General features: G+C 40.8%; 18 protein-coding genes and 3 long non-coding RNA genes across 23 annotated transcripts; 9 read left to right on the forward strand and 12 right to left on the reverse strand.

Annotated features, from left to right (window-relative positions):
- Positions 1–4,579: 4,579 nt before the first annotated feature.
- On the reverse strand, positions 4,580–5,191 carry LOC127533444 (histone H3). The gene has a single exon (XM_051946532.1). The coding sequence runs from the start codon at positions 5,067–5,069 to the stop codon at positions 4,659–4,661; it is 411 nt and encodes a 136-aa protein (XP_051802492.1). The 5' UTR covers positions 5,070–5,191; the 3' UTR covers positions 4,580–4,658.
- Positions 5,192–5,490: 299 nt separating this feature from the next.
- Positions 5,491–6,107, reverse strand: LOC127533455 (histone H4). The gene has a single exon (XM_051946545.1). It carries the CDS (start codon positions 6,009–6,011, stop codon positions 5,700–5,702), a length of 312 nt encoding a protein of 103 aa, XP_051802505.1. The 5' UTR covers positions 6,012–6,107; the 3' UTR covers positions 5,491–5,699.
- A 337-nt stretch (positions 6,108–6,444) lies between these two features.
- LOC127533441 (histone H2B 1/2-like) lies at positions 6,445–7,114 on the reverse strand. The gene has a single exon (XM_051946528.1). It carries the CDS (start codon positions 7,077–7,079, stop codon positions 6,705–6,707), a length of 375 nt encoding a protein of 124 aa, XP_051802488.1. The 5' UTR covers positions 7,080–7,114; the 3' UTR covers positions 6,445–6,704.
- A 7,957-nt stretch (positions 7,115–15,071) lies between these two features.
- Positions 15,072–22,068, forward strand: LOC127533426 (uncharacterized). 2 transcript variants are annotated; one of them, XM_051946444.1, is made up of 9 exons: positions 15,072–15,192; positions 15,375–15,509; positions 15,946–16,118; positions 16,368–16,504; positions 17,204–17,297; positions 17,509–17,838; positions 17,957–18,128; positions 18,381–18,520; positions 18,749–22,068. In XM_051946444.1, exons 1-9 carry the CDS (start codon positions 15,099–15,101, stop codon positions 19,070–19,072), a joined length of 1,599 nt encoding a protein of 532 aa, XP_051802404.1. In that variant the 5' UTR covers positions 15,072–15,098; the 3' UTR covers positions 19,073–22,068. The 2 variants fall into 2 exon arrangements, with proteins under 2 accessions (XP_051802404.1, XP_051802402.1); XM_051946442.1 differs by lacking the exons at positions 15,072–15,192; positions 15,375–15,509; positions 15,946–16,118; ... (2 more) ...; positions 17,509–17,838; positions 17,957–18,128 and having other exon boundaries at positions 18,386–18,520.
- Positions 22,069–31,506: 9,438 nt separating this feature from the next.
- Positions 31,507–32,124, forward strand: LOC110947759 (histone H1-like). Its single transcript, XM_022189049.2, has one exon. The coding sequence runs from the start codon at positions 31,507–31,509 to the stop codon at positions 32,122–32,124; it is 618 nt and encodes a 205-aa protein (XP_022044741.2).
- Positions 32,125–37,352: 5,228 nt separating this feature from the next.
- On the forward strand, positions 37,353–37,942 carry LOC127533453 (histone H4). Its single transcript, XM_051946543.1, has one exon. It carries the CDS (start codon positions 37,460–37,462, stop codon positions 37,769–37,771), a length of 312 nt encoding a protein of 103 aa, XP_051802503.1. The 5' UTR covers positions 37,353–37,459; the 3' UTR covers positions 37,772–37,942.
- A 15,329-nt stretch (positions 37,943–53,271) lies between these two features.
- Positions 53,272–54,288, forward strand: LOC127533439 (histone H1-like). Its single transcript, XM_051946524.1, has one exon. It carries the CDS (start codon positions 53,322–53,324, stop codon positions 53,976–53,978), a length of 657 nt encoding a protein of 218 aa, XP_051802484.1. The 5' UTR covers positions 53,272–53,321; the 3' UTR covers positions 53,979–54,288.
- A 1,510-nt stretch (positions 54,289–55,798) lies between these two features.
- On the forward strand, positions 55,799–56,662 carry LOC127533449 (histone H2B 1/2-like). The gene has a single exon (XM_051946538.1). The coding sequence runs from the start codon at positions 55,819–55,821 to the stop codon at positions 56,191–56,193; it is 375 nt and encodes a 124-aa protein (XP_051802498.1). The 5' UTR covers positions 55,799–55,818; the 3' UTR covers positions 56,194–56,662.
- Positions 56,663–62,232: 5,570 nt separating this feature from the next.
- On the forward strand, positions 62,233–63,338 carry LOC127533446 (histone H2A-like). The gene has a single exon (XM_051946534.1). It carries the CDS (start codon positions 62,325–62,327, stop codon positions 62,709–62,711), a length of 387 nt encoding a protein of 128 aa, XP_051802494.1. The 5' UTR covers positions 62,233–62,324; the 3' UTR covers positions 62,712–63,338.
- Positions 63,339–63,885: 547 nt separating this feature from the next.
- Positions 63,886–65,159, reverse strand: LOC127533438 (histone H1-like). Its single transcript, XM_051946523.1, has one exon. It carries the CDS (start codon positions 64,806–64,808, stop codon positions 64,152–64,154), a length of 657 nt encoding a protein of 218 aa, XP_051802483.1. The 5' UTR covers positions 64,809–65,159; the 3' UTR covers positions 63,886–64,151.
- Positions 65,160–83,540: 18,381 nt separating this feature from the next.
- LOC127533457 (histone H3-like) lies at positions 83,541–98,811 on the reverse strand. The gene is made up of 2 exons (XM_051946547.1): positions 98,460–98,811; positions 83,541–84,554 (listed from the first exon to the last, which is right to left on the reverse strand). Exons 1-2 carry the CDS (start codon positions 98,786–98,788, stop codon positions 84,227–84,229), a joined length of 657 nt encoding a protein of 218 aa, XP_051802507.1. The 5' UTR covers positions 98,789–98,811; the 3' UTR covers positions 83,541–84,226.
- On the reverse strand, positions 84,955–85,649 carry LOC127533450 (histone H2B-like). Its single transcript, XM_051946539.1, has one exon. The coding sequence runs from the start codon at positions 85,638–85,640 to the stop codon at positions 85,266–85,268; it is 375 nt and encodes a 124-aa protein (XP_051802499.1). The 5' UTR covers positions 85,641–85,649; the 3' UTR covers positions 84,955–85,265.
- LOC127533460 (uncharacterized) lies at positions 87,751–90,171 on the forward strand. Its single transcript, XR_007941198.1, has 2 exons — positions 87,751–88,014; positions 88,778–90,171. It is a non-coding gene; the product is annotated as an uncharacterized LOC127533460 (long non-coding RNA).
- Positions 88,916–91,038, reverse strand: LOC127533462 (uncharacterized). The gene is made up of 2 exons (XR_007941200.1): positions 90,694–91,038; positions 88,916–89,948 (listed from the first exon to the last, which is right to left on the reverse strand). It is a non-coding gene; the product is annotated as an uncharacterized LOC127533462 (long non-coding RNA).
- Positions 96,842–97,546, reverse strand: LOC127533447 (histone H2A-like). The gene has a single exon (XM_051946535.1). It carries the CDS (start codon positions 97,514–97,516, stop codon positions 97,130–97,132), a length of 387 nt encoding a protein of 128 aa, XP_051802495.1. The 5' UTR covers positions 97,517–97,546; the 3' UTR covers positions 96,842–97,129.
- Positions 98,812–100,467: 1,656 nt separating the features above from the next.
- LOC127533466 (uncharacterized) lies at positions 100,468–109,416 on the reverse strand. The gene is made up of 5 exons (XR_007941204.1): positions 109,337–109,416; positions 104,272–104,357; positions 103,891–104,029; positions 103,611–103,766; positions 100,468–103,087 (listed from the first exon to the last, which is right to left on the reverse strand). It is a non-coding gene; the product is annotated as an uncharacterized LOC127533466 (long non-coding RNA).
- Positions 109,417–110,539: 1,123 nt separating this feature from the next.
- pgap4 (post-GPI attachment to proteins GalNAc transferase 4) lies at positions 110,540–125,577 on the reverse strand. The gene is made up of 2 exons (XM_022219011.2): positions 125,467–125,577; positions 110,540–117,477 (listed from the first exon to the last, which is right to left on the reverse strand). Exon 2 carries the CDS (start codon positions 117,300–117,302, stop codon positions 116,067–116,069), a length of 1,236 nt encoding a protein of 411 aa, XP_022074703.1. The 5' UTR covers positions 117,303–117,477; positions 125,467–125,577; the 3' UTR covers positions 110,540–116,066.
- Positions 125,578–134,372: 8,795 nt separating this feature from the next.
- Positions 134,373–140,502, forward strand: LOC110972170 (myelin and lymphocyte protein-like). Its single transcript, XM_022222568.2, has 4 exons — positions 134,373–134,689; positions 137,127–137,294; positions 138,170–138,295; positions 139,349–140,502. Exons 1-4 carry the CDS (start codon positions 134,600–134,602, stop codon positions 139,421–139,423), a joined length of 459 nt encoding a protein of 152 aa, XP_022078260.1. The 5' UTR covers positions 134,373–134,599; the 3' UTR covers positions 139,424–140,502.
- Positions 140,503–145,471: 4,969 nt separating this feature from the next.
- On the reverse strand, positions 145,472–171,408 carry LOC110972169 (galectin-related protein-like). Its single transcript, XM_051946526.1, has 6 exons — positions 170,920–171,408; positions 168,213–168,355; positions 166,074–166,157; positions 165,261–165,349; positions 147,617–147,800; positions 145,472–146,520 (listed from the first exon to the last, which is right to left on the reverse strand). The coding sequence occupies exons 2-6, from the start codon at positions 168,249–168,251 to the stop codon at positions 146,377–146,379; spliced, it is 540 nt and encodes a 179-aa protein (XP_051802486.1). The 5' UTR covers positions 168,252–168,355; positions 170,920–171,408; the 3' UTR covers positions 145,472–146,376.
- A 1,080-nt stretch (positions 171,409–172,488) lies between these two features.
- On the reverse strand, positions 172,489–200,988 carry LOC110961858 (equilibrative nucleoside transporter 2-like). 2 transcript variants are annotated; one of them, XM_051946512.1, is made up of 20 exons: positions 200,844–200,988; positions 200,417–200,609; positions 200,169–200,282; positions 199,805–199,966; positions 197,277–197,823; positions 196,853–197,110; positions 195,648–196,742; positions 195,166–195,543; positions 184,771–184,820; positions 184,602–184,683; positions 184,272–184,423; positions 183,089–183,228; positions 181,261–181,395; positions 179,075–179,172; positions 178,348–178,411; positions 178,147–178,247; positions 176,679–176,787; positions 175,546–175,631; positions 175,011–175,204; positions 172,489–174,820 (listed from the first exon to the last, which is right to left on the reverse strand). In XM_051946512.1, exons 9-20 carry the CDS (start codon positions 184,797–184,799, stop codon positions 174,709–174,711), a joined length of 1,302 nt encoding a protein of 433 aa, XP_051802472.1. In that variant the 5' UTR covers positions 184,800–184,820; positions 195,166–195,543; positions 195,648–196,742; positions 196,853–197,110; positions 197,277–197,823; positions 199,805–199,966; positions 200,169–200,282; positions 200,417–200,609; positions 200,844–200,988; the 3' UTR covers positions 172,489–174,708. The 2 variants fall into 2 exon arrangements, with proteins under 2 accessions (XP_051802472.1, XP_022065321.2); XM_022209629.2 differs by lacking the exons at positions 195,166–195,543; positions 195,648–196,742; positions 196,853–197,110; ... (3 more) ...; positions 200,417–200,609; positions 200,844–200,988 and adding an exon at positions 188,927–189,035.
- Positions 200,989–208,937: 7,949 nt separating this feature from the next.
- LOC110961856 (E3 ubiquitin-protein ligase pellino homolog 1-like) lies at positions 208,938–230,866 on the forward strand. Its single transcript, XM_051946513.1, has 7 exons — positions 208,938–209,117; positions 220,429–220,617; positions 224,115–224,244; positions 224,526–224,627; positions 225,104–225,301; positions 225,401–225,589; positions 228,636–230,866. Exons 2-7 carry the CDS (start codon positions 220,532–220,534, stop codon positions 229,212–229,214), a joined length of 1,284 nt encoding a protein of 427 aa, XP_051802473.1. The 5' UTR covers positions 208,938–209,117; positions 220,429–220,531; the 3' UTR covers positions 229,215–230,866.
- The last annotated feature ends 5,571 nt before the right edge of the window (positions 230,867–236,437 follow it).

The following is a 236,437-nucleotide window of genomic DNA, read 5'->3' on the forward strand; positions in this document are numbered from 1 at the left end:
AACACATGCACACATACAAATCCACATAAACACACACTCACACAAACTCGGGACTTAAGAACACTTGAGGAAACGCTATCTCACACAGTGGGGAAACACCAGAGAATAAGGAACAGAGTAAAATGGAAAAAATAGAATATATAAATAAAAGCAATAAGAGCAATAAAAATTAAGAAAAATAAATACAAGGAATAAAAGACTTCAGACCGGACTGAAGCCGATGTAACAAAGTAAAAAACACGATAAATAATAAAATAACACAAGTAGCTAAAACCAGACTAAAAGGTTAAAATAATAAACAAATAAATAAATATAGTTTAATCAAAAGCCAAGCTAAAAAGGTAGGTCTTGAGTTTGCTTTTAAAAATGTCCACATTCTCTGTTTTCCTCAGGTCCTCAGGCAGGTATACGGGTATACAATGAAAATTGGGAGCGCTGCTCCATTTGGTGCTTGGAAAAATATATACATTACAATAAGGAAATAAAAATAGAATAAAATACGATTAAAATACAGTGAGAGAGAGAATTGCACATACTGATAAAGTGACTTTGCATATTGCTCTTGGAGGTGAGTGTAGGTACAGTGTGAAATGAATATTGCACAAGATTGCACGTATAATGTGTGTTCCTAGTGATGTTATTGTGTTCATGTCTTCTTGTTGTTCAGAGCACTGATGGCTCTGGGGAAGAAACTGTCCCTGAATTGTATGTATTAAAAATAAGGATGGAAATGTTTTTAATTTTGAACTAAGGATGGACTATTAATATTCTGAAATCAGTTTATTACTACCTCTCTTCTCTATAACTAAGAGCAGCAAAATATCTTCAATTATTACAACATAGTTTTTCTTCTACTGTATATTAAATAACATCTGTAATCTTATAATAATTCCATTATTGTGTTAATTATTTATGCCTTTAATACAGTGTTATATAATGTGTTTACATCATTAAATACTGATGTTCAAATTCCACAAACCCACATATTTATATGACATTATGCATAATAGAAAAGAGAACAGCAGATGACTGACATGACAGGCTCCGCACAGATTCACGGAAGCGCCTTCATCACTCGGATTACCAGCCAATCACGAGGTGCCTTCATTAGCCAGCTCATTAATATTTATGAGATTCCCGGATCTATCCTACGAAAAAAAATATTGCTCACCAGGGGGTTACCATAGATATGCTGGTAACGCTAATGTTTAAACCATAGATATATACAAACACTAGATGGCTCATGAGCGCTGTCAGCCTATGGGGAGCGACGTCGCAACATGGCGGCCATCTTGGGACAGGGCTGCTCGATCACTCATAACATTAAAGTCAATGGAGCATGGATTTTAAAATCACTGTAGATTGCTCAATTTTCAACCGATTTTACAACAGCTTGGTTTGTTATAAACGTCAGAGATGTACTTGTTTTACTGCTTACATAAGAATAATTAAAACCATTGAATTCATATAATAATGAACACAGATATCAGCTTTTTTCAGCATAAATGGATGTAAATGTAATTTTATTATTTAGCATTGCACTTCTTTATTACTATCAGCTTTCTAATGCACAGATAAAAACAAAGCTCAACCAAAATCAATGCACAACAAACAGAGATGTTGTCTTTTCTTTTCATGAACCCGGTGCCTACATTACCCACAATGCATTTCGGCTGCAGGCTAACTAATCCAGGCATAGATGTATACAAACAATAAGTCTAAGGTCTCAATCAAAGTCTCTTAACACGCAAATAAATACAACCACACCCACAAAGAATGTAATTTCACCTAAAGATTCGGTTCTAAAAAAACGTTGGTCTCAGGAAAACCTAATACCGTATTTTCACGACTATAAGGCGCACATAAAAGTCTTAGATTTTCTTCAAATTGTGCGGCGCGCCCTATGGTGCAGTGCGTCCTGTGTGTGTTGTTGTTGTTGTAAGGCGGACGTAGACCAGGTGGTTTTTTCCACGCATCACCATCGCTGTTGATCTGTGACTCTATGCGTGCCCATCTCACAGCCGATGTGAAAAAACAAGTGAAGCAAATGAACTCTGAGCTTGCTGTCATTCCGGGAGGCCTGACAAAGGAACTCCAACCGCTGGACATCGGTGTGAACCGGCCGTTCAAAGTAAGGCTGCGAGCGGCGTGGGAGCGATGGATGACCGATGGAGACCACAGTTTCACTAAGAGAGGAAGGCAGCGCCGGGCGAGTTACGCCACAATTTGCGAATGGATTGTGAATGCTTGGGCTAACGTGTCTGCTGGCACTGTTGTTCGAGCTTTCGCAAAAGCCGGCATCGTTTCCGAGGCGCCGCACGGCACGGAAAGTGACTCTGACAGTGAAGAAAGTGAACCTGGCATGTTTGATGGAGGTTTAGCGCAGCTGTTCAATTCAGAAACAGAGGATGAGGACTTCCATGGGTTTGATTGATGACGATTACCGGTAAAAAAAAAAAAAAAAATGTGAATACCAAACTCAGTTTTGCTCCCGCTCTATTTTTAAATACGCACACTTGTGTGCTTGTTTTATCTGTGTTTTACCATGCCCGCGCCTATTGATGATTAAAAAAATGTTAGTACTTTGTAATCAATACTTAAATAAAGCACAACCAAACTCAGTTTTGCTCCGGCTCTATTTTTAAATACGCACACTTGTATGCTTATGTGTGTTGTTGTTGTTGTAAGGCCGACGTAGTTGAGGACACCATGAGAACGTTAAAGGGGGAAGTGTGGGCGTGGATTGTATATAAAACCCTGGCCATATAATCAGGTGCGCCTTATGTGTGTTTTAAATACAGTAATGGCACACATAACTGAGACTGCGCCTTTTGGTACAGTGCGCCTTTTGGTCGTGAAAATACGGTAATTGAAAATCAGATTGAGTTCTCAGGCAGAAAAGACACAACTATGCCGCATTTTTCAAAACGAAAAGCTGCGATTTCGGAATTCAGCCTGAATCATAGCCACGTTAATAAGGCTTGTAATAAACTAAACCGTTTGTAAATCAATCAAGAAGTGAGCGAGTTATGAGTGTTAAAGTGAGGAAATCATCCACCTTACCATTGACTACAGTACAGTGCGCCAGAGCAGTCCCCTGTCCTAAGATGGCCGCCAAGTGACGACAACGCCGACTCCGTCTTGAGACACCTAGGCTGAATCCCAAACCGCCCCCTACACACTATCCCTACACACTACCCCTCCGTTTGTGCATTCCCGTGGAGGGTCCTCCATATTAAGGGCCGTCCCAAACCGCGTAGTGCGGAGGGAGAGTGGACTGTTCAGCCCTTAAATAGCGAGTCTGCATCGATGCTCACTCTCGACAACTTTTTCAGGAAGTGCAACGTCGAAATGGAGGAGGAAACAACATATTGATGTGAGTTCCACATGCGTCCATTATTTCTCCCACGCCTTTTTCACACTGACAGGACATCACAAAAAGAGTGATGTAAAAAGATAAATCAAAAGAAACAAATCTTCTTCTCTGCTGACGTTTGATTTAATTGTGCACCCCCTGACACCTTAAAATTTGAACACAACTGACAGAATTCATTCATTCATTTGTTGGATTTGAAATGTCAGATAATAGGATTGGAAAAAATATGAGTGAAAAAAGTGGGATGCTTTCGTCTTCTGGAAGCAGCAGCGATCCTTGTTAGTTGCAACCTGTGCCACAGCGCTACCTCCATGCACAGTAGGCATCTTTGTGTTACCATGGCGATGACGTCTTCCGTTTTCCGGTGAGGCGACAGGGCGTCCCATTCCTAACGATCGTATTTATACCCTCCCCCTTCAATAATAGGTGCCCTCCACAGCTGCGAGTGTGACTTCTTTTGGAGTGACACTCGGTAGTGGAGGGGGAGTGTGTAGGGGGCGGTTTGGGATTCAGCCCTAGTGTTTGTATATATCTATGGTTTAAACAACACCAAATGCACAATAACTTCCTGGTCAAAGATTAAACGGTGCTTTCGTCCAATCAAGCAAGTTCTCCTTCTCTCTTTCTCGTCCAATCACGGACGATTAATACCTACCTCGTCCAGTACAGAGCTATTTGCCGTTGTGTTTAGTTATTTGCCAATGTGCTTTTTAATTTGCCGTTGTGTTTAGTCATTTGCCGAAGTGTTTAGTTATTTGCTGTTGTGGTTTGCACTTCAGGGCCATCGTAGGAAGGAGCACAAATATATGCAGTATACTAAGCCTGAAATTCTTTATGACTTAGAAAAAACATAAGGAAAAATATTTGGTTGAAGTCATTTAGTGCATGAGAATATATTGCAGAGCAGCAAGAACAAATGAAGAAAAGTATCAAATCAGTTGTTTTCAGCTCTTCAGTAAACACATCTAAATCCATTAAATATCTATCAGCAGAGTCTGACTATCTGGAATGATTACAGACATAAATAAAGGTCCTTTAGACTAAAAGTAATGACACTGTGACTGTTCAGAATTTCATCATTTATCAGTGAGAGTAAAGTGTTCACTGATGAGAAAAGAGATGAGAATTCCCTGTTCCCTGTTTATGCAACACAACTCTCCTAAAGCGCTTTGCAGAATTGTATTAAGCTGAATTATTGATGGGTGTGAGTGAGCTCCCGTAGTGAATATGTGTGGCTCTTAAAAGAGCCGTGGTGTTTCGGGTAAAGTCTGGCATGGTGGGTCTAAGCCCTCTCTCCACGGATGCGGCGGGCCAGCTGTATGTCTTTGGGCATGATGGTGACCCTCTTGGCGTGGATGGCGCACAGGTTGGTGTCCTCGAAGAGGCCGACCAGGTAAGCCTCGCTGGCCTCCTGCAGAGCCATGACAGCGGAGCTCTGGAAGCGCAGGTCGGTCTTGAAGTCCTGAGCGATCTCTCTGACCAGGCGCTGGAAGGGCAGCTTGCGGATGAGCAGCTCCGTGGATTTCTGGTAGCGACGGATCTCTCTCAGAGCCACGGTACCGGGCCTGTAACGGTGAGGCTTCTTGACGCCGCCGGTGGCCGGGGCGCTCTTCCGGGCAGCCTTGGTAGCCAGCTGCTTCCTGGGGGCTTTTCCTCCGGTGGATTTACGGGCTGTCTGCTTGGTTCTGGCCATTGTGCTTCCTCTGTCTTCACTGCAAGTAGAAGCTGAGCGGCAACAGCGAGCTTATAAGGAGAGCGGCGGAGCAACGGCAGCTGTGATTGGTCCAGAGAGGAGAGCGGGCATTGCTGATTGGTCCAGAACGGTTTGGCGCGTGTGATATCAGACCGTGTATTGGATGAAATGAATGTGACGTTTCAAATAAACCCCTCCTCCACAGCAGCCGCCATGTTCAGTAAATTCTGATTTAAACTCTTTCTTCTCACTTTAAACTTAATCGTTGAAATGATTTCATTTGATGATCTTACCAGTTCAAACATCTAACTCCAGTTTCTTGTAGACACGTTAACACACTAAAGAAAACTTGTATTTCATTAGAATTGGAAATAACACAGACAGACAGACAACTGAGTATAAACAGAGTTGGAGCCGCTGTAACTGATTCTTTCAGCATGACACCCACCTGCATATAAATTTACGCAATATTTAGGTACGTGGACATAAAACATGAATTTATTTCGGATATCTTTGAAAGTAGTGTATTCAAGCCAACATTGAGTCATTGAGAACCACTGTAGAACGCTGCTCTGTAGAGGAGGTGTGTGGTCCTGAAAAGGACCTTTGTTGTTCTGATGAACGCTGACTTTAACCTCCGAAGCCGTACAGAGTGCGGCCCTGCCTCTTCAGAGCGTACACCACATCCATGGCGGTCACCGTCTTCCTCTTGGCGTGCTCGGTGTAGGTGACAGCATCACGGATGACGTTCTCCAGGAAGACCTTCAACACACCGCGGGTCTCCTCGTAGATCAGACCCGAGATACGCTTGACTCCACCGCGGCGAGCCAGACGGCGGATAGCGGGCTTGGTGATCCCCTGGATGTTATCCCGGAGAACTTTACGGTGCCGCTTGGCGCCTCCTTTACCGAGTCCTTTTCCTCCTTTGCCTCGTCCAGACATCTTCGCTCTTCTGCAGCTAAAAGCTCAATGATGCCGCTGCTGGAGTGACGGTGCTTTGAGTCTCCACTGAGGACGTGATAGAAGACAGAGGCGGACCTCCTCCTCTTGTTCTTCTGTGTATTTTCCTGCTGCTTCATAACAAATAAACCTTCTTTGCTGCATCAGCGCCACCAACTGACCAACAGCAGGATCAGCAGCTTGTGTCTTTGTGGATCCTTGAGCAGGAAATTCACACATTCCAGCAGCTCAGAAGATCCAAGAAGAACTGGGTTGAAAACATGAGCAGATACAGCACACACTAAACACTAAGACAATATAAAATAATAAAATAAAGTAAACCAGATGACTGAGACACCGACTTTGATCCATGAATGTAACATTAGATAATAAATGTGTTGAGTTAGTGAGCAATCAAAGCAGATATTAACATTGATTGTGGTCAGCAGGTCACACTTTAATATTGTGAAAACTCCAGCAACAGACAGTTGACTGTTTAATCAAATGTTTGTGAACAGAATAGTCAGATACAGATTTATTTTTGCCATGTATGAGTAAATTTTGAGCTGCAAGTTTACTGTTAATGTCCCAATGAAAACATGATGAGAGCAATCAGTTTCCAGTGGATGAGCAGCTCTGCAGATGACGTGTGTGGCTCTTAAAAGAGCCGTTGTGTTGGTGTTAAGCAGTGAAGCTTTACTTGGAGCTGGTGTACTTGGTGACGGCCTTGGTGCCCTCGGACACGGCGTGCTTGGCCAGCTCACCGGGCAGCAGCAGCCTGACAGCGGTCTGGATCTCCCTGGAGGTGATGGTGGAGCGCTTGTTGTAGTGAGCCAGGCGGGAGGCCTCGCCGGCGATCCGCTCGAAGATGTCGCTGACGAACGAGTTCATGATGCCCATGGCCTTGGACGAGATGCCGGTGTCGGGATGGACCTGCTTCAGCACCTTGTACACGTAGATGGCGTAGCTCTCCTTTCTCTTGGTTCTCCTCTTCTTGCTGCCCTTTGCGGCGCTCTTGGTCACCGCTTTCTTGGAGCCCTTCTTGGGCGCTGGCTTGGACGGTTCTGGCATCTTTCTCCGTTTCTGTAATAACGAGTGAAGCTGAAAGCAGAGAGAGACTCTTCTTATATAGGCTGCATGGAAATACGACTGCGCAGCCCCCCGTCTGTAACTGGCTGATCTGCTCAGCTGTGATTGGATTCTGGTTTCCATGGAGACGACACAGAAAGCTGGAGACCTCCGACATTTTCAACATAGAATTTTGCATTTCTGAGTGTAGACTGAATACAAACACGTTATTCTGAATATGAATAAATTTCATATCAATGCATTCTTTACATATACACTGACAGTTGTGTTTCTGAGCGTGCCATAGAGCAGATAAAGAATCACGAATCTTTATTGCCATTGTGTTTCCACACAGCAAAATTGTGATTGGTGACTCCCAGCTATATATAAAAAGTAGAAAAAGGCACACTATGTCCAATAATATATATATATATATATATATGTATATATATATTGGAAAGATCTAAATATGTAAACAGTCTTAGTGCACATGAGCATTAGGATCAGTGTAAAACAGCTTAGCCCTACTGTACACTATTGCTGCTACAGGTAACTGTACAAACAAAACAAAGGCACATAAATAAAGAAAATAGAGAAAAAGCCAGGAGCTCCAAGCCGCTGCCTGCACATGCGCCGCCATGTCCACTTCAGATGGTTCATAAACTGTGAACTGGTCCTCAGCAGCATCAACAGTCTGAACTCTGAGCTTCATTTAAATCACAACATGTTTGTAGAGGAACTAGAACCAGAGCTCAACGTCAATATCAATACACGTTTTACCAGCTGAACCAGTGACTTGTTGACTATTTTACCCTACCCAATACAGTCACAGCGTTCCCTCTAGGTCACACAGGTAGAGCAGATACTGAGATAGTTTTCTGTAGTTTACCATAGTACTCGCCAGTACCTGACACAGTGCAGGACTGCTGTGAAGGTGGAGACATGCGGCGTTGGTGTGTTTGCAACGATTTTAAAAAACTATTTAAAGTAGGCGCGCTGCTGCTGCTGAATGAATGAAGAGGAAACACGGCAGTCATGTTTCTGTTCTCCTTTTCAGAGGTTTATTTCAATAAAATAACAACAATTTGTATTTTTTTTAAATTTGGCAAAGCTTGCTTTTTCAGAAATGTTTTTACTTTCATAATTTAAATCTTATTGACAGTGTTAGTTATCATATTTTCTTTTGTTTTACAATTTTTGGATAATAACTGTGTATCTTAGCAGTGATCAGTGTTTGAGAGTGTTTCCACACTTTAAGAAATAAATGCTAAATGAAGTTAAAACTTCTTCTTTTTCATGTCTTTCTTCTGTTTACTGGAAATGACAAAGACGACCCACACTGTAAACCCGGACTTCATATCTAATTGAAAATGTAATTACAATATACCAAAATAATTTAAGTGTGGTAGCATTACTATTCATATGTAAGTATATCTTGTGGCATTACTATCCAAAGTGAGTACATTCTCCTAATACCTGGGCATATTTGAACGTACAAATAACTTTAAGTTTGTTTTATTCGGTTTTACTCAGCCGAAGCACCATTTTACCATATAGAGGATCTTTGGTTTTACTGCAGAAGCTCCTGATTGGTTATCTCTTGAACGCGTTGAATGTGAAGCTACGTGAAGTTTGCAGTCGTCCGTGCACCGCCACTTTTGGAGCTGCTGCAAGCGCATTTTGGACACAACCTTAAAAGGTTTTATTCGACGGCACGGGACACGTGTTTTTTCCTTAGGAAGAAGTGAAGCTACGTGGCTTTTGTTTGCAGTTGTCCGTGCACCGCCATTTTTGGAGCTGCTGCAAGAGCATTTTGGACACAGCTTTAAAAAGTTTTATTCGACGGCACCGGACTGCCTTACGGAGAAGTGGAGGACAGCAGTGCGTGAAAACTGTCTGCATGTGGATGTAAGTTGCTGCGGAGTATGCTATTTATCTTGTGAAAATGTGGATGAACTTATGGGGCAGCTGGTAAGACACAGTTAAGTTCGTTTAACACACCGGGCATTTTTGACCTGTTGCTTTTCATTCAATTATTTAGTTATGAAGTCGATGGGCTAACTTAGCTAAAAGCTACGTTTCTAGGGGCTGTTTAATCAGAGGCGAACGTTCTTTAGTGCAATTTAACATTACATTTTCAACCATTGGCCTTGTGCGCCTTCCGCAGTGTGGCAGACTGAACCGCTTTGAGCGTGAAAACCGCACCTAGTTTCCAAGGGAAGAGAGAGCAGTAGCTGCGGTACAGCAGTCTACTGAAGCTAGTGAAGCTGGTTAGTGCATGTGACAAACCCATAAGGTCCATAAGGTGACTCACCAGTATTAGCTCCCAGCATATCATCAGCTACTTAATTAATTGAACAGTCTGGGCTCCAGACTTTTTCCCACCAGGTTCAGTGGTGTTTGCTATTGAGGATGAACATTACTAGCTCAAAATGTAGAAGAACAAATTAAAAAGAGAGGCAAGACCACACATTCATAGTTTTTCTATCATATTTGTATTACTGATAGGTGATATGCTAGTAACCAGTCTATACACAGCAATAACATTGTATTGTTTCTTTTTTTAAAAGACAAGCAATGTGAGCTGATGTGTTAACCAAAAAAATCATTAAGATTGTAAAATTGTAATCTTTCAAACACAAGACATCTAGCTAAGATCCTTGTCTGTGTGTTCTTCTATTGCAGGTCACAGAGCAAGATGCTGTGGAGCTGTAAGTATTGTCCTTTTAACTGTGAAAAGAGAACACGGTTATTTAAGCATTACAGACTAAAACATGGAAGTTAAGCAAGATCAGAACCATTTCCCTGTTTACATCAGGAATGTTTATGTACATTTAAATCATTAAATGCACTGAAAGTACACTTGTCCCGCTTCCATAACAAAACTCTGGAGCAACAACCAAGTGTAGATCTACCTGTTAAATTGTGTTGTCTGTCATGTGGTTTTGCTCAGTCTTGTTCTGAGACTGACTACTTAACTCACCTACGTACTGTACACTTTCAAGTGAACCATAAAGTCAGGTGCCCTTATAAAGATTGTAACTTTGAAAGCAGTGTCTACTCCAGTTTCAGAACGCACAAGAGTAGGGTACACAAGGAGCAGAACTGGAAGAAGTTCAAATCAAAAATCATTGGTTGTGATCATGTAAACCATGACTGTGATGCTGCACAAGAGCAAATGTCACAAGTTGATCATATGGAGGAGTTTGAAGAGTCGAGTCAAGAAGTCAGCGAGAATGACCTTAACGATTTAGAAAAACAGCTTGAGTACAACCTAGCATCCCTTTTGTTAAAGCTGCAACGTGTTCTGCACATACCAGAGAGCACTGTGCAAGAAGTAATACAACAGCTTTCTGAAATTGATAGACTGTCACAGCCACTTCTGCATAACAGAGTGAGGGCCGAACTGAAAAAGTACTATGCTGATGTAACAGGTATCGGGCCGGTACGATCACCGCTAACAGTTTATATTTATTTTGTGGGGAAAGGATTGGTGACTGGGCATGCAACTTCTGTAAAATAAAGAAATGAGACAGAGACGTGAGTTGTGTTGCCTTAGCTCTCTGCTTCTGCTGAGTAACTTTACTCTTTTCACAATAAAGTTTGCACTTTACATTTTAAATTTACATCATCTTCGCCTCCTGGCTTCTTTGACAATGTTGTCCTTAATGCATGTTCTTCTTTTACTTTGCTTTAATCCGTTTTAATACACCAGTATTTCCTTTTTTTTAAGTTTTCACTATTATATTTCTGTCACAAAACATTTTAAGCAGTTCTACAGCACAGGTCACACTTATTTTTATCTCTTTACAAACGGTTTAACACTGAAACTTTTCTTCACAAAACATACAAATGTACCGTATTTTCACGACCAAAAGGCGCACTGTACCAAAAGGCGCAGTCTCAGTTATGTGTGCCATTACTGTATTTAACACACACATAAGGCGCACCTGATTATATGGCGAGGGTTTTATATACAATACACGCCCACACTTCCCCCTTTAACGTTCTCATGGTGTCCTCTACTACGTCGGCCTTACAACCACAACACACACACAAGCATACAAGTGTGCGTATTTAAAAATAGAGCGGGAGCAAAACTGAGTTTGGTTGTGCTTTATTTAAGTATTGATTACAAAGTACTAACATTTTTTAATCATCAATAGTCGCGGGCATGGTAAAACACACGGATAAAACAAGCACACAAGTGTGCGTATTTAAAAATAGAGCGGGAGCAAAACTGAGTTTGGTATTCACATTTTTTTTTACCGGTAATCATCATCAATCAAACCCATGGAAGTCCTCATCCTCTGTTTCTGAATTGAACCGCTGCGCTAAACCTCCATCAAACATGCCAGGTTCACTTTCTTCACTGTCAGAGTCACTTTCCGTGCCGTGCGGCGCCTCGGAAATGATGCCGGCTTTTGCGAAAGCTCGAACAACAGTGCCAGCAGACACGTTAGCCCGAGCATCTACAATCCATTGGCAAATTGTGGCGTAACTCGCCCGGCGCTGCCTTCCACTCTTAGTGAAACTGTGGTCCCCATCGGTCATCCATCGCTCCCACGCCGCTCGCAGCCTTACTTTGAACGGCCGGTTCACACCGATGTCCAGCGGTTGGAGTTCCTTTGTCAGGCCTCCCGGAATGACAGCAAGCTCAGAGTTCATTTGCTTCACTTGTTTTTTTCACATCGGCTGTGAGATGGGCACGCATAGAGTCACAGATCAACAGCGACGGTGATGCGTGGAAAAAAACACCTGGTCTACGTCCGCCTTACAACAATAACAACACACACAGGACGCACTGCACCATAGGGCGCGCCGCACAATTTGAAGAAAATCTAAGACTTTTATGTGCGCCTTATAGTCATGAAAATACGGTACAGCGAGCCAATGCTACGTTCAAGGGACGGACTCATGTTCCTAAGCAACAGCCACGATGTTAGCATAACGTTAGCGCGACTGCTAACTTCTAACGTTCACCTTTTAAATGCATAAAACATGTCGCTAGTACAAACTGCCGGACAAATACACTTATGTACAGCTAATACGTATGTGTTTTAATGGTTGGTGCCACAATACTAACCTGTAAAATAAAGAAATGAGACAGAGACGTGAGTTGTGTTGCCTTAGCTCTCTGCTTCTGCTGAGTAACAGGAAGCAGGAAACCGGGCGCCCTCAAGCCGTCTCACAGCGGGTACTGCCGCCTAGTGGTGACAGGCGATATTACATTGTTCCTGTCCAAGCATCTAGTACTATTACTTATTCTTATTACCAATTTAGTCAGAAAGTATTTAAAATTTATTTAGGGATACCTAACAAAAATTTAGAATAATGGTCCAAATTACAACAATGTGTTTGTGTACTGGATGCATGTAAAATGTAATGTACTTAGTGTATCACAAAATAACAACAAATGTGGTTGCACACTCGTGTGCACCACACTGACATGGATGAAGTAGTTGTGAGAGAGGTTTCCAGTGCCATGTCAGAAAGTAACATGATGACATTTTGTGCCAAAGATGGATCCTTAGGAACTGCTAAAAGAAGAGCAGCATATGTACGTAGAGAGTTTCCACTGGTAAACCCCATAGAGTATGTGGTGGAAAAGGGCAAAAAACCACTTGCGTATGTCCCCATTGGTCCCATGCTCCAGAAGTTGCTTAACAGACCAGACGTGTTAGATAAAGCCATGTCAGAAAAAGTCCGTGCCCTGGGGGAATACAGATCTTGTATAGATGGGCAGTACTTCAATGAAAACTCTCTTCTTGCAAAGGATGAGTTCACAATTGCTCTTGGCCTTTACATTGACGACTTTGAAGTAGCAACGATTCCACATTTTCGTTTACGGCCAAAGCATCACTACCTAGAACATTACCCTCACCTTGTAAGGAAATTTGGTCCGCTGTCAGAGGTTTGGACGATGTACTTCGAGGGCAAGCATGAGTTCTTTAAAAAGGCAATTCGCACTGCACAAAATTTCAAAAATGTTGCCATGACACTTGCTACAAAATGTCAAAAAGCAGCCAGTTACCATCTTGACTGTAGCTCATTTTTCAGACCATCAGTTGAGATGACAAAGGTTACCCCAGTTTTGATTTCCTCTTTCCCTTTGAATGCTCAGATAGCAATCCCTCAAAATGTTTCAAAGGCAGGATCAATTCTTGAAGCCTCAACTGTTTCTGTAGATGGAATCAAGTACCATCCCAGCATGATACTCTCTACTGGCTCATGCTCAGGGCTCCCTGAATTTGCCCAGATTGAAAAAATCATTGCAGCTAACACTGAAATTCTGTTTGTCTGCCACAAAATGACAGCATGGTATTGTGAGCATTTGAGATCTTACCAACTTCTCCATAGTGATGTCTCCTGGATGTGTGTGCTTAAGATGTCAGAGCTGAATGATGTCCTCCCATTATCAGCATACAGGGTGCAAGGAGAACTTATGGTAACATTGAAGCGATATGTTATTTGCTAAATGCCTATTTTTTTCCTCAGATAGCTGTGCAACCTAGATTAACCATGAGAGTTATTGTCTCCGAGGGAGATATAAGAAAAATAACCATGCCAGCACGACCTGACACGCTTGAAGATTTGATGAGCTGGCTCAAAGGCGCACTCCAAGCAAATTACAACTTCACCTTACAATATGAAGATCCTGAATTTGACAACGCACTGTGCAACCTCACAGATCTCGCCGAGCTCCCAGAGAAGCCAACCATCAAAATCATTCCGATGATTGAGCTTACACCAGTCATTGCAGAAAATGAATCATTTAGTTATACAAATAGCCAAGCAGACACTGATATCCTGTCCAACTCTTCACTACACTGCAAATGTGGCAGTGTTATTTTTTTAGTGTTGGTGTAAATTAACAGGGGTTACTATTACTTTTACTCAGAATTGATTTAAATTAACACCCCCTAGAGTCCGTTCCTGATAGTGTAAGAGTGGATATCCGTTGTTATGAGAATCACTCTGAATTTACACTCTGGCTCGTTCAATTGGCCACACCCACCACTTGAACCTCTCGTCCTTGGCGGTGCAGCGGAACACAGTCACACCGTATGAGGCACTCAGACTGCGTCATCGAACTTTTTTCATCCAAATTTCTTCTTTCTACGGTAAGTTACGTTTCAGTTGGTAAAATTGTTTCTTTTGGATTGATATAGCCTTACCAATGAGTCTGGAGCGAATGGCATTTGTAGGAAAATATCTTGAAAGGTTCGTTTTTGTGTTTTTTAGCTAGCTAACGTTAGCTTAGCTCGCTAGCCCTGGCCAACACTGCTCGACCAGGGTTTAGCTAATATTAGTTCCTCAAATTATTAAAAGTGTCAATAAAGGAAAGGCTTTATGAGTAATGGTAATATTTTGAAAAGGTTGTACACTATACAAGTAAGTTATAGTATGATAACATTACACATGTGCAAGGCACATTGTAGCCACATTTCCTTCGCGCCTGCTCGGCACAGTACGTCTTCTCGCCTGAGGTTCCAAGCGAGATGAAGCGGCGACAGCAACGTAGCTTTCTGCTGTAGTCACGGCTTTTTATTGTAAGAGAACGAATATGGAGAGCAGAAAACTTTCACACAAGTGACTTTAAGGGTCTTTCAGTCGCCGTGCTATATTACGGCTCCACTCACGATGCGGTTATATGGAAATACAACTAAACTGAGATGAGCTGAGTCAGCTAAAGGAGCGTCGAGCCGGACCGCGCCGAGTAGGCACTTCGGAAAAGTGGCTTGTGTTTGGTAGTGTTGGGTTAAATGTGTGGTGATGTACAGTGTTTCCTGTTAACGTTAATTAACGAGACAGGGGCGTTTGAGTCTCTCATGGAGACAAAATGTTTTGTTATTTCTTTCAGCATTTCACCTTCCCTCATCTCTGTCATTGTCATGTACAGCTAAATGTTAAATTTGTGCGGTAGTTGCAGTAATTAGCCCTCCCCCCACCTCCAAATGTGTGTAAAAGTAAAAAATTAAGAATAATAATAAGTTATGCCATTCTTGTCTTTGAAGCGACATGCTGGTCCCTGTAGAATATAAAGGAGTCAGCAAATGGGTCAGGGTACCACAGGCAGAGGACGAGTACAATTACTCCCAGTTTTTGCAAGCAGGTAGGCTAATTTGACTGTCATGTTTATTTGTGCATGTAGGGTTTTCCTATGTTTTTCCTAGAGACTACAGATGAAAATTAGCTTTCCTGCTAACGCCGGTGTATTTATAGTTCATCAGCTTTGTTCATTGATGTATGTTGGCCCTCCCAAATTTTGCTTACCTACAGTATCTTCTGTTTTAGTGCTGGCAAAATTCAATTTGCCAGGTTCTGCTTCCTTGAGCCTGAAGGATTCCTCAAACGTTGAAGTGGATTCGGACATATTTGATGAACTCTTGAAATCATCTGGGGTGTCTTTCAAGGCCGAAGACTGTGATGGTGAGGGATTGCAGGCTTATATTTTTAATTTTTAAGAATTTGACTCTGTTTTCTACAACAGCAAATTTTTATACTTGATTCTGATTGGCAACAACCGGGCAGTTTCAGTATTAATGGGCACATCCTATTTGATCCAATACATGAGAGCAACGCATGTAGGTACTTTCTTTCCCTTGCCCGGTGAACTAAATTTCTCAGAATTGATGAATTGATGCTTTGTTTTATAATATTGTATATTGCTATGAGTGTAGTCTATAACATAAGCATTGTAGAAAAGCAACTGACCATTTGAGGATGGGGGTTACGGCTCAATTCACAATGCTTGGGGTATTTTCTTGCCACCCCCATAGCCCTAGGCGTGGTAAATTGAGCTGTAACTCGTTTCCTCTCGTGGTCAATTGTGTCATTTACACTGCAAGGCTGTGTGTTTTCTTAGGTAGCACTGCTGAGGAGGAGTTCTCCGAGGGCTCGTCTGTATCAGACTGGTCACCATCACCTGCATCCCAAGGGTCATCATCAGGTTCTGACTCAACGCTGATACTGGATTCTACCAAAGCTCGGAAAAGACAGCTGATTGAAGGACCACTGGATAGCAACGTTGCAAGAGATGTAAGTTAACCACCTGATATTGACCCTGATGTCAATTAGACCGATGACAAACCTTACATTAAAATTTCACATTAAGTATATTAGTACTGCAGCTTCAGTAGGTGTCAGACTGAAGACCCAGAGCTCTGGTATGTTAGCTAATTCTCATTTATCATGCGCGCCTTGACCAACTGTTACATCAGCCCGGGTTGCACAGGCTGACATACCTACTGTACCTGCAGTATGAATGTCATGCAATTGTCGTTTCAGAATGTCAGAGTCGCTCTGTATTCAAAGCCTGGTGGAAACGAAATATTCAAAGAGTACGAGAAAACAAGCACCATCAGTGATGTTACAAGAAGAAAGATGGTAAACATTCTCGTGGCAGATATGGTGGAGAGCCATGGGTAAGCAATAACAGGTTGTGGTTGTTTTTTTTTTTTTTACCTCCAAAAGTCGCTACCAATTATGTCGTCACCCACACCCATGTGCACATCAAGGTTAATGTAATTAAATATTTTCATTAGTTTTTATTTTTATTTAGTTATTCAGTTTGCTTTTTTTTAATTTTAGTTCAGGTTTAGTTTGTTCAACAGGTGATGAAACAGCTATAGTTTTTATTTTGAGGAATTGAATAGTTTTTATTTAGTTTTCATTTGGTTTTAATCTTAGTTTAAGTTTTTCGGAGAAAGCCTCGGTGAGACCTCTAAAGATGAACTTCCACATTTGTGGGATTTCTCCCTTTTAGTTGCATCCCATAATGTTCCCATCAGTCCTCCACCCTTTCCATTCACTGTTATCTACCTATGGGTCGTACTCCAAGTCATTCCATATTGAGCTATGGCCTTTTCTCCCTGCAACTTTAGCATCTAAGAAAACCACAACTAAGTTGATGTTATCTGACATTCACTTTAGTTTTAGTTAGTTTTGTATTGTTCATTGCAGTTTTTATTTAGTTCTTATTTTTGGAAAAAATGTCATTTTTATTTCAGTTTACTAAATTATTTTTTCACTGATAGTTTTTGTTTTAGTTAACTGTAATATCCATGGTGCACATAAATGAAATTTGCAGTTTTTGGAGGAATGACACATCTATCCCTTTTCAGGAGGGTTCCTCCAATGAATGTGCGGATCCTCTACGCACTAGGGATTATAACACTGTTCCCTAAATTGAAGGACCCAGATTCCAAGAATGGCTATGTGAGTATAAACAGTAATGCATCCCCATACATTCTATGTTGTAAACTGTTCTTGTCTGTATATAACATCTATTGCAAGTCTACCTGTCCTGAGTGAGGGGTCCCTCCTCTGTTGCTCACCCTGAGGTTTCTCCAGTTTTTTCCCTGTTAAAGTGCTTTCCTGGAGTTTTTCCTTAGTTGATGTGACTCCATGTATTTTTCTTTATCAACAGGAACATTTCTATGATCACCAGAGTGGTTCTGGCTACCTAGCATGGAGGCTGAAAACTGTTCAGCGGAACTCTGCTCAGGACAGCAAGAAATCCAGGACCACTTTCCAAGAGGGCCCCAAGAGTCCACGCAGTATCCGTTCAGATGAGAAGCAGTTGACTGGTGATGAATGCAGGGAAGCCATATCGGCGATGAAACACTCAAGTGATACGACCCTTGTCAAAAATAAGATGAAGGCAACATTCCAGCACAGGCAAAAGGTGGTTCAAGACCTGGTTACTGCCTCTACTGTCCTGGATCTCTTTCCTAGATTCTTGGATACACCTGGCTTGGTAAAACATGAAATAAATTGCTGATGACTTTGTGGTGGGCTTGTTTTGCTGGACTGTTTATTGACACCCGTAGCCCCATTACAATGGTGTTCTCATCCACAAACATTTTCTGTTTAAGATCGACCAAGACTTCACAATGATCTTCGGTGAGGAGGTGTCTGGTAAATTCCTTTCCAAGTGGCCAACATTTTTCAAACCGAGGGTCATCGCAGATTGCTGCAAGAATCTAACTCCGAGTCCGCGTGTGGATGAGCTACTTGTGTCTGCACAACAGGAGTCTGATGATGGTGGCAAGTGTGGACACAGTAGATTGCACATGCAATGTGCTACTTTGTAGTGTACACTAAATGTGTACACTACAAAGGAGCACATTGTTATGTTCTTTCATGTTTTTGGCCCCTTTACTACAAATCACATACTGCACATTACTGCTAACCATTTTCAATCCTTGGTGTAATTTAAGAATTCCTTACTATAACTGATGCTGTAATGCTTATAAGGAAATAAAATACATTTTTAAAGTGTCAATTCTAATTCTGCAGTGTGGCATTCTGAAGAGTGGGACTCTGAGACGGCCGCCATCCTTCTGCTCCTTCACCTCTTGCCTCCAACAGTTAAAGGCAAGAAGACCAGCAAGATGAGTGCATCGGATGCTGCTGGACGCCTGATCAAGTTCATGAAGGTATTTTCTTAGGACTGTACATCAATGATGCATGTTTTCATGTCAGCTGATGTAAGGTTTCAAGAGCCAAGATGGTGGGGTAATGGGGGGGTGATGCAGTTAAATTGTTTTTAAAAAATCATTCTTGCCACAAAAAAAAATTAATGTTGTGTACATTCTTAGATCCGTCCATGAATTCATTAGTTGTGTACATCCATCTATCAAATATTAACCCCACCCCCTCCACAGGTGGGGTCAAGCATGGAGACCTTCCTTAAGGAAACTGGCCCCAAACAGCCCTTTCTTCTCGGTGTTGGGGAAAGACGCAAAAGCATCCAGGATTTCTACATCATCCTGGACCAGAAGGCCATTCCCTGCAGGATGCAGACCCCAGTTGCTGCCTTTGATGAGCTCTTCAAGGCACATTATGTTTTTGCTGTGTCGTATGATGATGCGCTGTCCAGCTTCTTCATCTTCATCCAGACCACCGTGTATGGCATCGACGTCGGCAAAGTGAAAGAGAGTCCTCGGGTAAAAGAAATCAGAGCGAGGCTTCTTCACTGTGAAGTCTGAAGACTGATTTTGACCACAAATGTACACATGTTACATTTGCAAGGTACACCACACCAATTGTTCAATGTTATTTAGACATTTGAAGTTTGAACATGGATTGTATCCCGGAAGGTCTATGCGCTTGAACTGTGGAGAGCCTGGTTGTTCATTTGTTTTTTGTACATATTCTGGTTACCAACGTCACCTATCTAGAGCACATAAGGACTGTCTTGATCCAAATCCTGTTAGCAGCAGTTTTGAATTTGAGCCTGTTGCTGGGCCTTCCACACCAGTGAATGTGGATCCTCCTGTGAGGGTCACTGCACATGTTCCAATTGAAAAGAAGAATATACTGGACTTGTGCAGCTCTGTTATTGCTCAGGTTCAAGCCTCAGGTGTTCCAGACAGTACTGTGCAGTGTCTAGTCGGCTCGATGGAGGAACTGGTTAATGACATTCAGGCTCACGCAAAGGAAGCAGTTGTTAATTGTTTGTCTTCTGATGCATCTAAAGAAACTTTGGAGAGAGTTGAGGGTTGCTTTGATCAGCTCGAAAACCCATTTTCATGTCTTAACACAGAATCTAAAAGGAAGAGGCATTTTGAAGAGAAATGGAATATAGTAGAACCTGTAGAACATGTTCTGGGTGTCCGTTTTGATGTAAGAAGAGACAGAAAAACAGGCACGTATAGGCAAGTTCCAGTCAATGATAAGTTTATGTATGTACCTATCCGGGGGTCTCTCTCATCTATGTTTAGTAACAGTGAACTCTGTAACAGCTTCCAAGAAGTAAAACTACACCAGGAGGGATTTTACAGAGATATAAGTGATGGGTCCTACTTTAAAAATCATAGTTTATTTTCTCAGCAAGAACTTGCTCTTCAGATCCAGCTCTACTATGATGACTTTGAAACTGCCAATCCATTGGGCTCAAAAAAGGGAGTACACAAACTTGGATGTGTTTATTTTATTTTGAGAAATTTATCACCAAAACTCAATTCTGTGTTAATGAATATCCATCTTGTCGCTCTCTTTCATTCAGAGGATCTTAAGACATATGTGTTTGAGCCAATTCTGAAGCCACTTATTGACGATCTTAAGATTTTGGAGACTGAAGGAATACAGTTGCCCTTTTCAGCTACACCTGTGAAGGGTTCAATCATTCAGGTTACAGGAGACAATTTAGCTCTCCATGCACTTTTAGGTTTTGTTGAATCATTCAGTGCAACGTACTGTTGTAGATTATGTTTAACTGATAAAAGTGATTATCAGTCAGTTTTCAGTGAAGATCACCCAGGTTTAATTCTACGTTCAAAAGACCTTCATGTTGAACACGTTCGTGCCATCCAAGAAAATCCTGCTTTGAAATCAACATTTGGTGTCAAACGAGACTGTCCACTAAATTCCCTCCAGTTTTTCCATTCAGCAAACAATTACGCTGTAGACATAATGCATGACCTGCTAGAAGGAGTGGTGCAATATGAGTTAAAGCTTGTTTTTCAGTATTTGATCAAGAATTCAATATCCCTGAGTTCATTGTCTGAAAGAATTGCTAGCTTTAACTATGGATACACACAGAGAAAGAACAGGCCAGGTGGGCTTAAGCTGGATGACAACAGCAAAGATCTCGGACTTAATGCTATCCAGTCTTGGTGCCTCCTACGCAATGCCCCGCTGTTATTTGGAGATTTAGTTAACAGAGAGGATACCTGTTGGCAGTTGTTACTCCTTTTAATTCAAATTGTAAACATTGTGTTTTCACCAACTATAACTCATGGTATGACTTGTTATTTGAAACATTTAATTTTTGATCATCACAAGCTTTTTAAATCCATCTTCCCAGAGCACAATTTGATTCCAAAACATCACCATATGATCCACTACCCAAGCTGTATTAGAAGAATTGGACCACTCATACACATTTGGTGCATGCGATTTGAAGGAAAACATAATTTCTTCAAGAAATGTGTTAAAAACTTCAAAAATATTGCTAAGACTCTGGCTAAGAAACATCAGTCTCAGTTAGCATTTCATTTTGAGAACTTTTGTTTCCAAAGATTACAGTTTGGTCCGATTTCTGAAGTCCTGGTCAGCAGTATAGAGGGTGGAGAGGTGCTGAATGAAGCTTTTGATGTGTCGTCAGTTTCTACCACTTCCTGGGTCAACAACTATGGCACAGAGTATCAGGTTGGGATGTATGTGGTTACTGGAGTTGAAAATGAGATGCCTTTGTTCAACAGGATTGACAATATAATTGTTAAAGACAACAATGCCTATCTTTTGATTTGTAAAGTCTCGAATATTTTTTTTGATGTTCATTTAAATGCATTTGGTATTGAGGAGAAAAATGAGGTTTTCACAGTGATCTGTGTAAATGACCTGGTATATTACAGACCTTGTGATAGGCAGTTTTCATATGACACCGATGACCAAGTGTACCTTGTTCCATACTGTAACTATATGTGAATCCATGCAGACTGTTAATTGTTACTGTGGTGTGGTGGCCATTTAATAAGACTATTTTTGTAAAGAAGTTTTTGTCTTGTTTATTTTTTGTGATAGGTTTGGCAGGTGGTTGTGGTGGTTATGGGTGGGTGGGTTTATTGGTAGTCAAATTTTACACCCATTGGTCTGAATCCATTGGTAGTCAGTGTAGCATTTTCAACCACAGTCACTGTAACATTTTCTTGAAATTACACTAGTATAGAGTACTATTGACACTACACACATATTGGCTAGTGTTAATTTTGAACTCCTTACAGTGTTGAAATAACTATAGCTAAGAGTGGAAACATTAACACTGACACTACACATGTGTTAGCCAGTGTTAATTTTGAACTCCCTACAGTGTTGGAATTACTAGAGCTAAGTGTAAAAAAACACACTGACACTAGTGTAGAGTACTACTGACACTTCACAAGTGTTGGCCAGTGTTAATTTTGAACTCCCTACAGTGTTGAAATAACTATAGCTGAGTGTAAAAACATTAACACTAGTGTAAATGTTAAATTAACACTGAAAAGAGTGGACGCATATACACACTTTCCTGGTGTTGAATTTAACACTCTCAGAGTTAATTTAACTCTGACTGATTTGCTGTGTAGATAGAAGTTTGCAGTGGCCAGAGGTATTTGACATTCCCAAGTTTTCTGTTGATGTTGAGTAAAGACTCCGTCAAGGTAACTTGTTGTATCTCAGGGATGGAACCTGTCTCAATGTGACAAAAGAACTTAAACATAATATCCTCGAGAAACTGGCTGAGACCATATATGCATTTACAGCATACCCAGAGAAGGAACAGTTTGAAGCTGTTGCAAAGGCCTTAGTACAAACTCACCCATGTCTGAAAGAATCAGGGTCGCTCTCTGGCTGGGATGGGTGGAAGAACAGTTTAAAGTTTAAGATGGGCAATTATAGAACTAAAATGCGCCAGCTGGGTCGAGTTGATGTCACTGTTAACAGTGGTAAACATGGAAGATACACTACAAATACCGAGCCTCCCAACAAAAACGTAAAGAAGGCTAGGAAAGAGGAAATAAATTTCCTTCCTGAATATCCAGAAGGGATGGATGACCATGACCTTGAAGGGGCTTGCCAGATCCTGATTGATGAAATGATGAAGAGAAAGCCAAATGGACATCTCATTAAAAAGGAGATGGATGTAACGTTTGCTCTTCGGAGAAAAGAAGTTGTAATAGACAAGCCTGCCATCAGCCAGATAATACATCAATGGGCAGCTCTTTTCACAGAAACCCAGGTTTGTGTAACTATTTTGAGTGTTTACACAAATAACGATGTCTTTTTGTGCTATAAATGTAATGGTGAATAAGATTGTACAATTGTTTGCTATGCTTTGTGTTTCAGGTTTGTTGTGAGTTCAACAAAGTGGTGGGGAAAAATCTCAGGGAGAACTTCTGTGATGCACTTGACCATTTCTCCCCAAGCCTGATGGACATCTTCAGGAAGAAGAAGGGCCTCACTGGCCAGCTGTTGGCTGAGCTTTTGCGTCAGACAAAGGTGCATTGACCTCTCCTCTCCTCCTCCCTTTTCTTACTTCTTTTCTCCTCTTCCCTTTCCTCTCCATTCTCAAATCATCATTCTCATTTCCTCTAGTCTCCTGATCTCTCTCCTTGTTTTCCTCTTCTATCCCTAAACCTTCTTCTCTCTGCCTTTCCTTTCATGCGATGTTACAAAGCTGTTTTCTCTGTGCCCACTATCCTCCAGACCACTGAACCAACAGACATCAGGTGCCTTTGTCTTTGAGGACTGCCAGTCATCTTGGGGGATGATCAATCAGCTTTCTTCAAGACTTCCTGTGTAGGCAACTTTATTATTTGAAAATCATGCAGGTGCATGTTTTGTTTTTCAATTGAAGCCAATAATGAAGACTTAAATTTTAACTTTATAGCCATATTTTGAATTATGATACAACATAAACTAAACATAAAATAATGTTTCTTCCTTTTAATCTATTTTTTGCTGTTAGGATGCAACTGACAAAGACTCCTACAGTCAGACTCCAGTGGGAATCCTCTGCATTGGTCAGGAAAGTCCTCAGCTCAACCCATCCAGAGTGGGGGTAATCTTGGAGGGGAGTGTGGTCATGGATGAACTGGCAAACCTACCTTAGGCCTTCTATGTCCTTTTTGGCCTGATTTATGCCCTGCACCTGGACTACCCCAAGTGTATGAGAAATACCTTCCACTTTGTTCAGCAGGTAATGTTCAACCTGGGTAAAAGTGAGCTGGCACCCAAAATACAAACCTTGAAAAATCAGCTCTCAGTGTAAAACATGGTTCTGTGAAGTACTACTTCAGATATTTGTTGTACTTTCATACAAACATTGTTGTGCAACATATTGTTTGCAGTGCATTGCATTACTGCAGGAATATTTCACTTTTTTTTAATTTTGGTTATATGAGGTATGACCTCTGCAGCTGCAGATTCATCCAAGCTGTAATCAAGCATTCAAAACTACCTTTTAATTTTTAAAAAATTTTTTAATTTCTAAATGTTTTTCTCATCTTCGTTGGAGCCAGGGAACAGTTAACATTCCTACGTTGTGTGTGACATATTCACATATTTTCAGTCTCTCAGAAAGAAGCAGATGCTTGTAGTTGCCAATTGTCTTCTGACAATGTTCAATTTCAAATATTTTTCTGTGTTGAAGTGAGTAATTGTTAAACATTCATTAACGCCAAAAACAGATGTTACTAGGTGCTACAAAACGTTTTTCTCTACAAAACACAATGTTCAATAGACTGTGATCCTTTGCACTGTATTTATTTATGTATTTATTTTATTTCTCATTAGTAATTTTATTGGAGATTTTTTTGTGTTTTTTTACATTTCTATTAGTTTTTTATTAGTTTTTTATGGAGATTTATTTAACTGTTTATTTAACTTTTAATAAGTGCATTGTAAACAGTGATTTAACTAAGTTCTAAAATAAAATAGAAAAAGAATATACATCTGTTTTGCTTTACTTCAACATAAGATGCTGAGTGGGGTAAATGGGTAAAACAATTGATATTACAAATGATTTTGAGTAAAATAAACTTTGTATTTAGTGCATTGAACTTAAGTAGAATAAGTAAAATAAATAAGATTAATTAAGTTAGGTTAACTTGGCACCTAGTGAATTGAACTTAACAATTTTTGTTAAATGCACTCAAGTTTTCTTTACACATTACTTAATTATTTTAACGTAACAGGTTTCCTTAACATTTTTAAGTAGATTCCACTTATCTGGGCTTACAGTGCATGTTGGTTCTAAAAAGCCTCAAACTAGTTTCTCACGGTCTCCGAAACACTTCATAATAACCAGTTTATATCTGAAACACTGAGAAGGTTGTTCATTTGTTTTTTTTTGTTTTTTTTCTAAAACTATCTGAACCATCATGAAACAAAGAGGAAGAAAACCAGACACATTTTTAGAGCGATAACCAGAACTTCCATCTTCTGTTTACAGGCTTCCAGGAAAAGTTATCTTTTTAAGAGAACCTCCTTCTGTGGTGCAGATGAGGGTGTTGCAGTGAGATATTGATTTCAAATGACATTAATAATGTGCAGACATGTTTTATTGACTCACACAGAGAGATAAGAGCAGCAGATATCAGTTGAACTGCTACAAACAGGATTTGTGGTTCTTCTTCTGACTGTGACAGCTACTGTAGATCTACTGATAGATGCTGTACAATATTTCTACTTACACTCACTGAAAGTGAGAAACAAAGTAAAATATAATTCCCTCATTCCTTTATTCTCATAGGTGACCGTGTTGTGAGATTTGACTGATAAAATAATGATCAGTTTGATACAGAGACTTTCCTTAAAGCTCGACCTGCAGCACCAGATTTTCTCTGTTGTCTCACTGAAACGAGAAATCATATTTGGATGTGAAGCTATTTTCTATTTTGTTAATGTACAGTTCTGTTTCTTTTCTGATAGTTTTCACATAATCTTGTGTTGTTTTACACAAATACTAGAACTTAAAGAGCGCAGTCAAAGCATTTGAGTGGAAAAACTGTCATTTACTGGATACGTTCAGGTTTTCTCATCACCATTTATCATATAAATGACCTGATAATCTTATTTTTTGTGGTCTGAATGCAGCCTTGTTGTAATGCTCCACTGCTCCTCCCCGACACAGACATGTTTGGAAAAGTGCAGTTTTTGACTCAGATCGCTCACAGCTGATCAGAGATGAGGCCTGCAGCAGTGATAAATATCAGAGCATGGTTGTGTGTCCTATTGTGTAGCAAGTAGACATTTCATTCCACCCATTCATCTCAGCAGGTGGTTTCCCCTCTACATGAAGGAGACTCATCAGTGTGTCTAGAAATGAAAACCTGCAGACTGTTTGTTCTCCAGAACACATTTTTCTATGCAATTATGTAAGTGTAGTTCAGAAATATTAAAATAAGTTCAGAGAAAGAGTGACTCAGCTGAGTACAAGTTTAGATTCACAACAAACCAACCAGTCTTTATTTGCACGTCCCTTCGTTCTGCCCCTAGTCATGCTGCTATAGGCCTACAGGCTGCTGAGGGACTTCTCTTGATGCACTGGCCAAGCACGCCGTGTCCAAGGGCACCAAGGCCGTCACCAAGTACACCAGCTCCAAGTAAAGCTTCACTGTTTAACACCAACACAACGGCTCTTTTAAGAGCCACACACTTCATCTGCAGAGCTGCTGGTCCACATTAATTGTGTGGAGGCTTCATTTTGACATACAACTTCGAAAACTCAGATTTTCACATCAGCAAACCTGCAAACACTGATCTTCCTACCTCAGCTCTTGTGTGTGTGGAGGGGAGGGGGTCATTAAATATTTGTACTGGATGATAAAAATGACCGTATTGAAGACTGAAAATGATTCAGCCACACGGAGAGAGAGAGGGAAAAAAACGATGACTTTGAATGTCAGTGTTCTCTGTTCTTACCCAGCTGACTCTATTGAAAGGTGCCATGAATCAACATTTATATGTGGGTTGTAAACTGTCGATTGTTTATGAGAAAATGTTTGAAATTAGATAAATATATTACTTAGCAGAAAGGAAAACCGCGAATTAGAAGTCCATTAATACCACTGCATCTTTAATTAATGTGTGTTAATATCAGCGATGAGACAAACATTGAGCAGGTTTCAGGTATTTGGCTCCGCCCACTGAGACTGTCTCCACCTGTCTTCTATTACGTCCGCAGGAGAGACGGAGTTGTGACTTTGTGCCGATCAGACTCTCATTGAACTCTGAATCTGTATGAGGATGTCTGGTAATGGTTGTTTTCTTTAAATTTTGCATTGAAATTATCTAGTAAATAGGATTGTTTAGTTCCTACAGGTACGTCAGCTGTGCCAATTTTTTTACACAAGCAAAGTTCAGGTAAAATGGGCCAGCTGATCAGGTAAAATGGGACGCTTATCAGGTAAGTTGGGCCAGTCCAACTGCAAAGGGATAGTCATCAATTTTTATTGTAAAAAAAAAAACTGTCAATATGGCAACATACTGTGTAAGAACAATTTAATAATATCAGGACAATTCATTACATTGTAAATGATTAACTAATCTGCTCATGGCAAATGTATTGAATCCACATGGCACTGTGAACTTGGGTATAAAACACATAAATAATGATTAAAAAAAAATCAACTGCAACCTACTAGGCCTACAAATGAATGCAAACACTGAACCTCAATAATATCTAAATAGTCAAAAATTTTAAAACGTGTGTGTGTGCTTGAGTAGATACATATGTCATGGCCTAGGCCAGGGGTCGGCAACCTTTAACACTCAAAGAGCCATTTCGACCTGTTTCCCACAGAAAAGAAAACATTGGCATTTAAAATGAAGACAACACTGCATATATCGCTTTTTTACCTCTATGCCCTTGTTAATCAGTCGTGATTAATTAATTACAAAGCCTCTAATTAGATAGATTCCTTTTTTAAATTGTGTCCTTCCACTAATATCTTACTTGGTTAATGTCATTTTTGCTCCTGGACCTCATATGTTACGTAATGTTAGCTGGAAATCAATATTTTGTGAATGTCTATTTAACTTGTAAAATCTATTTAGCTAATAACTTTTCTCCAGTAAGTTGCTGCCCTATTTTTCAAGACGACACTCTGACTCTCTGATCTACTGTCTGGATGTGACATCGAGCCGTGTTCTTGCGAGAACCGTGTATTACCCTATGGTTGATGCTGGAGGTACGGACCCGTACCCGTAGCATCTGTACTAGAGGTACGGACGTGTTAAGGTCACTGAAGAGCTGGCGATGGTTAACTACTATTTGCTGCACATTACAGGCAGTTTATATAAATGACTTTGACGGCGAACATTGTATAATTTAACAAAAAATACACCGTCTCCTCTCACACTTTACGTAGACAATGTAGTTTTTACTCTTTTAGACGCCGTGTATAAATTGTTTGAAGTCCAGTTCCTATTAATTAGTTTACCGCGTTCAGTGGTGGAAGCGGCTGACGAACTCCATTGCAAATGTTCCCATTTAATTTCGGACGCTAATTTACAAGATAAAATTAAGGATGTCGAATATGAAACAAACACTCGTGAATGGTGAGGAGCAGCTCTTTAATTCGGCATGAATTAAAAAAACCCACAAACTCGATTTACTGTGATTTTGTGAGATTTGTTTGTGGTTATGTAACTTAGCCATTCAACAGAGTCCGCTAACATTAAAGTGACTGTGACAGGGTCTGTGTTGACAGACGTAGAAAATACGTCAGGGTTTTGTTTAGGTTGTTAATATGTAATAGTCTGTCGCTACTTTTGAAGGTTAAAAATACTTATAGTTTGCTGGCTGTTAGTTCCGCCATTCATTCCGCAGATTCACCTCGAATCACGGAAGCGCCTTCATCAGCGTCGCCGGCTCATTAATATTTATGTCCGTCGGATTACCAGCCAATCACGAAGCCCGTTCATCAGCCGGCTCATTAATATTTATGTCCGTCTCATTAATATTTATGTTAAGGTAAAGTGCCGTATCCGTAGGCCACAGGCTACGGGTACGGGTCCGTATCTGTAGACACTACCTTACCCTATCATGAGTACTTTTGACTCAAAGACAAGAAGTGTCTTTCTTGGAGTGGAGCTTTAATATACAGGCTTGCCATTCTTGAGTACAAAACGATGTGAAACTACAGGCGTTGCTTCTCCAGGAGTAAAACAAACAAACCAAAAAGGTAGTGTCTACAGATACAGACCCGTACCCGTAGCCTGTGGTCTACGGATACGGCACTTTCCCTTATCATAAATATTAATGAGACGGACATGAATATTAATGAGTCGGCTGATGAACGCGCTTTGTGATTGGCTGGTAATCCGACGGACATAAATATTAATGAGCCGGCTTGGTAATCCGAGTGATGAAGGCGCTTCCGTGATTCGAGGTGAATCTGCCTGCCGAGCCTGTCATGTCAGTCATCTGCTGTTCTCTTTTCTATCATGCATAATGTCTTATTTTCTGCGTTTGTCAACACAGACACTGCACGTCAGTCACTTTAATGTTAGCGGACTGCTGAATGGCTAAGTTACATAACCACAAACAAATCTCACAATATCACAGTAAATCGAGTTTGTGGGTTTTTTTAATTCATGCCGAATTAAAGAGCTGCTCCTCACCATTCACGAGTTTTTGTTTCATATTTGACATCCTTAATTTTATCTTGTAAATTAGCGTCCGAAATTAAATGGGAACATTTGCAATGGAGTTCGTCAGCCGCTTCCACCACTGAACGCGGTAAACTAATTAATAGGAACTGGACTTCAAACAATTTATACACGGCGTCTAAAAGCGTAAAAACTGCAATGTCTAAAGTGTGAGAGGAGACGGTGTATTTTTGGTTAAATTATACAATGTTCGCCGTCAAAGTCATTCATATAAACTGCCTGTAATGTGCAGCAAATAGTAGTTAACCGGCGCCAGCTATTCTGTGACCTTAACAGGTCTGTACCTAGTACAGATGCTACGGGTACGGGTCCGTACCCGTAGCATCAGCCAACAAAAAAAGGCATGAAACGTGTGGGAATCGGAAGCTCCGTGTTGTCTCTCTGCAGGGGGAAAACCCCAGCAGTACATCTGGTGGAGTGACACGTCAAAATAAGAGCGGTAATTTCACAATAAAACTCTATATTAAAATGCATTGAAACGCGCCTGAAAGGCAGAACAATTTATTTTCCAAAGTTACAGGGAGCCAAAACAAAGGGCTGAAAGAGCCGCGGGTTGCCGACCCCTGGCCTAGGCTGAAGCCGTCATCATCATAGATGCCGTTTCTCTTCGCCACAGCTCTCATGGCACCAGATTGAACACTCTAGACACTTGATCCATTCCTCTGTTGCCTTTGGGTCGTCAGGGTCACCGTAGCGAGCCTTGCAGAAAATACACGGCTCGTTGTCATGTTGTGTTTTCCTGTTGACCTTTTTGTCCTTTTGGGTTTTTTGATGACTTCGGTTTGGTTTTATTTTTTCTGGCAGTTTTTTTCTAAAGTGTTCCTCACTTTCTGTCTCCTCTGCTTGTCTCCTTTCTTCCTCCATCTCTCAGTCCCTCTCTCTTTTCCTCTCACTTGCTTCTTGTTTGCCATACTCACTGTAGATAAAGTCGGTGGATTGTTACTAAAAACACTGATCATCATCATTTTTAGGCAGATGCATCCTTTTCACATAAATGCCTACTCCATTCCCTTCAAATGTGTACATGTGTGCATGTGTGACTGACAAAAAGGGTGGCCCATTTTAGCTGAAACCAGGGGGCCCAACTTACCTGAATAGGTTCAGCTAAATTGGGCCACTAACAAAAATGTCAATCTTTGAAAAAAAATGTCCAAATACCAAACTTTAAGCATTATTTCTGATAGGTGTCATCAAGACAGATATTATACATCAACAATTTTATATATACATGTTTCTTTAATTGACTTATCATCCTTATAATTTTTATCAGAAATTCTTATGCCAGTCCACTCACCACGCAGTTTTCCGGTGCAGTGTGGATTTGAATCTTATCTCCGCCCACAAAAACAACCACAGACCAATAAAATCTGTTGTTTCATGTCAAGTACAGTTGTGGCAAACATTTGAGACCATTTGCTGTCATTGGCTCTAAAAATCAGAGGGGCTAGGACATCCAAAGCTTAAATGGCCCATTTTACCTGATATCACCCTATTTAAACATACAAAAGACACCATAAGGCGATTTCTATTATTTATTATAATATGTACACACATTTAGAAAGATTTAACACGGATCTGAATACTGGATATTAGGACAATAAAGTTGTTGTTGTTTTTTAATCTAAATATTAGCAGGGGAAGATGTAATGTTAGTTAAATCAGAGATTTATTAAAGCGTTAAAGGTTTGGTACTTCGATAATCCAACATTTAGTCCAGACGGAGTCTCTTCCAGCGGATCATCCAGACACCAGCAGACGCCCCGAGCACCGGCAGCATCCGTGTGTTTACCGGCGGTAAAAACTCTCCCCTTCCAGCCCAACGAAGCAGCGCAGCACCGCCGTTTTCCTTCCACTGTGTCCTCACATGTCTCTGCTAACTGGAACACCGATGTTCCACCGGAGACGAGGAGCTTTTAGTCGTTTGAGGAGCACAAATGCGCAGAAAAGTGTCAGCGAGCCGCACTCGGTCACCGTGTGTCCGACAGCTTGGAAGCCTCCTGGAAGCGAGAGACAAAGAGCTGGAAGTCCAACATGAGGCGAGTGTGGAGGGACACGCGTGTCGTCGGCGTGGCAGCGACCGTGGGGTGTGAAAAGGCTGATTTTGTCAATATTTTGTGTCCAAAACGTGCCAGAGAAAACACAAATGTGGCAGCGTTTGAGGCGGCGGCACTTGTTGTTGCCTCTTTACGGTTCTCATCATCTTTATAAGTCCCGCCTCCTGCTTTCAGCTCAGACACACTGAGACAAACAGAGACACAGAAACATGGCAGAAGAAGCTCCAGCAGTTGCACCGGCTAAAGCTCTGGCCAAATCCCAGAAGAAGAAGGCTTCCAGACCCAGGAAGGATGGACTCAGCCTCCCGAAGCTCATCGTCGCCGCTGTGACCGAGTCTAAAGAGCGGAAGGGGATCTCTCTGGCTGCGATCAAGAAGGTTCTGGCGGCCCAAAATTTTGATGTGACAAAGTCCAACAAACGCATCAACACCATCGTCACCAAGCTGGTCACCAAGGGGGTTCTAATCCAGACTAAGGGCACCGGAGCGTCCGGTTCCTTCAAGCTCGCCAAGAAGGAGCCCAAAGTCTCCAAACCGGTTAAGAAGGTGAGCAAGAAGAGGGCTCCCGTCAAAGCTAAGAAACCTGCCGTGGCCAAGAGGGCAGCAATTCAGAAGACAGCGGTCAAGAAATCCCCGAAGAAGCCCAAAGTTGCAGCCAAGAAGCCCACAGCAAAGAAAACTGCAGCCAAGAAGCCCACAGCAAAGAAAACTGCAGCCAAGAAGCCCACAGCAAAGAAAACTGCAGCCAAGAAGCCCACAGCAAAGAAAACTACAGCCAAGAAGCCCACAGCAAAAAAAACTGCAGCTAAGAAAGTTGCTAAGAAGTGAAGCACCTTCATCTTCCCTCACTCATCAGCAAAGGCTCTTTTCAGAGCCACCACAGCCTCTGCTAAAGAGCTGCTGCCTCATTCATCACTACATCAATATCACTGCTCTCACTTTACGTTCAGCTCAAAACTTCAACACTTAAATAGTAAACCCACATCATCAGTCTTTTAAAAACAACTGGTTGTTGATATTAATGTACTGGATAGATTTAACTTATTAAAATTAACTGAAATGTAATCAGTTTGGAGCTGAGGATGGGACGTATAAATATTTTGAGATCAGTTTAATGAATGTGACGTTTCAAATAAACCCCTCCTCCACAGCAGCCGCCATGTTCAGTAAATTCTGATGTAAACTTTTTTCTTCTCACTTTAAACTTAGTCGTTGAAATGATTTCATTTGATTGACAAATTTGTTGAGCTTCTCAAGTGTCCTGGAAACATGTCAGCTAAAGCCTTGGTGCCCAGAGAGAGATTAATGAAGCACACTGGAATCATTCTGATCGCACCATCATAGCACTCACTCTGCCATAGTTCAATGTTGGCCATCAGGAATCCCAACATGAACAGACAACTGCCGTTCAGTCACAATCAGTGACTTCCCTAGTATTGGACCTCCTCACTGTCACTCACAACACCTGAGCCAGTCACCTGCAGTCTGTACCACCTGGAATCCACCCCCGTTCCTTTGTTTGAAGCACATCCAGCTTCATTCAGGCTGAATCCCAAACCGCCCCCTACACACTGTCCCTCCGTTTGCGCGTTCCCGCGGAGGGTCCTCCATATTAAGGGCCGTCCCAAACCGCGTAGTGCGGAGGGGGAGTGGACTGTTCAGCCCTTAAATAGCGAGTCTGCATCGATGCTCACTCTCGACAACTTTTTCAGGAAGTGCAACGTCGAAATGGAGGAGGAAACAACATATTGATGTGAGTTCCACATGCGTCCATTATTTCTCCCACGCCTTTTTCACACTGACAGAACATCACAAAAAGAGTGGTGTAAAAAGATAAAACAAAAGAAACAAATCTTATGCTGTGCTGACGTTTGATTTAATTGTGCACCCCCTGACACCTTAAAATTTGAACACAACTGACAGAATTCATTTATTCATTTGTTGGATTTGAAATGCCAGATAATAGGATTGGAAAACATGTGAGTGAAAAAAAGTGGGATGCTTTCGTCTTCTGGAAGCAGCAGCGATCCTTGTTAGTTGCAACCTGTGCCACAGCGCTACAGCCATGCACAGTAGGCGTCTTTGTGTTACCATGGCGATGACGTCTTCCGTTTTCCGGTGAGGCGACAGGGCGTCCCATTCCTGACGATCGTATTTATACCCTCCCCCTTCAATAATAGGTGCCCTCCACAGCTGCGAGTGTGACTTCTTTTGGAGTGACACTCGGTAGTGGAGGGGGAGTGTGTAGGGGGCGGTTTGGGATTCAGCCTCAGTCACACACAACAGCCACTAGAACAACAGGATCACCCCACACCACTCAGCTCTGGAAAACCATTCACTTTTAACCCTTATGTACTCTAGGGGGTCATTGCTGATCTTTTCCTTGTTATGGGGTTGAGTCTGGCCATCCCTCCTGGGGTTCGGTGGGAACTGGAGGTTCTTATGAGGGGACGCGGTGGTGATTTTGACACCAGCCCCCGTTACATAATTTGCACTAGGGGTTGGATCATTTTGGATGAATTTTAGTTATTTTGGAGCAGTTTCAGGTTATTGTGGCCTCAGACAAAAGTTGAGCTGGGGAACAATAGTGTGTTTAGAGGGGGAAGAGGGTGAAAAGAAGAGGAAGACGGAGGAAAAAGTTTGGGAAAAATAAAAAAGAATTGAGCTCTCATGAACTGAGAACATTTATTAGATTTGCCGCCTTTCTGATTCACTTGAATGCAGTTTCTTACTTGAATTTCAATAATTTAGGCTAAAATATGTAATTTTTCTGGATGATGGTGGGAAACTGTGGATATGAAGGTTGTCAGTTCGAGCCTAGTTCCTAACAAATATATTGTAAGCCAAGTTTTAAGTAATTATTGTTAATCTTTGAGATATAACTAACATTGGCTTAAAAATATGAGTGGCCTATTGTGAATATATTGCTGACTGATCAGACCCACAGAAAAACAACTTTTTCTTATGTGCTATTGACACAGCTGCACAAATAGTTATTGGTTTTTGTGCGATACTCTTTTAAATACTACAGCCTGTTGGATCAGTTATCAAATTGTTTTCAATACATGCTGTTCATATCATGTCATTTTAGACTGGCTCTGCAAAAAGCTCTGTTTGATCCTTATTATATTATTATAAATATTTATGTACAAAAAGCACTGCTGCAGAAATAAAGGCCAGATTTATGACAGAACATGCAGCTTAACTGGGAATCACACAAACACACAAAGAAATAAAGGAGTTGGTTCCATACAACAGACAGTAACTATATTAAAGCATCTTTACTAGAACTATATACAACAACACAATAGAAAAACTAAATAAAGCTTTTACAAGCTTTTACAAGCTGAGTAAATCATAAGAAGGTATCCCACTTTTAGGTTAGCTCACTTTATCCCTGATAACTGCACAATTACTGCTGATTATCCTGTCCAGTTTTACCTTCAGATACAGATTATGCCACTTGTTCTGGGTGCTGCTGGTCTGTTTCCTGCCTCAGAAGCAGCAAATCTTGATTAGACAGTCTTTTGTTTAGAAGACATCTACCGGCGTTAACAGAGAAGAAATGGACCAGTTCCACCAAACGTAGCAGCCACAGGTTAGAGCTAAAACAGCAACCATTACTGATATGTTATTGTCGTTATTATTCAGAGGTTCATCAAATTTCATTCATATTCTGAGCTCAGTCTGTACAGTGACAGTAGAATAAAGCTAGAGCAGAAAAAGCCTGTTAAAGTAAATGCAGTTCAAGTCAGCTCATGATGCTTCATTGTTTTGGGCTAAGAAAATGATATCTGCTGCTGAAAGCTAAACTTTCGTCATAATGTCAAATGTTGTGGAAGTTCAGTGAGGTCCTGTCTGTGGACACAGAGAGACACAATGGAGACTCAGATGACTTAGAATGAGAGAAAGTTTTACTGATGTCAGGAGAAGTGACATAGACAGAGCAGCAGTACATGCAAGCAATGCCAGCATCAGTTCTGAGGATTCTCTCTGATCTTTGGGTGAATATTGTAGTTGGGGGAATTTCCGATTTGATATTGCAGACCAACATGGAGACAACCCGTTTGCTTAGTCACGTGAGAATAGACGATATCTAATCTCCTGGAGAGTCTGCCTGTCTAAAGTGGTTCAGTAATGAAAGATGAATGACTGACGATATTCATACAGTAGTAGTAAGTAAAACTACTTGCAGGGTAACGTTACTTGTAAAAGCTATCACAGTTTAGAACAATGCATTGACTACTATGTCTGGCAATATAACGGTACACTGATAGAAATCATAAATGTAGTGTACACGGTTGGTCTTTTGGAATTCTAAAGTAGATGACGACTCAGATAAGAACACACTCTATTAGGATGGGGTCTCGAACCCACATCAAACTGACATTTTGGACATTGGACAGGCCCAGAACTCTCTCCTTTCCCAACAGAAAAACACCATTAATGCCAAGGTTGAATTACAGCAGGACATCTGATTCTTGCCACAACAACCCCCAGTTTCTAGAGGAAAATTGGGGCACATGTATTTCTTTGTGTGCTTTAATTTACAGTAAAGGACTGTCAACCATTTGAAAGACAATGACTCTCACTTTATGCTGGGAATGTTTTCTTTTAATCAACACTCATCCACACCTAAATTTCCTTCCCCCAGGAATGCCATGTTGCCTCCCCTTTAGCAGGATCTGATAAGAACTGCTCATAAAATTTTACAATCCACATGGAGAACTGGTTTGAGACTGGTACCAACTTTTAACTGAAACAAAACTATGAAGGTATTTCAGGTGCAAAATGTTTGAGCACCTGTAACATCAAATTTGTAGTTGTGTACATTGAATTTGTATGTGTATCAGCAAATATGATTTCCCACACTCTATGAGTTGTGTGCTTGTAAAATAACTTCTTGTATGTGTCCATTTTTTTCTTCCCACAAATACAACACAAAAATACACATTCACAAAATCGTAATTCCAGGAACACAAATCACATTTACAGGTGCACAAATCATATTTACAGGTGTACAAATCCTTCTCTACAAGTCACATATTTCAACACTCACACGCTCACCTTTTGCACCTATTGTTGCAGCACACTAAGTGCAAACATACTTGTGCACCTGAATTGTATGAAGTGAAGTTGAGGTGAGAATTTGAATATGTGCAAATCTGAATGTGAACTTGTGCCATAAGTATGTGAAATAATTTACCACGCAAATAGCTGTGTCCTCTAACACACAAACACAAATTGCTACTTACAACCACTCGAATCCTCTCCACAAGTCACACATTCTCTGTTTTCTACAGGTGCAAATCAGAAATCGCACTTCCGGTCCCTTCCAGTCCCTTCCAGTCCTTTGGTGTAAAACTACAAAACGATCTGATCTGTGTATAAATTCTATGCTCTGAGATTGACAGACTTTTTGGCCAGTCAGAGGGACACTTTGCCCGCCCAGCCAATCAGAGGTTTTTCACTATATTTATCTTGTTCAATCAACCACTTGTTCCCCCAGGCCACTTCAAACTACTTATCTTGCTCACTGACTCCTGACCACAACAATTTCAACACTCGACACACAATATGGCGGACCAGCTAATGTGACGTCATGTGAAAACTATCTATACATTCTAAAAAATAAATTGGTATCTGATTATTCTGTTGATGAACATTTGATTAAACAAATGTCTGTTGCTGGAGTTTTCAGAATATTAAAGTGTGACCTGCTGACCACAATCAATGTTAATATCTGCTTTGATTGTTCACTAACTCAACACATTTATTATCTAATGTTACATTCATGGATCAAAGTCGGTGTCTCAGTCATCTGGTTTACTTTATTTTATTATTTTATATTGTCTTAGTGTTTAGTGTGTGCTGTATCTGCTCATGTTTTCAACCCAGTTCTTCTTGGATCTTCTGAGCTGCTGGAATGTGTGAATTTCCTGCTCAAGGATCCACAAAGACACAAGCTGCTGATCCTGCTGTTGGTCAGTTGGTGGCGCTGATGCAGCAAAGAAGGTTTATTTGTTATGAAGCAGCAGGAAAATACACAGAAGAACAAGAGGAGGAGGTCCGCCTCTGTCTTCTATCACGTCCTCAGTGGAGACTTAAAGCTCCGTCACTCCAGCAGCGGCATCACTGAGCTTTTAGCTGCAGAAGAGCGAAGATGTCTGGACGAGGCAAAGGAGGAAAAGGACTCGGTAAAGGAGGCGCCAAGCGGCACCGTAAAGTTCTCCGGGATAACATCCAGGGAATCACCAAGCCCGCTATCCGCCGTCTGGCTCGCCGCGGTGGAGTCAAGCGTATCTCGGGTCTGATCTACGAGGAGACCCGCGGTGTGTTGAAGGTCTTCCTGGAGAACGTCATCCGTGATGCCGTCACCTACACCGAGCACGCCAAGAGGAAGACGGTGACCGCCATGGATGTGGTGTACGCTCTGAAGAGGCAGGGCCGCACTCTGTACGGCTTCGGAGGTTAAAGTCAGCGTTCATCAGAACAACAAAGGTCCTTTTCAGGACCACACACCTCCTCTACAGAGCAGCGTTCTACAGTGGTTCTCAATGACTCAATGTTGGCTTGAATACACTACTTTCAAAGATATCCGAAATAAATTCATGTTTTATGTCCACGTACCTAAATATTGCGTAAATTTATATGCAGGTGGGTGTCATGCTGAAAGAATGAGTTACAGCGGCTCCAACTCTGTTTATACTCAGTTTTCTGTCTGTCTGTGTTATTTCCAATTCTAATGAAATACAAGTTTTCTTTAGTGTGTTAACGTGTCTACAAGAAACTGGAGTTAGATGTTTCAACTAGTAAGATCATCAACTGAAATCATTTCAACGACCAAGTTTAAAGTGAGAAGAAGGTTTAAATCAGAATTTACTGAACATGGCGGCTGTTGTGGAGGAGGGGTTTATTTGAAACGTCACATTCATTTCATCCAATACACGGTCTGATATCACACGCGCCAAACCGTTCTGGACCAATCAGCAATGCCCGCTCTCCTCTCTGGACCAATCACAGCTGCCGTTGCTCCGCCGCTCTCCTTATAAGCTCGCTGTTGCCGCTCAGCTTCTACTTGCAGTGAAGACAGAGGAAGCACAATGGCCAGAACCAAGCAGACAGCCCGTAAATCCACCGGAGGAAAAGCCCCCAGGAAGCAGCTGGCTACCAAGGCTGCCCGGAAGAGCGCCCCGGCCACCGGCGGCGTCAAGAAGCCTCACCGTTACAGGCCCGGTACCGTGGCTCTGAGAGAGATCCGTCGCTACCAGAAATCCACGGAGCTGCTCATCCGCAAGCTGCCCTTCCAGCGCCTGGTCAGAGAGATCGCTCAGGACTTCAAGACCGACCTGCGCTTCCAGAGCTCCGCTGTCATGGCTCTGCAGGAGGCCAGCGAGGCTTACCTGGTCGGCCTCTTCGAGGACACCAACCTGTGCGCCATCCACGCCAAGAGGGTCACCATCATGCCCAAAGACATACAGCTGGCCCGCCGCATCCGTGGAGAGAGGGCTTAGACCCACCATGCCAGACTTTACCCGAAACACCACGGCTCTTTTAAGAGCCACACATATTCACTACGGGAGCTCACTCACACCCATCAATAATTCAGCTTAATACAATTCTGCAAAGCGCTTTAGGAGAGTTGTGTTGCATAAACCGTTTCATAAAATACTTTATTACTATTAAAATAAGCATTGGGAAAATAGCTGGAGGGGACTAATCCCTTCCTGTCTTCATCCTGTGCCTCGTCTGAAGCGCTCTACTACAACTCCACAAAGACACAAGAAAGTGGCTCAAACTGCAAAAATCACAAATGACGGGCACAGCCTTCACCTCACCTTTACGCTCATTTTGGCTCCGCCCACTCAAACTTACACCGACTGTCTCCTTTGAAGTCTGCAGAGCAGCCTCACACATTTCCTACAAGAGTCCATATAATAATTGAAAAAGATCCGTTTTTTAAAAATATTTGTGGAAGGTTGTTTGGGAACTCATGCATTGATCAAACTTTTGTGATTTTTATACAAATTTCAACAAAGTACAGATGAATACAAAGATTTGGGGAAAATAAAACCACAGTATATATAGGCCCTCAGTATTGGCCATGTAAGTATACTCATGTGTATGTATACATATACAAGTAGAAACTACAAATGCAAATCCTCAAATTTGAAATCTTCTGTTAAACTGTCAGGTGAGTCACTTTGAAAACTGTGTAAAGCATAAAAATACACGTTGTGTTAATAACTCATGTTTCTGTTATGTACAATCGCATTTACTACAATTTCAATTTCATGTTTCATAAAGTAACAGGGAATTCTCATCTCTTTTCTCATCAGTGAACACTTTACTCTCACTGATAAATGATGAAATTCTGAACAGTCACAGTGTCATTACTTTTAGTCTAAAGGACCTTTATGTCTGTAATGATTCCAGATAGTCAGACTCTGCTGATAGATATTTAATGGATTTAGATGTGTTTACTGAAGAGCTGAAAACAACTGATTTGATACTTTTCTTCATTTGTTCTTGCTGCTCTGCAATATATTCTCATGCACTAAATGACTTCAAAAAAAACAGAGGAGGACAAATAGGCAGACGCTTAGAGAGCATCATGGCACCCATGGCTGAAGTGAGTATACTTTTGGAGGGGATACTGCTTTGTTGATGTATTTGATTGAAGGAAAAGGGGCTCTATCAAAACAACTTGTTTTGCTTATCCCTCTTGACTAGGATGGTGATGTTGATTTGGGACGCGAATGCATCAAGGCACTCTGCATCTACCTCAATGAGGACCCAGAAAATCTTGTGAGAGTATGGGGTGAGTATGATTACTGAGGTTCAGTATTTCCAGATTTTATCTTTCATTTTTTTGTATAAGCTCTAAAATGTCTTCTTATTGAAATTACATTAGTCAGCCAACCCGTCGGACAGCAATATGGTAGTGATCTTAATATTATCAAAATGGGTCGGTGTGTGAATAACCAGTTTTAGATTTTAAAGGCAAGTAGATTAAAATTAATTATTTGCTATTGAAAAGTACAATGTGGTAGAGCTGTAACAATTGTTACATCATTAGAATTGTTTCAAACGTTTTTACAAGTAAAATATCTAATGTTGGCTATTTCCAGCTTTTCAAATGAAGGATGATTTCCTTTGTCATATATAATGATTACCTGAATATCTTTGAGTTTTGGACTGTTGGTCGTATAAAACAAGCAACTTGAATGTTACCTGGGAAATTATAATAGACATCTATGTTCTGACATTTTATAGGTGATACTGTTAATCAAAAAATCATTAGATTAAGCAATAATGGAAAGTGATTAATTTTCACCCATAGATTATGATGTTATTTAAAAGACATACTACATACCAACATTCAAATTCATAAACATTAACTGACAGAAATCATTTTGCAGGTTGGATTTTTTTTTTGTTATGCTGTTCAACATGTTTCTTCCCAACGTTATTATTTTTCGGAAAAATTATTAAACAATTTAAAAATGTTGTATTTGAGTAACAGAGTAATCCCAACCCCCCCACCCCATCATCACCACCACGCATGCAACCATGCAACCACAGCACCTAAGCCTTCCAGAAAACTCGGGAAAACACTCCAGTCCTAACAGTGTAGTAGCAGTCATCTGAGAGTTTTTGTCTACCTGCTCTTGGTACTTGTTGGCTTTATCTTGACCTTTGAACTGTCTCTTATTGTTGATAAATTGCTCTCCTCAGAACCTGTCCTTTTTATTCTACAACTTCACATTTCTCACCATAACTCAATGCAGATATTCAGTATTCCCTATACACATACGGCATGTAGTGTTTGTGTAATCTCACATTGTTTCATTTTGTGAATGTGATTCTGCAGGCAGCAGATGAAGCCCTCTTGCAAGGTTCCATTGAGGAGACCACAGTGGGAATATACATTGTCAAACAAAGAGATGCCAGTGATAAACCAGACGACATCGGGATTGTCGTGGAGGGCCACATTGTGTTGCAGGAGTTGGATAATTTTGCATTAGCTGCTGACATGTTGTTTGGTCTGATCTATGCTTTGAACCTAAACTACCCCCCTGAACTCAAGTACACTTTCAAAGTGCTTCAGAAGGTGGTCATGGGGCTGGAAGGCAACACATTCTCCAAGAAAGCCCAAGCCCCTAAAAACAGACTTTATCAGTGAACTGTTGTGTTTTGGAGTGAATACATAAGATTGGAAGCAAGCCATTATTTTTCAGAGCAATTTTCAGCATTTATTAGAACATTTTCTATGCTGCATTTAATTCTATTTTTTTTTTTTAATCTTTTGAACAAATGAGTTGTGTTCTTTTCAGGTTGTATCTGCAGTTGATTGTGTTTACTACGCTGTAGTGCTAGTGGATCCAGTTTTGTTGCTTTGCTTGATAATATTTGACCAGTTCTATCTCCTACTTAGGGTAAGAGACATTTGCTCTCCAGTGCTATGGTGGGAAGTACGCAAGAGGTATTTGCACTACGTGACAAGATGATGTAACCTGTTAATTTCAGGTTTTTTTTTTTCATAAAAACAAATGTTCTAAGGACCTGGAGTGTTACATTATAGGTTCCAGCACCGCTGTTTGTTATGCACTGTCTTGATAACATATCTTAAGGTGTTAATGTGATAATTTTGAAGATGTTCAGTTAAAAAAAAAAAAAAAATTAACTCACTATGAATCACCAAATGAGATAACACAATTGTGATGGAGCCTAAGGCCCACAATTAAAAACTGGTATGGGGTCATACCCAGGAAAAAAAAAAAATTGTATGAAACCAGCAATAGGCAAATTTGAACATAGAATGCAAAACTTCTCACCTCTCCATCTACAGCCTTCTTTAGCTGCTGTATGATTCATTTAGAAAAATAACTGCTGGTAGGTGTTACCAAATCAACCAGCACTGCAATCTTCGAGATTATCATTTTAAAGTATTTTAAAGACAATGTGCTTTTTCTGATGTTTTCTTGTGCAAAATTGTTACACCAAATACAGGTTTTGCGATGAAGTGGTGATGTTTGTTTGTTTATTGCCACGTGTGCTTTTTTTATTTTTAGCAAATGTAGGTAAAACATTAGGATGGATCAAATGGACAGATGTACACATTACAGATTGGCTTACAAAAGTAATTTTAACATGTAAAAAATGGATAATCAAAGTATACCAAAGTTTATAACTCAGTGGAAGTTAGGTCGACTTCACATAAAAAGATATGTTGGCAGAACTGATGATAATTTAATATCATTAACGTTAAAGAAGAGCGTTAAGTTAACATTAAAAAATTGTTACTTTAGCATATGACAATTACACATACTTAACATGAAAAAATTAGGTTAATTTAGCATATGACAATTAAACATACTTAACATTAAAAAAGCTTTAAATCAATATAAATAAAAGTCATGTTGGTTCAACATATAATAATGTAATGTGTAGAACATGAATACATCATTTTGAGTAAACATAACTTTAATACGTGCAACCGATGTCCATATTTTTTTATGTAAATCCAACAGACTTTTTTTTCAGTGTTTGCCCGCCCAGCCAATCAGAGGTTTTTATTCCATCCGAGGTCGCTTTACTGACTTCCGGGTGTGGAATTTCACGATGGAGAGAGTGTAGGGAGTTCTTGTTTTGGACGGCTGGTCTGCTCTAATCTCTATAATGCGCATTTCCCAATGACTCAAATAACTTATCCATTCCTCTTAGTATATTGAAATCAAAGTCTAAACCGGTGGTCGGCAACTGGCGGCCCGCGGGCCAAAACTGGCCCGTCAGGAATAATATCTGGCACGCCAGATGATTTTGAAAATTTCTTCAATATCCTTAGCTGTTAAAACTAAGTTAAAAACTCTCCAACATAAACCATAACGCAGAATAAAGTAAACAAAAATAACTAATGCAAACTAACCCAACTAAAACCACCAAACTTAATCCAACAACAAAATATAAAGTTAAAAGTATTGCAGCCACCCCTTCCGTATCCCTCCCCTTGGTTCAGCCCGGAACAGTCTTTTGGGCGTCTGGCTCCCCGGGGACTCTTTTGGCCAGACGCACCTGGACACAAGAGGAAACGGTAGGTTAACTGCACAGACCACTCACTCACACACCCACCCCTCCACGACACTCAATACAAACTATCTCACAATATTGTACATTCCAATCTAAATTGTTATGTTGCCTCCGCAGACCCGGCCGCCACCATCACCCGAAGTGACGCCACCGGACCAGACCCACGGGCAACCTCAATAAAAATGTTTGGTTAATAAAATATTTAAAACCAACAATCGTGTGTTTACCAATTAGCTTTCTCAAAGTGTTGGGTGCATTAAAATGCTAAGTGAATGTATAAAGTGTCGTGTGCAAGGTGCAAACATACGTGACGGACGGCCCTGTTCGTCACAGACACAGCTATTTTCGTGGTAAATTATTTCACATGCTTATTGCACAAGTTCACATTCAGATTTGCACATATTCAAATTCTCACTTCAGCTTCACTTCGTAAAATACAGGTGCACAAGTATGTTTTGCACTTAGTGTGCTGCAACAATAGGTGCAAAATGTGAGCGTGTCAGTGTTGAAATATGTGACTTGTAGAGAAGAATTTGTGCACCTGTAAATGTGATTTGTACACCTGTAATTACGATTTTGTGAATGTGTATTTTTGTGTTGTATTTGTGGGAAGAAAAAATCGACACATACAACAAATTATTTTACAAGTACACAACTCAGAGTGTGAGAAATCAGATTTGCTGATACATATACAAATTCAATGTACACAACTACAAATTCGATGTTACAGGTGCTCAAACATTTTGCACCTGAAATACCTTCATAGTCACTACTCCAACTTTTAAGTCGTTCACTGTGCAAGTGCTGTGCTTTCTGTTCTTATGAGACTTGAATGAAGCATATATATTAGATTGATAAGAACAATTCTTATACATACAAGTAACAGTCTCAAAGCGCTTTAAGTGGGTGTAAACATGGGCAAAGTATTCTCTACTAGACGGTATGGCACTTCCTGGACACAAAGCATGTGTATGTTTCTAACTCTGCACTTTTAGGTGAAACGTGACATTTACTTAAGTGAGTCTTCAGGGCATTCCATGTTTTAAATGAGCATGGGCATTGATAATATGTGCAAGGATGTGGGTGTCTCTGGCCAAAATGGCAATGTGCCAATTTGTAGTGCTTCAGTAGCTCGTACCTTTTACATACAGTTGCCGAACACTCTTTGCATCTCCACATAACCTAGAGAAATAGAAAAAGAGTAATTAATTAACATATATTTTGCATAAAATCAATGTGTAACTATGATCCTTTTACTAAAACTGAATTCATTCAGTAACACTTAATTACTACACTTACAAATCATGCATTAAAAAAAATATCATCCACACTTTACAAAATTCAATGAACCACAGTGTCAGCTGACCGTTCCTCTGCTCTTTCTCTCTCCTCTCCACTGTTCCTCTGCTTTTCCTCGACTCTGTCAGAGACAGTCATTTTTGTTGGCCATAATTCAGAATTACTAAAATTAGGTTCCCCTCTCGCTCCACTGTGACTCTATTCCTCTCCTGTACCACCGGTATCAAGTCTTTCCCTCCATTCTGGGGCAGCAGGCCCCTCCTGCCCAGTTCTGCGACCCCCACCGCCCCGCACAATGAGCCCGGGACAACAGACCCGTTAGTCCCCCACTATCGGCGGGAGTGATGGGAAGTTACCCCAGACGACACAGGTCATCTGGAGCATGCAAGGCTATGAATTAGCACCGAGTTGTTGCTACAGTAGCTGCTAGCCAGTAAAAACCGCACTCAGAGTAAATGCAGTCTTCATTCCAGCAAAACACTACCACTTTTGTCCACAAACTCAAAGTCACAACGTTTCTAAAAGTTCTTTTCGGTGCTTAAATATAAGCACGCTGTTATTCTTGATATATTTTCATAAATAGAAACTTTTCTCAAAAACCGCACTGTGTAACTAATACTGATCATAGATAGTAGTTCCAGGGCCACTAGGTAAGCAAATCGAGCGCACCTTCTCAGTGGTATTTAGCTCCCTACCTGTCCAGGAGGTGTGCTCGATTTTCTCACTCAGTGTTCCAGGAACCTAGCTGCCTCGTGGCCACGAAAAACGACTTTATACACACGTTAAACTCATTTTGTAGGAACGAAGTACTATCTCGTGACTAAGTTAAAGGTGTATTGTAGCCTATATTTAATTTTATTTCCACCATGTCGTGTCTGGAGCCCAGTACTTACCAGAAAATTGACGAAAAATCACAGGAGCACACGCCACAACACGCCTTGCAGACAGGTGATGATTGTGCAGAAATGGCTGCTGAGCAGTGCGCATGTGTCAGGTGGATGGCAAACGCTTTGGGACAAACTTCATTTTTTAAGTGACTGCGTTGGCTAAATTGTATTAAACAGTATTGAATATTCCCAAGACTTGTATTATTATTTAAATGTAATGTAACTCTCTTGTTTTTTTCACTAAAAATGAATGCATTAAATATTTTCAACATAAATACATTGCATAAGGATTACTACATGGGTTTTCCATTTCTTTGAGTGTAGCGACCTGTCCAGGGTCCCCCCCCCCCACCTTCACCCTAGTCAGCTGGGATAGGCTCCAGCACCCCCCGCAACCCTAGTGAGGATAAAGCAGTGTATAGAGGATGGATGGATGATGGGCCCAGTGGTATCAGAGGCTGCTGTAGCTATAGCTGTGGCTAGAGTGATAGTAGCACTGGTATGACGTCTAGCACTACCTGATGTGGAGGCAGAAGAAGCCCTGGCATTTTCAGAGACTTCATTGTCACTATTATCTGAGTCATCTGGCTCTCTTCTCACCTCTGCCACTTTTACTGTTGGATGTTGAGTTTTCAAGTGTCTGTGCAAATTATTTGTGGAGCCTGACTTAAAAGAAATATTTTTTTGACAAATACTGCATTTAGCCTTACTGTCTGGCATGAAAGAAGTGCATCCAAATGCTTCAGCGTTTCCTTAAAGCTGCTGTCCGGAGTTTGAATCGCAGCGTCTCCCAAAACACTGTTGGTCCCTCCCTCTGATTTCGCCCCTTTATTTGTGCACGCGCGCAGTACCTGACAGGAGTGCCCGGAGTGCTGCAGCATCTCGCCTGTTTTGCCGTTTTCCCCTCTTCTACATTTAGTACATTTAGTAAATAATAAAGGAATTACGTTAGAATGCTGTATTGAGTCTAACTTGTCCTAATACCAAAATAACATGAATCTGCTAGGACGAACTAGTAAAGTTTCAATATGTGATTACACTCGTGTATCCCTCTCGATGACGTTGTTTATCAAACTTAGTGCATTTACGCGTGTATATGTGTTACATTGTTTATTTATTTCTTTCTATCTGGAGTTCAGAATTGCATGACTCCTCTGATGAAGAGTATGTCCCAGACGCCCCAACATCTTCCTCCAGAGGTCGGGCATCTAAACGAAGCCGTCAGGCGGGCTATGGAGGCCGTGGTCGGGGAGCGACGCGAGCACCCCGAGCCAAAAAACGTCCTGCAGTCTCTTGGCCTGACAAGCCGTGGGATTGGTAACTTTTCTGGAAGTTGCTGAGCCCTGATGCTCTCTCCTCCACAAGCAAAACAAATGTGCACGCGGTTGTGTAGTGCGTAGCTCGCCCACCTCTGCATGGGCTTGCTTGCTGTGCGCGTAACCGTTGATTGACAGCATGACAAAGCTGAAGCTCGAACTTGATTGGTCGGCAGCGACCGGCGCTTTTTGGAATAGGTAGTGTCTACAGATACGGACCCGTACCCGTAGCCTACGGATACGGCACTTTCCCTTACTATAAATATTAATGAGACAGACATGAATATTAATGAGCCGGCTGATGAACGCGCTTTGTGATTGGCTGGTAATCCGACGTACATAAATATTAATGAGCCGGTTTGGTAATCCGAGTGATGAAGGCGCTTCCGTGATTCGAGGTGAATCTGCGTGCCGAGCCTGTCATGTCAGTCATCTGCTGTTCTCTTTTCTATCATGCATAATGTCTTATAAATATCATTATCTGACTTTTTCACGGACAGCGATTTGGGGGTTGAAATCAGCACTACTATTAAAAATAGCAAAACTTTTTATTCACGTGACCCTGTTCTAATAAAGCACAAACAGCAAACAAAACAAATGGCGGAACTAACAGCCAGCAAACTACAAGTATTTTTTTACCTTCAAAAGTAGCGACAGACTATTGCATATTAACAACCTAAACAAAACCCTGACGTATTTTCTACGTCTGTCCACACAGACACTGCACGTCAGTCACTTTAATGCTCTGTCCTCAAACTATGGTGATTCCAGGCTTCCTTGAATGCCTGAAGATGCTGCTGCAGCTGTGGGATGTAGGTCCAGTGGAGAGTGAATATACTATACGACAACTATACTACACCTACTACAACTACACTACAGCTACTATTAATCGTCTGGTATTTGGTTGTCCAGCTGTTAGCTCGTGTTAGTGTTTTGCTAATGGCTAACTAGTTAGCTCTCATAGACCCTCAACAAGATTTAATAATGAAAAACGAGCCCAAAACTATTCTTACCTGTGGAAAGTTATTCCAAGTTTCCTTGTCTTGATCGTCCGATGTAGTGTGGAACTGTATGCCGCACAATGAGCCGGCATTCTTCTTGTTTTAATTTTCGTGCCGTACACATCAATGGAAAACACTGAAACTTTGCCCCCACTAGCTTAGCGTCTCCGTCGGGACGGCGCTCAGAGGGGCGTGTCGTATCTACTCTTCATATGCCTGTGATCAGGAACGACGAGGAAGCCCCGCCTAGAGCCATTTGATTGACAGCTCAGTCCACCAAGTGAAAGCAAACTGATTTGCATTTTATTTCTTGGTGGTTATTTCAGGATGGACTGACACGAAGAAATAGAAAAATGCAAATCAGTTTGCTCTGGGCGGGGCTTCCTTTTCAGGGTGGGGAGTCGTACCCGCACACAGGCTTCTTTCCTGACGCCAGCTCCGACCACGGCTGAAGTGAAGCCGTGTCACCGTGGAGCTTCGGCTGATTCTGCCATCAGACACTGAAAGGACGCTGCTAATTCGGTAAATTAATGTTTATTTTCTTATCAGTGGCAGAATAAGCCGAAGCTCAACGGTGACATGGCTTCACTTCAGCCGTGCTGGGAGCTGGTGTCAGGCAGGACTCCTGTGTTCAGAATCCCCGCCCAGAGCAAACTGATTAGCATTTTTCCTTTTCTTGGTGGACTGAGGAAATATTATTTCCAACGTTTTCTAACGGGAGAAAACCTACAGCAGAAAGCTGCGAGCTGGAGTTTAACACGGGCCGCTGTGTCGGGTTTATCTTCTTGTTTATAGATCTCCTGTTCAGTCACCTGAGCTATTGCCCCAGTATATGTGCTATACTGAAAGGAATTGGTGTCTTTTCTCAGTAAACGGTATTAGAACTTCTCTTGGTGTTTTTGTCGGACTGAGGTCACAGACTGTCACCAGTTAATGTGATGGAGATCGTCACACTGCCGCAGTGAAGCGATATTTCCACTCCGTTAGCTGGAAGTCCTCATTAAACCGAGTATATTACTGGTAGACTCAACAGCCGTGAGTCCAAACAGAGCAATAACGACAATGTTAAAGCTGACAACAAGAACATTTCGGAACAGTTTATTGACGTCTGTGTGTTTTGAACAGGCATCGGTACAGTCACCTATGCTATGTGTTGCTCACTGTCGCTCACTGAATATCACCAGTTGATGGGAACACCAGTTAATCTTGAACACCGGACTACTCATCGCCATCTGCTTGCACGTCGAGTCTCCAATGGTCTCCAGTCAAATCTAGTTGTAGTTGGGGTCCGTGACGTCACTTACCTGCGCCACTTGAGATTGCTTTTGCGTTTGAATTTTGAGACACATTTTGCAGGGTGAGCACGAAAACGAAAAAGCATTTCTGAGTTTGCTTTTGCTTTTTCATTTAGTCACAAAATGAGCAGTCTTGAAGAAGAAAATGAAATTGCATTTTGGAATATTGATTTTTAATTTCATTTTTGAGTCAAATAGTGCAGCCATGACTTTGAAATGCAAAAGCATTTCTGCTAATGCTTTTGAATTTGAGTCACATTCGCTTCCATAAAATATAAAGGGAAATAAATAAATGTGGAAATATAAAGAGAAATAAATAATTAAATAAATAAATGTGGAAATATAAAGAGAAATAAATAAATAAATAAATGGAAAAAACAGAAAAGGTAAAAGCAAAGACAAAATTTTCCTTTTTATTTATTTATTTCCACAAGTATTTATTTATTTATCTTTATATTTCCACATTTATTTATTTGTATTTTGATTTGGCACTCCTGTGACTCCATACATCACATCCCGCCCACAACACACCCACATTTTACCATGAATGGTCAAAGCAAAGTAACTCATGAATGTATCTGTATATAAATAAGCTGCTGATCCACGGCATTTCACGCAGCGCCCCCTGCAGTCTTTTCACTGCTGTGAGTCAGGATGAATGAATCATGTGTTGACCCAGGCCACCCTGACACTAAATTTGTTATGATCATGTCCGATGTACCAATAATTTGTACACTGATTGAATGTACATTTTTTCGGTTCACATAGACCAATTCATTTTCACTCGGAGCCCTTACAGCAACATGAGTGCAGTCAGTTACGCCGATTACATTTGGGAAACCGGACATCGCTGCAAATTGGCCTGTTCACCCACAGTGTAAGGAAACCTGATGTATTGACTGGTCATGTTTATAATGTCATTCAAACAGCTGGCATTATTGCGCTGAGGGATGGTTGTGATATCCCAGACCTAAAGGACATCATGTAACTGTATATCAGACCCAGATAGGATTTAGACAACAAATGTAACCTCATATATTCTTCATATAAAACACATACCTGTCGGCCACTTCCCGTTGGAAGGAGCCGGTGTCGCCAGAAACCCCCGAGTCATCAGCTCCTGTGTCTGTACCGGGATGGCATGGTTTTGGCGGGTGGGTCGGTCTAAGACGGCCCAGTTCAGCACATAGATCCAAGAGCACTGCTCTAGAGAATCTAAATCGGCTTGTTAGCCAGTCGTCGTCATGGGCCCAGGAAATCCCCGTGATCCCTAAAAACTCTCTCCATTCTTAATGTGATCTTCCAGCAATGCCAGCGCATCCATTGTGCCACATGACGCACGGCTGTCACCCGCTATTTATCCGCTTGATCAGCGATTGGACTGATTGTCACAGGCCTTTTCCAAATTAGTAATCAATCAGTGCCACTCACTGCTCTGTATCATTTGAAGATGGAAGTTTGATATATGAACATAGTTCTGCAAATACAGTCGTCGGCCGAATGGCGCACTATATGAACATCTACAACAATGAGGGTTTATGATTATCCGGCTCTACAAGTCTAATATGTGATAACAATAAAGGTTTGAGATCAACCTGGTTTCAATTCACCACTTCACCCTCCGGCTCTGCCGTTCCCTCTGTCTCCAAAATGTGCTTAAGCAAGCATCAAAGTTGGCGCACCGGTGCGCACATTCTCACGCCAAGCTTGTTTTTATAAATCACAACCCTTGCGTAGAAAGTGGCGTACGTAACTTTCTATCCCTGTTTTGTGCATACGCAAGCTTTATAAATGAGGCTCCTGGAGAGGACTACAGGTCAAATCAGGGCAACCAGGGGACAGAGAATGTCTGTATCATGTCTGTTTTTCATCAGTTGAGATCCTGATCGCTCCCCCTCCGGTCTAATTTTTCCCCCACCGTGGGATCAACGAAGTTTGTCTTATCTGACCATGCTCCAAAATATTAATTCACGTTGGTTTTCATTAAATCTGCTTCTCTGTTCTCTTGTTAAGCTTTGATTGATCCCTTAAAAATACACGAATAATTTTAATTGATTACACAATGTTTAATGTGAAGTTATTGGTAGAATTGTGATTTTTAAGATGTCATATCTACATTTATCCAGTTATTTGTATTTAGATAAATCTTCCTACAGAACAGCATCCTGCAGCTTCATTGAACTGATGACCCCCTATTGATAAAATTCTCTGACATTGAGTATTTTGGTATCAGATGACAAAACTATATTAGAGAAATACAAAGTGAAAGTGACTCAGGAGGAGGAAGTAGGAGAGAAAAGTTGTTAAAAAAAATACAAACTGTTAACGCTGAATGTTAACAATCTTATCAAGATCACTACCAACTGATATATTCTGTCACTTAAAATCCTTCCAGACTGCGACCAGTCGTCTCTAAGACTAATGCAGCGACACTAATAGATGCTTTCATTAAATGCAGGACTGGCTACTGTAACGCTCTCCTGCCTGGTCTGACTAAAAAGACCATAATTAATCTCCAATGACTTCAAAATTCAGCAGCATGAGTTCTGAGACCAGAAGGAGATCTCATGCTTAAAAGTGCCCCATCTGGTTACATCTCTGTTTTAGAATTGTTTTTAAGATCATTTGATTGGTTAATAAGTTCTTCATAGTCTTCCTCTTTGTCTGACTTGACTCATGAACCCTCCAGAACCTTCAGGTCTTCTGGTTTTGAACTAATCCTAAAGTCAGAATAAAAAGCTGCAGTGAGGCAGCATTTTGTTCTTCCATCTGTGTAACAGCAGAAGACCTGAGGACAGCAGAGTGCTGATATTTTTAAAACAAACTCAAGAATCTACCTGAATAGTCAGACTGTTGACTGATTTGATAGATATTATTTGCTTTCTTATTTCAACTAATTGTATGGACTTCTTTCATTTATATATTTGCCATCAAGCTTATTTTATGTTATTATGTAGCCAAGACATTCAATGAACAAAGACATTTTCCATTTAAATAGAAGAAGTATCATAGTGACAGCTGCATATTGCTGCATTTATTAAAGTCATTATTTTCCTTAATCATGCATCAATAACAGGCTGACGTTAGATCATTCAGGATGATAACAGAAATATCCTGTCATAATCAAATAATATTTCAAGAAGAACTGAGCCTCCCATGTAGTTCCAGTCTGGATGTAAGTCACTTATGTGCTAAAACAGTTTCTACAGTTTCAGCTTCTTGTATTCAGTCTACCAATTTCTTGCATTGTTTCCCAAATCAGCCCACAATACGTAAATTTGTGCTGATCAGGATGAATAGGAAATCAGTTTAACTGTAAACTAACAGGGAAGTCCGGTTTCAGTAACTCCATAAAATATCTATATATGTGACCACCGATAAATGTGTGAAAAAATCTAATGTGACTATAAGATTTTTTTATTCATGCATTTAAACATAAGACTTGCACCATGCATCGGAATACTGGATACGGGGACAAAGACGTGTAAAAAAATTCCTAAATATGAAGACAGCAGATGTAATGTTAGTTAAATCAGAGGTTTATTAAAGCGTCAAAGTTTCGGTGCTTCGATAATCCAACATTTAGTCCAGACGGAGTCTCTTCCAGCGGATCATCCAGACACCAACAGACGCCCCGAGCACCAGCAGCATCCGTGTGTTTACCGGCGGTAAAAACTCCCCGCTTCCAGGCCAACGAAGCAGCGCAGCACCGCCGTTTTCCTTCCACTGTGTCCTCACATGTCTCTGCTAACCGGAACACCGATGTTCCACCGGAGACGAGGAGCTTTTAGTCGATTTAGGAGCACAAATGTGCAGAAAAGTGTCAGCGAGCCGCACTCGGTCACCGTGTGTCCGACAGCTTGGAAGCCTCCTGGAAGCGAGAGACAAAGAGCTGGAAGCCCAACATGAGGCGAGTGTGGAGGGACACGCGTGTCGTCGGCGTGGCAGCGACCGTGGGGTGTGAAAAGGCTGATTTTGTCAATATTTTGTGTCCAAAACGTGCCAGAGAAAACACAAATGTGGCAGCGTTTGAGGCGGCGGCACTTATTGTTGTCTCTTTACGGTTCTCATCATCTTTATAAGTCCCACCTCCTGCTTTCAGCTCAGACACACTGAGACAAACAGAGACACAGAAACATGGCAGAAGAAGCTCCAGCAGCTGCAGTTGCAGCAGCCCCGGCCAAAGCCTCGGCCAAAGCCTCGGCCAAACCCACGGCTAAACCCACGAAGAAGAAGAAGGCAGCTGGGACCACGAGGGACGGACCAAGCCTCCCGAAGCTCATCGTCGTCGGTTTGGCCGACTGTAAGGAGCGGAAGGGGATGTCGCTGGCTCTGATCAAGAAGATGCTGGGTCGTGAAGGGGTGGATGTGATCAAGGCCAACAAACGCATCAACATCGCCGTCAAAAGGTTGGTCGCCAATGGAACTCTGACCCAGACTAAGGGCACCGGGGCCTCCGGCTCCTTTAAACTCGCCAAGAAGGAGCCCAAAGTCTCCAAACCGGCCAAGAAAGTGGCCGCGTCCAAAAAGCCGGCGGCTAAGAAACCAGCGGCTAAGAAACCAGCGGCTAAGAAGCGAGCGGCTAAGAAGCCAGTGGCTAAGAAGCCAGCAGCTAAGAAGCCAGCAGCTAAGAAGTCACCAGCTAAGAAACCAGCGGCTAAAAAGTCCCCAGCCAAGAAAAAGCCGAAGAGCCCCAAGGTCACCACTAAGAAGCCCAAATCTGCACTTAAGAAGCCCGCAGCAAAGAAAAATGCTGCCAAGAAGCCCGCAGCTAAGAAAGCTGCTAAGAAGTGAAGCGCTTTCATTTTCCCTCACTCATCAGCAAAGGCTCTTTTCAGAGCCACCACAGCCTCTGCTAAAGAGCTGCTGCCTCATTAGTAGTAGTAGTAGTAGTAATAATAGTAAGAGTAATTATAATAGTAGTAGTAGTAATAATAATCATAATAATAACAATAATACCAGTAACTGTCATATAAAAAATAATAAACAATAATCATACAATATTAGAGGAATATAATGATAATTATATGAATAGCAATAACAGTAATACAGTAGTAAGTACAATAATACAAAAATAATAAGCTGTAAATGTAAAGTCGATAAAAACCTGAGCACATCTGAATGTTTTCTGTTTGCTTTTTTGTTCTATCTATCTATCTATCTATCTATCTATCTAAGATGGCGGCGCTGCAGACACGCCGCTCGAGTGGGCGGCCACAGTCAATGAGGCATCTACGTATATATGTCTGTGTATGGGACTACCCACCCTGGGCAGAAAGCCCCACTCAGCCATTTCAACAAGTCCTCAAATTCATACGACCGCATCAATCATATGCAACGTGCACCGGAATACGACCCATGAGAGCGTATTTACGTTCGTGCCCCTACGGGGAAAAGTAACGCATTACGGGATTTAATTCGAGAAACGGCTTTTCCCTCGCGAAACGGCTTTTTCCTCACTTTCCCAGCACGGGTTTAGGGTTATGGTTAGGGTTAGGGTGAGGGAAAGGGATAGTGTTAAGATAAAAGTTTGTTCATGGTGACGTTTCACCTGCGACACCGGAGTCTCGATATTTACTCAACCGCCAGAGGTCGCATCGTCAAAACGTAACACTCGGTCGTAATACGGGCGTGTACAGACAACCTATGTGGTCGTTTTTGGTTTGAGGACAGGCTGAGCCATTTGATTGACAGCTCAGTCCACCAAGTGAAGGCAAACTGTTTTGCATTTTTCATTTCGGGGTGGACTGTGGAGTGACACAATGAAAAAGCAAATGCAAAAGGAAAAAGCAGTGAGAAAAGGAAAAGACAATGACAAAATGGAAAAATAAAAGGAAAAAACAGAAAAGATAATCGCAAAGACAAAATTTTTCTTTTTTTTATTTATTTCTCTTTATATTTCCATATTTATTTATTTACTTATTTTATTTATTTTTTAATGTGGCACTCTTGTGACTCCCTAGTAATCTTATTTTTGTTTTATTCTTTTAATAAGTTGTTCTTATATTAATATAAGACATTTTTATCACATTTGTATAAAACAAAAAAAATACATGTTACTGTTCATGCAAGTCTGATTTGTTTCAGGTTGCCTCATAGATATGAATACACTGCCAAAACAAGCACTGTGTTGTAAGGTTGTAGAAATATTAAACTGTAACCTAAGAACAAATAAAAAATGATTTCAGTCTCATATTCAATTAATTCCACAGAAGACATGAACATTTCTCAGGTGAATATGAGGAGATAACATTAAAAAGAATGTGCAGCTTCTAGCGCTTGCTTTTACACAACATAAAAAAATATATGTATATATGTATATATGTTTTATTCATGGTCAAATGATCATTTAGTGGAATTTTATGGATGTATACTAAAATTCTAAAACAACCTCCAGCCCCCCACAACATGTATACTGAGACACACGTATTAACTGTAATTTATGATTCAGATTATAGAAGCAGAAGTCGGAGGTCTCCTGTCTTCTTCCTACTTCTGTTAATGTACGCGCCAACAGCAGAGCTGCTCAGCCAATCACAGACGGGGAACTGCGCAGTTATATTTGCATGCGGCCTGTATAAAATGAGTCATTATCTCGTTTCTGTATTAGTTGCAGCTGCAGTGGCAGATAAACATGCCTGAACCGTCTAAGCCAGCGCCCAAGAAGGGCTCCAAGAAAGCGGTGACCAAGAGCGCCGGAAAGGGCAGCAAGAAGAGGAGAACCAAGAGAAAGGAGAGCTACGCCATCTACGTGTACAAGGTGATGAAGCAGGTCCATCCCGACACCGGCATCTCGTCCAAGGCCATGGGCATCATGAACTCGTTCGTCTGCGACATCTTCGAGCGGATCGCCGGCGAGGCCTCCCGCCTGGCTCACTACAACAAGCGCTCCACCATCACCTCCAGGGAGATCCAGACCGCTGTCAGGCTGCTGCTGCCCGGTGAGCTGGCCAAGCACGCCGTGTCCGAGGGCACCAAGGCCGTCACCAAGTACACCAGCTCCAAGTAAAGCTTCACTGCTTAACACCAACACAACGGCTCTTTTAAGAGCCACACACTTCATCTGCAGAGCTGCTGGTCCACATTAACTGTGTGGAGGCTTCATTTTGACATACCACTTCGAAAACTTCACATTTTCACAAAAGCAAACACTGATCATCCTACCTCAGCTCTTGTGTGTGTGTGGAGGGGAGGGGGGACGGTCATTAAATATTTGTACTGGATGATAAAAATGACCGTATTGAAGACTGAAAATGATTCAGCCACACGGAGAGAGAGAGAGAGAGGGGAAAAAAAACGATGACTTTGAATGTCAGTGTTCTCTGTTCTTACCCAGCTGACTCTATTGAAAGGTGCCATGAATCAACATTTATATGTGGGTTGTAAACTGTCGATTGTTTATGAGAAAATGTTTGAAATTAGATAAATATATTACTTAGCAGAAAGGAAAACCGCGAATTAAAAGTCCATTAATACCACTGCATCTTTAATTAATGTGTGTTAATATCAGCGATGAGACAAACATTGAGCAGGTTTCAGGTAGTTTGGCTCCGCCCACTGAGACTGTCTCCACCTGTCTTCTATTACGTCCGCAGGAGAGACGGAGTTGTGACTTTGTGCCGATCAGACTCTCATTGAGCTCTGAATCTGTATGAGGATGTCTGGCAAAAGAAAGGGAGGTGTTGTTCCGAAATCCAGCAGTTTTATTATTTTGTTCGTCTCATTCAGATTTTCACATTTTGTTGTCTGAATGTTTTTCGGATGTTATTTGCCACAGATCTAAATATTAGAATTCAGATTACGAAATATTAAATATGTTTAATATGTGGAGCCAAACAGTTCATCATCCAGTTTCCACAGACTTTATTCTACTGGAGGGAAAAGTCAACTTTGAATGTGGATGGATGGAATCGTTGATCAACAGGTAAGTATTGATCACTGATGGTTTAATGACTGAATATCGCCCTCATGTGGTCAAAGTGTTTCATTACAGCAGCTCCACATCAAAGCTCACCGTGTCGACAGATACGGACCCGTACCCGTAGCCTGTGGCCTACGGATACGGCACTTTCCCTTACTATAAATATTAATGAGACGGCTGATGAACGCGCTTTGTGATTGGCTGGTAATCCAACGTACATAAATATTAATGAGCCGGCTTGGTAATCGGAGTGATGAAGGCGCTTCCGTGATTCGAGGTGAATCTGCGTGCTGAGCCTGTCATGTCAGTCATCTGCTCTTTTCTATCATGCATAATGTCTTATAAATATCATTATCTGACTTTTTCACGGACAGCGATTTGGGGGTTGAAATCGGCACTAACTATTAAAAATAGCAAAAAATTTTATTCACGTGACCCTGTTCTAATAAAGCACAAACAGCAAACAAAACAAATGGCGGAACTAACAGCCAGCAAACTACAAGTATTTTTTTACCTTCAAAAGTAGCGACAGACTATTACATATTAACAACCTAAACAAAACCCTGACGTATTTTCTACGTCTGTCAACACAGACACTGCATGTCAGTCACTTTAATGTTAGCGGACTCTGTTGAATGGCTAAGTTACATAACCACAAACAAATCTCACAATATCACAGTAAATCGAGTTTGTGTGTTTTTTTTTTTAATTCATGCCGAATTAAAGAGCTGCTCCTCACCATTCACGAGTGTTTGTTTCATATTCGACATCCTTAACTTTATCTTGTAAATTAGCGTCCGAAATTAAATGGGAACATTTGCAATGGAGTTCGTCAGCCGCTTCCACCACTGAACGCGGTAAACTAATTAATAGGAACTGGACTTCAAACAATTTAGACACGGCGTCTAAAAGCGTAAAAACTGCAATGTCTAAAGTGTGAGAGGAGACGGTGTATTTTTGGTTAAATTATACAATGTTCGCCGTCAAAGTCATTCATATAAACTGCCTGTAATGTGCAGCAAATAGTAGTTAACTGGCGCCAGCTCTTCAGTGACCTTAACGGGTCCGTACCTCTAGTACAGATGCTATGAGTACGGGTCCGTACCTGTAGCATCAACCTTAAAAAAATAACACAGATGTAGAGGTGCTGGCTTTAATCTCTAAAATATGAGGATTTACTTTTTGTCATTTAATAATGTAAATAGAAATGTTAGTTGACACAAGTGGCACTTTAGACTGAAAGCCTGTTGATTTTCATATGTTCTGAAATCTGAGGAATTACTGTTTTTCTTTATTTTCATTGTAAATATTTAATGTTAGTTGACAGAAGCACTTTAGGCTCAAAGCCTAAGATAAGATAAGATAGGTTTTATTTGTCACATGCACAGTTATACATAGTATAATGCCTCATGGTTTCACTATTTTTTTCAGGCAAAGTGACACATTTTTATTGCTTTGATCTTAAATATGCAGATTTGCTGTTTTCTCATTGTCATGTAAGGTTATTAATGTAAAAGTTAGCTCACAGAAGCACTGTCTGCTTTAAGCCTCATAGTTAGGTTTTTTTTAACAAAATGTCCAATGTCTTTTGGCTTCACAGGTATGGATTTGTTTTTGTTTATTTGAGTATGTAAATATAAATATGTTGTTCCAAAGATTTTGCTGGACAGAAGAAGCACTTGGCACTCTTTGAAGCTGGAAAAATGAATTGTTTCTTTTTTAAATTTTGAACTAAAAAATAGATTTGCATATTTATACATTCTTAACTTGTTTAATTATAGAAAATGAGATTTTAAGGGTTTGTGTACCAATTACACCTTATCTGGAGCAAATCATATCAAACACTGGGGAGATAAATTCAAATTCACTAGCTGGTCACGTTGACGTGCATTTAATTGTCTATAGACTCAGCAGTAGTGCTTAGCTGTACCCTCGTAGTGGTGCATAGTAATAGCACATCAAATGACTGAACATAATTTACATCAATTCTTGTATTCCGGTGTTGCCGACTCTGCTATTTGGTTTGGTAAATTAAGTGCGTGCCCCCAAGAGAAAAATTCACCAGCCGCCACTGGACTGGAGGACTTTTAATCCTACTTTTGCCTTCTGTATGGTTCTGCCTCATTGGGGTGAAATAAATATTCTGGATGGACAGAAATCTGCAGATAGTTGTGCCAAAAGAGCAGAAACAGTAGCTGTATAGTCACTGCAGATAGTTTACAGCCGTTTACATTTCCCACACTGGAAGATGCTTTAGATTGCAGAATTCTAAAGGGGCAAGCTGCCATTCTTGCAAAGTTAACATAAAGCTGATGGTGTAAGAAAACAAACAAAGAAAAATCTTTACTTTGAATGGTCTTTAGGAAATGAAATCTTCCGCAGTAGTTACTTCCAACAGAGATTGCAGTCTGTTCTTCTGACCGAGTAAAGAGTCCATATTCTGCTCATGTTCAGGTTCACAGGCTTATTTTTTGTCTCTACTACAATAAATTTATATGCTGTAATATCTTAAATGTCTGAAACGCTCCGTCTTAGTTCCCGGCTCTTGAGAAAACCCAGTCTGCTCTGATTGGTCAGCTGGTACGACCAAATCCAGGTAATGTGAGAACTGAAGTGGTCTCTGAGGTGAATACAATACAATGCAATGACTTTATTACGGTAATCCCTGAAGGGAAATTCAATTTGAAGGTGAAATGTTGATAAGAACCATGAAGAAACTGAAGCTTTTTGGGTTTCCATGACCTGTTTGACTGAGAATCTGTGCAGGCATCAGATTGTTGGGTTTTAACTTCAATATTCAAATTAGTCAGGTGAATATGTATTATATGTAACATTGCAGGGTTTTACTGTTAAAATTTAAATCAGGGAGTGCACATATTTAATTTATTCAGATAAATTAGTATATTTGTTTTCCATTTTATAAACTAATATTTAATCAGAAAATACAGTATAGAATTTTTTCCTCAACATTTAAATTAGTCAGGTGAATATGGTATTGTTGAATTTTAACCTGAAAAATGTAATCAGTCTGGTAAAATTGCATAGTTGGCAATATTGTAGGTTCTGAAAATTAATATTTTATGCAGCAAAAAAATTAAATATGCAATATTTTTGGTTTTACCTTCAAAATTTAGTCAAGTAATTTTTTATCTTATTTTATACAGCTTTGCAGAGTTTTAACCTTAATTAGATAAATTTGCACAACAATGAACAAATAAAAGCATATTATTATTATTATTATTATTATTATGTTTGGATGTCTATAGACTTCACACATACTTAGATTGTGTACTTCACATTATTTATTACTATTTTACTATTAACCTCTGTGTAACTGTGTATATTCGACTAAGCTTTGTTTATTGTACTCTGGCAAAATAATTTCCTCTGGGATGAATAAATAATCTATCTTATCTTAAATGTTGTGTTCTGGATGGAGAAGAACTAATTAATCTGGATGTGTTGAGTTGGTAAATCTTTGAACAGAACATGTTGTCACATTAAGTTCTGGTTCTAGTTCCTGAGAGTTCAGACTGTTGATGCTGCTGAGGACCAGTTCTCTGTTTATGGACCTTCTCAACTCTCAGTGGCCACACTTAATCTGCAGAGCTTAAGATAGACTGATTGTGTCAAAACTAATCTGTAGGATGTTGGTTTGACAAATGTTAATTTATATTCGATGATATTTCTCATCATTTCTGACAACAGAAAAACAAGGATGTTAAATTGTTTTGGTAGTGTGTGTCTCTGTGTTGAAATACACTTCTTTGTTTCTGGAGGAGTTTATTTGAAACACACATTCACATTCATTTCATCCAATCAGCAATGCCCGTTCTCCTCTCTGGACCAATCAGAGCTGCCGTTGCTCCGCCGCTCTCCTTATAAGCTCGCTGTTGCCGCTCACCCTCCACTTGTATTTTTTACTGTTGGATCAGTAAAGACAGAAGAAGCAGCTGGCTACCAAGGCTGCCCGGAAGAGCGCCCCGGCCACCGGCGGTGTCAAGAAGCCTCACCGTTACAGGCCCGGTACCGTGGCTCTGAGAGAGATCCATCGCTACCAGAAATCCACGGAGCTGCTCATCCGCAAGCTGCCCTTCCAGCGCCTGGTCAGAGAGATCGCTCAGGACTTCAAGACCGACCTGCGCTTCCAGAGCTCCGCTGTCATGGCTCTGCAGGAGGCCAGCGAGGCTTACCTGGTCGGCCTCTTTGAGGACACCAACCTGTGCGCCATCCACGCCAAGAGGGTCACCATCATGCCCAAAGACATACAGCTGGCCCGCCGCATCCGTGGAGAGAGGGCTTAGACCCACCATGCCAGACTTTACCCGAAACACCACGGCTCTTTTAAAAGCCACACATATTCACTGGGAGAGCACAAACTTCCACGTAATCATTTATTTCCTTTCAGCTGTTGTCAGAAGTCACTTTAAGCAAGTTATGCCTTAAGTAGATTTCTGTTTTATATAGAGATGCAAACAAATTCAGATGAATGCAAAGATTTGGTTAAAATGGGAACATAGCATAAGTTCAATGAATATAGAAATATAGTTTTGGGCACACAAGTTACTACTATATATAGTAGTAACTATAAATCCACAAACACAATTTGAAATGTTCTGCTCAACTGGGAGGTGAGTTAGTCTGAAACCTGTGGAAAGCACAAAAGTACTAATTTTACAATTTTAATAATCAATGCTTGTTACTTACAATTGAATTCATTAGGATCATGTTTCACCTCTTTTCTGATTGGTGGACACTTCGCTCTCACTGATAAATGATCAAATACTGAGCTGAAAACAGCTGATTTCGTATTGTACTTCATTTATTGCTCTGCTGCACTTTTTGTAAAATGTTATCCTGCACTAAGAGACTTCAACCAAATATTTTCCTTCACGTTTACTGTACATTAGAAATAAGTTCAGTGAATAAAGATGATATATGTTGTGCTTCCAGCCGGATTCTATTTCAAATCCACTAAAACATGTTTTAATAAACTCCAGTTGAACGGTTTCATTTTAAACTGTGCGGCGACCAAAGCGGAAAGAAATAAAACATCCGACTACAACAGCTGTCCTCTGATTGGACGACCACATTCTACGCTCACTCTGACCAATCAGCGAGCAGATCTGATCCTGTATAAGGGTGCAGTTTGTCGCGTTGACGCTATTCTAGTTTCTGCTCTCAGTAAGAAGTTTGTAAACTAGAATAAGTAAATAAATATGTCTGGACGTGGAAAAGGTGCCGGCAAAGCCAGAGCCAAGGCAAAGACCCGCTCCTCTCGGGCAGGACTCCAGTTTCCAGTCGGTCGTGTCCACAGGCTGCTGAGGAAGGGCAACTATGCGGAGCGTGTGGGTGCCGGCGCCCCCGTCTACCTGGCGGCTGTGCTGGAGTACCTGACCGCTGAGATCCTGGAGCTGGCTGGAAACGCTGCCCGCGACAACAAGAAGACCCGCATCATCCCCCGTCACCTGCAGCTGGCTGTCCGCAACGACGAGGAGCTCAACAAGCTGCTGGGCGGAGTTACCATCGCTCAGGGCGGCGTGCTGCCCAACATCCAGGCTGTCCTGCTGCCCAAGAAGACCGAGAAGGCCGCCAAGTCCAAGTGAAGTTGGAGACCCGCTCAGCAACACAAAGGTTCTTTTCAGAGCCACACACAAACTCTCAATGAGCATCTAAACACCAATACTCAGCTTTAATCTCAAGAGTTATTTCACTTGTTCATGTGACATTTAGAGTTAAATTAATCTTCTACATCCATATATCTGACTCAATCACATGCTGCTAATTCTGGTATAACCTACTCAAACTAAAGTTTCTGTCGGACACTGATTTATTAAGATCCATATGAGAACTCATTGTCATTACAGTAGGGATGAGCCTTGTCCATTTTTATTATACTCCAATATTAAATTGCCAGTCATCTCACTGATTCTAGTATTTGATTTGGTTTTATACGATTTTTGTTGTGTAGTTTTGGGTGGTATTTATATGCCGATCATATGCATATCTAAACGCTTTAACAACATTACATTTAAAGTGGAGTTAAATCATTTCGTGTTACATTGTTTAATCTATATAATTTAAAAAGAAACATTTACTTTTCGTCAGTTTGGCTCCGCCCACTGAAACTGTCACCGACTGTCCTCTCTTACGTCCGCAGCTCAGGAGCTATATATATCAAATGTTTTTAACACAACAGTCTTTTTTTTAATGAAAATGTTCATTCAGGACACTTGACACTGGTACATTTTCAAACAGCGGCAAGATATAACAAGACAATGACAATAAACTCAATCAGATCAGTTAGACACGAGTCCAACTTGTCATATCTGTACAATTATTCGAAGGTGTCAGTTTTAGTAATAAAGGTTTGCCTCCGCCCAAACTGCAACCGACTGCCCTCTCTTACGTCCGCAGTTCAGCCTCAAACAATTCCTAATCAGAACATTTAAGTTTAGACTAATTCATGCTTATGCAACGATAGATTTGTATTTGCATATAGCATTGCATTAGCGGTATGATAGTGGTATTGAAAACATGTAAAATTTATTTCTGCTAATCTTTTTTTCTTCATTTTTCCTTAGATATTTTTTAGTTTATTTATTTCCAGAGCAGTCAACTAGGAGGTAACAGTACCTCCTCACATGAAGAGCCCAGTCCTGCTGCTTTAAAATGGTGAACATTATTATCAAAGGCATATATAATTAACACAAAATGGAATTACAAATTACGGAGTAGAAAAAACAGTAATATTGTAATAACTGATAACAAGGGGTAGTAATAAACTGATGATCTTTAGATCCAAACTATTTACATTTTATTTATTTTTAGTATGCATGTCTTTAAATATATAGAGTACATTAATAACAGCCAGTGGGTTTTTAACAGAAGATATGCATTTAGTGTTTCCATGTTGTTGAGCTTTAAAATGTGAGCAGTGATGTTGAGTGTTGATGTAGTGATGAATGAGGCAGCAGCTCTTTAGCAGAGGCTGTGGTGGCTCTGAAAAGAGCCTTTGCTGATGAGTGAGGGAAGATGAAAGCGCTTCACTTCTTAGCAGCTTTCTTAGCTGCGGGCTTCTTGGCAGCATTTTTCTTTGCTGCGGGCTTCTTAAGTGCAGATTTGGGCTTCTTAGTGGTGACCTTGGGGCTCTTCGGCTTTTTCTTGGCTGGGGACTTTTTAGCCGCTGGTTTCTTAGCTGGTGACTTCTTAGCTGCTGGCTTCTTAGCTGCTGGCTTCTTAGCCACTGGCTTCTTAGCCGCTCGCTTCTTAGCCGCTGGTTTCTTAGCCGCTGGTTTCTTAGCCGCCGGTTTTTTGGACGCGGCCACTTTCTTGGCCGGTTTGGAGACTTTGGGCTCCTTCTTGGCGAGTTTAAAGGAGCCGGAGGCCCCGGTGCCCTTAGTCTGGGTCAGAGTTCCATTGGCGACCAACCTTTTGACGGCGATGTTGATGCGTTTGTTGGCCTTGATCACATCCACCCCTTCACGACCCAGCGTCTTCTTGATCAGAGCCAGCGACATCCCCTTCCGCTCCTTACAGTCGGCCAAACCGGCGACGATGAGCTTCGGGAGGCTTGGTCCGTCCCTCGTGGTCCCGGCTGCCTTTTTCTTCCTTGTGGGTTTAGCCGTGGGTTTGGCCGGGGCCGGAGCTTTGGCTTTGGCCGGTGCTGCTGCAACTGCAACTGCTGGAGCTTCTTCTGCCATGTTTCTGTGTCTGTTTGTCTCAGTGTGTCTGAGCTGAAAGCAGGAGGCGGGACTTATAAAGATGATGAGAACCGTAAAGAGACAACAATAAGTGCCGCCGCCTCAAACGCTGCCACATTTGTGTTTTCTCTGGCACGTTTTGGACACAAAATATTGACAAAATCAGCCTTTTCACACCCCACGGTCGCTGCCACGCCGACGACACGCGTGTCCCTCCACACTCGCCTCATGTTGGGCTTCCAGCTCTTTGTCTCTCGCTTCCAGGAGGCTTCCAAGCTGTCGGACACACGGTGACCGAGTGCGGCTCGCTGACACTTTTCTGCACATTTGTGCTCCTAAATCGACTAAAAGCTCCTCGTCTCCGGTGGAACATCGGTGTTCCGGTTAGCAGAGACATGTGAGGACACAGTGGAAGGAAAACGGCGGTGCTGCGCTGCTTCGTTGGCCTGGAAGCGGGGAGTTTTTACCGCCGGTAAACACACGGATGCTGCTGGTGCTCGGGGCGTCTGTTGGTGTCTGGATGATCCGCTGGAAGAGACTCCGTCTGGACTAAATGTTGGATTATCGAAGCACCGAAACTTTGACGCTTTAATAAACCTCTGATTTAACTAACATTACATCTGCTGTCTTCATATTTAGGAATTTTTTTACACGTCTTTGTCCCCGTATCCAGTATTCCGATGCATGGTGCAAGTCTTATGTTTAAATGCATGAATAAAAAAAATCTTATAGTCACATTAGATTTTTTCACACATTTATCGGTGGTCACATATATAGATATTTTATGGAGTTACTGAAACCGGACTTCCCTGTTAGTTTACAGTTAAACTGATTTCCTATTCATCCTGATCAGCACAAATTTACGTATTGTGGGCTGATTTGGGAAACAATGCAAGAAATTGGTAGACTGAATACAAGAAGCTGAAACTGTAGAAACTGTTTTAGCACATAAGTGACTTACATCCAGACTGGAACTACATGGGAGGCTCAGTTCTTCTTGAAATATTATTTGATTATGACAGGATATTTCTGTTATCATCCTGAATGATCTAACGTCAGCCTGTTATTGATGCATGATTAAGGAAAATAATGACTTTAATAAATGCAGCAATATGCAGCTGTCACTATGATACTTCTTCTATTTAAATGGAAAATGTCTTTGTTCATTGAATGTCTTGGCTACATAATAACATAAAATAAGCTTGATGGCAAATATATAAATGAAAGAAGTCCATACAATTAGTTGAAATAAGAAAGCAAATAATATCTATCAAATCAGTCAACAGTCTGACTATTCAGGTAGATTCTTGAGTTTGTTTTAAAAATATCAGCACTCTGCTGTCCTCAGGTCTTCTGCTGTTACACAGATGGAAGAACAAAATGCTGCCTCACTGCAGCTTTTTATTCTGACTTTAGGATTAGTTCAAAACCAGAAGACCTGAAGGTTCTGGAGGGTTCATGAGTCAAGTCAGACAAAGAGGAAGACTATGAAGAACTTATTAACCAATCAAATGATCTTAAAAACAATTCTAAAACAGAGATGTAACCAGATGGGGCACTTTTAAGCATGAGATCTCCTTCTGGTCTCAGAACTCATGCTGCTGAATTTTGAAGTCATTGGAGATTAATTATGGTCTTTTTAGTCAGACCAGGCAGGAGAGCGTTACAGTAGCCAGTCCTGCATTTAATGAAAGCATCTATTAGTGTCGCTGCATTAGTCTTAGAGACGACTGGTCGCAGTCTGGAAGGATTTTAAGTGACAGAATATATCAGTTGGTAGTGATCTTGATAAGATTGTTAACATTCAGCGTTAACAGTTTGTATTTTTTTTAACAACTTTTCTCTCCTACTTCCTCCTCCTGAGTCACTTTCACTTTGTATTTCTCTAATATAGTTTTGTCATCTGATACCAAAATACTCAATGTCAGAGAATTTTATCAATAGGGGGTCATCAGTTCAATGAAGCTGCAGGATGCTGTTCTGTAGGAAGATTTATCTAAATACAAATAACTGGATAAATGTAGATATGACATCTTAAAAATCACAATTCTACCAATAACTTCACATTAAACATTGTGTAATCAATTAAAATTATTCGTGTATTTTTAAGGGATCAATCAAAGCTTAACAAGAGAACAGAGAAGCAGATTTAATGAAAACCAACGTGAATTAATATTTTGGAGCATGGTCAGATAAGACAAACTTCGTTGATCCCACGGTGGGGGAAAAATTAGACCGGAGGGGGAGCGATCAGGATCTCAACTGATGAAAAACAGACATGATACAGACATTCTCTGTCCCCTGGTTGCCCTGATTTGACCTGTAGTCCTCTCCAGGAGCCTCATTTATAAAGCTTGCGTATGCACAAAACAGGGATAGAAAGTTACGTACGCCACTTTCTACGCAAGGGTTGTGATTTATAAAAACAAGCTTGGCGTGAGAATGTGCGCACCGGTGCGCCAACTTTGATGCTTGCTTAAGCACATTTTGGAGACAGAGGGAACGGCAGAGCCGGAGGGTGAAGTGGTGAATTGAAACCAGGTTGATCTCAAACCTTTATTGTTATCACATATTAGACTTGTAGAGCCGGATAATCATAAACCCTCATTGTTGTAGATGTTCATATAGTGCGCCATTCGGCCGACGACTGTATTTGCAGAACTATGTTCATATATCAAACTTCCATCTTCAAATGATACAGAGCAGTGAGTGGCACTGATTGATTACTAATTTGGAAAAGGCCTGTGACAATCAGTCCAATCGCTGATCAAGCGGATAAATAGCGGGTGACAGCCGTGCGTCATGTGGCACAATGGATGCGCTGGCATTGCTGGAAGATCACATTAAGAATGGAGAGAGTTTTTAGGGATCACGGGGATTTCCTGGGCCCATGACGACGACTGGCTAACAAGCCGATTTAGATTCTCTAGAGCAGTGCTCTTGGATCTATGTGCTGAACTGGGCCGTCTTAGACCGACCCACCCGCCAAAACCATGCCATCCCGGTACAGACACAGGAGCTGATGACTCGGGGGTTTCTGGCGACACCGGCTCCTTCCAACGGGAAGTGGCCGACAGGTATGTGTTTTATATGAAGAATATATGAGGTTACATTTGTTGTCTAAATCCTATCTGGGTCTGATATACAGTTACATGATGTCCTTTAGGTCTGGGATATCACAACCATCCCTCAGCGCAATAATGCCAGCTGCTTTGGATGACATTATAAACATGACCAGTCAATACATCAGCGTAAAATGCCGTGGATCAGCAGCTTATTTATATACAGATACATTAATGAGTTACTTTGCATTGACCATTCATGGTAAAATGTGGGTGTGTTGTTGGCAGAATGTGAGGCGGATCCACCTGTGCAATCTTCCAGCTGGTGTGTGATTTATCAAGAAATTGCGTGCAGCTGTGCTTACACACAGTTTTATAAATCAGGGGCGAAGGGCATACGCCCATTTCAGAGTTTCGGCGTACGCAAACTTTTAGTGTGGATCCTACGCAATGTTTTATAAATGAGGCCCCAGGTCTTTTTGCTTTGTTTTTCTGCGGTTGGTCCTCCATTTTCTTCCTATAGTTGGCCTCACATTCCCTGATCTTTCGTTTGTACCCTCCTCAGCTCTTCTGTAACCAGACCTCCTTTTATCCAGCATCAAATCTCTCACAATTAAAGAAAGAAAACTGACTATAAACAAAGAGGAGTTGGAGATGCTGTAAACGCTGTTCCCTCTAAGCTGCCACATGGTCTCAGCACACAGAAAATCTGCTGTGTACACAAAAAAATCTAGCCTAAATTTAATATAAAATAAATACATAGCAATTCATTAGGTGTTATTTTTCAGTGTGAGTCAGTGAGTGACCGGTGACTGGCTGCTCTAGCCAATGATGCGATTCACATACGTATTTACGCAGCTAATCAACGTCAATGACTGGCGTCCTGATGTGCAGCCACCGTTGTTAGCCGGCTACTACAGCGTGCTAGCGTATCTAGTCTTCTATAGATCTATGCTTCTCAGTGTGTCCGGTCCTGTCGCGGGTTTCCTGGTTACAGACGGTGCTGCTCCAACGCTTTTAAAAATGTTTACACCCGAAACTCCACCACATCCAACGAAGCAAAAACGTTTGTAAATGTGCAGACATGAGTGGGAAGACTGGAACCCCTGACCTGACAAGGTTAGTGGCAGCGGGTAAAAGAAAAACTGTGTTTTCTGTTGCTCATGGACTGGCTGAAGTAAGGCAGGATCAGGAGACCAATGTGTAAGAAACATGAGAACAGAGAGAACCCAACCAGCAGGTCACAGTTTATCATCCCCAATCATCTCCTGAAATCCATATAGGAAGAGACATCATGATGTGAGCAGCTAGATTTCCTACAGAATATGGTTGTGAATTTACCAGAGGATGCTTACAATCATGCTGATTCAGTCGCAGACTCTGCAGTATTTCAGTGACTCAATAAATGCCTAAGTTGTTTTTGGATGCTTTTTAGTTATTAATAAGCATTTATTTAGTAGCCTATATGTAATCAATAAATGGCCTTTGTCCATCTAAAGAACTGTGATATAAATGCATGCAAGTGTTTTAACAAATGTAAATGCTGTAATTTGATTAATAAACTATGTAACTTGGATGGATGGATGCTGGCGTGACCACAGTGCACACGTCTGACGTTGCTCACAGTTGTTTAAGCTAGTGTTGTGACATTCACGAACGAACTGGTTCTTTTGAACGGCTCGCTAATATGAACGATGGGAACCGAGTCGCAGCTGAGAACCGTTCTTTTTTTTTCCCAGTTACATAGGGAGGAGCGCAGCCCACCTGCGCGGTGCTTATTAGATATGAAAATGGCATCATGCCACATTGTGTACGCTGACTTCACGTGAGTGCGCCAGTAAACAAAGAAAAACAACAACACAACACAGAAACATGTGAATGCCCCCTGCCTTGGAGAGCAGCAGCAGCTGCTGCAGCAGCGAGCGGTCTAAATGAGGAGGAAAGTCAGTCCGTCGTCGTAGACAAAATGAGCCAATTAAGGAAACGCCGAAGCATTTGGATGCACTTTTCTTTCATGCCAGATAGTAAGGCTAAATGCAGTACTTGTCAAAAAAATATTTCTTTTAAGTCAGGCTCCACAAATAATTTGCACAGACACTTGAAAACTCAACATCCCACAGTAAAAGTGGCAGAGGTGAGAAGAGAGCCAGATGACTCAGATAATAGTGACAATGAAGTCTCTGAAAATGCCAGGGCTTCTTCTGCCTCCACATCAGGTAGTGCTAGACGTCATACCACACTGCAAAAAAGCTAACTTGTATTTTTTGGCCTAAAACAGTAATTTATGTTGGTAAAACTTAAAAATATAAATTAGTGATATTTAAGATAATAATCTAAGTTAGCACAACAAAGCACGACAGTTGCATGTTCCAAAATAATTTGGTGAGTTGTTAACACTTAAATCTTTACGTTGTGGTTCAATACAAGGGACAACAGTTCTGCCAACTCATTTTTCTTTGTTGTGAAATGCGGGAAAGCCAACTTTCCAAGTTGACATTTTTCACTTCAAGTCTTCTGGCTGTGTGCTGCTGCAAGGAGCTGGAGTGCTGCTGTCTCAGGCTGAAGTCTGCACAGGTAAGTTTTAAACAACATTTAATTTAATATATTTTAACGTGAAATCATACGGGAATTTTATTTTGAGTTGTGTCATAATGGAGAAAGTGACCTACACATTTTCAACATTTAAACACAAGGCTTTTCAGTCCTTAGCAGTTAGCTGCTAACTGATGCTAGCAAGGGAACAGCGGTTAAGCCAGTAACATTAGCTTGTTTGGGCAAATCCTATTCAAATATGACAGCATGTTATCTTCTGACTGGTTGGTATTGTGTTAATTCATGCTCAACTCAAAATTATGGTCTCAACGTCAGCCGAAACTTTATCTCATCTTTCATAAATGTTGAAGATGTTATTAGACAGGGTAATAACAGTCATGCTCGGTCTCTGCTCCCAGACAGTGCAGGTGAGCAGGCTGTTACGTTAGTGGGGACAGAGAGAACCGAGCTCGGCACATGCTGCAGCTCAATCCACTGTGCAGTAAGTTAGACATAGGCAGACATAGGTGGGCATGTTAAAAAATATTCACTTCAGCAATGCTTTCCCTCAGCTATGTTTATGGGGGTGTGACGGTCAGACCATCGACTGTGTGTGTGTGTGTGTGTGTGTGTGTGTGTGGGTGTGTGTGTGTGTGTGTGTGTCCGCACGTGTGTATGTGGGGTGCGTTCGCAGACAGACGGCAGAAGGGTGGGGGCCCTGTGATTATCGAAGAGTATTTTTGCTTGAAATGCACATCCCTACTTCTTAAAGTTTAACGTTACGTCAGACTGAGTTAAATTTTTGATTGTGAGGTATGGGGTGGAAATAGTTAAAATGTCAAGCTCATAATTAATTGTATTTGGAAAAAAATGGTTATTTAATAATGTGGCGAGTTGGAGCTTATTCTGATTCACAGTATTTTGATGACTAATGTCTTGCAATCCATGTGTTGGTCTTTTCCTGTCTGTTAACATCAGGACACTGACCCAGAAGTGGAGCAGACGAAGGGCCTCACTGTGGGTATCCTCACTGTGCTGGAGGATGATGACAGCAGGGCTCCTCAAAGTGTCGTGAGTGTTGCTGTTGTTGTGGAGGAAGAGATTGTCCTTCAAGATCTCCCTGACCTGCCAACTGCTTTTGCTTACCTCTTTGGACTGATCTATGCTTTAAACCTCAAGTACCCAAAGGATCTCAGGCACACACTTGAAACTGTTCAGAAGGTTTTCATGGAACTTGGTACAGACCTCTCTGCAAGGGTCAGATCTCTCAAAAACAAACTCCTTCAGTGAATTCACAAATTCTGGATCTGGAGTTGTTGACCTCTAAAAGTTCCCTTCTGTCCAGCCAACACCATGTTTTGTGCTTTAGATCCATACTTGTGTATCATACGGGTTCTGTATGGTCTTGTATAAATGACTTATGCTTGATATTTTGAGACCAGTAACCCTATGGTGCTCAGTGACCTTGTTAACAGTTTTATTAGATTCATAGTTGTGTATCATACTGATTCTGTATCTTGTATACATGACTCGTGTTTGATATTTTATTCAATCTCAAAGTTTAAAAGTAGACAGTGTAGCACAAGTAAACAGCTACTACTGGGGAAACTGGGTCTCATTAGTTTGCATGTACTTGGCCCTGTTGGAAGAGATTTGATGCTGGTAGTTTAAATAAAACAAACGTTCTGAATGCATATGTTGCATCTGTAATTATTTATACATTTTATTATGCAATATTGGTTCGAAATTACAAATTTGAACTACATTATAAACTAAACTTATTTAAAGCAGTGTACAAGTTTAAATTCCTCTTGAATTATTCTTTTATATACTGACTTAACCCAATTAAAGTGCATTCTGTGTAAGAACTTGCAGTAGAGTCATTACAATGTAAAACTGTACAATTTACAGGACAGTTAGTAGAAGTAAGGATGAAGTGTTATTACAATGTAAAATATTAAGTTAGAATTTAGAGTGAGTAATAAGTGAGTACAGAGAGTAAGCACAAATCACAATAAAAAGTTATTAGTGTGAAATTATAAGTGAGTCCAACTTAGGGGAAAGTTAGCTGAAGTAAGGATTAAAAGTTATTACAGTGTAAAATTATAAGTTAGCAGAACTTACTGTTGAGTTGATAAAAATCAAAATTCAGAGTTGAGCAAACTCAGAAGCAAAACTTAAAATATTTAGTTTAATTGTCCAACTTAAAATTTTATCGAAGTTTGTTGCCTTGAAATTTTGAGTTGACCCAACTTTTCTTTTTTTGCAGTGCAGTGCTACTATCACTCTAGCCACAGCTATAGCTACAGCAGCCTCTGATACCACTGGGCCCATCATCCATCCATCCATCCTCTATACACTGCTTTATCCTCACTAGGGTCCCGGGGGCTGCTGGAGCCTATCCCAGCTGACTCGGGTGAAGGCAGGAGACACCCTGGACAGGTCACCAGTTTGTCACAGGGCTACATATACAGACACACAATCACACTCACATTCACACCTATGGACAATTTAGAGTAACCAATTAACCTCAGCATATTTTTGGACTGTGGGAGGAAGCCGGAGTACCTGGAGAAAACCCACACATGCACAGGGAGAACATGTAAACTCCATGCAGAAAGATCCCAGGCCCAGGCCGGGATTTGAACCGGGATCTTCTTGCTGCAAGGCAAAAGTGCTAACCACTAGGCACTGTGCAGCCCTGGGCCCATCATCTACACTCAGCAAAAATGTAAACACAGCACTTTTGTTTTTGCTCCCATTTTTCATGAGATGAACTCAAAGATCTGAAAGTTTTTCCACATACACAGTATCAACATTTCTTCCAAATATTGTTCACAAATTATGCTGGCCATGCAAGAACTGGGACGTTTTCAGCTTCCAAGAATTGTGTACAGATCCTTGCAACATGGGGCCGTGCATTATCCTGCTGCAACATGAGGTGATGTTCTTGGATGTATGGCACAGCAATGGGCCTCAGGATCTCGTCATGGTGTCTCTGTGCATTCAAAATGCCATTAACAAAATGCACCTGTGTTCTCCGTCCATAACAGACGCCTGCCCATACCATAACCCCACCGCCATCATGGGCCACTCGATCCAAAACATTGACATCAGAAAACCGCTCACCCACACAACGTCACACACGCTGTCTGCCATCTGCCTTGAACAGTGTAAAACGGGATTCATCCGTGAAGAGAACACCTCTCCAACGTGCCAGACGCCATCAAATGTGAGCATTTGTCCACTCAAGTCGGTTACGACGACGAACTGGAGTCAAGTCGAGACCCCGATGAGGACGACGAGCAGCAGATGAACTTCCCTGAGACGGTTTCTGACAGTTTGTGCAGAAATTCTTTGGTTCTGCAAACCGATTGTTTCAGCAGCTGTCCCAGTGGCTGGTCTCAGACCATCTTGGAGGTGAACATGCTGGATGTGGAGGTCCTGGGCTGCTGTGGTTACATGTGGTCTGCGGTTGTGAGGCTGGTTGGATGTACTGCCAAATTCTCTGAAACGCCTTTGGAGACGGCTTATGGTAGAGAAATGAACATAAAATACACCAGCAACAGCTCTGGTTGACATTCCTGCTGTCAGCATGCCAATTGCACGCTCCCTCAAATCTTGCCACATCTGTGGCATTGTGCTGTGATAAAACTGCACCTTTCAGAGTGTCCTTTTATTGTGGGCAGTCTAAGGCACACCTGTGCACTAATCATGGGGCCTGTTTCACTAAGCAGGTTTAGTGAAAACTCTGAGTTTGTTAACCCTGAAATGAGGGAAACTCAGAGTTTTCCGGTTCACGAAGCGAGGTAACTTAACCCTGAGACAGAGGGGTAACTCTAGCCTGTTTCACAAAGAGGGGTAACTTCAACTCTCGGTCAGTTACCGCAGTAACAGACTCTATGAGTTGAACCTGGTCGCCAGCAGGTTTATCTGAGAAAACCTCGAGTTTCTCTCCGTCTCTGCCCTCTTTCAGCCACACGCTGTTTAATTTCCTCATTCATTCAGTCAGTAAGCGAGCGAGTTTTGGCGTAGAACAGCTTTTATTAACGATCCAGTGGATAAAGGAGCAGCATTACTGCACAGATAATTAAATATTCGTCGGTAGATTGTTATCAGACCGAGCATAAATGTTCTCGCATTTCCGGACAATTATCGGTTTGAGCGGTACCGTTTCGTAATCGTTTTAAGTCCATAATCTACATAAACAATGTGTCAAATTCCCGAGTTTTATTTGTGTATATGTTCCGTTATTACATATTAGAGCACTTCTGGGGATACCGATCGTTTGTTTCTTTGCTCAGGCACTTGCCGTAGGCGTCCTGATTTGTTGACAGTGAGGAGACCGCAGAAAAGGTTATAGTGGTATCTCTGGCGTTCCTTCACTCTTCGTTCCATGAGTGCGTTCGTGAAGAGTAAGTTGCTGCCTGTTATGTGAAGCTTCCACCATTAAATGTTGTGTGATTAATATATGCATTTCCGAACGCGTGCAGTTGACGCTGCGCGCGATCGTATCTCACACACCCTTTTAGTTTCAGTTTGCATCGCTGCTATGTTGTATGTTGCTATGCATGTGGTTCAGCTAGCCGCACCAACAAATATGATGCGTGTCGTTAATCCTTTACCAAGAGTATGCCGTGACTGTTAAATTTATGCAGCTATTCATTAGCTCGTTGTTTACATTATACCTGCCATCTTTATTATCTTATCTTTATTTGTGTTTTTTAATTCATGTTAAAGTAATTGTACTCTGTGCATTTCTTTACCTTGTTTCTAGATTAACCACTCACAACTCTGTAAAGGCATTCCTCTGTTATACCAACTCTATATAAAGCTAGAAGAAGAGAAAGGAATTCCTGTGTCCAGTCTGCTCTCTGACCAGAGTCGCTGTCCAGGTTAGAGAGATCTTACCAGCAAACAGCAAACACAGCTTCCAGAACAAACAACCTAATCCGTCCTTACATTTACATTACCAACCAGTCATGCTCTCACATCCAGCAGATATTGTGTGTTGCGCTGTGGTTCTTTGCAAATGAAAGTTTTTACATGATGTCAGAGATGCAGAGTAAGGCAACTGTATGCAGGACATTCAGAAAAGTTTTCCTGGCCCTGAAAGGACTTTTACTCGTCATTGTGGACATAAACCTGTCAGAGCATCAAGGAGGAGTTCCACAGGATTGCAGGTGAATGATGTAGAGATCTGTTATTTTCATTTTAAATCATATTCTGTTAATGACATTGTGCTGCAGCCTCAGAGTGGGATTAGTCATTTTAATTTCTTTTAGGATTTCCCAGTGTGATTGGCTGCATAGATGCACACACATCCCCATCACAGCTCCCTCACATCATGAACAGGAAGTCCATTCACAGCATAAATGTGCAGGTAGGCTACAGGTAGACTGACTACTGTTTCTAAATGTTAAAGACTGCATCATAGTTCAACATCTGTCATTCTCTGCACTGTCCAGATCATATGTGATGCTGCATACATCATTTCTATGTGGAGGCCAAGTGGTCTGGGTCTGGCCATGACTCCAGGATTTATGGAGAGTCTAACCTGAGCAACAGACTGCAGCGTGGTCAGCAGCCTAAAGATTTTCACAATAGAATTCTCTTGTCTCTCTCCTTTAACATACTCTGATGTATCCACTATACATTACAGGAGAGTTTGATGGCCTTCTGCTGGGTGACAGGGGTTACCATGACAACCCAGGCCGATGACCTCATACCCTGACCCTGAACCAGGCCCCCAACAGAACTTCAACCGGACTCACTGCAGGACCAGAGCCCGGGTGGAGATGACCATAGGCCTGCTGAAAGCCCGTTTCCAGAGCCTACGTCTCCTCAGGGTGACCCCTGAGAGGGCCTGTGATATTACTGTGGCATGTGTTGTTCTTCATAATATTACCACTATTAGAGGAGAGCAACACCCTGCCCTACAAACTGAAGACCCAGATGATGAGCCCATCCACCTGCAGCTATCCAGGACAGCAGAGCAGTCAGGGTCATTCCAGGTGAAATGACCAGATATTCCTTGGGGGTGTTGCTGCACCATCTTCAATTTAGTCCTAAATTTGCATGCCATTAGATAGTCACAAAAGTACTTTCTATGCAAAATTGTAGGCCTGTAGCTCAAATAGTTTCTGAGTTGTGGGGGTCTGAAATTTTCAGAATTTGGGCTATAAAATGCCTCGCCAGCGTTTTTTGCATCTTTAACTGGTTATTTCTCAGCCTCTAGACATACCAGAGAGCTGTGAGTTGGTAAACAAGGCCTCTGCATGTAGCTAGTGTCCCACAAACATCCCCAGGTGTTTCCCTACACTCTGCAGGCCGTGGGGGCTTGCTAAAAATGCTAAAAAATTAAGAGACACCTACTCACGAGTGGCGTTTGGGACCTTAAAAGTACTAGAAATACTGCACAGAAGTGTTCTAACACCCCTGGGTTCCATTCTACACAAACTTGTGTGATAACTTAGCAAACTGGAGCTTTCTAGGTACCTCAGTTTGGAAAATATGAGCTCCCAAAGTTGGACGAGATTTTAAATTGGCTATTTTGGGGGGTAAAAATCTCAATGTGGGACAGGTACCAGAGACCCCAAATTTTTCTACAAGACAGTTCCATCCGTCTTCTATCACTGTACAAAAAAGCAGCAGGGTTATATTTGTAGTTACTGAGATATTCTTACTCAAAATGACATGGGTGATGTCAAAATCGTTTTTTTGCTTTTCACTACTTTAAATTGGGATACAAGTATTAGTAGTCATTCCAATGGTAGTATTATGTATGTTTTGTTCTTTTTGAAATGTTAGTTGTTAAAGGTGACTACCTTCAAAAAGTGTAATGGTATAACTTAGGTATACCTAAGTTATAACTTAGGTATAGGTTCTTTTGTTTGTAACATGACATTGTACAATTAAATTTAACATGTTTAATCCCACTGCACTGATACTGTAAAATTCAACATTACTGTTGTATTTTTAAATTAATCAACCACGAACTACTACAGCGCTCCCTGAATTCAAGTTAGTACATGTAATTTGTATGTGTATGTTATAATTACATGTGTGCATTGCAAATGGGTGTCAACATGTCATTATATCTACATGTATGGCTCCGAACTTGACCTTGTGACACAAAAAGGGCATTATACTTTTTTGCTTTTCAGTACTTTATATTGGGATACAAGTATTAGTAGTCATTCCAATGGTAGTATTATGTATGTTTTGTTCTTTTTGAAATGTTAGTTGTTAAAGGTGAATACCTTCAAAAAGTGTAATGACATGTTTGTAACAAATGCAGTTTGTAAATCCGTTTTACTGATAACTGGGAATACATAGAGGACATTAAATTATACAGTTGCACATGAATTCCACAGAATGAAGCTCTGGTGTTTCCTGAACATCCATCTCACTGTGTCAGTCTGTGCAGTGGAAGCTGAGGAACCATCCTGCTGCTGTCCAGCCATGCTCTGTTAAAAAAGGATGAGAATGTGCAACACTTCAGTGTAGGCTAAATGTCACACTCTATATTCCACCCAAAATGTGAATGGGAAGAGAACTATCAGTAACATAGCTCTGTATGCCTTTCTGGATCCCCCTCTGTAAAGGCAGCAGACACAGTTTCATCCTCTTCATCCTAGATCAGTGACATGTTTCAGTAAACTTAAACTACCATTTGGAGAAATCTTTGGAGTGTTGCCTACTTACAATTACAAGGTCTGTGGTGTGAAGGGGCCAAAAGACAAAAAGAGAACTAAATAATCATATATATATATATATATATACATCTTTTATTCCACACGTTTTACAGGCATCTGCTTTCTTTCTGTTGGCTGAGCAGAAGTCTGTGTTAGTTTAAATAGGCTTAATTATTTAACAGGACATGATATGGATGCAGACATTTAGGCTATGTGTGGATAAAACAACTGCACAGTCAAACAGCCACTTAATATTTAGGCTACTTTACAATGTAAAACATGATCAACATGAAGTACCTCCATGAGATAATGCCGAGGTCTGACCTGTTTGAACAGTGTTTTTATATTTCATCTTAAGCTGCTGCCCCGTGCGCTTCTCCCCCGCGAGATTTCACCTAAATAAAATAACTTACTAGGCTGCCATTCAGACAGTTATTCCCTGTAATATTATTACGATTACAAAGGACTACATTTAAACTTACGCATTGATCCGGGCTGTTCTCCACGCCGTCTCTCTCTCTTTTGCAGCTGCAGCGGTGTTGCACTTCTTTCTAAAAACGTGTTCAAACTCGCCATATGAGCGCGTTAAAAACTTCCAGTTCAAAAACGCAGCCTTTCGCTTCCCCGTTTCCATGGTGACTCGTCGAATCGGGGTTTGATTGATGCTGTCTTTTCAGAGTTGCGGTGCACGCGCTTAACTCTGGGTCAAACTACTCCGAGTTAATTAACCCAACTCATATCAGCCGTTGTGAAACCGAAAATTCAGAGTTTTCTATCTCAGAGTAGATCAACTCAGAGTTGTGGAAGAAACTCAGAGTTTCTAGAACCTGCTTCGAGAAACAGGCCCATGGTGTCTAATCAGCATCTTGATATGGCACACCTGTGAGGTGGGATGGATTATCTCAGCAAAGGAGAAGTGCTCACTATCACAGATTTAGGGGCCGTTTACACGAGGACGCTTGCAGGTGAAAACGGCAAAATATTTCAACAAAACACCCTACCGTTTATACGAGGACGGCGTTTTGGGGGCTTGAAAACGCAAAAATTTGAAACCGGCCTCCAGAGTGGAAAAGTAGAAAACGCTCCGCCGTTACGTTTCCGTCTAAACAGCAAAATGCAAAACTTTGCCGAGATCTGACCACGTCGCGTACGCGATTACGTCACATACGTGCTTTGGTTTGCCAGCCGGTACAAGGACGTAAACAAAGATGTGTGATTATTTCCATCCTTCCTACCTTCAAGCAACTCTGGCAGCTCTATGTACACTACAGGAGTCGTACCAACAAACGTACAGAATCTGTACAGATTCCATTCATGAACATTTACCGCGGCGGAGATCCGAAAAGGGAGATAGTAAGCATGCGCGTAGACATGGCAGAGTTTTATCACAGCGCCACCCAGCTGCCTGGCATGCATATCCCATCGAATTCCACACACTATAGAGTCACCGTATATACGCAGATTTCCTTCAAAACCGCTCGTCTAAACGTGAAATGACAAGACACCACTTTTGCGTTTTCTGTTAGGATGGTCCTCGTGTAAACGGCCCCTTAGACAGATTTGTGAACAATATTTGGGAGAAATGGTGATATTGTGTATGTGGAAAAACTTTTAGATATTTGAGTTCATCTCATAAAAAATGGGAGCAAAAACAAAAGTGTTGTGTTTATATTTTTGTTGAGTGCATTTCAGAATAATATAAACTCATATTGGTGGGATACCTAAATTTATAACTCCCAGTGATTATTTTCAAGATAAAAGGAGTTCAGGCCAGACTGGCTTCTTAAAACTTAATAAATATAAAAATGAGCCAGTTTTTTTGAATGGCTCTTTGAAAGGAACGGCTCACCAAGATCCAGCTGCCTTCAAAGAGCCATAAATCTCATCTCTAGTTTAAGGGACTGCTCAGGGAGTCTGTGTTTGCTCAGACTCATGAAAAATTAGAGGCAATGTTGGCTGTAACTGATTCAGTCATCATGCATGATAGCAGCTGGATAACATTTTAGATCAAGGGCGTAGGTTTGCATAGGGACGGTAGGGACATAACACTACCAACTTTTCAAGAGGGTCAAATTGTCCCCACCAACTTTTAAGCAACCTTATTTGCATTTTATAATGAGTTCAGTTATATAGGTAATTTTGATTGTCTTCCCATATGTTATAAGGATAGAATTGACCCTACCATTATTAAGTGAATTATTTTCATTATGTTCAGACCAGGTTCAGACTTACATTTACCCCTTTTCACTTGCTGAACATGCCGGTCCAATCAAACGTGCGTTTGATTGGCTGATGACTTTTATTTTGCATTGATCATTTAGCTTATCAATTAATTAGGTTCATATTCGTGAGAAATGTAGCCCTGACCCCGTTCACCCAATCTGTTTGGTCTTATTAATGTCCCGTCCTCAGCAAAAACTGTACATGCAGGTTATGCTGTTATATCGTCCCTACCAATGTTGTAGTGTTGTGACGTTCACGAACGAACTCGTTCTTTTGAACGGCTCGTTAACATGAATGATGGGAACCGAGTCGCAGCTGGGAACCGTTCTTTTTTTTCTCCCCCAGTTACATGGGGATTCCCCATGTGCCACACAGACACAGATACACGTGAATGCCCCTTGCCTTGGAGAGCGGTTTAAGTTTAACGTGATTGGCTGCGAAAGTTCAGCCGCGCGGCGTGATTGGTCGAGAGCAGAGCCGCAGTAATGTGTGTGGTGTGAGTAGCGAGCGGTGTAAACAAGGAGGAGAGTCAGTCCGTCTTCGTTGGCAAAATGAGCCAGTTACGGAAACGAAGCAGCATTTGGATGCACTTTTCTCTCATGGCAGACAGTAAGGCTCAATGTAGCATTTGTAAAAAAAATATTTCATTTAAGTCAGGCTCCACAAATAATTTACACAGACACCTGAAAACTCAGCACCCAACAATAAAAGTGGCAGAGGTGAGAAGAGAGCCGGATGACTTGGATATTAGTGGCCATGAAGTCTCTGTAAATCCCAGTGCTTCTTCTGCCTCCACATCAGGTAGTGCTAAACTTCATACCAGTGCTACTATCACTCGAGCCACAGCCACAGCTACAGCAGCCTCTGATTCCACTGGGCCCACATCTTTGCCTGACCAGGCACCTGCTGCTGCTACCACAAAAACAAAGCAGACATCGCTCAGTCAGTACTTCACTGCTCCTGTGTTGACCCCATTGAGACAGGGGAAGATAGATGAAGAACTGGCAAAGATGATAGTCACCGACTTCCAGCCATTTAAAATTGTGGAAGACAGAGGATTCAGAAACTTCTGCTATGCTCTCAACCCCTCCTATATTCCTCCATGTAGGAGGGTACTAACCCAGAGAGTGTCTGAAATGCATGAGAGAGAAGCAGCATCACTTAGGAGAAGGGTGTCCGAAGTGTCAGCAGTGTGCCTAACAACGGATTGTTGGACGTCAAGGGTTACTACCTCATTCATGTCTGTAACATGCCACTTTATTGAAGATTTCCACATGTCCTCCTGCCTACTGGACTGTTTTGAATTCAGTGAGCGGCGCACAGCAGACAACCTGGCAGAAAAGCTTCGTAGTGTTGCAGCAGAGTGGGGGATTGATAAGAAAGTGGTGTGCTGCTTAACTGACAATGCTGCAAACATTACTAAGGCTATTCAAATAACAGGATGGAGCCACCTTCCATGCCTGGCACACACCATTAATCTTGTGGTCAGAGATGCCCTTAAAGGTCCACAATCTATCATTGATAAAGTTAAAGAGGCAGTGGAATACTTTCGCAGAAGCCCAGTGGCTGCACAAAAACTAAAGGAAACACAGCTCCAAATGAAGATGGATGAGCTGCGACTCAAACAGGACTGTGTCACAAGATGGAACTCTACATATTACATGTTGGAGAGTTTTCTGACCAACAAAAATCCCATCGTGTCCACCCTGGCCATCACCAATGCACCAGTCCGCCCTATATCCCAAGAAGAATGGACTACGCTGCAGGAAATGTGCACCATCTTGAAACCATTTGAGGAGGTCACTGTTGAACTCAGTGCAGAAAGGTATGTTGTTCAGCAGTAGATTTCTATAGCATGCATGCAAATTACCTGATACTAAATTATTAATATTTGATACCATAATAGATATCTGTGTAGTACATTGTAATATTTGTCATTGTTTAACAACTTTATAATTGTATAATTAAAGTAATATGTTTGTTTGTTTTTTGTCACTAGCTACGTGACAGCCTCCAAAGTCATACTGCTGGCTAGGGGACTGCAAAGAGACACAAACGATTTCCGGAGGAGGGCAACAACACAGGCAGCAAAAGACATGGTCAACTGTCTTTGTGCAAGCATGTCGACTAGATTCCATCGAATCGAATCAAACCACATCCTTGCAGATGCTGCTGCTCTTGACCCTCGATTTAAGAGGATGGCTTTCGCTGATGCCAGAACTGCAGACAAGACCTTCCAGAGGATATCAACTGCAGCAGGAAGACTCAGTCCTAACAGCAGCAAACCCATCCAGCAACCAGTCAAAGTGGAAGAAGCAGGCAGTGCAGCCGCAGCTGAATCTATTGTCTGGAGCTATTTCTATGAGGATGTAAGGATGGCAAAAATGTATCACATTTTTTTCTGTAAATTTAGGATGACATCAATCTAATATCACAATCTCATAAAAATTGTTGCATCTCCCATTGTTATATCTCCCACCCCGAGCAGGTAGCGGGAACAGTATCAGCCAGGAATCCCATGGCAGATGCTGTCATGGAGGTGCGAGCCTTCTTAGAGGAGCCTCTTCTTGCAAAAAATGAGGATCCCCTCAAGTGGTGGGAAAGTCGGGCCCCTGTGTACCCCAGGCTTAGCAAGCTGATGGCCAGGAAGCTGTGTGTTGTGGCGACATCAGTTCCCTCTGAGAGAATATTCTCGAAAACCGGACCGATTATCTCAGAGAAGAGAAGCCTTCGAAGGTCAGATCACTTGTCTTCCTTAACGCTAATTTGCCCAAAGACAAGATGGACAGGCAGAAGAAGCCATAAAGTATGGAACTGCTTTGTATTTGTTTACATTGCATTTTGTTATTGTTCAATTAAGACTTGAAGGGGCAGATCTCCTGTTTTTCGAAAAGGAGCTCATTTGCACACACTTGTAGGACAGTCCACCAGTCTATGCAGAGTTTATATTAGTAGTAATAGTGGGCTGTATGTTCATGTTTTCTTCTTATTTATTCTAGTTGTATCTGTTTTTTCCAATACCTGAAATATTTTTTGTAATTGAAGTACAGTCTTGCAAGTTGTTTTCTAAGATTTTCTATCAAAAATAACAATTGTATAGAATTTGCACTGATGCTCAGGTATAGGCTGCTATTAACCCAAAGACAGTTCAAGAGTCCTCCTCAGGGTTTAACTTTTTTACAGAGCAACAAAATGCACCCCAGGGCAGTCCACCAGTCTATTGAACAGTTTATTTGTTTGTATGTTCTGTATTATTAACAATGTTCTTGAGTGGAAATCTTTGCACTAAAAGCTGTTTTGCACAGAAATTTATTGTAGCCTGCTTTGTTTTTTTTAATGTTTATACGTGTTCAAGTCATGGTTTACACACATACACAGAATTTGTACAAAGGGTAATTCAAAATAGTCATGTCACCGTCAAAGCAGAGTGATATGGCGTCACCCTGTGGAATATTTGCAATTAATCCAGATCAGACTTTAAAATTTAATCCACACATGTCAAATAAGGTTACAATCAATATTTTAGAATAATTCAAACTCATATTGGTGGGATATCTAAATTAATTCCTCCCAGTGATTATTTCCAAGATAAAACGAGTTAAGGCCAGACTGGCTTCTTAAAACTTAATAAATATAAAAAAAAGAGCCAAATGAGCCAGTTTTTTGAACGGCTCACCAAGATCCGGCTCCCCTCAAAGAGCTATAAATCCCATCTCTACAATGTTGAGACCAAACATACACCCTTCTTTTAGATGCAATTATTAAACCGGTTGAGATGAATAAGCTACTTTCATGAATGTTGTCAGATCAGTATTGAATCATTGAGAACAATCAGGACGCTACTCTCTACCAGAGGTGTGTGTGGTCCTTAAAAGGACCTTTGTTGTGCTGATGAACGCTGACTTTAACCTCCGAAGCCGTACAGAGTGCGGCCCTGCCTCTTGAGAGCGTACACCACATCCATGGCGGTCACCGTCTTCCTCTTGGCGTGCTCGGTGTAGGTGACAGCATCACGGATGACGTTCTCCAGGAAGACCTTCAACACACCGCGGGTCTCCTCGTAGATCAGACCCGAGATACGCTTGACTCCACCGCGGCGAGCCAGACGGCGGATAGCGGGCTTGGTGATTCCCTGGATGTTATCCCGGAGAACTTTACGGTGCCGCTTGGCGCCTCCTTTACCGAGTCCTTTTCCTCCTTTGCCTCGTCCAGACATCTTCGCTCTTCTGCAGCTAAAAGCTCAATGATGCCGCTGCTGGAGTGACGGAGCTTTGAGTCTCCACTGAGGACGTGATAGAAGACAGAGGCGGACCTCCTCCTCTTCTTCTGTGTATTTTCCTGCTGCTTCATAATAAATAAACCTTCTTTGCTGCATCAGCGCCACCAACTGACCAACAGCAGGATCAGCAGCTTGTGTCTTTGTGGATCCTTGAGCAGGAAATTCACACATTCCAGCAGCTCAGAAGATCCAAGAAGAACTGGGTTGAAAACATGAGCAGATACAGCACACACTAAACACTAAGACAATATAAAATAATAAAATAAAGTAAACCAGATGACTGAGACACCGACTTTGATCCATGAATGTAACATTAGATAATGTGTTGAGTTAGTGAACAATCAAAGCAGATATTAACATTGATTGTGGTCAGCAGGTCACACTTTAATATTGTGAAAACTCCAGCAACAGACAGTTGACTGTTTAATCAAATGTTTGTGAACAGAATAATCAGATACCAATTTGAGCCGTAAATTTATTGTTAATGCCTCAATGAAAACATGAGAGCAATCTGCCAGTAAAGCAAGGTTTTTAATCTCTATCGGAATATGAAATAATTTTGAGTTTGATCCTCCAGATGACAGCTTCCAGTGGATGAGCAGCTCTGCAGATGACGTGTGTGGCTCTTAAAAGAGCCGTTGTGTTGATGTTAAGCAGTGAAGCTTTACTTGGAGCTGGTGTACTTGGTGACGGCCTTGGTGCCCTCGGACACGGCGTGCTTGGCCAGCTCACCGGGCAGCAGCAGCCTGACAGCGGTCTGGATCTCCCTGGAGGTGATGGTGGAGCGCTTGTTGTAGTGAGCCAGGCGGGAGGCCTCGCCGGCGATCCGCTCGAAGATGTCGCTGACGAACGAGTTCATGATGCCCATGGCCTTGGACGAGATGCCGGTGTCGGGATGGACCTGCTTCAGCACCTTGTACACGTAGATGGCGTAGCTCTCCTTTCTCTTTGTTCTCCTCTTCTTGCTTCCCTTTGCGGCGCTCTTGGTCACCGCTTTCTTGGAGCCCTTCTTCGGGGCGGACTTTGCTGGTTCTGGCATCTTTCTCCGTCTCTGTAGTAACGAGTGAAGCTGAGCGCAGAGAGAGACTCTTCTTATACAGGCCGCATGGAAATACGACTGCGCAGCCCCCCGTCTGTAATTGGCTGAGCTGCTCAGCTGTGATTGGGCTCTGGTTTCCATGGAGACGACACAGCAAGCTGGAGACCTCCGACAGTTTCAATGTAGTACTTCTGATAAGACTATTGACTTTCAACTGTGTCAGCACTATGTGATCTTTGTGAGCATTCACATGTTTTACCCGTTGCTCATACTTTATCTGCTTACAGTAAATTTAAAAAAAAAGTGTAGGACCTGGATCAATATACATTTACAACAGCCTAAGGTCAACTTGATTCAAGGGACATGAAACTAAGTGCAAAATTAACTTTTGGGAGACGTCATGATGTCTCAAAGGCACTTTTTGCTAATATTGAGTCTTCACCAACTGAACACCACAGGGTTAGTTAATTCTTTCGACATGATTTTTATGTGGATACACAACATTTATATTAGAGATTCAAATGTATGCATGAACTACAGATTCTTTCTGAGCAACAAAAACTCAGTTATAAGGGCTGAGCAGCTCAAGAAGGGTATGTCTGCAGAGCCAGAGGCCGCACGAATACGGCCGTACCCTTCATGTAAGTTTAGAGCACTTTTTAAAGAGAGCGCCATCCTCAGAGCTGGACTGAGAAGACTGGCCATGATATTGGGGTATCAAAGAAAAGCAGAATTAGCTACTCCAAAATACTATTGCTGTTGATACTACTGTTTACTTCATATAGAAGTCATCGTGTAATCGAGAAGACAGCAGTTTTCAGTTATGTGTCTAATCTCATCTGTTTTATTTATTTTAGGGCGTGCCACGCCACATGTATAGAAATGACTGGGATTTTTATGCTTATGGTAAGGTCACATTTTTTAAACTGAGTATGTTCCAGCTTCTGTCAACACTGCAAATAAAGTGCTTTGTTTTCCATCTCATCTTTTGCAGTATACACTTTCCATTGTCACAAACCACGGGTTTGAATTTCAGGAGGTTAGTTTTAGAAAAAGTTTACACAAAGAAGAAACTACTATCTCCAAATGCTTTTGTTGTTGCCACATACTCTTCATTTTGAAGAGAAAGGACACATTTTGAACTCATTGTTTTTTTTTCTGTTGTCACTCTGCTTTCAGATGGACATGCCTTTGGTACGGAAGTGATGGTGTCTTCTTCTGATGGAGCGTTTCCAAACAGAGGGGTACGACAGCCTGAAACAAAACGTGTAAATAAATTTTAGTTGCAAGTTAGAGGTTCACTTCCACTTCTAGAAACTGATAACACACGATCAGTGCCATGTTAGCAGAACATCTGGTAACTACATTAAGTTCATCAGACTGTGGATGGCAGTCTTTGTCGAGAGTATTTGTGCATGCCGTGTTTTTCATCACTGTGTTACCTTTTTTTCCACATTATTTATCTTAGATGAATTTGGTTGTTTGAAAGGTATGGCAAGAGGTTCACTTTCTGGACTAATGAAGCCAGAAGCCTGCTCCAAGGAACCCTGAAGCCCGTTTACAGAGTGCCAAGGCAGGGTGCTGTCACTGAGGAAGTTCTTCTCCATATGCAGGCTGTCACTGAGCGCACTGCAAAGGAAGCAAGACTGGTGGACTTCATGATCCAGTCAAAGGGAACTGAGCAACATTTGTGGTACTTGGAAAATGTTCCTATTTTCTCATCATTGCAGACTGACTCAGAAAGGATTCACTGAGAGCCTTTGTTATTGGTCCGTGTATATTTTGGTAATTGGATTTTCCGTTCTAAAGCAGGTATTGAAAAACAAAAAACGAGTGGTTATTTGATTTTCGTTTTCAAAGGCAAAAATTAAAATACAAGGCGTTTTTCCTTTTCACGATCAAAAATGGATATACGAATTTTAAGAAATGCTTTGGTTTTCATTTTTTATTTACAAAAACAAAAACTAAAATAAGTAAGAGACAGAAACGAAAAAAGGTCAATTTTTTCGTTTTCTGAGACCGGAAGTGGTCATCAGCAAGGGTGGAGCCAAACAGAGTACGGTGCATAGACTGTAAATAAATGGGTTTTTTGTTTGTTTTCATGGTCAAAATGAAAGATCAAGTGGCCGATCTTAAAATAAATCAATATCGATTTTTTTTATTTATTAAGTTTTGTGACGCAAGGGGGCGTGGTTACCTGATTGACAGTTCGTCTGGAATGACCGACAGTCTGGAGGATTAATTCTGATATGGTCACTGGTGGTTTATCGGTGAAGAAGCAGAACCTTTTCCACAGACACTTTTCCTGCCTGTTGGCTTGTTTTAACCATTTTGCTACCTTCGGCTGATTCTACCAGCAGACACTGAAAGTTCGGTAAGTAGGCTAAATGTTTATTTTCTTATCAGTGCCGCTTTTAATGCACTTCATATGCAACTTTCGTGTCAGATATAATGTGTGCCATGCAGTCCAGATGTTGGTGGAGTTTATTTCTTTGTTTATTGACAAGAGAAGAGAGTTAGCATCCAGTAAATATTAGCTTTAATATAAATTAGTGATGCTAACCGAGCGAGCTGCTCAGTCGTAGCCTGATTAAACCTAGTGTAGCATTAAGCTAACGATGTTTGCATTGTGTTTCATGGAAAAGGCTGAAGTGTGTCGTGTTAGTGTAATGTGGTACATTTAGTTAATAAAACTGTGTGGAGACGCTGGTTCACATTAATATAACGTTTAGAAAACCTAAATGTGATTCAAACAGTAAGGTTAAGGTTCTATGTTGTCAGTAGTCCTAAATATCTGCTGAGTCTCTGAAGTTAAACTGGAGAAAACAGTAAATCTACTCTCTAGTCGTTAACATTGTTTAATGACTGATTCACATGTTGTAGTACGTCTTAGTGCAGATTAGAAAAATAACCTCCCAGAATATGTCCAAAATAATGATGAACACTACAGTTAATACATTTAAACTGCAGCACAGATAAGCTGGATAATAAAATCCTCTCCTAAAGCTAAAGTGACTACAGGTCTTTCTGTCATTCAGTGCTTGGAAAACTATATGAAATAGGAAATCTTTCCAGGGATACTTTAAAATGAACCTCTGCTGTTGATGCTGATACTGTGACATCTCTCTTCATCTCAGGTGTCTCATGTTCACTGTGAGGATCTTCTGAGTGAAGCCAACAGAAGGAAAACCTCATCTGGTTGTGAAGGAGACTGAATGGACGACATCCTCAGTGAACCACTTCCTGTTTAGCTTTCACTGACAGAAGGACAGACCAACTCTTTCAGCAGTTTATTATTCTCTGTTCTTAGTATTCACAGATTCTATTTATCACCTTTAACTTCATCTCTGCTGCTGTAGCAGAAATACAACAGGGTTTCTGCAGAACATTAATAGTCATTAAGTTGATTTTGCAAAAATTAAGGCCTTAAATGACATTAAAAATCATTAAATTTGATTCTCGGTGGCATTAAAATTTCTTTCTGCAGTTTTCAAGAAAATAATTGACAATAATATATTTATAGACTGCGATTTGTCAGGTATGTGCATCTGCGTAAACATGCCGAAGCATTGAGATAATTGTTCCAGCCGGGTGGGTACAATTTCTAAAAACTGCATGTTTTTAAAGTGGCCGGCAGGCTGGACCAGGCTGGGAAATGGGGAAACACAAATTCCAGCAAAAATGGCTGAAAAACGTGACTTTCAGAGAATGACTGCAGCCCGTTGGTGTTCAGGGGTGGTTCCCAGATTCAGAAATAGTCAAATGTAGGGTTTTCATATAAAAATCATCTTTTACAAAAAAAAAAAAAACCCGTGTAATTTGAGTTCATGGTCGTGGCATTAAATTTTTTTACAGTATAGCATAAAAATGGCATTAAAAAGCATTAAATTTGACTGGTTGATATCTGCAGAAACCCTGTACAATGTTATTTATAGCAGATATGCAGCATTAAAACATCAACACATTCAGCTCAAGAGCTTCATTATTTCCTTCATTGCACATTTAAAAACTGCATTATTTAACAATTGTGAACTGTAAAGATGTGTAAACACATAATAAATGGATGAAATAAATAATGTGTTGCTGACAGTGAAGTGTAAAAACTGAACAGTCACAAGACAAGTATTATGAAGAGAGGAGCTTAATCTGCAGCATCATTGTTCTTAATGGAAGCATGAGGAGGACATCAGTGCTGCTCTTCCTCACAGTGATGGAGAGAAGACTGTTCAGACAACCACAGCTGGATGTTCATGTTCTCTGTAGCTCTCAGTCCATCAGATCAGATGTTCCCAATGATCCAGACCAAGGCTGGAAGGAAAAGACACGAACAGTGAGAAGAAGATCTCCAAGGTTCTTTCAGTCCAACTGCTGGAACTTTAAATATCAGAATGAACACATCAGGGTACGAATGAAACACAACAGAGTGTTGTATTTTGTCCTACTTTCTAATCTTATAGAAATGTTTGTTTTCCTGGTTGAGGCCAAAGAGTATTTTACTGCCTTAGATGGACAATAAAGTTTATTATTTTTATTCTAATGTAGCATTAGCATTAACATGAGCTTCACAGTTATCTGACCGTACACTGTTGTATGAACAGAAGCTGTTAAATAGAGTCTGAAGCAAAGAACAGATATATTAACTCAGAACTGAACTGTTCTTCATTCATTGAAATGAGAGATTAACATTCATCAGAGTTCTGTGGAGGAACGTTAACATAGATTAATTTCTATCTGCTGATCATTAATGAACTGCGCCTCGAAACAGCAGTTTCCCTATGACTGATCTATTATGATTGATCAGCTGTGACCTTCAGGACACTTAGCTACACCTAATAGATAACACTGACTAACCGGGATTAGCCTCATTGTAAATACAAAGTTAGGAAACATAAATTGAGATTTATAGAACGACTTTAAAACACGATGTTAGAACAAGTTTATATCAGAGGTTACAGTCTGATGGTAACTTACAGTAACTTCACTGCTTTATATGTGATATTGTCCAGAAGTAGAGAAGAGTGCAACTAGTTACAAAGTTGACTTTAACACTTACCTGTAGAGTTTATCTCCACTTTTGGAAGCTAACGTTGTTAGCAGCAGCGGGAGCAGCGTCCATAAACAGCAGAAGCCGGTAAATGTGGGCGGGACAGAGAGTCCCCGGCTCTGATTCAATCTGACCACCCTTGCTGATGACCACTTCCGGTCGCAGAAAATGAAAAACGGTTCTTATTTCGTTTCTGTCTCTGACTTATTTTATTTTTTGTTTTTGTAAATAAAAAATGAAAATCAAAGCATTTTTTAAAATTCGTATATCCATTTTTGATCGTGAAAAGGAAAAACGCCTTGTATTTCAATTTTAATTTTTGCCTTTGAAAACGAAAATCAAATAACCATTCGTTTTTTGTTTTTCAATACCTGCTTTAGAACGGAAATTCCAATTACCAAAATATACACGGACCGTTATTATATTATCAGTGGACAGAACCTTTTTTGGCTGTGTTTTGAAAGAATTCCTGAGTTCCAGAAATTCATTGTTTGTGTCGCGATGTACTTGGTGGCAAATGTTCTACCTGGATTCATCAGGAGTCTTGTTGCCAGATGCCTTTCTGCCTGGACAGTGATGAACAACAGGACAAGCTTTTTGGTTCCTAAAGGCTGTACTGCACAGAACACCAACACAGCTAAGCTTCACAGATGAAGTGCAGTTCATCTGTGGTGTTCTCTTTCCAGAGGTTGGCTTTGCCATGTAATACAATTCTACATGTTTCTGCTCCTGCACCTTTATGGGCTCAGTAAATATCCAACCTTTAATGGCATAATTTGTGTATTTGCCTGTCTAACATGGCTTGCTCTGCTGTAAAATGGTAAATGTCAATTATATTGCTTAAAAATGAACCATTTTCTTTTGGTAGGCCATCATATGTGGGCTGTCTATGCAGGACAATCTGTCCCTGCAGGAGGCTGAGCAGGTCTTCTTCAGTGGTCCTGCTTACCATCAAAGGAAAGGATGCTTTTTTTAAAAAAAATTTACACAATGCACTAAAATGTTTTTGTTTTTTAACTGTAACTAATGCAAGTAGTTGCCACCTTCGTTAAAGTGTACCAATGTCTGTGAATGTATCCTCTTTAAGTGTTACCAGTATTTCTGTCAAGCCTGCAGTGATAATGTTGTCTGACTACTATTTCAGTGAAGTGGAGGAATTCTCTGGAAGGATCAAAAAAGACCTGAAGAAAGAAGTCAGACTGTTCAGTTGGTAAGTGCTGCTCATTTCAAAAGGAGGTATGATGAAATGTTAAACATAAAATATATTTTACCAAAGTAAATAAGTGAAATATGTACAGTTTATCAGATAAATCAGTGCTATATCTACTTATGCTTATTAATGTCTGTCTGTGTGTCTATCAGGAGGAAGTGAGATCAGAGGTTTTGCAGTGGGAGTCATAGACTTCATTTACTTATGTTTGTGTGTGTTCAGCTTTTACTTTTATTTCATATTATTGTGTAAAATAAATATATATCTGTCTTCAGAGTTGTCCTTGCGTTTTGTCTCTTTCCAACCTTTTATACTGTCCTGTTAGATCTAGACTCCACAAAGGACATTACAGATGATTCCATTCATATTTTATCAGATAATTGCACAATTTGTCCAAATGCTAGCCTCAGCAACCAAGGCATGAGTGATAACTTGTGACACTGTAATAAGTACATTTAAAATCATAGGTAGGACATGAAGTAGTACTTTGTGTGGAATACTTGGTGTGGTCCAGAAAGAGCAGCCTCCAGCTCTGTAGAAAAACTTACAGGGGTCAAAATGAACGGGGAATTCTCCTTGAATAAGTATTTTGTCTTTTAAGTATATTTTGAGTGAAATCACCAATAGTAGCGTTTCACTGACGTCACACTTCCGGGTCAGTAAGTAGCTCAGCGCCATGGTGAGTGGCAAACTTTGTTCAGTCCATTTGTTGGCTATGGCTGCCACTCAGCTGAAAAAGTATATAGACACACTTGATAGCACTTCAAAAGATCGATATCAGAGGAAGTTGGAGTTAAATGAGTAAGTTTCAGCCGTTTGCGGTCATAATATGAGGAAGTAGCACTTCAGACACAGATTTTTTTTGCCGAGATTTTGAACACAGTTTGGTGTAGAATTCATCCAAAAACAGCATTAATTTACATCACCGATTTAACTAACAATGAACCTAATGATTTTTTTTCTAATAATTAGCGTATCATTGGTCTATCTAAATTAAATCAACTGGAATAAATAGTGGAGTCTGGCTAGGATCACGCTAATGTGAGCTAACCTCCCAGTATGGTGTCCTGTTGGGGAAATGTGAATCCTCGCTTTGAGAAGCAGCTATTTTGAAAAGATCTCTAGGTCAAAGCAAATAATAATGGTTGAAACACCTAATTTCCACAATTGTCTAAGTTATACATTTGTTATCTTTCATTCGCCATACATTTAAACTCCCGAAATTTTTTTTTTTTAAATAAAATAATCAAATTTGAGTAAGACCTTTGGCTGTTTGCGAGATTTCAATTGTGTTTTCAAAGCAATTCATGCACTAAAAGTTTATTTTACCACAATAAAGTGTATTTATGGAAGAAAAATTGAATGATAGAATACAAAGTAAAAGTGAAAATGAAAATTTCCTAATAACATGGGTTAAAAAAACAGATACTAATTGCCAAGTGTGGTGCCTCAGCTGGCTGAGTTTCCTTGTCTTTTCACCCTTGGCTCAGTTTAACTGGGTCTTCTGCCCTGTTGTGGCAGCCGTGGACACAACAGGCGTGAACCATTCTTGTTGCCGGTCCCACTGCGAACTATATTAACCTTGCTCAATCAACCATTTGTTCCCCCAGGCCACTTCAAACTACTGTAAGCGTCGTGGGTGTTTGGGGTGCATAAAGAATCACTCCGGACACATTCTGTATCTTTTCAGAACTTTTAGTGAGCTCTGACTTCATGCACACGTCAACTCTACCCATCCAGCTCCCGCTTTCTTCCCGTCTCCTCTCTTCTCCTCTTTCTATCTCTGTATCAACCCTCTTCTGTCTTCCCAGCGCCCCCTAGCCTCACTGCCACTTCTTTAACCTCATATACTGCATGTGTAATTAACAGCACAAACACAATGAAGAATAAATGTCTCCAACATTACAATATTTGTCTAACATCCTAACTGCATATTCATTCTCATTCTTACACTACTTATCTTGCTCGCTGACTCCTGACCACAACAATTTCAACACTCACCACACAATATGGCGGACCAGCTAATGTGACGTCATCTGAAACACTCCTATTTAAAACCATAGACTGTATATAAAGATGGACGTAGCATCTGGTTCCAAAAATGAAGCCCACCCAGAAGTGTCAAAAACTTGCAATATCACGCCGTCCGCTAGGGTTGGCTCCAAAAAGCTTTTGCTCCATAGACCCCAATTCATTTTTGGAAAAAATAAAATTTGATAGACTGATTTTCTACAGCTCAGGATTTTTTTCCCGTTAGTTTTCATGGTCAAAATGAGAGATCAGTTGGCCGATCTTAAAATAAATCAATACTGAATTTTAAATAAATCGTTAAAGTTGGCAGAGCCAGGGGGCGTGGCTATACTTGATTGACAGTCTTGTCTGGAATGATTGACAGATCCTTTAGGGCGAGGCTTTCAGCAGGTTTATTCCGTGGAACTTGGCTTTCATCCACATTTAAATTAAGTTGTCCTCTAATTATTGTTATTTTCCACAGGTTTCCAGTTTGTTGACTTGTTATTATTAGTTGTAGTTCACTGTAGCCATGGCTTGTTCCTCCGTTAATTGCACTAACAGACCCTCAAAGGGTTCCGTTATCCAGTTTTTCCAGTAAGTAAATGTTGGCGTTTCATATGCAATTTTACCGTTAAATATGATGTGTACAGTGTACCCCAAAAATCGGTCTTTTTTCTGAGGATAAGAGAGTCTTCAGCTCTCAGTCTGGCCCGCCCATAGACTGGTCCTGCCCCTAGTTGCTCTCCGGTCCAGCCTGTTTGATGACGCTTTTTACGTCACTGGCTCCAAAAAATCCAAAATGGCGACCAGGAAGTAGCAAAATCCGGGCTTCATTTTCTCGGCGTTGGCTCAGTCCAAAACGGCCCCCTACACACTCCCCCTCCACTACCGAGTGTCACTCCAAAAGAAGTCTCACTCGCAGCTGTGGAGGGCACTTTAATTGAAGGGGGAGGGTATAAATACGATCGTCAGGAATGGGACGCCCTGTCGCCTCACCGGAAAACGGAAGACGTGATCGCCATGGTAACACAAAGACGCCTACTGTGCATGGCTGTAGCGCTGTGGCACAGGTTGCAACTAACAAGGATCGCTGCTGCTTCCAGAAGACGAAAGCGTCTTCTGTTGTATTGCAAAGTGTTGCATTGCAGTGTTATCTGTGTATTTCGTAAAAGTGACATAATGCCATGCTACAAAACTCCGTGAGGGAATACATTTAACTGTAAAATACGACTGGCGTCAGTTACACAAAACCTGAAATATCACATGAAATATGCACATAGGCTGCATCACCAAATTATCATCATGTCAGCTAATTATCATGATGCATAAACTGTCTACCACGATTGCAACTGATCATGACAACCTGTGCTCACGTAACGAAATGGTTTACTGTAAGTCATTTACGTGATGATGACAAAATGTGAGAAGCTGGAGTTACTGATCAAACTGATATTTCTATATCCAGACAAAACAATAGTCTTTTCTCTTCCCAGGAAGGCACCATGCCTCCTTCGCAGCATTTCTCTTCTTTGTAAAGAAGGAATGTGCTGTGCAGAGCCGCACCAGTTGTTCTGTTTTCTCCACCGTCCCTGTAAAAGCAGACAATCAGCAGGCAATGATGTAGGGGCTACAATCTGCTTCAAATAATTTGAAGTCATCCCACATGTTTTCCAATCCTATTATCTGGCATTTCAAATTCAGCAAATGAATGAATAAATGAATTCTGTCAGTTGTGTTCAAATTTTAAGGTGTCAGGGGGTGCACAATTAAATCAAACATCAGCAGAGAAGAAGATTTCTTTCTTTTGTTTTATCTTTTTACACCACTCTTTTTGTGATGCTCTGTCAGTGTGAAAAAGGCGTGGGAGAAATAATGGACACATGTGGAACTTACATTGATATGTTTGTTTCCTCCTCCATTTCGACGTTGCACTTCCTGAAAAAGTTGTCGAGAGTGAGCATCGATGCAGACTCGCTATTTAAGGGCTGAACAGTCCACTCTCCCTCCACACTACGCGGTTTGGGACGGCCCTTAATATGGAGTACCCTCCGCGGGAACGCGCAAACGGAGGGGTAGTGTGTAGAAGAGTGCCTGTATAACAGAGTGGCGACATGACGGGTCCAAAAAATTTTGGTCACGTGATCTATGGGCGCCATTTTGTTTCCTATTCATGAACGCCGGGTTTTCCTGTTAACGTTGTTTACACCTCAGAGAGTAATTACAGGTCTTCCAACGCTTCCTAAATTCCCTGAAAAATGACAGGCTGTTGTGCCTTTGGGTGCACAAATCGGTCAGAGAAGGGATTCCACATGTTTAGGTTTCCCAGTGATCCTGAAAGAAGGAAACTGGGAAAATATAGTCCGGAGAGTAGGATGGAAACCGACTTCATCATCGTTTTTGTGCCATGTTAGTCCCATGTATATTTTCATGTTATGATATATAGCTGAATGACAGATAGAAAAGTTTGATGTGATTTTAGGCAGTTGTGGTTATTTTGACTTTGACCATTTTCATGCATGGAGATGTGTGACTGGTGACTGTTGGGTACCTTAAAACGTAAACTGTGTACTGTAGTTATCATCCATTGCGGTAGGTGGCGCTCTCATTAAAAGTGCTCTAAACTTACAGGAAGGGAACGACCTCCGGCCTCCGGCTCTGCAGACCATATATGGCAGAGCAGCTCAGCCTGAGCTGCGGACGTAAGAGAGGACAGTCGGTGACAGCTTCAGTGGGCGGGGCCAAACTAACGAAAAGTAAACGTTTCTTTTCAAATTATAGAGTCAACAATGGAACACAGCACGAAATTATTTAACTCCACTTTAAATGTAATGTGATTAAAGCGTTTAGATATGCATATAAATACCACCCAAAACTACGCAATAAAAATTGGATATAGTCAAATCAAATACTAGAATCAGTGAGATGACTGGCAATTTAATATTGGAGGATAATCAAAATGGACAAGGCTCATCCCTACTGTAATGACAATGAGTTCTCATATGAATCTCAATAAATCAGTGTCTGACAGAAACTTTAGTTAGAATAGGTAATTCCAGAATTAGCAGCATGTGATTGAGTCAGATATATGGATGTAGAAGATTAATTTAACTCTAAATGTCACATGAACAAGTGAAATAACTCTGAGATTGGTGTTCAGATGCTCATTGAGAGTTTGTGTGTGGCTCTGAAAGAGCCTTTGTGTTGCTGAGCTGGTCTCCAACTTCACTTGGACTTGGCGGGCTTCTCGGTCTTCTTGGGCAGCAGGACAGCCTGGATGTTGGGCAGCACGCCGCCCTGAGCGATGGTAACTCCGCCCAGCAGCTTGTTGAGCTCCTCGTCGTTGCGGACAGCCAGCTGCAAGTGACGGGGAATGATGCGGGTCTTCTTGTTGTCGCGGGCAGCGTTTCCAGCCAGCTCCAGGATCTCAGCGGTCAGGTACTCCAGCACAGCCGCCAGGTAGACGGGGGCGCCGGCACCCACACGCTCCGCATAGTTGCCCTTCCTCAGCAGCCTGTGGACACGACCGACCGGGAACTGGAGTCCTGCCCGAGAGGAGCGGGTCTTTGCCTTGGCTCTGGCTTTGCCGGTGGTCTTTCCACGTCCAGACATGTTTCACTGTCACAGTCTGTCACTGAAAGCAGAAACTAGAGTAACGGTAAAGAGACAGGCAGCAGGTTATATAGAGCAACACGGCTGCTCTCTGATTGGTCAGAGTGAGCGTAGAATGTGGTCGTCCAATCAGAGGACAGCTGTTGTAGTCGGATGTTTTATTTCTTTCCGCTTTGGTCGCCGCACAGTTTAAAATGAAACCGTTCAACTGGAGTTTATTAAAACATGTTTTAGTGGATTTGAAATAGAATCCAGCTGGAAACACAACATATATCATCTTTATTCACTGAACTTATTTCTAATGTGCAATAAACGTGAAGGAAAATATTTGGTTGAAGTCTTTTAGTGCAGGATAACATTTTACAAAAAGTGCAGCAGAGCAACAAATGAAGTACAATACGAAATCATCTGTTTTCAGCTCAGTATTTGATCATTTATCAATGAGAGTGAAGTGTCCACCAATCAGAAAAGAGGTGAAACATGATTCTAATGAATTCAATTGTAAATATCAGAGGCAATCATTAAAATTGTAGAATCTATACTTTCCACAGGTTTCAGACTGACTCACCTCACTGCTGACCAGAACATTTCAAATTGTTTGTGGATTTGTAGTTTCTACTATATATAGTAGTAACCTAGGTATATTTCTATATTCATTGAACTTACACTATGTTCCCATTTTCCCAAAATGTTTGCATATCTATATAAAACAAAAGTGTACATAAGGCATAAATTGCCTAAAGTGATTTGATGGTATTTTAAAGGAAATAAATGATTACGTGGAAGTTTGTGCTCTCCCAGTGAATATGTGTGGCTCTTAAAAGAGCCGTGGTGTTTCGGGTAAAGTCTGGCATGGTGGGTCTAAGCCCTCTCTCCACGGATGCGGCGGGCCAGCTGTATGTCTTTGGGCATGATGGTGACCCTCTTGGCGTGGATGGCGCACAGGTTGGTGTCCTCGAAGAGGCCGACCAGGTAAGCCTCGCTGGCCTCCTGCAGAGCCATGACAGCGGAGCTCTGGAAGCGCAGGTCGGTCTTGAAGTCCTGAGCGATCTCTCTGACCAGGCGCTGGAAGGGCAGCTTGCGGATGAGCAGCTCCGTGGATTTCTGGTAGCGACGGATCTCTCTCAGAGCCACGGTACCGGGCCGGTAACGGTGAGGCTTCTTGACGCCGCCGGTGGCCGGGGCGCTCTTCCGGGCAGCCTTGGTAGCCAGCTGCTTCCTGGGGGCTTTTCCTCCGGTGGATTTGCGGGCGGTCTGCTTGGTTCTGGCCATTGTGCTTCCTCTGTCTTCACTGATCCAACAGTAAAAAAAAATACAAGTGGAGGGTGAGCGGCAACAGCGAGCTTATAAGGAGAGCGGCGGAACAACGGCAGCTCTGATTGGTCCAGAGCGGTGCAGCGCGTGTTGGATTTCAGACAGTGTATTGGATGAAATGAATGTGACGTTTCAAAGAAATTCGTCCTTTACAGCAGCCGCCATGTTTAGTTCAAACTCTTCTTTTAATTTCTACTTGAGAGTTTAAATGTTTTATTTTATTACTTCAAACATTTAACTCCTTCCTATTCCCAGCAACAATCAGTTCATTGTTTAATCCAGTATCAAAAACAGAATAATCACTGATACTCGTTTAATTTTACATTCTGTTAAATCCAAATGAGTCACAGTTTTGAGCTGTAAATTCATTACTGTTAGTGATCCATGAAAATACAATAGTGACAATAATCAGCTGTGAAAATAAATGTTTATTTAGCTTTAATCCATGTCTTTCTTCAGCCTCTTCTCATGCTAAAATATAAATAATAACTGAAGTATTAGTACCACAACACTGGAGTTTTATACAAATTACAAAAAATAGGTAAACTACAGGTGGAAATTATTAATTATATAATCAAATATTGAGAAAATATTGGAAATAACACCGATATTGTTTATATTTGAGTCTCTATTGTTTACCATCAGAAAGGAGTTTTACAGTGTAGTGTGTAGCGAGACGTCTGCTTATTTTGGCTTGTTCTTTTTCTGTAAAATGCTATCCTCTGGTTTCCATGGAGACAACAAACAAAGCCGGAGACCTTCAGTTTAAATGTAGTACTCAATATTTCCTATTGTAGACTGGATATAAACATGTACTGAATATAGTTGTATTAACATGAATAAATATGAATACATTCATAACATACAGATTATTAGTAACATACAGCGCAGATAAATGTCCACTTGGAGTTCAGAGGGTCCATAAACTGTGAAATTGTCCTCAGCAGCATCAACAGTCTGAACTCTGAGCTTCATTCAAGTCACGTTTGTAGAGGAACTAGAACCAGAGCTCAACATGACATGTTCTGTTATGATCAAACATTTTATGGTCAACATCACTAAAAGTGTCTTTTGTTGTCTTCTTCAGAATTTATTCATAAGTTATCATTAACATCCTACAAAATAATCAACAGGCTGATGTTAATACAAATGTAAAGGCATTGACACACAAATCAGAACAAGGAAAAGTTTCCTAAAATGTCTTTCTCTAATTTTATCTAATTTCTTTGGTCGGGTGTACCTGCTTTTGCTATGTCTGCTAACTTCAAGCAGTGTAATAAGACATAAAATGAACCAAAATTGAAGTACTTTCTAAATTTTCTTATTGTTCTTAAAATATGTATGGCAAAGCAGACAACGAAGCCTACCCAGGCGTCATCATGTATGTGGAAGAGCACAGTGTCAAAGTCAAGTTTATGCACTGAAATGGTGAGGACAAGTTCTTCTGACGAGGTCCACGGGAGGACATTAGTTGGTTCCATGATGGGGAGATGCTACGTCTGATGCCAGAACCACAAACACCGAGCAGGCATTTTCGACAGATCAAGACGTCTATTTGGAAGCATGTGGAAGAGTAATTACAGTGATATCGAAGATTGATTCAAACCCAAGCAAGAAACACGTCTGAGAAAATGGGCTCACTTATTTGATTTCTTTAATGAGATTTATGTTCTAGGTCATTAATTCAAGTCTTTGCTGGATGATTTGTAAATCTTCTTGTGAGTTAAACTAAAGGTTGATGCTACAGGTACAGACCCGTACCTGTAGGGCTCATTAATATTCATGTCCGTCTCATTAATATTTATGATAAGGGAAAGTGCCGTATTCGTAAGCCACAGGCTACGGGTACGGGTCCGTATCTGTAGACACTACCTAAACGAAACATGAAGCACTGAATGTTTTAGGACAACGTTTGTGATCATCATTAACATTCTGCTGTTGGACACAAGTGAACTCGGTTGATTCTGTTTCTGGCAAAAACTGTTGCTTAGATCCTACTCAAAAAAATGAGGCAACATTTTCCAAGCATTTTTCAGTAGTTTAGTGAACTTCTCTCTTTTTGATTTAGGAAAACTCAAAATTGTGTATTTCACCAAGTTAAAAGTTTTGAGTATAGCCTTGAAGAATAAACACGCTCCACTTAAAACATCCCCCGCCTTATATAGTACCTCTAAGTGCAAGAAATAATAATATATAGTGGATGATACACCTACAAAATGATACATCTTCACTACAATAAAAAAAAAAGTCAGGTCAAGGTCATGCACCCCAAAAACCACATCTACATTACCAACAGGCTTAGTGTGCGCAATATGAGTGAAATCCCTCAAGCAGTTTGTGAGAAATGATCCGGAAACAAAACAATATTTGGAGTGCCTCACTATGACCTTGAAAATGAGGTCAAGGTCATGCACCCCAAAAGGCACATCTAGACTATATAGAGATGGCCTGGGTGCAATATGAATGAAATCCCTCAAGTAGTTTCAGAGATATGCTCCGGAAATGAAATGCGGACGGACGGACGGACGTGCCCACGCCAATATCCCCCTCCGTGCCTACGGCCAGCGGGGGATAAAAATAATAATTAAAAAGCCAAAAAATTGAGTTGAACTAACTTAAAAAACAGTCAGTTGTTAATGACATCATACTTAATTAAATAAAGTAAGATGATGTCATGCACTCAATCTTATTGATTTAATAAAATTAATTTGCATGTTTTGAAAGTCTAAATTACTTTATAAAATTAGTATGAAAACAATGAAATCTGGTACATTGAAGAAAGACAAGTATTTGTGTCCAACATTTACTAATCAAAAGCATTTTCTTCAACTTCACAGTTCTTAACCGTTTAAATACAATTTCCATTTTAAAAACTAAAATAGATCAAATTAAACTGTGACCTGATCTTCAAGTGCTGAACAGAACAGTGTTTTTAGCATATGCACATATGTCCAAGGGATGATAACAACAAAGTTTTTGATTTTAAGATTCATATTAGAACACTTCAATAATTTACAGAATACAAATTCTGACCTGCAGCTGATAAAATCTTCACAGTGAAAACATTTGTCATAAACTCCACCTACACCTGCCTACAAGGACAATTAACAAAAGAACAATTGATTTGTTGATGGGTGCTCTCCATTCAGCTCCACGGCTGTCTGTAAACCCAGGTATGACGTTGAACAGGAGCTAAAACTGTTCACGGTGGACCAGCTTAGGCAAGAAGCTGCTGTTGGTTTTGACCGCAGAAAGTCTAGTAAAACAAAGTCTTTAGAAGACCTCAAATGTCAGAGTTTGGGTGTATATTCCAGATTTAGGGCATATGTTAATCCAAGGAGTAGGCAGCATACTCTTGCTGGAGTTTCAAGACAAGGAAGCACTGGGACATCCTCGATGAGAATACCAGCAGCATCTTGTTCCTGGCAAGTGTAGATTCTCAACCTTTGAGTTTTCAGTTCCTCGTGTATATGTTAGACCCTCCAGAAAAACGCGATTATGCGATCGCATGAATTCCTGCATTAATCACCAAAATGCCGCTGATTATGCAGGGGTCAATTATTTCCCAAAAGGCCGCATAATCCCCACAAAACAGCGCATAATTCCCGCAAGAATCTCACATTTCCACGAAAATAAAGAGAAATATGCGGGTCCCGCTTGATTTCACAATTTCCGCATAAAATGAGAAAACTATAACCGATATAAATGGAGTTGTGAGTTTTTATGTGACGCCTGGCCTGACGTCATCAGTTCACACATTCACACACACACTGGAAGCACGAGCTGATGCGGAGCACGGCGCCAGTGTTGCCAACTTAACGACTTTCTCGCTAAATCTAGCGACTTTCCAAAGCTCCTAGCGACTTTTTTTGTCAAAAGCGACGAGCCACAAATCTAGCGACTTTTTCTGCCGTTTTGGAGACTGACAGGAAAACTGGGATCATTCTGCAGTTACTGTCCTCAACAAGCAGCAGGTGCTGCTGTGAGCTTCTCCCCCTCCCAGAGCACAGACTGTCAGTCCAGTAACCCTGCAGCAGTCCCAGTGTCTGATTAGAGAACACATCCCTCCAGGCCAGACGGCAGGTGAATCACGCATATTTTTGCATATTTCACAACTATTTGCATACTTTGCAAGTTTCCACAATTTCCCCGCATAAAATGGCATAAAAACCCCGCATATTTATTCACATAATCAAGGATTTTTGTCCGCGTTTTTCTGGAGGGTCTAATATTTGTCTCTGTTGGTTCTGTTGTTCCCTGTGTGACATACAAAGAGAACACAGTTAAGATGAAATGTGTCATTTGTTGAAATAATAAATAAATTCAATTAAATTTTATTTATATAGCACCAATTACTGTCAAATTGTCTCAAGACACTTTACAGAACCCATATGCCTGAACCCCCAGAGCAGCCCTAAGGAGACAGTGGCAAGGAAAACACCCTTTAACAGGGAAAAAACCTCAAATAGAACCTGGTTCTTTATGTGGGGGGCCATCAGCCTGCTGGCCGGGCAGGTTGAGAGGGACAGAAAAGGAGGAGGAGAGGTAGAAAGATAGAGGTAGAGGGGTAGAGGGAGGGGGAGCAGGAGGGATGGGAGACGAGGAGGACGGGAAACAAGGAACATACAACATACAATAAATAAACATAAACAAAAATAAACCAACAAAATAGAAACTAAACTTACTGTTATTTGGAAAGTAAACCCCATCATGTGTGAGTAGTTTGGAGATTTCAGTGTGGTTGTATGTTTTGGGGCTTAATAAACCCCTCTTGTCTTACCTGTATCAGTTCCATCAGCATGTTCTTGATGTTCTGATCCTCTGCTACTCCCGTTGCATCAAACAGCTGCAGGAGCTTTGGAGTGTACCTGTCCAGCTGGGACATCAATGTTGACTGTAGTGGAACTGCAGTGCACCTACGAACCTCCTCACTCATCTGAAAGACAGCAGGTGTTTGGGACTTTCAGGAGGTGTAAACACAGCCTTTGAATTTTATGCAATCATTATTACTGTTTAAAATAAGTGTAGGTTCAGGAACAGTAAAATGAGAAATGATTTACCTTGAATGGTTAGAAGAGGGGCGGCCATCTTTCTTTAAATTCTGCCACTCCTGGGGGTTGCACAACCACTTCCATTCTTCTGTAGCTGTATGTTTTGGCCATCATGTAACTAATACTATAATTTACAGGGCCATCCCATCTGTCAGAACAAAATAAAGAGAGGTATTACTATGGGTATAGGTTCTAACAAAAGTCCCACTTTGTAGCAGCAGGTCAACAGAATGCTGAAAATTATTTAACCTATGTTTTCCTGTAAAGCTTTAAAATGTACTATTTAACTTCACCTGACTATCCATAAGGGGTGAGGAGACGAATGATCACCTTAAATCTGTGTGTAAATTACAGTATAACACAAAACCATGAACTGCAATAGCCTCTAACCTGGTTGATTTACTTTAGGATAGAAACTGCTGCACCTGATGTTGACACAGAGCTTCTGGGTTGTATTTCTCTGATCCGAAGGTCTTCTGAAGAAGCAACAAGAACATCAAAAAGAATTTCAATGCAAAGAAACAACTGATAAAAAAAATTACTATATAACAAGTGGATTAAAAGTCTACTAGTGAATCTAAATAAATAGTAATATTGTGAAAAGTTCATTAGTTTAATAATTTGGTTAAAAATTATACTTTTATATATTCTATTTTACTTAGATGGGCAGTAAAATATTTCAAGCCTGTGTACATTTTAATGATAATAGGTCATGCAAATCTGACATCCATTATCTCAGATTATTAGAATGTATATAAAAAAACAAAACAATTTCCACAGACCACACCACCTATGCCTGCCGTTCCCTATCCATGGGAGAGCTGCTTTTATCTGCCATTTAGTAATTTTCTTTGCCATAACAGCAGTAAGTACTAAGTCTGAGTGTGCCTTCATATGGAATAAGATTACTGTCAAAAGTATTCATCCACGATTCTAACCATTCGTATTCGTAATGTTAAACATTTGTATGTTAATAAAAAATTTGTACACAAAATTCTGCTGTTATATGCATGAGTTTGATAAATTAAGGGTTAGGATTGTTTTTACGAGTATGAACCTAAAAGTTGTGAGTGCAACTCTAATTTCTATGACTACGAAGTCTTCCCTGTGAGGACGAATTCAAGTTTATGGGTACGAGTAGAAAAATACTGGAATGACGTCACATAGGTCACAGGGGAACGTAATCGAACACAGATTGCTCCAAACGCGCATGCGCCATTTATGAAGAGTAGACGCCGGGTGGACCCGGTGGACCTACCGGGGCAGGTGACGCCTCACAGGTCAAGTAAATAACACATCCAACTTCTTGTAATTTATTTATTTCATGAAACTGTACTGTTTTAATTGATATACAGTTTATGAACGAAAGACGGTACTGCTTAGCTTGCACGCTAACGAGCCGGGCCGGTGACACATTAGCCTTCTAATGCAAGGAGGCTAATGAGGAGGCTTAATAACAAAACAAACATAATTTGAGATTATGAATCGTGGCAATTGGCGTATGAATCAGCCCATTGTACAGCATAAATTGCTGTACATTAAGTCCAGTTTTAGTTCTTTGCAAACTCAGACACGTGCATTAGTTTAGTTTACAATGAATCTGGCGGAGTTCGGTAAAGTTGGAAAGATATTCACAGATTCGGACTTCCGGCATCAATAACTCATGAGATATATGTTGTCAAAACATGAACGATGCCTCTTTCAAATCGTTGTAAGGTAGACAATGTGCTACAAGGCCAATTTTATCAAAAGTCGCTGTATTTCAAGCTACAGAAATAACATTGGCGTCTATGAGCAGCCGGCGGTGCAACGAGTGAACAGGGACCGTCTGCAAATAGCAAAACCGCTGCAACAGCGAAAAGAGACACTACACATATATTCAATAACTTCACTGTAGAGCCACCAAAATCACTGGAGCCATGAATGGGCTCTTGCTGGTCAAACTACAACTATTGCTTTGGCGCTAAATGAAAAATCTGAATTTTAAGGAATTTGTATTTTTTATAATTATCATTTTATTAGTAATAAAATTCAATAACTTCACTCTTACACACTGTACAATCACCAAAATCACTGGAGCCATCAATTGTCTCCTGCTGGTCAAACTACAACTCTTTATTTGGTGCTAAATTAAAAATCTGAATTTTAAGGAATTTTTATGTTTTGTATGATTATTTTATGAGTATTAAAATGGCACTTTTCTTGATGTATGTGGTATATTTTATATAACACACAGGAAAAATGGCATAAGGGCATAATGTACTTGTTTGTCCAAACACATAATTCTGTATAGTAATGGAATTTACCATCCTTACCAAAGAGAGTATCAGATAACACCAATATACCAAACAAACTGTTTAGACTGTCACCTCAAGTACTGATGATTGAGAAGAAAGACGATAAGACACTTTATTGCAAAGTTTCAGTGTCAATTGATTCATTTATACCATAATGTTAAACTGAGAGTAATATTTTTCTAGTTAAGGACTGTACAGACAATACTTGGAGGTAATAAACCTGACGGTCTGACCAGCACAGGTCACAGCAAGTACACTATGCCCTTATGCCATTTTCCCTGTGTGTTATATAAAATATACCACATACATGAAGAAAAGTGCCATTTTAATACTCATAAAATAATCATACAAAACATAAAAATTCCTTAAAATTCAGATTTTTGATTTAGCGCCAAAGCAAGAGTTGTAGTTTGACCAGCAAGAGCCCATTCATGGCTCCAGTGATTTTGGTGGCTCTACAGTGAAGTTATTGAATATATGTGTAGTGTCTCTTTTCGCTGTTGCAGCGGTTTTGCTATTTGCAGACGGTCCCTGTTCACTCGTTGCACCGCCGGCTGCTCATAGACGCCAATGTTATTTCTGTAGCTTGAAATACAGCGACTTTTGATAAAATTGGCCTTGTAGCACATTGTCTACCTTACAACGATTTGAAAGAGGCATCGTTCATGTTTTGACAACATATATCTCATGAGTTATTGATGCCGGAAGTCCGAATCTGTGAATATCTTTCCAACTTTACCGAACTCCGCCAGATTCATTGTAAACTAAACTAATGCACGTGTCTGAGTTTGCAAAGAACTAAAACTGGACTTAATTTACAGCAATTTAGGCTGTACAATGGGCTGATTCATACGCCAATTGCCACGATTCATAATCTCAAATTATGTTTGTTTTGTTATTAAGCCTCCTCATTAGCCTCCTTGCATTAGAAGGCTAATGTGTCACCGGCCCGGCTCGTTAGCGTGCAAGCTAAGCAGTACCGTCTTTCGTTCATAAACTGTATATCAATTAAAACAGTACAGTTTCATGAAATAAATAAATTACAAGAAGTTGGATGTGTTATTTATTTGACCTGTGAGGCGTCACCTGCCCCGGTAGGTCCACCGGGTCCACCCGGCGTCTACTCTTTATAAATGGCGCATGCGCGTTTGGAGCGATCGGTGTTCGATTACCTTCCCCTGTGACCTATGTGACGTCATTCCAGTATTTTTCTACTCGTACCCATAAACTTGAATTCGTCCTCACAGGGAAGACTTCGTAGTCATAGAAATTAGAGTTGCACTCACAACTTTTAGGTTCATACTCGTAAAAACAATCCTAACCCTTAATTTATCAAACTCATGCATATGACAGCAGAATTTTGTGTACAAGTTTTTTATTAACATACAAATGTTTAACATTACGAATACGAATGGTTAGAATTGTGGATGAATACTTTTGACAGTAATCTTATTCCATACCCTTCAGCGCTCAGACACCACCAGTCTGCAGCTGTTCTGCAGCCACAGCGATTTAGAAGAAATGCTCCTGGTTGAAGCCACCAGTCACCATGCACTGCTAGCATTAGCTTCACTATGGGAGACGCCAGCGTGTCGTCATTTGCTATGGTCACATGGTACAAGACTGCTACTGGTTGGCAAGAACCGGCAGTAACATAACGGCTTGCTACGAGAACGGTATCGGGTTTGAAACAAATACGTAAAGTTATCGCTTTTCATGAATGAAATTGCTCATGTATTTACCACAGTGGTAATAGCGTGTGTAGTTGTTGGTTGTACGAAGCGTTTTGAGAAGGGATCAGGCTTGGAATTTCACCCAGTACCGATGTCAGGAGAGAGAAGATGGCGGTGGCTTCAGCCATCAACAGGAAAAATTGGACCCCAGTAAGCAGCAGAGATCGTGTTTGTGGCTCCCACTTTTCTTCAGGTAAACTATTCAACAGTTTAGCATGTTTAGTATGTCCAACTTTGAGCGTATTTACCAAAAGATATTGATTTAGTGTCGCATCCTTCGCGTGAAGCGATCTCTACACTTTCGGTTTGGTTCAGTGTTGTCATGTGTTACCGATCGCTTTTTAGGCGATGAAAGTATACTAAAGTCGAATGAAGTATATTCAATAACATCTCCTTAAGCCAGCAGCCTCCTATTTGTAACCATATTTGTTTCTGTATGCGTCTAGCGATCGTTTTTTAGAATTGTCCTATTTTCGATCACCAATGCTGTGCGTCTGTTACTGTTACATAGAAGCCATACTGGAGACAAAAAATACAGCAACTTCTTGACGTTTCTTTGACATCTTGTTGAAGATTAACAGAAGATATATTATTTTTAATTCATAATTATATATTTTTGGGTGGGTGAACTGCCCAGCGGTGTCAATCAATTAAAAATAAATGTCGGTGAAGGAAATGTCCGGCCAGAATGAAGGATCGTCAACCCGCCCAGTCTTCAAATTGTAGGGATCTGGCAAGGTTTTACTGTTTCCCTGATATCTCAGCTTACTCACGTATATTTGTCGGGCCTCAGGTGATAAGGATTGAGCATAATCGAACAATTTCACGAAAGGATAGTTCGCATTGCTAGCATCAGCCATTGTTCCTCTGGTTCCTCTTGCCAACCAGCGCCGTAATCACGTGACTTCGTGACGTCACTATTTGTAAACACTGGCGTCTCCCATCCGGAGCTCCAAAGACGGTGTTTAAGAGAGCCCTAGAAACTGAATCTGTATAGCCATCCATACAGAATCGAACGGGAACTACAAACTGCGCTGCTAATGATTAGCTAGCATGTTAGCATTAGCCCTGCGCACAGCTAGCTGCTCGCTGGAATTTCTACAGTAGCAGTAAAAAAAATAAATAACAGTAGCAGTAACAGAATGAAAATGGTTATAATCCTACTAGAAAACGATCATGAAGACAACACTTGAGGATAATATACAGTAGAAACCTCATTTGTCTACGAAACATACTTTGTAAGGTTAGCCGTTTTTCACTACACCACATTAAGCAACATTACTGACCTTGTGGCCTACAACACTGGCTAACAGTGGGAAAACAAGACAAGCCATGCTTCTGCATTAAAGTCGGGATTGAATATTGCAGCAGGCTCATGTTCATTTGGCTAAAACCTATTTTTGAGCAATGAAAACGGTTACTTACATGTCTGTAGCTTCTCTGTGAAGACCAAGTCAACCAAAGGAAGGAGCCAGTGTTTGAATGATACCCGGACACGTTCGTCCTGCAGGATGTGGGCGTGTCCGAAAGCTTTAGTTTTAGTAAACTCTCTAAAATTGAGTTTGCTTAATCTTTTTTTTTTTTAGAAGTTCAGTAAAATCAATTTTAGGATAGACAATTTTAATTTAATTAAATATTCACATTTATTACTTATCTGTAACTTTCAGAAACATAAAATAAAATTTAAATTGATTTATTGGAGCAGATGCAGATATGCTTTGTAAAATAAAATAATATGAACTTCACCACTGAACAACTATTTACAGTAGTGATATCAAAAGCTTCTGAATGTTCATGTTTTGTTTTGTATCATTCCCCTTCTCTCAGATTGCAGTCAATAAATCTACTAATGTCAACAGTCAACACATTTTTGTCTACCCTGTCATTTTTCTGTTTAATGAAGATAAAACTAGTCACAACTTTGTAAAAACTTTTCACATTTTCCTTCTAAACCAATCAGTGCCAAATAATGCTGTTTGAAAGATGGCTCAGATGGCTGTTTATAGAGATTTTAGTGAGAAAAGAAACTGCAGCTGTCACAGATTCTTTGAAAACACAAACTATTTGCAGTTATTTCATTTTTTCCAAAAGATTTATTTTATCAATGAGAAATCAATTACTGAGAAAGGGATAAAAAAAGCTTTCTGAAAATGTGCATTTCGTAATCAATGTGTTATAAAAAATATATTCATACTCTTCTGATTTTTCCTTGACAAGGTGCACATATTTTATGATTGGCTGATACTTTACCGGGTTGCACAGTGGAGTAGTGGTTAGCACTTTCGCCTTGCAGCAAGAAGATCCCTGGTTCAAATATCGGCCTGGGATCTTTCTACATGGAGTTTGCATGTTCTCCCTGTGCATGCGTGGGTTTTCTCCGGGTACTCCAGCTTCCTCCCACAGTCCTAAAACATGCTGAGGTTAATTGGTTACTCTAAATTGTCCGTAGGTGTGAATGTGAGTGTGATTGTGTGTCTGTATATGTAGCCCTGTGACAGACTGGTGACCTGTCCAGGGTGTCCCCTGCCTTCACCAGAGTCAGCCGGGATAGGCTCCATCCTTTTTCAAACTCGCAGTCGATTCAAGATGAAGACATCACAACTGGGACACAAACTCCTCAACAACAAGTAACTTCAAACTGTGATTTATTGTGTTTAAACGTAGAAAAAAGAGAAAGAGTGCAAACAGGATGTGAAGATTCAAACTGACAACCAGAGGACAAAATATTTCATGTTTATCATCCTTCTGAGAAAATCTCAAAAATCCTCTTTTAATAAAACTAATACACCGGTTTTATTTGGAACTTTGAGTTTTCAATATCACCTAAATTCACAAAAGAACAACCTCTGCTCAGCTGGACTGTAGAATTAGGGCCCAGAAACATAAAAGAGAAAGAAAAAAAATCACACAGTTTACAGTGAATGCTACTAAACTTGCACTGAAGCAAATGAAGGACAGTCATAGCAATGCTGTAACGTTTAAACACAGAATAATGATGTACGGCAGAAAAAACAAATCAAACCACAAGTAAATGTTATCTCTGTAGACTTAACCTTTAAAGCTGTTCAAAATATTTCCATTCATTTACTTTTTTAATAATAATGTGACCAAAATATAAACCCTTTTACTGCAGTTCACAATTATTTTGTCATCTAACACACCAGATTGTCTTTAGAGCTTCCAAAAACTGGAGGAAAAGTTCCTAAATGATCATAAATCTTTGTGATCAGGTGTTGAAATATTGACAGTGCACATTGAATACATGTTTAAGTTAATCTAACTCCACTGTATACAGACTGTTAATCTTTGCACACGATTTGATTTTGTAAATATCTATTCAAATTTCTAGGACTCTAACAAAAATAATCACAATTCACATGGAGCTGCACAGACTGTGAAATCTGTGGCAAATTTATGATTCTGCAATGTGTAAATAGAACAGACTTTTCACAATAAGGATAATATTTTCACTTCTTATTCACTGACAGGACAGTCTGCTCAATGACTGAACAGCTGATATGTTTCCTCTAAGAAGCTCTTCCCTTTATGGCTGAGAGTCACACTGATAAAACTCTGACGTCTGACCAGTAAAATATGACGTTAGCTTAGCTCATCATGAAGACTAGAAACAGGGGAAATGTCTACACTGTGCAAAGGTCACTTGCAGGATCTTGAGCATCAGATCTGGGACCAGGGGAATCTGAAATCAGAGGTTTTTGCTGACAGTGTGAAAGACAAGAAGTAAAATGTTGTGCAGTTGGATAAAACTTTGACAAAGAACACAAAAAGAAGTCAGATGAATGTCAGGAGCATGGTTTTAGTCAAATAAGATCAAGGCAAATAAAATTAGTCTGGCTTAGATGAGGTATTAACCTGACCAGGATCACCACAGTGAAGCACGGTGGTGGAAGTATGATGGGGCTGCATGAGTGCAAAAGGCACAGAGGACGAGGCATTTATAGATGGCACCAGGAATGTCTGTAGATAGACCAAAATACTGCCAAGATGACTCCCAGTCTGCAGAAACTTGTCAGAAAAGGAAAAAAAATAACATGATAACCATCCAAAGCACACTGTCAGAGTCACACAAGAGATAATAAAAAAGAAAAAGGGAAATATAGGACTTGACCACGCATGCTGCCTGACTTTGTGGGGTATTTTAAAGAGAAAGACGGAGCATCACATCTCCAAGGCAATCCAAACCGTTAGTTTTTAATTCTAAATAAGAAACCTGGCGATCAGTGACACGTTTGAATCATATGACAGTCAAGTGACACTGCAAAGGTACAAACTCAGTTCTGTTGTATACTATACAGTTTTCTTTGTTTTCTCATTTCTAGTCTCCATGCTGAGCTATGTTGATCAGCTGCAGGTTCATATGAAGCACACAAACATAAGAGTAATATCTGAAAATGTGACTCCCAACCAAGCAAATGATCCATTTTTCATGAATGTGGATCAAGTCCTTTAAAATACATGCTGCCCATAAAAAATAAATAACATATAAAATAATGTTTGCTGTTGTTTAATATATCTTTAACACAATAATCCTCAGAAACATTGTGTGAGCGGTGTGATCCTGTTCATCTGTCAGCATTTAAAGGCTTGTTGTTTTTACTTTATACATCCACTCCTCTTCTCATTTTGGCAGTTTAAAGTTGAGAACCGGCAGACTGGAGAACCTTATAGGCCTGTTGGTTTTACTTTGGCAGCTGCTCCATGGACTTCTTAAAGGTGAAGTTGTACTGAACTCCGGAGTGAAACCTCTTCTAATATTTAAAGTCAAAGACATCGAAGGCACATTCAGTGGTACAGAGTGGTCAGTGAGACGCTCGGTTTGTGCCAAATAAATAGTCTGACGTTTTAGTAAGTCACTGTAGCAAACCAGAACCAGTAGTTTTCAGAAGCAAGTCATTCAAAATCCCATCAACTGGGATAACTTTTAACTCATAAGTTTAGTGTCTCTTCTGCTAGCACAACGTAAACCATTGTAGTTTAACTATGCTAAAATCAAAAAGGCCTTAGTTTGCTCAAGGAATTGCTGAGTCAATCTGTGTTCAAAGGGAAAGTAAACACCAGAAACAATTTGTTTTAAAAAGTTATAACATACATGCTAACTACTAGACTGAATCCCGTTACAGAAGCCAATAGGGCTCGATTGATTACTGACAGCTGATAGACACCCCCCTCTGTAATCCCACACAGATTGCAACAAAGATTGGCAACTTCTGGATTAGAAAGGTAAAGTCAATGCTAGTCTCACTCTGCAGAATATAATGAACTGGCTGCACCACACCATCATTCTGTCATGGGGGTATTTCTTTAAACCAATCACAACCATCATGAGAAAGATGCGGCTTCATTGTTCATTCAAAAAAGTGACAGCTGGAATAATGGTTGTGGAACATTTGCACGCAGGAAGACGAACACTCCACCACAAAAACACTAGCAGGACTGCCGGACTGCACGACCCAAATCTTTGGAGAAACTAAGATTTACTTTCATTTTTAGGGCGGCAGGTTGCAACCCAGAGCTTGTCGTCGTTTCATAGCAGGAGGGCAGAAAGACAAATGAGATCATTAGCCAACAGCAGGTTTATATTCGCAACTTGTCTGCTGAGTCAGACTACATCAATGGGGCCTTCAACCTGCATTCTTTTTAACGGCCAGCAGGGGGCGACTGCTCATGGTAGCAAAAAGAAGCCTGAATGTGTTGAATTCTGTGAGGAAAATGACCCACTTGTGTTACTTCATTTCCTGAATAAGTTTATAGTCTTAATCTCTAGTTTCAAGTATCTTTCAATACAGCATGATGTTCATTTAGGAAATGATTTTCATCTCATTTAGGATTACACAGACAATAAAACAACAGGGGAGGTTTTAGGGTGCAGCTCTCCTGTGACTGACAGGTGCATGGAGTCCTCAGTAGTTCTCAGTCAGATCTACTAGTCACTCATTTCAATAGAGCACAATGACAACAGCCAAATTCCAAACTCGAAGGTTCAAAGCGGTGATTCATAAACCAACAGGTGCTGCCACAAAGGATTTGTTCTTTTTTTTTTATACACATCTGCACTATCTGATTGGTTACATGTCAGGAGTAATAGCCTATCAGCACCAGATCTTAAATTAAATGTTTAAGACATTTCAATAAAATTCTGCATTGGAGTTTGTGTTATGCAGAATTTTGACAGCACGAAATGTCAGTTTTAGGCCATATCTCTATGGCAAGCAATCTTGTTGATGCCCAATAATCAATGTTGGCCTTGAAACATCCATTTTGGTCAGCCACAAGAAGCTAGAGGTATTTAGGCAACCCCAGATGTGAGTTCATGAGTTTGGCTTTCTACACAACTGACCTTACAATTTTGCATATTATCCTTCAGCTAGGCAGCACCAAGGCTATCAAGAGCTAGAAAAGTGAAGCTGCTTTTAAGTCAGTCTAAGTTAGTGGATCCTCACCTGGATTCATCTGGACACACACAATGACAGACAAAAACTTCCCGACTTTGACATCAGCTTCATCAAGTTAGTGCTACCAAGGATTTGTTCACCGTTTTCCAACCACAACCAGACGACAGCTACCCGTTTTCAAGCCACCTGTAACCACGTGAAGTAGTTACTGCTGCTCCTACCAAATCGTTTGCACATCAGTAAATAAACAGCTTTCACCATCCATTATGTGGTCTATGAAATAATGCATTTAAATTATTACAAAATCCTAAAATTGAACCTTTCATCATTCTTCAGATAACAGTAAAAATGAAAGTGGAAACATGTCGAGGTAGGGGTGTTGTGTTGGATTAGTATTGACCAAAACCATAATATTTAAAAGACAAATATTCGTTTCATGTTGACAATATATGAAAATACTGTAAATAATCCAGTGCCAGTGACTACTTACGTCAGCCTTGGAACATCACTGCAGTTATCATTACCGACTCTTTCTCCACCTTCCTAAGCTCATATTGAGAGTGTATGTTATGTGCAAAACAGAAGATGAATCTCACCAATAGATCTGTTTTTTACATTTCCTATGGATATTGAGATAATATTATAGTGAGTGCAAGTTATTGTATAGTTATAGTTGGATATGATGACAGCATTATTGAAAAGGAGCAACATTTTGGACAGTTCTATAAGCTGCTTTGTGAAATCCAGAAGAGATTCCTTTACATTTGATGAAACCCAATCTGATCTGGCTTTACTAACAGTGAACAAACCCTTTTACAGTCATTTTCCATCATGTCCACAAACAGCATGTTGTTTAATGAGGAATCTGCAACCTTGAAAAGTAGACAAGGAGGCATTCCGACAGCATCTGATAGGGTAAATAAATAGATTTGTGAGTGAGTAAACCAATCCTGACAGCAGAGTAAACCCTCACCTGAATACTCACCAAAATTTCCAGCATGAAGATACATGTTTGGTCTCGTCCCAAACTGAAAACGTAACTCAGTGAGAGTGGGTTTTAGTGATTTAGTGGTGAAGAGAAACGAGTGTTTAAGCTGATGCTTTGTGTCATTTAAGCTTTCGTAAGACTGCCTCAAAAGAATTTTAATACTCTGTCCATAGAGCAATGCAGCAACAACTTCAGTCCTCTGGCTGTCTATACACGGTGCCTTCAGGTACATTACTGAGAACACTTGCATACTTCTCTTCTAGCTCTACTTTTTTCATTTGTTACTCAACTATTTATGACATATTTCACGTTCACACCCAATGCAACACTTTCTGAAGACCCCTTTATTAAGGCTAGCTTTTCTTTCCATCTTCCACTGTGGCCGGTCAAACACATAAAAACATTTGTTTTCCAGCGGGATTTTGACATTTGTCAAAGTAGCACTGAAATGCTATAATCTGGCCCTTATTACTGTTAAAACAAACGACTGAAAACCGCGGCTCAAACGCCTCCTGTGTGGACATGCTGCAAGCTAGACCCACCACATCTAAAATAAAATTCTCAGCTTGAATGTCTTGATACTTTTCACCTGCAAATCACCAAACCACCACTCACTGAGCAATGCGTTTACACCTTTAGAGATTCCAAACGGTCACATGGAAGAAAAAAAGTAGAATCAGCTTAGCAGGAACCTGATTAAGTCCAACCTTGTTGCACTTTGTTAGACTGAGTCTTCCACCTCCTCCTGGTTCTATCAGAGAAGCTTGGGCCTGGATGGGTTTGGCCTTACTGAGGAATACGCCCCGATGTGGGTGATGAGGTTGGGCTCCACACTGTGAGAACTTTCCCCAGGTATCGTCCTGGCAATATGATACAAAACCATGTCTTTGGCGTTCCCTTTGACGCAGAACGAGCTATCCAGATACTCGGCCACCCTGAGAGAGGCGTTGCCGGGGAAGAGCATGGCTGGGGTGCAGCACTCGGTGGCCGGGGAGACGGCATAGAGCTGGGGGGAAAGTCTCCGGGCCTCCAGGAGATAGTGCCGCCCCAGCAGCTCCGCAACAGCCATGAAATAGAGGGTGAAGAAGAGGAGACGGCTGGCTGACAGCGTGAAGGAGAAAGAGCAAGGGTTCCAGTAAGGGAACGTGAGGAGGAGGGCTGTTGCGCTGACTAGACCGAGCCCCACCCACTCCAGGATGCGGTACGGCTCAGGGTTCCAGTAGCGCTGTAGCCTCTCAGGGTGGTACAGCTTGATGTAAAGAGTCTGGAGGGCAAATCGACGGGACAGCAGGTCCTTTATGACTGTGAAAAAGTCCTGTCTTGGCAAAGCATCATCTTCCAGGATAACCATGTTTTTGGGCCTCACGAGCTCCCATCCCTTGCGGAGACAAAAGACATAATCCCTCTTCTCTCTCTCAAAGATGTTGACTCGTTCCCGGTTCTGCTGCTCTTCAGGCGAGCGTTGGATCACCCTGAAGTAAGACTCCAGCAGCTTGGCGTCCTGGTTTTCCTGGGGCCCACCTTCCACATCGCAAACCAGTACCTCTGCACACCGTCGCTTCCCACAGCCTCCTAGAAGGACACTTAGCTGCCACATCACCTGGAGCAGATAGTGGAAGTCCCGCCCCTCGCTCCGCCTGGCTGTCACCACGGTGACCAGCAGATCAGGATGCTGAGCGATATCGCTGAATCTGAGCAACGCCCCGGTGGAAGACCTCTGCCAGAAGTGCAGAGCGTCCTGACCCCGTTTAAAGCTTTCCTGTAGTGCGTCCTCGCTCATGGAGTCCAGGTACATGGACTTGATGAAGAAGTAAGAGTACAGAAGGCGATGGCAGCACAGAGGAAGGACAACGCAAAATGTAATCACACACAAGGCGAGGGCTTGAGTGACGGTGCTGGACCATCGCAAGTACTGACTGAAGAACACTTTCCATCGAGGCATAGGTGAAACAGCCGGCAGGAAGCACAAAGCGACGAAAGACTCAAACATAGGAGGTTTATATCAACATTTACAGTGTCCCACTTTGCTTTGGAAGGCCCACAGCAGTGAAATCGGACAACTCTGCTGTAAACCAATAGTTCTGTGGAAAACGAGTCAGCTGTTGGCACTCCTTCTTGTAAAGGGAGAGGTGAGAGTTTCAGCTTAGTCCTTGTTGCTCTGCTGTCTGCAGAAAGAGACAAGAGGAGTTTTAATCAGTTATTGTCTACAGTCAGCGTTACTGTTAATCATATTGGCAGGTCATACTCCATGTCTTACTAGTTAGAGGTTTTGGCACAGTATTATAGACTTAAATGTCAAGATTTGCTTTGTATATTCATTGACAAAACTCTACATTTAATCTTAAATAAATCACTTTGAAATAATTGCCAAAATTACACCATTTATGAGAGCTATGGACAGAACAAAAAAAACGAAAGTTTTCTGTTTGAAAACTTACCCAAACCTGAGCTAAAAGTTGCTATACTTATTCAAAATCACTTTTTTCTACAGGTTTCATTTTAACATTTGCCAAAAATAAACTTTTTTGCTCAAACCAGGTTGTGTAAAAAACAAATTACTGCACTCCTTAGTAGGGCTGGACCCGAATATCCAAACAGAAGAATATTCGGTCACTGTGGTGGTTTCCGAGTATAAATTTTGAAATCCAAATAGTCGGATTCGAAATAAGTATAGAAATACATAAGTAATCTAAGTAGTAAGGTATCTATAGTACATAAAGTGAATATTTTCCTCCAGTTTTGGTAACATCTGAGGACACTTGGGAAATGCTGTACATGTTGACTCCAAGCTTTATCAATTTCGTGAAACAGTAAGAAATTTTACTTGTTTTTTTAAATGACTTATGGCTTTTTAACTGCTGTATACTACACAAAGGACATTGCTGACCTTGCTCCACTTCCATGGTTGTGCTGTGCAGAACATCTATGTTTCCACAGATCTATATAGATCTGTGTTTCCATAGATGTTGTGCACATCTATGGAAACCTAAATATGCACAACTTTACATCGTAGTGAAAAGGAAGCAAGGGAAAATGTGATGGCAGCCAAAAAATAAAGTGTCCAAGTGTGCATCATATGATGCATGTGCACCAATTTGGCCACATTTTACCAAAATTTAGCCTTGATCTGCCATCTCTGCCAGACTTTCCAATGAATGTGTGACAGCAGGTACAGAAACCACCTATTTAATTATATATTTTTTGATATAACGATCTTTTATTAAGGTTATTTCGTGACATTTTGAGCTGTTGTTTATGTGCAGTTGAGGAAAGACAAAGAAGGCGAGGGAGAAGGAAGAGTCAGAGGGCCAGAATCAATCCACAGTTCCTGAAGCAAGCTGAAAGCGCTAATTCATACCATAAAGATCACATTTAAAACTAACTCCATCATCTCAAAATTAAGGATTTTATGATTTTGTATATTTTTTTTCTGCTGACCGTCACACAAAACAAGATTGTAGAAGACAGGAGCCTGGGATTTTTTTTCTGTTTTTTGACAGTTTATAGACAAAATACAGAATAATTTTTAGCTGCTACTCTAAAGAACACACTCACATTTTCCTTGTCTGTCTTAAATCAACACTGACACGCCCAAATGTACACTGACAGAGGTAGTGATAGCTGTGAAGGCAGGCCATAAAGTGACGTCAGTGCACGTGAGAGGTGTGCACAGTTCAGCTGGGTTTATTACGAGGCTTTAATGGTCTGAGTTGTACAATGTAAGTTGGGTTGCTGCAAAATGATGTGTTTACCGCAGTTCTTGAGTTTTAATTGTTTTTCCTTCATCTTTTATTGTATGACACTGTGTACACTGGTCTCCAAGTCCTTTTTCTGCTTTCACTTTTTAGGTTCTGTGCATTTTTTCAATCAAAACGTGAGGCACTTTGAATGCTGTTTTGTTTTGAAAGGTGTTACATAAATAGAATTTGATCTTATGATTTGATTCTTATTTCCTCAGACAGTGTTTCTTGATCATGACACAAAAAGGATATTTCATTTGTCAAACTCGGTTTCAGGTATATTCAGCAGAAATCACTTTGCAATCTTTTTTTTTTTTTTTTTGTTATTTGTTAAATTGGAACCACTTTAGAAAAACAACCATTCAGAGAGGAACAATCACAGACAACAACAATTCTTTCATGAGGAACTCTTTCCTGCCTCATCGAGACAGCAACATACCATGTAATATTTCTTACTAAACTATCTACTCTTTTCAACAATAAGTATTTGGTGGTCCAACACATGCATCTCTACAGCCAAATGGATGTCATGAGACAACCAAGAACACATATTAGAAATAATAACATGCACATGGAGAGTCATAGACCAGAAATCACAAGTCTGTGCGTTAATGAAGCTGTTGATGCCATTTGAGGACCATTGTCCCTCTTTTCCTAAAAGAATCAGGGAGGTCGGCAGACATTCTGGGGGACAGGATCATGCTTTGGACATCCAGAGCGGTCTGAAATGAATTCTTAGGTGACAAATGGTGAAGTGGTGAGCATTCTATCTATGGCACTGACTGGCAGGTATGCAGACAGCATACCAACAGCTCATTCTGGTTTTTCACAGATCATCTGTGGGATCAAGACATTTGGATCAAACTGGAAGTCTGTTCCAGTCAGACTTGTCTGGTGAGGTTTGTTTCTGTATCACTGTAGTTTAACACCAGTAGGGGATCCAGGAAGCACATTAGCTGTATAAAGACAGATACTGATTACTTCAAAACAAATTTACATACCAAACCGTTCTGTAGAATACACAAGAATGGTCACTATTGTGTTGGATTCACTGCCTATAAAACTTCAACATTTTTCCCCATTCTGTTCAGATTTCTTTTGACAAGAGTTTACCAAAAAAGAGACTCTTTGGTGTCAAAGTGAAAACAGATCTCTACAAAATAATATCAATTAATTAAAGTAGAAAGCATAAAATAAATTATTTCATACGTGTCCGCTCAGTTGGTCATAAAAGTCACACAGATGGTGAAATGGAGATGGCCTGAGTCCAGTAGGTGTGTCTCTGTGACTGCAGTATAAACACACCTTTATCGAGAAAGTAAGGTCAATATTGAATCAGTTCTTCTGGCTTTGACTGCACCATGATGACAAAAAAATACACCAGGCAGCTCTGTGAAGAAGTTACTGAAAAGTACAAGTCAGGGGATGGTAGAAGGGAAACTGTAAGCCACTGAGTATCCCTTAAAGGGGAACTTCGGTTTTTTTCAACCTGGGGTCTGTTTTCATGTCATTTCATACATGTGAGTGATGGAGAAATGAATTTTCGACATAGCTCCAGTATTTAGCCAGGCAGTCAGCTTAGCAGCTCAGCTAGCAGCTCAGCTAGCAACTCAGCTAGCGAAAAGTATGGGGCAGCTGGCCCCCGGCGTCAAAGTCCACCCTAACGTGCTTTTTTTCCCCACACTGACCGGCTCAGATAGTCTCAATGAGTGTCCCACAACTTACTAGAGATGAGAAGTGAACGAAAACCTCCACATTACCTGGCGATCGCTATTTGTTGTGGTCTGTATCCAAATCTTGGGACGCTAGAAACCAAATCTCGCGCCGAAATCGCGCGATAGCTCGCGCCAAAACACCAGTGGGGGAAACAGCTGTTTGCCTCAGGTGAAGAGAGACGAGTGGAGTGATTTGTGTCGCATTACAGAACAGTTAGTTTTTTCTAAACCTGGTAAAACTAATGAGTCGTCAGTACGCATTTCCGAGTTGTGGCAACAGAATGGTGCGCTACACTTCGCACAGCTTTCACAGACTACCGTACTCGGAGAAGGAAACACTAAAGTTGTGGCTAAACATTTTACAAATGGACCCTGAAACTCCAGTTGATACACTTCGACTTAAAAACTTTGGTAATCCGTTCACTTCTCATCTCTAGTATGTTGTGGGACACTCGTTGAGACTATCCGAGCCAGTCAGTGTGGGGAAAAAAGCACGTTAGGGCAGACTTTGACGCGGGGGGGGGGGGCCAGTTGCCCCATACTTTCGCTAGCCAAGCTGCTAAGCTGCCTGCCTGGCTAAATACTGGAGCTATGTCGAAAATTCATTTCTCCATCACTAACATGTATGAAATGACATGAAAACAGACCCCAGGTTGAAAAAAAACGAAGTTCCCCTTTAAAGTAGAGTTAAATCATCATTAGGAAACTGAAGGAATGTGACACGCCATCCACAAAAACTGAGTGACCGGGTAAGAAAGAGAATGATGAGGGAGGCCACCAAGACAGCTATGAGTCCCCTGAAGGAGTTCCTAGAAATCAGGTGAACCATGTAACCAGCTCAAAAACATTTTTTTTTGTGGGTTAAGTTTTTTTGTAAACCCAAAAATCAATAGAAGGGTCAATATATAATTGCGGGACTTTTTGTAACGTAGTTGACAGGTATTATAGTTGACATTTTTGCAGTTTTCAGGCCTAAAATCAACAGTTCTTTTATTCTAACCAAACACCACATGGAATTTTTACAGAAAAAATCTTCTAAATATTATATATACAGTTGGGTAAAATTGAAAGCTACTTCTAAAGATACACACGTGGACAAAATTGTTGGTACCCCTCAGTTAAAGAAGGAAAAACCCACAATTCTCACTGAAATCACTTGAAACTCACAAAAGTAACAATAAATACAAATTTATTGAAAATTAAATAATCAAAAACAGCCATTACTTTTGAATTGTTGATTAACATAATTATTTAAAAAAACAAACTAATGAAACAGGCCTGGACAAAAATGACGGTACCTCTATAAAAGATTGAAAACTATTTGACCAGAGTGACATGATTAACTCAGGTGTGTCATTTAATTGACATCACAGGTGTTTCCAAACTCATAATCAGTCAGTCTGCCTATTTAAAGGGAGACAAGTAGTCACCCTGCTGTTTGGTGAAAAGGTGTGTACCACACTGAACATGGACAACAGAAAGCGAAGGAGAGAATTGTCCCAGGACATCCGAAAAAAAATTATAGACAAACATCTTAAAGGTAAAGGCTATAAGACCATCTCTAAACAGCTTGAAGTTCCTGTGACAACAGTGGCTCATATTATTCAGAAGTTCAAGACCCACGGGACAGTAGCCAACCTCCCTGGACGTGGCCGCAAGAGGAAAATTGATGACAAATTGAAGAGACGGATCGTTGGAATTGTATCCAAAGAGCCCAGAGCAACCTCCAAAGAAATTAAAGGTGAACTCCAAGGCCAAGGTACATCAGTGTCAGATCGCACCATTCGTCGTTGTTTGAGCCAAAGTGGACTTCATGGGAGACGACCAAGGAGGACACCACTGCTGAAAAAAACTCATAAAAAAGCCAGACTGGAATTTGCAAAAATGCATGTTGACAAGCCACAAAGCTTCTGGGAGAATGTCCTTTGGACAGATGAGACCAAACTAGAGCTTTTTGGTAAGGCACATCAACTCTATGTTCATAGACTCAAAAACCAAGCATACGAAGAAAAGAACACTGTCCCTACGGTGAAACATGGAGGAGGCTCAGTAATGTTTTGGGGCTGCTTTGCTGCATCTGGCACAGGGTGTCTTGAAAGTGTGCAAGGTACGATGAAATCTGAAGACTATCAAGGCATTCTGGAGAGAAATGTGCTGCCTAGTGTCTCAGTCGCAGGTCATGGGTCTTCCAACAGGACAACGATCCAAAACACACAGCCAAAAACACCCAAGAATGGCTGAGAGAAAAGCGTTGGACTATTCTAAAGTGGCCTTCTATGAGCCCAGATCTGAATCCCATTGAACATATGTGGAAGGAGCTGAAACATGCCATTTGGAGAAGACACCCATCAAACCTGAGACAACTGGAGCTGTTTGCTCATGAGGAGTGGGCCAAAATACCTGTTGACAGCTGCAGAACACTCATTGACAAATACAGAAATCGTTTAATTGCAGTGATTGCCTCAAAAGGTTGTGCAACAAAATATTAAGTTATGGGTACCATCATTTTTGTCCAGCCCTATTTCATTAGTTTGTTTTTTTAAATAATTATGTTAATCAACAATTCAAAAGTGATGGCTGATTTTGATTATTTAATTTTCAATAAATTTTTATTTATTGTTACTTTTGTGAGTTTCAAGTGATTTCAGTGAGAATTGTGGGTTTTTCCTTCTTTAACTGAGGGGTACCAACAATTTTGTCCACGTGTGTATCATAGTAAACCTGCTGACTACTTTACATTAAATAAGTCAGAAAGCCTTGGAGTCTTCCAGTCTTTTCTTCAGGAGGAAATGACATCATGTGGAGCAGGTCATGTGATCTGGAATCAACACACTTCCTGGAGAGGTGTTTTTGTAACGGGGAACTGAGTGGAAAGTGATTTCTAGGACAGAGATACTACTTGTTATTTTGTGTTAAAGACAAATGACCACAAACAGACTGATAAAGACCAAAGATGACCACAAAGAGACACAAACTGACAAGGAAACACAAAATGACCCAAAAAAATGCTCAAAAAGACGCAAAATGACTCAATGAGACACATAATTATGATATAAAGACACAAAATGATGAGAGACACACAAAATAACAACAAAAAGTTGTAAAATGACCCCAGAGAAACACAAAATGACCACAAAACACCTGTAACTACCAAAAACAGAATGAAAATGGCCTCAAATGACCACAAAATGCACAAATTGACCAAAAAAAGACACAAAGACACACAAAACAACCACAAAAAGACATAGCATGACCACAAAAACACACAAAATGACAAAAAAAAATGATCACAGAAAAGCACAAAATGATTCAGTAAGACAGATAATTATCATATAAAGACACAAAATGATGAGGCACCCAAAACAACTGCAAAAAAACTGCAAAATGACCAAAAAACACCTAAAATTATCACAAACAGACTGAAAAACACACAAAATGACCACAAAAAGACCCAGAATGTGTAGAATACGAAAAAAAAAAACGGACTGAAAATGACCCCAGCGAAACAAAATGAGATGACGAGTCTGGCCAGTCTATTCTTTTGAATTTGTAAAGACATGATCATAATGAACATAGAAAACATTGTTTTTTTAACTTTTAATAAAAATGTATACAGATATATCCCATGGACTTCAAAAGTCCCTCATTCTGGTCTAATTTTCTGTGATTATGGATCATTTTCAAGTCATTCTGAATAATTTTCTAGTCATTTTCAACAAGTTTTAAGTCAGCTTGGATCGTTTCTCATCATTTTGGGTCATTTTTGTGCCTTTGGGATAATTTTAGGGCACTTTAGGACGAATTTCATGTCGTTCTGGACCAAATTTTCATATTTAAGGACAGTTTTTAAGTCATTCTGGACGGGTCAATATCTAACTACGGGACTTTTTGTAACATAGTTGACATTTTAGTGATTTTTTTATGAATGAGCGATTGTTTCCATAGCAAATAATTATGGAATTCACAAAGAAACGATCTTAACATAAAAAACGTTAGTTTTGTTTTTTTATATTACTTTTAATAAAAGTGTATGCAATATATATCCTATGGATTTCAAAAGTCCCAAGCTATACACTGACTCAGAACTTAGATTTTTAGCTGTCTCATTTGCATTCTGCATTTATATTTTTGTTCAGGACTGCGCAGGTGAGATGAAAGACGTGATATTTTGTGGAGTAACTGCATGTAGACTGATAAATATTTAAACCTTGGGTGAGATCACTGTTTATAACCTCCTGGCCTAATTCCACACAGCTACACAGTCTCATACCCTGTGTGCAACCAGTCTAAAATTAAGCTCAGTCCGTTTGTGTAGCTCAGATTACTCGACAGAAGGGTTTGTGTTGGTTTTAAGTAATAAGTTCCGCTGAGCTAAAACAAAGAGCTGCGTGTTTCCTCCTGGATCTATGGAGCTGGAAACAGCCTGCTGCTAACACGAACCACGCGGTGTGCTTCCTGACTGTAAAAACAACTGCAATGTCTGAGCCTCGCTACTGATTAGGATGATTAAACCAAAATATGGAGACTGTCGACAGTCTGCCTTTACCGGAACAGCGTTTAGTCCGCCGTATGCTGTTACGTTAACGAGAATCAAAGATCACCGGTAGTTAGCAGCATGCTAACAGACGAGCTAACTGCCGGGACATTGTGTATGACAGCTAAGAGTTTCAGACGGACAAAAGCAGAAAAATGGACTCACGCCGAGCTGTGGAGCTGGAGCTGCTGCTGCTGCTGTGTTCCTGCCGCTGCCATGACCGAACCGCACCGACACCGACTTACCGTAATACCGAGAGGACAGGAGCACCGAGCAGTACCGCTGATCACCGACAGGTGGCGGCAACACGTTGAGTTTCTGTGCAGAGGAAGCTCCTAAAAGAGTCTAAATATTTAATCAAATATTAGAATTTTCCTGGGTCAATATATAATTGAGGGGCTTTTGAAGTCCATGGGATATATCTTGCATGTATTTATAATAAAAAAAAAAAAAAAAACGTTTTTCTCTTCATTATGATCATGTCTTTACAAATTCCAAATTATTTATTATGGAAACAATCACTTATTATAAAAATGACTGGATATTACTAGAGTGTCAACTATGTTACAAAAAGTCCTGCAATGATATATTGACCCATCCAGAATGACTTGAAAAAGATCCATAAATACGAAAAATTACTCACATAATTAGGACATGAAATTTGTCCTAAATGACTTTAAAATTATCCCAAAGACAGAAAAATGATCCAAAATGATGAGAAATGATCCAAGCTGACATAAAATGTATTGAAACTGACAAGAAAAATGTTCAAAATGACTCAAAAATTATTCAAAATGACAAAATTATCCGGGTCAATATGTACAGCGCCCTCCATAATTATTGGCACCCCTGGTTAAGATGTGTTCTTTAGCTTCTAATAAATTCAGTTTTTTCTGAATAATATAGGACCACAATGGGAAAAAAGAGGAAAATCCAACCTTTCATTCAAGTGCATTTATTCAGTGGGGGGAAAAAATCACACATTAAGAAATAATTATTTTACATCAAATCATGTGTGCCACAATTATTAGCACCCCTGATGTTAAGACTTTGTACAACCTCCTTTTGCCAACAAAACAGCACCTTATCTTCTCCTATAATACATTTTTGTACAATTTTCAGTGTGAGACTATGCTTCTGCAATAAAAATTGAATTTATTTTAAGGCTTTCAACACATCTTAACCAGGAGTGCCAATAATTATGGAGGGTGCTGTAAATGAGGAACTTTTAAAGTCCATGGGATATATATTTAATGTGTTTTCATTAAAAGGGAAAAAAAGTTTTTTTTATATTCATTATGATCATGTCTTTATAAATTTCATAATTATTTATTATGGAAACAATCATTGATTAATAAAAAAAGACTGGATATCACTAAAATGTCAACTAAATAACTACGAATTTAATACTAACCACCTTCTAATTAGCTAAACAATAATAAAACGAGCTGATTCAAAAACAGTTTTGATTTAGTTCTTTTAATGAAGTTAAGGTAATTGTGACAGGTATTTATTTTTGCCAAGATATCAATATCACATTTTATATGGAAAATAACAAATTGTATCTGTGTCCCAGAAATCACTTTCAACGAAGGTACCATTACAAAAACACCTCTCAAGGAAGTGTGTTAATTCCAGATCGTGTGACCTGCTCATTTTGTTTCTTTTTTGGTCATTTTCGGTCCGTTTTGTGGACATTCTGAGTCTTTCTGTGGTCTTTTTTTTTTCATTTTTGTGGCCGTTTTTAGTCTATTTATGATCATTTTTAGGTGTTTTTGTGGTCATTTTGCAATTTTTTGTTGTTATTTTGTGTGTCTTTCATCATTTTGTGTCTTTAAATGATAATTATCTGTCTCACTGAATCATTTTGTGTTTTTCTGTGTTCATTTTTTGTTATTTTGTGCGTTTTGTGGTCATGTTGTGTCTTTTAGTGGTTGTTTTGTGTGTCTTTGTGCTAATTTTGTTTCTTCTTGGGTCATTTGCAGACTGTTTTGTGGGAATTTTAGATGTTTTTGTGGTCATTTTGTTCATTTTTGTGGTCATTTTGAACCCCTTTTTGGCCATTTAAAGTCTGTTTGTGGTAATTTTAGGTGTTTCTTTACCAGTTTTGTGTCTCTCTGGTCATTTTTGGTCTTTATCAGTCTGTTTGTGGTCGTTTGTTTTTAACACAAAGTAACAAGTAGTATCTCTGTCTGAGAAATCACTTTCCTCTAAGTTCCCCGTTCCAAGAACACCTCTCCAGGAAGTGTGTTAATTCCAGATCACATGACCTGCTCCACATGATGTCATTTCCTCCTGAAGAAAAGACTGGAAGACTCCAAGGCTTTCTGACTTATTTAATGTAAAGTAGTCAACAGGTTTAGTACAATATCTTTAGAAACAACTTTCCATTTAAATTTGACTCATTTGTATATAATATTTATCAGAATCTTTTTGCAAAAATGTTGTGTTGTTTGGTTAAAGTTGTTTTATGTTGATTTTAGGCCTGGAAAATGTCAAATATGATACAAAAAGTCTCACAGTTATATTTTGACACCCCCCCCCCCCCAGCAGATTGTGCTATATTTTCAGAAAACCGATAATAAATGTACAATAAAATCAAAATGCATGACTGTTTTTTTGTCACTAAGATTCATGTTTTTATAGAAACTTATGTCTTGGATCACCAGAAACTCAAGTCTGCCATGATATTGATGGTCTTACTTGTAAATATTGTGATTCTGCTCCTTGTTTAAACAAGCTGCCAAATTCATATACATCCACCCAGCACCTCTGCACCATTTCAGCCCTTTATTGATCCTATTTTCACCGCCACAGAGCTGCTGATACTGCTGTGTATTTGTTGCTACCGTTCTGTGTGTTTATAGCCTCAGGGTAAGGGTTAGATTTTAGACTGTGCACACTTCCTTAAATGTATTGACAATAATCCATGTCTGATTTCTGCAATAACCCTACCCAGATGTTGCACAAAAACGAAAATATTAAAAGGACTCCATAAATACAGGATCCTAATCTTTGAGCTAAAGCAAACATTGTCTTGCGTTGTTGTGTGCATTCACGTTTGCAGCACCACCCAGAGAGAAACAGAGGACATGTTGCATATGTTTTTCTCTATCAGAAGTCTCAGCTTTGATCTTAAAATCTGATATGTGTGTCTGATGTGAGCGTGACGTTAACCAGTGGCACATTGAACGTCCTCCAGATAATTTACTAGGAATGGTGACCTACATCACGGGCCTGTTTCACGAAGCAGGTTTATTGAAAACTCTGAGTTTGTTAACCCTGAAATGAGGGAAACTCAGAGTTTTCCATTTCATGAAGCGAGGTAACTCAACCCTGAGACAGAGGGGTAACTCTAGCCTGTTTCACAAAGAGGGGTAACTTAAACTGTCAGTCAGTTACCGCAGTAACAGACTCTAGGACTTGAACCTGGTCGCCAGCAGGTTTATGTCGGAAAACCTCGAGTTTCTCTCTGTCTCCGCCCTCTTTCAGCCACACTCATTCCTTAATGCAGAAAGCTCTGATGATACAGCTAGTGTCAGTGGATATGGAGCTAAGAGTAAATGTTTGGACAGCGTACTCTAACCATCACTTTGGGTATGGTTCCAAGACTGTAGCACTTACCATCTTATCATGAAGTATTCAACGCTCTGCTGACTGAGCTGAAGATTAGATGGCACAGTGTCTCCCCGGCAGGCGGCCCATTATCTAATAACACCTTCAGCAAGACAATGGAGCAGAGGGGAAAAGGAGGAATTTGCCCACAGCTCAGGTTACATCATTCTGTGGAAACTGAATCCCTGAGCAGCGGGCCAGACTGCCGATCGGGCTGAATGGACCATGGCCTGGATGGATTTTTCTATTCTGGTAGTCAATCTTTTAATGCCTCTGGAAACGGTGTTCACTGATACATATTTTACTGACCTTCACAGAAGGAGCATTTTGTCCAAAGACCATTTTTCTGTATGGGACCTCACAGTCCCCTCTAAAGGAGGCCCTGGTCCATGAGCCCTTCTTTTAAGAAAGTCAGACATGGGTGGTGGTGAGTCTATGGAACACTGTGTAGATCAAACAAGCAAATTATTTTTGATTAGTTCTCAAAGCTCAATAAGTTGTACTTCTGTAAGAAGTTACAGACATGATATAATGTTGGTTTTCTACTGAATACCTTTAATGATTTGTTATAGAGTGATTCTGTGATTTTGCATGTATTCACACCTGTCAGTGACCAATATGTTATGCAGTATTCAATGTGTGATAACATCATGGAATGTAGAAACATTCTAGCAGCACCAAGTGTTATGAAAGGTCTAATTTTTCGGTTGAATTTCATTGCATTAGATATTCTTTTAATATGACTCTTGAAACACAGCATGGAATCCAGAGTCACACCAAGATGTTTGAAGTCAGAGACAATTTCTAGTTCCCATCCTCCCTAAAAGACTCATGAATGTTTGGTGTCTGATGGTTGCTTTGTGATTGTCATACAAACAGTTTCAGTTAAATTAAGAAGCAGGCATCATTTAAAAAGCCACTCATGTAGAGGAACCAGAGATGAAATAAGAAGAGAGGATGCTTCTTGAGTAGTTTTGGTACTGGTGAAGAAGACAGCATCATCAGCGTGCTTTTGAAATTTAACCTTAACACAGGAACTTTTCAAGTCATTAATATACATGGAGAATAACAGTGGGTCAAGTGCTGAGCCCTGAGGTAATCCAACAGGGACATCTAGGAAAGCTGATTCGACACTGCTAACGCAGACACACTGTTTCCTGAGTTCTAAATCAGGTTTTATCCACTGAATAGCATCCAAAGAAAAGTTAAAAATCAGTTAATTCAGGATACTGATTGGCCAGTTGACTATGTCTGAACTGTCACCAGATTTGTACACTGGAGTGACTGTAGCTATTTTCCCAGATGATGGCAGAACCTTTTGTTAAAATGATAAATTAACCATATATGTCACTGGTGAAAGTAGGGATTCTTTTCATAATTTGAGAACATTTGTATCCAGCCCACATACATCCTTGGTTTTTGAATTCTTTAGTGAGCCAGTGATGTTAGCAATGTCCAACGCTGTTATTTCCCATGTTTCTCTGAAGTTCGTGGAGACCAAAACGAAGGACAAAAAGGGAAAATGTTGGATTTAATGTCATCCATTAGAAACCAAGGGCAACCCAAAGTGCTGTTCAGCACCTGCCGGCTGTAAAAGTGGTTGATCCCATGTTACACTCATCTTCCTAATAACATCATGTCAGTGCAGTATTTAGATCTTCTTCTATGGCTCCATGCGGAAAAACCTGCCTTTGCCACTGATAAACATGGATGTTGCAGTTTTAGTCCCAATTAGATGGAAAAATCTGTACAGTTAGATGAAAATTATGCGTATATCAAAAATTATAAAGTTCTTTACTTCTTTTAAGTTGTCTAAATGAAGAGGAAGGGGAGAACTTTGTTTGCAAACACAATAAATGACCTTTGACTCCTGTGTCGCGGAGGCTTTGGATACGGTTTTGTCGTCATTGACAGCGTCCACAGAGTGTTGTCTCCATCAGGAGTAGGTTTCCCAGGCAGGAGGATTGGGTTATAGCAGCAGGAAACCAGATCCAACACGGCGATTATCCGAGGTGTTTGCCCGACAGCTCACCTGCACGACTGTGCTGGTCTGCCAAATGAGATGCTTGATGTTTCCATGGTTGTGTTGTTTACAGCGTGAAGTGTGAAAGGCTGCAGACTCACAAACAGAACTGAACTCAGATGTTAACACACAACAACACTGTGACACGTCTCTTTATTTCACTTAAACCCCATGTGTAAAAGCTGGCATATACACACGTGGACAAAATTGTTGGTACCCCTCAGTTAAAGAAGGAAAAACCCACAATTCTCACTGAAATCACTTGAAACTCACAAAAGTAACAATAAATAAAAATGTATTGAAAATTAAATAATCAAAAACAGCCATTACTTTTGAATTGTTGATTAACATAATTATTTACAAAAACAAACTAATGAAACAGGCCTGGACAAAAATGATGGTACCTCTATAAAAGATTGAAAACTATTTGACCAGAGTGACATGATTAACTCAGGTGTGTCATTTAATTGACATCACAGGTGTTTCCAAACTCATAATCAGTCAGTCTGCCTATTTAAAGGGAGACAAGTAGTCACCCTGCTGTTTGGTGAAAAGGTGTGTACCACACTGAACATGGACAACAGAAAGCGAAGGAGAGAATTGTCCCAGGACATCCGAAAAAAATTATAGACAAACATCTTAAAGGTAAAGGCTATAAGACCATCTCTAAACAGCTTGAAGTTCCTGTGACAACAGTGGCTCATATTATTCAGAAGTTCAAGACCCACGGGACAGTAGCCAACCTCCCTGGACGTGGCCGCAAGAGGAAAATTGATGACAAATTGAAGAGACGGATCGTTGGAATTGTATCCAAAGAGCCCAGAGCAACCTCCAAAGAAATTAAAGGTGAACTCCAAGGCCAAGGTACATCAGTGTCAGATCGCACCATTCGTCGTTGTTTGAGCCAAAGTGGACTTCATGGGAGACGACCAAGGAGGACACCCCTGCTGAAAAAAAAACTCATAAAAAAGCCAGACTGGAATTTGCAAAAATGCATGTTGACAAGCCACAAAGCTTCTGGGAGAATGTCCTTTGGACAGATGAGACCAAACTGGAGCTTTTTGGTAAGGCACATCAACTCTATGTTCATAGACTCAAAAACCAAGCATACGAAGAAAAGAACACTGTCCCTACGGTGAAACATGGAGGAGGCTCAGTAATGTTTTGGGGCTGCTTTGCTGCATCTGGCACAGGGTGTCTTGAAAGTGTGCAAGGTACGATGAAATCTGAAGACTATCAAGGCATTCTGGAGAGAAATGTGCTGCCTAGTGTCAGAAAGCTTGGTCTCAGTCGCAGGTCATGGGTCTTCCAACAGGACAACGATCCAAAACACACAGCCAAAAACACCCAAGAATGGCTGAGAGAAAAGCGTTGGACTATTCTAAAGTGGCCTTCTATGAGCCCAGATCTGAATCCCATTGAACATATGTGGAAGGAGCTGAAACATGCCATTTGGAGAAGACACCCATCAAACCTGAGACAACTGGAGCTGTTTGCTCATGAGGAGTGGGCCAAAATACCTGTTGACAGCTGCAGAACGCTCATTGACAAATACAGAAATCGTTTAATTGCAGTGATTGCCTCAAAAGGTTGTGCAACAAAATATTAAGTTATGGGTACCATCATTTTTGTCCAGCCCTATTTCATTAGTTTGTTTTTTTAAATAATTATGTTAATCAACAATTCAAAAGTGATGGCTGATTTTGATTATTTAATTTTCAATAAATTTTTATTTATTGTTACTTTTGTGAGTTTCAAGTGATTTCAGTGAGAATTGTGGGTTTTTCCTTCTTTAACTGAGGGGTACCAACAATTTTGTCCACGTGTGTACTAGGAATGAAGACTGTTATAAGTTGGAGTGACAAGCTAGTCATCATAGAGAGAGAGAGGTGGGAGATAATATATAATCTCTAATTAAAAGGGATAATGGTGGAAATTTCCAGACAACCTCTCCAGGAAGACAAACTCTTGAGCTCAGTTGAACACATGCGAAGTGACAAGTAGTTGTGTCCAAGTGATGAGTGTGGAGGTGAATAATCAGCCACATTCTGATATTTTTAGCCCAAGAATCAGTTACAGTCCTTTTGATTTAGCTTAAATACTGGAAATCAGAAGAAACAGTTCATCAGCTAGCACCCAAGCTCACTGGAACAACTTGGTTTCTGTCGCAACTGTTTGTGTCCATGTCTGCACTGGACTAAATCATGGCTTAATGCTGGTCTTTTGCTGACTTCTACTACATCACAGTCTTACATTTCAATAAAGAAACATAAATGAGAAAGAAGATTAGCTGTCTGGTTGCATCATTTTTGGGAGACTGGGTTGGTTCATCTTGTGTTTTGCGCATTCTGTAGCATGTGTTTAGTTGACAGCAGCCAATCAGCCAAAAATCCCATCATCACCAAATGTTCACACATGGATAAATTAAGTGGCAGGGTCTCATTAATCTGAGGTTTTGGTGGTGTAATGTGTTGAGCACATAGTCTGCTCCACTTGGACAGTAGTTTTCTGTCCGATCTATCTAGTGTTTGGTTTTCACACATTGTTCTTCTTTTCTATCTCTTGGTAATTTGGCAAAATTATCTTTAAAACTGTGTCCATCAGGTTTTCCTCTGTCTAATTTATTGCTTCTGTGTGTAGTTAACTGCTGCTAAAATTGCATAAATGGCTTATTTCTACATTTTTTTATTGTACACTTGTTGAAGAAACACTGAACTCTAACAGACTTGCTGGAGCTGCTGGAAGGTGGATTCCCCCACTTTAGATAGAACAAGGCTAACAGGTTCCCCATACTTTAAATCTTTGTGCTAAGCTGGGCTAAACACACCCAGAAATTATTCCAGGATGCTCAGAAAGGGCACTTTGTCCCGGGATGCTAAGATGATGTACAGTCATCCATTAATTGCAGTCATTTTCTAAGTTCTAATTAATGAGGAAGTCATCTTGACGTTGAGAGAATTCCTGTCTTGGCAGTTCACAAGAACTGTTTTCTTGAACTCATGCACTATGAAAATACGGTGTGCACAATTAATTCTCCTCTTCCAAATTTTTCAAAATAATTGAAGAAACAGCTGTCAAAAACTGGGTGGCTCCACTTTTAAAGCCTGAATAATGACCTGGAGAGCCACATCCTGACTCAAGAAGCAATAAAAGGTGAAATGATTGCAGCCACCTATATCCACATATTATAAAATTATAAAAATGAAATTGTTAAACAATTTAAATCATCCACACATGTCAAGTGTAAGAAATAAAGTTATCTTACACGACTGTAAACATTTAACTCCTCTTAATCAATGTCAATTACTCTTATTTTACCATGAAAAACGTGTTTAAATAGTGTATATTTAATATTCAGACAGGGACACTATGTCAGTATTCTTCCTGTTGTTGACGTTGCTGCTGCAGGTTGTCATGGTGATAATGAGTCCCTGGTCCAACATTGATAAGCGTTTCTCTCACTGACCGTCAGTCACACCGAGTCCCAAAAACCGGCGGAGCTCACCCGGCTAACGACCAGTCCGAGCATCTCCGGTGGGTGCGGGCCGCCGGGCGTGTCTGCGTTCTGCTGATGGGGATTCCGGTTCTTCCAGTCTCTCGTTCTGGTTTAAACCGCAGCTGGTCTGAGTCCGAGTCAGTCTGAGCAGCAGCAGCAGCAGGATGGCCTCCAACACTGCCACCATGGGGAACCTCCCCAGCGGGGTCGGAATATGCACGACCATCCCCGACATCCTCTACCTACCAGAACTGGTAAGAAGCAGCAGCTGTAGATGTTTTAATAGGAGGGAACTTTATTCTGTTTGGGGCTTTCTGCTTCGCTGCGCGCACGGTGAGGTCACTTTTACGCACGGATAGAAACATTCCACCGAGCCTCATTTCAGTCAGAAAACTATTGAAAGAGTAAATTAAAGTGAAATGAATTGGATGTTTTCAGGTTGTTTTCTGCAGTGGGCATTGTGACTCCATGCTGTGTGTTCTGGTGAACCTGTTGCAGATTGAGTCTAACAGCCAAACATCAGTGCATCAAACCAACATATTTCATACCATGAAGCTGAACCTGCAGCTGTTTTCTGATTTGGACATTTTCTACCATATTTCACCTTCACCCCCTAACCTGACTGTCACACTGTTTTAAATGAGAGAAAAATGTTCAGATGTTTGTACTTTTTTCTCACCAAAATAGAGGTTGTGCTAAGATTGATGGTAATTCTGAGCTTGTTTACTAAAAGAAAGATCGCATGTGGACTGCTGTGCGGCTAAGTTACAACTAGAACGCAGCTAAATGGATTCTGATGTCTTTAAAGCAAGATCTGATTTCATCTGTAGTGTTTCCAAACAAAGTCGAACAAGGTAGGTTGATGCTTTCATGTAGAATCCACCGACGAATAAAACAAAAGTAATATGTTTTATTTTTAAATCTTGATTTAGAAGTGTATATTTTTATTATTCACATCCAATATAGCTAAGAAACTGAAACCTTTAAACCCAAATTACTGCGTTTAAGTAAGCGAGCATAGCCGAAGTAGTTTTTTTCAAACAAATATTGACCCAAGTCCTGTTCACTGGTCTCAGAGCTCATTTGGTGAGCCGACTGAATAGTTAGAATCTCACAGAAACTGGAGATCCAGAGTTAATGTTCATGTGAATGTGTTCAATGAATAATCTTCATGCATCAGAATTACAACAAAACATGCAGACTGAGCATGTCAGGGGCCAGCGGTCACAGCAGCCAGCGATAGACAGGAGAGATATGATTCCTAGAGAAAAAACGAACCGATAGGAGAACCATGACAGCAGGTCTTACGTTCACGCTGCTCATCACCAGGAGACGTCAGCAAAGTGGAGGAATGCTGCAGGTGTTTTCACATTAACTCATGCATTAAGTCAAACTCACGCCGGTGTGTGAGCAGGTAGAGTCCATTGCAGCAGGTGGAGGAGGGTCTGCCCATGAATAATGCAGCCTGTCAATCATTAGAGGTGTAGAGTGAACGAAGGCAGCGACGCCAGAGACTGAACAAAATGATGGAAACACAAGCTGAGGTCACATGTGCATTCATTTAACGGGGTTTTATAACAGTTTAAGGACTAAATGCAACTGAATGATCCGTCAGTTAGCTGCATCTTCTTGTTCTCTGTCCTCTGAGTCAGACGGATATCAGTTTCATGTGTGATCAGTACAAAGAGAGGTCCAGGTTGTGTTTGACCCGGTTTACCACAAACACTGCATATAGTCAGCATAAAGGAGGATAAAATACAGTTTAGGCTCATGAAGATCTGCAGTATTTCAGAATCAGTTTAACCCTCACGTTGTCCTGAGGGTCAAAATTAACCCAAGTTTGAAAATGTGCCAAAAAACTTTTTTTTTTTACAGTGAAGCTTGTGATGTCCGCATTTTTAACATTTTTTGGAAATATTTGAACATTTTTTGGTAAGAACATTCACAAAAATATCAACCAAGACCCAGATTTTTATGTGAATGTTCTTAAAGAAAATATTAAAAGTTTTACTGATATATGGAATCATTTTATATATTTTTATGAATTTTTTTGAAGATTTTTATGGTTTTTTGAAAATATTTACAAGAATTTTCTTGCCAAATTTGGGGGATTTTTTTTAAAAATAAAACTTTTAAGGGAAACTTTTAAGGAATCATTGGAATTTTCTTCCTGAATGTTTTGTGAATTTTCAGAAATTTGGGGAATTTTTTTGCAAAATTGTTGGGGTTTTTTTCAGACAAGGAAATAATATTTTTGGTGCCCATGAGGACAACAAGAGGGTTAAAAGAGCTAATAGAAGATTTAAAAAATAAATAAATAAATAATCAAACTACGACAATGTGAACAAAACAGACTGAGCTGGCGTGTTTAGATCAAGCAGGTGATGAATAATGAAAGAAGAAGCTCAGAGCTGAAACAATTACTGTCAGCAGGAAAGTTATTGCAACAATTTTGAAAATCTAACAATCCTGGCTGGGATTTTTTTTTTCAACCAAAAACAGCAAAAAATAAAAATAAAAAAATAAAAAAATCCACATATAACTTTATTATATCTTAGCTGTTTCCTAAACAAAACAAGATATGAAAAGACGCCACCTTTCATATTACGATCAGTAGATTAGCGGTAATAAGAAAACATCACAAGTTGCAGTAAAATAAGTGAAGTAAGTGAGATTGTTTGTTTTGTGCAGATCTTCGGCGGACTGGTGTGGATCCTGGTGGCGTGCACGCTCGTGGTGCCGCAGAACCCTCAGGGCTGGGTCATGTTTGTCTCCGTCTTCTGCTTCGTCATGACTTTCATCTGGCTGCTGATCTTCGCCTGCGGGGGGCATCACAACAAGGGCAGCTGGGCCGCAGCAGTAAGTCCGCCACACATTTTACCAAACAAAAGTACCACGAAGTTTGCAGTCTGATTTCCACTGGTGGTAATCTGAAAAGTTCCACTAAAACTTAGTTAACTCAGTTAAAGCAGAGTCTGATCAACAAAATGGAGGTATAAAGAGTAAAAGTGCAGCAGTGTTCCATTATGACATACTGTTGGATGTTTTTATAGTGCTGCATGTCGTGAAGCTGCTGTTATCTACCTGATGTTCTATGGGTGACTTTAATATTCCTTCATGACTGGTTTCCTTCCTTCCAGACACATTTCTGTAATGACTCAGCAACCTTTGACTCCAAAGCACAACTCAAAGGCAGAACAGCTGAATTACAAGCAAATTAAGAATCGGTTGAATAAGCGTTTGATAGCATCAGACAGTTCTGAAAACTCTTCCTTTTGATACGTTCAGTAACACTTTGATGTTGGAGGTTTGAGATTTTGATGCTGCAAAAGCAAACTTTTCAAAGTCAAAGAAAAAAGTAAACTTCCAGCTCAGATGAATCTCCAGAGCCTCTTTAACACACAGTCAGGGAACACAGTGTCATCACCACATTAACACAAACAGAATGAGCCTCCACTGTAATTCATACATATTTCAAGCCAGTGTTTTTTCTTTTTTGTCATCAGACTGAGGAGAAATGTGTGTTCACTCTGTCATACCAGATTTCATTCAGTGTCTCCAAACTAATCTGTGAATGAAACACAGCATGATGCAGCGATTCTAACAGGACTGTGTAGCAGCGTGTTTGACTGTGTTTTCACTCAGCACCAGCACAGACAGTGAACGTTGCATTCTCCACGTAACCGAACGAACACAGAAGGTTCTTCATGTTCTGTTTTCTTCTCCTCTGTCAGGACTTTGCGTATCACGGCATCGCTGCCTTCTTCTACCTCAGTGCTTCGGTGGCTTTGGCCAAAGTGACCCTGGACATGAAAGACGGGACCAGCTTCCAAAACTACCAGCTGGACATCTCTGCAGTGGTGAGTCAGGCGGTTTCATGTTGAAGCAGAAAATTAGAAAAGTAATTTTAAAAACAAGAAAAGCACTCAGAGAGCGTAGTATTCCTCCAAGGCTGCTCAGCCGTTGTATCATGTCCAAGGGTTGAATTCTTGAAAAAAAAATGTGGCAGAAATCATGGCAGCATAGAATGTGTCCATTTGATATAGATGTACCCACGAACAAAATTACCTGAACAGAGGCGTGTGTTCTACATGTGTACGTTATGTGCGGATACTGAATCATGTGGCCTAAATATGTAGCAGGAATTGATGGGACTCAGAAACACCCGCACAGGTTAATCAATTGTTCCTTGGATCATTTCTGATGGATAAGTCCTGATAAGTCCTCAGAGGTGGATTTGTAGGAGGATTACAATCAGCTGATGTAGTGTTGACTTGTTGTCATGGTTACAGTGACACCATATCTGGCAATGATACAGAAATCTTTAACTAATCCATGGATCCAGACTATAAGCTGCATCACTGCTAAAATCTGATCACTTGGTCCTTGAGTCATTTCTGACCTTCCCTGAAAATTTCATTCAAATCTGTTAGTCTGCTATTGGGTAATGTTGCGCACAGACAGACAGACAGACAAACCAAGGCTGAGGCTTTTAAAGATTGAATCATTTGAGATTCTCTTAACAGGTTCATCCAGTGGTAGAAGGAATGCTAGATGTAGAAATATCATTGTTCAAAAAATTTAAAAAAGAACGCATCAACTCTTGTAGATTTTTTTTAATTGTTATTTTGTTTACTTGTGTGGTTGTTTCACATCTTTTGTAGACGTTTTGTTTCTGCATAGCTTTACATCTTTTTATTGTAGCTTTGTATCTTTCTGTAGTTTTGCTTTTCTTTGTTGTCGTTTTGTATTCTTCTTTAATAGTTTTATTATAATACTATATTTAGTATAATGATTTGCTTTTATTGGCTTTTTCAGGTATGGTGCCGTGTTCCTACCTTCATGAATCAGATATTTATTGTTTCTTAGAGAATGGATTTGACGTTCCACTGATGTTCTCTTTCTCCTTTCAGGTTTTCTCATACGTGGCGACTCTCCTCTACTTCATTCACACCATCTTGTCTGCCATCCGATGGAAATCCTTCTAGAAGTTTCTGCCCTGTAGAGTCCCATGGGCGACACCGGGGGCACAAAACTGATTTTTATCCTCATACATTACGATGTGACATGAAGGGAGGGCTGACAGTGATGGAGGCTCTCAGGGTGCAGTTTGGGCTTTTATCTCTACTGGAGCAGGAAGCTGTGGAGCAACATCTGGTCCAGCACAACATCTCAGAGTGTCCAGCGCTCTGAAGCAGGACGTGAGCTGAGACTTTACTGCCAGCCGACCCCCACGGTTCATGTCACAGACCTGCTTCATCTCTTCTGCTAATGGATCCACAGAAAACCTCCAGACATTCACACAGTAACTGTCTCCAGAAGTGACGGAGAGCGCAATAAAATGCAGAATGCACATGTGGACAGAAAAATAATCCTGTCTTTGAACCGTTTGTCGGGTAAAAGCAAGAGATTTACAGAATGACGTAGACAGCTGTGTAAGACGATAAATCTTCACAATTAATGTGGAAGAAATATTTTATATCCTTCAAATAAGTAAATGTACGAACACCATGATCTGCAAACACTCCATTGCAATTTCTAATTAATTAAAAGTTTTATCAGGAGAATTGACTCACAGTATTGAACATAAATTTCGTCAGTTTGCAGAGAACTTAGATGTAATATCTTGAATTACTTTGCATACAGTTGGATTTTCCCCAAACAGACCTCTGCAAAAGTCCACCAGATAGATGGGGGGGTCATCATCAGAGGGAATAACAGAGAACAGTTCGATTTGGTGTGAAAACCTGAACCTGTTATTGGAAAGAAATCACGGAAAAGAGTTGAGGAGAAACTGCTGACACCTCATCAAACATCTGCAATCAAAGAAACACAACGCTATGGTTTGATGTTCTGATTGTGGTTGTTTTTATATTTTTTTTATAAATTTATCAACATTATCAAATAGAAGAAAGTAGAATTTTTAAATCGTGGATCAGAATTCAACCAGGATGTAAATGATGCTTTATTTTTTCTTTTGTAATGTAAGCCTAACTGTCAGCTGCATTTTTGTAATTTTTTTGAAATGAGTGAATTCATTGAATATGAATAAATGCGTCTGTTTTGACACATGTAAAATGATCATTTTTTGAGGTTTCAGCATTGTGTTCATTGACAGTAACAGTGCTCCCAGGTTTTATGTCACTTCATTCATTCACAAAACCGAAAAAATAACCAAATGCAAATACAAAAAAGACTGAAGAAAAAAAAACAGAGAGACAAGTGAGTCAAGTCCACAGCACTGTTTCATATTCACAGGGCTGTGAGGACTTACAGCCGCTAACAGCGTAAAAATGATGACTTGTTCAGAAGGTCTGCTGGATATTTTGGTCTAGATACTCTGAAGGGCTTTACTGCACTGTAAGTCAGGGATACAAAACTAGATGCAGCACAACAACAAAGTCTTGATTCTGTGGCATTTATTAGGGAGTGTGGGGGGAATAAAAGAGAAAACGTGGGTTAGATGAGGAAAGACATGCAGCAAAAGTCCAGCTAGCCTTGAGGTCAACTGTGATCAAATGTTGGGATCGAAGGACCAAAAATGTCAGGAAAAGTCCTCAGTGCAGTCCTGATTTCTCCACATTAACACTCAGAGTCATCTCTCAAGTCAAAGCAAACTTTTACCAGAATACAGTCCAGACAAGAGACTGACAAAAGCAAGAAACAGCGTAGCTTTTACACAGGCACGTAAACATGAGTTACACATCTTGGTATTTTTGCTGCTAGTTAGGCCTTGGTTCCTATTTACAGCGCTTCATGAAAATTGACTGAGTTACACACCACACAGTTGTATAGGATTACAATGAATAAGAACACTTAATGATCAAATACAATCATTTTCACAACACTTTTGTTGTACATGCCTGATGTTACCCACAAAACAACCTCAAAGACGCACAAAAGCATCACAAACAGATGCAAGGTGACTATAAAGACATGCAAAACAGTCTGGAGTGTTTGGTGAAACCTAGGTGGAGATAGGCATCACCTTTATCACATGGATGTCATCTTTCACACCCACATCCTGCTGGTTAGGGCCTGTTCTGCCTGCTGCTGCTTCCTGGGTGGTTTTCTCATTCTAAATTACTCACAGTTTATACCGTTGTGACATTAAACCCAGGTTACCAGGAGAGGTGTGGAAGCATTAACAAAAAGGTGTGAAAAAACGAGCATGAGGAGCAGCCAACTCTACAAGAAAAAACATGTTTACATCTACAGTCGTGAACAGAAGTCTTCATGCCCTTGGTAAGAGTAACCTCTAATGTTCTATGATGGAGTCTTTGTCACACCAAAATAATCACATATTTTGGTTCTTATCACAAAGAACTGACAAGCTTTGACCAGTTCGATTGACAGAACTGGTGCAGTACAACTGAATTTGCTGCTTTCTGACACAGGTTTGCTTCTTCATCACTGTCCACAGGTTCTTCAAGTACATCTTTAATCATACTGAAGCATCTTCGATCATAAATACATGATTCACTAGTGATTCAAAGCCAAAACTGCTCTTTGTCTTGTTATGAATTCTAAATATGCCTCCCTTTAAATGCTTTGAATAAGAGTCACGTGGTAAATGACTTGTACTTAGACACGCACCAGATGACATCAGTTAAGTCCATAAGAGTTTAGAGATCATAGATTGGGATTGGGCCAAAATATTTGTCAGAGAATCTCTGAGCACGCGATGACAGTTGGACAGTATAAGCCTTCATGGACTCAACAAGAACACGCCCTGATGTGGATGAGGGTAGATACTAAGTCTATCACCAGCTACACCTCACTTCAGTAATCAAGCTTTCTGCAGGTTGTTCCTGTTGGTCTGGAGGTTTGGATTCAGCGCTCTCACTGCCACAGCCTGGGTTTGATTCCTGGTCAGGGAATATTGTTTTCATGCAGCAGGGACTCAACGGTTTAATCTATGGGCAACTGATCAGAAGGTCACAGGATCAAACCACGATGCTGCCATTGTTGGGCCCTGAACCCTTCCTGCTCCAGGGCACTGTGGCATGAAAACAACATCTTGTAGCTATCATCTTCCAAACTGCTTCTCAGTATTCTGCCTGTTATCTGCATGTGGAACTTACCCTCCATCTCCCCATTGTGAGTGTAGCTACAGTACGTCTGCTGTGTGTAACGCATGTGTGTGTCTGTTTGACATATCTCCTGACTGAATATTCTCCTCTACGTGCTGCTCCGTCACCGTTCTCCGGCCTTTTCCAGTTACACCCACAGGACTCCACAAGCCGTGATGGCGTCTCCATGGAAACCTGAGGTGGAGCAGGGGTGCTGGCGGGTGACACCTGTGAATATTTCATGAGCAGCGACATCAGGTGAAGCTGGAAGGGCAGAGATGCCAGAGTTCACACGCTGCTGAACACGCTACAGAGGGCGTCGTCAGGTGGGCGGGGCCTGTTCAGAGTCATTTCCAGGTGACAGTCTGGGTTTGTTTGCTAAACGTTGTTCACGGACTCAGCAGCTACTGATACGTTATGAGTTCAACACTTTAAAAGCTGGTCCTTAATTTAACCCTAAAAACTCATCATGAAAGTAATCTCTCCATGCCCTGAAATGACTCAGATGAAACTCTACGGTGTTGCTTTATTTAAAATATGCAGATCTGTGAAGTCGCCGCCTCTTCGTCCACCCCTCCCCACTCGCTGCAACTCGAGCACACCAGCTCACTCACTAAATTGGGACATTATTTAGTTGACATTTTAATGATATCCAGTCATTTTCTATTAATCAGTGATTGTTTCCATAATGAATAATTATGGAATTTGTGGAGACGTGATCATAATGACCATAAAAAACATTTGTTTTTTACTTTTCATAAAAATGTATGCTAGATATATCCCATGGACTTTAAAAGTCCCTCAGTTATATATTTACCCCACATGCTAATGTGTTACTTAAAGTGGTGTCATGCACTGAAGCAGAACAAATGCACCTTTTAATAGACATTGGAAAGTGATGTGTAAAGCCACAGCTCCCCATCTGCAGACAGATCACTTCACCTTTCCCTTCCTCTGATCCAGTGATAAACAGACTGCATGTCGTGCAAATTCAGGAATGAAGGCGACGCCTGAAGTCACATATAATCAGACTCACGTATCTGAGGGCGGCACAAACTCCATGACCTGTCTGTTGTCATGGGTGGCAGAGTCATGTCCAGGTATTTAGGTTCTGTGTTCTCCCAACCAGCTGCTAAGAGTTCAGAGCAGCAGAACATGAAACGAGGTCTAATGGACTACAGCAGGGAGTAACTACAGGCCACGCTGCCACACTCAGTCATCATCCCAGTATTTTCACTACACCGAGCAGCTTTCATTACCTGGAGGCTCACATTAACCCTAACCAGTACCAGTGCTTGTCTAATCTTTACCCTAACTTACTGATGATTTAAACTGCTGCTTTTAAGTCCTCACACTGTGCCCATGCAGACAAACACACAATGAAAGGCTGATGTCGGTGCAGCAGGTCACTGAACTGTAGCTGTGATGTATAATTGATGAGGGGGGTGATAATAGCAGAGCATCTCCATGAAACTAAAGAAGAAGGAAACCTTAAGAGGCTGCAGTCTGAGCGACAACATTCACCTCAATCACAGAACAGCCGATGACTTCAGGGACAGCATCACTCCTGTGTCTGTTTCCTGTTTTTAGACGGCATTCAGTGATGTTTCAGACGACACAGTTTGGTGTTTGTCCTGCTCTTGTTTGTTTTCTTTGCTTTTATAGGCAAGAAGTGAGTCACAACGGATCAATATGATTTAAAACAACTTCAGTCATACTGGGGGACCATGTAGTTTGAGTTATTTGTAGAGAAAAGATTTCAGAAACAGTTGTAGTTTAACATTTGGCATTTTTCTACATCATAATAACCTAACTGACATTACACTGTGACCTTGTGTAAAATCACAGCTTTATTCACTTATCATGACTTCCTCCATTTCTTTATTTGCATGTTTCTGGTTTACTGTGTGTCAGTAACAATAATCATGTTTGTATTAATATTACATTGATAATAAATTGTCCTGTTTCTGTCTCATGTGTGTCAGCAGCTGCACCTCTGGAGCCATCTAGTGGTCAGACAGGAGTGATGTTCAAAACAAGTCCATCCATCCATCCTCTATACACCGCTTTATCCTCATTAGGGTCGTGGGGGGGTGCTGGAGTCTATCCCAGCTGACTTGAGCGAAGGCAGGGGACACCCTGGACAGGTCACCAGTCTGTCACAGGGCTACATATACAGACACACAATCACACTCACATTCACACCTACGGGCAATTTAGAGTAACCAATTAACCTCAGCATGTTTTTGGACTGTGGGAGGAAGCCGGAGTTCAAAACAAGTCGTATTTTCTAAATTATATCATTAAGCTAATGTTCTAAATAAAACATAAAAGCATTATTAAAACATTTGTCTTTTTAAATGACCCAAAAATAAAGTAAGATTTGTTAACATTTGAAAAAAAAAAATAGATGTAAAACACCCAGAGAATAAAATAAAAATAAAATAAAATAGCTAAATAATTACAAAAAACACAACATCCCAAGTAAATCATTAAATATCAGAAAAAATGTTTGTCAAGTATTAAGAAAAATCTGACAAAAAATACATCTGCAAACTATTTTTAATTTTACTATTATCTAGAAAATATTTGCAAAATAATCCAGGTGGAAAAGAAAGTATCAGAAAAAGTAAATAATCCTCCCCAGAATCTGAAATTATTAACTAAATTGTATTTTTTAAAATGGAAATATCTGAAAACCATTTAGAAAACATGGCAAAAAATGGCAAAATATACTATTTATAATATACCATTTATTATTATTATTATTGGTATTATTAATAATATTACTATTATTAATAATAATAATCAAAATAATAGTAATAATATTTTAGTTGCTGTTTTTCCTTTTCAGAAATAGAAGATGTCAAAAAAGAAAGGACACTATCACATTTAAAATCTAACAGAGCAGTGAATAATATGGCATTATTGTGAATAATAATCTTAGCATACCCATAGCCCCTACTTCAAACGAAATTAAATTTTCATTAGAGAGATTTGACCATTTTGAAAGGTGATGAAAATAAACTGTTAAATTGCTTTGAGATGAAAAATATACAAACAAGTCACAATAGTACTGATCCAGTGACAAAATGTGACATAAATAATGTTGGTAAAGACACAAAAGAGGCAGAAAAAGGCCTAAACAGGAAAGATAGAATCATTTTTCATAAACAAATGGACTGCAGCTACATGAACTGAGGTAGTCGTCACATATTTAGCATCATATCTGCTCATATCTCATATAAATATTTTTTTTAAATTTGTAAAAATCTTCCAAAAAATCCTAAAAATATCTAAAGTGATTCCATATAAATCAGTAAAACTTCTAATATTTTCTTTAAGAACATTCAGAAAAATCAACCAAAATCCAGAAAAATTCGCTGGATTTTGATTTTTAAAAAAGAAACATTTTTCCACCAAAAAATGTTAAAAAAAAATCTCCCAAAAATGTTGAAAATGTGGACATCAGAAGTTGCACTGTGAATTTTTTTTTCTCCACATTTTCCAACTTTGAAACGGGTCAGTTTTGACCTGCAGGACGACACGAGGGTTAAGTCATCACAGCTTTGCTAACTTGTGTGTCAGTGATCCCACTTTGGTCACATTTAGTTTCTCCTTTAGGCTCTGCGCTTTTAATTCTGTTCACTAACTTAGACAGGTGCTACGGTTTGGAAGTATTAGGTGATATTGCAAAGGGGTGTACTCACTTCTGTCATAAATTATACATTTGTGAATCCTGTTTCCAGCTTTAGATCATGATTATAGTATAACAGAAGGTTGAACACGGGCGGTGTTCAGACATCGTGAGTTCTGGCAGCTCTTGTGCCATGAAGCTGAGATCCTCATTCAGCGGTCAGCTCCTCTGTTCAGGCCAGCTTAGTGAGGCTGATGCTGCCTTTGATCCACAGCGTGTCGATGTCGCTGAGTGACGTCAGTCTGTGGTAAAAGTCAAACAGCTGCTGTCCGTCCACAAACACACGAAACCTGCTTTGTTCACAGTGGATCTCAATCTGTGAGGAGACAGCAGACGTTTGGTCAAAAGCCGTGCACTTACTGACGGTTCTTCTACTCCGTTATGTCGTCATGTCACAGCGTTCTGATCTGGAACTGCTGTACCGCTGTTTAAAAGCACCACCTGATGCATTATGAATTAAAATATGACATTATGACAGAAAATATAACTTAAATCTTGAAATGATGGTGTGAACTAAAAATGTCTGACATGAAAAGCTACCGGGACAGATGAAATACTGTTTTAAGTTTAAAGGTCTGAAATAAAATAAAAATGATATTCAGTAAAATTCAGTAATTCTGAAAATGCATGACATTTTGTAATATATTTTATAATAAGATTAATTTCAATATTTTATTTAGTTAATTCTTAAATGGTTGGGCCATTGACATATTTTATGCAATGTATTTATATGATTATTTATTCATGTTTTCATTTACATGTTTAACCCTCATGTTGTCTTGTGGGTCAAACTGACCCGTTTTAAAGTTTGAAAATGTGAGAAAAAAATACATATTTTCACAGAAAACTTCTGATGTCCACATTTTCAACATTTTTGGGAAATTTTTTGGCATATTTTGGTGGTAAAAAAAAGAAATGTTAAAAATGTTTCTTAAGAACATTCACAAGAACATTCTTAAAGAAAATATTAGAGGTTTTACTGATATAAATATTTTTTAGGATTTTTTTGGAAGACTTTTACTCATTTTTTGAAAATATTTATAAGAATTTTCTTGCCACATTTGGGGGATATTTTTTAAATAAAACTTTTAAGGAATTATTGGAATTTTCTTCCTGAAGATTTTGCAAATTTTCAGAAATTTGGGAAATTTTTTTGCTGAATTTTTGGATTTTTTTCCAGACAAGGACATAATATTTTTGGTGCCCGTAAATGAAGGCAACAGGAGGGTTAATAATGAACATTTTGGGATAAACAGTAGATGAGGATGGGTAAACGCCCTCCTTGTCCTACCTTCACTGCTGGAACTGAAACACAACCTGACCTTTGTTTTCAGTAAATGAATTTGTCATTTTAGTCGTGTTTACACTCCACAGCGGTAAAACACTGACAGGTTTGTGACGGATGCTGGTACCTTGAATGGCTGGTCTCTGATGAAGGGGAAGAAAGGAACGGTTCTGTCGGCGTCTCCCCATGATCCAGACACACAGGCTCTCCTCAGGATCTGCCGGTCCCTGAACCGAACACACAGCTCCAGAGCCACGTCAGGCGGAGGCTCCCTGGACGTCCCACAGCCACATGTCAGGGCCACGTAGAACCTGGAAGTGAACAGGAACCTTCACATTACGCCTTAATCCCAGATAAACTCTGCTGACTGCTTCTGTGGGGGAGGTGGAGTGATTTCAACCTAACCTACTCTGCTCTGATTTTAATCCCATCTGGATCATGGTGCTGGTAATTTTACACCATTCCAATTAGGAGTTATTGCAGCCACAAAAACCAGCAGTTTTTCTGTGAACTGTCATTTAAGCCCACTCTGGAGCTGATCTCCAAATCCATCCATCCACTATCTAAACACCGCTTAGTCCTCATGGGGGTCATGGGGGGCCGGAGTCTATCCCAGCTGACTTAAGGTGAAGGTTCACCTGGACAGGTAACAGTCTATCACAGAGAGAGACAGAGAGAGACAAACAATTACATTCACACCTGCAGACAGTTTAGAACCACCAGTTAACCTCAGCATGTCAGAAGGATCCCAGAACCGGAGCGGGGATCTTCAGGAAAGCAAAATGCTTTTTCTCATTTCTAATATGGAAACTCACAGGTTTGTTTGGGGATCAATCTGGCAAGAGAACAACATGAAAGCATGAGTCAAATGAGCTACTGTGACGTCTGTGGTGATGCAGGATGAGCTGTTTTAGGCTACGATGCACCTTTGGATGTAAAAATTACCACTGGATTACTCTGATGCTCAAGAAAACTAAAAATATTGTTGTTCTCAAGCACGTTTAAGCATCAAGAGAGTCTCAGAATATAAATATCTGGGCATCTGTTGGGACCAAAAACTCACATTTAAATATTACATCCAAACGTTAGTCTGCAAGCTACAGCAGAAAAATGGATATTTTTACAGACACAGAAGCGCTGTTTCTATATTTTTCAGACAGAAATGAATCAAAGCAGTCTTCTTGTCAGTCCTAGATTATGGAGATATCATCTGTCTATCCACTCTGAAAGCTTTAGATCCTCTTTAGCGGTGGCAGTTATTCCACTCATCACTGCTTGTTGTATTAAAAAATTGTCTGACATTGGTTTGTGTTTATCTATAAAACACTGAATGTCACAATACTTCCTTCATCCCACAATAACTATTCAACTCAGTCAAGCACTTGGCTAACACCTGAAGTCCCACGAACCAACACTGTAGACGGTAAAAATGCCTTTAGCTTTTCAATAAGACGTGGTGCAGCCGTATCTGTTGGCCAGTTTAAATCCATGATCATCGACTACACTGCCCTGACAACCCAGTCTCACATCAAATTGTGACATAGTCACGTTTGTCCACGATGCAAAACGTTACAATCTCACAATTTGGCCCTGAAAATTGTGAGATGCTCACGTTTTTTCCCCCAATTCTTTTGTATTGGTCTGACGAAGGGTCACGTGACTGCTTGCTGCAGGCTTCTCAAAATGAAAACATGGCGGCTATTCCTTTTATTTTCAGTGGAAAATGCATTATTTTAAGATAGTTTGGACAGAAAAAACATTTTGATGACATTTTTAGTGAGAAATATATATAACACTTTCACATTATCCATTCAGTTATTGGAAATGATCTGTGGTTTGGTTTGTTTTTACGCTGAATTTCACTTCACGGCATTAAATTGTGACAGTGTCACATTTTGTACGTTATGCTGGTTGATTAGGACGCTGCCAAAAACGAAAACAAGCGGTGTGTTTATTTTTGTATTGTTGCATTGTGTAATTTTTTGAGTTGTTAAATCATTTATGTAACTCTTAGTGATTACTGCGAGTTACTGAGATGTCTTCCCCGGCCTTTCATCAGTTGACGCGCTTCGCTCCCTTGTTAACAAGTTGCATTTCAATGATCCACAAGTCTCTCGTTGTCAATGCAAACAACCGTATTTATTTCCATGAACGTGCTTTTACCGCAATCATTTGTTGAGCTCATCCATGCACCAGTCAGCGCACAGCGATCTAAAAACTTTATTCCTGCCCACAAGATCCCCCCGTCTTTCTTTAGCCCGTGGAAGCGTCCATAGCAACCACCATAGCAACGGTGGGAAACGTAACAGTTCCACTCCGAGACGTGAAAGATTCATCGTAATAACAAACCAGAGATCATACACAAGAACTGAACGAATATTGTGAAATTAAAATGTATATTTTTTTGGTGTCGCTGTAATGCCTGAGGCTTTGCTGCTGTCCGCTTCCTGACCGTGGTCGGCAAAACACAGGGGAGAACGACGTGCAGAACCTGTTGCACCTTTCTTCTTCGGTGGTGTCTGTGTAAAACAATGTCCAACCTGCAAACAGCACACCTAGCGCCATGAAGCACAAAATGCAGGTGTAAATCAATGACATCTTACAATTACAATGTCCTGTCTTTAACTAATAAAGACACATATATAAAGAACTTTACATCAGTTTGTTTGTTTGTTTGTTTTATTAAGGTCCCCTATCAGCTTTTGCAAAGCAGCAGCTATTCTTCCTGGGGTCTTCATAATTTCATTTGTGACAACACCAAAAAGCAACATGTACACAAAATACATACAAATCAAATTACAAAATACATAAACAATGCATACAAAAATACACATATACAATACAAATAACATACATATACAAAACCTGTACTAACCAAAAGCATACAACAAATAATACTCCCACCTTGAATTATAAAAATAAACTTTTCTTCTTCAAAGATACCATGACCTAACAGTAATAATTAAAGAATAATCTACCTCAGAAACCAACCATAACATAAATCACATAAACAGTGACATTACAGTCACTACATTTAAGTTTAAGATTTAATTTAATGAATGATTGTATTTTACAAATTTCTATTCCCAAGCAACCCACTAAATTAATAACTAAAATGTTGTGCTACGTAATGCTCTTTTAGTTTTATTTTAAAGTTTTCAATATTCCCCGTTTTTGAGAAAATCCGGATGTTATCACTCGCTCCCGACAAAAGCATCAGTTTTTTAAAATATTTTGGATTTCGATTAATTAGACAATGAACAAATTGACGTAATTTCCTGGTGGGTGTGTTTATGCAGCCTATTAAACACTTTTTCCCCATGAAATAAAGTACAATCCATACATCATGGTCCGGTGTTCATTGTTTGTTTTGTTCACTGACATAGTGCAATAAAGTTTTGTTTTTTAAACCATCCAGTACCGTGATGAATATTGAATGAATATGGCATCTCGTTTACATCTCTAATTAAGGAGCAAGAAATTTACTGACATTGATTTATGATTCAAGACAAGCAGAGGACACACTGTGTGTCCCTTTAATGTCCAAAAGGCCAGTTAAGGTCAAAATCTCACAGATTCTTTGACCAATTTGGACCAACCTGCACACGTTTGATATTGGGTCCTAAAGCAATACTGGTGTACGTTTTCAGACCACCAGGACCTACAACGGCAAAATAGGAGCAAAAAAGACACTGGAACAGGGGCCTTTGTTAAAATGAATGAGAAACAGTGTGAGAACATCAATCAAAGTGCACCAAAGTGCATAAAGTCATAGAACAGGGTGTGCTGAATGCTCTGGGAGCAAGTCTGCAGTGAAAACACCTTTTATGGGGTCAAGGGTCACTAAATCTGAAGACTTCAAATGAAGGAGACATTTTGTGCAACATATCAAGTATCATAAAAGTCATTCCCAGTGGAATTCAAGTCTGATATTGTGTGGGACTATTCAGAGCAGTCACATGAAGCACTGTATCTGTTTTCAAGGGTCTAGCTCCATGGGAATCTGCTTTTTTCAGCAGTGAGGCCTGCTAGTAGTGATGAAGCCTGAGGCCTTCAAACATGTAAAATACATTCCTGCTCGGTCATTTTTGGGTCTAGTAACACCAAATCGGACACACTCCTACTAGACCACCTCCTGACCTTGCATATTTTTTTTTCAGAGAGTTAGCTCAAAAGGGGCCCGAGCATGGGCCTGTTTCTGACTCTACGGTTAACCCTTTAATGTCCAAATGCTTCAAAACGGGCTAAAAAGGTCCAAATCTCACACATTCCTTAACCAATTTGGACCAAACTGCACAGGTTCTAGATATAGAGGCTAATGTGAACGCTCATGCACGTTTCAGACCTCCAGGGGCCCTGAAGAAGGAATGAGGGCCAAAAAAAAACAAAGTGCATTTTTTCGGTTCTCTATACTTCTATCCATGGTTGTGCTGTTTTCATAGAGGCACACAACTTTATATTGCAGTAAACACAATGAGCCCAGGGGGATTTAAAATACGACTGGAGCAACTAGAAACTACTTCAGGGAGTTAATGACACACCAGCATAGCAACACAACTACAGCAACAACAAATACCACAACATCTACAGAGAAAAATATCATTATTCCTCTCCTCATTATTACAAAATATACAGACTCTTTATATATAAGGAACCATAAACACGCTAAAGACACAATAAAGTAGCCAAAAAAAGGTAATGAATAAAGTTTCACACAAACAGACCTAAGTTTTGTGTGTGTGGGCAAAGTGTTCTTTTCAGAGTCAGTCAGCGCAGCACAGTGAGGTGCACCAAAGAAAATGAATGATAAAATGATGACTAAATGCTGAGATGTTATGATGAATAAAACAAAGATTTTTCAGTGATGGAATATTCTTTTCCACTTGTACAATGACTGCAAGGAAATTGTGCTGCAACCAAACAGCAAACTCTTTGAATGAACAATAAAGGCAACATGGAAATGCAGAAAATTACAGTTTGTCAAACGTCTGCTTGAAGCTGCTTCAAAAACGAGTTAATCTCTATGGATCCCTGCGTTAAAATGTCCAAGTTTACAGCAGTCTTTTTTGCTCCTATTTTGCCGTTATAGGTCCTGGTGGTCTGAAACCGTACACCAGTATTTCTTTAGGACCCAATATCAAGCATGTGCAGGTTGGTCCAAATCAGTCAAAGAATCTGTGAGATTTTGACCTTAATTGGCTTTTTGGACATTAAAGGGGCACATTTCCAAACTTCAACATGGTACCATCTGGCCCCCTGTTGACCTAGGAGGCTGATATTGTATATACCGACTCACAAGGGGCCCTAGTACTTGTGGTTAAGATTTCGTCCCATTTGGGTAAAAAATGAGGGTGAGGGTCTAATTCCACTGGCAGAAGGCTCTCAGGGTCAATGAATCTAACAAGACCTGATTTTCCTAACATGAACATTTGGTCACATTTTTCTACTGGGACCCTGGGGCTGATCTTTTAGTATGTTATACTAGGCTATATTTGGAGCTGAACTGTGCTGGTTTGGTGTCTCTATGACCTTCCTGTGACCCCTGGTGCAGGGTCAAAATGTCACATTTTTGGACATTGAAGCCCCATAAATTAGTAATTTTTGCATCAAATGAGCTGAAACTTTTAGGGGTGATTTAGGTGACCTTGGTGAACAATTGATCTGAAGCACAAGTCTCTATGTCGTTCCTGGAGCTACTTCCGGTTTGGGAGGGGCTAGTAAAACAGTTCCAGTGGATTTAGATTTTAGATGTTTCAGAGGTACCAGATCCCAGGTTTCAGCTCTCTGAGTGTAACAGAAGTGAAATGAGAGCAAAAGAGGGACAACTATTGAAAAACGTGTTTTTTTGGCCCTCGTTCCTTCTTCGTGGCCCCTGGAGGTCTGAAAAGGTGCATGAGCGTTCACATTAGCCTCTATATCTAGAACCTGTGCAGTTTGGTCCAAATTGGTGAAGGAATGTGTGAGATTTGGACCTTTTTAGCCCATTTTGAAGCATTTGGACATTAAAGGGTTAACCATAGAGTCAGAAACAGGCCCATGCTCGGGCCCCTTTTGAGCTAACTCTCTGAAAAAAATATGCAAGGTCAGGAGGTGGTCTAGTAGGAATGTGTCCGATTTGGTGTCACTAGACCCAAAAATGACCGAGCAGGAATGTTTTTTACATGTTTGAAGGCCTCAGGCTTCATCACTACTACTAGGCCTCACTGCTGAAAAAAGCAGGTTCCCATGGAGCTAGACCCTTGAAAACAGATACAGCGCTTCATGTGACTGCTCTGAATAGTCCCACACAATATCAGACTTGAATTCCACTGGGAATGACTTTTATGATACTTGATATGTTGCACAAAATGTCTCCTTCATTTGAAGTCTTCAGATTTAGTGACCCTTGACCCCATAAAAGGTGTTTTCACTGCAGACTTGCTCCCAGAGCATTCAGCACACCCTGTTCTATGACTTTATGCACTTTGGTGCACTTTGATTGATGTTCTCACACTGTTTCTCATTCATTTTAACAAAGGCCCCTGTTCCAGTGTCTTTTTTGCTCCTATTTTGCCGTTGTAGGTCCTGGTGGTCTGAAAACGTACACCAGTATTGCTTTAGGACCCAATATCAAGCATGTGCAGGTTGGTCCAAATTGGTCAAAGAATCTGTGAGATTTTGACCTTAACTGGCCTTTTGGACATTAAAGGGGCACACAGTGTGTCCTCTGCTTGTCTTGAATCATAAATCAACGTCAGTAAATTTCTTGCTCCTTAATTAGAGATGTAAACGAGATGCCATATTCATTCAATATTCATTACGGTACTGGATGGTTTAAAAACAAAACTTTATTGCACTATGTCAGTGAACAAAACAAACAATGAACACCGGACCATGATGTATGGATTGTACTTTATTTCATGGGGAAAAAGTGTTTAATAGGCTGCATAAACACACCCACCAGGAAATTACGTCAATTTGTTCATTGTCTAATTAATCGAAATCCAAAATATTTTAAAAAACTGATGCTTTTGTCGGGAGCGAGCGATAACATCCGGATTTTCTCAAAAACGGGGAATATTGAAAACTTTAAAATAAAACTAAAAGAGCATTACGTAGCACAAAATTTTAGTTATTAGTTTAGTGGGTTGCTTGGGAATAGAAATTTGTAAAATACAATCATTCATTAAATTAAATCTTAAACTTAAATGTAGTGACTGTAATGTCACTGTTTATGTGATTCATGTTATGGTTGGTTTCTGAGGTAGATTATTCTTTAATTATTACTGTTAGGTCATGGTATCTTTGAAGAAGAAAAGTTTATTTTTATAATTCAAGGTGGGAGTATTATTTGTTGTATGCTTTTGGTTAGTACAGGTTTTGTATATGTATGTTATTTGTATTGTATACGTGTATTTTTGTATGCATTGTTTATGTATTTTGTAATTTGATTTGTATGTATTTTGTGTACATGTTGCTTTTTGGTGTTGTCACAAATGAAATTATGAAGACCCCAGGAAGAATAGCTGCTGCTTTGCAAAAGCTAATAGGGGATCTTAATAAAACAAACAAACAAACAAACTGATGTAAAGTTCTTTATATATGTGTCTTTATTAGTTAAAGACAGGACATTGTAATTGTAAGATGTCATTGATTTACACCTGCATTTTGTGCTTCATGGCGCTAGGTGTGCTGTTTGCAGGTTGGACATTGTTTTACACAGACACCACCGAAGAAGAAAGGTGCAACAGGTTCTGCACGTCGTTCTCCCCTGTGTTTTGCCGACCACGGTCAGGAAGCGGACAGCAGCAAAGCCTCAGGCATTACAGCGACACCAAAAAAATATACATTTTAATTTCACAATATTCGTTCAGTTCTTGTGTATGATCTCTGGTTTGTTATTACGATGAATCTTTCACGTCTTGGAGTGGAACTGTTACGTTTCCCACCGTTGCTATGGTGGTTGCTATGGACGCTTCCACGGGCTAAAGAAAGACAGGGGGATCGTGTTGTGGGCAGGAATAAAGTTTTAGATCGCTGTGCGCTGACTGGTGCATGGATGAGCTCAACAAATGATTGCGGTAAAAGCACGTTCATGGAAATAAATACGGTTGTTTGCATTGACAACGAGAGACTTGTGGATCATTGAAATGCAACTTGTTAACAAGGGAGCGAAGCGCGTCAACTGATGAAAGGCCGGGGAAGACATCTCAGTAACTCGCAGTAATCACTAAGAGTTACATAAATGATTTAACAACTCAAAAAATTACACAATGCAACAATACAAAAATAAACACACCACTTGGTTTCGTCTGTGGCAGCGTCCTAATCAACCAGCATAACGTACAAAATGTGACGCTGTCACAATTTAATGCCGTGAAGTGAAATTCAGCGTAAAAACAAACCAAACCAAAGATCATTTCCAATAACTGTGTAATGGGTTGAGCCAGTGAGGTGGAGAGGCTGGCGGCTAACACAGAAGACCCGGGATAGCAGGTTAGCTCAGGCAGGAGATGAAACGTGATAGGGGATTCCACACGGTAGTTTATTCTGCAGTTATTAACAAAGACCATATGAAGCCAGGTCTCCACGGCGCTACATTCACTAGTCACACATTAACAGTGACACATAGGCGAAACCAACAACAACCCGTTACTTTTGAGTCCTTTTCTCTGCCTTGGAGCACACATGCATCTCAGATGGCGATGAGAGAAGAAGAGAAGAGACGTGCATTTACTGCATACAACTCAGTTAAAGTGAGAGTGCCAACTACCGGCAAAGCCGTGTACAGCAACCATAGTATTCTGGCCGTTACATATTCCCCCCTGGTGAAAATAAGGCTGTCCTCAGCCGCACACAGCTACAGCATCAGCCTACCATCAACTTATCACACTACAATACATAAACATCATGAAAAGCCAATGGTGTCACTCAGGGCAAGGTCACATGTTTGGCAAATCACATACATATCAGGAAGCAAAATATTTAGCTGCATTCAGACAAAATGTATTCAAAATTAAACAAATCTGGAAACAAAAACAATGCAAAATCCCATTATTTAACTTTTTTTCTCTTTTTTTTTTTTTTTTTTTTTACTAAGTTCATTTAAGTTTGAAACCTTCACTAAGTTGGAAACACGTTTAACTGCAGCAGTCACTTTTTTCTTTTAAATTCTAACCTAAATCAGGAACTAATGGTGGCACAGTAACCTGCTGCAAAACCTAAACTATGTTAGCAGAGCAAACATGCATACATTTCAACCTTGTATCCCATTTTCTCACAATTCCAAAACGCATTATCCATCGCGCACGACACATGGCAGTTGTTTATCCCAGGTCAAGCCTGTTAGTATGGTAAGAATTCGTCCATCTGTTTCCTGACCAGCCAGATGTGATCCTAGGGTAACGTCTAGGTCTCAAAGCATACCCGTCAGCACAGTCAGAGAAAGTGTCAGGTAGTGGGTGAGTGTCAACAGCATCATCAAAGTTTGCGTCACTGACAGGGAGGGTTGTGGTGATTTCAGGTTGGGAGATAGGAGTCTCAACATCCTGGGCCAGACGACTGTTCCTTTCCTCAGCAACCGGTAGACTCTGTCTTTTATGGGGAGAGTTCCAAGTGGTGAAGGGTTGCATGTTCACAACATGATATACTCCAGCGTCCGTACCAGTGTCCAGTCTGGTCAGTCTGTAGTTAACGTCACCTAACTTTTGACTAACACGTAGGGGACCTGAGTACAGAGGTGCAAGTTTAGCTGTAAAGTTAGACTGAGCATCAGACCTGGGGCGGGACTTAACTCTTACAAGGTCACCTACCGAAAAACTAGCCGGACGACGTCTCAAGTCATAGTAGTGTTTCTGTCTGTCATGGCTGCGGTCAAGCGCTGCTCTCGCATGTTCATGAGCTTCTTGGAGGGAAGCTCTCAGAGTCTCTGGATAGGGAACACCTGGCTCATCCACATTGTCACATGTGGGCAGGGTGATCAAGTCCAGCGGGGTTTCAAGCTCCCTACCATAGAGCATCATGCAAGGGCTTTGTCCGGTGCTCTCGTGCGGGGCTGTGCGAAGAGCAAAGCAGATTTGAGGGAGAAACTTATCCCATGATGTGTGCTTATCACCGACATAAGCACGTATGGCCGTTTTCAAAGTTCTGTTCACTCGTTCTGTTGCATTTGTCTGAGGATGGTACGCTGTGGTGAGTCTGTGTACAGTTCCAAGGGTTGAAATAACGTGTTCGAAGAACTCACTCACAAAAGGTGTGCCTCTGTCAGAGATCAGGTAGGTAGGGGCCCCATGTCTGGCGAACACTTCACTGATAAACTTTGAGGCTGCTACCTGTGCTGTTGCTTCCCTAACAGCACAGACTTCAACCCACTTGGAAAAGTAGTCCACGAAGACAAGCAGGTAGGCGTTTCCTGATGCAGAGCGAGGCAAAGGACCAACAAAGTCAACTCCAGCATATTCCCAGGGTTTTTGGGGCAGGATTGGGACCATAAGACCCGCTGGTTTTCTCTGGCAAGGTTTGATGAGCTGGCAAACTGCACAAGAGGTGACGTAACGTTTAACATCAGCTGACAGCTTGGGCCAGAAAAATCTCAAACGCAGTCTTGCAAGAGTCTTTGAAACACCAAGATGACCTGCAGTGGGATGGTCATGGTAGTAGTCGAGCAAGACGCCTCTGATCGATGAAGGGGCATAAAGCTTGAGATTTTTCAGCGGATGCAAACCACACTTGCTGTTTGGGTCTTTGTAGTACAGCAGGTCATCATAAACAACAAATTGTTGAGGTGCATTATCATCCCCTTTAACCTGACTATCATCTTTGAGTTCGTGAATAAGATTACCTGTGACTGGGTCATCAAGCTGTAATCGCCTGACATCAGAACGTTCAGCTAGCAACACAGGAGGGAGAGTGCGAAGGTCCAAACTGCCTATCAATGCATACTCGGGTAGGATGTCCGTTGCGGTATCCTCTGGCAGGGGATTGCGTGACAAAGCATCTGGCACATTGTTATGTGCGCCAGGCTTATGCACAATGGTGAAGTCGAAGTCCTGAAGCCTTAGTGACCAGCGTGCAAGACGACCGGTGGGATTGGGGCGAGACATTAACCACTTGAGGCTGCTGTGGTCTGTGAAAATAGTCACATGGAGGCCCTCGACGTAGGGTCTGAAATGTTCAAGAGCCCAAATCACCGCTAGGCACTCCTTTTCAGGGGTTGAGTAGGGCTTCTCTGCTTTGTGCAGGGAGCGGCTTGCATAAGCAACCACAACCTCCTGTCCATCTCCATCATTTTGCATGAGCGCTGCACCAAGTCCAAGGTCACAAGCATCAGCATGAATGAAGAATGGGCGTGTGAAATCCGGGAACGTCAGGACAGGAGCTGACGTGATGGCTTTTTTTAAAATGTCCATAGAAACCTGACAATTGTCATCCCAACAGAAAACTGCATCTTTTCTTGTGAGTGCATGAAGAGGCTCAGCATGCCGTGCGTAGTCTTGCACAAAACGACGGTAGTAACCCGTCAGCCCGAGAAACTGTCTGACTTGTTTCACTGAAGTTGGGGTCTCGAACTCCATCACAGCTTTGATTTTATCCATATCAGGTTTTATGCCTGAATTTGTGATGCGGTAGCCAAGGAACAAGAGTTGACTCAGACAAAACTGACACTTCTTGAGCTTCAAGGACAAACCTGCAGCTTTCAGTCTTTCAAGCACCTCTTTAAGATCAGCAAGGTGTTGCTCAAAGGTGGGGGAAGCAACGACGATGTCGTCCAGATACACCGCACATGATTTGTAGATGAGGCCAGCAAGGATGCTGTTCATTAGTCGTTGAAAAGTCCCTGGGGCATTACAGAGGCCGAATGGGAGGACTCGAAACTGAAAGAGGCCACAGTGTGACACAAAGGCTGTCTTTGGTCGAGATTCCTCCGCGACAGAGACCTGCCAGTATCCGCGAGCTAAGTCTAGTGTTGAGATGAACTTTCCCCTTGCCAAAAAGTCAAGTGACTCGTCAACACGAGGTAGAGGGTAAGAGTCTTTCTGTGTCACTTGGTTCAAACCTCTAAAGTCCACACAAAACCTCGGGTCACATTCTGCTCTGTTAACTATTACAACAGGGGCAGCCCATGGGCTTGTGGAGGGTTCGATGATCCCGTCTTGCAACATCTGTTGTACTTGTTCTTCGATGATACGCTTTTTCGCAGGAGAGGTGCGATACGGAGGGAGATTGATAGGCTTTGCCAGACCTGTGTCAATGGTGTGCTTAGCCAGGGAGGTGTGACCAAGACGACCATCAAACATGTCCTTAAACTGTTCTAGGAGGCCGTACATGTCCTCTTTCTGTTCAACATCAAGGTTCGCATCATCCAGCTTCGTCATTAAAGCAGACTGCAGGGTGCCGAGGGACATACATTTTTCTCTTTTAACAAGTGGTTCAACAACATAGTCCTCAACTTCATCAATAGGGCAAGGAAAGTCATCCATATACACTGTTCTGGAGGGGACGTGGATGGTCAGTGATGCTCTGATCATAAAATCCATTCCAAGAATGAAAGGGGTTGAGAGATTGTGGATTATGACAAAGCGGTGATAAAAACGTTTGTCCATGAAACCAATAGAAAGCCAGGTGACACCCTCCGGGGTGCAGGGAGCATTGTCTGCCAGGCTCACAGGTGGACCTGTCCACTTACGGGTTTTGTTCAGAACAGTGTTATTCGCTTTGACGAGCTCTGCTCTTACAGCTGAAATTGAAGCCCCGGTGTCCAGAGTTGCTTCCGTAGACACAGAGTTAAAGTTCAATCTTGTTCTCAGAGGAATGTTCCAGGGAGATTGAGAACAGTTGTCCTCTACATGGCCTAGAACAAGCTTTTCCTGAGAGGGAGCAGTAGGTGGGTGAGGCTCAGTCAGCGTCTGGAGGAAGGATTGCCTCGATGAAATGTCCTCCCTCCCCTGAAGTTTCCCGTTTGTCTGCGTTGTAGAGGGGAATTTGAAGACATGTTGGCATGAAGTTCTTGCTCACCTCTTTCTCGATCAGCCGTCCCTGAAGGATCGTGTAGCTGGTCAGGCTGAGATTTGGTGAGTGGGGGCTGGCTACCGATGATAGAGTTGCAGTTGGGGCAAGTGCGTGTAGTGAACCCAGGGCGAGAGCATTTGAAGCAGTAGGGTTCAGTCGGTTGGTTTCTCTTGGAGCTGGCAGAAGGAGGGTGGTTCTTGGAGCTGGCAGAAGGAGGGTGGTTACCCCTTGGTCCTAGAACCGAATGTAGTTCGTGTGCTCTGAGCAGTAAGTCCATAACCGAAGAGACAGGCATGCCATACAGTGCGACTCTATATTTTTCAAGAGAATGTTTGCATATCAGTTCAACCTGATCCTTTTCTGGAGGTGGAGATTTCAGTTTGTTAAACTCACTTAGCATATGAGTCACAAAAGTCGGCAGGGGCTCATCAGGAGCTTGAACACGGTCGAGGATGTACCTTAAGATTTGTTCTTGGCTGTCAGATGGCAGAAAAACAGTTCTGAAGAGTTGACAGAATTCTTTCCAGGTAACAATATGTGAACTGAGTGCTTTGAACCATTTGGTGGGTTCCTTGGCTAGAAAGTGTGGCAGTTCACTCAAGATCTGTATATCAGTTAGGTTTAGAGAAGATCTGTAGGTGTTTACTTCCTGCAGCCAATCTTCAGGGTGTAAATTATTGTCATTGGTGAAGACAGGGGGCTCAAGTTTAGCATGATGAAGCGCAGCTGCAATCATTCTGGATGTGCTGGAGAGTTCAAGAGAATGCGGTTGCATAGTAGAGTCTGGGTGCTGGTCTTTAATTGCGGAGCAAGACTCAGTTTTGGTGAAAGCAGGTCCATAGGGAGTTGAGGTGGCCTTGGGTCGAGCTGCCAAGCGCTGGGCTGCAGGACTGCTGTAGTCTTTCTGGTTGGAGTGCTCCCATTGCTTAAGCACATTACGCTGTAAGTCCAAGGAGTCTCTAAGACATTCTTTTAGACGTTCAACTTCATCCTGCAGGTCTTGGACCTGTTCCTCAAGGACTGAGGTTGTACGATGGGGGACAAGGTATTTGTCCAGACAGTCAAAGTCTACGTCAATGTCATGGTCAGATTCTTCACTTTGTATATCCGGATGGGATGCCATCGTAATTTACTTTCTGAGCTAAATTTACACCTCAAAATGAGGGTGGAGAAAAAAAAATGTCCAAAACAAACAGTAGCAAAGTTTGTCACACTAGTTGTGAGTAATTGTCTTCCTAAAAAATATATACTGACCTTAAATCCATCAACAAAAAGGCAATGAGAAGCAAGGAATCACTTATATAATTGTAATGAGCAGTTTTGAAGTTCAAACCAACATATGATAATGTCTCTTTGTTCACTTATGCTCAAATATGTTCTTTTCCACTCAGAATCTCTTGAGTATTTATCCTTTAACTCACTCTTAATTCTAAGCATGTATGGGAACAAAAGAAGTCACACAGTCCTCTACTTACATAGTTAAGTCAGTCCAGAGGAGTGAAAAATAGTCCGTAATTCCAAAAAGAGAGGCTTTAGGCTGCTTAGTTCACGTTTTGCATCTACCTTAAATCCAGTTTTAATGTCTGCTTCTCCCATCAGGTATGCATAATCCTCCTCCACTCTACACTTGAAGAAGGCATTGTGAACAGAGGTATCCAAAGCCGAAGACACAAGACGCGGTCCTTGTTTATCCAAACGTGTAGAAACACAAGATAGCCGATCGGCGAAGTTAGCTTAGCTCAGACGCACTTAGCTCCTTTAGCATGGCACAGATCCAGTGGAAAACTTTTCCAAGCATCAACTCACGGGAGCTTTGAGGTAGAGCAGTGCAGAGCGAAGTTCGTTCCAATCCACATGAAGTCCAGAGAACGATGTTCGGGCGCCAGTTGTAATGGGTTGAGCCAGTGAGGTGGAGAGGCTGGCGGCTAACACAGAAGACCCGGGATAGCAGGTTAGCTCAGGCAGGAGATGAAACGTGATAGGGGATTCCACACGGTAGTTTATTCTGCAGTTATTAACAAAGACCATATGAAGTCAGGTCTCCACGGCGCTACATTCACTAGTCACACATTAACAGTGACACATAGGCGAAACCAACAACAACCCGTTACTTTTGAGTCCTTTTCTCTGCCTTGGAGCACACATGCATCTCAGATGGCGATGAGAGAAGAAGAGAAGAGACGTGCATTTACTGCATACAACTCAGTTAAAGTGAGAGTGCCAACTACCGGCAAAGCCGTGTACAGCAACCATAGTATTCTGGCCGTTACAACTGAATGGATAATGTGAAAGTGTTATATATATTTCTCACTAAAAATGTCATCAAAATGTTTTTTTCTGTCCAAACTGTCTTAAAATAATGCATTTTCCACGGAAAATAAAAGGAATAGCCGCCATGTTTTCATTTTGAGAAGCCTGCAGCAAGCAGTCACGTGACCCTTCGTCAGACCAATACAAAAGAATTGGGGGGAAAAAACGTGAGCATCTCACAATTTTCAGGGCCAAATTGTGAGATTGTAACGTTTTGCATCGTGGACAAACGTGACTATGTCACAATTTGATGTGAGACTGGGTTGGCCCTGAATGTGACTGGTTTTAACTCTCTTTTCTTTGTTGTCTCGTTGATCGTTGCCTTTTAACTGGACTCCTGACATCACTGTAAATGAGGATTCCTCATAAGACAGGTTGAATGAAGTTCTGAAGAGAGTTTTTTTGAAGGATTTGTAAAGAGAATAGTGGATATTTATCTTCATCAGAGATCAGACATCTACACAGGAGTCTCATCTCCAACAACCTGGGTCCATAAAGCCATAAACCAACATGAAGCTCGTTGCCAGAAACCTCAGCCTTTTATTTGACCCAGACCTCAGTGTTTCTCCCCATATCCAAAAAATTATCCAGTCTTGCTTCCTCCAAGTCAAAATAATCTCCAAGATTAAGTCGTTCTCACACCCAGACCTGGGAAAACTTGCCCAAACACTCGTCTTCTCCTGTCTCCATCATTGTAACTCCCTCCTTCCTGGCGTTCTTGTAGACCTCCTCTGTCGTCTCCAACTTGTGCAGCAGCTCGGCTCCTTACTGCTTTCAACAGACCGCGTCACTCCATCCTGGCTTCCCTCCTCTGGATACCTGTTGCTTTTAGAACTGATTTTAAGATTTTACTGATCACTTTTAAAGCTCGCCCCTACATTTCTGATCTGTTGACCCCTCATGATCCCACTGGCAGCCTCAGATCTTCAAGTGGATCCTTCTGGTCGTTCCAAAGTCGAGGCTCATGTCTGAAGGTGACCAAGAGTTCTCCATCAGGACTTTGACTTTGGAACGACCTGCCTGAGGAGATGCAGTCAGTAACTTCTTTTAAATCACTTCTGGAAACCCATCTGTATAGATTTGATTTTAGCTTTATTTAATTTCACTGTTCTATTCTGTATTATGTCCTGTTTTTTTAGATGTTCTCTCTTGTTTTATTTTACTTTTAGCTGCCTGGTTCTTTGGTGTGATGTCATCTCTCTAATTCTTTAATTCTCTAATGTTTTTACTCTTATTTCAACCCTCAGTCTTATCATTTAATTTTTAAACTGCCTAGTTCCTTTGTTTGAGTTGCATGCTAATGTAGCTATATATTCATTTAACTTATTGTCCTTTTTACCTTTTATTTTAATTGACTGCTCTGACTTGTCTCCTATATCTTGTTTGATTGTGTTTCCTTTTTACTGTCAAAGCACCATGTGAACGCTGTTCTTAAGGGTGCTATATAAATAAAGCCATTATTATTATAATAGATATAACTATTCCTTGAAAAAATGTTTCATGTCTGTGCATTTTCTAACTCCAGCTGACTTCAGCTCTCCAGCAGTTTGTTGGCTTGACCTCATGAAGGAAACTGTTGAGTTCATTTGTTTAAGCTTCCTGTGGCTCTGGTCGTACTGATGTAATGCAAATCTGAGGGGGGAAGTTTTAATCCAGGGAAAGTTCCTGGAAGTAATTTCCTTCATAATAAAAGCGCCTGTAACTCTTGGTTTTGAGATAATTTACTAAAAACATGCCTGTTTCTTTAAGAAATATGTTCTGGATCTGTGGAGCTTGAATACGACAGAATTTAAAGTAAATTTAGTCGCTGCATGTTGGAAAGTCTTTGACAGATGGACAAACATTACTGCCTTTACACAGCATGTAAATCTGTGAGGCTTCACCCTCCTGTTGTCCTCATTTACAGGCACCAAAAATAGTGTTTCCTTGTCTGAAAAAATCCAAAAATTCAACAAAAAAATTTCCCAAATTTCTGACAATTTGCAAAACCTTCAGGACAAAAATTCTAATAATTCCTTGAAAGTTTTATTTAAAAAAAAATCCCCCAAACGTGCCAAGAACATTCTTGTAAATAATGTCAAAAAATGAGCAACAATCTTCCAAAAAAAAACCCCAAAAATACCTCAAATGATTCCATATATATCCGTAAAACTTCTAATATTTTTTTAGAACATTCACAAAAAAAAAAATCCAGTGAAATTCGCTGGATTTTGGTGGATTTTTTGTGGATGTTCCTAAGAAACATTTTAACTTTTTTTTTTCCACCAAAAAATGTTCAAAGATTTCCCAAAAATGCTGAAAATGTGGACATCACAAGTTTCACTGTGAAAGTTCTTTTTTTTCTCCACATTTTCAAACTTTAAAAACGGGTCAATTTTGACCCGCAGGACGACATGAGAGTTAAAGGAAGACACAGTGAAAAGAAAAGGAGCTGTGTGGATACTGAGCAGAGGAGGACGAATTTTTAAAGTCACCTGTCAGGACGAGGGTCCACGATGCCCACCACCACAACCTTTTTGCCCGGACGCATCCCATCTGTGATGTGACCTCTGAAGGGAACAGCCTGAGACCAACACCATCAGCAAGTTAACCGGTTAACTGATAAAAGCAGAAGGCAGCAATGTTTAAAGCAATGATTTAATGAGGATTAAGATCTGGAACAATCTTACACTCTCCATAAAGGAGTGTCCCACATTACGAACCTTCAAAACTCACCTTACAGTGTCTTATGTTTCACTGTTGTTGTTTTTACCTGCCTAGGGCCTGCGGATGTAAATGAGCTTTGTTGCTCTATTTTGTGTTATTTTTGTCTAATGCTGTCTAAATAGACGTTTATAAATGTACACTGTCTTATCAGCTCAATAAATCAAATGAACATAGAAAGCCATTTACGTAAAATTTAAAACAATAGCTGCAGTATTTGGGCCAGTGTAAGATAAAACCTTCTGAGATTATTGAATAAGACTGAATCATTTTGAGAAATAATTAGAATGTAGTTCTAATTTTCACAACAAGTCATGCCATTAAAATGTAATGCTGTGAGATACAGTATTTTACTAAAAATGAGGCATTTGAGAGCAACGTCGTGTTTTTTCTGTTGGGAAAACTGCAAATGTATTTTTAGAATTGTGGCTTTTATTGTGAAAACACAACATCAGCAGGACATATAATGTACCTGTATCATCGCATATTATGCTGTGTTTTCCAAAACAGACACAAAATTACAACACAGAGAAGTGTACATATATTTCTATAAATGTTTTGTCTTTTGCGTTCAGTGCAGTTACCAGTTTTCTCTCAGCAGCTCGGTCGGTAGAGCAGGAACTCGGTTTGTTTTGGTCAGAGCCAGTCCTCTGTGGAAAACTCCACCTCTGGAAAGAAAAGAATGAAAATGATTGAAAACCTTCAAGACGTTATTGTGACTTCATGTTAAATTAGCTGTATTTTTACATTTATTTGTGAAAACAGACGTTTTTCCAGGTGTGGGTGGATTCAGTAAATCAACAGCAATAATTCTGTCGCAGGTTTTTTGTTTTTTTTAATAAAACAATTAAATCTGCTTCATCAGTTTCTTGCTTAATTCACACAATTGATATTTATGGATTAGAAACAGCCCAATTAAATGTATTTAGGTTTTGTTTTTACTTTATATTTTGTTTGTCTGTTCAAACAATAAAAGTTAAAGTGTCTCATTTGACATTAATGTGACACAGTAACAAACGCTTCATGACACAAACGAAGACAAACGCTTTTATTGTTTTATTTTTATCACTCTTCCTGGAGCCAAAGCACAAAGGTCACAGAGTGACGTCACACGCCCCGTGACCAGCACGTGCTGCGTCAAAGCGTGAATGAAGCTGGGGAAGCCGGAGTTAACCTTCAAAATAAAAGCTTTTGATATTGACATGATACTGAAGTGTTTCACAGATCCTGTCAGTGTGAGAAGAAAAGCAAGAAGCTGATTTATTTACAGGCGATGGAGTTCATGGAGTTTTGGTTGCTAAAAAATATAAAAATAAAGAAAAATGTTTTCACTTAAAGCCTGAAAGTTCAGAGAAAATGAGGAAAGTTGCGGAACTCCACTGTGCTCTAAGGCAGTGGTTCTCAACCCTGTTCCTCAGGACCCCATGTCCTGCATGTTTTAGATGCTTCCCTGCTCCAACACACCTGATTCAAATGATCAGCTGGTCATCAAGCATCTGCAGAAGCCTGATAACGAGCTGATCATTTGAGTCAGGTGTGTTGGAGCAGGAAAGCATCTAAAACATGCAGGACATGGGGTCCTGAGGAACAGGGTTGAGAACCACTGCTCTAAAGGAACAATTTTAGCCAGCTGTCTGGAGTGGAGATGCCAGAACTAAATAATACACGTCTGAACTGGATGATACTTTGAGTTTAATTAAGGTTGTACTTGTTTTTTCTCTGCCTTTTCTGCTCTACGTAATGTTCATTTATTAATAATCTCACATGGAGGGATTTCAGTGACAACATCGTATTTAAAATTATAAAATATACCAAAGAAAAACAAAAGAATGATGCCAATTAAACATGAATGTCCTCAACTCCAGCTGTTTACTGTCCTTGTCTCATTGTGCTTAACCCTCCTGTTGTCTTTGTTGTCTGAAAAATATCCACAAATTAAGCAAAAAAATTTCACCAAATTTCTGAAAATCTGCAAAACCTTCAGGAAGAAAATTGCAACAATTCCTTAAAAGTTTTCCTTAAAAGTTTTATTTTAAAAATTGGCAAGAAAATTATTTTAAATATTTGCAGAAAATGAGTAAAAATCTTTTTTAAAAATCCTAAAAATATTTAAAATGATTCCATATTTATCAGTAAAACTTCTAATATTTTCTTTAAGAACATTCACATAAAAATCAACCAAAATCCAGCATAATTCACTGGATTTTAGTTGATTTTTATGTGAATGTTCTTAAAGAAACATTTTTAACATTTCTTTTTTTTCCCAACAAAATTGTTTAGAAAATTTCTAAAAAATGTTCAAAATGTGGGCATCAGAAGTTTTATTGTGAAAACATTTTTTTTCCACATTTACAAACTTTAAAACGGGTCAGTTAGACCCACATGATGACACGAGGGTTAAAATTAAATAAAAGCCGCTTGTCTAAGATTCAGACACACAGGTGATGGTTTTATTATTTATAACAGGGACCATGTCACAGCTGTAGTTTAGAACCTGCCACACAGGTCACTGAGGTTTTATATTGGTAGTTTAAAGTGGAATCACTGCTTATTTTAGCCCACTTCACATTAGTTAGTAGAATGACAGGTTTACTTTTTCTTTCAAAAACCACTTAAACTCAATTTGTGTCTAAACTGTCACCTGCAAAATTAAACTGTTGAATATGAAACAGAGGTGTTCTGTGAAGCTGCTTCCGTGTTCTGGTTCAGCTGATTAAACTCACCTTCCTGCCCTCCGCTGCCACTCTGTGGGTTTCAGCCATGTTGGTCTGAAGGAAACAAGCAGCAGAGAAATGAGCTGCAGATCCAGTTTGCCCGCCTCCGACGTCTCCTGTGGACTGAATCAGCACTGACGTAGAGCTTCAACCTGCCACACACCCACACACACACACACACACACACACACACACACACACACACACAGCCCTGTAATCAGCTGCCCCTGCATGCCTTTCCCTCTCAGGTCAATAACAAGTAGGCTCATTGTGAGGCTCTGACTGCAGGCCAACTCCAAAAACCAAACTCTCTAAGCGGCTAAATGAAGCTCAAGCATCTCTTAATCATTACAAATAAGTGCAGCCTCCTGTTTTTAATAATGCCAGCAATACGGATATCTGCATACGACAGACAGTTTATAGATTCACCTGTAGATTAGATTAGATTAGACTTTACTGTCACTACACAAGGACAAGAGATGTGATATACTACAGCCATGAAATGGTTTGTTAAAGATATAAGGAGTGGATATTGAGATGCTATGTACATATAGCCTAGCTTAGCTAGACTGTATTCCCGTTATAAGGGATATACGGGAATACGGTCTAGCCCTCCTCCATTGACACATTTTGACAGGTTTTCAAGCTCCGAGCAGATCAGACCGAACCAATCAGAGCACCAGAGGCGGGAGTTAACGATGCGACCGCAACAGAGCGAGGTTTCTCTCGTGCGCTTTCCTCTGTTTTGCACGGGCTGAATTTGTCCTTAAAACCTCAACAAGAAGCAGCTCTTAAAGCTTTTCTTTTTAAAAAGGATGTATTTTTAATTCCGGCAGGCTGTACGATAGAATGCGTAATGCTGTCCTCCACTGTTGAAAGGGAGAGCTTAGATTTTCCTCAGGACCCCTGTACGGCGAAGGAAGCTGTTAAAACTACAAAACATCATGGCGGAAAGGCAGTTGTTAGGTCGCTTAGCGATTGCGTCACACATGTGTTACGCTGATTGGCTCTCTCCAATTCAAGCTGTGATCGGTAGTCCCGCCTCTGGGCTAGATTTGGTTCAATGGAGCAGTTCCAGACTGACTTTATGTGTATTTGTAATACACAATATAAAGGCTGTCTGGTCCCCAGGCAAATGTACATATGCTGGTAGACATAGTACAGGGATTTATATGAATGGATCTACAAATACACTGCATAAATACTGTACATCTGACAGTAAAGTGCAGAGACTCACAGATGTGTTTGGTGTCGTGCTCTAACAGCTCGTAAAGTGGTTCTGAAATGCCTCTTGTAATCCATTTATCACACTTGAATTATGGGATGTTATTTAAAAGTTTAGTGCTATTTAAAACTCACATTTAGTAAAACAACCGTGTTCACAAGAAATAAAAATAGAAAGTGAAATAATAAAACCAGCGGGACAGGACAAAATAGTTCAGCAGCAAATGTAATATCAGCAGTAGTTAAAGTTTAAGTTGTGGTCATAAAACATTCAGATGTGAGAAAAAGGTTAGTTTTATATTGATGGTTATCAGTGGAAGGGTCTTTAACCCTCCTGTCGTCCTGCAGGTCAAACTGATCTGGTTTAAAACTTGAAAATGTGAAAAAAAACAAAACAAAACATGTTTTCACAGTGATATTTCTGATGTACACATTTTCAACATTTTAGGAAAATCTTTGAACATTTTTTGGTGGAAAAAAAAATGTTAAAAATATTTGTTAAGAACATTCACAAAAAATCTCCCAAAATCCAGCTAATTTCGCTGGATTTTGGGAGATTTTTTGTGAATGTTCTTAAAGAAAATATTAGAAGTTTTACTGATACATATGTAATCACTTTAAATTTTTTAGAAGATTTTTACGAATTTTTTGAAAATATTTACAAGAATTTTCTTGCCAAATTTGGGATTTTTTTTATCCCCCAAGTATTTCCCTTAAAATAATAATAAAAAAAAACTTTTAAGGGAAACTTTTAAGGAATTATTGGAATTTTCTTCCTGAATGTTTTGCAAATTTTCAGAAATTTGGGGATTTTTTTTGCTGAATGTTTGGATTTTTTTTCAGACAAGGAAACACTATTTTTTGGTGCCTGTAAATGAGGACAACAGGAGGGTTTAGAAAGTGATTGAGCTGAATAATCTGATTGAGGTTAAACTAGTGCATCAGCATTTTCAAAAGATGAAATATGTCTGCTGGAAGAAAACAAGCAGCTGACAATAAAAGAACTGCACAAATTTCTTAATTTCGAATGGAGAAATCCAGAGTTTACTGTGACACAAATACAAACATCAGAGAATTATAGAATGACTGCAGCTTTTCAGTTAATCAGTATTTTCCTCTCAACAAAACTCAGTACAAGAAAGATCCAAACCACCGAGTCGTCCTTTTCTATCTTTTTACCCTGATTGTTGCTCTTGGTCCAGACTTATGTGCTTCAGATGAGCTTTATTTTAAAAACAGAGACAATAACGCATTCAGTCTGGGTTATTTTCAGCAGCAGATGGATCCACCACCGGGCTCCAGTGAGTATTTGTGGTAAAAGAACTGAATCAAATCAAACTACAATGTGACTCAGTCTTTAATTTTAATCAGCTTTAGATTGGTTTGGATCTGAGCTTGAGATTCACCGACAACGAAGAAAACATTGACATATTTACTACCGAGGTTAGTGGATTAGTGAAGTGTTTTGGTATATCTGTCCAGATGTACTCACCAGGTCTGAGCTATGAAGCTTCTCCTGGAAACGTTCTGATCTATCTGTGACGATGACTGTGACGTTCCACATTTACTGCGACTGAGAGAACACCGAATAAACTCAGTGTTCTGTTGAAACTTTCCATTTTCATTCTCCACACAGAGTAAAGAATGGGAGGAAGCAGAAGGACGTGTGGTGAAAGGAAAGGCCAATCAGGAGGAGGAAACAGGCAGCAGGACGCCAGCAGAGGCTCCAGTGTTTGGTGTTTCTACATGTTACACGCATCATTAAAGTGTCCGTAGTACAGCCTTCATTATGACGTCTGTGAGGCTGACAGGAGTTTGTTCTGCTCTGAGTGAAGGGATGAACGTATGGGTAAGAAAGAGTCAGAATAGCAGTGGTAATGTCAGTAACAACAGAGCATCAGTGCACTGTTTTCCTCCCACTGCTGTATGAAAAGGCCCTCAGCCTCAAAAAACACAAAGGGACAAACAAGATGACCACAAAATAAACAAGATGACCACAAAAAGAGACTCAAACTGTCTACAAAGAGACTAAATTACCACAAAAAAACACTTAATGATTACAAACAAGGTATAAAGAAAAGCATAAATGGCTTCAAATATGCAGAAAAAGACTACAAAAATGTCAGTCCCACTGCTCCAGGCTCTGCTCCTGCCTCAGCTGAGGAAACTCTGACCCACTTCAGTCAGTCTGTCGCCCACCGCCCTGCTCCACTCCTCCTCCCTCCAGCTCAGCCTGTCCTGCCTTCAGACTCCAGAGCGTTACTCAGACCTGCCCCCAGTGGAGTGTAGAAGCCTCACAGGTTCTTATCTTCCTCCTGTACCGGCCTGTTAGTCCCCATCTTTAGTCCGACCTGCACTCAGTCTGTGTTCACTTCAGGGCTTTGATTTTAACTCTGTCATTTTGAGTAGGAGTGCTGTAATGTGAGGGACTTCTGATTGAGTTTATGAAGTAGTGTCTGTTCATGTACAATACTGTTAATGTACTTTCTGATCACACACAAACTGACTACAAAAGTGTGGGGCAAAGAAAACAAAAAATGCACAATGACAAAGACACAGAAAGAGAACTGCAGAAATGACAAGGAGACAGAAAATGATTGAATGATTACATAAAGGGACACGAAATGTGCACAAAGATACAAAAAATGACAACAGACACTCAAAATAATGACAAAAACCAGACTGACATAAAAAACAAACAAACAACGTACCTGCAAAGTTACACGAAAGGTCGACTTAGGAGAAGAAAACAAACACAAAACTCCACTAAGTGGCCGATGTGATGGTTCTGTGTGTCCTTTGAGCCTTCATTGTCTCATAATCTGCATGGACTGAGTACGAACTCTGGATGTTTGGAGCAACAAAAAGCAGCTATCATATTGAACAAACAACCTGACTGTAAATGTGATCATCCGCTCTGATGCATCCAGCTGATGGTAACGTTTATCCTGTCTTAATCCAACGTGTACATTTGTGATCAAACGGAGCTGGTTTTCTCTCATCCTCCTCACAAACGGATGCTGCTGTCAGCTCACATAAATGAACCCAAACAAAGCTGGAAGACATTTTGAACGTTTTAATATGAAGTTACTATACAAAAATATATAAATAAGCAACAAAAAAGCAGTAAAAAAGATGTGGTATAAAACAATCTCAGCAGTAGGAGACACGTTGTTATAATAAAGCCCTCATAAAACACAAGAATCAAATAAATACAGAACGCAAAATATAAAAATCAGCAGTGTGTGACTTCTGTGCATTAATTACTGACTTATATAATGAAATAATAATTATCATTAACATTATTATGAATCATTTCATGTTTAGTCAGAGAAAACTTCAAATTAAACATCTGTTAACCCTTAAAGCTCACAGTGGTCAACACAGACGGTGTTTGTGGAGCACATATACATATATATTTACGTTAGCAGTAAAATTCTTTGATAATTGAATAAGAATGACTGCACAAAACAAACCAGTGCTAGCAGGGACCTCACACCGTAATATTCTCCACCCCTACGACTTCTAAAGCCTGAAAGCAGAAATTTGACACTTTAAACACACAAACAGATTCCCTTAAAGCTGGAGGAGGCACGGTTTTTCTTTTTCTTTAAAAATCTACACTAACGTTCCAAGATGTAGTAATCCACGTGGTCTGACTGGAAACCTTGACTTCAGGCTTTAGAAGAGCCTTCAGCCAATCACAGGTTCACACTCAGATGAGGTGAGCTTCAGGTTTACAGTTTATACAGCTTCATTTATCAGACGCTTTTATCCATAGCGACGTACGTCTGAGAGTAGATACGATACAAACAAGGATCTAGTCAGGAGAAAACAACTGGATAAGAGCCATAAAACTAATTCAGGAGATAATAAGAACGTGGTGTCTGCAGGCAGTGCAGATGGAAAAGGATTTGGGGTTTTTTTGTTTGTTTTTTGGAGTTTTTTTTTAGTGAAGAGCTGGTTTTTAGTTTTTTTCTTAAAGACTGAGAGAGACTCTGCAGACGGAACAGTCTGGTAACTCATTCATTATTATCTGAAGGTTTTCAGATACTACTGTTGACATAAAAGCAGAATTTGCATGTTCTTACATTTACCAAAACAAACCAAAGCTCTCCAATATCGTCCAAACAAGCAGCTGAGAAATGAATCTGCCAAAGTGACGCAACTTCAAATGACAAAATGTGATTTAAATCAGGAACTAACTTGTCAAAGAGCAGCTAATTTATTCATCTAAACACACATCTGATGCCAACTTTCAATATTTTGGACCAAAAATGTTGCATTTGATCCTCTCATCAGGATGGATTTGTGGACTGGCTCTTCGTGGAACCGTTTCTTCAGTCTTTATAATTTTAGAACAACAGAGCTTGGGAACTGGTTCCACCATCGGAGAACCACAGAGGAGCGTCCAGCTCTGGACCGCTCCTGTTTGGTTGAGTTACCAAACTCTGCAGAGCCTCTGTGAGTCTTTAACCCTCGTGTCATTCTCCAGGTCAAATTAAACCGTTTTAAAGTTTGAAAATGTGGAAAAAATATATTTTAAAAAATATATTTTCACAGTGAAACTTCTAATGTAGACATTTTTAAATTTTTTGGGAAAATTTTGAACATTTTTTGGTGGGAAAAAAAAGAAATGTTAAAAAAAAATTCTTTAAGAATGTTCACCTAAAAATGAACCAAAATTGGTTGATTTTTATGTGAATGTTCTTAAAGAAAATATTAGACGTTTTACTGATATGTAGGTAATCACTCTAGATATTTTTAGGATTTTTTGGAAGATTTTTACTCATCTTTTGAAAACATTTACAAGAATTTTCTTGCCAAATTTGGGGGATTTTTTTTAAATAAAATTTTTAAGAGAATTTTTAAGGAATTATTGGAATTTTCTTCCTGAAGGTTTTTCAGAAATTTGGGGAAGAGGCAGTGCAGTGATGTAAGGTCTGAATCCAGTGTGGTGTTCACTGCGAGGACGACTTTTTTTGGCCTCTACTAATGAGCAGAAGAGACAGGAGGTCGGTACGTTCAGACTTCAGCATTTTACCGTCTCCTTTAATAAAAGTGCGGCTCACTGACTTGTGATCTATCTAATGCAGGTGTGTTGATCAAGATAAGACATAATTCTGTTCTGAATGTGCCAATAGAATAACAGTGCAAACTCAAAGTGCTTTTACTTGCTTTGGGGTTATTTTTTAAGCCGTTTCATCGACTGAGACGCTCCACCTTGTTTCATCCTGATCATATTTTTCCACCAGTCATGAACAAAGTTCCATGAGGTGATCTAGACCAGTTTTCCCAGCAGGAATGAGAACGACGCTCCCACAGCCAGACCCAGAACGAGGAAGAAGGTCATCAGAGATCCGGCTGTCTCACAGTCCTTAGAGCGCACCAACCTGATGGACAAACACAGCGACAGCACGTCCTACTTTAATAACATCAGTATCAACCTAAACCTGATCGTGTGATGTTTTCATAATTCATCTTAAAAGAAAACTCATCGGAATTCCTTCTATTTTGCAGGCATTTTGTCATTTCATCCTTCAGAGCCACTGAAAGAAAACAGGCTTCCAGCAGCGTACTCACTGTGGGGCGTAGGCCATGCAGAGGCTGGCCAGGTATCCGTTAGAGAAGGAGAACAGAGCCATGATGATGACGAAGCAGATGTCGTGACTGAAGACGGTGACGTTGGAGTTCTGGATGTTGCACAGCATGAGCAGAGGGATGAAGACCAGACGAAGCAGCACGGCGGCTGGAAACAAGCGGCTCTGCTTCGACGGCTGCACAAACATTCACAAATCATCAGGATTCATCAGCTTCAAAACATTTTCAGCTTGACAACCTATCAGTCCGAATCAGTGGAAGTGATTAGTGCTGCAGGGATTTGGTTCATTTACTGCTTCAGCAAATTCTGTCTGTTGGAATGCTAAAAAAATTAAGCTCAAGAACAGTAAATCAGAACAACTGACTCAAGAAGCCACATTTTAGACATTTTAAAGAAGATAGATAATATATTGGCAATCGTATCTTTACAGGAACACCAATTTATCAGAAAATCAAGGTGGGTCTTTGGGTCCATTCTGGGTTAAAAGTGTGTCTACAAGGCCGTCTGCAGACTCACCCACTGGAGGAGAGACGGAGCGCTGCGACCCACCAGGTCCATGACGTTAAAAACGATGAAGCAGCAAACACAGGTGAACACTTTGTCTGTTCCAAACAGAGAACACCACTGACTTACTGCACATGAAAGATAAAACTAAAAGTTCAAAAGTCTGGGGTCACTTAGAAACAAAGATAACATTAAATGAGTGATAAATCCAGTGCAGACATTGTTAACATGGTAAATGACTATTGTAGCTGCAAACATCTGATTTCTAATGGAATATCTCCATAGGGGTACAGAGGAACATTTCCAGCAACCATCACTCCTGTGTTCTAATGCTACATTGTGTTAGCTAATGCTGTTGAAAGACTAAGTGATGATCAGAAAACCCTTGTGCAGTTATGTTAGGATAAAAGTGGGAGTTTTATGGAAAACATGGAATTATCTGGATGAACGATACTGTAGCCTGAGGTCACGGTAACAACAGAAGAAAAACTACAGTGTAAATCAAGCTGGTTGGAAAACTAAGGTAAAGTACTGAATTGGAGAAAAAGAATTTAATAAATTTGAGTTAGATTGAATTTAAAACTGTTAACTGAGTCACTGTTATTCATACAGGACAGTTTAACCTAACAAGGTCAGACCCTACATTGTTGTTGATATCAACTGACAGTAGTAATTTAAATATTAGGGATTAAAATGCTACAAAAACGATATAAAAAAACACTTCACCTAACTATAAAAAAACATTAACTCCAACAGCTACAGCATGGAGATGAACCAGACTAAGAACTAAACGTACAACTCCATAAAAATGTAATCCTATGAGCAAACAAATCACACCAACAGACAGCAGACCTTCAACTGCTGAAAACGTTTGTTTCTGAAAGAACACAAAGATCTTCCTAACAGCACTGGATGCCACAAACAGCAAGTTTCTATCATGAATGTTTTCCATACATTCAACTCTTTTTGACCCTTTGACTGATTTATTTTGAGTCAACGTAAGTGAAAACAAAAGACTAGAATTGTTAAGTTGAATGAGTATGAAATAAATGAACTGCAGGATAAAGCGGTGGATGGATGGATGGATGGATGGATGGATGGATGGATGGATGGATGGATGGATATATGCTGCAGCGGCATCTCACCCCAGGCGCTGTTGTCCCTGAAAACTGTCCGGACTCGAACTGTGATGACGGGAAACACCGACAGGGTGACGGCGAACACACACGTCACACACAGAGCCATCAGCCAGATCTGAAACACAGCAAGGTGCTCGTCAGGATGTGAAGATTAGACGCCTCACACCTGAAAACAAACTCTCACCAAGAGTTACAGCAACGGCAGGGAGGAGCAGACTGACAAAATAAACTAAATATAAATAAAAATAAATAACCACCTGGACGTGTCTCTGCCAAATAAAACAGAGGGGGCAACTTTTAAAATTCAGATTGTCCTCATTTACATTGTTTGTTTGTTTGAAAAAATCCAAAAAAATCAGCAAAAAAATTCCCCAAATTTTTGAAAATTTACAAAACCTTCAGGAAGGAAATTCCAATAATTCCTTAAAAGTTTTATTTAAAAAAAAGAATGCCCCAAATTTGGCAAGAAAATCCTGTAAATATTTTTTTAAAAATGAGTAAAAATCTTCCAAAAAAATCCTAAAAATATTTAAAATGATCACATATATATCAGTAAAATTTCTAACATTTTAAGAACATTCACAAAATAAAACAAATTTTACTGGATTTTTGTTTATTTTTATGTGAATGTTATTAAAGACATTAACATTTTTAATATTTCTTTTTCCACAAAAAAAATGTTCAAAAATGTTGAAAATGTGGACATCAGAAGTTTCACTGTGAAAATATGGTTTGCTTGTCTAAAAAAATCTAAAAATTCACCAAATAAATTCCCCAAATTTCTGAAAATTTACAAAACCTTCAGGAAGGAAATTCCAATAATTCCTTAAAAGTTTTATTTAAAAAAAAAATCCCCCAAGTTTGGCAAGAAAATTCTTGTAAATGTTTTCCAAAAAAAAAGAGTAAAAATCTTCCAAAAAATCCCCAAAATAATAAGTGATTACATATACATCAGTAAAACTTCTGATATTTTCTTTAAGAACATTTTTATCATTTCCTTTTTCCACCAAAAAATGTTTAAAAATTTCTCAAAAATATTAAAAATGTGGACATCAGAAGTTTCACTGTGAAAATAGATTTTTCCCACATTTTCAAACTTTAAAACGGGTCAGTTTGACCCACAGGACGACAGGAGGGTTAAAAAAAGCAGGTCAAGGACAAACTCCTGCTCATCTCAGCTCCGTCCTCTCATCATCAGAAATGTGGGCACAGGCTGCTAGACACTGGACAGCTGAACATACAACACAACTTCATTAATCCCTGAAGGGAAATTCAGTTGTCTGGGAAGATGGAAAAATCAAGCCTGATCTGATGAGTTCAGATTCAACGGCATGAATCCACGGAGCCAGCGTCACCAGCCCTGAACAATAAGTCCCCTGAACACTACGGATCACATTAAACTGCACATTTTGAACCACCAGGAAAAATATAATTCAAATTCTTTAAAAAGAAACAACATTCAGCAGATGATGACCTTCTTGAAGACGGCCAGGACGGAGGAACGCTCCTCTGGTTCGCTGACGTACGTTCTTTCAGCCTCCAGCTCTTTTTCATTGATGTTCACGACGCTTTTGTCTTTAAAACAAAAATAAAACAGCAGATTTAACTAACAATGCGCTCACCCAAACCCAAATAAATCCCCGACAGAGCTGGATGAGGGCTTGTTAGAACCCACCTGTGCTGCTGAGGAGCTCCTGCGACGTCTCCTGACTTCTGTTCAAATAAAAACGGGCAAATTCCTGCAGGGGAGAGTCGACACTGGAATCACTGTGGAGAACGTTTTACTAACTGAAATGCTCTCTGCTCATAAAGGAGTAGTAGCAGCAGATTCAACTTGCTGAATAAATTAATACATAAATGAAATAAGCTCTTCAAACAGCTGTGTCATTCTGGTTGGTGTGTTTTTGTACGACACCGACATCGTTTAGACTCTGTCAAGACAATTTTGCAATTTAGTTTGATCGTTTTAGCAAGCAGGTATTAGACAGGTTCTTCTAAGTGCTTTAAAGAAAAAGGTAAAAAAATAAATAAATAAAACTTGTAAAAGATAAAATACAGCGGAATAGAACTAAATGACCAAAGCTAAATAAATTAGAAGTACTGACAATAGAAAAATACAAAAAGTACAGAAAATAAAAGCATGCTAATGACAGATTGTAGACAGAGCTGTGAGGAATCAGACACTAAAACCACTCATGTGTATGCTAATGCTAATGCTAATGCTAATGCAGTGACAACAGACATTCTGCTTTAAGAGTTTCCAGTCACCACAGTGAAGTTTTGATGCTGCTAAAGCTGTTAAATTAAAATCAAGCAGACTGCTGAGTGGGACAGGTGGACTCTGCTCCCTCTGAGGAGCTCGTTTAAAGCGGCTTCATGTGTGACGGTGTGCAGATGCTGACCAGGTGAGGCAGCAGCAGGTAACACATCAGAGTCCCCAGAGTGGCCACGCACGGAGTGATGAAGTATCCCAACGCAGCCGAGCTTTGATCCGGCTTAGCTGCAGAAAATAAAACCACACTTTGGTTTCATTTACGTCCACAAACTACACTGCAGAACGGCCATTTTACCTAAACACACTGATCAGATCAATACTACTGATTGGTTAATAGATTCTAGGAAATGTGACTTCAGAAACCTAAAAGCAGTGTTTCCATCACATACTGTCCACTAGAGAGCACTGGCGTCCCATTCACTGTCAGTTTTAATCACTAAACTAATGAATTCCTGTTAAAATCAGTGTTTGAAGAACACAAACACTGGGCACTGTCTGCTTATTATCTGCTCTAAACTAAAGCATTATTCTCTACTGTAAGGTTTTAGAACTAAAGAGTTAATTAGCTGATTTGTTGAGTCACTGTAAGAAAAAAAAATCACAAAAATTCACTGGTTGCTCAAAAGTTTCGTCCACGAATCAAATACATTCAGTTTACCGTCATACAGAAGAACAGCGTTCAGGAAATAATCAGGTTTAAAAAGCGATGATTTCTAGAAAAAGAATCCCTCAAATTGTGCTTTGATTATCAAAATACTTTGTGATTAATTTAGTAGCTGACAACTACTCAGTGAATTGATTATTCCTAAATATTCCGGGCAGACATCAGTGGTGTTATCCACATAATATAGTTTATTACATATATATAGTTTATTACAGAAATATAGTTTGTTACATATATATAGTTATTACATATATAGTTTATTACATATATATAGTTATTACATATATAGTTTATTACCTATATATAGTATATTACATATATATAGTATATTACATATATAGTTTATTACATATATATAGTTATTACATATATAGTTTATTACCTATATATAGTATATTACATATATAGTTTATTACATATATATAGTTATTACATATATATAGTTTATTACATATATAGTTTATTACATATATATAGTTTATTACATATATAGTTTATTACATATATATAGTTATTACATATATATAGTTTATTACCTATATATAGTATATTACATATATAGCACAGTACAGGGTTATTCTACTAAAACTAAATCCAGCATTCATTTATTGGTAAAGCAGAAATCCTATAAATCTGTTTTTATGTTTTTGTTCAAACTGCTGCTACTGCAGCTGATAAAACACCAATAAGAAACTGATCAGTTTATCAGTATTACAGAGAACATTCAATCTGTAACTTTAGTTTCAATTTTATTTGTTTCAAATTAAAGTGATTTCCTTCATTGTGAGTCAGTGTCAGACCTTCATCCACTTCAACACAATATCATATTTGAATATATGAAATTTAATAGTTTTATTGTCGGTAATCAATAATCAGCTGGATTGATCAGTAAAATAAATACATGAACACACATTAAAAAGTTTTCTATCCTCGTTCCTGTCTTACATCACTTCCAGTCACAGCTTTTTATCATCATAAATGTTTCTGTTCCTCATTGTTCTCCATAAAAAGAACCTGTTGGCTGAAGCAGCTGAACACCATCGGTTCATTTAGTGCAGAAAACGAGTCAAATGTTCGTTAAACTCTCCTGTTTGTGAGACGAGTTTGAAGCAGAAAGTCTGACGGTTTTATTTTTTGTTGAGTCGACTTAAACAAACAAAATCTGACTCTTTTAAAGTGTCTTCATAGCTCAGCCTCTGACCTGATAAACGCTGTAAACACTAGAGAAGCTGCACTGGTTAAAACAGAAACGTCATGTTAAATTTAAAACTTCCTTATAATGTTCTGATTATCGGTCTGGCTGTGGACTAGTTAGTGACCTGGGCTCTAGTATGTAGTGGATTAAACGAAGCCTCCACTCAGAGAATTTTGCCTCGAAGAATTGTGGTGATCACATTACTGGAATAACTCAAAAAATCGTATAAAGCATCAGCATCATAAAATATGTGAACGTCTATCAGGCAGGAAGTTTGTTTAGCATCGAACACTTGATTTTACTCACAGACTTCCGCTGCAGAAACATTTGTACAAGAACTGACTTGTAATGCGGTATTTTTTACAGCGTGTTATTATCACTTTGATCTCAGTAAAGCTTCTGAATGCCATCGTTGCGTTTCAGGCCAGCTGCTGTCAGGAGGTCTGGTACTTACTCAGGATGGAGCACAGCATGGCGACGGCAGCAAAGATCCCGGCCAGACCCTGACCGCTCATGAACAGAGTGGAGTAGCGAGGAGGAAACAGACCGACCACCCCGAACAGACTGCCCTGCAGCACTGCACCGAACACTGAACACAGAAATACATTTACGACACTACGATTAAACATCACTTTACTGGAGGTAGTGGAGTCACAGAAGGCAGCAGAAAGCTCAGAGCATCACTGAATACCAACCAGCACTGAAAAGAAAGCAGACGACAGTGTTAGTACCTTCCTCAGCAGCTGTTCAAGTCATTTTTAAGAAAAACAAATGCTGAAAAAATGTTAAAATTTGAGAAAACAGCTGTCAGGTGTTCTAACAATGTAATTCTCCTGTAATAAAATAATTTACACTACTGTTCATAAGTTTGGGTTCCCCTAGAAATGTCCTTATTGTTGAAAGAAAAGCAGTTTTTTTTACATGAAGATCACATTAAATGAATGATAAATCCAGTGTAGACATAGTTAATGTGGTAAATGACTATTGTAGCTGGAAACGTCTGATTTTTAATGGAATATCTCCATAGGGGTACAGAGGAACATTTCCAGCAACCATCACTCCTGTGTTCTAATGCTACATTGTGTTAGCTAATGGTGCTGAAAGGCTCACTGATGATTAGAAAACCCTTGTGCAGTTATGTTAGCACATGAATAAGAGTTTACATGGAAAACATGGAATTGTGTGGATGACCCCAAACTGTTGAATAGTAGTGGACACTTTTACCATATTTTTATCATGTTTTCCAAGATTGCTACTGTATTTTTACAATATTGTCACTATATTTTACTGTATATTTTTACTAAATGTATTACATTTTTTCAATATTTTTATCAGATTTTTTTTATATATTTTTACTGTATTTGATTGTATTTTATTATGCTGCCGTCCAAAAGTTCAGGGTCACTTAGAAATGTCCATGTTCTTGAAAGAAAACCTGTTTTTTAAGATGAAGATAACATCACATGACGTTTTCATGGAAAACATGAAGTTGTGTGGATGACCCTAAACTTCTGAACGGTGGTGGAGCCTTGCCTGGGGTATTCTGAATGATAAAAAAGATCAAAATTCATCCATCCATTGTCTATGCACCACTTAATCTTCATTGGGCTCATGGGGGGGTGGAGTCTATCCCAACTGACTGAGGATGAAGGCGGGGGACACCTGGACAGGTCACCAGTCTGTCACAGGGCTACATATACAGACACACAATCACACTCACATTCACACCTACAGACAGTCTAGAATCACTGGTTAACCTCAGCATATTTTTGGACTGTGGGAGGAAGCCGGAGAACCCGGAGAAAACCCACACATGTACAGGGAGAACATGCAAACTCCATGCAGAAAGATCCCAGGAAGACAAACTGGGATCTTCTAGCAGCCAATGTGCAGCCCGATCAAAACACAATACCAATAAAATCAAGTAAAATAAATAAAACATATAAAACTGAGCTGGTGGTGGAGTGCAACACAGAACAGATTATTAATGTGACAGCGGTCCAAATACTGGAGCAGCTTGTTGAGATGTACGGTAGCACAAATGGTTCAGGAAGTGAAGACAGACTGCAGATTATGATATGATTTACAGCCGTCCACTTCGCTTGACATCTCTGCTGGTTTCCAGCAAAGCAGTGAAGAAACGAGACAAGAAAACCTCCTAGCTGCTGCATCTGGACAACGTGCAGTAGTATCAGAGAGCATAAAACACAGTTCATCTGTTCTAATGGGAAAGATCGTCAGATTAAAGCCGAATGTCAGCGGGATCACGTGAGAAAACCTACTGTTAATGAACCAGATGGTTGCCATGGTGACGGAGAAGAAGGCGTCAGGCTCCATGGGGACCTGGACCAGAGCAGCAGTGAGGGAGAAGAGGAGGAGGATGCTGACCAGACTGAAGGCCACACGGAAACGCTCCCTCACCCTGAACACAGAACATCTGCATTAGCAGCGTCAGTGTAGAACAGCTGGACGTTTTCTATCATAGTTGACATTTCTGCTGTTTTCAGGCCTAAAATCAACATGGCCGCCTATAAACGAACATTACATGGTATTTTACAGAAAGATTCTTCTAAATATTATATATACAATTGAGTAAAATGGAAAATTATTTCTAAAGATATTGCAGTAAACCTGCTGACTACTTTACATTAAATAAGTCAGAAAGCCTTGGAGTCTTCCAGTCTTTTCTTCAGGAGGAAATGACATCATGTGGAGCAGGTCATGTGATCTGGAATTAACACACTTCCTGGAGAGGAGTTTTTGGAACGGGGAACTTAGAGGAAAGTGATTTCTCTGACACAGTTTGTTATTTTCCATATAAAATGTGATATATTGCCAAAAAGAAATATCCATCATGATTATCTGAACTTAATAAAAAGAACACAATCCAAACTATTTCTGAATCAGCTCATTTTATTATTGTTTAGCTCATTAGAAGGTGGTTGGTATTAAACTCAGACGGTTATTTAGTTGACATTTTAGTGATATCCAGTCATTTTTTTATTAATAAGTGATTGTTTCCATCATATGTAATTATGGAATTTGTAAAGACATGATCATAATGAACAAAAAAACACGAGTTTATTACAAAATTTTAATAAAATGGATGCAAGATGTACCCTATGGTCTTCAAAAGTCGCTCTATTATATATTGACCCGGAAACAATCATTATTCTCATCTTGTGAGTATAAAACTGTTATTTTGGATCGTGTGTTCCTCTGAAAACAGCAGTGTTTCTGTCTTTAGTTCAACTTAAAGCCTGTTTATTTGCACATAGAATGAAAGAATTACTTGTACATTTAAAACACATTTTTTTTGCTGCATTTAGCTATAAACTGATCATTAAGCATGACCTGATCCTCTAAAGGCAGCAGAAAACGAAGCTAGAGTGTGTATTTGAGGTCAGCACAGAATCAGAACGTCTTCCTGTTTGTTTCTGCTAAAATCACACGTTCTGCACTCACCACTGATACAGGAAGGAGTTGAGCAGGGTGAAGAGCAGCAGGGGCAGCTGGGAGAGCAAAGCCATCCAGCTGTCATAGTTGTAGTCTTTGAACGTGCTGTCTGAGCTGCCGTTAGCGGTGGTGTTTGGTGCTGCGAGGCGCTCGTTGAAATACTGAAGAGAGGAGAAGAATAAACAGCTTTAAAAACATCTGCAAACTCCTGGTGCTGTTTCTGGTCACTGCAGATTCTCAGCCATCCAGATGATGCTACTTTTAGGATTTATTTTCTCCCGTTTTTGCACAACATCCTGTTTTGAGCGTCTCAGCAGAAACAGAATAGTGACGTGAAACCTGTGAGGCCGTGATGAAGAAGTTCCAGGGCAGCAGAGTTCCCAGACCGAGCACAAAGATGATGAGTCCGACAGCATGGCCGCTGTGGGAACAAAACGCCTCAGTGAGCTGAACGAGGTGGAAGCATGAAGAAAGTTCAGACGAAAAACAAAGAAAACATCCAACTCACTGGTCAGCAGGTTTCTTCTCATTTGACATCCTTCTTCTCTGTCAGGTTTCCTACACAAAAGTCAGACAAAAAATGATCAAAAACAACAAAAACAAGACAAATTTTTACAAAAACGAGACACAAAATGACAAAACAACAATGATTTATACCCAAAATGATGAAAAAAACAACCAAAAGGAAGACAAAACAAGACACAAAATGACAAAAAGCGACAAAAAAATGAGACATGAAAACAGCAAAAACAAGACAAAAAATCCAGTATTTTACTTTCTGATCCAAACAACTTGTCATGGTCTAGAAATGATTTTAAATTTATAGTTTTACTAATTTACAATCTGCAGTTAACGTCTTCTCTGTAATTTTTACACTTTGAGGACCGGATTGGACCCTCTGGAGGACTACTTTTGGACCACGGGCCTCATGGTGGACAGCCCTGATGTATAACGTTCATTTTACCCAGAGAAAGACTCCAAGTGATTGGAGAAGAGATTTTCCAGTGTGCAAAAAAATGATGCTTTGCTCATAATACTTTGACTTTACAGTGTGAATGTGGACTTTTACTTCTAATAGCTTTACTTGTAACAATAATAATAATAATAATAATAATAATAAGGGTACATGTATTCTGGTCTTGATTCTTCTTCTTCTGCCTTATTAAATAAATGCCTTAATAACTTAAAAATGTTACACAGCTTTAGTGAATAAATAAAAGCATTCAGAAAGATATTGAGCCTAAAATTAAAGTAAATTTCATTACAGAATATGCGGTTCACATAAAAGACATTGTTTACCTTAATTTTTGCTTTCCATTCTGAAAATGTTCACATTTAATGAACTATTTATTTTAACAACATGAAATTTCTCAAGAAAAATAAGTTACATTCCATCAACATTCATCCTCAGTTTATCATTTCCACATCACAACTTCCAGATCACAGAGTGTCTACAAAGGAACACAACATTTAGTCACCTGGAACTGAACCAGAGAATATTTAACTTTATGACCAAAACAACTTGTCCGTTAATTATATATTGACTTGGACAATTTTCTTGTCATTTTGGACAATTTCCGAGTCACTTTCAACAAGTTTTACGTCAGCATGGATCATTTCTTGTCATTTTGGATCATTTTCATGTCTTTGGGATCATTTTCAAGTCATTTAAGGAAAAATTTCATGTCATTCTGGACTAATTTTTAGTATTTATTGATGATTTTCAAGTCATTCTGGATGGGTCAATATATACACACGTGGACAAAATTGTTGGTACCCCTCAGTTAAAGAAGGAAAAACCCACAATTCTCACTGAAATCACTTGAAACTCACAAAAGTAACAATAAATAAAAATTTATTGAAAATTAAATAATCAAAAACAGCCATTACTTTTGAATTGTTGATTAACATAATTATTTAAAAAAACAAACTAATGAAACAGGCCTGGACAAAAATGATGGTACCTCTATAAAAGATTGAAAACTATTTGACCAGAGTGACATGATTAACTCAGGTGTGTCATTTAATTGACATCACAGGTGTTTCCAAACTCATAATCAGTCAGTCTGCCTATTTAAAGGGAGACAAGTAGTCACCCTGCTGTTTGGTGAAAAGGTGTGTACCACACTGAACATGGACAACAGAAAGCGAAGGAGAGAATTGTCCCAGGACATCCGAAAAAACATGATAGACAAACATCTTAAAGGTAAAGGCTATAAGACCATCTCTAAACAGCTTGAAGTTCCTGTGACAACAGTGGCTCATATTATTCAGAAGTTCAAGACCCACGGGACAGTAGCCAACCTCCCTGGACGTGGCCGCAAGAGGAAAATTGATGACAAATTGAAGAGACGGATCGTTGGAATTTTATCCAAAGAGCCCAGAGCAACCTCCAAAGAAATTAAAAGTGAACTCCAAGGCCAAGGTACATCAGTGTCAGATCGCACCATTCGTCGTTGTTTGAGCCAAAGTGGACTTCATGGGAGACGACCAAGGAGGACACCACTGCTGAAAAAAACTCATAAAAAAGCCAGACTGGAATTTGCAAAAATGCATGTTGACAAGCCACAAAGCTTCTGGGAGAATGTCCTTTGGACAGATGAGACCAAACTGGAGCTTTTTGGTAAGGCACATCAACTCTATGTTCATAGACTCAAAAACCAAGCATACGAAGAAAAGAACACTGTCCCTACGGTGAAACATGGAGGAGGCTCAGTAATGTTTTGGGGCTGCTTTGCTGCATCTGGCACAGGGTGTCTTGAAAGTGTGCAAGGTACGATGAAATCTGAAGACTATCAAGGCATTCTGGAGAGAAATGTGCTGCCTAGTGTCAGAAAGCTTGGTCTCAGTCGCAGGTCATGGGTCTTCCAACAGGACAACCATCCAAAACACACAGCCAAAAACACCCAAGAATGGCTGAGAGAAAAGCGTTGGACTATTCTAAAGTGGCCTTCTATGAGCCCAGATCTGAATCCCATTGAACATATGTGGAAGGAGCTGAAACATGCCATTTGGAGAAGACACCCATCAAACCTGAGACAACTGGAGCTGTTTGCTCATGAGGAGTGGGCCAAAATACCTGTTGACAGCTGCAGAACGCTCATTGACAAATACAGAAATTGTTTAATTGCAGTGATTGCCTCAAAAGGTTGTGCAACAAAATATTAAGTTATGGGTACCATCATTTTTGTCCAGCCCTATTTCATTAGTTTGTTTTTTTTAAATAATTATGTTACTCAACAATTCAAAAGTGATGGCTGATTTTGATTATTTAATTTTCAATAAATTTTTATTTATTGTTACTTTTGTGAGTTTCAAGTGATTTCAGTGAGAATTGTGGGTTTTTCCTTCTTTAACTGAGGGGTACCAACAATTTTGTCCACGTGTGTAATTGCAGGACTTTTTGTAACATAGTTGACATTTTAGTGGCATCCAGTCATTTTCCAATAATAAGTGATTGCTTCCATAATGAATGTGCAATTTGTAAAGACATGATCATAATAAACATAAAAAACATTACTTTTTTTTACTTGTAATAAAAATGTACCGTAAAACGGGGCTATAAGGGACAGCGGGGTAATAAGGGACATTTTTCCGGAAAATGTTTTAAATGTAATTCTGTGGTTTTTATGTTGAGCAGGATGCGGTTTTGTGTTGTTTTTATCAATTATCCATGAATTCTTAAAGAAATCTAGGTAAAAACCGCAGAATTACATTTAAAATATTTTCCGGAAAAATGTCCCTTATTACTCCGCTGTCCCTTATAGCCCTGTTTTACGGTATGCAGATATATCCCATGGACTTCAAAAGTCCCTCAGTTACTGTATAAACTGACAGCTCTGGTCTAAGCAGAAAATGTAATTTCCACTCATGACTCCTTTAACAGTTGGACTTTCTCTGGAGTCAGTGCAGCTCTGATGAAAGGCTCCTTCTGACCTGATTACTGACTTTTAGATGATCTTTCTGTATCCTGACTCACAATAAAGATCCTCTGTTGATTATTTTCTATATGCAGACATGCAGACAGACTCCACCCACAACTGAGAAGGCTCTGGTGTCATTTTAGAACCGTGTACATGCAGGTGTACTGTAACATAAACCTGCTGTACGGTATATTCAAAGATGAATTCCTTTTTGTAACTCGTGTAAAGCCACATCAGGAATAAAAAACTCCCCACTGTAACAGGCTGTGACTCATCTGGTTGCGACATCATCTCAAATCAGTTCATTCATGTATTTCCTGCCTGCAGCAGTGAACTTAACACATTATTTAACTCACTATGGTCTCTTTTTATTAACATCAGTCAGTGGTAGTAGTTTCTGACTGAAGCTGGATCCTCCAATCAGCTGATCCGTTTGAAAACGAAACTAAAAATCGCCAAAAAAAAAAACTTCAGCAAAAGTCACATTAATGTCAAGCACACGTGTAGCTTTGGTTAGGAAACCCAGGCTGATGTGTTTGGCTTGTAGTAGCTTCACGGGTTATCATTTTAAACTAATTCTCAAGTTAAACTGAGTTGATGATTAAATTCTGATGGATTCTGATGAATGAACCAACACGTGGTCAGTTAGCAGTTAGACCAAAAGCAGGAGCCATTCAGAAGTCCCTTAGAAAACCATTAAATTCAGATGAGAAAGACGAAAACAGAGCAGACGGAGCTCACCTGAGGGTCGGAGCAGGTGTCCCGGTCAGACTGACGGACGGACGGCGTGTCGGCGGGAATCAACTGAGCGCGCGCGGACTGAGCGGTTCTTTTTTTAATTTTTTTTTTTTACCGGAAATGTCAGATGACGCAAACGAGAGAGCACAGAGGACCGCCCCCTACACACTGGCTGAATCCCAAACCGCCCCCCTACACACTATCCCTACACACTACCCCTCCGTTTGCGCGTTCCCGCGGAGGGTCCCAAACCGCGTTGTGCGGAGGGGCAGTGGATTGTTCAGCCCTTAAATAGCGAGTCTGCATCGATGCTCACTCTGGACAACTTTTTCAGGAAGTGCAACGTTGAAATGGAGGAGGAAACGGCATATTGATGTGAGCTCTACATGCGTCCTTTATTTCTCCCACGCCTTTTTCACACTGACAGAACATCACAAAAAGAGTGGTGAAAAAAGATAAAACAAAAGAAACAAATCTTCTTCTCTGCTGATGTTTGATTTAATTGTGCACCCCCTGACACCTTAAAATTTGAACACAACTGACAGAATTCATTTATTCATTCATTCATTTGTTGGATTTGAAATGCCAGATAATAGGATTGGAAAACATGTGAGTGAAAAAAAAGTGGGACGCTTTCGTCTTCTGGAAGCAGCAGCGATCCTTGATAGTTGCAACCTGTGCCACAGCGCTACCTCCATGACAGTAGGCGTCTTTGTGTTACCATCATAGACATAATAAAGAGTAGACCCCGCATCGGCCACTACCACGAATGGGCGCTGACGAGAAATGCGGCCGCCATCTTGGTCCAGTCGCCAGCCTCCCTCTGCACCGCTGTTTAACCGGCGCAATGAAGTCTCAGCGCATTAAATGAATCATAGTTCGCTCAATAATATGCAATTTTTTTTAATCTGCAAACGTCATTCAAAGAGGCATGATAGAGGCCACAATTTTTGGCGTTTTCCAATACTTACAATGAATAAAATAATATTTTAGAAGATGCCGGCAGCAGCTGTAGATGCCATAGTATAATAATTAATCAAGGATATATTTAGGTTTAGAGGTAGGTTCCTGCTATGTCTCAGTAATTATTAATAACTGGCGGTTTTAATAGGCTAATTTAATATATATATATATTGATTATATTTTATTTAGTTTAATTTTATATATCTATTTATATACACATGTCATAATATAATATAATGTCATATAGAAGCAGACTGTCTATTTTAATAATTGGAAAAATGAAGAAATACACACAAATATATTGCCTACATATCAAAAAATTGCACACTTTCAAGTTAAACACAAGAACAGATGAGATGATATTCAATTTGTTGTCATATATACACTGTGAACAAACAAGTACTGTAACGCCAAAAGTATTATTTTTGTACATGACACAACCCTACCTTAACAGGACAGCACCTAAACTACATATTTACATCAATTTGCTCAGGCCCTAAAAGCCTTGAAAGAGGACTGCTTTGGTGGGTTTTTTTCCTCGTGCGCCCTTTCTGCAGCTCCAGAGAGGTGAGTTTTGCCATGTGGTGCAGCCTTATCTTCAGAAGCACAGACACAGCTAATGACAACAGTGTAAAATGGTGGTTGTCGATGCCAAACTGTGTCTCCTCAATGTGTTCCCCAAGATGAAAAACGTCCTCTGTTCCAACCTCCTCCCGGACGATGTAGGTGACTGTTGACAACTTTGGTGCCTGCCTTGTTGATGCTTGCCGGATGACCCTCTCTGCAGCTCTCAACACCTTCACAGTACCTTGTGATGGAATCACAAGGCCACCACGGTTTTTCAGTGTCAGCAGGTGGTAGTTTTCATCAAATGATGACGGTGTGGTGGATCCACTCGGTAAAGGAGAAGAGACATTCACCAAAGAGGACTTGTGCCTTTAAGAATCTAGTTTTCCGGTTCCGGGATTTCTGGCGGGTGATGTTTTAGGTTTTTGCCGGTTAATGGACACACATGTAGTGGTGTTGAAGGTGTTGTGAAGTGGAGAGAAACCAGTAAAGTTTTCGACTCACCTACATCCCCCGTCTCGTTGTTTCAACTCCACATTGGTGACCCCGACGTGCACGAACAATGTCCGACCACGAAGCCGTCCCTGTAGCTCCAGTCCAGGTAGCTGCCGCCGACGCGGTTAGCGGGAATGCTAACAACGTTTACGCTGCGGCAGTCAAGCTGCCCGACTTTTGGCAACATAACCCACGGCCGTGGTTCCAGCACATCGAAGCCCAATTCCAGCTGCGGGGGATTACGCAGGATGCAACGAAGTACTTCCATGTGGTGGCGGCGTTGGATGCTTCCACCACGGCGCGCGCCATGATGCTGCTGGAAGCTCCACCAGCAGCCGGCAAGTACGAGGCATTAAAGACATTCCTTCTGGGGCTGTACGAACTATCGGAGTTGGAGAAGGCTGACCGCCTGCTTTCCCTCAACGGCCTCGGTGACGGCAAGCCGTCGGAGTTAATGGAGAAGATGTTGGCTGTGCTAGGATCGGCTGATCCTTCGTTCCTTTTCACGCATATTTTTCTGCGTCAACTCCCGGCGCCTGTTCGTACGGCGTTGGCCAGTTCCCCTCTGTCCTCCGGCAAGAACCACCGTGCTCTGGCGGCAGTAGCGGACAGGGTTTTCCTAGCCAACCGCCAACAGTTCGTCCATGCCGTGCTGCCCCAGCAGGACACCCCTATGCCGCTCCCGGAGGGTGGTGCAGACACCGCGGCTGCAGTAACAGCTCGCCGCCACCCCGACGACGGTTTCTGTTATTACCATGCCAGGTTTGGAGCTAAGGCCAAACAATGCCGCAAGCCCTGCAGTTTCAAGGTTCGGGGAAACGCCGGAGCCGGCGCTCGTTAGCGGTTCTGGGCGTCGGCGGTGGTTGCAAGCTGCTGTTTATCACTGATTCGTTGTCCGGCCGGCGGTTGCTGGTCGACTCCGGCGCGCAGCGCAGCATCTTGCCGGCTCAGACCGTGGACACCATGGCCGGTGGACACGGACCGCGGATGGACGCCGCAAACGGGACGCCCATCCGTACGTACAACACCAGGTCGGTGGATGTGTGTTTTGGCGGACGCCGTTTCAGCTGGGACTTTGTTATGGCTGGTGTGTCCACACCGCTCCTGGGCGCGGACTTCCTCTGCGCTTTCAACCTGCTCGTGGACGTTAAGAACTGTCGCCTGATAGACGCCGTCTCTTTTGCCTCTTACCCATGCACGCTTGGGGGAGCGGGAGCACTCTGCCTGTCTAACACTCTCGCCGCCGGTAACCAGTATGAACGTCTGCTCGCCCAGTTCCCCGACCTGACCACGCCCACCTTCTCGTCTGCTGTGGCTAAACATGGCGTGGAGCACCACATTACTACCGTGGGCTCCCCAGTCTACGCCAGAGCCAGGCGTCTCGACTCGGCCAAGCTTGCCATTGCCAGGGAGGAGTTTTCCACCATGGAGCGCCTTGGCATTGTGCGCCGCTCGAACAGCCCGTGGGCTTCCCCCCTGCACATGGTTACCAAGGCTGATGGTGGGTGGCGGCCGTGCGGCGATTTTCGTCGCCTGAACAATGCCACTACCACTGACCGATACCCCGTCCCACACATACAGGACTTTTCTGCCCACCTGGCGGGGGCCGTCATTTTTTCCAAAGTGGACCTGGTTCGGGGTTACCACCAGGTGCCGGTCCACCCAGCAGATGTTCCAAAAACGGCTGTCATCACGCCCTTTGGACTTTTCGAGTTCTTACGTATGCCGTTTGGCCTCAAAGGCGCGGCACAGACGTTTCAGCGCCTTATGGACTCTGTGTTACGAGACATGCCGTTTTTGTTCGTGTACTTGGACGACATCCTCGTGGCCAGCGTTTCCCCTGAGGAGCATATGACACACCTTCAGCAGCTGTTCCAGCGGCTCACCGACCATGGCCTCATCATCAACCCAGCTAAGTGCCAGTTTGGTCTGTCCTCTATCACCTTTCTCGGACACCACGTCACGCCGCAGGGAGCCGTTCCCCTTCCTGCCAGGGTGGAGGCGGTCACCCCTTTCCCCCGCCCCCGCACTGTGAGGTCCCTGATGGAATTTAACGGCATGGTGAACTTCTATAACCGCTTCATTCCCCGTGCCGCCCACCTCATGCGTCCGCTGTATGCGGCTCTGCGGGGCAAAGCGCCTAAGGACGTGTTGGACTGGTCCGCGGACATGGACGAAGCTTTCGTCGCCGCCAAGGCCACCCTGGCCGACGCTGCTCTGCTGGCGCACCCCTCTTCCGCTGCTCCAGTGGCGCTCACAACGGACGCCTCTGATTACGCGGTGGGGGCGGTGTGTGAGCAGTGGGTGGGCGGGGCCTGGCAGCCGCTGGCTTTCTTCTCCAGGCAGCTCCGGGAGAACGAACGCAAGTACAGCACCTTCGACAGAGAACTGCTGGCCCTTTTCCTTGCCACTAGACACTTTCGGTTCCTGTTGGAGGGTCGGCGGTTCACTGCTTTCGTGGACCACAAGCCGCTGACTTTCTCCATGGCCAAGGCCTCGGAGCCGTGGTCTGGCCGTCAGCAGCGGCAGCTCTCCGCGATCTCGGAGTTCACCACTGACATCAGGCACTTGTCCGGCAAGGACAACTTTGTCGCCGACTGCCTCTCTCGGGCAGTTGTGGGGTCTGTCCACCTGGGGTTGGATTATGCCGCAATGGCGGCGGACCAAGCCGCGGATTCCGTGGTCCAAGCCTACCGTTCGGCCCCTACTGCACTGCAGCTGACCGATGTGGCGTTCGGTCTGGCCAACGCAACCCTCCTCTGCGACACCTCCACCGGTTGTCCGCGCCCTCTGGTACCTGCTGCTTGGCGCCGTCGGGTTTTCGACGCCATCCATGGTCTTTCCCACCCGGGTGTGAAGGCCTCGGCTAAGCTGGTGGGTGGCAAGTTTGTTTGGCCCGGCCTCCGGAAGGACGTTAGAGCTTGGGCTGGCTCGTGTGTGCCGTGCCAGCGGGCCAAAGTGCACCGTCATACCAAAGCCCCTTTGGCACCTTTCGTGGTGCCTGAGAGGCGATTCGACCATGTGAATGTGGACCTGGTGGGCCCTCTGCCCCCCCTCCCACGGATACACTCACCTGCTCACAATGGTGGATAGGACGACCAGGTGGCCTGAAGCTGTCCCTCTCTCTTCCACCACAGCAGCGGACGTCGCCCAGGCGTTCATCGGGTGCTGGGTGGCCCGGTTTGGGACGCCTGGTGACATCACGAGTGACCGGGGCCCCCAGTTCACGTCAGAGCTCTGGACTGCGGTCGCTGACCACCTGGGGGTGAAGATTCACCGCACTACGGCGTACAATCCGCAGGGCAATGGACTGTGTGAGCGTTTTCATCGCGACATGAAAGCCGCTCTTCGGGCCGGTCTTACAGACGGTAACTGGGTTGACCGCCTTCCGTGGGTCATGCTTGGCCTTCGCTCTGCCCCCAAGGAGGACCTCAAGGCCTCGTCCGCTGAGCTGGTGTACGGTCAGCCCCTACGGGTCCCCGGGGAGTTCCTTCCCGACACCACGGCTCCCTGGTCGGCCGCCTCTCATCGTACTGTGTCCCGGGCCGCTGCCGACGCCTTCGTTCCTGTTCCGACAGCTAGCCACTGTCTTCTACAGTCCTACGTGCCCAAGGACCTGCCGTCCGCGAAGTACGTTTTCATCAGGCACGATGGCCATCGGACTCCGCTGCGGCCCCCCTACGACGGGCCCTTCCGCGTCCTGGAGGCGGGTGCTAAGAACTTTGTCGTGGACATGGGCGGTAGGCCAGAGCGGGTCACTGTAGACCGTCTCAAACCTGCCCACATGGACGTGGAGGAGCCGGTTCAGTTGGCCCTTCCTCCGCGGAGGGGGCGCCCTCCGGTTTCGGACCGGGCCCAGCCGCCAGTCGGGCCTCCGGTCTCCGGTGGCCACGTTCCGACGCAGCGTAGCCGTTTCGGGCGGCTGGTTCGCCCCCCACGTCGTTGACTGTTTCTTTTGTTTCGGTCCCTGTGGTTAGTAGTTGCACCGTTTTTGATTGTCGGTTTTGGTGAATTCTGGGGGGGCCTGTGTGGTGGATCCACTCGGTAAAGGAGAAGAGACATTCACCAAAGAGGACTTTTGCCTTTAAGAATCTAGTTTTCCGGTTCCGGGATTTCTGGCGGGTGATGTTTTAGGTTTTTGCCAGTTAATGGACACACATGTAGTGGTGTTGAAGGTGTTGTGAAGTGGAGAGAAACCAGTAAAGTTTTCGACTCACCTACATCCCCCGTCTCGTTGTTTCAACTCCACAACGGTACAGCATCTCTCACCAAGCTTGCACGGCATATATCACAGGACAGCTTTTGCAGAATTTGCCGGACCACAAATCCTGCGATGTAGACTATGGCATTTTCCACCAGTCCCCCAAACCGAGTGGGCAGGTAACTGTGATCTGTCACAACGGCCGAAATGTTTGCAAATGGAGATGGATGTTCTTCAGCTGTTTCTGGAGAGGACATCTCTACTGCAGCTAGGGACACAGTCTGATCTTGGGCTGCAACATTGCCAGTCTCACTGGGTGACACACCACATCGAACCATCAAGCGGCAGAAAATGGCCTGGAACTGGCTCGCAGAGGGGTTTTTATTCCAGCCACCTTGCATGTAAAACAGGCAGACAATACATGCATTGCTCACATGACATAAAATATAAACATTCGTTAAGTATATTTTCTGAATTCATTTCATTAAAAGAGCCTACCTGACACTCTGATGGAATTAAACAGGAGTTCCAAGTGATCCTGGCTAAATCTGTATGTTAGAACATACCGCTGAACTTGGAGGAGCTCTGGAATCATTACCATCAGTGTGTCGATGTTAATGACAAATCCAATGACAGACAAATACCTGCAAAAGAAAAAAGTTGCATTTCTTGGGTGCAAACTCGGAGAAGGAAAAGCAGCTACCAGAGCAGATAAAAACTTGAGAACAAGAACATATGCAATACTTACCATTTTGCGTTACATGTACATGATGTTGTATAATACATACCCATTTAGAAGCATCTAGGACCTGCAACACACTTAATATAAGACAATTCAAATGAAAACAAAACTGCAGATTTAAATTTTAACCAGAACAGAATTTTTTTTTCTTTAACCGGAGTCAGCTGAGGTGGCTCGGGCATCTGGTCAGGATGCCTTCTGGACGCCTCCCGAGAGGAGGCCTCGTGGCTGATCCAGGACCAGGTGGAGGGATTATATCTCTTGCCTGGCTTGGGAATGCGAGATCTGGGCCTTCCTCCTGAAGCTGCTGGCCCTGCGACCCGGACCAGGATAAGCGGCAGAAAACGACAACATCCCTCCTACATGCAAACTCTCTTTTTGACACAGACAAATCTTAATGTTGGGGGAAAAAAACTGATTTATATGCATCTGGGACCTGAAAAACACTGAATACACGTTAATTTTGACTAATACAGCTGGACACAGAAAAACATTGTAATTAAAGAGCATCATGTTGGCAGACAAAACAAAAAGAAAATGCACTGTATCATATGAACCTGATAGAGAATGAGGCATCTTATGAACTCGATGCATGGAACAAAAACTGGAACTGTTTCAATGAACTCATGCAGTAATTTTCTTGAACTTTCAACTTTAATGCTCTTTTTTTTAATAGACCTCTTGGAGCGGTGGAGGGGTGTTCCATCTTTTGTCGCCAAAGTGAGCAAGTGCTCTCTGGCCCTTGACAAAAATGCTTTCCTCTCTATCAAATTCAAAGCACTGAAAGGAGCTTTGAATCCTTTGGCACGAGGATTGCGTCCCTTCATAATATCAAAGAGACTGTCAATCATCTATAAAAAAAAAAAATAGTGGCATATAAATGTCATGTCAGTTAAATATCAAAAAAACCTTATGTTTATGAAAAAAACCTATGATACAGTCAGAATTATTAGGGAATTACCTCGATGAAATCTGCTGTTGCCTCACAGTCTCTGAACTGAGAGTACCCAAGATCTTGCATTGTGCGGAGAGCCACTGACACTGAGCGACTCAGTGTTTGTGCAGCGAGGGAAACCTTCATTTTCTGGTTCTCAAAGTGGACATGCTGGTCTGTAATTTTATTTGCAGCATGCAGTCCATCTTTTTTTTGCACATCATTGAGCTGATCGATGTACCTCCAATTTATCTGTCCACTGGTAGATGCAATCGGACTGTACGACTGCAGAGAAAGAATTGGTTACTGCTCAAACAAGTACAAACAGCACAATTTTGATCTTCACATCCAGTAATAAATGTGCAACTGAACACACAAAAATATTAAGTTATTTTTTAGTAGCAGAGACATAACTTGTACAAATAGGTATACAATAATAATAATAATTTACCTGCAACATATTACGTGCCAACTTCAGCATGTGGCATGCGTCCATCATTATAAATACTTGGTCACCAGTCCACGGATGTGGGAAACTGGTTTTAAGTGGTTCTTGTGGGTTACCCCTCAGCTCACAACCAAGTTGATTGCACATGCTGATGTTTGTAGCATGGCCATCCATTGTGACACATACCGCCTGAATACCCCATGCATGCAGCTCCTCCAAAGCATGAGTGAGAAGGACCCTTTGTGTGTCTGGAGACAGAGTCTTCTTCAGGTAATATGCAATGGGAGCCTTCCAATGTCCTTGAGGGCCAACCACCAGGAACACAAGCGCCTCAGTAGCAACATCAGTCTCATTGTTTCCATCACCCATGTCTACAAAGCCAGACATTGACTGCTTGTGCGGATTATATTGCACATGTTTTCTTATGGCCATGGAATCTAACATGACTGCAACACGCCCATATTTAGCTTGGTCGTCCGTCCGTCTTTTCTCCAGCATATCCAGCATAATTTTGTTCAGGCCAGGCTTGTCATCCACAGAACAAAGCCACCTGTACAAAAAATATTGAAAAAGAGCAGTTTAACATATAGAATATGCTACTGTATTTAACTTCCCGAAACTGAATTTGATAACATTTTGACTACCTTTGTAATGTACACACGTGGACAAAATTGTTGGTACCCCTCAGTTAAAGAAGGAAAAACCCACAATTCTCACTGAAATCACTTGAAACTCACAAAAGTAACAATAAATAAAAATTTATTGAAAATTAAATAATCAAAATCAGCCATCACTTTTGAATTGTTGATTAACATAATTATTTAAAAAAACAAACTAATGAAATAGGGCTGGACAAAAATGATGGTACCCATAACTTAATATTTTGTTGCACAACCTTTTGAGGCAATCACTGCAATTAAACGATTTCTGTATTTGTCAATGAGCGTTCTGCAGCTGTCAACAGGTATTTTGGCCCACTCCTCATGAGCAAACAGCTCCAGTTGTCTCAGGTTTGATGGGTGTCTTCTCCAAATGGCATGTTTCAGCTCCTTCCACATATGTTCAATGGGATTCAGATCTGGGCTCATAGAAGGCCACTTTAGAATAGTCCAACGCTTTTCTCTCAGCCATTCTTGGGTGTTTTTGGCTGTGTGTTTTGGATGGTTGTCCTGTTGGAAGACCCATGACCTGCGACTGAGACCAAGCTTTCTGACACTAGGCAGCACATTTCTCTCCAGAATGCCTTGATAGTCTTCAGATTTCATCGTACCTTGCACACTTTCAAGACACCCTGTGCCAGATGCAGCAAAGCAGCCCCAAAACATTACTGAGCCTCCTCCATGTTTCACCGTAGGGACAGTGTTCTTTTCTTCGTATGCTTGCTTTTTGAGTCTATGAACATAGAGTTGATGTGCCTTACCAAAAAGCTCCAGTTTGGTCTCATCTGTCCAAAGGACATTCTCCCAGAAGCTTTGTGGCTTGTCAACTTGCATTTTTGCAAATTCCAGTCTGGCTTTTTTATGAGTTTTTTTCAGCAGTGGTGTCCTCCTTGGTCGTCTCCCATGAAGTCCACTTTGGCTCAAACAACGACGAATGGTGCGATCTGACACTGATGTACCTTGGCCTTGGAGTTCACCTTTAATTTCTTTGGAGGTTGCTCTGGGCTCTTTGGATACAATTCCAACGATCCGTCTCTTCAATTTGTCATCAATTTTCCTCTTGCGGCCACGTCCAGGGAGGTTGGCTACTGTCCCGTGGGTCTTGAACTTCTGAATAATATGAGCCACTGTTGTCACAGGAACTTCAAGCTGTTTAGAGATGGTCTTATAGCCTTTACCTTTAAGATGTTTGTCTATCATTTTTTTTCGGATGTCCTGGGACAATTCTCTCCTTCGCTTTCTGTTGTCCATGTTCAGTGTGGTACACACCTTTTCACCAAACAGCAGGGTGACTACTTGTCTCCCTTTAAATAGGCAGACTGACTGATTATGAGTTTGGAAACACCTGTGATGTCAATTAAATGACACACCTGAGTTAATCATGTCACTCTGGTCAAATAGTTTTCAATCTTTTATAGAGGTACCATCATTTTTGTCCAGGCCTGTTTCATTAGTTTGTTTTTTTAAAATAATTATGTTAATCAACAATTCAAAAGTAATGGCTGTTTTTGATTATTTAATTTTCAATAAATTTTTATTTATTGTTACTTTTGTGAGTTTCAAGTGATTTCAGTGAGAATTGTGGGTTTTTCCTTCTTTAACTGAGGGGTACCAACAATTTTGTCCACGTGTGTATGTGGATGGGGGAGGGAAAAATTCATAGTGTCTCTGAGGTATTTGTATGCCTTAGGACTATGAAGATGTAGTGTCAGGGCGAATTCTCTGTTCTCCTTTGCGTACTCATGACCACGCCTGGCCATGAAGTCTAGTTTAAGATCTGAAATAGTATGAGGCAAAATTCACAAGTCACCTTCAATTATGACTAAAAGTTTTAGCTAATAAATACATTTCACAGTGGTAATTTCATCTTACCTGAGTAGAACTCAAGTCTGTCTTTGAGCTCTTCAGTAATGAGGTTCTTTTCACTTAATTGTGCTAGAAGACTCTTCACGTTGGTCTTCTTTTCACGCGCCTTGGCATTCTTTTTTCTCGCTCCAATATATTAACTCTTTCCAAAGCTCCGGAGAATCTGGCCTTTAAAGCAGTTGGGGAGGAAGGCATTACATAGCTGTGATCCCAGGATAAGGAGAGATGAACATTGTTTGAGTTATGTTTTACTAGCTGTATCACACATGACACAGGGCTCACATTATTTCTAAAAGTCATCAGCTGTCAAATCCGCTACCAGTCTCTAAAACCATTATGACATGCTTATATGTAAAATTGAAATACTTACATCTTTAGGCTGAGGTTCTGAATGTGAGGTTGAGGCCACCGGGTCATCCTGAGGAATCTCAGACAGGCTCTCCTCAGATCTTCTGGAGGCAGATGTGTTCCTGCTTTTTTCTGGCTAAAATGAAGACAAGACAGAAATAGATAGATAGATAGATAGATAGATAATCACAATTATAAGTAATTTATGCCCTGTAATCAATAGAATATTTCCCTTCAACAATGCTAACAGCCTTATTGTGATGCACCTACTCTTTGGAGGTGATCTGGAAACTTAAAGATGGATGGAATAACGCCATCTCTAAGGCGGACAACCTGTCCTGTCCTGTCGAAATCCTGCTCTCTGAAGTGTTCACTACACAGCACAGATGAGTCACTTGCTGTGAATTTCTCCCTCCTTAGAGCGATCTCCCACTTCTTCCTCACATTTCTGTCTTTAGGAAATCTTCAAAATGAAACAGGAGATCATCACAAAACAATCTTTAGAAAAAAATCTCACTTTCTTCCTTCTTCTTTCTATTTTATTCCTTAAAGTTTCTTAGAACCTCTCCCAAACAAAAGTTTTTCAAGCTAATGCAAATCTGTTGCTAATACACCTAAGTTGCTGTAATTCTGAATAAGCGAGCTGTTTGCAAATGACTACAGTCAGGTGTAATGTTGAAAAAACGTTTAATCCTACCTGTGAAAAGTTATTCCTTGAGCTCTGCTCGCTACCGTCCGCCTATTGGCACAGGAATACGCCGCACAGTGCTCCGGCATCGCTGAATCCACTGATCTATAAATATTTATTTATAGATCAGTGGCTGAATCACCATAGTAATGACTGGAGCGTACGGGAAGCTTGACCAGACTAAGATGGCGGCCGTATTTCTCGCTGCGCAGCGCCCCGAGCGGCATCTACTCTTTATTATGTCTATGGTGAGGAGGACAACCCAAACCAGCCAGGCAGCGGTGGCATTCGACCAGCACATCGACTTAGAGTCCTTTACTAAAACAGTTCTATTTAGAAATCAGTGACTTCCCAATATCCTTAGTATTTCCAGCAATGCCTATAAATTCCTGTATTTTGTGCAAAAACTCCTGTATATTTTGAAGCCTTTTGACGCACTGAAAATTAGTAATTTGTTCACTTTGTGAAAATTATGTGGAAAAGTACACTTTTGGTGAGATTTTTAAAAAGCCATGCATTTCATATCGTCGAATTGCTTTTCTCGAAACAATTTTGCCACGCTATTTCTGGGAAAATAGGCTACTTCATAAGTTTCAAACTGAAACATTTTGTTTTTGTCCTAAAGCTGGCGTTTTATAGCAAAATGTTCATGGAATTTTATTGTGAAATATATATTTCCTACAATACTCCTATATTTTCTCATAGAAGACTTTTATTTTGTCATATTTCTATCTGTCAAGTGCACTTGATACCCTGTAAATATTTTACTGGAACATGGATATTTGCAACTGAACCTACAAGTGGTGTAGCTATTGTAATGCAATTTAGCAACACAAACTTTTTTCTGGGTGGTGTATTTTATATTTTTTGGTAACACATTGGAGCAGTATTCCATTGTAAAAATAAATAAATACTTTCAATGGTTTCCTTCGTTATATAGTGCCTGTTTGTAACACTGTTTTGCTGTATCTCTGGAAGTATTTGGTCTAGAAAGTCATGGCTGGGCTAAAACTACTCAAAAATCTCCAGATTGACTGCAACTTCAACCTCTATTTGCAGTACTCAAGGCTGTCAGGCCTGTGAATTTTCCATCCCTCTTTACACTAAAACATAATTTAGATTTTTTTGACCACTGCATGTGCTGCTTTTCAATCCAACTGAATAATTTGAATTGGAGAAAAATTGTTTAAAACACTGATTTTCTTATTTGGCATTGGTTTGAATATTTTCTGGAGCCCATGCAAGTGAAACACTAATGCTGCAGAAAGTATGAAATTTTTTTAATGACACAATCACTGCATCAGCATTCAGCAATCATTATCACTGTGTGGGCTGTGATTGCCGTGAAAACATGCCTATATGTATATATATAAAATTTATTTTGATTTACTGCACATTTTAGCTTATTTTTGTTTATCTGTATTTAAGGTGGGAACTGTACTCTTTCTGCTATAGCAACCAACTTTCCCACTGGAGATTAATAAAGCATTTCTATTCTATAAACAGCGTTGTACAACATTAAAATGGACAAGTGTTTTTGTTAAAGACATCCAGTCACAACTGTTGCTCATCAGCTGGGCTCACTGTGATAATTCTGCCGGCACATCCACGGTACTACTAGTAAAACTACCTTTTAACACAGTGAAATCTTACCCGTGATCTTCTTTCTGCATTGTAATGTTTATTTACATACAGGAGAAGTTTGTGAACTTGATCTATGTACTTCTGCTCTGACTGTCACAGTCCACAACACATCGCTGACGACCTCTGCATCGTCTTCGGAGGGTTCCTCGATTTGTCTTCCTGTTTCTCTACAGCCAGCGTTTTTACCACAGTCTCATCTGCATTGATGCCAACACCTGAAGACTTCCTCCTCTCCAGAAGAGAGGCGCTGCAGACTGATGTGGTGTCCTGAAGTGTAACGGGGGACATCTTCAGTGGTCCAGACGGAACAATGACTCATGATACAAAGATACACGTTAAACTAAACAAATGTGTTTCAAAAAAGTTATCAAATAACACATATACCTCAGAAACTTCTTTAAATAGATCTCAAATCTGTTAACACTAATTCTGCAAATCAAGAAAGGACAGTTTTGTCAGCTTGACAAAAACCTCAGTGTTAAAGAGTATCACAAAGGCAGTAATCAACGTTCTTTGTTCACTGAGGATTCCTGCTCGGGACTCTGTGAGCTCATGTAAAAGGAGACGATCATGTGACTCATGTTCAGCTGCTTCAGTCAACAGGTTGTTTTAACGGAGAACAAAGAGGTATATAAGAAGTGATTTCTGCGGCTACTGCAAGAAAGCAATGCTTGTAGAAAACTCGTAAACGTATGCAATGTTTATTTTATTGATCAGTGCAGCTGCACTTTAGAGCTGTTAACTTTAAACTTCATATTGTGCATTTGGGACTGACACTGTCCCATAATGCAAGATATTACTTTAATGTGTGGCCAAGACAAAGTGAAATTAATGTTGTTCATTCATTATTCTGTTACAAATACCAGTAGAGTAATCTGTGTTCAATCTGCTGAAGCATCAACAGAGTAAAACAGCTTTGTCAGCAAATCAGGGCAAAACATATCTATGCATTTTCTGCATCACCAGCTGAGTACATGTTCTGCAGCAGCTCGACGCATACAGTGTGCGATACTGTGACTGCTTCATTCAGTCATTTTAGTAACTTTCAGCTCAACAGGTTTACAGATGAAACACTTTCCCTCAGCTGAGAATCTGTATCGCTCACAAATAATTGTCAGTGTGGCAATGCTATGTGCTTTGGCTCACTGCCAAATGACTGACAATGCCACCTGGGGGAACTTCACCCCCCAGGAAATCTGATTAGAGGGAACCACCACTCCAATGCAGGGAAAGGTCTCACAGGTACGTATGAGAGAGACAGACGTGACTCAAATATACACAAAATAGAATTTCAAACAGCTTAATAAAGAAAAAACACAGGGAGTCCGTCTGTGCCACTATGGGACGGCCTGAAGGGTTGCTGAGTAATTTGTGTATTTTAGGCAACAGGCCGTAAATGGTGTTTACAATATAAGAAAACATCTAATTCTGAGTCTGAGTTTCAACTTTTCATTATTTTCAAGGTAAGAGATTATTTCCATTTGAAAAGTAGTGGTGGGGGTCAAGATTTAACTTTCTGTAAAATTCAACATTAGAATGTCCTGCCTGTGTTTATTAGCACACTGAACACCAATATCACCACCGTCATCAGCTGGTTTGATGACGGCGTCTTTATCATTCATCAGTTCATGCAGTGCAGCCCTTCAGCTCAAGTTAGGTGATCTGGTGTGTGATTCGGTGACTCTCTGCGTAATGTTCCGCTCCACAACTCGACAAAAAGTGTTTATGGACACATTAGGGTCCGAGCACCAAATGGTGCAAAGACCGCACTGAAACCCATGGGTTTAGTATTTTTCATTCTTTGTCTGTCTTTTGAATCACAGTTTTGAAGACCTAAAAATACTGGAAAACGTGTGAAATTTTGCCCTCAAATCAGGACCAGCAAAAAAAAAAAAAAAAAAAAAAGATATTTTTGGGGAAATTGCATAGGTGTGTGCCAAAATAGCTCAATATCGCCACCTGGACAATTTTGAACAGGAAAACCCAGCATTTATTTAGCGCTGACAAAGATTTTAAAAAAAAGGGGTGGTGGTGGTGGTGGTGGTGGGGGGGGGGGTTGGTTGGCAATTCTTCTGCAACCTTTGACCAATCGCACTTGAAGCACTTTTTGCACTTACTACAGGTTTTTCCTTATGTCTGAATTCTTGCTTGTGTTGTACGTCGCTTTGGACAAAAGCGTCTGCTAAATGAAATTGTAGAATTGTAGAATTGTAGAACTACGGCCTGCACGTGTCACCTACAGCTATGAAATTTGGTATGCACATGTAACTCGTCAAAATGAATGAAAATGGACCTGACCACCATACCTTAACCACAACAGGAAGTTGGCCATTTTGTACAAATTTTGGACCAAGTTTTGTACATTTCCGAAAGATATAAAATCAGAGTAAACCTCAACAGATCTCAAATTTGGCCAGGATGTAGAGCAGGCATGGGTGATGAAACGTCATCAAAATGCTCTGCGAAAGTCTGAGGCGTGGAAAGAATTTCAATGTTTCGCCATGAAACAGGAAGTGCTGTGTAACTGACCTGTACATGCTCCAATTTGCCTCAAACTTTACAAATGCGATCAGAGTCCGGCCCTCATCACATCCATAGGCCAAAATACACTGTCAGTCACAGCGCCACCTGGTGGACTTGCTTAGATTCACAGAACAGTAAGGATGTGAGGACCCAACCAACGCTGCTTGCAGCCTGAACTCATTTTTGGATTGATATTGCTTTGGGATTTAAAAGTCAGAACAGGCCTGTCTGTAGCAGGGCTTATTGCTTAATTTTAAATTACTTGAAAAACTTATGAAGATCTTCTTTTAAATGGAAAACATTCAGCCAGCTGCAGGGCACAAAGTATAGTCCTTTTGACAAGAGGGAAACTCCTTAGAAGAAACATTCAGTCGGGTATATGGATGCAACCCCCATCTGCATTTCTTCCTCCTCTTCAGTCCGGATTTGTGTTTGTGTAAAAAACAAAAGAGGAGTCACTCGAGAGAAAATCACTTTCCATGGAAATGTTGTCACACCGGCAGTGTGAGGGAATTTGTGTTTCGTAACCTTAGTTTCTGTGTGGCCTCGCATGACTGTATAGTGGGATGGTGATGGTTGTTCTTTAAACTACCAGTGGTACACCTCTTTTCTCTGGTAGTCTTCAGTGTCACATACTGTTTCAACTTGATATTGAGTTTAGTCTTTCTTTATATGTATGAGTGAAGACTGTGATGGAAAGGTAGCTCCAAGCTTTTCATCTGGGGTTCTCTTTCTCTTCATCTGGGGACATTCTTTGGAAGAATGTCATGATGGAACTTCAGGATGATGTTTTCTGTATGGAAGAAAATAGAGTGCTGAAGAGAGAAGCTCTTCGGACATGTAATTCATGAAGCTGGTACATGGAAGAAGGACGAAGGCATCCAAGAGGTTCAAACAGACTCCTGCATGCTGCCCAACTCACAAGCATTTTAGTGCTTGACCTTTGTCAGACACAGTTATAATATACTCATAGTTAGCCAGTTTATAACAAGTGATGACATATTTCTCTTCTGTTTAACTTTTCCAGTACTGATATCTGGTCCTGGCGTTAGAGTACTTGTGTACCATGCACTTGTGGTAGCATCTGCTCCTGTTTAAAGTCTATCTGCAAACGCTTCTAACTCTCATTAAAGCTGAAGTTTCAAAGTGTTCAAACTAGATTTTGCCTTCTTTACAAACTGGGTCCAAGATTGCTTAATGAGTAAGATAATAAAACCAGTTTAACTTTGCATAGTGTAGTAACAACTCCTGTTAGACGTCTTGTGATCCCTAAGATTTACCTTCTGGCCTTTTGTGGAGATCCTCATATGAAAGATCAAAACCTCTGATCTACTTATTGTAGGTGTTTTTGTTCCTAATGTGCTTTGAAAAAAGACAGAAAAGTAGAATAACAGGGAAGAAAGTCATGGTAATGGATGAAAAATGAAACAATAATGTCACAGACTATGTGAAAGTATCCTTAGAGTAGTTTTTAAATGGCACAGGTCTCTGTTAGGATCAGTGTCAGAGTCCTCTCAAAATTATTGGAAGAACATTAGCTTCTGTCATCAAACTGAAGACACAGAGCTGCTCAGGGTGGATGGTTAAATCAGAGGTTGGTTCTGTGCCGATTAAACACCGAATGTAAAAATGTACTGCTGCTATTGTTTGATGCTCTGTACTGTAGGTTTTTAGTGTTTGTTTTGGTGTTTGGTTTAATATTGCTCATCAAACAGTGCACATTATGCAACACTAGACTTCTTTTCTTCAAATCTGACAAGTAATTCACATTAAATAGATTCACAAAGTGACATCATGGATCAGTGTGAAGAGCTCGACTCATGTCCCAGAGCTCAGATTAGTTCAGAGCTGGTTAGTCCTGCTCTGCATGTTTGATGCTGTAGCTTTGGCGTGGGAATCTGTGAAGCTCAACGGGATTCTTTTAATTCTGATTATTTTTGTGGTTAGGCCTCCTGAAGCCACTACCTGCATGTTTCAATACTACGCACTTAGAGAGCATTTATTTCCCCATATTCTGCACTAAGTTCATCCTATGGCATCTAATAATGTAAAAATATTTTGCCTGTAGAGATAAACACTTATAATATCACTTTAGCATGTGGCCTGATGCTTCGTTTTAGTTGTCAATAAACAAATTTTCAAACAAATTTAGTATCAGGCACACAGTTAGTGAGTTTAAGGGCTTCTACACTCTTGATTTGTCCAGCTGGTGATGCAGATTGTCTTTGGTAACAATCAGGACCAAAAAAATTGCAACTGAAAGTCATTTGGATAAGCAGAAGGCTCAGGTGCCATTTACCAGACGGGCTAAGAAAACATATAATTAATTTGAATGTAATCTAATGAGACTCCAAACACATCTGTCCCCTGTGAATTAAAACATACCAGTAATTTACAAGACTCAGAAACAAAAAGCCACAGCTGGTTGTTAAAGTGAGAGAGAGAGAGAGAGAGAGAGAGAGAGAGAGAGAGAGAGCGAGAGAGAGAGAGAGAGAGAGCGAGAGAGAGAGAGAGAGAGAGCGAGAGAGAGAGAGAGAGAGCGAGAGCGAGAGAGGGAGAGAGAGAGAGAGAGGGAGAGCGAGAGAGCGAGAGAGAGAGAGAGAGGGAGAGAGAGCGAGAGAGAGGGAGAGAGAGCGAGAGAGAGAGAGAGCGAGAGAGGGAGCGAGAGCGAGAGCAAGAGAGGGAGCGAGAGAGAGAGAGAGAGAGCGAGAGAGAGGGAGAGAGCGAGAGCGAGAGAGGAAGTGCTGTTTGTGATCTTTCAAAATAAAAAATCTCCGTAATTTTACCTGGTTTTCTCAAACGAGGTAAAAGAACAGCACCTCCCAAATATAACAGAGTGAGGTGACATTGTTTTTCTCCGCATCATTTAGACAATTTTCGAGGCATTTTCAATTGTCAGCTTGGATCATTACTTGTCATTTTAGATCATTTTTTTGTCCTTGGAATAATTTTCAAGCGATTTAGGACAAAAGTCATGTCATTCTGGACAAATTTTCTGTAATTATAAATCATTTTAAAATCATTTTGACAAATTTTCGAGTCATTTTGGACACGTTTTCAGCCATCTTAACTTAATAAAAAGAACAGAATCAAAATGTTTTTTGAATAAGCTCATTTTAGTATTGTTTAGCTAATTTGAAGGTGGCTGTTATTAAATTCAGATGGTTACTTCGTTGACATTTTAGTGATGTCCAGTCATTTTTTTTAATTAATAAGTGATTGTTTCCACAATAAATAATTATGGAATCTGTAAAGACATGATCATAATGAACATAAAGACAGTAGTTTTTTCTTTACTTTTAATAAAAATGTATTCAAGATATATCCTATGGACTTCAGAAGTCCCTCAATTATATATTGACCAGGACAATTTTTGAGTCATTTTGGGCAATTCCCTTGTCGTTTTCAGCAAGTTTGTGTCAGTTTGGATCTTTTCTCGTCATTTTGGATCATTTTTTGCATGTTTGGGACAATTTTCGAGTCATTTAGGACAAATTTCATGTCATTCTGGACTAATTTTCCAGATTTATGGATAATTTTCAAGTCATTCTGGATCGGTCAATATATAATTGCACGACTTTTTATAACATAGTTGACATTTTAGTGATATCAAGTCATTTTTTATTAATAAATGATTGTTTCCAAAATAAATAATTATGTAATTTGTAAAGACGTGATGATAATAAACAAAAAACTACTTTTTTTTACTCTTAATGAAAATGTGTGCGAGATATATCCTGTGGACTTCAAGAGTCCCTCATTTATTTATTGAACCAGTGTTTTTGTACTTAGGATAATTAAATATTAAGTTTTTCTGATCTGATTGATTTTTAAGTGGAAAAACCAAAAGATCTTGAAATAATGTCGCTTATTGTCCTGACCGTGGTGCTTTTATTTTGAAAGGCGCCTCTCTCAGAGGATGGATTGGGTCAGTGGCACAGAAGAACTCGGGCTGAGTTTGGTTTGTTCAGTCTTCTGCTGATAAAAACTCGTTGAGCTGCTGGCACACACTCACCCAGCTACCGCATTTTTGTGGTCAGAGACGTTTAACAGCGTCACTTACGGAAACAAAGACCTTCGGACTATGGAAGTGCTTCAGGACGAGCAGAAACTGTGGTGAGTTTGTTGTTTTACTAGTTTTTCCTCCTTCGTGTTTCCGACGTTAAACTGTTCCTCACAGTTCGTACTGCATGTAAACAGCTAAACACGTTTGGTTTTCCTCTCAGAAGCGTTACAATTAATGTCATTGGGTTTAATTTCAGAGCTTGTCCGTGTTACTTGGCGATGAGTGTAAACTGGTTTTTCCTCCTTTTATCGGTTTTATGGTGAATCCTACCAGCAGCACTGTGTATTCTCAGAATGTTTTTAGGTTTAATACTTAAGGTACACTTTCCTAATTCAAAACTCTTAAAGTTCAGTATTTCCTTTAACCCCAGCTGCATTCATGTAAGTGTCCTTACTGTTCTTGTGTTCTTCTGTTTTTATTTACAGTGGTGGAAAAAGTTTTCACATTTTACGCAGTCTTAAATATTATCATGAAATATTTGTGGAAAAAAATCTTTTTTGTGTTTCAAAAGGTGTCCCTGCATTAGACAGACGCAAACAAATACAGAAAATATGTTTTTGTTTATTGCTTACAAGAAAAATTAACAAAACTAAATTCTACCAAAATGAATAAATACTCAAAACTTCTTATTTTTATGGAATCAATCAATTTTAGGTTTTTTAATGGCTTTTTAAGGATTTGTTTAGTATTTTGGCAGTGACTGGACTAAAAGAAATTACACTTGAAGACCTAAGAGTGATTCTTAATGTAATATTTGACAATATATGGGGTGTCTGAGAGCTTTTTCCACCTCTGTATATGGTTACGTAGTGTGGATGCCTCAAATTTCACCTTGTGGGGCTAATAAAAGATATTCTATTCTATTCCCCTTACAGGAATGTAAATAGTGCTCCAAACACTTAAACTGTAACATGTATATATACTTCATATTGTTTTAAACACATCTAACTTCTTGAATGTATGATACTCAGAATTCTATTTATTTGGTTTTACCCAGCATAATTGTTTATTGTACTTCCCGTGCTGTCCTGAGCAGATCTCCTCTCTGTGTTTGACTCGCTGGTCTGTCCGGTCCATGTAGCCCAGCTGGCCTCCTTTGTTCCGGCCACACAAACTGATTAGCATGCACCATCCCACCAGAGCATCTGTCCAGGCAGACGCTGCTTTTGTTCCCCGTTTAAAATGCGAAACTTTGCCCGTTTTGTCCAACTGTCCTCTCATATTAGAACCCCTATAGACGTGTCAGCCCCTCTCCACACGCAAAGGTTGACCTGAAACCCGGAGAAAGTTCAGCCTGGGTGGACAAAAGCAGAGCTGAAGTGACGGTCACAGTTACAGCTGTCAGATATCTGAGAGTCAAAGGCAGGGGAAATCAATAGGACAATATTAATGCCTGGGTTTCTGCAGTTATTTAACGTGGAAATGGTTGTTTTACCGAGAACACATTTAGAAGATGAGATACAACTGAATCTGAGTCACTTCACACCTCAGCTAAACAATTTCTAAAGAGAAACCCTGATTATGAGTGTGAAATATGTCACAGTATGACAAATGTACACACACACACACACACGCTCAAAAAAACTCATGCAGAATATTTCATTTTGGTTGCTAAAATGAAATATTCCCTGGAAGTTGCAGTTTGGTCTAACAAATCAAGATATTTTAACCCCCTCAACAAATAAGAAAAAAAACACATTCACAAAACAAACAAGCAAATATTTATAGTGTGTGTGTGTGTGTGTGTGTGTGTGTGTGTGTGTGTGTGTGTGTGTGTGTGTGTGTGTGTGTGTGTGTGTGTGTTAGTTCTTTTTTGTTTTATTTTATTTTTTGCTCATTTTTATGTATATTTTCATATATGTATATATATGAACCAAAACAAATAGCAAAATGTGTGTATATATATATAGATAGATATATATCATGGTAGAGACTGTGATTTGGTAGAATTGGAGTCTCTACCAGTAGAGACTGCAATCTCTACTGGTAGAGACTCCAATTCTACCAAATCACAGTCTCTACCATGATATACCGGGCTTTGCAAAAGTTCTGTTACACGGTTTCATGATCTTTAGAGACGTTTACATGTCGGAGTGAAAAATTCCATTAAATAAACTGAAAGTTCTACCTTATAGGCAGGTGTCCTTAATACAAATTTTTTTCTCCGGTGAAGTTGTATCAAGATGGAAGTCAAAAGAGTTGAGATATCTGCTCTCCTTCATGCTGGCCACAACAAGTCTGACAGAGCCAAGCAGCTGAACATCAGCCGGATGACCGTCCACAGAGTCGCGAAGAGGCTCAAGAATGGTGAAGATCTTTCAGTGATCTATCAAGAATGGTGAAGACCTGAAAGATCTTCACCATTCTTTCGCCTCTCCGTGACTCTCTGGATGGTCATCCGGCTGATGTTCAGCACGAAGGAGAGCAGATACACACGTGGACAAAATTGTTGGTACCCCTCAGTTAAAGAAGGAAAAACCCACAATTCTCACTGAAATCACTTGAAACTCACAAAAGTAACAATAAATAAAAATTTATTGAAAATTAAATAATCAAAAACAGTAATTACTTTTGAATTGTTGATTAACATAATTATTTAAAAAACAAACTAATGAAACAGGCCTGGACAAAAATGATGGTACCTCTATAAAAGATTGAAAACTATTTGACCAGAGTGACATGATTAACTCAGGTGTGTCATTTAATTGACATCACAGGTGTTTCCAAACTCATAATCAGTCAGTCTGCCTATTTAAAGGGAGACAAGTAGTCACCCTGCTGTTTGGTGAAAAGGTGTGTACCACACTGAACATGGACAACAGAAAGCGAAGGAGAGAATTGTCCCAGGACATCCGAAAAAAAATGATAGACAAACATCTTAAAGGTAAAGGCTATAAGACCATCTCTAAACAGCTTGAAGTTCCTGTGACAACAGTGGCTCATATTATTCAGAAGTTCAAGACCCACGGGACAGTAGCCAACCTCCCTGGACGTGGCCGCAAGAGGAAAATTGATGACAAATTGAAGAGACGGATCGTTGGAATTGTATCCAAAGAGCCCAGAGCAACCTCCAAAGAAATTAAAGGTGAACTCCAAGGCCAAGGTACATCAGTGTCAGATCGCACCATTCGTCGTTGTTTGAGCCAAAGTGGACTTCATGGGAGACGACCAAGGAGGACACCACTGCTGAAAAAAACTCATAAAAAAGCCAGACTGGAATTTGCAAAAATGCATGTTGACAAGCCACAAAGCTTCTGGGAGAATGTCCTTTGGACAGATGAGACCAAACTGGAGCTTTTTGGTAAGGCACATCAACTCTATGTTCATAGACTCAAAAAGCAAGCATACGAAGAAAAGAACACTGTCCCTACGGTGAAACATGGAGGAGGCTCAGTAATGTTTTGGGGCTGCTTTGCTGCATCTGGCACAGGGTGTCTTGAAAGTGTGCAAGGTACGATGAAATCTGAAGACTATCAAGGCATTCTGGAGAGAAATGTGCTGCCTAGTGTCAGAAAGCTTGGTCTCAGTCGCAGGTCATGGGTCTTCCAACAGGACAACCATCCAAAACACACAGCCAAAAACACCCAAGAATGGCTGAGAGAAAAGCGTTGGACTATTCTAAAGTGGCCTTCTATGAGCCCAGATCTGAATCCCATTGAACATATGTGGAAGGAGCTGAAACATGCCATTTGGAGAAGACACCCATCAAACCTGAGACAACTGGAGCTGTTTGCTCATGAGGAGTGGGCCAAAATACCTGTTGACAGCTGCAGAACGCTCATTGACAAACACAGAAATCGTTTAATTGCAGTGATTGCCTCAAAAGGTTGTGCAACAAAATATTAAGTTATGGGTACCATCATTTTTGTCCAGCCCTATTTCATTAGTTTGTTTTTTTAAATAATTATGTTAATCAACAATTCAAAAGTGATGGCTGATTTTGATTATTTAATTTTCAATAATTTTTTATTTATTGTTACTTTTGTGAGTTTCAAGTGATTTCAGTGAGAATTGTGGGTTTTTCCTTCTTTAACTGAGGGGTACCAACAATTTTGTCCACGTGTGTATATCAACTGTTTTGACTTCCATCTTGATACAACTTCACCGGAGAAAAAAAATTGTATTAAGGACACCTGCCTATAAGGTAGAACTTTCAGTTTATTTAATGGAATTTTTCACTCCGACATGTAAACGTCTCTAAAGATCACGAAACCGTGTAACAGAACTTTTACAAAGCCCGATATATATATATATATATATATATATATATATCATTTCTTCTATCATTTTATTTGGCTCTTGTCCAAATGACTGTTTACGTAAAAAAGGCAAAATGTGACATTTCTTTTTAACTTGATTATGATCCTCTTATTATGATGCTAATCTTTAGTCAGATCTTCCAGCTTTTCTTCAATACAAAGACTGATGTCTAATCCGTCTTTTTAAATCGGATTCTGTGTCCTAATTCTAATGTTGACACGTGAAATAATCCGGTTAAATTGTTTGAAAGGTGCTGTAATAGCTTAATCTGCTCTTAACTGAATTTTAAGCGTGTAGGCCTCCAGTGAAGGAGCTTCAGGACAGTTTTCATTGATGAAATTAACACTGATGTAAGCAGAACGCACACAAACACGCTCCCTCTGCCGTAGTCTTAGCTGGACGCTGCTCACTGACATTTTGCAGTGTCTTTGTCTCTTATCTGTTACCATGGAGACCTGTGTTAGTTTTGTGTCAGTGTGTGTGGTCTGGGAGGTATTTCCTCTTCAGTGCTGATGTGAGATCACCTCTGGGTGGTGGAGCCCTGTTTCCGTGAGCTGGTGTGGTCTGGTTTGGGCAGGCTGGAGGATTGTTAGCTAGTCCTGTAGAAAAATAACAAACTTCTTCAGCAGGACACCTAAAAGAACGTACTGTGGGCTTTATACACCAATAAACCATCAGCATGCTTTTTAACACCCTGATAGTCTGTTAATTGATGCAGCTCTTTTGAGAATAACTTTTCTAGAGGTTTAATGGAGTTGAATGCAGGAACAGCAGAAGATAATCATGTTCAGGTCCTGGCCTACACCAGAAAGTTGTAATTATTATGTCAGCCTCTGTGTGCCCATGGTAGACCTTCATAGGTGATTTTAATAATTTTGGCTGATTGTACATCTAGCAGACTGTGTGGGAATGTGCAAATCGTGATGATCTGTCCTCTAAGATTTCTTACTTTTGTTTTAGTGGGACACTTTACAAAGTTGGCATCATTGTGATTGACTGTCCAGCTGAGCAGCGGTTTTACCATCCAGAACATCTGGACACATCTGTGGCTAAGATACTCTACAGTGATCCACTGACAGACACCAAACGTATACTTAAACTGGCCAAGGAAGCTCAGAGACCAACAGTAGAGGACTGGGCCTGCTAACAGGATGCTGAGTAAATGCAATGCAGAGTTGATCTCAAAACAAAGAGTCTGAAAGAAGCTGATAAGAGCTAGGTGGGGCCCTGTGAGTTTCAGCTTAGGCAGCCTCTCTGTGGTTTCTTGGCTTCTCTGAGCCTAACGTTAGTCATTTTGATACCCGCTATCAAAGCATTTGTTATCAGTTTGATCAGCTAGCTTTGGGTTTTCAATCCTGTTTCAAGTGTGAGAGTATGGAGTTTTGAATTACATGTGACATAATCAGAAATCAGGAAAAAAAAGCTAAAGTTGTAGAAAGCTGGTTCCACCCACGGATCTTAAGAACTGTCCTGAAATCCAATCTAAGCTGTCCTGAAATGAATTTGGACCTCTCTGAATTTTAAAAGGGGCATGAAACAGCATGATTTAATTGATCTTTTTTACATAATTAATCCTACGTGGTTGGATTGGTGAGGTTGAAAATTGACCTGGAAAGAAAGTAGTCATGGTTTTGATTACAGGTAAACCTTTCAAGTGGACACACAAAACTTTGGTTTCAACAATCTGGGAGCATGCTTGCAACCCTGTTTAAAGTAAAATGATGCCATAATATAGCATTTCAGAATTAAGTTACAATTATATGTATTGTTTCACATAGGCATGTGAACCTCAACACCGCTTAATGAGATTCAAAAGAAAGTTTCCGAACCGCAAACCAACAGAGCATCCCCATAAGCATAGTAATGTTTTTAGAAGAGAGAGAATGATCTCATCTTGATGTACAATAAATAAAACAAACAAATGAAACCTAGAGACCATGGAGAACGACCAGGGTGAAGGTACCTGACTATGCTGAGTTCAGGCCACTACACATTGTGCGATTTTCGGCCGTCCCAGATGAACTATAACAATGGTGAGAGAATCGTGTTGATATCTTTGGTCTTGGCTCTAAATTAGTGGTTTTACGTCTCACTGTGAGACAGGTTCAAGGACGGCCGTTGTCATGATGACCAAAGACAAGCTGCCTTAAAATTCTGATTGTCAGAAATTCTGGGTGATCATCTCACAGTCTGACTGCTGCTGGACCTACACCAGCTAACTAACCAATAGAAATGCAGGATGAAATGACGTACTGATCAGTTAGACACTGGAGATAAACCCAGATAGATGATTTGTGGCGATGAAACGCATCAAAACAAGTATGCTGGATTTAAACAGAGAAGACAGCCTAGTAGAGGGTTCATGTTTGGCTAGTTTCCCTGTGATTGTAGGAGCTCAGTTTATGCTTCAGTTGTTTTCATGGATGGACGGCGCACACTTATGACATTTTATTCTTATGCATTCATGTCGACTCACATACGTCGTAGGCTGAGATTCAGCTGCGTTTCCATGGTGCAATCTGTACAGAGCAAACTTCACGTCATACCCAAAGATCATTAGATTCATATCGTACAGCGTAGTAAGCCGTGAACTTATGAGATTGTTAAAATCGCACAGTGTGAGAGTGCCTTTAAAGGTTCATAGAGGCTTTCCTGGACCAGCTAACATCTGGGCAGAGCCCTGCACCAGCCTCTGGACACACCCCGACTCAACTTCAAGTCCATCTTTCCACCTTCCCAAGTTCCCACCTTCCAAAGCATCCACCAGGGGAGATCTAATGGCTTGATGGAGGCGACTATGGTCAAGTTTTCTTACTGCTCTTGGTGAGGCATCTGTTACTAATGCATACATTGCTGCCCAAGCCAATCTGCAATGGTTAAAAGAAAGAATGATTTGTGAGATTGGAAAACCTGAATTAAGGCCAAAGAAAGCTGGCTAACCCACTTATCTCTTTGAATCAGGCCTCAGGTGATGACTTGCTGTAATGTTGACTGCCTCTGTGGCTAAATAATTCAGAAGATGGAATCCACCACCATTAGCTGTCCCTGTCCTAAACCAAACCTTTTATCGATTCTTCCATTTATTTACACCTTTTACATCATAACCTATGTTCAAGAGGATAGAATTCAATTATTGACAGAGTCTGTGCAGCCAAGTGTGCTGGTACATTTACTGTTGTAAGCTGATGTTTCCTCAGTCGCACTGCATAGTCTGAATGAAAAAGGAAACCGGACTAAAGAAGAAGAAAGTAGTTCCTTTGGTGCAGACCACAGTCAATGTCTAACTATCTTCAGTCAGATTATGCTTCTAGAGTCAACATTACTTTACTTAGATTAAAAGTACATCACTTTTCTTACTGTCTGTAATAAGAACAAAAGTGATTTTGTTTTTGTGAGTGTGTGACTAATTGTCAAGGAATGGTTCTAATAATTGTTCAATAAAAGTTAAAAAAAAAAAAGTACATCACTAACATAAGAAAGAAAAGAGTATTACAATCCAAAACCTGTAAACCAGTTATTAAGTAGATGTGCACATGCATCAATCAGCCACAACAAGTGAACAACATCGATCATATTGGTTCTATGTGGTGTTCTACTGGGAAACCTTGGATTTTGCCATCCATGTTGGTGAAACTTAGACATCCAAACAAACATTGTGCCAGAACAAACACACTCCCTCATGCAAGAGACAATCCCATACGTCACTGGCCTACCCCTGCAGCAAAATGCACCCCGCCACACTGCAAAAACATCAACCAATCAGGAGCATCTTTAGGAACATAACAGTCACCCAAGATGTTGATTTGACCTCCAAACTTCCTAGATCCCATTCTGATCAAACATCAACAGGATGCAGTGGAACAAGTTTGATTCCCAAACGTCCCACCGAAGAACCCAGAGCACCCAAAGGATCCACTGCCAATGCCCTGGTCCAGACCCCATAGTACACCCTGAGAGATCCTCTGGTCCAGGTTCAATGGTTCAGAGCATTTTTGACAACATGAGGGGGACCAGAACAATATTAGGCTGGGGGGGTCATGATGTTATGCCTGATTGATGTAAAAGACATAAATATTTTATGAGGCTTATGGAAATAAAACGTGAAAATGCAATTTGGCACTAACATCGAATAATGCCAGTGTCATGGGTGAATTGTCACCATGGTTACGTTGACCAGTTGTAGTCAAGAATAGGCTGTGTGGCAAGCTGTGACTCCATATAGTCTGATGATGTTTTATGATAAGAAAGCTTGAGGTCAGAGTCAGAAGTGTGAGGTAAAATCAGCTTTGAACAGAGCAGCATGTGATTCCCCTCTGTGCCAGACTGGGGGAGGAGGGATCCACTACGTCGCCGTCACGAGAGGAAAGCGAAGCACAAAGAGCGGTTGTTGTAGAGGAGTGAAGTCACTTTAGAAGTCGTCCTTTATGTCTGGTGTCCAGTTTCAGGCAGTGAATGGGTCTCTGTCACCCTGCAGTTCACTGGCTGTATTCATGTTCACTGAAATAAGCTCTGGTCATGATGGAGGGGTGAGGCTGGTCAAGGGGTTCATCTGTTTTCATGATACGTGTAACTATAAATGCCTTCCACCCACTCAGCCCATCAGATTTCCTGGGCAGTACCTTCAGCATGGCTGCAGGGTTTCCCCCAGGAAATTGGTTTTGGAGGTGGTCAGTGTCAGTCAACATGAGTGCTGAAGTGGAGCATTATAGAATGTGGAAAACTCAAAGGTCTTTTTTAGTTGATTCAACCTATACTTGGAGATCTGAGGTTACAGCCATAGACCATGACATCACCCACTGGTTGGTGGAGTTTTGTTTTGAAGCCTTCATCTTGACATTTGGCCATGCAGGTGTTTTCACGAGTGAATGGCAGGTCTGACTGGACAACCCAAGAACACTGTGCATGGTAATATGTCAGCAACCTGTCAATCAAAATTACCCCCACCCTTAAGCATACCCTAACCCAGGGGTGTCAAACAGGTGGCCCGTGGGCCATGACCGTCCCGTCAAAGGGTCCAATCCAGGCCGTGAGACAAGTTTGCAAATGGGACCATGAGTTACAAAAAGAATGCCATGCTGTATTCAGAAAGTCCTGAAATTAGTGTTCGGGATACTCATCAGGAAAATGTTTATTGAGGGAAAAGTAGGGTGTGATAGACCTTCAAACACTTGTTTTTGCAACCAGAGGACTTTCCCTGTTAGCTGTGGGAAAGAACGTAGCGTTAATGTTTAAGGCACTTCCAAATTGGCTTCACTTTTCAGTCCCAGCGTCTATCTCCATCTTTTGTATGCTGTCTTTAAGCATAATATGGACTCCTAAAAGACATGACACTCCAGATCTGTAGGACAATTATCTATTGGGATGTTTTTGGTTCATTTCTGCTCAGATTTTTTGCAGGATGCCTCCAGGTGGACAGCAAAAACCAGTAGTTTTGAAGTCTCATTCAAGTGATAATGATTGATCAGTTTTCAAAACCAGTTAGGAGGACGGGCCAGTAGCTATACAAGTTGTCAAAAGTTTTAGTGTATTCATAGTTAGCGAGTTTGTTTATTTTTTTCTTGATAAGTCTTGTAATTACAATAATCCAAAATGATGTATAAATGCAGGGGGACATTTCTGGATCCAGCATTTTGACTGGAGCTGACTTTAACACACAAAACACGAGAAGAAAGTTTCTGGGTGATACATGAGCTTCAGTGGAAGATTTGAAGGAACCAGCATTACTGTCGTTAGCCGCGTTGTTTCTCAGCACATCACAGCATGATCCTTATCATCATCACATCTCTTCACCATTTAGCTCCCACATGCCACATCCTACCGCTTTTGATATTTTCTCTACCGTTTTGTTTGATATAAGAAGCTCTTCATCTTTGTTTCCTGTCACACGGTTCTGTCATGATTTTATCTGTAGCCTTTAGAGAAAACCTGCATGTATAGCAGCTTCACAGTCAGTTCTGTAGTTCTGTATTAACCTTTGCTATTCATTGTGTTTGATGATGAAAGCCAAAATTTACTGCTTTACGTCTGTTCTGTTGTGTTTTGGAGCTTGTATTCACTGAAAGTAAGTATGTAACCTGAACGTTAATTGTGTAAAGCTAAATTTAAAGGTTTTAGAAGATCCCACGCTGCAGAACTTTACAGAAATGTCAAAGGGGTGTGAAAAGAACAGGTAAAAGGTCAACCAGTATTGAGTCAGCTTAGCGAGAAAATGTTAAAACAGACAATTCCAGTTGACTTCCCACTATGGTATCATGAACTTGAATTTGAAACTCTTAAAGATGTAGCTAATGAATTTCATCAGTAAGAAGAATGAAGAATGTATTTAAATTCTAATAATAATATCATTATGTCCTTTACAGTAGATGTTTCCTAGCATAGTGTTGGGGCTCCACTGCCCACTAAGGGTCTTTCAACCTGCAATACTTCATACCCAAAGCAGGAATTAAGTAAACCGAGATAAAGAGCCTATTTAAACGGGATGTTTAAATGGTATATCTACTCTGAGAATAGTAGGAATTTTAACAATAGAGAACAGAGTATGATATATGTTTCTGAACTGCCTCTACTGACTTTTACTGGCTTCCAAAAAAGGAAGATTTTGTGCAATGACACTTGAAATTCTTTCTGGCTATAACGTCACCATCATTTAAAACAACCACCATAACGACATGTTGTGTAACTGGCAGATTTATGATGGCACCGTGTCCTTTTCGGCCTTTTGACATCGGAGTCAGGCTTCTGAATGAATGCTCAGCCTGTTTGTTTGTCATTGTACAAAGGATTATAACATCAGTTGGAGTGTGCTGCTAAGTGAGTCACCCCGTCATGGATGCAAACGGCCCCTGTTTTACACCTAACAACCCCACTCGGTGTACTGGAGTGAATGCATTTATTGTCTGCCTCTGTTGCTCCCAGCACAAAGACAGTGTGGGCGTATTGTAGCGATGAATGGTGTTGTGTTGAAGCCTTTGTGTGTGTTTGTATGAATCTTTTAAGAGGAAAAATGATTTGCTTTGCGCATAGTCATCGATTTTTCAGTCATCACAATCATCAAAAAGTGCTCACGAAAAGTTGCTTAGCTTCTCCTGATGTTGTCTGCAGGTGATGCGTCGTGTACGTCCACCGATGGAGAAGCTCTGACGGTGACAAAGGAATTTCAACCGGTGGGAAAGTCCTCTCCCTTCCTCCCTTAAAGGCTGCACTGATGTTTTCGCTGGGTCAAGAAAACATCCCCACCTCCCCTGCGTCCACCAAAGGACCGGTCAAATATGGAGAGCTCATTGTGCTGGGGTAAGATCTTCACTGGTGAGCTTTTATTTTCTGTACTGCTTTTATGTCATCAGTGCTGAACTGGACCAGACCAAAGCGGTGCTTTTCCTTGGGTTAGACACTTAAACAAACACGTTTAAATAACTGCTGACCATGAAGAATACCTTTAGCTTTTTTACGTTAAACTTTTGCTTTACAGGCACTTCAGATTTGCTCAAGAAAAAACTGAAATCTGCCTATATTTACTCAGAGACACTTTGCTTTTCTAGTGAAATGTTTCAGTTGTGACCAAGGACTGCCCTCAATGTCAGAGGTGTTTCCAGTAATTGGCATTCAGCTGGTAAAAAGCACACATGTTGTCCCAATGCGAAACCCAGAAGACACACAGTAACCCAGAACTGGACAATAAACAGTGTGCTTTGCTTCCATGTAACGTTTTTTTTTTTGTGTGTTTTTCTCCTGCTGCCGTTTGCATTCCTGAAGTTGCACAAATCGGAATTGCATTGTTGTATTTCAGCTAAATAGATACAGAGGAAAAATTCTGGTTTTGCAAAAACGGTCACAGAAAAATCCAAAAATAAACTGAAATACTGACTTCCTCATTCACACATGCAACTCTGCTGCCACCACAGACGATTCTAGCACAAAAACAAGAAAAATATGTGAATTAGTTCTACGTTCTTCCTCATCTGACTGTGAATTATTGTGTGACGGGGCTGAATATTTGAGAATTTTGAATAATACACCCGTTTTTTTAGTAGTTTGAGAAACATGAAACATGTTTTTCTACAAATCAGTATTTTTCATTCTGTAAAAAATAGGTTACTTTGTGTTAAATCTCTGAATTCAAGCTACTGCAGAAGAACGTTTCCTGAATGAACATTACAAAGTGTTAATCATGTATTACAGGGTCAAACCGGTGGTTATTTTGGACGTATTGAGGTTGCTACCAAAAGCACATTGAAGCAGAGAAAGACCACACCACTGCATTGTTTTACCGTACTGTTGTTGCTGGTCTGAAAACTCCCTGACAATCTGTGTCTTTCTCTAAATAACCCTCTTTAACTAAGTTTATTTAGATAATAAGAAACAAATCCCTTCATTGAGCTTGGCGTGTCTTGCCTCATATTTATGTACAGCGTTACATTCTGTCTGTTGGCTTTTGTTCGGGTGCTGTAGAAGTCAGCATAAATCCATTTGACTGTGTTGAGAAACTCGACCACAGCCAAGAATGCAGCTGACTTCCTGACTGAAGGCCATTCACTGTGGACACAACAGCGAGCCTGTGGTTCAAGGAGGTTGAGGGACGTCAGGAAAGTTGTGGCTGCCGAGGTTTCAGACCTTTTGTTTGCTTTTGTATTATAGCCTCCACATGTGGAACTAAACAGTCTGGAAGGCCCTGGAACTGGTAATTACACCGGTCACAAGGTTTAATTTTAAAGAGCCGTATAGTTTGTGTTATGTGTCATGCAGTGGAGCCACTGTGGAGTTGGGGTGGTCTGACTTTGTCTAAGAAAGGAGCTGGGTGTTACTTTATCTGAAATGCAGGAAGTTTGTATTATCCACTGAAAGAATGGCTCAACTCTTGACTGAACTCTAACGTTTACTTGACCTGCGGCTAGCGGCAGTCTGGATCTAAAGATAACCTCCAGCTGAACTAAGCTGAATTAAAGGTCCCATAACATTTAGCTATAGGGATTGTCTTCTCAAATGTTAGACCATTTGTCTCAGTGTTTTTCAAATAAATGTACTCCGATTAAAGTTGTATTAAACTGGTGTCCTGATGCTTGAGTGGATAAACGTAAACCACATGACCACAGCATCCTGCTTTTGATTCTGGACTGAGACCGCTGTTGGTCTTTCGTTTTCTCTCTCCCACAAAGCTTCCTATGTTCAGAGAAAACTGTGAAAGAAATGTTGGGGAAACGTCATTGTTTGTCTTTTTACCTGCGCTACAGAGATAGGCTGGGGATTTGTTTTGCCAAGTTCAGCACAAAGGCTCGCACAGAGCAACAGATACAGAACGGTGCAGCTTACATGTTGTCTCATGTGTGTTGAATAAACAATGTTGGAATTATCTGAATATCAACAAATGTCTGTCACCTAAACCCAGCTGACTACTGGATGGACCAGTGTCAAAGATAAAGAAATAAATGATGAAGCTGTTGAAGGAACAGATGCCAGTGACTCTTTACTGAGACTTTAACCAGTTGTTTTTAACTTACAATTATTCAATGTCCTTCCCAAGTTTGAAAATGTCAACATGTTTTAGGGTTCAACACACCATGACTCATGCAGTCATCCTACTCTGAATGTCGTAAAGTTTTAAGAAATTCCTGTCATTCTTATAGAGTATGTACGAATGTGACGTGTACATCTTGTAGGATTCAGGTGTCTGTCGTACTTTGAATGCCATAAAGTGTATTTGAAAGAATGTATGTAAATCTTAATGAGCATGAATTATTTCTGTAAAATGATTGCTGCTCTGCACAAAGTTCTTTTAGTGGTTTTACATTCTAAGAAATGGTCTAGAAAGACTTGATTAGAACACAAAACACAACATTTAGTAGTTGGCTGTGGTCTCCACTTCTTTCTTGTGACCTGCAGAACAATAAGTGTGTGTGTTTGTTTAGGAGCAGCATAACTCAGTCAAATCCAATTAAAAAAAAAACTCAACCTAAACAGCTTCAGCTTATCCAGAATGCTGTTTTAACCAGGACTGAGACATCTGAACACATCACACCACTTCTGAAATCTCTACACTGGTCTCCAGTCAGTCACAGAATAGATTTTAAAACCCTACTGATTGTTTACAAATCCCAGAACGGTTTGGGCCCAGAGTACATCTGTGATATGTTCAGAGAATACAAACCCAGCAGGGCTCTTAGATCTAGTCCAGGCCAGAGTCCGGACTAAACATGGAGAAGCAGCATTTGGCTGTTCTGCTGGAAACAAGAGGAACAAACTGCCAATGCAGGCACTTTTAAATCCAGGTTAAAAACATTTCTTTTCTCATGCACCTATACATGAATTTTGCACAGCATTTTTTAAAAAACATTTTCTATACCTCACTGTAACACTCAATGTTTTATTGAAAGCACTTTGAATTGTCTTTGACATGAAGGGTTCTATACAAATAAACTTTCCTTTCCTTAGTAACAAAAAATAACGAATTCTGCTAACTGTAGGCCAAGACATAGCCTGAGGTTCAGGGAGTTTAGCTCTAGTTTATTTCAGTAATATCGTAATAATGAATATTTTTATGAAGGTTTTCTGCCACTAAGACAGGATTGACAACTTCCCGCTCCTTGATCAGGTGTAATGAAACTGGAAATAAGGCAGCATCATTTACTGACACAGCAGGTGTTGCAGAGAAGCAATAAGCAAGAGACATCGTCATGGTGCTGTGTATAAATAATGTAAATGTTTTCTGTGCTGGTGTTAGTCTGCAGTTCAGTAAATAATCTGTATGGAGCTCTTGTCATTTTATTTGAGCGTTTTCCATCTTCTGTGTTCAGGTGTAATGGGTCTCTGCCCAACGGGGACAAGGGGAGGCGGAAAAGTCGCTTCGCTCTGTGTCGCAGAAACAAGGCCAACGGTGTGAAACCCAGCACTGTCCACACGTCCTGCACGCCTCAGGCTGCCAAGGTGAGAGCTCTGCACACCAGTAAAAGTCACCAACTCACTGAGGCTGTAGTCTGTTTTACTGTAAACATGGCTGTGTGAAGCATCTACAATCCATATTCATCCTATGTCTGTTTGATTACATTTATGGAGTTCTGTTTCTAAAATGATACCAGGACAGATAAGAACGTGCATCTAGAATGACTAGTGTTTAACTACATGAAGTCATATCTTGATCTTACTCCAATTGTATGACATTATTAAGAAAATACTAAATTAATAACGTCTCTCTTTTGTTTCTAAAGGCTATCAGCAACAAGGAGCAACACAGTATATCATACACTCTGTCTCGGGCGCAGACGGTGGTGGTGGAGTATACTCATGACAGCACCACAGACATGTTCCAGGTTTGTACCCTCCAAAAGACTCAACAAAGATGTGGTGTTGCATCACATTCAGCCCCATCAGTAAAAGACTGAGAAGACTTGTGTTCAGCTAAGCGTCCATCACTGTTAGTGGAAACCTTGGAAGTCATCTCAGGGCACTTTACACCATCACACCTATTAAGATTGGTCAAGGCTTTACAGCATTAGAGTGAAACCCCAATATTTGCCCCAGAGGAAATGGGGATAAATCTTCTGACCGAACCAGACGAGCATGGAACAAGACCAAATAATAAACACTGGACAGGTAGAGAGAGGACAGAGAGGAAAAGCACCAACAGCAAAGAAGTGAATCAACAGTAACTGAAGATTTGAAAAAATGAGTAACACAGATGAGCAGTGGGCCTTACAATGTCACAACATGTGTTCCAAGAATAACTGAGGTGTTGCACCGACGCTTTGAAACATGAATTCTCACGTTTGTTTGTGTACAATTCCAGATTGGCCGTTCTACAGAGAATCCCATTGACTTTGTGGTGACAGACACGATGCCTGGTGGTCAGAGCCCCACCGACGGTCAGACCATTCAGAGCACCATCTCACGCTTCGCCTGCCGCATCATCTGCCAAAGAACCCCTCCTTATTCTGCACGGATCTACGCCGCGGGTTTTGACTCCTCCAAGAACATCTTCCTCGGGGTAGGAAGCGCTAACTGGTGACGATTCATCACCTGTGATTACAGATGACCTCTTCTTCAGTGTGTAGATGTTAAAAGTGGATTTCTGACCTCTTCACAGGAAAAGGCAGCCAAGTGGAGGATGCAGGACGGTCAGATGGATGCACTGACCACAAACGGTGTCCTGGTGATGCATCCTCGCCACGGCTTCAGCCAGGACTCAAAACCTGGTTTGTGGAGGGAAATCTCAGTGTGTGGAAATGTGTTCACGCTCCGAGAAACCAGATCAGCTCAGCAGAGAGGCAAGATGGTGGGTGACGTCCATTCACACACACAAACACACGCAAATTAGGAAAAGCTTCTGTGCTGCAGTGGATTATTACCTCGGATATTTGGATTTTTAACTTTCTAATCCAAACATCGGGTCAGCAGCGTGTCATTAATGCATTTTTTTGCTATTCCCTGAATGCTTTTTTTAAAGCTATTTGCTATATTTCAGCTAAATGCTTGGGCAGCAAAGATGACTTGGTGGTTAGCATTGCAGCCTCAGACCTAGAAGATCCTTAGCTGGGCTCATTCTGCGTGGAGTTTGCATGTTCTCCTTGTGGCTGTGTGGGTTCTCACCAGGTGTTCGGCTTCCTCCCACAGTCCAAAGACGTGCTGAGGTTAAACGGTGATTCTAAACTGTCCGGAGGTGTGACTTCAGCTGAAATTCAACCTCACCAGCTTGACACAATGAGGCCTGTCAGGAATAATTCCAATAAATCTTCTTACTAAGAGGCATGATGTCAGATTTAGGCTTTTTATTTTTGATTAGATTTTTATTTTGTAGCTGATCTTGGCTGATTGTCAGTGCCAGTATACAATGGGGGAAATAAGTATTGAACATATCACCAGTTTCCTGAGTAAATATATTTCTAAAGGTGCTATTGACTTGATATTTTTACAAGATGTAGGTAACAACCCGTGCAGTTGACACCTGCAAAGAAATCAAAACACAAATGGCCATGAATTAAATTATGTGCAATAATATGAAATAACACAGGAAAAAAGCATTGAACACCTGAAAGAAAGGGATTCTATAACAAGCATGGGATGTAAAAACTCCTGCTAAACTCAACCAGTAAATGGAAAGCAATCAGTGCAAATTCATGTCAGCTGGTTCAGTCCCAACTGAAGGCCTATAAGAGGCTGTCACATTATCAAGGTCTCACAAAAGAAACACCTCATGATGGGTAAAAGCAAGGAGCTTTCGCAAGACATGCACAACCTTATTATTGCAAAACGTAGTGAGGAAATGGGGTATAGAAGGATTTCTAAACTCCTGAATATCCCTCTGAGTACTGTTGGAGCCATTATCAGAAAATGGAAAGATCATCATTTCATCATAAACAAGCCACGACCAGGTGCTCCTCGCAAGATTTCTGACAGAGGAGTGAAAAGAATTGTAAGAAGAGTTGTCCAAGAGCCAAGGATCACTGGTGGAGAGCTAAAGAAAGATTTGGAATTGGCAGGTACATTTGTTTCTAAAAGAACTATTAGTAATACACTCAACCGCAATGGCCTGTATGCACGCTCACCACGCAAAACACCATTGCTTAACAAAAAACATGTTAAAGCTCGTTTAAAGTTTGCTGCAGAGAATTTGGACAAGCCGGTGAAGTACTGGGAGAATATGATCTGGTCAGATGAGTCCAAAATTGAGCTGTTTGGACACAATCATACTAACCATGTGTGGAGGAAAAATGGCACAGCTTATCACCCCCAAAACACCATACCTACTGTAAAGTTTGGGGGTGGGAACATCATGGTATGGGGCTGTTTTTCAGCAAATGGTACTGGCAAACTCAGTGTAATTGAAGGGAAGATGAATGGGCGAATGTACTGGGATATTCTTGATAAGAATCTGCTGCCATCTGTCAGAATGATGAAGATGAAACGAGGGTGGACATTTCAACAAGATAATGATCCCAAACACACAGCCAAGGAAACTTTCAATTGGTTTCAAAGAAAGAAAATAAAGCTACTGGAATGGCCCAGCCAGTCACCTGACTTGAACCCAATTGAAAATCTATGGAAAGAACTAAAGATCAGAGTTCATCGGAGAGGCCCCAGGAACCTTCAGGATCTAAAGACTTTTTGTATGGAAGAATGGGCCAAAATCCCACCTGAGCATTGCATGACACTTGTTTGTCAATACAGGAGGCGTCTTGAAGCTGTTATTACCAGCAAAGGCTTTTGTACAAAGTATTAAATAAATTTCAGTATATGCGTCCAATACTTTTTTCCTGTGTTATTTCATATTATTGCACATAATTTAATTCATGGCCATTTGTGTTTTGATTTCTTTGCATGTGTCAACTGCATGGATTGTTACCTACATCTTGTAAAAATATCAAGTCAATAGCACCTTTAGAAATATATTTACTCAGGAAACTGGTGATGTGTTCAATACTTATTTCCCCCACTGTATGTACATATTTTTCCATATAACTGCAGACGACATCAAGTCTCTCTACTGTGTAATTAACATTAGCTTTAATAATCAGTAGTTAATGTTATTTTGCCTATTATTATCATGATGACTCACTGGCAGCTGCGGACATAAAATTCTGTGTTCTCAGAATGAACACATTCACTGGGAAGAATAAGAAAACTGTTTATGTGACATTTTCATGCATTCCATTCTACATGAACAAGCGTATTTAATTCCCTCCCAGTGCTGACAGTAGCTACAACTTTTATTAGTTGGTTCTTTTCTTTCTGTTGCGTTTTGCTATTGTTAGGTCCTTTTCTCTTTGTCCTTTTGTATTAATGTAGATGGAGATATTAGTGTATATTTATAATAAATCAGGTTCACTAATATTACATCCATCCATCCTCTATACACCGCTTTACCCTCACTAGGGTCGCGGGGGTGCTGGAGTCTATCCCAGCTGACTATTATTTTTTTTATTATTGTTTATAAATGGGAGTATTTTGAAGAAGCGGGAAGAATAGATTTACAACCATTTGTGTATGGAGAAGGGGTGGGATTAGGTAAGTTTATACTTCTTCCCACTCCTTTTTCAGAAAGTTATTCCTTTTCTTTTGTTGTTGTTTTCTTTTTATTGCTGAAATGAATTTAACTAATTTGAAACTGCTACTTTGTTAAATTAATGTTAGGATATGGATATCAAACTCCAGGAATCTGTGCCACGTTTTCATTTAATGAGGTTGACTGAACGGTAGCTTGTGGAACAGAGTCTGAACAGGATGTAGCACTCAGCTTAAACAAAGACGTGTTTACACAGAACGATGTGATATGAGCATATGTGCTGTGACTGACCTGTGTTTCTTTGTTCATGTCTCTGCAGGTGGACTCTGAGTCCAACGAGCTGGTGGACGGCTCTCTCATTGACCTGTGTGGTGCCACCCTGCTGTGGCGGACGGCTGAGGGTCTGGCGCTCACCCCCACCGTCAAACACCTGGAGGCGCTGCGGCAGGAGCTGAACGCCGGTCGGCCACAGTGCCCCGTGGGCTTCAACACGCTGGCTTTTCCCAGCTTGCGCCGCAAGGACACCCTGGATGAAAAGCAGCCCTGGGCCTACATGCGCTGTGGCCACGTGCACGGCTACCACGGCTGGGGAGGGCGGCGGGAGCCAGAGGTGGAAGCGGAGTGTCAGGAGAGGGAGTGCCCCATGTGCCGGGCGAGGGGCCCCTATGTGCCGCTGTGGCTCGGCTGTGAGGCGGGCTTCTATGTGGATGCGGAGCCTCCAACCCACGCCTTCGTCCCCTGCGGTCACGTGTGCTCAGAGAAGACGACGGCGTACTGGAGCCAGATCCCGCTGCCACACGGAACACATGCCTTCCACGCCGCCTGTCCATTCTGCATCCAGCCGCTGAGCGGAGAGACCGGTGCCGTCAGACTCATCTTCCAAAGCCCACTGGACTGAAAACCACTCTGACTCTGTATCTAAAGCCTTAACCAACAGAAGAATATGCAGGTTGGGAGTTTTCATAACTCAGTTTTGGCCAATCTAAGTGCGTTTATCGGGTTGATTCCCGCCTTTATTTTGAGTATCACATATGGTTCAGGCAGTCTTGTCCTTCAAAGAGGTGAAGTTCTTCCGTGGACACAGGCTGAGCCTTACACTTTCTTATTTATTCTTTTACCTCTTCAGTAATGTTGTTTTGTAAGTGCAGAATTTAACAGCTGTAATGTTTCTCTACAGCTGACTACTGCCTCACACTGCCTTCTAAAGCGCTGTTAGAGTCTGGGAGCGAGGCTTTTACAAGTTAATGAATGCCTCTAACACTCAAGCCCTTACCTAACAAGTTCACACAATGCTGATTAAACTCATCAACACCAGGCAAATCTCTCTCTAAACTGGTTTCTGTGACAACATTTCACTGCTGTCATGCTGGTAGTGACTCCTGTAGTTTTTTTACATCACTGAGCAATAACTGGTTTGTCAGACCTGAGGAGGAAGAAACAGAATAGACCACATGTGGGAAAAGCCAGGCAGAGTCCATTAAAAATATCTGATGCCTCAAATAAAAAGAAACGTTTCCTTATTGTCTTCACCAGAAAGTGATCAACAGTAGTCTTTGTGTGATTATCCTGACTGCCTGAAGGGGAGGCTAAAGTTCTGCTCTGCAGGTCTGCCACTAACGCATGGTTTTAACTTTGGTTTATGAGTGTTTGTGTCCCTGTGTCGCCCAAATGCTACTTTGGAAGATTTTCTCTGGGAAACACTGGAATTTTATGCAGGCAAGTATAACTCAAATATTAAATTACAGCTCAAATGTCGGGGTTAATTTTTTTTTCATTTTTCTGTGAAGTGACCTTCTTCCTAATGTTGTTTGAATACAGAATAATCGTACGTTCATAATCATGATCCTAATGCAAGCTCTGCACCAGGGCCTCACAGATGAATCTGGGAAATGTTTTAAGCTGCTGTCTTGTGACTTGAAACACATCTACACTTAATATTTGTTTTTTTCCAGCAATATAAAATGTACTGCAGACATGAATGACTTCAAATCAGTGATTCTCATTTACTGTACAAGCAATAAAAACTGAATAAACACTGTCCAATATCTTAAAAATGTCATTCTATAGTGAGATACCTCAACAGCTTTGTTCTGACCTTTACAACAGCGCCACCATGAGGCCAAATGTCCCACTTTAATATTATAATGCTCTTTCCTTAAAAATGTCCTGGTCAAATGCTGCCATAAGAAAGAACTGTTTTGATTTGGATGACAGGACTTCTTGTAGCTGCAATTTGTTCCTTTTCAGCACCCTTTTTTAACAAGGTTTTTAAAAGTATCTAAGTATGCTGACCTTGACTTTGAGACAAAGTGAGCTGCAAACACTTGATGCCTTCATGAGATGAAACCTGCAGGAGGAGGAGAAATGTCACGAAAGTATCAGAACAGATGTAGACCAGCTCACTGACTCCCACTGACTCATTTACTGCGTATCAGTGTTCATTCCCCGTTATTTTGTGTCCACTCTGTTCGTCTTGTTTCTCGCTTCTATGCAGTCATGCTACGCTGACTGTTTTTCTACCAGCTGAAATAAAAACACTGCTGATTTTTGTGTGGCTGTCTTGGTTTGGTTTCCTGGGCTCTGGTTTTCATATGTAGACAGTTTTGAGCTAAAGTTTGTGGACACACTTTTAATTTGTTGTAATGGTCCTCTGGATAATGACAAAATCTGTATGGAAATCAAGAGTTATAATAGCTGTTGGAAACATGCGTGCCATTTACAGCTCTGTGTCTTTGTATTGATCCAACTAAACTGTCAGAAGTAACTTACAGACTTGTTTCAGTGTCAGTTTTAGTTCTGCCAATAACAAAGAACGAACTACGGCAGATAATATTGCATTCAAACAGCAATCTACATGATATACCCAGAATAAAAATGACGAGAACATGCACTACCATTCAAAAGTTTGGACTCATCCAGGCAATTCAATTCCATATTTCATGAAACCTCCCACTTTTATCCTTGTACTAACATAACTGCACAAGGGTTTTCTAATCATCAATGAGCCTTTCAGCACCATTAGCTAACACAATGTAGCATTAGAACACAGGAGTGGTGGTTGCTGGAAATGTTCCTCTGTACCCCTATGGAGATATTCCATTAAAAATCAGCTGTTTACAGATAGAATAGTCATTTACCACATTAACAATGTCTAGACTGGATTTATCATTCATTTTATGTTGTCTTCTTTAAAAAAAGCTGCTTTTCTTTCAAAAATGAGAACATTTCTAAGTGACCACAAACTTTTGAACACTGTCGTACATCAGTTAAAGTTGCCCTATATTAGTTAAAGTTGCTTTATATTAAAGTTGTTCTATATTAGTTAAAATTGCACTATATTAGGAAGAATTGCTTTATATTAAAGTTGCTCTACATCAGTGAACGCTGCTCTATATTAGCTAAATTTACTTTATATTAAAGTTGCTCTATAGAGCAACTTTAAACATGATCTGTAGTAGCTAAAGTTACTATGTCTTCGATAAAGTTGCCCTATTTCAGCTAAAGTTTCTCTATATTAAATTTCCTTTATATTAGTTAAAGTTGCTTCTTATTAAATTTGCTCTATATTAGGTAAAGTTGCCTTATATTAGCTAAAGTTGCTTTATATCAGAGTTGCTCTACATCAGTTAAACTTGCTCTATATAAGCTAAAGTTGCTCTATATTAGCTAAAGTTGCTTTATATTAGTTAAAGTTGCTCTATATTAAAATTTCTCTATATTAAAGTTGTTCAACATCAATTAAAGTTGCTCTATATTAGCTAAAGTTGCTTCATATTAGAGTTGCTCTACATCAGTTAAACTTGCTCTATATAAGCTAAAGTTGCTCTATGTTTGCTGAAGTTGCCCTATATTAGTTAAAGTTGCTCTACATCAGTTAAAATTGCTCTATATTAAAATAGTTCTATATCAGTGAACCCATATGTACCCTAGGGGGGTCATTTTGTTTTGTGGGGGTCGATCTGGACCCCCAACCCCACTTGGTACACAGGAGAAGGAGGAGGAGGAGGAGGAAAGGGGGGTCGGCCAGGGGTCTTTGTTTCTTACAGGGTGGTGGTGGTGGTAGGGGGGTTGTTCTGGACCCCTCCGGACCCCGCGGAAGTGAAGAAGCTGACTCTCCTCTCCCACCTGCAGGGTCCAGAACGACACGAGCCCGGCTGACCCCCTCCTTTCCTTCTTCCCTTCCTTCTTCTCCTCCTCCTCCTCCTCCTCATCATCATCCGGTGCGGTCAGAGGAGGAAGAGGATGATGAGGAGGAGAAGGAAGGGAAGAAGGAGGGGGTCAGCCGGGCTTTTTGTTTCTCAGGGGTTGTGGGGGTCTTTCTGGACCCCGCAGGTGGGAGAGGAGAGTCAGCTTCTTCGCTTTCGCTGTGACGACAACAACAACAACAACGCTACTGAAAAAAAGAGACCGTGATAGCCAGAAACAGGTATAATCGGCATATCTTTATTGAGCAGGCAAAAAAAAATACTACGAGATTGGAACAATAAAGAAAAACATAAAAGAACAACATAATCTGTAACTCACAGAAACAACATCAATTCTTACGAGTCTATGCGGTTGTATTTTGATGAATGGAGGAACATGAAGGAAGGAAGGAAGGAAGGAAGGAAAGAAAGGGGTCGGCCTGGGCCTTTGTTTCTTAGGAGGTGGTGGTGGGGGTGGTGGTGGTAGGGGGTTGTTCTGGACCCCTCCCTCCCTCTTCTCCTCCTCCACCCCGGTGGTGGTGGTGACAGTCAGAGGAGGAGGAGGAGAAGGTAGGGAAGAAGGGTGTCAGCCGGGGTCTTTGTTTCTTAGAGGGTGGTGGTGGTAGGAGGGAGTGGGGGTGGTGGTGGTGGGGGTTGTTCTGGACCCCGCAGGTGGGAAAGGAGGGTCAGCTTCTTTACTTCCACGGGGTCCGGAGGGGTCCAGAACAACCCCCTACCACCACCACCCCCACTCCCTCCTACCACCACCACCACCCACCTCCTAAGAAACAAAGACCCCAGCTGACCCCATTCCTTCCTACCTTCCTTCTCCTCCTCATCATCCTCTTCCTCCTGTGACCGCACCGCCCCCCGGTGTTGGTGGTGGTGGTGGTGGTGGTGGGGGCGGGGACGAGGAGGATGATGATGATGAGGAGGAGGTGGAGGAGTAGAAGGAAGGGAAGAAAGGGGGGTCAGCCCGGGTCGTTGTTTCTTAGGGCGGTGGGGGTCGTTCTGGACCCCGCAGGTGGGGGGGGAGAGTCAGCTTCTTCGCTTCCGCTGCCACTGATGCAGCCGATTCCACCGATTCCGCCGATGCCGCTACAGGGGACAGGAGGGACGACGATGACGCTCTGATCCGTGGTGAGAATGAGGCCTCCTCCTCCTCCTCCCCCCAGCATTCCGATGTTCCAACGTTCTAGAACACAACAACATTCCAGAACCCAACAACATTCCGGAACCCATCAACATTCCGCAAGCCATCAACATTGCTCCAATCTCCCACACTTTTCAAATCTTGGCCTCAGGCCACATTCTGCAACCAGACAGCATTCTGGAATGTTCCAACATTCTAGAACACAACAACATTCCGGAACCCAACAACATTCTGGAACCCATCAGCATTCTGGAATCCAACAGCCTTCCGGAACCCAGCAACATTCCGGAACTCATCAACATTGTTCCAATCTTCTGCACTTTTCGAATCTTGGCCTCAGGCCACATTCTGCAACCAGACGGCATTCCGGAATGTTCCAACATTCTAGAACACAACAACATTCCAGAATCCAACAATATTCCGGAGCATTCAAGAATGTTGTTGTGTTCTGGAATGTTGTTGGGTTCCAGAATTGTTGTTGGGTTCCAGAATGTTGGAACATTCCGGAATGCTGTCTCGTTGAACAATGTTGCCTGAGGCCAAGATTTCAAAAGTACAAATGTCGATGATTTCTAGAATGTTGAAATCAAAAAGTATGGGATATTGGAACAATGTTGTTGGGTTCTGGAATTGTTGTTGGGTTCCGGAATGTTGTTGAATTCTAGAATGTTAGAACATTCTGAAATGCTGTCTGGTTTCAGAATGTGGCCTGAGGCCAAGTTTCGAAAAGTGCGGGAGATTGGAACAATGTTGATAGGTTCCGGAATGTTGATGGGTCCTGGAATGTTGATGGGTTCCGGAATGTTGTTGGGTTCAAGAATGTTGCTGTGTTCTGGAATGTCGTTGGGTTCCAGAATTGTTGTTGAATGTTGGAACATTCCAGAATGCTGTCTCCTTGAACAATGTGGCCTGAGGCCAAGATTCGACAAGTGCGGGATATTGGACAAATGTTGATGGTTTTCGGATGGCGATGATTTCTGGAATGTTGATGGTTTCTGGAATGTTGTTGGGTTCTGGAATGTTGTTGGGTTCCAGAATGTTGTTGTATTCTAGAATGTTGGAACATTTCGGAATTCTGTCTGGTTGCAGAATGTGGCCTGAGGCCAAGATTCGACAAGTGCGGGAGACTGGAGCAATGTTGATGGGTTCAAGAATGTTGATGGGTTTCCGGAATGTTGTTAGGTTCTGGAATGTTGTTGTGTTCTAGAACGTTGGAACATTCTGGAATACTGTCTGGTTGCCAAATGTGCCCTGAGGCCAAGATTCGAAAAGTGCGGGAGATTGGAGCAATGTTGATGGGTTCCGGAATGTTGTTGGGTTCTGGAATGTTGTTGTGTTCCAGAACGTTGGAACATTCCAGAATGCTGTCTGGTTGCAGAATGGGGCCTGAGGCCAAGATTCGAAAAGTGCAGGAGATTGGAACAATGTTGATGAGTTCCGGAATGTTGACAGGTTCTGGATTGTTGTTGGGTTCCGGAAAGCTGTTGGATTCTAGAATCTTGGAACATTCTGGAAAGCAGTCTGGTTGCAGAATGTGGAATGAGGACAAGATTTGAAATGTGCGGGAGATTGGAACAATATTGATGGTTTCCGGACTGCTGATGGGTTCCGGAATGTTGTTGGGTTCCGGAATTGTTGTTGGGTTCCAGAATTGTTGTTGGGTTCCGAATGTTGGAAAATTCCAGGATGCTGTCTCCTTGAACAATGTTCCCTGAGGCCAAGATTCGAAAAGTGCGGGATATTGGATCAATGTTGATGGTTTTCGGAATGTCGATGATTTCTGGAATGTTGATGGGTTCTGGAATGTTGTTGGGTTCTGGAATGTTGTTTAATTCTAGAATGTTGGAACATTCCAGAATGCTGTCTGGTTGCAGAATGTGGCCTGAGGCCAAGATTCAAAAAGTGCAGGATATTGGAACAATGTTGTTGGGTTCCAGAATTGTTGTTGGGTTCTGGAATGTTGTTGAATTGTAGAATGTTGGAACATTCCGAAATGCTGTCTGATTTCAGAATGTGGCCTGAGGCCAAGATTCATCGTAGTCGCTATCTGGTCGCTCTGGCTTGGCTCTGACCATCTCGGGTCGCGTCTCAGAAGCCTGCCTATCTGCTCTCTCGAGGATGGCAAACGGCATACCTTTTTTTGTTGTTGTTGTAGTCGTCCTCCTTGTTATTTGTGTTCGTGTTTTCCTCCCCTTTGGTTAATGGCAGACTCTCTGGCCGCTTTGAGGTGATTATATTCCCTCCCTGAACAACCCCCCCCACCTCTCTCTCTCTCTCTCTCTCTCTCTCTCTCTCTCTCTCTCCAGTAAGTGCACGAGAGACATGATATTTATTTTTACATAAATAATACTTTAATAAATGAAAAAAAACACGTTCTGAAGTGTCCATGTCTGGTCTCCTAGGAACCTGGGGTCGATTACGCACCCACCGAGGCGGGGACCGCACACAAGGGTTAAAGTTGCTCTATATTGAAGTTGCTCTATATTATTTAAAGTTGCTCTACATTAGTGAAAGTTGCTTTATATTAAAATTGCTCTATATTAGCTTAATTTTCTCTATATTAGCTAAAGTTACTTTAATTAGCTAAAGTTGCTCAATATTAGTTAAAGTTGCCCTGTATTAGCTAAAATTGCTTTATTTTAAAGTTGCTCTGTATTAAAGTTGTTCGACATTATTTGAAGTTGCTCTATATTAGTTAAAGTGGCTTCATATTACAATTACTCTATATTAGTTAAGTTCCTCTATGTTAAAGTTCCTCTACATTAGTTAAAGTTGCTCTTTATT

This window comes from Acanthochromis polyacanthus, chromosome 3 (genome assembly GCF_021347895.1).
Source record: "Acanthochromis polyacanthus isolate Apoly-LR-REF ecotype Palm Island chromosome 3, KAUST_Apoly_ChrSc, whole genome shotgun sequence".
In the NCBI taxonomy this organism is placed as follows: Eukaryota; Metazoa; Chordata; class Actinopteri; family Pomacentridae; genus Acanthochromis; species Acanthochromis polyacanthus.

Excerpts from the sequence above, each read along its gene's own strand:
- LOC127533444 (XM_051946532.1), bottom strand. The coding sequence starts at position 5,069 with ATGGCCAGAACCAAGCAGACAGCCCGTAAATCCACCGGAGGAAAAGCC.
- LOC127533455 (XM_051946545.1), bottom strand. The coding sequence starts at position 6,011 with ATGTCTGGACGAGGCAAAGGAGGAAAAGGACTCGGTAAAGGAGGCGCC.
- LOC127533441 (XM_051946528.1), bottom strand. The coding sequence starts at position 7,079 with ATGCCAGAACCGTCCAAGCCAGCGCCCAAGAAGGGCTCCAAGAAAGCG.
- LOC127533426 (XM_051946442.1), top strand. The coding sequence starts at position 19,092 with ATGTACACATGTTACATTTGCAAGGTACACCACACCAATTGTTCAATG.
- LOC110947759 (XM_022189049.2), top strand. The coding sequence starts at position 31,507 with ATGGCAGAAGAAGCTCCAGCAGTTGCACCGGCTAAAGCTCTGGCCAAA.
- LOC127533453 (XM_051946543.1), top strand. The coding sequence starts at position 37,460 with ATGTCTGGACGAGGCAAAGGAGGAAAAGGACTCGGTAAAGGAGGCGCC.
- LOC127533439 (XM_051946524.1), top strand. The coding sequence starts at position 53,322 with ATGGCAGAAGAAGCTCCAGCAGCTGCAGTTGCAGCAGCCCCGGCCAAA.
- LOC127533449 (XM_051946538.1), top strand. The coding sequence starts at position 55,819 with ATGCCTGAACCGTCTAAGCCAGCGCCCAAGAAGGGCTCCAAGAAAGCG.
- LOC127533446 (XM_051946534.1), top strand. The coding sequence starts at position 62,325 with ATGTCTGGACGTGGAAAAGGTGCCGGCAAAGCCAGAGCCAAGGCAAAG.
- LOC127533438 (XM_051946523.1), bottom strand. The coding sequence starts at position 64,808 with ATGGCAGAAGAAGCTCCAGCAGTTGCAGTTGCAGCAGCACCGGCCAAA.
- LOC127533450 (XM_051946539.1), bottom strand. The coding sequence starts at position 85,640 with ATGCCAGAACCAGCAAAGTCCGCCCCGAAGAAGGGCTCCAAGAAAGCG.
- LOC127533447 (XM_051946535.1), bottom strand. The coding sequence starts at position 97,516 with ATGTCTGGACGTGGAAAGACCACCGGCAAAGCCAGAGCCAAGGCAAAG.
- LOC127533457 (XM_051946547.1), bottom strand. The coding sequence starts at position 98,788 with ATGGCCAGAACCAAGCAGACCGCCCGCAAATCCACCGGAGGAAAAGCC. Across the intron at positions 84,555-98,459 it reads CTCTTCGAGGACACCAACCT|CTGCAGAAGAGCGAAGATGT; the intron begins GTGCGCCATCCA and ends TTGAGCTTTTAG.
- pgap4 (XM_022219011.2), bottom strand. The coding sequence starts at position 117,302 with ATGTTTGAGTCTTTCGTCGCTTTGTGCTTCCTGCCGGCTGTTTCACCT.
- LOC110972170 (XM_022222568.2), top strand. The coding sequence starts at position 134,600 with ATGGCCTCCAACACTGCCACCATGGGGAACCTCCCCAGCGGGGTCGGA. Across the intron at positions 134,690-137,126 it reads TCCTCTACCTACCAGAACTG|ATCTTCGGCGGACTGGTGTG; the intron begins GTAAGAAGCAGC and ends TGTTTTGTGCAG. Across the intron at positions 138,296-139,348 it reads AGCTGGACATCTCTGCAGTG|GTTTTCTCATACGTGGCGAC; the intron begins GTGAGTCAGGCG and ends TTCTCCTTTCAG.
- LOC110972169 (XM_051946526.1), bottom strand. The coding sequence starts at position 168,251 with ATGGCTGAAACCCACAGAGTGGCAGCGGAGGGCAGGAAG. Across the intron at positions 166,158-168,212 it reads TGGCAGCGGAGGGCAGGAAG|AGGTGGAGTTTTCCACAGAG; the intron begins GTGAGTTTAATC and ends TTTTCTTTCCAG. Across the intron at positions 147,801-165,260 it reads GTGGACCCTCGTCCTGACAG|GTTCTACGTGGCCCTGACAT; the intron begins GTGACTTTAAAA and ends GTTCACTTCCAG.
- LOC110961858 (XM_051946512.1), bottom strand. The coding sequence starts at position 184,799 with ATGTCAAATGAGAAGAAACCTGCTGACCA. Across the intron at positions 176,788-178,146 it reads TCCTGGCCGTCTTCAAGAAG|ATCTGGCTGATGGCTCTGTG; the intron begins GTCATCATCTGC and ends GCTGTGTTTCAG. Across the intron at positions 175,205-175,545 it reads CTCCGTCTCTCCTCCAGTGG|CCGTCGAAGCAGAGCCGCTT; the intron begins GTGAGTCTGCAG and ends ATGTTTGTGCAG.
- LOC110961856 (XM_051946513.1), top strand. The coding sequence starts at position 220,532 with ATGTTTTCGCTGGGTCAAGAAAACATCCCCACCTCCCCTGCGTCCACC. Across the intron at positions 220,618-224,114 it reads GGAGAGCTCATTGTGCTGGG|GTGTAATGGGTCTCTGCCCA; the intron begins GTAAGATCTTCA and ends TTCTGTGTTCAG. Across the intron at positions 225,590-228,635 it reads CTCAGCAGAGAGGCAAGATG|GTGGACTCTGAGTCCAACGA; the intron begins GTGGGTGACGTC and ends ATGTCTCTGCAG.